Source organism: Phyllobates terribilis, unplaced genomic scaffold, assembly GCF_046119375.1.
Source record: "Phyllobates terribilis strain yellow unplaced genomic scaffold, ASM4611937v1 Scaffold_4__5_contigs__length_816908805, whole genome shotgun sequence".
NCBI classification, from domain to species: domain Eukaryota; kingdom Metazoa; phylum Chordata; class Amphibia; order Anura; family Dendrobatidae; genus Phyllobates; species Phyllobates terribilis.
Window position 1 is genome coordinate 439060858 of NW_027362764.1, and position 288358 is coordinate 439349215.

Consider the following 288358-nt stretch of genomic DNA (forward strand, 5'->3'; position numbering starts at 1 on the left):
CAGACGGCCAGCTGGAAACTTGGGAGCTGTGAGGGAGCAAGTGCAATTGGGGTGACACCTCTGAGGACTGGAGTATTTGTGATGTTGAAGTTGAGGTGTGTTGCGTGTCCGTAAGAAAGGGATCATATCACATTGTCCACGAAAAGAGGTAGACATATTAGTTTGGCTGGAAGATGGTCTTTCTTCTGCAGATGTTACTGTTGCTTTACCACCTACCCCACGGACACAACCTTTTTTTCCCTTTCCAACACACCTATTCCCCTTTCCACCAGCAGCAGGCCTTTTGCTACTCATTTTGGTGGTTAACTAATTGGAAACACTGTAGTTGTTTGCACAAAAAAAGATGGATGGAAACCGAGCAGAGGCGAGTGGCCAAACTGTGGTCCTAGCCCAAAAGGATTGGCTGGGTTAGATGAAGTAAAACAATTTTATTAGATACACAGGCAGTGTAGCTTGCTTCACAGCTGGGCTACTCCAATCACTATGAGACACTGCTACTGGGCCCAAAAGGATTTCCTAGGTTAGATGCAGTAAAAAATTGGAATTAGATACACAGGCGGTGTAGTTCCTTCACAGGTGGGCTACTCCGCTGACTACGAGACACTGCTGCTAGGCCCAAAAGGATTTACTGGGTTAGATGCAGTAAAAAATTGTTATTAGATACACAGGTGGTGTAGCTTGCTTCAGATGGTCTACTCCGCTGACTACCAGACACTGCTACTAGGCCCAAAAGGATTTCCTGGGTTAGATGCAGTAAAAAATTAGAATCAGATACATAGGCAGTGTAGCTTCCTTCACAGGTTGGCTACTTCGCTGACTACCAGACTCTGCTACTAGGCCCAAAAAGATTTCCTGGGTTGGATGCAGTAAAAAATTAGAACTAGATACACAGGCAGTGTAGCTTCCTTCACAGGTGGGCTACTCCACTGACTACCACACACTGCTACTAGGCCCAAAAAGATTTCCTGGGTTAGATGCAGTAAAAAATTGTTATTAGATACACAGGCGGTGTAGCTTCCTTCACAGGTGGGCTACTCCGCTGACTACCAGACACTGCTACTAGGCTCAAAAGGATTTATTGGGTTAGATGCAGTAAAAATATGTTATTAGAGACACAGGCAGTGTAGCTTGCTTCAGATGGGCTACTCCGCTGACTACCAGACACTGCTACTAGGCCCAAAATTATTTCCTGGGTTAGATGCAGTAAAAAACTTTAATTAGATACACAGGCGGTGTAGCTTCCTTCACAGGTGGGCTACTCCGCTGACTACCAGACACTGCTACTAGGCCCTAAAAGATTTCCTGGGTTAGATGCTGTAAAAAATTACAATTAGATACACAGGCGGTGTAGCTTCCTTCACAGGTGGGCTACTCCACTGACTATGAGACACTGCTACTAGGCTCAAAAAAATTTCCTGGGTTAGATGCAGTAGAAAATTAGAATTAGATACACAGGCTGTGTAGCTTCTTTCACAGGTGGGCTACTCCGCTGACTACCAGACACTGCTACTAGGCTCAAAAGATTTCCTGGGTTAGATGCAGTAAAAAATTAGAATTAGATACACAGGCGGTGTAGCTTCCTTCACAGGTGGGCTACTCCGCTGACTACCAGACACTGCTACTAGGCCCAAAAAGATTTCCTGGGTTAGATGCAGTAAAAAATTAGAATTAGATACACAGGCGGTGTAGCTTCCTTCACAGGTGGGCTTCTCCGCTGACTACTAGACACTGCTTCTATGCCCAAAAGGATTTACTGGGTTTGACGCAGTAAAAAATTGTTATTAGATACACAGGTGGTGTAGCTTGCTTCAGATGGGCTACTCCAATGACTACCAGACACTGCTACAGGCCCAAAAGGATTGGCTGAGCTACATTTCGCCAAATGCTGTGAAAAACACTTGCACAGCACTGGCACAGACCTGCCTGGCAAAAAGTGCTATGAACTGCTGTAACCTCGCCCTCAAAAGGGCTGCAATTAGAACTAGTCCCTACTCCCTAAACCTATCTCTCTATGTAACTGGAAATTCGCTCACAATTCACACAGTTATGCTGTATAGCGCCCACAGCAGCAGCGGTGCCGTTTAACACTCAGCTGCAGCAGTGAAAAAATGGTGGCGACAGGGAAAATGGCTGGGTCTTATAGGGCAAGGACATGTGATCTATACAGGCAAAGACACATGCCCGTGCTTGTGTGAAAAAAAGCACTTCGCTGCATCTGTGCGCTGCTGATAGGCTGACAGATTGCTCCTCCCCACTGTAAATGCGGGAAAGAAAAAAAAATGGAGATTGGCATTATTTCTGCAGAGATCCATCCCCTGCCCCTCCTCCCGCCCACTCTACACTGAAACTGTCTATTAACATTGGGTAACAGTATTACTGTGAAAAAATCCAGTTACACTTTTGGTGCACGAACAGTTATCAAACATAACGTAGAACAGCCAAATTTTTTGCAAATTGTTCGAGTTCGTCGAATGACTCAAACACCGCCCAAAACAGCTCGACTTTGAGATTGGCGAGCAGTTCGAGTCGAACACCGCTCATCTCTAATCAGGAGCATGCCCAGGCATTGTAGGGAGGTCATACAGGCACGTGGAGGCCACACACAATACTGAGCCTCATTTTGACTTGTTTTAAGGACTTAACATCAAAGTTGGATCAGCCTGTAGTGTGTTTTCCACTTTAATTTTGGGGGTGACTCCAAATCAAGGCCTCCATTGGTTAATAAAGTTTATTTCCATTGATGATTTTTGTGTGATTTTGTTAACAGCACATTCAACTTTGCACAGAATACAGTATTCAATGAGAATATTTAATTCATTCAGATCTAGGATGTGTTATTTGAGTGTTCCCTTTATTTTTTTGAGCAGTGTATACATATATATACAGTACAGACCAAAAGTTTGGACACACCTTCTCATTTAAAGATTTTTCTGTGTTTTCATGACTTTGAAAATTGTAGATTCACACTGGAGGCATCAAAACTATAAATTAACACATGTGGAATTATATACTTAAAAAGTGTGAAACAACTGAAAATATGTCTTATATTCTAGGTTCTTCAAACTAGCCACCTTTTGCTTTGATGACTGCTTTGCACACTCTTGGCATTCTCTTGATGACCTTCAAGAGGTAGTCACCTGAAATGGTTTTCACTTCACAGATGTGCCCTGTCAGGTTTAATAAGTGGGATTTCTTGCCTTATAAATGGGGTTGGGACCATCAGTTGTGTTGTGCAGAAGTCAGGTGCATACACAGCTGATAGTCCTACTGAATAGACTGTTAGAATTTGTATTATGGCAAGAAAAAAGCAGCTAAGTAAAGAAAAACGAGTGCCCATCATTACTTTAAGAAATGAAGGTCAGTCAGTGCGAAAAATTGGGAAAACTTTGAAAGTGTCCCCAAGTGCAGTTGCAAAAACCATCAAGCGCTACAAAGAAGCTTGCTCACATGAGGGCCGCCCCAGGAACGGAAGACCAAGAGTCACCTCTGCTTCTGAGGATAAGTTTATCCGAGTCACCAGCCTCAGAAATCGCAGATTAACAGCAGCTCAGATTAGATACCAGGTCAATACCACACAGAGTTCTAGCAAGCAAACACATCTTAGCAACAACTGTTAAGAGGAGACTTTGTTCAGCAGGCCTTCATGGTAAAATAGCTGCTAGGAAACCACTGCTAAGGACAGGCAACAAGCAGAAGAGACTTGTTTGGGCTAAAGAACACATGGAATGGACATTAGAAAAGTGGAAATCTGTGCTTTGGTCTGATGAGTCCAAATTTGAGATCTTTGGTTCCAACCACCGTGTATTTGTGCGACGCAGAAAAGGTGAACGGATGCACTCTACATGCCTGGTTCCCACAGTGAAGAATGGAGGAGGAGGTGTGATGGTGTGGGGGTGCTTTGCTGGTGACACTGTTGGGGATTTATTCAAAATTGAAGGTATACTGAACCAGCATGGCTACCACAGCATATTGCAGCAGCATGCTATTCCATCAGGTTTGCGTTTAATTGGACCATCACTTATTTTTCAACAGGACAATGACCCCAAACACACCTCCAGGCTGTGTATAGGCTATTTGACCAAGAAGGAGAGTGATAGGGTGCTACGCCAGATGACCTGGCCTCCACAGTCACCAGACCTGAACCCAATCAAGATGGTTTGGGGTGAGCTGGACCACAGAGTGAAGACAAAAGGGCCAACAAGTGCTAAGCATCTCTGGGAACTCCTTCAAGATTGTTGGAATACCATTTCCAGTGACTACCTCTTGAAGCTCATCAAGAGAATGCCAAGAGCGTGCAAAGCAGTCATCAAAGCAAAAGGTGGCTACTTTGAAGAACCTAGAATATAAGACATATTTTCAGTTGGTTCACACTTTTTTGTTAAGTATATGATCCCACATGTGTTAATTCATAGTTTTGATGCCTTCAGTGTGAATGTACAATTTTCAAAGTCCTGAAAATATAGAAAAATCTTTAAATGAGAAGGTGTGTCCAAACTTTTGGTCTGTACTGTATGTATATATATATACATATATATATATATATATATATATATATATATATATATATACAGTGCTGGCAAAAAGTATTGGCACACCTGCAAATCTGTTAGATAATACTCAGTTTCATCCTGAAAATGATTGCAATCACAAATTCTTTGGTATTATTCTCTTCATTTAATTTGTCTTCAATGAAAAAAACACAAAAACAATTGTCCTAAAGCCAAATTGGATATAATTCCACACCAAACCTAAAAAAGGGGGTGGACAAAAGTATTGGCACCCTTTGAAAAATCATGTGATGCTTCTCTAATTCGTGTAATTAACAGCACCTGTAACTTACCTGTGGCACCTAACAGGTGTTGGCAATAACTAAATCACACTTGCAGCCAGTTAACATGAATTAAAGTTGACTCAACCTCTGTCCTGTGTCCTTGTGTGTACCACATTGAGCATGGAGAAAAGAAAGAAGACCAAAGAACTGTCTGAGGACTTGAGAAACCAAATTGTGAGGAAGCATGAGCAATCTCAAGGCTACAAGTCCATCTCCAAAGACCTGAATGTTCCTGTGTCTTCCGTGCGCAGTGTCATCATCATCAAGAAGTTTAAAGCCCATGGCACTGTGGCTATCCTCCCTAGATGTGGACGGAAAAGAAAAATTGACGAGAGATTTCAACGCAAAATTGTGCGGATGGTGGATAAAGAACCTCGACTAACATCCAAACAAGTTCAAGCTGCCCTGCAGTCCGAGGGTACAACAGTGTCAACCCGTACTATCCGTCGGCATCTGAATGAAGAGGGACTGAATGGTAGGATACCCAGGAAGACCCCACTTCTTACCCCGAGACATAAAAAAGCCAGGCTGGAGTTTGCCAAAACTTACCTGAGAAAGCCTAAAACATTTTGGAAGAATGTTCTCTGGTCAGATGAGACAAAAGTAGAGCTTTTTGGGAAAAAGCATCAACATAGAGTGTACAGGAAAAAAAAAGAGGCATTCAAAGAAAAGAACACGGTCCCTACAGTCAAACATGGCGGAGGTTCCCTGATGTTTTGGGATTGCTTTGCTGCCTCTGGCACTGGACTGCTTGACTGTGTGCATGGCATTATGAAGTCTGAAGACTACCAACAAATTTTGCAGCATAATGTACAGTCATGGCCAAAAGTTTTGAGAATGACACCAAAATTATATTTTCACATGATCTGCTGGCCTCTGGTTTTTATTAGTGTTTGTCTGATGTTTATATCACATACAGAAATATAATTGCAATCATATTTTGAGTACCAATAGGTTATTTTGACAGTTAGAATGAGTTAATGCAGCAAGTCAATATTTGCAGTGCTGCCCCTTCTTCTTCAAGACCTCTGTAATTGTCCCTGGCATGCTCTCAATCAACTTTTGGACCAAATCCTGACTGATAGCAGTCTATTCTTGCATAATCAATGCTTGCATTTTGCCAGAATTTGTTGGTTTTTGTTTGTCCAACCGTCTCTTGATGATTGACCACAAGTTCTCAATGGGATTAAGATCTGGGGAGTTTCCAGGCCATGGACCCAAAATCTCTATGTTTTGTTCCATGAGCCATTTAGTTATCACCTTTGCTTTATGGCAAGGTGCTCCATCATGCTGGAAAAGGCATTGTTGGGCGCCAAACTGCTCTTGGACGGTTGGGAGAAGTTGCTCTTGGAGGACATTCTGGTACCATTCTTTATTCATCGGTGTTTTTTTAGGCAAGACTGTGAGTGAGCCGATTCCCTTGGCTGAGAAGCAACCCCACACATGAATGGTTTCAGGATGCTTTACAGTTGGCATGAAACAAGACTGGTGGTAGCGCTCACCTCTTCTTCTCCGAATAAGCTGGTTTCCAGATGTAACAAACAATCGAAAAGGGGATTCATCAGAGAAAATGACTTTGCCCCAGTCCTCAGCAGTCCACTCCCTGTACCTTTTGCAGAATATCAGTCGGTCCCTGATGTTTTTTCTGGAGAGAAGTGGCTTCTTTGCTGCCCTCCTTGAAACCAGCCCTTGCTCAAAGAGTCTCCACCTCACAGTGTGTGCAGAAGCACTCACACCAGCCTGCTGCCATTCCTGAGCAAGCTCGGCACTGCTGGTAGTCCAATCCCGCAGCTGAAACAGTTTTAAGATACGGTCCTGGTGTTTGCTGGTCTTTCTTGGGTGCCCTGGAGCCTTTTTGACAAGAATGGAAGCTCTCTCCTTGAAGTTCTTGGTGATGCGATAGATTGTTGACTGAGGTGCAATCTTTGTAGCTGCGATACTCTTCCCTGTTAGGCCATTTTTGTGCAGTGCAATGATGGCTGCACGTGTTTCTTTAGAGATAACCATGGTTAACTGAAGAGAAACAATGATACCAAGAACCAGCCTCCTTTTAAAGTGTCCAGTGATGTCATTCTTACTTAATCATGACTGATTGATCGCCAGCCCTGTCCTCATCAACACCCACACCTGTGTTAATGGATCAATCACTAAAACGATGTTAGCTTCTCCTTTTAAGGCAGGACTGCAATGATGTTGAAATGTGTTTTGGGGGTTAAAGTTCATTTTCTGGGCAAATATTGACTTTGCAAGTACTGTAATTGCTGTTAAGCTGATCACTCTTTGACATTAAGGAGTATATGCAAATTGCCATTACAAAAAATGAAGCAGTAAACTTTGGAAAAATTACTATTTGTCTCATTCTCAATACTTTTGGCCATGACTGTAGGGTCCAGCGTGAGAAAGCTGGGTCTCCCTCAGAGGCCATAGGTCTTCTAGCAGGACAATGACCCAAAACACACTTCCAAAAGCACTATAAAATGGTTTGAGAGAAAGCACTGGAGACTTCTAAGGTGGCCAGCAATGAGTCCAGACCTGAATCCCATAGAACACCTGTGGAGAGATCTCAAAATGGCAGTTTGGACAAGGCACCCTTCAAATATTAGGGACCGGTAGCAGTTTGCAAAGAAGAATGGTCTACAATTCCAGCAGAGCATTGTAAGAAACTCATTGATGGGTATCAGAAGCGGTTGTTCGCAGTTATTTTGGCTAAAGGTCGTGCAACCAAGTATTAGGTTGAGGGTGCCAATACTTTTGTCCGGACCTTTTTTGGAGTTTTGTGTGAAATGATCAATGATTTGATATTTGCTTCATTCTCTTTTGTGTTTTTTCCTTGCAAGCAAATTAAATGAAGAGAATAATACCAAAGAATTTGTGAATGCAATCATTTTCAGGAAGAAACTGAGTATTATCTGACAGAATTGCAGGGGTGCCAATACTTTTGGCCAGCACTGTATACATAGTGGGGAAAATAAGTATTTGATACACTTCCGATTTTGCAAGTTTTCCCACCTACAAAGAATGGGGAGCTCTGTAATTTTTATCGTAGGTACACTTCAACTGAGAGAGACAGAATCTAAAAAGAAAAAAACAGAAAATCACATTGTATGATTTTTAAATAATTCAATTGCATTTTATTGCACAAAATAAGTATTTGACCACCTACCAACCAGCAAGAATTCTGGCTCTCACAGACCTTTAAGTTTCCCTTTAAGTAGCCTTCCTACTCTGCATTCATTACCTGTATTAATTGCATCTGCTTGAGGGAGGGGAGTAGGAGTAATAAATCTAATAGTATTAAATGTCTGCTGGCAAATTCAAGAAGTCGTGCTAACAAAATGAATGAACTGGAGACTATTATGTCGATCACAGAATACAATGTGGTGGGCATTACGGAAACCTGGCTGGATGAAAGCCATAACTGGGTGACAAACATAGAGGTTTACACTACATTTAGAAAGGACAGGCAAGGCAAAAAAAGGTGGAGGGGGTGTGAATTTTCATTAAATCCAACTTGAAACCTGGGCTCAATGATGACATTGGGGGAAGCTTTGACAATGTAGAGTGAGCATAGATAAATGTACATGGGGATGAAAGTAATGGAAAGCTGCTAATTGGAGCTTGCTACAAGCCGCCTAATATAGCTGAAATGCTGCAACATATCTTCAATATAGATGAAATGCTGCAACTGAATAAAAATGCAGCAATTGGTAATAGGTTCCTTTCTATGGGGGATTTTAACTATGCATACATTCAATGGGACATAGAATCTTCTGGTTGTGCTAAAAGCTATAAGTTCTTATCTGCAATTCAAGACAACTACCTCTCTCAGTCGGTAGATGAACCAACTAGGGGATGTAATCTGCTGGATTTGGTTCTGTCAAATAGACCAGATACAATTTCAGATCAACAGGTCCAGGAGCATTTGGGATGCAGCAACCATAATAAGGTAAGTTTCAGTGTAATTTTCAATAAAACATTCAATAGGGGAAATTCGAATACCTGGAACTTTAGGAAAGCTGATTTCAACAAATTAAGGGAAGAGCTTAATCGGATAGCCTGGAACCATGTTATGGTAACTGGGGATACCGAACAAAAATGGGGCATGTTTAAGGAAATACTACTAGAATCCTGTAGAAAATTTATATCCTCTGATAATAAAATGTCCAGGAATAAAAAGAAAGCATTATGTATAAATAACACAGTACAAAGTTTAATAAGACAAAAACAAAGGGCATTCAAAATCATGAAGGCCAAAAATACAGAAAGAGCATTTCAGGAGCATAAAGGTCTAAATAAGAAATGTAAAAAAGAAATCAAGCTAGCAAAGTTAGCTACAGAGAAACAAATCAGCAGCAACATTAAACTAAATCCCCAAATTTTTTATAAATACATCAATGCTAAAATGAAAAAGACGGATGGTATCTGCACACTAAATGACGATAATAACAAGATAATTATAGAGGACAAAGAAAAAGCTGAGATATTAAACAGACACTTTACATCCATGTTCACCAATAAACAGTCTGTTCCATTGATCTTTCAACAGGGCAAAAATAAAAGTTCAAAACCTGATATAAGTAGTTTAACACAAAGTAAAGTACACCTGCTTCTGAGCAAATTAAACATTGAGAAATCCCCTGGCCCAGAAGGCATTCATTCATGGATACTGAGGGAATTAAGCTCGCTAATTGACAGACCGCTGTACTCATATTTTTAGACTCTCTTGGAACTGGGGTGGTCCACAAAGGATTGAAGGATGGCTGATGTGGTACCAATATTTATGAAAGGTAAAAAGATGGATCCAGGTAACTGCCATCCGGTAAGTCTGACATCAGTAGTGTTCAAAGTTTTTAAGGTCATCATAAGAGATGACATGCTGTTATATCGCAGAGAATAATATAACCAACACAGATTCATGAAAGATAAGTAGTGTCTAACCAACATGTTGGGTTTCTATGAGAAGGAAAGTGCAAATCTGGATTTTGGTATTGCAGCTGATGTGATTTATTTGGACTTTGCAAAGGCATTTCATACTGTCCACGCAACAGCCTTATACTGAAGCTATAGAAACAAGGACTTGGGGGAACTATATACTGATGGATGAGGAATTGGTTAATTGACAGGAAAAAAAGAGTGGTCACAAAGGGTACATTCTCTAAATTGGATATAGTCAGCAGTGGGGTACCGCAGTGAACTGTGCTAGGACTGATTATTTTTAACCATTTTATTAATGACCTTGGGGATGGGATTGAGTGTAAAGTGTTAGTCTTTGCTGATGACACCAAACTATTGTAATGCAGTTGCTTGCTGCATTGCCAAAATGTCTGAGGGGGTGTCTTCTGGCAGACCACGTACCTCCCCTTCAGGTGACTGACCACATGACTGTGACATCATCACAGGTCCTGTGCGCACTGAGGATATATATATATCCTGGTGGTTTTGAAACACAGGGAGTCAAGAGACCTGATCCCTGTGTCTGGGACACCATTAGCCCTGGAAGGCACGAGGCCTGGAGGCCACACCTGGTGAGCCTTAAGCCACAGCTTTGGCAGAACTGAGCTGATGGAAGCCACTAGACCCGGCAAAGGTAAAATTGGTGCTTGAAATGGACATTGATGTTGTTACCTTGCTGAAGGCTGTATCTGAAGCCAAGCGGGCATAGCTGCCACTGAAAAGGCTCTAGGATATTACATGTGTAACATGCCTGCGAGCCACTGAGATGGACTAAATTATAGGCAGTTTATGAAGTTTAATAAACTGCTGGACTTTAGATTACCGGAAAACATTGCATGTGTGCTTTTATTGACCCGGTGAAGTGAGTGCCCCTCAACATGATGAATAGCGTTACCTCACAATTGGTTAGAGAATGCGGGCAACTGCAGCCTGGTTGGAAGGGGTAACTCGGCGGGGTTACAAAAATTGTAGTCGCACTCAAACCTGGCTTTCTGTGGCTCGGTGGGGCCACGAAAAATTTTCCGGGGACAGTGGTGTGAACAGCATACCATGATGGCTATGAATGGAGCAGTATTCCCAGATGGAATGGAGAAGTGGTTAGATGACCGGCTGCAAACGTTCTGCAGCAAAATAGAGCGTCCTGAAGAAATGCAGGAGCTGATAAAGATGGCTATGAAGGGAGCAGTAAGTGAGCCTGAAGCTATTGAGCCATTAAAGTGCCTGTTAAAATCGCAGCTGCAGGCATTTTAGAAACGACAACAGTACTTGGTGCAGGAATGGCAGGAGCTGTTGGCAACTTACAGAAGGGCGGCAGCGGACCACTCCTTGAGTTCTCCTGTGGCACCGGTATTATCCCAGAGTACCCAGGGGGTAGTAAGAGATATTGTGAACTGGGTCCTAAGACTATCGTGTTTTTTTTTTTTAAAAGTACCCCCTACAGGTGTGGTTGTCCAAAAGGGGGCGGAGACTAAGAAGAGGGTGAAGCATAGAAAACCCAAATTGGTTACTGGTCATGGGTTGGTACCACCTAAAAATGACAATTCGACAGTTGATAACTGGGTAGCTCCAGTAGAATGGGTTGACATCAAAGTCTGAAGTGACTTGTTGGTCCACAACACCATTGGGAGTGACACAGACCCCACAGCTGACGGTAACACTATGAAAATAGAAAGAGAGTTCGGTCAGGAGGAGCTAAATGCGGTGATAAATTCCCCCTCTCGTTATCAAAGGCGCAAGGGCCAAAAAAAAGTTGCTCCTGTAACCTTTGCTTGCTGAAAGGGTAAATAGAGAAAATGCAATGCTGTGTGCCTTTATTCCGAGTGTGGATCCTCCTTTAGAAGCAGAGGAGATCAGGAGGGAAGAGGAGGTGCCTTTGCCAGTAGCAACCTCAGATACAGTATCAGACCACAATGAAGATCAGGAGGAAGAGTTGGATGCAGTTCTGCAGATTCGTTACAAGTAGGATGATCTACTGAGACAGAAGGATCAGGAACCGACAGCCCTGAAAGGGACCCTGAAAGAGGAGGTGGCCAATCATGACCAAGAGCTTGAGCCTGTCAGGCAGCGGTATCAGAGTGACGTGCAGCAACTAAGGAAAAGCATGGAGAATATGTCCCAGGACCAGCTGCACCTAGAGTCTGAATGGCAGAAAATAAACCAGGCTGTGAGGAACTTGCAGCGAGAACTGGAGGAAAGCAGTGAGGAAATCAACAAATGGAAGGAAATGTTCCAGAAAAATAAAGAGGACCTCCACAAAACCAAAGAGGAGGTTTTGCAGTTGAAGCTTGAGAAAGTGGAGTCTGAAGAATCATCATAAGATGATTTTAGCACCTGTATGGGAGACAAGAACCTGTTGGGCGTTATCCAATCTACCAGACTGTAAATATTGTAATTACTCCTTTCCCCCAAGTAAAACCCCAGTTATGGTTAATAACTTTGTTTCCTCTGAAATTATTACTGCCCTGGTCCCAGAAGAGAAATGTCTTGAGACAGCCACGACCGGATGGTGTGAAGTAAGTGAAGAATGTCACATTCACAGCCACACATCAGAGGGAGGACACGAATAGTCTGTAAGGTGCCAAAGCGAGCAGGGACCACAACTCGCCCACGACTACCTCACTGGTGCACCTTACAAAATCATAGTAGTGGATATATATAGTGTTTCAACAGGGGAAGTTGTTAACATCTATGGCGTGCAACCGGGAGCCCCTTGACATGGGGTTTGTGTGGCTTCCTCAGAAGGAATTTGAACAACCAGGTAAGAGAAAGATGTTTTAAAGAGAGAGATATCCAATGGGAAGCAGTGTGTGGGATTAGGAAGCTGTGTACAGCGTTCGCTGTGCGTCATCTCACTGCTCAAACTATCGGCCTCAGTGTCCAACAGCATGATGACATGACCCTCGATGACAAGTCAACAGGGAGGGCGGGCCAGTATAGTGCCTGTAGGAGCCGTCACCTGGGAGACCGTGACATCGGAACCCGAAGTGAGCACATAACACCTGTATTATGAGGCAGGGGGTTCTGGCGGCATTGCTGCCTGCAGCAAGCGCTGAACAATGAAAGAAGTAAAACAACTTGTAAAGGAACCCGTGATTTAAGGAAATCACATGTCCCACGTACTGGTGAATATCAAAACCCGGACACACAATAGATCAACTTATGAATAGTTTATAATCATTATACAAATAAAGAATAAAAGATTATAAATACAATCTCTAAATGAAAAAGATTATATATACGAACAATCCCATCTTTATTAGAGATGAGCGGTGTTCGACTCGAACTGTTCGCCAATCTCAAATTCGAGCTGTTTTGGGCGGTGTTCGAGCGATTCGGCGAACACGAACAATTTGGAAAAAATTCTGCTGTTCGAGGTTATGTTCGATAACTGTTCGTGCACCAAAATCATAACTGGATTTTTTCTCAGTAATGCTGAAAATTAATGTTAATACGCAGTTTGAGTGTACAGCGGGGCGGGGGGAGGGGCAGGGGATGGATCTCTGCATAAATAATGAAGATCTCCATTTTTTTTCTCTTTCCCGCATTTACAGTGGGGAGGTGCAATCTGTCAGCCTATCAGCAGCGCACACACGGAGCAAACTGCTTTTTTTCACACAAGCAAGGGCATGTGTCATTGGCAGTGTATGTCACATGTCCTTGCCCTATAAGACCCAGCCATTTTCCACGTAGCCACCATTTTCTCACTGCTGCAGCTGCGTGTTAGACGGCACCGCTGTTGCTGTGTGCGCTATACTTTGAGTTTTAAATTCAAGCCAATTTTCGCACAAATCTACAGATAGCTTGGGAGTAGAGATGAGCGGTGTTCGACTCGAACTGTTCGCCAATCTCAAATTCGTGCTGTTTTGGGCGGTGTTCGAGCCGTTCGGTGAACACGAACGGTTTGAAAAAAATTCGGCTGTTCGAGGTTATGTTCGATAACTGTTCGTGCACCAAAATCATAACTGGATTTTTTCTCAGTAATGCTGAAAATTAATGTTAATACGCAGGTTGAGTGTACAGTGGGGCGGGGGGAGGGGCATGGGATGGATCTCTGCAGAAATAATGAAGATCTCCATTTTTTTTTCTCTTTCCTGCATTTACAGTGGGGAGGTGAAATCTGTCAGCCTATCAGCAGCGCACACAAGGAGCGAACTGCTTTTTTTCACACAAGCAAGGGCATGTGTCATTGTCAGTGTATGCCACATGTCCTTGCCCTATAAGACTCAGCCATTTTCCCCCGTCGCCACCATTTTCTCACTGCTGCAACTGCGTGTTAGACGGCACCGCTGTTGCTGTGTGCGCTATACTTTGTTAATTTCAAGCCGATTTTCGCACAAATCTACAGATAGCTTGGGAGAAGGGAATAGTTGTGATTGCAGTCCTTTTAAGGACTAGGTTACATCATTTCCTATGACTTTTATCAGGCAGATCTGTGCCCTTAAATAGATAGGTTGGGATTAAAGACTAATTGTAATTGCAGTCCTTTTCAGGGCTAGGTTACATCAGTTCCTATCACTTTTATCAGGCAGGTCTGTGCTCTTAAATAGATAGGTTGGGAGTAAAGACTAATTGTAATTGCAGTCCTTTTGAGGGCTAGGTTACATCATTTCCTATCACTTTTATCAGGCAGGTCTGTGCTCTTAAATAGATATGTTGGGAGTAGGGACTAATTGTAATTGCAGTCCTTTTGAGGGCTAGGTTACATCAGTTCCTATCACTGTTTGCCAGGCAGGTCTGTGCCAGTGCTGTGCAAGTTTTTTTCACAGCATTTGGCAAAATATAGCTAAGCAAATCCTTTATGGCCTCTTGCAGTGTGTGTTAGTCAGTGGAGTAGCCTATCTGTATTGCAAGCTACACCACCTGTGTATAGAATACAATTTTTTTACTGCACTGCCAAGTAAAACCTTTTGGGCATAGCATCATTATATTAGTCACTCTATGCTAACCTCCAGCAGGTTTCAAATTCAGAATAATTTTTATCTGCATCTAGCTCTGAAAAAATATTTGGGCTTGTAGCAGTGTGTGGAACTTGTTCTATTAGTCCATCTATACTAACCTCCACCAGGTTGCAAATTCAAAATAATTTTTATCTGCATCTAGCTCTGAAAAAATATTTGGGCTTGGGCTTGGGCTTGTAGCAGTGTGTGGAACTTGTTCTGTTAGTCCATCTATACTAACGTTCACCAGGTTGCAAATTCAAATTCATTTTTATCTGCATCTAGCTCTGAAAAAATATTTGGGCTTGGGCTTGTAGCAGTGTGTGGGACTTGTTCTATTAGTCCATCTATACTAACCTCCACCAGGTTGCAAATTCAAAATAATTTTTATCCTCATCTAACTTTGAAAAAATATTTGGGCTTGGGTTTATAGCAGTGTGTGGGACTTGCTCTATTAGTCCTTTTATACTGACCTTCACCAGGTTGCTAATTCAAAATAATTTTTATCTGCATCTAGCTCTGAAAAAATACTTGGGCTTGGGCTTGTAGCAGTGTGTGGGACTTGTTCTATTAGTCCATCTATACTAACCTCCACCAGGTTGCAAATTCAAAATAATTTTTATCTGCATCTAGCTCTGAAAAAATATTTGGGCTTGGGCTTGTAGCAGTGTGTGGGACTTGTTCTATTAGTCCATCTATACTAACCTCCACCAGGTTGCAAATTCAAAATTATTTTTACCTGCATCTAGCTCTGAAAAAATATTTGGGCTTGGGCTTGTAGCAGTGTGTGGGACTTGTTCTATTTGTCCATCTATACTAACCTCCACCAGGTTGCAAATTCAAAATAATTTTTATCTGCATCTAGCTCAGAAAAAATATTTGGGCTTGGGCTTGTAGCAGTGTGTGGGACTTGTTCTATTAGTCCATCTATACTAACCACCACCAGGTTGAAAATTCAAAATAATTTTTATCTGCATCTAGCTCTGAAAAAATATTTGGGCTTGGGCTTGTAGCATTGTGTGGGACTTGTTCTATTAGTCCATCTATACTCACCTCCTCCAGGTTGCAAATTCAAAATAATTTTTATCTGCATCTAGCTCTGAAAAAATATTTGGGCTTGGGCTTGTAGCAGTGTGTGGGACTTGTTCTATTAGTCCATCTATACTAACCTCCACCAGGTTGCAAATTCAAAATAATTTTTATCTGCATCTAGCTCTGAAAAAATATTTGGGCTTGAGCTTGTAGCAGTGTGTGGGACTTGTTCTATTCGTCCATCTATACTAACCGCCACCAGGTTGCAAATTCAAAATAATTTTTACCTGCATCTAGCTCTGCTCGTTTCCCATCCATTGTTTTTTGTGCCAACAACTCCAGAGTTGTCAATTAGTTAACCACCAAATTGAGTGGAAAAGGGCCTGCTGCTGGTGGAAAGGGGAATAGGCGTGTTGGGAAGGGAAAAAAGGTTGTGTCTGTGGGGTAGGTGTTAAAGCAACAGTAACATCTGCAGAAGAAAGACCATCTTCCAGCCAAACTAAGATGTCTACTTCTTTTAGCGGACAATGTGATAAGATCCCTTTCTTACGTCAACGCCAATCGCTACAATTTCCAGATGAAGCACAAAAACATGCGGGTGCTTCAACGGATATCAAGTGCTCCTTTAAGTGGGCTCTCCTCCACCTCAACTTCAACATCACAAATACTCCAGTCCTCAGAGGTGTCACCCCAATTGCACTTGCTTCCTCACAGCTCCCAAGTCTCCAGCTGCCCATCTGAGTATGGTTGAGTCTGCAGAGCTGTTTACTCATACTGTAGCCTGGGAATCAGAGGTCGGCTCCAGTGCTTCTGTGAATCCAGACGAGGAAATGATCTGCGCTGATGTCCAGAATCTTTATGAGTCGGATCCAGGACCAGGCGCAGAAGGTTCTGACCATAATGTAGACCCTCGTTCCCAAACTGTAACTCCTGTTGGTGGAGACAATGAGGAAGACGATGATGAGACTCAAATACCTGATTGGAGCGATATCTTTCGTTTTTTGTCAGGGCAGGAAAAGGTTGGCTCTGAGGACGACGGGTGTGATAACACACAGGGTGATGATGACGAGGTTGGAGATCCCACTACAATTTGTAGCTTGCAAAGCAGCCACCCTTGGAACAATTTTGTCTCCCAGTCTTTTACTATCAGAAAATAATTACATCTCAGATACCTGGCTAACATTAAAAGGTTTTTATGGCTGTGGTCACACACGTTTTATGTCATGCGGCTAAGCCCAGAAAAGCACATTTCAGACTTATACCACTAGTCAGACCCATAACATTAAATCCTTTATAAATTGCAATACTGACAATGTGATTTATCTGACTGAATATTTTTTGTGCAAACTACAATATGTTGGCTGCACTACGGGGCCACTGAAAAAACGCATTAGGAGGCATCTATCTGATGCCAGCAACTTAAAAATTGTTAATTGTTCATCTTCATCAAGACACTTTCAGCATGCACATAATGGTGATGTGTCAGGTTTCAGGTTTCAAATTTAAAGCCATAGATAAAGTATATAAACCTTTTAGATGTGGGGAACACAAAAGGAAATTGCTCAATAGAGAATCCTTTTGGATTTTTAGATTAGCCACCAGAATACCGCAAGGTCTGAATAACAAACAAGATTTAATACTACAATACACATAATTCAATGGGTTGGAAATTTATCTCTACAATTTGTAGCCCCCAGGTAACTACTCCAGGAGCAATTTTGTCCCCCAGCCCTTCTCTATCAGGAAATAATTATATCTCAGATACCTGGCCAACATTAAGAGGTTTCTATGGCTGTGGTCACACATGCTGTTTTTCATGCGTCTATGTTCAGAAAAGCAAAACATTTCAGTCTCTTTTTTTACATAGAGATAATATATTAACCATTTAGAGGAGGGGAACACAAAGGGAAAATTCTCAATAGAGAATCCTTTTTGGATTTTTAGATTAGTTACCAAAATATTGTACGGTCTGAACATCAGATAAGATTTAATACTATAATACACATAATTAATTGGTTGGAAATCTATCTTTTGAGTCTCTTTATGTCATTCTATATTTATAATAACTCAGAATATTGAATAAAAACTCATCGAGATGGAAAGATATTTTTCTAACCAAATAAATTCCCATATATTTGCAGGTTAATTCATCAAATTTACAGAATATAAACAATTGTTTCCTATAAAAAAGTTATTTAAACTAATCCCTATCTGGTATAAACAATAATTCAGTAGAAACTAAACAATTGATCTTCCAAAGAAACGTTTTTTTTCACACAGGATATCTCTCTCATATTCTCTCTTTTGTTATTTGTTTGATTCATGATTTATATATACACTTTGCTTAGATTTGTTTTTTGCTGTGATAGTATAATATCGTTATTTTTAACATGTATTCTGTTATTTGAGCATGTCACTTTTAAATTTTCTCCTATTCACTAATTAGTTATTAACCACCTGTGCCTAGGTGGAGCTACCTTTGTATGTTCAGTTATATATACTACTATGCTTCACAGTGAATTTATCCCATGATTAAGGCTAACATTTAGCTGAAACGCATTGGGACTACCATGCTCTGTGGATTAGTACTCCGTGTTTTGTCCTTGTGACATGGCTGCTTTCATACGTTTCCAATAAAAGCTATATTTTACTGAAGATCTGGTGCTCTCTATTTCCTTGCTCTATTTTCCAAGTGATTGCCTGGAACCAAGACTATTCCGTTGTCGGATCACCTCCAACACAGAGCCTCTAGCTGTCTACTAAAGGGTGAGCTGATATTTTTCCCTCTTCCTCTTCCCTGCTATTTTGCCAAGACCACTTACTGTCAACCCACAGTAAGCCAGTCGATGAGGTCAGGAGAGGAGGTGGAGGAGGATGCTAGTGATGGCGAGGTCAGGTTGCGACTTCCTGGACAGAGACGTAGTACTGGAAGCACGTCAATAACTGCATCCCCAAACACAAATCTGCCTCTGACCACAAGTCGTGGTGGCTCTTCAGGTCGCATGGGTGCTAAGCTTTGCATAGTCTGGGCATTTTTTCACTTCGATAAGGATGACCCAACTCGTGTTATCTGTAACATTTGTCAGCAAAAGTTAAGTAGAGGCCAAAAAATACATAGTTTGAGTGGTTCATGCATGAACCGGCACATGGACATGAAGCATAAGTTGCAGTGGGAAGCTCACTGTGCTACAATGCAGCCTAGCCGGCCGGGCCAACCATCGTCTGCCACATCTTGTGCATCCGCGGCCTCTTCATCCTCTGTGACTGGGGGGACAGCAGTCACACCTGTTTTGGGACGCAGACCTGCCACCTCTTTACCCGCAACAGCCAGCGTGATTGGCAGGTCATCATTTTCTTTGGAGGTGGTAACACCAGCTAATGTTGAGCGCTGTCCGACATCGATAGCACCACCTTTGGATCAAGGCAACCTAACATGTCTGCCTGCATCTTCCTCACAGACCGGCAGTTTGCCGGGGACACCATTCTCAACCCCGTCTAAGCACAACAGCCAGCCCTCGCTCCCTCAGATGTGGACAAGTAAAAGACCATTTCCTCCTAGCCATGAGAAAGCTAAGAGGTTAAATTTCACCATCTGCAAGCTCTTGGCTACAGAAATGCTGCCTTTCCGCCTGGTGGACACAGAGGACTTTCGAGACCTTATGTCCGTCGCAGTACCCCAGTGCCAGATGCCCAGTCGGCACTACTTCTCAAAGAAAGGTGTGCCTGAGCTCCACCAGCATATCGCACACAAGATCATCGCTTCTTTGAGAAATTCTGTGTGTGACAGGGTGCATTTCACCACAGACACTTGGACGAGTAGGCATGGACAGGGGCGTTACATGTTTCTGACTGGGCACTGGGTAACTATAGTGACCGCAGGACAAGGGGCTGCTGTCCAAGTCTTGCCATCCCCACGAGTTGTGCGTCAATCCTCTTTATCTCGAAGTTCCTCCACTGCTTCTGCCTCCTCAACCTCCACTCGGTCCTCCACCTGCACCCAAAGCCTGTCTGGTCATGCCACAAGCTTTCTAAATGCGCAGAAGGGATCCTGCACACCTCCTTACTATGCTGGCAGCAGGGCTCAACGTCATCAGGCGGTTTTTACTTTGAAATGTCTGGGAAATGTGAGTCACACAGCTGAGGAGTTGTGGTCAGCTCTGGAGAACCAGTTTCATGAATGGTTGTCTCCACTGGACCTGAAACCAGGGAAGGCCATGTGCGACAATGCTGCAAACCTGGGTGCGGCCCTTCGCCGGGGCAATGTCACACACGTGCCTTGTATGGCTCACGTGTTGAACCTGGTTGTCCAGCAATTTTTAGCCCACTATCCCGGACTAGATGGCCTTCTGCAGAGGGCACGGTCGCTGTGTGCTCACTTCCGCCGTTCACATCTGACAGCTCAGTGACTTACATCTCTACAGAAGTCGTTGAGCCTGCCACTTCACTGGCTAAAATGCGATGTGTCTAACCGGTGGAATTCAACTCTGCACATGTTGCAGCGACTGTGGCAGCACCAACAAGCCCTGGTGCAATACGTTCTGACGTATAGCCTGGGCCAACGAGATTCAGAGGTGGGGAAAATCGCGCTGGAGGAGTGGTCTCAGATCAGGGACCTATGCACCCTTCTGCACAGTTTTGAAATGGCGACGAAGATGTTTAGTGCTGACGATGCCATTATCAGCATGACTATTCCGGTGATTTACATGCTGGAGCACCTGTTAAACAAAATTCGGAGTCAGGTGGTGGCACAAGAGGAGGTGGAGGAAGTAGAGGAGGAGGAGTTGTATGCGGAAGGGCTAACATCTGCAAGGTCCAGACGGTCGGCAGCACCAAGGCGGCAGGCATGTGAGGGTGGGGTAGATGGTTTTACCAGGGCGCATGTTAGCAGCTAAACTAGTGAGGAAGGTGCAGGAGCCTTTGAAGAAGTGGAGGACGAACTGATGGAAGACTCATCAGATGAGGGAGACCTTGATCACATTTCTGGGTTGCCACACTGTTAGATGCCCGGTACAAAAGTAAATTTGCAGAAATTATTCCTGCCATAGAAAGAGATGCAGGAGTATCAGCAGAGACTGTTTCTGAATCTTACATTTGCTTTTCCCCAAAACACTAGTGGTGCACGTAGTGAATCTCACAGTTCCATCTTGCCAACCGTGGGACCATCGAGTGTTCAGCACTTAAAACATAACAGAAACACAGTATCTGCTGGTACATAAATTTTACGGAATCATTTTACCACTTTTTTAGCCCATCCTTTGCAAGGCCACAGGAGACAAGAAGTCTGACACATAGTCAACGCCTAGAGGCGATGGTACAGGAGTATCTCCAAGTAAACATTGAAGCCATGACTGTGTCACTGTACCCTTGCTATTTTTGGGCTTCCTATCTGGATAAATGGCTGGAGCTGGCCTCTTACGCTTTGGAGATCTTGTCATGCCCCGCAGCCAGCGCTCTGTCTGAACGTGTGTTCAGTGCTGCTGGTGGTGTGCTGACAGATAAGCGCACGCGGCTCTCCACTGATAATGTAGACAGACTCACTTTCATAAAGATGAACAAATCATGGATCCGAAACGACTTTTCTACCCCTGTGTCATCCTGGGGAGAGTAAAAGCTTGATGATTTGATAAAATGACCTCACCAACCGTTTTAAGCTTTCAAATTACTAATCATGTTTATCTGTATCTTGGCTGGAAAATAATTTGGGACTTGTAGCAGTGTGCAGTACTGATTCTATTAGGCCATCTATACTAAACTCCACCAGATTTAAAATTACTAATCATGTTTATCTGTATTTTGGCTGGAAAATAATTTGGGCCTTGAAGCAGTTTGCAGTACTGATTCTATTACGCCATCTATACTAAGCTCCACCTGCTTTCAAATTAATAATAATTTTTAGCTGCATCTAGCCCGGGAAATAATTTTGGGGCTCCTAGATGCGCAAGACGCATGAGTGCCTCCTTGCTGCACTACCTGCAACATGACCCTCAGATTGTCAGATTTCGAAATAATCCTGACTATTGGGTTGCCACACTCTTAGATCCCCCACACTCTTCGATCAACCTTTTCATTTTAATAAAGAACAAAAAAATGGTAATTTTTGAAATTATAAGCATTAGCAGGTTATTAGAAACTGAAATCAAATAGTTTTCAACTCAAAACATTATTCTTGGTGATGTTACATTTGCACATAGGATGCCTTGTTCGAAAGGAGCTTCTGAACTCTCTCATCCATTGAATTTGTCAGGATTTGGATGGTTTCTGCTTCAATTGTTTTGCATGAGGACAGAATACCCTCCCAGAGCTGTTGCTTAGATGTGAACTGCCTCCCGCCATCATAGACACTCCTTTTGATGATGCTCCAGAGGTTCTCAATGGGTTTGAGGTCAGGGGAGCATGGGGGTCACGCCATTAGTTTGTCCCCTTTTATGCCCATATAGCCAGAGATGCAGATGTGCTATGTGCAGCATAAGACGGTGCATTATCATGCATGAAAATGATCTTGCTGCGGAATACACGGTTCTTCTTCTTGAACCATGGCAGGAAGTGCTGTTCGAGAAACTCCACATACATTATGGATTTCATCTTTACCCCTTCAGGGATCCTAAAGAGGCCGACAATCTCTCTCCCCATGATTCCAGCCAAAACATTACTCCACCTCCTCCTTGTTGGCACCGTAGCCGTGTTTGCATGGGGTGTCCATCAACCAGCCATCCTCCACTCCATCCATCTGGACCATCGAGCATTGCACGGCACTCATCGGTGAACAAAACAGTTTTGAAGTCAGTCTTCATGTATTGTTTGGTCCACTGGAGCCGTTTCTGCTTGTGTACAGTGGATAGAGTAGGTCGACCGGATGGCGTGCGCACAGCTGCAAACCTCTGAAGGACCCTGCATATTGTTGTTCGGGGGATGTTGGAGGCACCAGCAGCTTCAAAAACTTGTCTGCTGCTTTGACAAGGCTTCTTTGCCGTTGCTCTTTTAACCTGGCGTAATTGCCTCTAGGAAAGAGTCCTCAATTTTCCCTTATCAGCACGCACACGTGTGAACTGTGAATCAGCTACATACTTCTTGATTGTGCGATGATCAGGATGAAGTGTCTTGGCAATGTTGATTGTAGTCATGCCTTGACCTAAACACTCCATAGTTTGTTGCTTCTCAGCAGCCGACACATCATTTTTCTTTCCCATTTTGGCAGAAAATGTAGGCTGCTTAATAATGTGGGACAGCATTCTTAAGTAGTCTTGCCTTTCATTGGATACACCTGCCAAATTAATTAGCACAGGTGTCTGCAATTGCTTACAGTGATATAAAGAGCCCTGACACACATCACCATCAATGAGTTTAACTGACAAACAAAAAAATTCATACCTTATCACTCCTAAACACTTTATGCATAATAATTTGGAACACAGTGTACATGTGCTTTTCCACAAAACACCAGTGGTTCACGTTGTGAATCTTACAGTTCTAACTTGCCAACCGTGGTCTGTATGGAGTTGTTCAATTACGGGCCCAAAATTAAGATAACATAGACGGGAGAGGTCTCTATGAATACAAATTCCTAAGTATTTGATACTCTGTGAGGGCCAGGCAAAGGGAAAGTTGGACTGGATGGAATCCTGTATGGATTTGGGGAGGGAGACATCGAGGGCCTCAGACTTCGCTGCATAGATTTTAAAATTTGACCATGTAACAAAGTGATCTATTTCAGCCATAACAGCAGGGATGGATATATGTGATTGAGTGATATATACTAGGACATCATCAGCAAATGCAGAGCACTTGTACTCGGTGCCTCCCACCTCAATCCACCTAATATTGAGGTTATGGTGAATTGATGAGAGCAGGTGCTCCGTCACTAGGATGTATAAGAGAGGGGACAGAGGACATCCCTGCCTTGTCCCATTGGTGATTATGAAAGGTGATGAAAATGTTCCATTTATCTTCAGCCTAGGTGACGTATTGCGATACAGGGCCGTGATTTTGCCTATAAAATGGTCCCCTAGACCCCTACCCCAAGCTTTTTAAGAGAATAATATATGGCGTGCCAGGAGACTCTATGGAATGCTTTCTCAGCATCCAAAGAGAGTATCTAATTACAAATTTTTAACTGCATCTAGCCCAGGAAATACTTTGTGCCTAGTAGCAGTGTCTGCTAGTCAGCGGATTATCCCAGCTGTTAAGCAAGTTACACCACCGGTAGTTTGGACACTTAATTTTTTCAAAGGAAATGCTTCGGGCCCCCGGGACACTCAGTGAAGTGCATTGGGGAGGCAGCCCAAGGCACAGGGGCTGGGACTGGCGGTAGGACGCCTTGCGGTGGACCGACAAGCTCGATCCTTATAAAAGCTTTTTAACTGCAGCAGCTTTAGTGGACGCTACTGGAGCTGGAACTCTATTTTATTATAAATGTAAAAACACAAACTAGTAAAAGTAACGAAAACAATTTCCAGCAATATAACCGATACATAAACAATGTATATACAAGGGACCCCACCTGCCTGACAACCACCATACAACCACAGCCTATCCAAGCATACCTCAAACTTCCTCCACACTTACACCTGATTCTGCCGTAACAAAAAACAGAGATGCAAAAGCAAAATACATACAACAAAAATATAAACCACATAAACCATATGAAATAACACACAACACTTAAATCATGAGTAACACCTAATAACACATACACTACCCCAACTCTCACTATACCCCAACCCGAACCGGCCTCTAAGTTCCGAAAAAGTCCTTCCAGACTTAGGGTAAACCCCGACAGTTTTGGGCCTGGGCCAGTCCAAGTTCATGCTTAACCCCCCTCAAAACCCCCACCACACCTAACTAACCCCCAAAGTAAAAGAACAATAAGACAACAATAATAATAACAACAAGAACAATAACAAAAATACCATCTGCACCGGTTCGGTGCTTGTAAACCCTTTTATACCATTCTCAAAACAAAAAGCTACGGTGAGAACTTAGCCGACCACCAGGAGGCTTGGAGCAATCTAGAACTAAGGCACCTGGAAGGAGAAACCCCACCCCTCCAGAGACGGGAGGCCCCCGATGCACCCAGCCTTTCATTCTCCAAGGAGCGCACCTTCACCAGGTCACCAAGGATGTTGCTACATACCTCACCCACTGGGAGGATTTTACTGCCCGTCGACACTAAACACCGTGCATTCCATGTGAAAAACCTAACCACTAGGGTAACTAGAAAAAGAGTGCACTGGTCCCGTCCACCAAGGTCTCTGAACGCTCCATAGGCCCACTCAGCGTAGGAGAGGCCCGCCAGCCTAGGCCAGTCAATGGAAGCGCCCACCCTGTTGCATACCTCTGCATTAAAGGGACACTGAAGCAGGAAGTGCTCCATGCTCTCAAGCGTGTCAGCACAACTCTCACGAGGGCAATTCCTATCCTCGGAGTTCCTGTACTTCAAGTTGTCCCTCACATACAGCTTACCCTGAAAGCAGCGCCAAGTCAAGTCCCAATACTTCGCGGGGATCCGTTTTCATTTAAAAGACGCAACCCCACCTCCAGATCCCGACTTGGGCAGTCCCTGAGGGCCAGTGGCTTTTGAAAATGGGTCGATAAGATCCTCCCCTCGAGAAGTTTCCTCGTGAGAATTCTCACCTCCCACACTCCCAAACCCCACCGGCGTATTACCTTCAAAACCGGGGTAACATAAGCCGGGAGATGCCTGTGCGGTGTGCGAAGATCCTTCACACGCCCTCCTGTCTCCCAATCCTGGAAGAAGGACTGTAACCATCCCCTACAGGAGAATACCAACAGAGGAGCCCTCTCTTTCCAGAGGTTTGATATATTTAGCTTAAGAAAGGTGCAAACCAAGAACACCACCGGGTTGACCATATTCAACCCCCCTAGTCTCCTCGTACGGTAAGTAACCTCCCGCTTGACTAGGTTCAGCCTGTTTCCCCATAACAGTTGGAAAAACAGGCCATAGACCCGCGTCCAGAGAGGCTCTGTCAAAATACAAATGCTGCCTAGATACATTAACAATGGGAGCAGGAAACCTTTGCACAAGCTCACCCTTTCCCTCAGGGTCAAAGACCAACCCTTCCACTGGTCCATTCTCTGGGCGGCAGTTTTAAGTCTACCTTCCCAGTTTTTGGTTGGGTAATCACCCTGGCCAAATTCAACGCCTAGGATCTTGGCATACTCTTGGGGCTCTTGGAGGGTGTCCGGGAGATCAAACCTGGGATCTCCTCCCCCCAGCCAAAGACTCCCACACTTGTTCCGATTGACAATGGAACCAGAGGCCCTGGAGTAACCCTCCACCTCAGACATCACTGCCCGCACCTCCTCTTCCAAGGAGACAAAAACAGAGACATCATCAGCATAGGCCACTACCTTCAGGACAGCCTCCCGTTCGTCCGCCTGGTCCATCCTCACCCCCGCTATTGGTCCACGATCCACCCTCCTTATGAAGGGATCAATCGCGAACACATACAGCAGGGGACTGAGAGGACATCCCTGACGAACGCTGGAGCCCACCGCAAAGGCCTGTCCAATCCAACCATTCACAAGTGGGAAACTCTCCGCCCCTCTGTACAATGTCTTCGAACCTCCCTGGCAGACCATACCTCAGAAGAGCGGACCACAGGTACTCGTGATCAACCCGGTCAAAGGCTTTGGCCTGATCCAAGGACAGCAGATACCCCTTCCAGAGGCCAGCCCTACCCTGTTCCACAGCCTCCCGGACACAGAGAACAGCACTAAAAATGCTACGGGCAGGAACACAGCAGTGCTGGGACTCCGAAAGGAGCCGTGGCGCAAACTTCACCAACCTGTTAAAGAGTACTTTAGCCAAAACCTTCCTGTCCACATTGAGAAGCGCTATGGGCCTCCAGTTCTCAATGTGCGACGGATCCTTTCCCTTATGAAGAAGGATCAAAGCTGACTTCCTCATTGATCTCGGAAGAGTGCCCGAGGAGAGACACTCATTAAAAACCTGAGTCAATAAGGGGACCAAAAGGTCCTTAAAGGTCTTGTAGAACTCCGACGTTAAGCCGTCCGGACCTGGTAATTTTTTGAGCTGGAGCCCGTCAATCGCCAGTCTAACTTCCTCTTCTTTGATCTCATCCACCAAGACATCGAGCGAGGGGTCTACCCCTGATTCAGGAATGGCCTCAGCCAGGAAAGCCGACGTCTCATCTCGATCCAGCTCCTTCCTCCCCAAGAGATGTGAGCAAAAGGATCTGACGACCTCCAAGATCCCTGACCTGGACCTGGTCAGGGATCCTGTACTGTCCCTCAGACCCGCCACTATCTTACTACTCACTGACATCTTGCAGTTTCTGTAGGGGTCAGGTGAGCGATACTTCCCGATGTCCCTCTCAAAAACCAAAGATGTGTGCCTATCATACTGACATCTCTTAAGCAAGGCTTTCACCCTGGTGATGTCCTCACGGCCACCCCCAGTCGAGACAAGTTCCTCGAGTTTCCTCCTCAGGCCCCGATACAGGAGATCCCTGTTCAGGCTTCTGAGGTTAGAAAGCTGGCGGAAGAATCTCGCCACCCGATGTTTGAAGATCTCCCACCACTCTGACTTAGTGTTACCAAGGCCCAGTAGCGGTACCTGACTTTGAAAGAAATCCTCAAAGGACTGTCTTACAGCTGCTTCATTCAGGAGTGACTAATTCAGCTTCCAAAAACCTCTTCCCATCCGAGGAGTCTCTGTAACATTCAGAGAAAACATAATCAGGCAGTGGTCGGAGAATTCAACCTCTACCACCGATAAAGGTGAAGAGACTGCCTCCTCCTTCAAATAAAACCTGTCTATTCTAGACCTAGTCTGACTACCTCTGAAATAAGTGTAACCCGCGTGGCCCGTGGTGTTCCGGATGTGGACATCCACTAGGCGAGCCTCACTAAATATGCTATTCAAGGCGACGCTGTCGTAGGCCAACCAGTCCCTGGAACCTCCTCTGTCTTGGGGCCTCGAGACATTGTTGAAGTCCCATCCAAAGACCACCTGTCGGCTACAAAACAAAAAGGGTTTAATACTCATAAAGAGACACTTGCGGTAACACTTAGTCTGGGGACCATAGATGTTTATTAACGGAAGCTCTTGTCCCCTTATGAACACTTCCAAGATCAAGCACCTCCCCATTTCCAACTCAATAACCCGTCGGCATACTACATCTGCGGTCTTGAAAAGGACCGCCACACCACTATACGGCTCAGCCGCAAGAGACCAATAGGAAGGCCCGTGTACCCACTCCCTCTTAGCATTTTTAAGGGACGTGAGATCGACCAACCTGGTCTCCTGCAAAAACAAAATGTCGGCATCAAGCAGGCCGAGAAAATGAAAGGCCATGAACCTAGCCGCATCAGACTTTATGCTGGCAACATTAATGGTCGCCAGCGTCAACGGGGTGAGTGCCGCCATCATGAGTGATCAGGTTGGACAGCGACCTTCTTCCCACCCACCTTACCCTTTACATGTGCTCCACTTTCCTCCTCAGAGGACAATATAGCACGTTTCAGGCACACCGACACATACATACCTGCTGTTCCACACACAACTTTAACGGGCACAACTGTTTCAGGCGCACCCTTGCCCTTGTCAGGAGGCCCTGGGTCGACCCCCCCCCACCAGAGGCCCGGTTTCCCCGACCCCCAATGTTGAGGGCCTGGCGCCCCCTTTAGCCCCTACATCCTTGTCCGCAACCCCCAACACCAGACCCCCCTCCTCCCCCCCATCTGAAGACAAGGGAGACTCGCTTAGGGCCTGGTACTGGTTGGAGAGCTCCACCGGAGGAAGAGCCTTCCTTTGGCACCTGGCCCCGGGTGGCCTTCTCCTTCGAGTTACGCTTCTTCTTCACCCTTTTCTTCTCCCTCTTCTTTTGCTGTTGCCACTCTTCATTCCCCCCCTCATCCATACATTCGCTGGATGAGGATAAGGGAGAGGTGGCCCCATCCTCCCTGACCGTCCTCCTGACCTCTTCGTCTATCTCACTGTCCGGGACCTCAGCTGCAAGCTCCCCCAAACTAGGGACCAGAGGCAGGGACATAATCCCCTGGTCCCTCTCCACCACTTTCCTCGGACGCTGTTCTTTCCCTCCCGCCTCAGGGGGAGTTCTGCTCCTCACCGGTCCCTTACTTCCTACGCTGCCGCTAGTCCCTTCACCGGCTGGTCTGGTCCTCGCCTCCTCCCTACCAGCACCTCCCGGATTCAGGCCAACATTGGCATAGGAGCGCGGACAGCGACTAAACAGGTGTCCCAAGACACCACACAGGTTACACCGAATGTCCCTACAGGTTGCGGCCAGATGACCCACCCCTCCACACATTGCGCACTTCTCCACCTTGTACCCCGCGCTGAAGTGAGAGGGGCTGCCGCACCTGTGGCACAACTTCGGCTGCCCCTGGTAAAAGATCAGGATTCGGTCCCATCCCAAGAATGTTGAAGTGGGAATGTGGGTAACCAAGTAACCCGAGACCTTCAGTTTTACCATAAAGGTCCAGGCCCCTGACCAGATGCCATGCTTGTCCAGATTCTTTTTGGGAATCTGGACCACCTCCCCATACCTGCTCAGCCAGGTCATGATGTCCATCTCAGAAAGTGACTCGTTACTGGTGAGCACGGTCACTTTCTTCACTGAGTTTTGGAGAGAGATAGCCTGGACTATAAACCCTCGCCATTCAGGGCAAATCCGAGCCAGCTCATACTGAGACCAGAAGAGCTCTAGGCCCTCCGATCTCACAAAGCTGACGTCGAAAAAAGTGGCACCATAGGGATGAATCAGGGCATAGATGTCATCAGCCCTGAAGCCCATCCCCAGGAAAAGCTCCACCACCTTGTCCCTAGAGGGGCACGTTTCATTGCCTTCCCACCGGAGACGGACCACATTCCTACGGACGCCACCCTGCCCTGCTGTCGGCAGAGACCACGTAACGTTCTCTGCCCCTAACTCTCGGAAGGCGGACAGACCATGTCGGTCTATCCAGAACGATAAATCTACCTCCCTACCCTCCACTGTAATGGACTGCTCTCCCCTCTTCAGGGCGTCCAAGAGACGCCATTGCAAGTAACCCTGCCCAGCGTCCCCTGACAAGGACCCTCCACTACCCGCGGCAGCGGCCGCCGCAAAGGTGCGGACATGTGAACCGCCCTCTAACGAGGCCGCCAACGAACCGGGATTCCTTGGCCTCACACTTGGCCCCTCATTCACATTCACACTCTGCCTCACAGCCTCACCTACCGCCTCTGCACCACTACCATCACCACCAGCCGTACCACTCACCACTTCCATACCTGCATCCTCACCTCCATCCTCACCTCCTTCATGTACCCCATTCATCCTCACCTCATGCACCCCATCCTTGCCAGCCAGAACAGGTGGGGTACTAACCGCTTTACCCAAGGTCCTGGCATCACTGGGGGGGGTTTCAGGACACTCACCACATCCGCAGCATTGTCCTTACTCCCCTTCTCCCCCTCTGCCACCTTGGACCCTCCAATATTCATGCGCTGGGTATCACAGGGGCCGGGATTTTGGGCGCCGGGTTTTACCAACCTCACAGGTGCAGAAACCCCGGCCGGTTTACCCCCGGCAGCCTTGTCTCCAGCATGCGGCCCCTCAACCCTCTGGCCAGATATGGAAGCAGTGGCTCTCTCCTCCCCCACCATCCTCCGGACCTCAGCCAAGATCTCTGAAAAAGCTGCTCCGGCTCCACCACCACAACCCCCACCTCCCTCTGCCCGAAACCCAGAGGCCATGGGAGACAGAGACGGGAACTCCACCACACTTAATATGTCTGGTGGCACCACCAGCGAAGACCCTTTGCCATTCCTACTGTCCTCCGTAGGGATCGCCACACCATCACCACTCGCCTTACATTTGCCTTTACTCTCCCCACCGGACCTGCGCCGAGGACCAACTTCATGATCCGGGCGCCCTTGACCGGCGGGGGTTACACAGGAGACAGCAGCAGCATCATTATCATCATTAAACACGTAACGCATACTCACCATCTCCTGTGCCTTCTTCTTGCGCCCCTTCTTCTTTCCGGGTCCCGGATCTTCGTCCCCGAAACAAAAATGCTGGAGGTTCACCGGGGACTCCAGCAACCGGATGGCCGCCATGAGCCCCCCGGACCCCGAAGATGCCTCCATGTCCTCCTCCTCAGATGTGCTGGAGGCAGGCAGCGCCACCTGCTCAGGACGCAGACCGGAAGATTTAGGAGGCTCCCCAGTAACACTGGCAGGCTGCTCAACCGGGGTTACTGCCACCTCCTGGGACACTGTTCCTGGATCCGCCTCTGTCTTCCCTGCTGTTTTTCCTGCTGCCTCCCTCCCAGCCGCAGGTTTCTTCTGGGCAACTCCAGGTGCTGTGGTGGGCAGAATGAGGGGCGGGGCACCGGCGCAAGGCTTGCTGAGCCTTGTGGTACTATAAGCATTGCTTGCTGCTTTTTCTTTCATCTCCCTCCTGCCTCCCTCCTTCCCTCCGCCAACAGACTGTACAGAGGCAGTGCAGAGAGCTGCGGAGGGCGGGACTAGAGGCGGACCAGCAGACCGGGAACTGCTGGGCTCTGCAGTTCCACTCGCGGCTCTCATGGTGGCCGCGCCGAGCGCCAAGGTGGGCGGGGCTTGGGGCGGGTTGGCAGTCTGGGGGCCGCTGGGCTCGGTATTTCCACGTGTGCCTCTCATGGTTGCCGCGCTGAGCGCCGAGGTGGGCGGGGCTAGGGGCGGACCGGCAGACCGGGTGCCACTGGGTTCTGCAGTTCCACGTGTGTCTCTCATGGTGGCCACGCCGAGTGCTGAGGTGGGCGGGGCTTGGGGCGGGTTGGCAGACTGGGGGCCGCTGGGCTCGATAGTTCCACGTGTGCCTCTCATGGTGGCCGTGCTGAGCGCCGAGGTGGCGGGGGCTAGGGGCGGGCTGGCAGACCGGGTGCCGCTGGGCTCTGCAGTTCCACGTGTGTCTCTCATGGTGATCACGCCAAGTGCCGAGGTGGGCGGGGCTAGGGGCGGGCCGGCAGACCGGGTGCCGCTGGGCTCTGCAGTTCCACTTGTGTCTCTCGTGGTGGCCACGCCGAGCGCTGAGGTGGGTGGGGCAAGGGGCGGAGCCCCGGACCGCAATCCCCCGGCCTTTGTGCCCGCACCCACACTATCCTCTGCTCTCACTAACAGCGCGCCACTTCCTCCACCCCCCATCTTCTCCTCCTCCATGGCTGGGGTAACCCCTGGGGCAGCACCCAGCGCTGTGGTGGGTGGGACAGGGGGTGGGGCTCTAGACAAAAGTTCCTTTCCAGGCTCCTAGCTGCCATGCATAGTCCTGGGAGTGCCTTCACTGGCCGGCAGGCTCCCTTCATACGCCCCCCTTCCTTGCTGCGTGGTTATCCCCTCCTGGCCCGAGAACCGCCGATCATTAGAGAATTTCTCCAGAAAGGGACCCGCAGCCCTCTCTATTTCCGCCTGCCTCTGCTCCACCTCGGCAATCCTATCCTTGACCCTCTGGATTTGCGTGGCGATCGCCGGGCGCTTCCTCTGGGCTGCTGCATTATATAGCGCCTTGGCCTGCCGCAAGTCCAGCAGGAGTTTCGCCAGTGCCACCTTCCCCTTTTCGTGGCTCCGCAACATCTCCACCACCCGCTGGGAGAAAGCCTCCGCTGACTCGTCCGGGCCCCTCTTGGCCCATGGGGCACTCCCCTTGCTTCCCTTGGGCTTAACAGTCACCTTGTTAGCCGATGCCGGCATGCTCACCGTAGCCGCTTCACGCTGGGACAGCCTCCCAGACCTCCTCACAGAGTCCTCCGATGGATCCATATTCAGTCCTCTGACCCCACCCGGCCCAGACCGGGAGGGCCGGAGCCCGGGGATGCCCCCCGACACCCCTGCCTCAGTCCTGGGAAAACGAAGAGGCAAGGGTCAGGCTTAGAAAAAAGTCCTAGTTGGAGCTTCCCAGGAGCTCATCCACACAGCTCTCACTCAGCTAGGAACACAGGCCACACCTCCTCCACTTCCTGCTACCGTGGCTGCTGGCATGAGACTTGCCCTCCAATAGATCCTTGTAAAAGGATTTAAAGTGTACTCTTTCAAATTAGAGAGACAATTTAAATTAAAAAGATTAGACCTGCCTCCACCGCAGGGGGGCTCGCTCGACCCACCAGCTGACAGGCACCAGTATTGGGAGAGGGGGGCTGGCCGTCAGGGTCCACCGCGGCTCTGGCACAAACCCGGCGACACGGATGTCGCATGGGCAGGAACGGACTGGCTGCGTCGGCTTTGCACTTTTTTGGCTTTAGAAGGGCATGACATGCCTATATCTGTGTCTCCCCCTCCTTTTACTCCTCCACCTCTTTTCTTTTCGCATGACTATATGTACTTGTCACTTTTCCATGTGTTAGTTGTGTCTTCTGAGCAGTTTGTCAGCTTTTGGACACCTTTGAAGTGTTTTCTATGTGTTTCTATGTGTTTTTGTTCGCCTGCCATTGGTTTTAACGGTGTTTGAAGGTGTTCGATGAACAGTTCGACGAACAGTTCGGTGAACATACGGGTGTTCAACGAACCGAACCTAACTCGAACACTACGGGGGTGGCTCAACACTAATCTTTATCTTCATCGTGACAGCGCCCACCATAAGGTTTATTTCTTATTTTTTGCCTTACAATTGACACTAGTCATGTATCATTAATAATATTGGTCTTGAAAACATTTTATCACCTATCCACAGAGTAGATGATAACGTGTTGATTGATGGGAGTTTAACCGCTAGGAACTACATTGATCAGGAGAATGGAAGTTTTTATCTTAGAACAGAATGGCAGTGTGTATGCTGGACCACTGCTACATTCATCCCATTTGGAGCTGCCGAGTACCACAATTGACTTTTTCTGTCAGCCGCAAAGGAAATGCAGTGATTGTCAAGCATCTAACCTCCTGCAACATTTTGTAACGGGAACAAAAACTTCCCATTGGGGAAAAAATGTCCCTGATTTGCCAATCGGTGTGGATCCCAGTATTGGGATACCCACTGAACAGCAACTTATATCTTATTTTATAGATAAATTCTAAATAGTTTTAACTGGATATCTCTTTTAAGTCTCTCAGGTACCAAGGTAAGTGTAAATACTATCTCTGCAAATCCTTATAACTAGCATGTAAGCTTAAAGGGTTATACTCATCTTCTGCATTCATGAGTGTGCCACTCCTCTGCCTCCAAGCTTCCTGCTTGGTAAGGATCGGGGAGCTTTTGATTGACAGTTAAAATTAGCTTATTGATCTCTTTGCTACTGAAGCTGGTCAAATCCATGGATTCATCCAGCATTAGAGTAACACTTGAAAGCTTACAATCAAAGAGCTTGCAACCCTACTGCTGTGTGATCCTTTCATCAAAACTCTAGAGAACCTGTGACTAAGCACATGTTGCATATCAGTTAACGAAATGCTGTAGAACAAGGAATCTCAAAGGAAGTATTAGTTAAATTAAATAAAGAAGTAAAAAAACATTTTTCTCCATAGCATGGTTTATAGAAACAAAAAAGTACTCCTTGCCTAGTCAATCGGTCACTTCTGATAGACTTCAAAGGTCGCCTGTAACCTAGACAATGAACTGGAATCTAAAGAATTAAATATTCTCTGCTCTTGAGAACAGACATTTCTACTTAGAAGTAAATTGCAAACTCGCTTATTTTTGTAAGCATTTTATAATTTTATTTGTCCATTTAAAGAACACGACACAGCTCATTAAATAGTTAAAATTTAGACTTCCTGAATTAAAAAAAGACATGGAGCTGTTATTATATTTGTCACAGCTATGTGTTGTAATGGCTGTCATTATTTTCCACAGATATGCATACAATTTTGACATTTGATGCATTCCAAAGTTATTTGTTTAAAAAGAGTCAGCAAAACTGGTTGAATTGAAGTATACGACAAACTTTTGTAACACAAGTTTTTCAATTTAGCGATCTGTCCTTGTGCCTTTCTTTAAACTGTATTCAAGGAAATGATAAACACCTCTGAGAAAGCTCCAGATTATCAAGCTCAATTTTTCTGCTATTTATTTGCTTTCATTAGATAATGCAGGTTTCCTATTACAAACAGTGATATCAATTAATCAGAAACCCAGTAGTCTGATTTAAAAAGTGCCTGCAGTGGGCAGATATTCTCCAATTTAATGAAAAATCCAAACTTTATTGACCTTAAGATAATACTTAGAAATATATATATGCACACATTGGTACTAAACCATGAGAAGAAAATCAATACCATAGCTTAAAGGCCATACAATATTGATGTTCACATTCTATTAAGTTTATGATACAATGTTACTCTGTTTTCTCTTGAGGATGTTTGAAAATTAACTAGGAAATAAACTCTGAATAGTTTAATTTATTTTTTTTTTGTATGATACAGGAGCATTGTCCAAATTATGATTTTAGGTTATAATTAAAATCCATAATTGATAAAATAATTGTTCTCTTTTTAAAGCCTTACGCTATTTGCTTTTAATGTCATTACTTCAGCAAAGTGTTCCTAAATTCTAAATCCCAAACTTCTCTGAGTTTTACTTTCTAGAGTGTCACGGCCATTGTAACTTCAATCAAAACTCCAGGGAATCTATGAGCTAGCACATTTGGCATATCAGTCAAGAAACTGCTGCAGAAACAAGAACCTCTAATGATGTATTAGTTAAAATAAATATAAATTAAAAAAAAAAAAAAAAAAACATTTTTCTTTAGCCTAATTTATTGTAGCAACTTTCCAGTTAAAGGCTGCAAAAAAAGATGTGCTTGTTGAAAGAGTGACCCCACATTTCATTATTTCATTTGCAACAGTATTAAATACTCCTTGACCAGTCAAACTTTCATTATAATGATTTTAATTTTTCCTCATCTTTTTTTCAATAGCCATAACTTTTTTAATTTTTCTGTCGACATAACCGTATAAACACTTGCGTTTTTTATTGGAGGAGTTGCAGTTTTGAAAGTCAATTTTAATTTTCCTATATAATGTACAGAAAAATATTGAAAAAAACAAACAAGTGGGGTAAAATGGTAAAATATGCAATTCTGCATATGAAAAAGATGGATATATTAAAAGGGATCTGTCAGCAGTTTTTTTCTATGTAATATGAAGACAGTAGGATACAGTTGCTGAAAAACTGATTTCAGCGATGTGTGATTTATTAGGCTTTGTGGTGTTGTTTCCGTATAATGAAGGTTTTATCACCAGCAGGCTATCATTGCCTGGACTACAGCTCACCTGACTGCTTGATTGACCACGCCTCTTCCTCTGATAAGCAGCTCACTGTCAATAGACATTGTACACAGAAACCTGTGGTGTGAGCAGGGTTAGATTTCTGAGCTCTGCTGCATTCTACACCAAGAACTCTGACTGTATCACAAATGCTGCTCCCAGTAATCTTAGTGATACATCATTGGAATCAGGATCTCATTTTCTACAATACTGCTCTAAGATGAGGTAGCAAAAACTCAGATACCCTTTAAGCGATCAACCCTGCTGTATAAACATCAACATGATAACTTCAGCAACTTTTGCTACATTGACAAAGGTTGTAAAAAACATACTGTATACTAGTGTACAGAAGTAGCAATTTTAATGTGAAAATGCCTTAATTATAAAATTATATTGAAAAATATGTGACATCTGTAATGGGGATTTTAGCACAATCTATTGAACATTAGACATGGAGTCAGTTTTCTGTGTCAAGTAATCTTGCTCCATCATAGTATGTGTGTCCAATTACAAAAAAGCTATATCTGCATCCTAATCTGGGCAATTGCTTAATTATGAAATCAATCATCTTTTTACATTAAGGCTACTATGGTAATCAGTTAATCAATGTTAAACTGGTTTATGACAATCCGGGGATGCACAGCTAATTTTGCTAAGGCAAGTAGGTATTGTCTGCAAGGAAATTATAGTATTACCTATATGCAAACTACAAAAATGATATCCAATAATGAGTTCAACTAAATTTAATATTATTATCTGTGTACTGTACTGGGACAAGCATTCTACGTGCCAATAATAGCATGTCATTAGCAGTAAAAATGAATATTACTGAAATTTTGCAATACACTTACAACAGCTGTCATAAACTCAACTTTTTTTATTTTGTTTGACTGTCTTCTTTCTTTAGTCTGGGAACAAGTTATAATATTCTGTGCAATAGACACTGATGGGAGGATATAAGGGGGAAAGTCAAGCTATGCACTAGGTTCAATGGTTCTTTAGTTTTCCATTGTATGGTGCATTAGTACATTTTCATCCGAATGCACTTTTGTAATTATATTGTGCATTATTTGTAATTCTGTATATGATAATCCTCATTCTGTTACTGCCAAGAATTTACTGCAGAAATCTGTTACAAATTGACAGAAAGTTGTCTTTTATACATAGTTAATATCGAGTAAACCGTTGTCAAATGAAATTAATTGCCTGGAAAAAAGCACAATTGTAAATATGTAGAAAAATGGTAATGAACAGATGCAATTTACACAGTCCAGCTCACATGGGTTAATAAGGAAAAGATGTTATAAAACAGGGTCCCGATGGAACTACTGTGCAGATGGAAAATAATCTGTAAAGGCAATAAATCTACACATCTCATGCAATTAGTGCTGGTGTGCTGAGAAAGCGGCTAACACAATATAACAGTAGAACAGACAACTTAAAAAACAATTCACTTAAAAAATAAAAAACACTACATTTGACTATCGTTACAATAAAAATGTTTCAGAAAAAAACACAAGAATGTTACTTTTCTAGAAGCTAGAAGTGAAATCTTGACAGGGAGTAGCTATGAATACATAGGACTCAACAACCTTATCCGCCCATCTTTCCCAGACAAGGTTTTAAAGGAGTTGTCCAGGTTTCTTACAAAAGTTTGCAGTCAGTTTATGTGACTGCAGACTTATGAACCCTCAAAACACTCGCTGTGCGCTCTGTGAGGATCCTCTGGTGCCAGCGGTGAAACCAAGCAGTCATGTGATATGCATACTTTCAGCCACATTACAATTGTCTGGTTTTCTTTAAATTCCCCACTTCAAATGAGGCCTGGTTTGTGACATGGTGAGGTGAAACATTGGTGATATGGACCATCCATATTTAAGGTACACCTTGACTTGTTTAAATGTCTTTTTCCTCAGACAGAGCCGATATGGTTAAAAAATTGCAGCTTCCTCGGGTTTGATCCAGCATTAAACCATGGAAGTCAATGAATCCATGGAAAATATCGGACTGCACTAAGATAACATCTGAGTACAGTCCAATTTCCACAGACTGACAGAATGGAGAAAATGGAGACATTTTATTCTTCATCTTCTCCTCATCCGAGAGAATCAGATCACACTATTCTCTCACTTTGATTAAACTCTGATCACAGTTTGATCTGAGTGTTATTTGTATAAGTGAGCCGATTCTCTTCGATGGTATATATGGTTGTATGACTCTAGCCTGAGTATCATCAATCAGTGATAGGGTGTAGTCTTCATTTATCATGCTACATTTAAATAATGATTCAACATTTTTTTTTATTTATTCTTAATATACTAGAAAGTAGCAGCGAGACACGGAAAAAAAGTCGGTCAGAGATAGTGTTCTTGCTAGTCTACTAGTCAAATTTTATATCAATTACAGCGTTTGTTGCAAGTGCTGGCTTTTTGGATGTGTAGATACCTAGCATTTCTTAATTCAATATTTTTGGTAAGGGGGTTGAATTATGTTAAGAAATATAAAACAAATGTAGACATTTAATTTGCTTTAATAGTCCAATTTACAACCGTACACATCACACTTAGGCCTTCTTCAAACATCTGTATAGAACCGGTACATCAGTTATCAGTGTGTTAGATCAATGTGTCATCAATGTGTCATCAGAGTGCCATCTATGGTTTTCTGGTATGGATGAAGAAAGAATTAAATTACAAAGCTTCTCCTATACTTTGCAATGTTGAACACGTACAGCACATGTACAACACATGGATGCCATCCGTTTGCTGCACATGTTTTTCAATGACCCATAGACTTGTATTGGTCCTTGTCATCCATGCTTTCTGGAAAAAAATGGAAATGTCTCCATGTGGTTCACATGGACACAAGGTGAAGATTGCCATTGATTATAAATGGTGTGTGTTTCACCCATGGAAAAACAGATGCCACACATACTGCAAACACATACATGTGAAGCAGGGCCTTGTACTGCTTTCTGTATGTGTACCTATCTGCCTAGCATTTCTTGTTACTTACTTTTTGGCAAGGATTGAATAAATGAGTTTTAAAAAATTCTCAAAAGTTAATTATAGTGTAGCAAAAAATGTATGGTAAAAGATAAAGTAGCCATGTCAAGTGACTGACTAATGTAAAAGAAAAAAAACATGGCAGCTGTGAAAGCATAATTCGCTAGCAGGGGTCCAAGCACCACCACCACTGGAATCAGCCATATGGGCAATGATACTACCAAATGCAGGTCATAATTGATTTTTTTTGCCTTTGCCTCCAGCAGGTGTATTAGTGTAGTGCAAAGAAAATCTTTATGAAATATAAGGCACATCACTCATCTCAAGCTTTTACATGTCACTTTGACATTACAAAGGCTGAAAGAGGATGCATACTGTCTTAGGAGACCCCAAACTGTTACACTTCTTTTCTGGACAATTGAAAGCTTTGTATTATTTCAATTGTCAATGCATTGATTTACTGCAAATCATTTTTTTTGGTTGAGGGGGGGGGGGGGTTCCTAGAATGTGCTAAATTTGAATTTCAAAAGATTTGATCATCTCTATGTATTGTTCTATTTTGCTACCTTCCTGCAGAAAATGAATGCTGAACTGTGCTGTAACAATAGTTATATCTGTATGCCCATTCTTGTGTACAGTTCTACCAACTTTGAGTAGGGGGAGCATAGTCTTTACAGTGCGCATGCTCTGCCTCCAAGCAGCAACAGTGATCGGAGTGTAAGAGTACAGTCTGTGCAACACTCTCACTGGGATTAGAAGTATTCTGAAAATTCAAAGAGCTGTGTAGCAGCTTTTAGCAAAGCAAAGGTTTAGTCTGTGGCCTCAGTGACAGACATGCGGGAGAGTTGAAAGTTCTCAGTGCGCACAATCTGCCTACTCTAAAGCTGTCACAATTACAGGCAATCCGGAGTAAAGTCTGCACATCGCTCTCACTGTGCAGATTTTGCTCCTTCTCATTGTGACTGATATAAAGAAGGCAAAGTATGAACCCTGAGAATCCTCTCCCCTCCCACCTGCGATCGGTCACTGATACCATGGACTGCAGGTCTGATTGGTCTAATGCACTGCATGCTCTGTGGCTCTAGTATTATTATAATCATAATGCGAGTGAGCATGTTGTGCTGAGCCAACTCCTGCAAACCTCTGAAACTTATTGCACAGATTATGGGTGACATTTAAGGTGGAAAAACTTCAGAAATTATTCTTTTTTGGTCTAATGTTTTACATGACAAAAACCTGGCATTTTACCAGGGATGTGTAGACCTTTCATATCAACTGTACATCTACTTTCAATCATAAAGTGGTTGAACAGATCTACCAGGAAAGTCTGTAGTCACTCTATGAATCCTGACAGTACACACTACGCACGCTGTTGGGATTCTCCGGTGTCGGTGCCGGGAGCGGGATGTCATATGACTGCAAGTATGCAGTCTTCTTACTTCCAGCCACATTCCAACTAGACATATGTGGTCTCGCTCAATACACTTATATTCAGAAGAGGCTGTGCATGTCAAGTTAGAATATGGCTGGGAGTATGCATGTCGCAAATTTACGGTAACATGACAGCCCTCTCCTGGTGCTGGCATCGGAGAATCCCAATAGTGCGTGCTGTAAGTCACATAGAGTGACTGCAGACTTTTGTGCCAAACATGAAAAAGCCCTTTAGGAACTATGAAACTATGAAATCTCTCATACGTCACACCTATGGAGAAAACATAAACCATCCTTGTAACATTATTGTGGGGAGCAAATAGATTGTCTTGACAGCCAAGAGCCTCATAAACGACCACAAGTGTGCCATCTTTGTACATTTAGGCTATGTTTACACATGGCATTTTACAGGTTTTTTTTCTGTAGAAAAAAGCTTTATTTCACAGAACCAAAAAAATAAATTTCATATAACACAGATTTTATTTCTCCTGACTTAATTTTACAATTGCATAATTGTTGAAAATCTGCAGCATGACAATTCTTTCAGCATCTTTACAGCATTTTTTCACCCATAGAAAGCCATGAGCAGGTGCAGAAAATGCTGCCTAACATTTGTGCTGTGTTTTTTGCAGTATTTTTGGTGAATAAAACCAACTTTCTTGACATGTACTATAGGCAAATCACACATGCTATCCACCTGGAAATTGAAGCTGTTTTCTTTATTTTATTTGCAGAGTTTTTACTGCCAAGAATGAAGGTTCTAGCAGTGTGTGGGACTTTCTCTATTAGTCCATCTATACTGACCTCCATCAGGATGCAAATTCAAAACAATTTTTTGTCTGCATCTAGCTATGAAAAAATATTTGGCCTTCTAGCAGTGTGGGACTTTCTCTATTAGTCCATCTATACTGACCTCCATCAGGTTGCAAATTAAAAATAATTTTTATCTGCATCTAGCTCTGAAAAAATATTTAGCCTTCTAGCAGTGTGTGGGACTTGTTCTATTAGTCCATCTATACTGACCTCCATCAGGTTGCAAATTGAATATAATTTTTTTCTGCATCTAGCTCTGAAAAAATATTTGGCCTTCTAGCAGTGTGTGGGACTTTCTCTATTAGTCCATCTATACTGACCTCCATCAGGTTGCAAATTAAAAATAATTTTTATATGCATCTAGCTCGGAAAAAATATTTTGCCTTCTAGCAGTGTGTGGGACTTTCTCTATTAGTCCATCTATACTGACCTCCATCAGGTTGAAAAGTCAAAAAATTTTTATCTGCATCTAGCTCTGAAAAAATATTTGGCCTTCTAGCAGTGTGTGGGACTTTCTCTATTAGTCCATCTATACTGACCTCCATCAGGTTGCAAATTCAAAATAATTTTTATCTGCATGTAGCTCAGAAAAAATATTTGGCCTTCTAGCAGTATGTGGGACTTTCTCTATTAGTCCATCTATACTGACCTCCATCAGGATGCAAATTAAAAATATTTTTTATCTGCATCTAGCTCTGAAAAAATATTTGGCCTTCTAGCAGTGTGTGGGACCTGTTCTATTAGTCCATCTATACTGACCTCCATCAGGTTGCAAATTGAATATAATTTTTTTCTGCATCTAGCTCTGAAAAAATATTTGGCCTTCTAGCAGTGTGTGGGACTTTCTCTATTAGTCCACCTATACTGACCTCCATCAGGTTGCAAATTCAAAATAATTTTTTGTCTGCATCTAGCTCTGAAAAAATATTTGGCCTTCTAGCAGTGTGTCTGACTTTCCCTATTAGTCCATCTATACTGACCTCCATCAGGTTGCAAATTAAAAATAATTTTTATCTGCATCTAGCTCTGAAAAAATATTTGGCCTTCTAGCAGTGTGTGGGACTTTCTCTATAAGTCCATCTATACTCACCTCCATCAGGTTGCAAATTAAAAATAATTTTTTTCTGCATCTAGCTCTGAAAAAATAATTGGCCTTCAAGCAGTGTGTGGGACTTTCTCTATTAGTCCATCTATACTGACCTCCATCAGGTTGCAAATTCAAAATAATTTTTTGTCTGCATCTAGCTCTGAAAAAAAAATTGGTATTCTAGCAGTGTGTGGGATGTTCTCTATTAGTCCATCTATACTGACCTCCATCAGGTTGCAAATTAAAAATAATTTTTATCTGCATCTAGCTCTGAAAAAATATTTTGCCTTCTAGCAGTGTGTGGGACTTTCTCTATTAGTCCATCTATACTGACCTCCATCAGGTTGCAAATTAAAAATAATTTTTATCTGCATCTAGCTCTGAAAAAATATTTGGCCTTCTAGCAGTGTGTGGGACTTTCTCTATTAGTCCATCTATATTGACCTCCATCAGGTTGCAAATTCAAAATAATTTTTTGTCTGCATCTAGCTCTGAAAAAATATTTGGCCTTCTAGCAGTGTGTGGGACTTTCTCTATTAGTCCATCTATACTGACCTCCATAAGGTTGCAAATTCAAAATAATTTTCATCTGCATCTGGCTCTGAAAAAATATTTGGCCTTCTAGCAGTGTGTGGGACTTTCTCTATTAGTCCATCTATACTGACCTCCATCAGGTTGCAAATTAAAAATAATTTTTATCTACATCTAGCTCTGAAAAAATATTTGGCCTTCTAGCAGTGTGAGGGACTTGTTCTATTAGTCCATCTATACTGACCTCAATCAGGTTGCAAATTGAATATAATTTTTTTTTGCATCTAGCTCTGAAAAAATATTTGGCCTTCTAGCAGTGTGTGGGACTTTCTCTATTAGTCCATCTATACTGACCTCCATCAGGTTGCAAATTAAAAATAATTTTTATCTGCATCTAGCTCTGAAAAAATATTTGGCCTGCTAGCAGTGTGTGGGACTTTCTCTATTTGTCCATCTATACTGACCTCCATCAGGTTGCAAATTAAAAATAATTTTTATCTGCATCTAGCTCTGAAAAAATATTTGGGCTTCTAGCAGTGTGTGGGACTTATTGTATTAGTCCATCTATACCAAGCTCCACCAGCTGTTAAATTAATAATAATTTTTAGCTGCATCTAGCCCTGATAATAATTTTTCTTCCCAATAGTGGTAGCAATAGAAATATGGGGCGCTCGCCTGGCTTACAAAAATATACGCTTCAAACAAAAAACACCAGCCTAGCGCACTGCATTAATAAGATGGCATCATCATCTCTCCCGGTGCTAGGCCTACCACCCAGGCTAGCATTCCTGTGCCTAAAACACAATGTATGGGTCCGCGCTAGCCACTATGTAGAGGGGTCTAAAGCTGCTGCTAACGCTTTATAACAATTCAATTGGCAGATTTTCACAGAGCTCTTCCACAACGCCCACCCATCGGGCAACAGTTGCCCAACTTCCCTATGGGATCTAGTGGCGAATAGTTGATGCCATTAATCAGAGCGTCAGTTGCCCCGTCGACGTGACAAGCATACGGTAAGGCATGGGAAGAGTGGACACAACTAGTAGCAGGCAGACGGGTTGACCAATGTGAACAAGCCAGATCACAAGTCACCATAGAATTTCTCCACCAGCTAATTATGAGGCGCATATCAGGGGCGTCAGCGCAGCGGTGTCTGACCGGAGTAGCATTTCACTTCCAACTACTGAATTGAGGAGATGTGACAAAGGTTCATCATCAGACAATCCATAAAAGGGTGGAAAAGGGGTCAGCCAAGTCAGGAGAGTAGACGTCCCGTCCCGTGTCACTAAAACTGATTTCTCACATAATATCCCTAACACCATTAACATTACACTCACGATTTGAAGCAACACTACTGTCTACTGCATTTGTGATCGCCTTCTTCGGGGCGCTATGCCTAAGCGAATTAGTCCCTGAATCCAAAATTACCACCAGTGGAGGCTTATTACACCAGGACGTAGTCATAGCCAATAATGCAATACGTCTACGCATACACAAATCGAAAACGGTTCCAGCGGGCTGGGGCACTTGGGTACTTCTACAACCCACAAACGGTACACTGAGTCGGGTAACAATAGTAAAAACATATCTAACCATCAGATCACAAAGTAATTTCTTCCTATCACACATTGATGGAATGCCATTATCAAGATACCAGTTCCAAGCTATATTTAATAAATGCATAGCATCGGCAGGGAACCACCCCAAAGATTACGGGACACACTCATTCCGCATAGGCGCGGCCACGGAAGCAGCAAGAGCAGGACTGTCAGAAACGGAAGTTCAGAGGATAGGGAGATGGCGATCCACGTGTTTGGCAAGATACATAAGACCGGACTTGTTATCCTAACGTGGTTTGTTTCTTTTACAGGTGACGCTAAGCCAACAGTGTGGGTGATAGGCCACTCATATATGTATTGGGCAGAAAAAAGGGCGAAAGTCTGCCCAGGCGGGAGGAAATTAGAGTTTCATAACACATATTTCAACTAGAGAGGTATTAGAGGCCTGCTATGGCCACAGGTACTAATGGAGGTAATCAAGTAGGGAGAGAGGCAAGATGTCCGGTCATCTTAGTTATACAGGCCGGGGGAAACAACCTAGGTCATCACAACAGCGCATAACTAATGGCAATAATGAAACTAGACACTGAGCGCTTCAGAGAATTTTTCACAAAGCTAGCTATAGTATGGTGAGAGATTGTGCCGATAGCGGTAAGGCAAGGTGCGCGAGACATCACGGCCATCGAACGGACAAGGCGGGTAATAAATATTCGGATGGCAAAATTTAGAAGAGACAGAGGCGGTGTAGTGGTACGACACCGACAACTGGCAGGAGATAAAGCAGGCCTCATACGGCCAGACGTTGTTCACTTAATGGATATTGTACTGGACATATTCCAGTCAGGACTCCAGGACGGAGTGGAACAAGCGATAAGAGTGATGGGTGGGGGTCAGAGTCCTGCATACGAGTACGCAGGATCCTCCGTGGCCTGGAAATAGAAAGGACATGTTGGAGAGTTACACTTGTTGGCCAACTTGCCGGAGTGGAGACCCAGGGCATGCTGCAACAAGCTGAATTATTTTAGAAATAAAATACCTTTCTAATGGAATTAGTATAAAGAGTTAATAAAGCTGTGACCGATCCTCACCCATCCAGTTGTAAGCGTTACATTATTGTATTGTCAAGGAAAGGGGGGCGGTAGGGGGGCTGAGCGTCTGGGTTTGGTTGGGGGTCCCCACAGTCAGCCTAGGCTAGATGCATTTAAAAATTCTTATTGGATACACAGGCGGTGCAGCTTGCTTCGCAGCTGGGCTACTACGCCCAAAGTATTGCCTAGGCTAGATGCAGTTAAAAATTCTACGCTGTCTAGCAGACACTGAAGATTTTGAAGATTTGGAGCAGACCTCTGAGTAAACAGCTCTTCAGACTCAACCATCTGTGTTACCCCAAGCCATAATGTATGTAGTTTCTTACAGTTAAAAGGGGGGGCGACCCAACCCACCTGGAATTGACGATGCCAACATCACGTAAGACACAGCAAGGGGACTCCAAAAAGAGTCTCCATTTTTTCCAAAAATTGTGGAACAGACACCACTTAACCCTAGAACGCATACCTGGGACCTCGCAGGCCCGCCCTGTTAATTGTTTTCTATTTTCTGCAAGATTACTTTAGTTAGAATTTTGAAACTCTAGGTATTCTTCATGTATATAGTTGTTTGTCATTTGAGTTTGAGTTATTCCATGTTATTTGCACACGGGCCTAAAAGGCCCCAGGTATATGAAAGTGTAGATTTTTATGGTCATGCGTTCTAGGGTTAAGTGGCATCAATTGCCCCACAGTTGCTTAAAATGGTTGGTGAGGTGATTTTACCAAATCTTCAAGGTTTTAGTCTCCCAAGGATAACACAGGGGTAAAAAAGTCCTTGCGAATCCATGATTTGTTCATCTTTATGAATGTGAGTCTGTCTACATTCTCAGTGGACAGACGCGTGCGCTTATCTGTCAGCACACCACCAGCAGCGCTGAACACACGTTCACAGAGAACACTGGCTGCAGGGCATGACAAGATCTCCAAGGCGTGAGTGGCAAGCTCCGGCCATTTTTCCAGATTGGAATACCAAAATGAGCAAGGGTCCAGTGACACAGTCATGGCTTCGATATTCACTTGGAGATACTCCTGCTCCATCCTCTCTAGGCATTGACTATGTGTCAGACTTCTTGTCTCCTGTGGCCTTGCAAAGGATGGTCTAAAAAAGTGGTGAAACGATTCCACAAAATTGCTGTTACCAGCAGATACTGTGTTACTGTTACGGTTTGAGTGATGAAGACTCAACAGTCCCACGGTTGGCAAGTTAGAACTGTGAGATTCACTACGTGCACCACTGGTGTTTTGTGGAAAAGCACATGTAAGATTCTGCAACAACGTCTGCAGATACTCCTGCATGCGTCAATCCCTTTTTATGGCAGGAATTATTTCGGCAAATTTACTTTTGTACCGGGGATCTAAGAGTGTGGCAACCCAGTAGTCGGGATTACTTCGAATTCTGACAATCTGAGGGTCATGGTGCAGGTAGTGCAGCAAGAAGGCACGCATGTGTCTTGCTCATCCAGGAGGACCAAGTCCTTGTTGTGTTGGTAGCGAGGTAAGAATCATGCTTCCTTCCTCTGCCCTCTCCCCCCAACCTCGCACAACAGAAATGTGATCAAGGTCTCCCTCATCTGATGAGTCTTCCATGCCCATCGCCAGTTCGTCCTCCACTTCCTCCTCGGCTCCTGCACCTTTCTCAACAGTTTGGCTGCTACCATGCGCCCTGGTTAATCCCTCTCCCCCACCCTCCCATGCCTGCCGCCTTGGTGCTCCCAACCGTCTGGACCTTGGAGATGTTATCCCTTCCGCATACGACTCCTCCTCTACTTCCTCCACCTTCTCTTGTCCCACCACCTGACTCTGAATTCTGTTTAATGTGTGCTCCAGCATGTAAATCACCGGAATAGTCATGCTGATAATGGCATCGTCGTCAGCACTAAACATCTTCGTCGCCATTTCAAAACTGTGCAGAAGGGTGTGTGGCGCCCCTGAGGGTTCAGTCGCCACAGAGTTACTGCATCTCACCCAGAGGTGTGGTATCTCACCCTCAGGTAAGGAAGGCATATGGCTCGGGACCCTAACACCTGCATCCAACACATACCCGCAGTGGGGGTAGGGCGAGATTGCTCCTAAGAGAGAGCCCAGTCCCAGGTCCCTAGCTGGTGGGAGGGTCCTATGTAGTGGGTGCTTAGGGGAGCAGCTTAGCGGAGCACATGACAGGGAGAGTATAAATAGGAAGCCATCTTAGAAAGAGCAAGCCAGTCAGAGGAGGAAAAGTGACAAGAGCAGAGGTTTGGCATGAGCTCTGCACCAGAGGTGGGCCTAGCCTGGGAGGCCCAGGACTGAAGGAGACACTAAAGGAGTGGGAACAGGAAGTCTCCAGGAACCGAAGGGACCCTAGGGCTACGGGCCGTGCAGACGGCCACCCGTACTCCTGCTGCTACCAGGAGGTAGAGGGGTCAGGACAGATAAGGGGAACCGGTCCCTCAACTAGCGGAGAAACAGCAAGGCTCAACTAGAAACCGGAGGCTGCAGCATTTCATGTACTGCAGGTAAAAGTCCACACCAGTCTCACTAAGAAGGTAGCCACATAGGACCCAGGGGACGGAACACAAGTCGCCCGCCAAGGCCCGAGGATACCGGATAGAAGTGTCACTGGGTGTGAGGTGCAGGGAGAAGGCCAGAGAAAGGACACACAGAAGGGGGTCCTGCTAACTACTCCGGAGCTATCTGGGGGTGGACTGAGCCCCTCACTGAGTACGCACAGCACGACGGGTGAGATTGCTCTGGTACCTGTAATCTGGACTGCAACAACTGTGAGAAAAGATCTTGGGACTGCATCACACAGACTCTGTGTTCATTACTGACTCCCTGCACTACAACCACCATCATCCACCCACACTGCCCTGAAGCTACACTCTTCCTGTGGTGAGTAATAATACCATTGCTGCAAAACCACCAGCTTCAGAGGACTGTTCCGCAGTGGCGGCCCCTTTTGCCCCACTCCAGAGGTGGCGTAGTCGGACATTATAAAAGACATATATACAAATTACCCTTGGATTGACCGCCCTGGATCACGGACCGGGTCACCGCCACAGTGACTACAACCCCCAGCGTCTACCGGCCCGGCTCAGGGTACCCCACGGCCCAGGGGGCGCGTCAACTTCATAGGTCCCTGATCTGAGACCACTCCTGCAGCGTGATTTGCCCCACCTCTGGATCTCGTTGGCCCAGGCTATACGTCAGAAAGTATTACACCAGGACTTGTCGGTGCTGCCACAGTCGCTGCAACATGGTCAGAGTTGAATACCACCGTGTCGGCACATCGCATTTCAGCCGGTGAACTGGCAGGCCCAACGACTTCTGTAGAGATGTAAGTCGTTGAGCTGCGGGATGCGAACGGCGGAAGTGAGCACACAGCGACCGTGCCCTCTGCAGAAGGCCATCTAGTCCGGGATAGTGGGCTAACAATTTATGGACAACCAGGTTCAACACGTGAGCAATACAAGGCACGTGTGTGACATTGCCCCGGCGAAGGGCTGCACCCAGGTTTGCAGCATTGTCGCACACTGCCTTCCCTGGTTGCAGGTCCAGTGGAGACAACCATTCATGAAACTGGGTCTCCAGAGCTGACCACAACTCCTCAGCTGTGTGACTCACATTTCCCAGACATTTCAAAGTAAACACTGATGCCTTGAGCCCTGCTGCCAGCATAGTAAGGAGGTGTGCAGGATTCCTTCTGTGCAGTTAGAAAGCAGGTGGCATTACCAGACAGGCTTTGGGTGCAGGTAGAGGACCGAGAGGAGGTTGAGGAGGCCGAAGCAGTGGAGGAACTTCGAGATAAAGAGGATTGACGCACAACTCGTGGGGACGGTAAGACTTGGACAGCAGCCCCTTGTCCTGCTGTCACCATAGTTACCCAGTGCCCAGTCAGCGACATGTAACGCCTCTGTCCATGCCTACTCGTCCAAGTGTCTGTCGTGAAATGCACCCTGTCACACACAGAGTTTCTCAAAGAAGCGGTGATGTTGTGTGCGACATGCTGGTGGAGCGCAGGCACACCTTTCTTTGAGAAGTAGTGCCGACTGGGCATCTGGTACTGGGGCACTGCGACGGACATAAGGTCTCGAAAATCCACTGTGTCCTCCAGGCGGAAAGGCAGCATTTCTGTAGCCAAGAGCTTGCAGATGGTGAAATTCAACCTCTTAGCTTTCTCATGGCTATGAGGAAATGGTCTTTTACTTTTCCACATCTGAGGGACCGAGGGCTGGCTGTTGTGCTTAGACGGGGTTGAGTAGGGTGTCCCCGGCAAACTGCCGGTCTGTGAGGAAGATGCAGGCAGACATGTTAGGTTGCCTTGATCCAAAGGTGGTGCTCTCGATGTCAGAGAGCGCTCAACACCAGCAGGTGTTTCCACTTCCCAATGAACTGACGACCTGCCAATCACACTGGCTGTTGCAAGTAAAGAGGTGGCAGGTCTGCATCCAAAAACATGTGTGACTGCTGTCCCCACAGTCACAGAGGATGAAGAGGCTGCGGATGCACAAGATGGGGCAGACGGTGGTTGGCACATCCTGCTAGGCCACATTGTAGCACAGTGAGCTTCCCACTGCAACTTATGCTTCATATCCATGTGACGGTACATTCATGAAGTACTCAAACTATGGATTTTTTGGCCTCTACTTTGCTTCTGGTGACAAATATTACAGATAACACGAGTTGGGTCATCCTTATCATTCTGAATAAATGCCCAGGCTATGCAAGGCTTAGACCCCATGCGACCTGAAGAGCCACTATGACTTGTGGTCAGAGGCAGAGTTGTGGTTGAGGATGCAGTTGTTGACGTGCTTCCAATACTCCGTCTCTGTCCAGGAAGGCGCAACCTAACCTCGTCGTCAATAGCATCTGTGACGCCCTGCTGTGCTTGGTATCACAGATCCTAGAAGAGTGTATTGATGGAATCCTCCACAAGAGGCCCCCATAAACATTCACACATCTCCACCTTCCACTTCAGACCAGCAGAGGGAGCCCGTTAGGGATATAAATAGGGAAGATGGAGCTAGGCAGTTCAGTTCCTCTGAAGAGTTCCTGCAGTAGAGAAGCCTAAGAGAGGTCAGTCTGCAGTGGAGCTCAGTCTAGTCTAGGGAACTCAGTTAATAGTTCAGCAGTGGAGCACGAGGCTCCTGCTAGCTAGATTCAGTAAGGCATAACCGGAATCCCTGGAGAACTACAAGTCCCAGGATCGCTAAGGTGCTCATTCGTATCAGAGCCAGGAGATGCTTAGGACCCGCATAGTGGGAGCGTGAACTCCAAGAGAAGGCCCTACCACAAGGTCAGCCAGCGCAGGACAGAGACAAAGTTAGGCCTAGCTCCAGGCAGGTCAGAAACTTACAACGCAGAGGCAAGAAACTGGAGGCCCTACACCCGCTCATTGGGGAGGATCCTGATATTCACCCTTCACCCTACAGTGCTCCGGGATGTGTCTGAATTTCCTCCAGTAAAAGGTACTGAAGTGACTACCGTGTCCATTCCCGTTCTTGCTCTGACCCAGCTGGGTCTCGCCTGTCCTGCATTCCCCCTGCATACGCTGCCCTGAGACCTAGCTCCACCTGTGGGGAGCTATACCATCGAGCTGCCTTATCACGGGTCTCAGTGGACTGCTGCAGTGTTGGTGCTTCTCACCAGATACCACAGGTGGCGTCAGGAACTCTAATAAAATTAACAATTATCCACTCTTTTAAGGAGGGACCCCAGGGTACGGGTCAGGGAGCCGACCACCGCGACATCCCCAAGGCCAGGCAAAGGCCCGGGTACCGAGTCATCCCCATCCCCTGGGCTAGTCACATCCTCCTCCACCTCCTCCGTTGACCTCATCGACTGGCTGACTGTGGGTTGACAGTAAGAGGGATCTCCAACCTCGTCATCATCACCCTGTGTGTTATCACACCCGTCGTCCTCAAAGCCAACCTCTTCCTGCCCTGACCGAAAAGTCAAGTTGTCGCTCCAATCAGGTATTTGAGTCTCATCATCGTCTTCATCATTGTCTCCACCAACAGGAGTGACAGTTTGGGAACGAGGGTCTACATTATGCTCAGAACCTTCTTCATCTGGTCTTGGATCCGACTTATAAAGATTCTGGGCATCAGTGCAGATCATTTCCTCGTCTGGATTAACAGAAGCTCTGGAGCAGACCTTCGTTTCCCAGGCTATAGTATGAGTAAACAGCTCTGCAGACTCAACCATCTGTGTTACCCCATTCTCAGATGGGCAGCTGGAGACTTGGGAGCTGTGAGGAAGCAAGTGCGATTGGGGTGACACCTCTGAGGACTGGAGTATTTGTGATGTTGAAATTGAGGTGCAGGAGAGCACCTGCTGTTTTTGTGCCTCATCTGGAATTTGTAGCGATGGGCGTGTCCGTAAGAAAGGGATCGTATCACATTGTCCACGAAAAGAAGTCGACATCTTAGTTTGGCTGAAAGATGGTCTTTCTTCTGCAGATGTTACCCCCCCCCACCGCGGGGGGGCTCGACCCACCAGCGGACAGGCACCAGTATTGGGAGAGGGGGGCTGGCCGTCAGGGTCCACCGTGGCTCTGGCACAAACCCGGCGACACGGAGGTGGCACGGGCAGGAACGAACTGGCCGTGTCGGCTTCTCACTTTTTGGATTTTAGAAGGGCATGACATGCCTATATCTGTGTCTCCCCCTCCTTTTACTCCTCCACCTCCTTTCTTTTCGCATGACTCTATGTACTTGTCACTTTTCCATGTATTAGTTATGTCTTCTGAGCAGTTTTTCAGCTTTTGGACACCTTTGAAAGTGTTTTCTATGTGTTTCTATGTGTTTTTGTTTGCCTGCCATTGTTTTAACGGTGTTCGAAGGTGTACGACGAACAGTTCGATGAACAGTTCGGTGAACACACGGGTGTTCGACGAACCAAACCGAACTCGAACACTGCGGGGGTGGCTCAACACTATTCATCACACATTTGTTATGTGGTTGCTCTGAGGAGAACTAAACTCCCAGAACGTCCTTCAGCTCTAATGTCATGCTGGGAGTTATAGTTCACCACAGGAGTGGTACAGTATTTAACGACATGTGCTTTTTCACTTTATACTTTACTTCTGCCATATAATGCTTGTTTCTCATTCTGGATAGACTGGGAGTGGGGTCACACAGGCTGGGGGCTGCGGCAGCGGAGGCGGCTGGGACTACGGAGACGGCTGTGGCAGCAGGGGGCTGTGGCAGCGGAGTGGGCTTTGGCAGCAGAGGGGGCTTTGGCAGCAGAGAGGGCTGTGGCTGCGGAAGGGGATGTAGCTGTGGAGGGGGCAGTGGCAGAGGAGGGGGCTGTGGCTGCGGATGGGGCTGTGGCATCGGAGAGGGCTGTGGCAGCGTAGGGGGCTGTGGCTGCGTAGGGGGCTGTGACTGCGGCGGGGGCTGTGGCTGCGGAGGGGGCTACGGCGGGGGCTGTGGCTGCTGTGGGGGCTGTGGCAGCTGGGGTGGTGATGGAGCGGTGTTACCCAAAGGGCTTTGCCATGAATTGACTATGGCCGTGCTAGACATCAGGAGGTGAGTGGTCTCCGTCCAGTTCACGTACTGCAGTGACGTTACTAAGAGGCAGAGCCGGGGCAACACAGAACAGCACAGCGTGTGGTTATCCCCAGCCCTGCCTCTCTGTAACGTGACTGCAGCGCACAATCTGGACGGGACACCGCCCACCTCCTGATGTCTAGAGCAGCCATAGTCAATTCATGGCGGCGCACACTGGGTAACACCGCTCCATCGCCGCCCCAGCTGTCACAGCCCCCTCAACTGCCCAGCCCCAGCCCCCACCACATCACAAAAACGGTACATTCGGACCAGAAAACGCACCCTCCTTTTCCTCCTAAAATTTTTTGGGAAAAAAGTGCGTCTTAGCATCAGAAAAATATGTTATTTAAAATACAAAGTACCTAAATTACAAATACAGCAAGTGCTCACCCTCCCCAGGTACAATGCCTGCTCCCCACCGCAGCTCCAGTTTCAGTGTTTTGGCTGCACCAGTGACAACATATCAACAGCATGGAACACCACTGTAGCCAATTTCTGAGCTCAGTGGCTGTGATGAGGTAGATGGCATGAGACACTGAGCTCAGTGATTGACTAAGGCGGTGATGAGCACTGTCAACATGATGTGAAAACTGAGATTAGGGCAATGGTGGGGAGATTGGCTGAACCTGGGCGATCAACAGTGTTTGTTATTTGAAGCCTTTTACAGCATCTTGTGTCAATTTACTGAAAGTGGATAATACCTTTAACAATTACATCACAAATACAATTTATGAACAGGGTCTATATATTTTTAATTATTTTTGTTGCTGTTCTTTTCCACTCATGTTTTTAATCTGAACAATAAACTTTTTTTTTATGGAAAACTACAAGTGCTGGCTCCTACTCAAATTACTAAAAAATACTTTTTACTGGGCACCAGACAGGTGACCTGATGGCCTTTTTTGTTACTACATGTCTTTTAACATACGTGCCAGACCAGTTATACACCTGTCATATACTGGATACATACACCTGAAGCCACTCTGTTAATTCTGGACCATCACAGATCCCTTCTTCCTTCTCCTATGGCCACCTCTCTTTGCTCTAATCCACATCTAGTTTTTCGAGTAAGGCTTACTTGAAATGCCTTGGGTGATGATGCTAAAGGCTGTCAAAAGCTTTGTGCTGTCTACATATTCAGTAAGCTTTGCCTTCAGTTACCTTTGTCATTGCTGGAGTTAACTTCACCATCCATTTATCTTCAGCAAACTCCTGCTTGATTATCCTCCAAAAAACTAGAACAAATGAATCTGACCAATAAAAAATAAGAAAAGTCACCACTTTCTCCAAAGCCACAGGAAAAAAGCATATTCAGAGATGGTCACACTCTGAAAGGTGAATAGTATAATTTATTGATACACTTTTTTTATTTTCTGGTGTTTGTCTTTATACAGAATAAATATAGATGTCATATTTTTACATATAAAAACCTTTCAAAGTATGTGTTGGCATGCCTTGGAAGAAGCTACGGCAGTGAAATTTAAGTCTGGCTTTACCTATTGTTTTATATGCCTTTTTTGTATCTATTGTAAGTGCAATAAAATACTATGAAGAACAAAGCTCTGAATCACAATACTTTGCTATTGTTGTGTTTTTGGCATATGCTCTCATATACTCATTTTAAGATGATAACAAGGCAAAGCTGAATTTCATCCCCAAGAGAAGTACGATATACGAAAATATAACATGTTCTGGGAATCCATCAACACCTTTGAAATGGACTCAATTGTTTATCATCTCTTTCATTTTACTTCCTGGCTCAGACTTGTAGAAAATCATTTGTTTGCTGTAAACATAACCAACTCTGATTCTGTTCACACTACAAAGCTGTTGTTACAGTGTTTAATCTTTACTACAAAAACTATCCAGTTTGTCTGTTAATCACTTCTACCTCTGGTAAACTATATATTCCTTCATAGTCAATAGCAGAGACAAAAGCAATGTTTCCTGAGAGCATGCAACTCTGGTATTGCCCATTTATTTGCAGCACGTCCTGGACTGACTATGATTCTTTAGTTCCTGCATATATCCACACTCCTAGCTCAGTGTCTTATGGTTTATCCTGCTCCTCTTTTCTGTGTGTTATTCTGCATACACTGCTGACCTAGTCCTTCCTGATCCACATGCCAGCAAGTCCTTCCCTTTTTAACATTACATTTGGCTCATGTTGCTCATAGTGACCTACGGCTTGAGGATTTCATCTCACCAAGTGAGCCCATAATAGAGTACTCAAAAGATTAATTTCAATGGTACAATGGCATCAACATCATTGATATCGAAATGGAGGACTATTTGGACTTGTTATACAACTCGCTGTTAGTCAACTGGAGGTTGTCCAGGCTATTCATGACTTCTCAGTCGCCATGGATAAACTCCTTCCAACTCATATGGATACACCTCAGACTCCTCAACACTAGTCTGATGCTCACTTGAGACATCCTTCTTAGGGAATTGCTACACATTTGCCAACGTCTGCCCATTTTGTTGGAGTTTCTAAATCCTGCTCGGTCTTTGTGAACCAGAGAACATTGTGCTTTAAATTTTGTCACCAACAATTTTTTTCTAATAATTTAAAGTGACATGTATTTTTTATTTAGCATCTGGAAATGCTTTGGCTTGGTTTTCACCATTATTCTCACCATGCATTCTCAACCATCCTTTTTGTCTGCCTTTTTCAGGATGTTGTGTTTATACTATGGCTTAGACAAGGGACTAACTGGGTGATCCATTATGCCATCTAGTTCTGTACCCTGTCTGCTGAATTGGCCTGGAACAATGATGTTCTCCTGGCTAACTTCTATGCTGGCCTATCCAGTTGGATCAAGGCCGAACTTGCTTGTAGGAATTTTCCATCTTCCCTTGATTAACTATTTTTCTTGCAACCTGAGAATACTTATGATTTAAAGAGAGGTCAAGGAAAACGCTCAATATTCCTGTGTCCTACAATACATAGTTTCTTTAAAATAGCCCGAAAAAGAGGTTGGATAAGAACCCATGCACATTGGCTGGAAGAAATTGTCATTTTGCTGAAAGATCCCATTGCTTTACTGAAAGACTCTGTCTTAATTGTGGTGAATAGGATCAAGACTGTGACATACTCCTTCTTCCAGGTACTGAACCACCCAAAGGCAGAGTTTCTCCTCTATCTCTTCCTGAAACTGAGACAATATCTGCTTACATTAAAAAGAATCTACAAGTTTATTCTTTCATAATTCTATTTCTCTTGAGTCTTCTACTTCATAAAGTAGAAAAAACGGGTCTCTTACACCTAGTCTGCATTAAACAGGACAACAAGTGACATTCAGATAATGCAATTCATCAGCTGTGTTCAAGTTCTTTGTTAATTAAATATTTTGTGATATCCTGTATTAGTGTTTCACAGAAAACTTCACCTAAAAGGGGTATGTCCAAATGTCTCCCCAACATTTACCATTAAAACTTCAACCTTTATTAATTAACCCTAGAACGCATGACCATAAAAATCTACTTTTTCACATACCTTCGGCCTTTTTGGCCCGTGTGCAAATAACATGGAATAACTCAAACAAAAATGACAAACAACTATATACCTGAGGAATACCTAGAGTTTCAAAATTCTAACTAAAGTAATCTTGCAGAAAATAGAAAACAATTAACAGGGCGGGCCTGCGAGGCCCCAGGTATGTGTTCTAGGGTTAATTAACCACTACACACGTGAATTATGGACATGAAATTACTAGCATTAAAAGGTAACTTCAAATCTCAGGAACACAGTGCAATAATAGAGAGAGTGTTACGTTGGTATTTAGGATCTCCATTTATTATATCTAGATTTTAAATAATTCACATGTGTAGTGGTTAGTTATTTTTTAACCCCTTAAGCCCCGGAGCATTTTTCGTTTTTGCATTTTCGTTTTTGCTCCCCTTGTTCCCAGAGCCATAGCGTTTTTATTTTTTGGTCAATATGGCCATGTGAGGGCTTATTTTTTGCGGGACGAGTTGTACTTTTCAACGCCATTACTAGTTTTATCATATCCTGTACAGGAAAACAGGAAAAAAATTCCAAGTGCGGTAAAATTGCAAAAAAAGTGCAATACCCCAGTTGTTTTTTATTTATTTTTTTTACCATGTTCACTGAATGCTAAAACTGACATGCCCTTCTTATTCTACAGGTCATTACGAGTTCATAGACACCAAACATGTATAGGTTCTTTTATATTTAAGTGGTGAAAAAAAATTCCAAAATTTGGTAAAAAAAAAAATAAAAAAATAGCGCCATTTTCTAAGACCCGTAGCGTCTCCATTTTTCGTGATCTGGGGCTGTTTGATGGCTTATTTTTTGCGTGCCAGGCTGACGTTTTTATTGGTAACATTTGGGGTAGATCCGATGTTTTGATCGCCCGTTATTGCATTTTATTGCAATTTTGCGGCGACCAAAAAACGTAATTCTGGCGTTTAGAATTTTTTTCTCGCTACGCCGTTTACCGATCGGAATAATTCTTTTTTTATTTTGATAGATCGGGCGATTCTGAACGCGGCGATCCCAAATATGTGTATGTGGGTTTTTTTTTATATATTTTATTTTGAATGGGGCGAAAGGGGGGTGATTTAAACTTTTATATTTTTTTATTTTTTTTTATATTTTTAAAAACTTTTTTTTTTTTACTTTTTGCATGCTTCTATAGTCTCCATAGGAGACTAGAAGCAGCAACTGTCCGATCGCCTCTGCTACATACAGGGGACCAGCAGATCCCCTGCATGCAGCAGAAATGGTCCTGTGCTATGAGCGCCGACCACTAGGTGGCGCTCATAGCGACAAGATCATGACAACCACAGGCGTCTGCTGCAGACCCTGGGTTGTCATGCACGCCCATCGGCGACCCGCGATCACGTGACGGGGTCGCCGGTGGGCGGGGCTTATGACGCGCTACCCGGAAGCGCGCGTTAAATGCTGCTGTCGGAGATTGACAGCAGCATTTAACTGGTTAACAGCCGCGGGTGGATCGCGATTCCACCCGCGGCTGTTGCGGGCACATGTCAGCTGTAAGAATCAGCTGACATGTGCTCGGTTCAGTGAGGGCTCAGCGCCGGAGCCCTCACTGAACCGGCGGTACGCAGATATGCGTACTAATACGTCCCCGGTAAGTAAGGGGTTAAATTAATTAATAAGGATTGAAGTTTTAAGGATAAATTTTGGTGAGACATATCCTGTATTTGTACCTAATAATCTATACCAATAACATCCTGAAGAGATCTACGCTCACATTGTCTTCATTTCTGAGGAGACTGCGACAAAACCATCTTTATACGAAGTAAGAAATTGTCACACTGAACATATTGAACTACTATTTCTCAGCTATTTTTCATCTGGACGTCTACATGTGGATTCCGAGAAAGTGTCTGCTATTTTGCATTTGCCACAACCCGTGGTCTCCAAGCTTTACAAGATTCCTCAGCTTTGCAAATTATTACCACCAGTTTAATAAAAAATACTCAAAAGTGGTAGCTTATGTTATGGCTCCCACTCAGATTGGTGCTAATTCTTGGAATTGGTCATATTCTGCCATTCAAGCCTTCCAGAAACTTATGTTTTCCACTGTTCCAGTCCCACACAATCTTGATGTCGACAGTCATTTCTTCCTTGAAGTCGATACCTCTGCTATTGGTGCTGGAGCAGGTCCGTCACAAATTTCCTGTCAATTAAAGAATCATCTCTACGGATTCTTTTTCAAGATATTCTTTATTATTTCAGAAAATTGTGCGTGATATTTAAAACATGACTTTTAATAAATATTATATAAAATGTATTTGCAGCCGCAAATCATACCAATAAATCTCAAATTTAAAAAGAAGTCTAACCGATGCAGGGATGGAGGCAGAAAAGTGCAATGTTCATAATAATGGATTCTGACACAGCAAGCAAAATATTTCCTCTGGTATATATGGATAACAAACACTACTGACAGTGGTCAGGTTAAGGGTTTATTCAAAGAAGGCATCAGCTGCATTCACTGTGAATGGTTAAATGATGATAATTACAGTAAAAATAATCTGTGTAAGTTTCTTCAGTTTAAAAAGAAAATCACAGATGCCTTAAAAAAAAAATTACAGATAGAGAAAAAAATGTTCCCCAATTTTACCGACTGACCTGGAATTTCTGGATGGTTTGCAAACCTGCAAAGGCGTCCTTGCATATTACTTCTTGCTGGTACCATTCTGATAGATGCACTTTCCGCAACACAACAAATTCTCATTGCCACACGATAAAAGAAAAAAGAATAGATCTATCTGTGGCCAAACATTTTTGTGTCCCCGATCACAGCTTCATGGACATGAAATTACTAGCATTAAAAGGTAACTTCAAATCTCAGAGAGAAAGAAAAATTTGGAAGTACAAACTAATGACAGCCTTTGACACACTCAGAGCAGGAATGAATGTCTCATATGGATTTATGTCATTCTACATCAACTAAGGAATGTGCTCCTCAGTCCATTTGGGGGCATCACAACCATGGTCCAGACCTCAATCACAGGACACTAAAACTTTCACACTCCTTATTCCTTATCTATGAACTGTTCCAATATTTACTGACCCAACTGTTTCTCTGTCTCCCATACTGATAGTTCTACTTCATGTCACTTGTCTTATCTATTGCATTATCCCCGTATCTTGTTGTGTATAAATATGAGACTCTTCAGATTTTGTGTTATTCTATGTCTGATGAAGAGACCTGAGTAGTCTAGAAACCTTGCAATTTGTTGCCATCTTTTCAGTTAGCCATTAAAAGGTATCAACTACTGAGGACCCTCAGATTTTAATATTTTTGCATTTTGTTAATTGATAAAAAATAATGACTATAACCACTTTACAGCCTGGGGAGTATTAGTACGCACCAGGCTGTCATCCCCTGTTCAGCGCGGGCTCCGGCTCTGAGCCCACGATGAACTGGGCACATGTCAGCTGATTATTACAGCTGACATGTGCCCGCAACAGCCGCCGGGGGAATCACAATCCACCTGTGGCTGTTAACATGTTAAGTGCCGCTATCAATCTCTGACAGCGGCATTTAACATCGCCGCGCCGGAAGCGCGTCACTTACCCCACCCATCGGTGACCCCCTCACATGATCGTGGGTCACTGATGGGTAGGCATGACAACCCTGGGTCTGCAGCAGACCCCAGTGGTTGTCATGTGCTGATCGCTATGAGCGCCACCTAGTGGTCAGCGCTCATAGTACAGGAGCATTTCTGCTATAATGAGGTGATCTGCTCATCACTTCTATGTAGCAGAAGCAATCAGACAAGTGCTGCTCCTAGTCTCCTATGGAGACTATTGAAGCATGCAAAAAGTGTAAAAAAATGTTTTTAAAAATATTTAAAAAATTAAAAAAATATAAAAGTTTAAATCACCCCCCTTTCGCCCCATTCAAAATAAAGTAATAAAAAAAAATCAATCTAAGAAAGTAATTAATCCAAACGGTAAACAGCGTAACGAGAAAAAAATTCTAAACGCCAGAATTACTTTTTTTGGTCGCAGCAACATTGCAATAAAATGTAATAACAGGCGATCAAAAAATCGGATATACCCCAATATAGTATCAATCAAAACTTCAGCTTGGCTTGCAAAAAATAAGCCCTCACGCGGCCCCAGATCCCAAAAAATGGACATGCTACGGGTCTTGGAAAATGGCACCATTTTTTTTTTTTTAACCAAATTTTGGAATTTTTTTTCACCACTTAAATAAAAATGAACTTATACATGATTGGTGTCTACGAACTCATAATGACCTGGATGATATTAATGGCAGGTCAATTTTAGCATTCAGTGAACATGGTAAAAAAAAACAAAAAAAACATCTGTGGTATTGCACTTATTTTTCAATTTCACCGCACTTGGAATTTTTTTCCCATTTTCTGTACACGATATGGTAAAACCAGTGATGGCGTTCAAAAGTACAACTCATCCCACAAAAAATAAGCGCTCACATGGCCATATTGACCAAAAAATAAAAACATTATGGCTCTGGGAGCAAGGGGAGCAAAAAATGGAAATGCAAAAATTGAAAATCCCAGGGTCCTTAAGGGGTTAACTTATATTTTTGAAAACTTTCTTACTTGACAGAATTTTTCCACATCTGCCTAAAAGTTTTACACAGTATTGTAGTCCATCTAGTTCAAGTAGAGAACAGCACAGTACATACATTACAGATAGATAGCAGTATATTCAGCATAGTTAGGCAGCAGTACAGTGTATGTAGTTTAGCACAGTAATACATTTGCATTTCAGTGATGAAGTACATTTGATTTGCTTTGCTTATCCCAGATATGATGCGTTGTCAGTGAATGTACATGCTGATATACCAACTAAGTTACAATTGTACAGAAAAGGCCATGGTGAACTAAAAATATTGTACCTGGAGGACAATGTGACCTTAGCAACCATTGAAGAATTGTTAATCACTGACCTATTACATTCCATATGTGCGGAAATATTTTTCCTACCTTATTATCAAGCTGAATAATGGAAAGAATATCTGGTTTATTTAAGAACGAGTCAGGTGCTACATGAATGTGTTTAATGAGAGACTCCCTTCTTCAGGTTTACATGCATTGTGATCCCTGTCTTCTGACTCATTCAGTAATAGAATAATAGATAAAAAACAATCATATTTAGCATTTAAATATAAACTATAATTCAATTTCATTATGTACCACAATATGACACTCTGCTGATAGTGTAATCACAATATAAAATAGAGCTCTCGAGATCCCTTTTCCCCCTAGATTTTTCTCAAACCTTTTTTTTATAGACTGTATAATTTCAACAGATTGCAGGAGACATGTAATTAGAAATATGATTTGTCAGCACATTTTTAAAGGATTGTCAGTAAAGCTTGCTCGAAAAGTTCACAACCCTGATATTTAATGTGCCTGCAGATCCTTTTCATTTATGTACTCTCTGCCCTCATATATTAATGGCGAACAGTTAATGACATACAGTATTTGCAATTCCTCTAAAGTTTACTTGCTGTTATTTCACTGTGTACAACTTTACACTTAGGTTGCCCTGTGGGTATTCTGAATATTTTAGCTTCATAAATCATTCGCTCTCAAGCATCACAATAGAGCTGTCAGTATGCAAATTAGATTATCCATTTAATTTCTAAAAAGAATTTAATAGCCATGGATACTTCTCCCTGTAGGGGTAAGCAAATAATAGAATTACAAACTCCTACTCTGTCCTCTATGTACAGTATGAACTGTTCTACTGCCAATTATACTGCAATTATTAGACAGTCAAATGTATTATTTGTAAATATAATAAGGCTGAATTTTTAATTACCATTTTAATTAGAGTTGCAGTTAGGCATTTCCTCCACCCGAGGCAAAGATTCAATGCGCAGTCCTAGCCCTGTATTTTAATATGCCTGTAAGGGCACAGTCGCTTATGGGAGCCGGTGTCAAAGGTGTAGCATGGCAAAGAAAATTATATTTTTATGTAAAGCTAAATAATTAGATTCAAACACAATAAAACTGTACACTGGCCAAGCTAAGACTATATATATCATTGTAAATGAAGAAACCTTATTAATACCTAAACTAATATCAGTTTATACTGCATATATTTTTTTGTTTTTGACTCAAAAAGGCCACTATGGCCAGTCTTGGCTCTAGCCTCTTTGCTTAGCAGGTCCCAAAGGCACCTTAGTATTTAATATTTTACTCCTCTACAGGGATCTAGCCTTTGTTGCAGAGGCCTCTGGGTCGGTAAAAAAGGAATTACCAGCTCACCCCTGCTATATGACCAAGATCCTCGGACTGAGGGAAGCCAATCCTGCTAGACTCAGCGCTGTATAGACCAACCAGAAAAATTTCCTCCAGCCAAAAATCCAGGTAAAACTCTATTCCAGTGCGATTAAAAAATGAATGACATCTTCAATTTCATTCAATTGGAGATGTTAATTTTTTAATTGCACTAGAATAAAGTTTTTTTTTTACCTGTATTTTTGGCTGGAGGAGTTTTTTTCTTTTTTGTGTAGCTTCTGGCCTGTAAAGTAAGCTAAGGGATAAGGTGTCAGAATGTCAGGTGACAATAAGAGTGATGGGAACATTGACAAATTTGGATTTTAAAACTTATTTAGGGGATAGCCAGGTGGAAATTCAAAGGGGCGGGTAGAGACATTTGGAAAATATAAGTACATAATCTAGTGGTCAAATCCAGTAATCTGTGAATTGCGTAAATGAAAAACAAAGCTGGGTCAGAATACAAAAGATCAATAAAGTTCAAAAGCTGTGTATAATTCAAAATACAATGACTATCATTCAGAATAGTGTAGCATTAAAAAGGGTACTTTGTGAACTCCATTGGCCACCAAATCTTTTTGTCATCGGTCTACTGATGGTCCCAGTGATTGCCCAGCGAAAAGGCCCTTTATTCACATGTAATAATTATGGCTTAGCAGTGAACACTGCCTAGCACGAGGGTATGCTACTGTACATCGCCTCCAGCTGAGTCTCAAATTGGGAATTCCGTTTACCTATTGTTTTAGGAACAGCCAATTGGAATTAATGTCCAAAACATATTAGATGCAGAACTGATTTTATCTGAAGAAGACAGGCCCAATTCTTTATTATAGACTTCATCTGGATTCTGTCATGTCATTTTAGAAGGGAGGGAAAAAATCTATATCAGGCATTTTTTGTTTGGCTTTATTATTGTCTAATTCTAAAAGATAACACATAAGGCAGAACTCAGGAAGACCCAATAATGGTCAATAAGGCCATATGTTCTTCATTTTCATCAATCATACAACTGTTATATTTTGGATATGAACTTCATTTATCTGTTTCTAAAATATAACATATACATAGTACCATAGAAACGTAGGTTGAAAAAAGACCTAGGTACATCAAGTTCAACCTTCCTCCCCCAATTGTACTCCCTACACTAACAATACACTAACATACTAACTAATTGGGACTAGGCTTCACAAATGTATTATTATTACTATTACTATTTTTATTATTGCTTCACTATTACAGTTTATAATTATAATTAATTTATTTAGATTAGTTTTATATTTTGTATTACTCTTGTGATTCTAATAATGGTATTACTAAAATCCCTATGCCTAAATCTGTTGATCCAAAAGAAGACAAAAACCCCAGGACAAGAATTCTCGAATGTAGGTGTAAATTCAGCCTAAGGGCTCCTTCATACATCACTCATTTTTATTATATGCACCGAACGGTTGGAGTTTCATCATAGTTTTTCATCAGTTTTACCAGAATTTGGTCAGAGTTTTAACAGTCTTTCTCAGATGGAAAAAAAAAACTGTTGGAGGTTTCTCAAGCTTTTCCTGTCCAACAGTTCATGAAAAAATGGACAGCACATGGATGGCATCCGAGTCCTGTCCAATTTTTTTTAGAGATAGGCTTGCGTTGGCAAGTTTGATCCAACACTCTGTTCAATTTTAGACAAGTCTCCATGCTTTTGTGCTGATCACTCAATCCTAAGAAAAAAATGAATATGAGAACGACACCACAGACTATAATAGGTATCAGTGCTAACTATGAAAAACATGGATAGCCTCATATGAGAAAAAACATCGCCTTAATGATCCCTTATTTAGGTATTAATAGATTAAACTGTTAGCATTAAATTAAATACAAGTACTAATCGATAAATCTTTAAATATCTAAACCAGGAGATAATTAAGTTAATGAAAATGAAAGATTTTACATTAATTTTAAAACGATAATCTTTTTTTTATTTAGTTTAATATGTATCAGTATATTCAACATCTCTCATATGTAACAAATAGTGATTAAAGAAATGGCAAAACCTCTCATTTGTTTCAATAGTGTATATTTAAATATTGAATTAGTCTAAAATGGCAATATGATTCATAAACATTAGTGATGAGCGAGCACTAAAATGCTTGGTTGCTCGTTGCTTGGGTCGAGCAAATCGTAATGTTCGGGTGCTCGACCCGAGCAACGAGCCCAATGTAAGTCAATGGGAAACTCGAGCATTTTTCCGGCGCCTCCCCTGGAGTTCTGGAGGGGACCTATAAATTGACTTAATCAATATAAATAATGCTCAAATAATATGGAAATAGCATGGGGAAGACCCCTGTAAGCATCTCTGACTCCCAGGTCACTGCTGTGAACAATGTTGTCAGAGTATTACACCATTTTTATGGAATCACAATAAAACATACAGAAAAGAAGCCAAAATGGATTTTCCTTTAAAAAAATGTCAAGGAACATTCTTTACCGGGTAATGACTTGTATATAAGGATAATCAAAAACAAAACTGCTCCTCCACACCTTGGCCTATGTTCAAACGTAGCATTTTTGATGCGTTTTTGCACTTTTACATTGCTTTCAACGGTGAAAATTATATTCACTGGTAAATGTGATTTTAACATTTTACTACCTTATCGGCAGTCGGCCCTCACTATTGTTAAAAAGCCAGCAGTTGGCTATGCTTTGTTTTTTCTATTATAAAGGAGTGGGTCTCCTATACTGTTATTGCATATGCAGTGACAGTAGGGGTTGCCAAAAATTAGGATGCACTCCAATATCTCGTTGAAGAGACATAGAGGAGGGCCTCAGAAAAAAAATGTTCCCATTATAAAAGAGTGTCTCACATATACTGTTATTATGTATACAGTAAGTGTCAGGGCTGCCAAAAATTTGGATGCACTCCAATACCCCTTTGAAGAGACGCAGAGGAGGTCCTCATTAAAACAAATTGTTCCCAATATTAAGGAATGGGTCTCCTATAATAATAATCGTTAATAATAATAATCTTTATTTATATAGCGCCAACATATTCCGCAGCGCTTAACAATTCACAGGTTCATGTACAACAGTCATAAGTAACATAGCTAAAGATAATACAATAATTACAGCAAAAATAATGATGACCCTGCTCCTAAGAGCTTACAATCTACAATGAGGTGGGGGTGACACAAAGTACAATGGCTTATTTACAAGGATGGTCCAGCCATCTTGAGGGGATGAGGGATAGATGAAGGCTGCATGAGCTCATCATCTGCCAGTATTTGTGGTGCTTTTTGGTTGGGTGGAGACTTATGTTTGGAGAAATAAGGAATGGGCTATGAGAATATAAAAGGACTTTGATTAGGGAACGTGATAGGCCACCCTAAACAGATGTGTTTTTAGGGAGCGCCTAAAACTGTGTAAATTGTGGTTCATCCTAATTTCTTGGGGTAGAGCATTCCAAAGAATAGGTGCAGCTCGGGAGAATTCTTGAAGCCGGGAGTGGGAGGTACGGATTAGTGCGGATGTTAGTCAAAAGTCGCTTGCAGAGCGTAGAAAACCGGTAGGCCGATAGACAGAGATGAGGGAAGAGATGTAGAGGGGTGCCACACTGTGGAGAGCTTTGTGGGTGAGAACAAGCAATTTAAATTGGATCCTATAATTCATGGGCAGCCAGTGCAATGACTGGCACAGAGCGGTGGAGTCTGAGTAACGATTAACCAGATAGATGACCCTGGCTGCAGCATTAAGGATGGACTGGAGGGGGGAAAGTCGAGTGAGGGGGAGGCCAATTAAGAGAGAGTTACAGTAGTCAAGGCGCGACTGGATCAGGGCAACAGTGAGGGTTTCTGTTGTTTCCAAGGTGAGAAAGGGGCGGATTCTAGAGATATTCTTCAGGTGCAAGCGACAAGAGCAGGCAAGAGATTGTATGTGGAGGGTGAAGGAGAGATTGGTGTCAAACACAACGCCCAAGCAACGCGCCTGCTTGCTCGGCATTATTGTGGTACCACACACTGAGAGAGAGATGTCAGATTTAGAGAGGTGAGCAGACGGCGGGAACAGAAGAAGTTCAGTTTTTGAGAGGTTGAGTTTCAGATAGAGAGCGGATTTTAGATACTGCGGCCAGACAGTCACTGGCGTTCTGTAGTACAGCGGGGGTAAGGTCAGGGGATGAGGTGTATAGTTGTGTGTCATCAGCATAAAGATGATACTGCAAACCAAATTTGCTGATTGTCTGTCCAATTGGGGCTGTGTAGAGAGAGAAGAGAAGAGGGCCAAGGACTGAACCCTGAGGAACCCCAATAGTGAGAGGAAGAGGGGAAGAAAAGGAGCCAGCGAACGATACACTGAAAGAGCGGTCAGATAGGTAGGAGGAGAACCAGGAGAGAGCAGTGTCCTTTATGCCGATTGAGTGAAGCATAGAGAGTAGGAGGTGGTGTTCAACGGTGTCAAAGGCTGCAGAGAGGTCAAGAAGAATGAGCAAAGAGTGGTCACCATTACGTTTTGCTGTCAGAAGGTCATTGGTTACTTTGATGAGTGCAGTTTCTGTAGAATGTAGAGGGCGGAAACCGGACTGTGATGGGTCTAGAAGAGAGTGAGTGGAGAGGTAGCTGGTAAGGCTGGAGTAGACCAGGCGCTCCAAGAGTTTAGAGATGAAGGGAAGATTGGAGACTGGTCTGTAGTTGTTTGTGCAGGAAGGGTCAAGAGAGGGCTTTTTTAATAATGGAGTGATGATGGAGTTTTTGAAGGAGGAGGGGAAGATACCCGAAGAGAGGGAGAGGTTGAAGATTTTAGTTAGGTGAGTAGTGACGACTGAAGAAAGAGACTGGAGTAGATGTGAGGGGATGGGGTCAGTGGTGCATGTGGTGGGATGAGAAGAAGAGAGGAGCCTGGAGACTTCGTCTTCTGTGACTGGGTCAAATGTGGAGAGGGATCCAGAGGGGATGTGCGGGGGGGTGGGAGTCACAGCACTTTGTGGCTGGGAGCTGATTTCCTGACGGATGGTGTCTATTTTCTCTGTGAAGTAGGAGGCCAGGTCCTCAGCACAAATGTCCGTGGTGGGGGCCTGCGCTTTAGGACTGAGGAGGGAGTGAAAGGTATCGAAGAGTTTTTTGGGGTTGTTGGATAGTGAGGAGATCAGGGTGGTGAAGTAGTTCTGTTTGGCGAGGTGAAGGGCAGAGTTATATGTTTTTAACATAAATTTGTAGTGGATAAAGTTTTCTGGTGTCCGAGTTTTCCTCCATAGCCGTTCGGCACTTCTAGAGCATCGATGGAGAAATCGGGTTTGCGGCGTGAGCCAGGGCTGTTTTACTCTGTGTTTAGAGGTTCTGAGGGTGAGGGGCGCTAATTGGTCCAGCATGCTTCTGAGAGTGTCATTGTAGTGGTTTATAGCCAGGTTAGGACAGGAAGAAGAGGAGATTGGGGACAGTGATGAGTGAAGGGAGTCTGTGAGTGTATGAGGGTTAATGGCTTGTAGATTTCTGAATGTGTGATAGGTAGGAGTGTGCTGGGGCGGGCGAGGATTTGTGAGCGTGAAGGAGAGAATGTTATGATCAGAGAGGGGAAGAGCGGAGTTATTTAGGTGGGGGATTGAACTAAGCCGGACAAAGACCAGATCAAGGGTGTTTCCATCTTTGTGTGTCTCAGAGGTTGAAAGCTGTGAGAGGCCGAGAGAAGTGGTTAAAGATAGAAGCTGGGATGCGGATGAGGAGGTGGGGCTGTTTATGGGGATGTTGAAGTCTCCCAGGATAAGGGTTGGTAAATCTGAGGACATGAAGTGTGGCAGCCAGGCAGAAAAATGGTCAAGGAACTGGGTGGGTGAGCCTGGGGGATGGTATACGACCGCTACTCTGAGGGAGAGGGGATGGAAGAGCCTGATTGTGTGTACCTCAAAAGAAGGGAATGAGAGTGATGGTACTGGCGGAATGACCTGGAAGGTGCATTGTGGGGACAGGAGTAAGCCGACTCCACCACCAAGTCTGTTCGCAGGTCTCGGGGAATGGGAAAAATGCAAGCCGCCATGAGAAATAGCAGCAGGGGAGACAGTGTCAGAGTCCTGGATCCAAGTTTCAGTGAGGGCCAGCAGATTGAGAGAGTTGGACAGAAAGTAATTGTGCAGGAAAGGAAGCTTGTTGCATACAGACCGTGGATTCCACATTGCGCAGTTGAAGGAGGGAGATGAAGGAGTACAGCTGATGTTAATAATGTTAGCAGGGTTTCGATGTGAGGTGGGGGAGAGGTTGAGATTGGTGGAGGGTGGTCCGGGGTTAGGAGAGATGTCCCCTGAAATGAGTAGTAGCAGTAAAAAGAGAAAGAGCAGATAGTTTTTGGATTTGTGACATGGTTTCTTGTGCACTACCTTTGGATGGGACAGAGTGAGATTTTTCAGGAAATTCAAAAGAGCATGGGAGCTGTACATGGGAGAGGGAAGGAGTGAGGGGCAGATATGGATGTGTGGTGCTGGAGGGGGGATGGGGCGGTGAGTGTGTATGAAAAAAGCACATAGAAATAAGGACACAGGAATAAAATACGTAGATAGCAAAGAGTACAAAGTGTGGGTTACCTGACTCCTGCCCTGAATGACTGCCATTGAAATGACTGTCAGAGACACTTGTCGAATACGACACTTTGCTGAAGAGGACACGTGCATGCACCCCACACCACGTGCACCCCTTACAATGCATCTAGATTTATAGGAAGGACTATAGCATCAGGTGAGAGGGATTGTGGGAGCTGCTTGTGACTAAATTGCCAGCTGTTCAGCTCACCAGGGGAGTGGAGGCCTGATCAAAGACATAGACCTAACACACTATGCCTGACACAGTATAACACCTTTCACCATCAGATAAAGTCTACAATGATGGAAGGACACAGTGACTATTGAATACAATGCATCAAATAACAGAGCACAGATCCAGCAAGCAGACACATTATACCATAGAATAGTTTCAACATGAGGGCTCAGCAGATGACAGAAACAGCAAGCAGAGATTGTATACCATAGAATAGTTTCAACATGAGGGTTCAGCAGATGACAGAAACAGCAAGCAGAGATTGTATACCTGTGTGAAGATAGAAGATATGGATGGACGTTAGTCAGTTGCCATTGAAATGACTGTCAGAGACACTTGCCGAATAGGACACTTTGCTGAAGAGGACACGTGCATGCACCCCACACCACGTGCACCCCTTACAATGTCATATAGTGTTTACCAATGTATAGTGGTAATGCCCATGCAGTGACTGCAGGGGCTGCCAAAAATTGGGACGCACTCCAATACCCCTTTGAAGAGACTTTGAGGAGGGCCTCATTTAAAAATGTGATCCTATAATTGAGGAGTTGGTCTCCTATAGTGGAAATGCCCATGCAGTGACTGCAAGGACTGCCAAAAATTTGAATGCACTCCAATACCTCTTTGAAGAGGTAATTAGGGAACATTGGTTTGTACTCCTGTATTTCAGCTGACCTGTATCCCTATCTTGGATCAATCTGAGTCATCAAGTTCTGGGTGAGATCGTGATTTTTTAATGAGCACTGGCACTATGAGCATTTTACTATGTGGTTTATGCTCTTTTTATTATATCTAATTTAGAGATACTCTGGCTGTTTAAAGTATTTGTGCTTGCGTTGAAAGGATTGGGGTAGGGACAACTGAACTCTGGGCTTGGACAAGGACGTGGACATGGTTGCTGATGGTGGTGGTTGAAAGTGTGCAATGAAAGGTGCAGGATAGGAGGCTCACTTTTTTAGGTTATTGTCTTTTTGCACCCTTTTTATGCCCTCATTTTACTCTTACTTTTTCTTTTACTCATCTGATCTAGATATACTTTGCCATGGTCATGGGGAGGTGCGAACTACCCGAATGAATTTCATTTGTATATCAGGCTAGCGGAAGATACGATTTAATGAACATCTCAATGAACCTTGGAAAACAATCAACTGTTTCTGAATGGATAACCTCTTCAATCAACTAATACAATAATTATGTTTACAACCTCTGGATGACAAGAACTAACATGGAGGAATATATAAATTAGATGTACTGTTATTCTTATACCTAATATTTAGCTGCAAAATAGCTCTTTTAGGTGTTTGTCATCTTTAACACACTGTCCTATATATCTATGACTTGTTGTCTTGACTGGCTACTTTTTTATTATAGGGGTATACTCTGTAACCTATATAATAATAATATTACTATCTTAGGAGTTACCCTATTTTCATACAAGACATTTTAAATGTGAGTAATATGTCTTGCGGATCGTCATATATATTTTTCGGTGATTTAATGGTCTTTCCCATGCCCATCTGTATATGTAAGATCTATTTTCATTTACATGATTATCTGTCTTTTTGTATAGAGATCTATTGTCCACTTAGCCGTCTCTTTTCCATGGGATCTTGACCTTATATCCCCTGCTAATGGGAGTGCAGCGCCTTGCGACACAGTGAAACGGCCATTCCGAGTGTTGACATTGCGCTGCACTTTTCTATAGCTCTCTATCTACCTATATCTGCTCTATATACTTTATGTAATCTTATACCTTCTGTCTTCCTCGCTGGCTTGTCTCGGGTCCGGCGACGTTGTGGGCTGGGCGCGTTGCTGCGGCGACAGAGGGTACATCCCTCCCCCTTTAGGCTGCGTGCGACGTGTCGTGCCCACACCATCGCCGGGGGCTGGGCCTTGCCATACAAACAACTCTGATCGGTACAAACTGCACCCCCGATGAGATCCGGCATACCTGTATTTGCTCCCCATCACATCACATACTTTCATATTATTCTTTTCCTTGTGCTGGCGTGTCTCCGCTCCGGCGGCGTCGTGGGCTGGGCGCGTTGCCGCGGCAACGGAGGGGATAGTCCGTCCCCTTCCTTGTCGCGTGTGACGTGTCGTGCCCGCGTCATCGCCGGGGGTGGGGCCTCGCCATGCGAATGTCTCTGATTGGCACAATCACATATTTAAGGTGTCTCCCTCCTGCATGCTAGCCACGCCTCCTGATGAAGCCATTTTCCAGGCGAAACGCTCGTTGAGGCTGCCAGGCATCCCTAGCATCTTACCCCACGCTGTCCTAGACTCTACCAATAATGACTCAAGGTAATGGAAACCATATAATTTTATTGACTTGATGACATGGACATTTTCAAAAGGTCATCTCTGAACCTATAATCCACTATTGCTGGGTATATATGTTCCATGTTGTGTTCCCATCATATCATTGGTAGATTTGACATTACCTGGCATGGTTGTTGCCACGACTTTCTATCTCCATATTTTCTAGTTGACAGCCTATATTTACACCTGTTATATATTATAAGCTGCTCTTAGGGATGTTAGTCTCTGAGCAGGGTGCTCTTTTCTTACCCTGCCTTTTCTAGATGTTCTCTCCCTTCCCTATCCGTTTTTATACCTTCTCATCGCTATTGTGTAATTTAATTTATATTGTGTAATAAAATTTATATATTTTTGATTCAAACCCCTTTCGTGTCAGTTTGGGATTATCTACAGGATAATAGAGGTAATTACTTATAGTATAGGGGTCTTTTTCCCCCTCTTGTTTCACTTCTTTCTCCCAAAGTGAACTTCTGTTGGTGTTGTTAGTTTTACAGGGGTTACGGACCATATATTGTATGGCCGGCTAATAGGATTTTAGGAGGCATCTTTGCCTGAACCATGGACAGGGGATTGGCATGCATGCACAAAAGCAGAACAGCCAGTGGTGTCACCCACAGACACTGTTTCTGGACCTTGGCGTTCGGCCCAAAAAGAAGGGTGCTTTACTGTGATGTGCACTTGTCTCCAGGCACTCGGCATCATGTGAGGAAAGAGGATCAGGGTGAGGAATATGCAATGGGAGAGGAGAATTGCAGGAGAGGGAAGGAAAAAGAGAGATAAAGGATGGAGCAGTTTAAGGAAGGTGTGATGTGGATTATGTAATTTGGTGCTTTAAGCTTGGAGCTTTATGCTTCCAGGGCGACCAGATTTTGAGGAATTGTAGGTGGGTATGAGACTCCCAGCTAGATAATTTTTCTAGACGATATATTAAATGAATTTTATCTATTTACTCAGAATGAGTATTTAGAGGCTCCTAACAAGAGTGCTAAGAGATCATGTTTTTAAGGTCTGTAGTGTTTTGAAGGACATGAAAATAAAATTTCAGCTGGAGTTAAAGAATGTTTAATAAGTCTTAAATCTTGAGGAGCCAATTCTACCCATTTCCAGTATTGTTTTAGTTCAGGGAAAAAACAGAAAATATGAGAAATTGTACCTCTATGGGAGTTGCATCTCCAGCATAGGTTAGATTCTGTTAAACCTAAATAGTGTAGCATTTCAGGGTTCTGTACTAACAGGACAGTATTTTGTTCAATTTGTTTTTGCAGGAGTATGCATCCAGAGAAGCTATGTGAATTAGACAAAATGGATTTTGACAGACGTAACATTATAACTGGCCCCTATGGACATCCTCTATGCGGTTGTGGATAAAATTCAAGATCTGGCCAAGTTAATCCATGATCTTGCAGAGTAGTTTCAGCATTATGAAACTACTCAGGCCCAAGCCCTTGCATCATCTTCCTTGATTTTTCCTAAACCCAAGGTTAATTTCCCTGACAGATTTTTTAGGTAACCATAGGAATTTATTTCCATTAGGGAAAGTTGTCTCTTGTATTTCAGCCTCCGTTCACATTGATCTGATTATGAGAGCCAGCGTGTGGGATTCACCATTTTGATGCAGCAGGGTGATCCCCAGTCTTGGCCTCTTCCCTGCCTCCTGACACTCCAGATCTCTCCACAGTTGACTCATTTTTTGGAGCTTTGATGCTCCTGTATGACAACTCTGACCAAGTAGCTTTTGCAGAAAGTAAATTAACTGCCTTCCATCCGGGACAAGTTACTAATGAGGATTACTGCTTAGAGTTTCGGTATTTGACCATTGACTCATAGTGGAATGATTAGGCCCTACGCCATCAGTGTTATACTGGACTTTCAGACCAAATTAAGGACATGTTAGTGCAATTCCCATCTCCTGACTTCCTTGACTCTGCAATGTCCCTTACAATACATCTAAATAGGCATTTGCTCGAAAGTAGACCGGAGTGCGCTGCTGACTCTGCACCTCCACCAAAGACTTATGTACTTACTCCCATCAACATCAAGGACTATAAAGACACATTCTTGGTAGCAACTGTGGAGAATCTGGACATCAGATTCATGCCTTTTTAAGACAATTGTCACCATAAAAAGCCTGCATTTGGGTGGGTCTGGAGATGCCCACCGAGGTGCACAAGTATCTTTCTATGATTCTGCAAAACTATTGTTTCCTGTTTGTTTATCTTATTTTGCAAAATATGTGTAGCTTAAGGTCTTTATTGATTGTGGTTCTTCAGCAAATTTTATTGTTTCCAAAGTGGCACAAGACATAACTCGGTCATTGACTGACATCAGAGTAATATTATTCGGTGGAGCCCTAAATGTCAGAAAAAATGTATGTCTTTATCTGTGAATCTGTCTAAAGTTTTACCCCCTGCTTTTCCTGAAGTATTTAAAAATGTTGCTGATGTTTTTCTGTGTTTGAATGTGAAAAATTACCCCCTCACATATATTATGATTATCCCATAGACCTTGTACGAACTTCTGTCTCCCCTAGTGTAAAATATATAATCTTTCTGGTCCAGAATGTCAGGCTATGAAAGCTTAAATATCAGACAGTCTGCCAAAAGGGTTCATCAGACTGTCCACATCACCAGTAGGGGCCGGTTTCTGTTTGATTGGTAAAAAAGATGGTATACTGAGTGTCGAAAACTTTTTTTGTTTCTTTACAAAATATTGTAAAGAAACCGTATCCTCTGTGACTCATCCCTAATCTCCACAACTAGCTGTTGGATGCCCATTGGTTCACCAAGCTTTATTTCAAGGGTGCAAATACCCTGATCAGTATAATATGAGATGTGTGGAAGACAGCATTTAACACACCTGAGGGCCACTATGAGTATCTTGTGATGCCTTTTGAGTGAAGTAATGCGCTGGCTGTTTTACAACATTTTGTACCCCTCTAAAGTCCAAGCTGTTAAGGAATGGGTATAATGTATAACCCAAGTCTCTGAAGGCTTTGCAGCATTTACTTGGGTTTGCCAACTACCTTCATAAATTTATTAAAAATGTTTCCAAAATTGCCAAACCATTTACTGACTTGACCAAGAAGGGGGTAGATGTAGCTAATTGGAAGCCAGGGGCAATCTGTGCCTTTACTGAGTTAAAGGAGCGTTTCTCATATGGCTCTTTATTTATCCACTCTGACCTAGAACATGCTTTTGTAGTGGAGGTTGATGACTCAAAGATTGGCGTGGGAGCAGTGTTTTCACAAGCTGCACTGTCTCTCACTCAACTCCGTCCATGTGCCTTCTTTTCAAAAAATTTTCTCCTGCCAAAAAGAAATATATGATATTGGAAATCGTAAATTGTAATCAAATGGGCCCTTGAGGAATGGCGCCACTTCCTCTAAGGTGCCAAATATAAAATCACTGTTATCATAGACCACAAAATATGACATATCTTGAGTCAGACAAAATACTTTTTTTCCTTTGTCAAGGTTGCCTAACTCTCAAAGATTAACTAAGTTGTTTATTAAACACATTGTGTGTCTACATGAGATTCCAGAAAATATTGTTTCCCTTCAAGAAACTTGGTTTGTTTCGAAATTCTGGAGGGCATTCTGTGAGAATATCAAAATAGAATTGTCTTTTCCATCTGCCTACTACCCAGCGAACAATGGTCAGACTGAACTTGCCAGACATTCGAACAATGTCTTCTTTGGTTATATCTCTGACCATCCGTCTGACTGGGTAAAATTTCTGCCTTTAGCTGAATTTGCCAATAAATTATCAATAGCAAGAATCGATTAAGACCTTCCCTTTATTCTGCAATCTTGGATGTCACCTTTGCTTTGGTTCCTTTTTCGACTTTTGAATTAGATACCCCTGAGGTCAGAAAATCCATTAACAAATTAAAGCTAATCTGGTCTGAAATCAAAGAAAATGAGAGATGGGCACAGGGTAGACAGGCCTCTTCAGCAAATAGAATTCACTCTGATAGACCTTGTTTTAGGGTGGGGGACAAGGTGTGGTTAGCCACCGGAAACATTAAACTTAAGGTTCCCTACAGTAAACTAGGGCCCAAATACATTTGTCCATATGAAATTATTGAAATCATCTACCTGCTAGGCCTTCAGTTTAAAACTCTCCTATTCATTCCAAATACCCAATATATTTCATAAATCGCTGCTTAAGCTATACCGTTCGCCTGTTCACCCGTTCACTAATCCTCCTCCTCCTCTTGTCCTGGTCAGAGGCAGTCTTGTGTACAAGGTACAAACGATCTTTTACTCTCAGTTTGTGAGAGGATCCCTTCAATACTTTGTTCATTGGAAGGGTTATGGGCAAGAGGAAAGATCATAGTTGTTGGGTAGCAACATCAATGCTGACAATCTAATCAAAAGATTTCATCAATCTTTTCCAGATAAGCCGTTCCCTAAAGGTCAAGAGGCCCCTCATAAGAGGGGGTGTACTGTGTCATCTGTATCAGTATTTTTCCTTCCTGTGTTAACTGTTGCAAATTGGCACTGAACTCTCATTGAGGGGCGACTCAATGCAACATTTCTAGTTTTGTGTCCTCTGAGACTTGTAGTTCCATCCATTTTGGGAAACAGAGTTAACTGCTGTGTTGTTTGGGTGGGACTACAAGCTATTTAAGATCCTGTAAACATGTTGTCCACTGCCAGTTATAATCTGACCTGCTTCTGTGTAGCTAATGCCTTACTATTCAATCAGCGGACAGTCCTGATTTTTTACCTCAGCTGACATTTTAACTATTCTCAATTTTTACATTTTTGTCCATACACCAACCTCCTGATTCTGACCCAACTATTCTCTTGCCTCTGGTTCACTCCTCTGGATAGCATCTCTTCAGTAGAAGTAATCCAGTGGACTCCATTTTCAGTTCAGATCCTTGTACAGGGGTTAAAACATGAAGACCAGAGTTCCTCTGGAATCTGCCAGATGGAGTGGCTTGTGCCAAGTCTTTCCGAGGTAGATTTTTTGAGCCTGAGTCCTCTGACAGACAAAACACAAACAGGACAGTTTAAGATGTAAAAAGGTAGAACATCTGAATGATGATCACATGAAGAGGTAATAATGCATAAAAAGGCTTAATAATTTTGTTAATTGAACAGCCTCAATTCAATGTGTCAGTCAAATTGTAAAACTCAACTTTTATTCAAATCTACATAAAAATAAATAAGCCACAATTAAACAGACAAGTATTTATCTATACTCACAATAACGACAATAACGCTAAAGTTAGAAATGAAAATGGTCTAGTGTTAGCTTCTATAACACAAATTACAGCAAAGTCAAGCAAAAAAATGTCAGTAGGCAAAAAAGATGTGCTATTTAAGTATATATACTTACTTCTGACAATTCTAATGACCATATGCTGCCATTCTTCTGTTTTTAAGTCATCTGATGAGTCTGTTACATGGGCAGAAATATGCCATGGTGGGGAATGGAATAGTGTGCAATAGGGGATCATTTGAATTTTTGATTCAGGTTTTGTTCCAATTTGGGGACCCCATCACAAGGAGGTGGTAAATGAGCTTAGGACATAGTTCAATTTGAAGTTTACTGTTAGGGCATAATAGAGATACGGTTGGTACCAGTACCTACATCCAGAGGCCCATATTTTAACTTTCACTGATTCCCTACTTGACTATGACATGACAGAAGCAATAAGACAGACCCAATTCACTTCTATGATGCTCAGCTGTGCTTTTGTTGATTTTCTGATGGACAATATGGGTGACTTTGTTCAAGTCTGTTACTGCATATGTATGAAAGCTCTTAATAGTGGACTTTTAGGAAGGCATGTCATTTGATGGCTAGTGATCTACTCCTGCATAGTGGAGACACATGCCTCTACAACAGTAGTAGGTGCAATTCTATTCACCCACTCAGTATTGTGGGCATAGATATGTCTTTACTTTTCTAATTGTGACTGCATTGTTTTATGCAGATTTGAGTGAAGGTTAAGTTTAAGAGTGTACAGCAATTTTTCAATTCAAATGAACAGTTCTCAAAAAATTGCACGTTTCATAATTGTTTAAAAACTTTATTTGCCTAAACATAATACCCCTTTAATAAAAGTGTTCAGTGCAAATACCTTTTTTCAAATAATCTGAAAATCTAAATGTGTAAGCCATTCAGATATATGTTGTTATGTTATTTAAAATAAAATACATGCATTTAACATTTATGAGTGTGTGTCCTAGGAGGAATAAGCCGCTATGTGTAGATTTCATAAACAAGAATAACAGAGTTGACTGTCAATAACCTGTCTTGAGAGGTCAAAACTGATAAACCATTTTTTAATAAAATAGAAAGAATGAAATTGGATTTCTAAGTCATTATTTTCCCAGATGACCATGCTAAACCTAGAGAGGCAAATGTCACATTTTCAAAGAAAATTGACATTTCCCCCATTTTGCATGCTTGCTGTGAATACCCTTAGGGCATCTCTGAAATAAAATGCATAGCACTTCTATAATCAGGCTATTTATAGATATGAGATAAATTATGATTCACTTCACTAGCTTACTAAAACAAACGTTCAATGCAGAAGGTGTGTATTGTGCAAATTATATAATTAGAACACAATAAGGAGAAATATTCCACTATAATGACTCAAATTGAGATGGTATTTAACGATACATTATCTGAATGCAGTAAATACAGTATGTTTAGCTTACACAGTCTGAAGATTTGCTTGGCATCTTGTGCCCTACTTACTAGTGTGTTTGCTGTTAAGTGTGACTGTTTTTTTATATATATATTTTTTTTTAGAATGATTATTTTATAGTATCTAGCTTAGAATGCAGTCATGCGTGAAATGATATAACAGTTACCGCATTAAAATGTAATAATAATAATATCATATTTTATATTGAAAACAATAATTACTAGTGATGAGCGAGCATGCTCACCTCATGCACGTCACTGACAGCGTGGGAAAATTCTCCTGCGCTTGCAGTGAGCGCAGAAGAATTCTCTCACGCTCACCGCAAGCGCAGGAGAATTTTCCCACGCTGTCAGTGACGTGCATGAGGTGAGCTAAGTTCATTGGACATGAACTCGGCTCATCTGGATGCCGTCACAGCCAGACACTGAGGAGCGCAAGCATGCCTGCGCTTCTCAGTGTCTGCAGCATGGCAAGCTGGATGGCAGCTTCCTGCTGCGATCCAGCCTGTCATCTGAATGTAGCAGAGCTGAAGCTGTCCTGGGAACCATGGAAAGGTAAGGATGAGGTTGCTTTATTATTTTACTTTTATTGCTGAAGACATTGGCTTTAGCTGGAATGGGCGTGATGGTAAGTATGGTTTAATTTAGAACATTAAAAAATTGTGTGTTTATTTCAATTAAAGGACTTTATTCTGAATTTCGGGCTTAGGGCCAGCTGATAATACCAAGCTGGCCCTAACCCCTTTATTACCCAGTGAGCCACCGCACAAGGGCCTGGATGAGTTGGGTACAGCGCCAGAAGATGGCGCTTCTATGAACGAGCCATTTTCTGGGATGGCTGCGGACTGCAATTTGCAGCGGGTGGGGCCCAGAAAGCTTGGGCCTCCCTGCGCTGCGGATTCCATCCCCCAACTGCCTAGTTGTACCTGGCTGGACACAAAAATAGGGCGAAGCCCCACGTATTTTTTTTTTTCGTTATTTCATGAAATGCATGAAATAATAAAAAAAAATGGGCTTCTCTATATTATTGTGTCCGGCCAGGTACAAATAAGCATCTGGTGGTTGGGGGCAGCCCGTTCCTGCCTGCTGTACCTGGCTGGACACAGAAATAGGGCGGCCATGAGTGATGGCCACTCGTTTTTCTTTAATTAGCTGCTTTTTTCTTGCCAAAATACAAATTATAACAGTCTATTCAGTAGGACTATCAGCTGTGTATCCACCAGACTTCTGCACAACACAACTTATGGTCCCAACCCCATTTATAAGGCAAGAAATCCCACTTATTAAACCTGACAGGGCACACCTGGGAAGTGAAAACCATTTCCGGTGACCACCTCTTGAAGCTCATCAAGAGAATGCCAAGAGTGTGCAAAGCAGTCATCAAAGCAAAAGGTGGCTACTTTGAAGAACCTAGAATATAAGACATATTTTCAGTTGTTTCACACTTTTTTGTTAAGTATATAATTCCACATGTGTTAATTCATAGTTTTGATGCCTTCAGTGTGAATGTACAATTTTCAAAGTCAAGACAATACAGAAAAATCTTTAAATGAGAAGGTGTGTCCAAACTCTTGGTCTGTACTGTATGTACTGTTATGCTGCACAAATGAATTAAACACAAACAAGTAACAGATAAATGAACAAATAATAAGACAAAAGAAGAAACCTCTATTACGGATCCGGATGGTGGAACCTCTGTGCTGTGATACAAGGAGGGACCAGAGGGGCGTAACTAAGTGCCTACCCAGACCGACCCTGGCCACATGGTGGATTAGTCAACTCTGTGAACCAAGGAGGGACCGGGAAGGTGAACCAAGTGCCACTCTGGGACTGAGATTGTGTTAGAGCAGTCGACTCCCACGGGACTGATGGCCAAAGCCGACAGGCACAGCAGATGAGCATGGCTGGTAGACAGGCAGGTGATGTGGGTAGGCAAGCAGGCAGGCACTGCTGATAGACAGGCAAGCGGGCACGGCTGATAGACAAGCTGGCAGGCATGGCTGATAGACAGGCTGGCGGGCACTGGAACCTGAGGGCTGAGGAGAGTGTTAGCACACAAACAACAACCTTGCACAGGCACCTCCATTTTGGAGGAGGTGCCTTATCTAGGAGCAGTCCTCCGGTCATTGGCCGGGGATTATTTAGGACGGTGCGGCGGCCCCTTTAAGAGGGAGGGAGCGCATGCGCGCACGCCCTAAGTTCAGTGCCCAGGGAACTGCATGTGGTGCACGCACCCCAGGCAGATGCAGCAGAGTAGCTGGAGGATGCCGGACCGGGACCGCAGTGGTGAGGGGATCGGCGTCTCTGCCCGACAGGAGGCAGAGACGACGACGCTACAACCTCCCTGTTATTAAGACCTATTGGGCGAAGGACACAACATTGGCCCACATTTACTAATACTACTAGACAGCATAAATTCATTCAGACTAGCTGAAGATTCACCAATTTTTTTTACAGTTATGTATGATATTTCATACATGTTATAGATGTAATTGTAAAATATTTAAGATATTTCATAGTGGATAGTGAATATTCAAGCAAGGCTATGACCTCCAGATAACCCCCATGCAAGGGGATCGCCTGAGATGAACAGGTAATAAAAGAACATTATCTGATAGATTGGAGACCAGGCAGGTCTGACAGGGGATTTTGAGATACAACAGATTTATGGCTGGTATAGATTATCTATCGCCTCCAGCCTCAGATTGAAAAGAAAGGCAAACAGATTACTTTACGATCCTTTGTTTTATTCCAGTTATGAATATTGATGTATTTTATCAACAGCAAGGCTCTGACTGCTATGAAAGACATATTTCTGAAGTCGTGACAAAGTGGCGAATGTAACGCATTGACTTACGTAACTGCATGGTTGCAGCAACATTTTCAAATTAACATCAGGAAGATGGATAACAATATCCATGACATGTCTCGTATCTATAGAAAGATAAAATCGAAATAGGAAAAATGACAATAATATTTCCTGCATAGGACCTACAGGGGCAAAGATATCATGGAAGTTGGGGATTCCATCATTTTCAAAATGAACTTGCCACATCCCTGACCAGCCTCGTTATGAGTCACCACAGTTTAAGGTACAGTACAGACTAAAAGTTTGGACACACCTTCTCATTTAAAGATTTTTCTGCATTTTCATGACTATGAAAATTGTACATTCACACTGAAGGCATCAAAACTATGAATTAACACATATGGAATTATATACTTAACAAAAAAGTGTGAAATAACTGAAAATATGTCTTATAATCTAGGTTCTTCAAAGTAGCCACCTTTTGCTTTGATGACTGCTTTGCACACTCTTGGCATTCTCTTGATGAGCTTCAAGAGGTAGTCACCGGAAATGGTTTTCACTTCACAGGTGTGTCCTGTCAGGTTTAATAAGTGGGATTTCTTGCCTTATAAATGGGGTTGGGACCATCAGTTGTGTTGTGCAGAAGTCTGGTGGATACACAGCTGATAGTCCTACTGAATAGACTGTTAGAATTTGTATTATGGCAAGAAAAAAGCAGCTAAGTAAAAAAAAACGAGTGGCCATCATTAATTTAAGAAATGAAGGTCAGTCAGTCCGAAAAATTGGGAAAACTTTGAAGGTGTCCCCAAGTGCAGTTGCAAAAACCATCAAGCGCTACAAAGAAACAGGCTCACATGAGGACCACCCCAGGAAAGGAAGACCAAGAGTCTCCTCTGCTTCTGAGGATAAGTTTATCCGAGTCACCAGCCTCAGAAATCGCTGATTAACAGCAGCTCAGATTAGAGACCAGGTCAATGCCACACAGAGTTCTAGCAGTAGACACATCTCTTCAAAAACTGTTAAGAGGAGACTCTGTGCACCAGGCCTTCATGGTAAAATAGCTGCTAGGAAACCACTGCTAAGGACAGGCAACAAGCAGAAGAGACAAGTTTGGGCTAAAGAACACAAGGAATGGACAAGAGACCAGTGGAAATCTGTGCTTTGGTCTGATGAGTCCAAATTTGAGATCTTTGGTTCCAACCACCGTGTCTTTGTGCGACGCAGAAAGGGTGAACGGATGGACTGTACATGCCTGGTTCCCACTGTGAAGCATGGAGGAGGAGGTGTGATAGTGTGGAGGTCCTTTTCTGGTGACACTGTTGGGGCTTTATTCAAAATTGAAGGCATACTGAACCAGCATGGCTACCACAGCATCTTGCAGAGGCATGTTATTCCATCCGGTTTGCGTCTAGTTGGACCATCATTTATTTTTCAACAGGGCAATGACCCCAAACACACCTCCAGGCTGTGTAAAGGATATTTGACCAAGAAAGAGAGGGATGTGGTGCTACGCCAGATGACCTGGCCTCCACAGTCACCAGACCTGAACCCAATCGAGATGGTTTGGGGTGAGCTGGACAGCAGAGTGAAGGCAAAAGGGCCAACAAGTGCTAAACATCTCTGGGAACTCCTTCAAGATTGTTGGAAGACCATTTCCGGTGACACTTCTTGAAGCTCATCAAGAGAATGCCAAGAGTGTGCAAAGCAGTCATCAAAGCAAAAGGTGGCTACTATGAAGTACCTAGAATATAAGACATATTTTCAGTTGTTTCACACTTTTTTGTTAAGTATATAATTCCACATGTGTTAATTCATAGTTTTGATGCCTTCAGTGTGAACGTACAATTTTCATAGTCATGAAAATGCAGAAAAATCTTTAAATGAGGAGGTGTGTCCAAACTTTTGGTCTGTACTGTATGTTTTATGACTTTATCAATTAAAATTAATATGTTTACACAGTACATGAGTGGTCATACTTGTATGTTGTGTGTTATAATTCTATATACTGTTCTGTTTTGTCCAATTTGTAACATCTTTGTATATTTTTATTAACACTGCATACTTTTTTGATTAAATATATAAAAATTGAATAGCTTCATTCCTATTGCTCTATAAACCGCATCCCTGAAGAAGCACAATATCTGTAACGGGCGTCCAATCGGTCTGTATAAACTATTGGTGGTGGCAGCTAGTTCCTTTTGTTATTGTGAAGTTGAAGTGACTGTACCAGGGATTATATATACAGTTGTGCTCAAAAGTTAACATACCCCGGCAGAATTTTTCCATTCTTGGCCTTATTTCAGAGAATATGAATGATAACAAAAAAACTTTTTCTCCTCTCATGGTTATTGGTTGGGAGAAGCCATTCATTGTCAAACTACAGTGTTTTCTCTTTTTAAATCTTAATGTCAACCAAAAACATCCAAATGACCCTGATCAAAAGTTCACATACCCTGGTGATTTTGGCCTGATAACATGCACAGAATTTGAAACAAATGGGATTGAATGGCTACTAAAGGTAACATTCTCACTTGTGACCTGTTTGCTTGTGATAATTGTGTGGGCATAAAACCTGAGTCAGTTCCTGGGATCCAGACAACCTCTTGCATCTTTCATCCAGCCACTGATGTTTCTGGATTGTGAGTCATGGGGAAAGCAAAAGAATTGTCAACGGATCTACGGGAAAAGGTAGTTGAACTGTATAACACTGGAAAGGGATACAAAAAAATATCCAAGGAATTAATAATGCGAGTCAGCAGCGTTCAAACTGTGATTACAAATGGAAAATCAAGGGCTCTGTAAAAACCAAACCACAGTCAGCTAGACCAACAATAATTTCGGCCACAACTGCAAGGAAAATTGTTCGGGATGCAAAGAAAAACCCATAAATAACATCAGTTGAAATCCAGGACTCTCTGAAACTAGAGGTGTGGCTGTTTCAAGATGCACAATAAGGAGGCACGTGAAGAAAAATGGGCTGCATGGTCGAGTCGCCAGAAGAAAGCCTTTTCTGCGCAAGTGCCAAAAAGTATCTCGCCTACAATATGCCAAACATCACAGAGACAAGCCTCAAAACTTCTGGAACAGGGTAATTTGGAGTGATGAGACCAAAATTGAACTTTTTGGCCACAACCATAAATGTTACATCTTGAGAGAGGTCAACAAGGCTTATGATGAAAGGAACACCATTCCTACAGTAAAGCACGGAGGTGGATCGCTGATGTTTTGGAGATGTGTGAGCTACAAAGGCACTGGAAATGTGGCAAAAGTTGAAGGAAAGATGAATGCAGCATGTTATCAGCAAATACTGGAGGCAAATTTGCACTCATCAGCCCGGAAGCTGTGCATGGTACGTACTTGGACGTTCCAACATGACAACGATCCAAAACACAAGGCCGACCTGTCACTGGCTACAGCAGAACAATGTGCAGGTTCTGGAGTGGCCTTCTCAGTCTCCTGTCCTCAATATCATTGAGCCACTCTGAGATCTCAAGTGTGCAGTTCATGCTAGACCGCCCAGGAATTTACAGTAACTGGAGGCTTTTTGGCAAGAAGAATGGGCAGCTTTACCATCTGAGAAAATAAAGAACTTCATCCACAACTACCACAAAAGACTTCAAGCTTTCATTGATGTTAGAGGGGGCAATACACGGTATTAAGAACTGGGGTATGTGAACTTTTCATCAGGGTCATTTGGATGTTTTTGGTTGACATTAAGATTTAAAAAGAGAAAACACAGTAGTTTGACAATAAATAGCTTCACCCAACCAATAACCATGAGTGGAGAAAAGTCATCATTCATATTCTCTGTAACAAGGCCAAGAAAGGAAAAATTCTGCTGGGATATGTAAACTTTTGAGCACAACTGTAGATATATACTGTAAGGTGGCTAATGGTTGCGCAGTCAATGGGAGGTATGTGTCACAGAGATGGCTGGTCTCTGTGATGTAACCATGAGTGTTTTCTCTAGTGCAAGTAAGCACTAATAGGATCACTTGGTGGACCTGGGAGCCGGGTTACGGGTAGTTTAGAGAGATGATTGGGTCTAGCTACCCACATACCTCATCTCTGGGTGTGGTTAACAGCCTATATAATGAAGGCTCTTGTTTGGCATATGGTCTGTGTGTCTGGAGGGAGAAGGCCTCCTATGGGTGGCTGCCTCCAGACTAAGCCGTGTACTGGATGTCTACCAGCCTGTGTGACCACAGCGCTGACTGACCAGAGTCTTTGCTCAAAGGACTGTTTTTCTCTTTTTTGCCTTCACTAAAGGTTGTTTGTTTGCATTTTGCTTTTTGACCAGTTAATGAAGGCAATAAACCGTTATGGACACTTAAAGGAACATGCCTCCTGTTTGCCTCTCATCGCACCTGAGTGAGTACAATCCCTACAATATATATTATATTGTTTATATACTGGCAGAGTAGGGAAATCTGCTGCTGAGTGAGGGAGAGATTTGCTTGTTTATTAGTTAGCATTTAGGTATTCCACAATATATATATCCATCTGAAGTAACAGTCCTTCTGAGGACTAATCCAGCGGCATATATTACTGGTGATAGCAAGAGTTAGGCAGGCAGGGTTTGTGGCAGTATATACAGCACAATAGGGTCCATTGCACGTTCTGTGCACGTTCTGTCTCCTGCTGCTGTTACATATCTACATAGCCCTACATATCAGGGCTATTTATTTTTGCTCTTAATCCTGATTATTTGCTTAAAAAGAAATTCAGTACTCCATTTTACAGCTCCATTTGCTTGTTAGCAGAATACTGGCAGATGTTTTTGATTTTATTCACATTGCTGAACTGTGTAAGCAGAGAAACTTTTACAATGTAAGCAGAGAAACTTTTACATCACATCACACGTGATCGCATATTACTGCGGTAATAATTGTGACATTTTTTGGAGCGTGCCAAATATTCCACTCCATTTATAGTTAGCCATCTGTGTTTTACTGAACCTATTCACACTTGGTTGCTGACCAATACTATACTACAAGGCCACAACCCAAAACGGTGGTCGTCACACGTGATCGCATATTACTGCGGTAATAATAGTTACATTTTTTGGAGCGTGCCAAATATTCCACTCGATTTAAAATTAGCCATCTGTGTTTTATTGAACCTATTCACACTTGGTCACTTACCAATAAAATTCTACTAGGCCACAGCCTAATACCGTGGGTGTCACACATCATTGCACATTACTGCAGTAATAATTCAGACATTTTGTGGAGCGTGCCAAATATTACACTCCATTTAAAATGATAAAGGTGCGTGACAAGGGACGGGAAAGTGGACGTGATGGTGATGGCGCATGCAGAGGTCGAGGCCGTGGGCCTGATTAAACTGTGCCTGCTGAGGGAGCACAACAAACACCCACATCATGTCGAATTACCTTCCTGTCCCAATTAATAGGGGACTGCGGAACACCACTCTTGAAGCCAGAGCAATGTGAAAAGGTTGTTGGTTAGATAGCAGATGATGCTTCCAGTCACCTTGCCACCAACACCACCCTGTCTTCCACATGGTCAAGTCTCAGAAGCTGTGAGTCTGATACACATATTCCTCATCCTGATCCTCCTTCCTCCCACCATGCCGAGTGCCCGGAAACAACTGATCCCATACTTGGACTCTCCAAAGAGCTGTTCACTTTTCTATTTATAGATTCGGGGCTAACGCCCCTTCAGCCTCAATCGGGGCAAGAGGAGATCGCATGTAGCAATGCCCAAATATTTGAGCAGCCATGGTCTCACAAAGGTGATGGTGGGAAAGAGCAATTACTGTTGCAAGAGGTAGATGATGCTGAGACACAATTGCTATAAAGTCAGGAGGAGGACCAGGTTGAGTAAGTGGAAGACGAGGTGGTGGACAATGAAGTCACTGACCCAACCTGGCAAGGTGACATGCTGAGCAAGGACAGAAGCACACAGGGAAAGGGATGCGTAGCATCACAACAGGCAAGAACAAGCATTGTGTTGGCCACATACAGAAGGCGTTCAACTGCACTATGGAACACCAAACATGACGGAAGTTGCCAGTACAACTGTTAGGTCTTTCCGAGTCTGGTTGTTTTTTAAAGAATGTATAATATATTTTATTCTTATAGAATTATAGAATGCTTGTGCTCAAAATGTTGCCTTTTAGACTTGTAGAGACGGAAGCTTTCTGCAACCTGATGGCGGAAGGCATCCCTCGGTCCCCAGTCGCCACTATTTCTCCCGGTGTGTTGTTCCTGCATTACACAAGCATGTGTCCAAGAACATTAGCCGTGCCCTCAACAATGCAGTTAAAGGGAAGGTCCACCTCTCCACGGACACGTGGACAAGTGCTTGTGGGCAGAGATGATACATTTTGCTGACGGCACACTGAGTCAATATAGCGTAAGCCGGGACCCAGTCAGACCTTGGGACAGAACACATCCTCTCGACTCCAAGGACTGTGGGCCCTGGGTCAATCAAGGTTGCCCCCACATACTACAATTCCTGCAACTCCTCCTCCTCTTCAGCCTCCATCTCCGAAATGACCACATAAGTCGGAAGCTGGAAGCACTGCAGCACTGCCTCAGTCAAGCAGCAGCAGGCACTGCTCGAAGCTAATATGCATAGGTGACAAACCACACACCTCTGAAGAGTTGTTGACAGCTGTAACAGAGCAGGCAGATCTGTGGCTGTCACCAATGAACCTACAGCCAGGCATGGTCATGTGTGACACTGGCTGGAACCTAGTGGCAGCTCTTAAGCAAGGCAACCTCACACACGTATCATGCCTGGCTCATGTGCTCAACTTAGTGGTTCAGTGGTTTCTCAAAAACTACCAGGATCTGCCTTATCTGCTTGTCAAAGTACGCGGTGTGTTTGCCTATTTCAGAAAATCACCTAAAGGTTCCGCCGCCCTAGCTGTGCTTCAGCAGCATTTGCAGATTCCAGCGCACCGACTCGTGTGCAATATCACCATGCATTGAAACTCAACCCTGCAGATGTTGGGAAGGATTTGTGAGTAGCAGAGAGCAGTTGTTGAGTACCAGCTTCAACACATCCATCGGTATTCAGGTCAGCATCCGCACATAAGAACTGAGGAGTGGGCATGGATGTCAGACATCTGTGTCGTCCTCCAAAACTTTGAGGACTCCACCAAGATGGTCAGCGGCGATGACACTATAATTAGCGTCACCATCCAACTTCTCTGTCTTCTGAAATGCTTGCTGCTAAAAGTTAAAGAGGAGGCATTGCAGGCACAGCATGGTGAGATGGAGCAAGGAAACATACAGGGTGATGCTATGTAAATCTAAATGTCGTAAACAGAGCACACAATAGAGTGATACCCTACGGAGGGAGAGTAGGAGAGTGCGGGTTATGCTCACCTAATGGAGTTGTGACAGGCACAACTCCTATGTAGGCATGAAGAAAAACAGCTGCTGCCGCCCCGTGGCTGGTGGATAAATCCTCCAGGAGATATTGGATCAAGTTGGATGAACGCATAAGTGGGCTGCGCTATTGGAGTAAATTAATTCTTCAGAGATGGTGATGATGAAAAGGCTCTTCATTCACAACGCGTTTCAATACTGTACCGGCGTCTTTTTCAAGGCCCCATTGGTTTACGTGTTCCTGTAGGTGTTCTCTATGTAATTAGCATCCATTTTGGGCCTTTAAAAACCCATCCGTTTTCATGTTTTGCACATTTGTTTTTTTCACTTGAAAAACACGCCGGTACGGCGTTGAAACGCGTTGTGAATGAAGAGCCTTTTCATCAACATCATATCTGAAGAATTAATTTACTCCAGCAGAGCAGCCCACTTACAGTCATGGCCAAAAGTTTTGAGAATGACACCAAAATTATATTTTCACATGATCTGCTGGCCTCTGGTTTTTATTAGTGTTTGTCTGATGTTTATATCACATACAGAAATATAATTGCAATCATATTATGAGTACCAATAGGTTATATTGACAGTTAGAATGAGTTAATGCAGCAAGTCAATATTTGCAGTGTTGCCCCTTCTTCTTCAAGACCTCTGTAATTCTCCCTGGCATGCTCTCAATCAACTTTTGGACCAAATCCTGACTGATAGTAGTCCATTCTTGCATAATCAATGCTTGCATTTTGCCAGAATTTGTTGGTTTTTGTTTGTCCACCCGTCTCTTGATGATTGACCACAAGTTCTCAATGGGATTAAGATCTGGGGAGTTTCCAGGCCATGGACCCAAAATCTCAATGTTTTGTTCCATGAGCCATTTAGTTATCACATTTGCTTTATGGCAAGGTGCTCCATCATGCTGGAAAAGGCATTGTTGGGCACCAAACTGCTCTTGGACGGTTGGGAGAAGTTGCTCTTGGAGGACATTCTGGTACCATTCTTTATTCATGGCTGTGTTTTTAGGCAAGACTGTGAGTGAGCCTATTCCCTTGGCTGAGAAGCAACCCCACACATGAATGGTTTCAGGATGCTTTACAGTTGGCATGAGACAAGACTGGTGGTAGCGCTCACCTCTTCTTCTCCGAATCAGCTGTTTTCCAGATGTCCCAAACATTTGAAAAGGGGATTCATCAGAGAAAATGACTTTGCCCCAGTCCTCAGCAGTCCACTCCCTGTACCTTTTGCAGAATATCAGTCGGTCCCTGATGTTTTTTCTGGAGAGAAGTGGCTTCTTTGCTGCCCTCCTTGAAACCAGCCCTTGCTCAAAGAGTCTCCGCCTCACAGTGCGTGCAGAAGCACTCACACCAGCCTGCTGCCATTCCTGAGCAAGCTCGGCACTGCTGGTACTCCGATCCCGCAGGTGAAACAGTTTTAAGATACGGTCCTGGCGCTTGCTGGTCTTTCTTGGGCGCCCTGGAGCCTTTTTGACAACAATGGAAGCTCTCTCCTTGAAGTTCTTGATGATGCGATAGATAGTTGACTGAGGTGCAATCTTTGCAGCTGTGATACTCTTCCCTGTTAGGCCATTTTTGTGCAGTGCAATGATGGCTGCACGTGTTTCTTTAGAGATAACCATGGTTAGCTGAAAAGAAACAATGATACCAAGAACCAGCCTCCTTTTAAAGTGTCCAGTGATGTCATTCTTACTTAATCATGACTGATTGATCGCCAGCCCTGTCCTCATCAACACCCACACCTGTGTTAATGGATCAGTCACTAAAACGATGTTAGCTGCTCCTTTTAAGGCAGGACTGCAATGATGTTGAAATGTGTTTTGGGGGTTAAAGTTCATTTTCTGGGCAAATATTGACTTTGCAAGTACAGTAATTGCTGTTAAGCTGATTACTCTTTGACATTCAGGAGTATTTGCAAATTGCCATTACAAAAAATGAAGAAGTAAACTTTGGAAAAATTACTGTTTGTCTAATTCTCAATACTTTTGGCCATGACTGTACATGTTCATCCAACTGGATCCAATACGGGGTGATGCGACACAGTCCTGCCTCATCTCATCCCAACGTGGATTAAGTGCTAATGGAGAGTAGGAGGAAGACCATGAGGAAGACCAGGAGTTGGTTTCCTGCGCCTCAGACGGTACTACCCACGTCACATTCATACCGTCTGTTCAGCGTGGATGGCCTGAGGAAAGGGAGAACCAGGAGGAGGAGGAGGATGAGGAGGAGAGCATGGATAGTCGTCCTCTTGTTCAGGACAGGGAAGACTTGGCTGTTGGCAGTCTGGCACACATGGCTGACTTTATGTTCCGCTGCCTTTCCCATAACCTTAACGTTGTACTCATTTTGGCCTACAGTAATTACTGGTTGGTCACACTTCTAGACCCACGCTACAAGGAAAACTTTGCATCTCTCATTCCAGTGGCGGAGAGGTCTAGTAAAATGTTGCAGTTCCAGAAGGCCTAAAATTAAAAAAAATTCCCATCTGAAAATGCTGGTGGACAACCAAGGAGTAAAGGTGAGGGAGACACAAATACGACACAGCAGAGGCAGGGGAACACTGTCCAAGGCCCAGATGCACAAGGTGTTCTGACAATGAGGGAAAAGTTTGTGAAGATGCTGAAGGAGTACCTTGCCGACCATACCAATGTCCTCCGTGATTCCTCTGTGCCTTATAATCATTAGATATTCAAGCTGGACATGTGGCATGAGCTGGCTCTCTACACCTTGGAGGTCCTGGCCTGCCCTGTCGCCAGCGTTTTATCAGATCGGATTTTTTGCACTGCCGGGGGCATTATAACTGATCGGCACACCCACCTGTGAACTAAAAATGTTGACAGGCTGACTTCTTTTATAAAAATGAACAATGGCTGGATTGAGCCAAAAATCTCAACACAACTGGATAATAGCAGCGGAAGATAAAGTCAAATCCAGTGGCTTTTTTTGGGAGGTCTATTTCTATGCACATCTTCACACCCAGACATGGGTATACACTTCCTGATTTTGGCTATTTTCTGCTGTGATCCTCCTTCTCCTCATCCTCCAGCACCATATCACGAGGGTGACTGTGATGCATCACCGAGATAATTTTTTTAAGGGTGTTTATGATGCATGTAGGAATTTTTTTTAGAGGCCTAACTCTAACATTCTGTATGATATACAGTATGTTCATGTATACCCCCCAGGAATAAATGTTTTTTAGCCCATGCACTTAGTGCATGGGAATTACCAGTATAGGAGACCCATTCCTTAACAATAGTAACAATTTTTTTAATGACGACCTCTTCTACGTTTTTTCAAATGGGTATTGGAGTGCGTCCAATCTTTTGCCAGCCCTTGCAGTCACTGCCTGGGCATTACCAGTATAGGAGACCCATTCCTTAACAATGGTAACAAATTTTTTAATGAGGACCTCCTCTACATTAGAGATGAGCGGTGTTCGACTAGAACTGTTCGCCAATCTCAAATTCGAGCTGTTTTGGGCGGTGTTCGAGTTGTTCGACGAACCCGAACGATTTGCAAAAAATTCGGCTGTTCGAGGTTATGTTCGATAACTGTTCGTGCACCAAAAGCGTGTCCTGCATGTCTGGCGCTATTTAGAGCACCAATCATGCAGGGATTGTCTGCCACTCACTGTAATGCCACAGCCATGGTGGTTGTGGCATTACAGTGATTGCCCAAATCGATGGGAACAGTGCTCACAGTGAAACATGAAAAGCCGGCAATTCAGCAGCGGCATACACCGGTACCCGACAATTTAGAACAGAAAGAATAGAGAATCACACATAGATTAGATAGATAGAAACATGTCAGTCACACATATAAGAAGCACAGTGACAGTGTTGCTTACTGTACTTGTCATTTAGTGTAAAGGATTTATCAAAAAAAATAATAGTGTTTTCATGCACCGTCTCTTTAAAAAAGCCGGCTGGCAATTCAGCATCTGTACCCGACAATTTAGAATAGAAGGAATAGAGAATCACACATAGATTAGATAGATAGAAACATGTCAGCCACATATATACGAAGTACAGTGACAGTGTTGCTTACTGTACTTGTCATTTAGTGTAAAGGATTTATTAAAAAATATAATAGTGTTTTCGTGCACCGTCTCTTTAAAAAAGCCGGCCGGCAATTCAGCAGCGGTACCCGACAATTTATAACAGACAGAATAGAGCTTCACACATAGATTAGATAGATAGAAATATGTCAGTCACATATATATGAAGTACTGTGACAGTGTTGCTTACTGTACTTGTCATTTACTGCAAAGGATTTATTAAAAAAAATAATAGTGTTTTCATGCACCATCTCTTTAAAAAAGCCGGCCGGCAATTCAGCATCTGTATCCGACAATTTATAACAGACAGAATAGAGCTTCACACATAGATTAGATAGATAGAAACATGTCAGTCACATATATAATAAGTACAGTGACAGTGTTGGTTACTGTACTTGTCATTTAGTATTAAAATAAAGGATTTATTATTAAAAAAAATTGGCGTGGGGTTCCCCGTAATTTTAGTCTCTAGCGGAGGTTAAGCAGACAGCTGGGGCAGATATTTGAAGCCTGGGAAGGGGGTAATACCCACGGAGCTTCCCAGGCTACTAATATCAGCCCCCAGCTGAATACCTAGCCTTTACTAGCTATTAAAATGGAGGACCCCCCCAAAAAAATGACGTGGGGTCCCCCCTAATTTAATAGCTAGCAAAGGCTAGGCAGACAGCTGGGGGCTGATATTAATAGCCCAGGAAGGGAGCTATGAATATTGGCCCCCTCCCAGGCTAGAAACACCAGCCCTCAGCCGCCCCAGAAATGGCGCATCCATAGGATGCGCCAATTCTGGCACTTAGCCTCGCTCTTCCACGCTGCCCTGGTGGGGTGGCAGGGGGTAATAGGGTTGGGGTTGATGTCAGCTTATAATGCCAGCTGACATCAAGCCCAGGTTAGTAATGGAGAGGCGTCTATAAGACACCGCCATTACTAACCCCATAGTCAAAGTTAAAAAAAAAACACCCAGAATAAAGTCCTTTAATTGAAATAAAGACACAATTCTTTATTGTTCTAAATTAAACCATACTTACCGTCACGCCCATTCCAGCTGAAGCCAACGATCTCCTGCAATAAAAGAAAAATAATAAAGCAACCTCATCCTTACCTTTCCATGGTTCCCAGGACAGCTCCAGCTCTGCTACATCGAGATGACAGGCTGGACCGCAGCAGAACGCTGCCATCCAGCTTGCCATGCCGCACACACTGAGAAGCGCAGGCATGCTTGCGCTTCTCAGTGTCTGACTGTGACGGCATCCAGATGAGCCGACAATGAACTCGGCTCACCTCGTGTATGTCACTGACAGCGTGGGAAAATTCTCCTGCACTCAGCGCTTCAGCGTGAGAATTTTCCCACGCTGTCAGTGAGGTGCATGAGGTGAGCCGAGTTCATTGGACATGACCTCGGCTCATCTGGATGCCGTCACAGCCAGACACTGAGTAGCGCAAGCATGCCTGCGCTTCTCAGTGTCTGCGGGATGACAGGCTGGATGGCAGCGTTCTGCTGCGGTCCAGCCTTTCATCTCGATGTAGCAGAGCTGAAGCTGTCGTGGGAGCCATGGAAAGGTAAGGATGATGTTGCTTTATTATTTAACTTTTATTGCAGGAGATCATTGGCTTCAGCTGGAATGGGCGTGGCGGTAAGTATGGTTTAATTTAGAACAATAAAGAATTGTGTGTTTATTTCAATTAAAGGACTTTGCAAGACGGTGCATGAAAACACTATTATTTTTTTAAATAAATTCTTTGCAGTAAATGACAAGTACAGTAAGCAACACTGTCACAGTACTTCATATATATGTGACTGACATGTTTCTATCTATCTAATCTATGTGTGAAGCTCTATTCTGTCTGTTATAAATTGTCGGGTACCGCTGCTGAATTGCCGGCCGGTTTTTTTAAAGAGACCGTGCACGAAAACACTATTATATTTTTTAATAAATCCTTTACACTAAATGACAAGTACAGTAAGCAACACTGTCACTGTACTTCATATATATGTGACTGACATGTTTCTATCTATCTAATCTATGTGTGATGCTCTATTCCTTCATGTCTAAATTGTCGGGTACCGGTGTATGCCGCTGCTGAATTGCCGGCAGGCTTTTTTAAAGAAAGCGTCTTCTGAGCAGTTTGTCAGCTTTTGGACACCTTTGAAGGTGTTTTCTATGTGTTCCTATGTGTTTTTGTTTGCCTGCCATTGGTTTTAACGGTGTTCGACGGTGTTCTAAGGTGTTCGACGAACAGTTCGACGAACAGTTCCTCGAACATCCCGGTGTTCGACGAACCGAACCGAACCCGAACACTACAGGGGTGGCTCAACACTACTCTACATCTCTTAAAAGGGGTATTGGAGTGCGTCCTAATTTTTGGCAGCCCTTGCAGTAACTGCATGGGCATTATCAGTATAGGAGACCCACTCCTTTATAATGGGAACATTTCTTTTTACTGAGGCCCTCCTCTTTGTCTCTTCAAAGGGGTATTGGAGTGTGTCCTAATTTTTAGCAGCCCTTGCAGTCACTGCATATGCAATAACAGTATATGAAATCTTCTCCTTTATATCGGGAACATTTATCTTTCTGAGGCCCTCCTCTATGTCTCTTCAAAAGGTTTATTGCTTTTTTTCCAAAATTTAAGCAGCTGTTGCAGTCACTGCATACACTATAACTGTATTGCAGAAACAATGGGAACATTTTTTTACTGAGGCTCTCCTCTACGTGTCTTCAAATTGGTATTAGGGTTTTTCCAAAATGTATGCAGCCATTGCAGTCACTGCATACGCTATAACTGTATAGCAGAACCACTTCTTTAAAATGGGAAAAAAAATTACTGAGGCCCTCCTCTATGTGTCTTCAAATTAGTATTGTAGTTTTTCCAAAATTTGGTTAGCCGTTCCAGTCACTGCATACGCAATAACAATAAAGGAGACCCGCTCCTTAATAATGGGAAATTATTTTTTAAAATCAGGACCTCTATATCTCTTCAAAGGGGTATTGGGGTTTTTCAAAATTTTGGGCTGGCCTTGAAGTCATTGCATACACTATAACAGTATAGGAGACCCTCTTCTTAATAGTGGGAACAGCAAAGTATAGCTAGGTGATGGCCCTCCAACAATAGTGAGGTCCGACTGCTGGCCCTTTAACAATAGTAGGGGCCATCTGTTGGCCCTATAAAAATAGGCTTTGTGACTTTCAAAGTCCCTCCTTAATAAATGAAACAGGATGTGTCTGATCATGTCTCACACACCACATGGGCAGGTTAGGTAGTAAAATGTTAAAATGACATTCACTGGTAAATGTATTTTTCACCATTGAAAGCAATGCAAAAGTGCAAAAACGCTTCAAAAACGCTATATGCGAACATAGTTCAAGGTGCGGAGGATCATTTTTGGTTTTGCATATTTATTTTGCCTTATATACAAGTAATTACCGTGGAAAGGATGTTTCTTAACATTTTTTCCCAGGAAAATCCATTTTCTTTTCGTTTTTGTGTTTTATTGTGAGCCCGTAAAAGTGGCGTAATATTCTGACAACATTGTTCACAGTAGTGACTTGGGAGTCCAGAGATGCTTCCAGGGGTCTTCCCCATGCTGTTACCATATCATTTGAGCATTGTTCCCATCGATTTCATCAATTTATAAGCCCCCTGCAGACCTCCCGGGGTGGGGTGTCGCCAAAAAATGCTCCAATTTCCCATAGACTTACATTGAGCTCGTTTCTCAGGTCGAGTATTCCAATTTGCTCGACCCAAGCAACAAGCACCATTACTACTGTCCTGTCCTTTGTTTGTCAACCATAGCTGCAGTTGGGGAGGTCTGCAGAAGAAGGTGTCTCTTGCTGCTGTCTGTATGATCAGACAGATTGACTCCACTTGCAAAAACAGGCAGCAAATGATCAGTGATCTGTTGCAATGGGACAAGTAGCACATGCATCACCCAAGCCCTGATGAAGGGGAGGTGAGCAAAGGCCTGGACAGAGCTGCTGCAGAGGTCCCACCTATGCATGCAAGCCATATTCACAGCAAGGGTAACGTGGACCCCCACCTGCAGCTGGCCCTACTGCAACTTGACCCAGATGATCGCAAAAGATGACTGGAGCTGATTTAGCAATACACAAAGTGACAAGCTTAGCAAGAGGCTGGTCTTAGCCCGACTCCAGAAGGAGCAATCTATCTCACTGAACAGTGAGTCCAGTAATGCCAACACCATTAAGCTTGTCCTCAGCATTTTCCTATCATGGAAAAAGACGGAGACCTGGACACATTTTTGAAGGGAATTGAAAAGATCTGCAGACAGTACCACTTGCCCGATGACCAGTGGGTTTGATAATTAACCCAAGGGCTACAAAGCAAAGCTCTGCAGGTGTTCAACTCCCTCAAGAACAAGATGGAAACTATGAGGCGATAAAACAGGCCCCCATAAGGAAATATCAGATATACCGCATAAAGTTGCGGCCCCTCCAAAACAGACCTCACGACAGCTACTGCACTTATTAGACCAACTATACTTCTGAGGTGCGGAAGTCAGCCGTCGCCAGCTGCAAAGTTGACAACCAGTTGGTCCTCAGGGGGGGGGTCTCCCTCCATCTTCCAGCAACTGGCATATATATGACTCCCGCCAGTGCTATACCCGCAGCCAATCTGGACATATTAGCAACACCTGCCTGGAAAGGCAGAAGAAGAGCCCCACTTGCAATGCCCAGGGGCTTGGCTTAATGCAGCTATTTTTCTCATGGGAAGGGCCTTTTGGAGGGCTTGTGACAACTTGCAGTTAGTTACTGTGGGAGACATCATCACTGTGGGGCTCACAGAAAGAACCTTCATCTGCCCTGAATTGGTGTTCCCTGAAGAACTTATCACTGGGAAGACCTTGACTGTCACTGGGATTGCCAGGTTTTCCTAGACTGGGGTGCTGGGAGGAGGATGAAGGAAGTGGGGTGTCAGAGAACCTCCCAACAAATGTTTTATTGGGGACTGATCTGGGATGGTTGGTTGTTCGAAACATTTCTGACAACCCTCTCAGATTTGGTACTTCATGTGATTCAAATGTCGATAACCTGAATGTCAATGTTATGCATGATGATGATGTGTCTCATTGTACAAGACAAATCAGCCATGTCACGCTGCGGGTGATGCTGCTGAGGATACCCTCAAAGAAGCGAGAATCAGTGCTAAGGGTGATGGTTACAGGCATGGTGATTATAACGTTTTTGGTTCCATGCAGCTGACCAGACACATGACAAACAGTGACAGGGCCGGAGGTAATGGCTCCATGATTAGCACTGTGGTATTGCTGGAGGATGGGAAAGTGGTACCCATAGCCTGTCAGGATGATGAGAAAGTGTTATCAAAAGCCTGTCAGGTTAAGGGGAAATATATAAAAATGTAATAGCTTAGTTCCTCTTGCTTTGTAAACTGCACTCCTTTGAGCAATATGCTATGTGTAATGGGTGTCCAATCTGCCTCTATAAACAATTGATGGCGGTAGCTAGTTCCTTTTGTTATTGTGGAGTTGGTAGTTTCCATACCGTGGTATATACATACATACAGTACACATATACATATATATATATATACATACAGTGGTGGCCAAAAGTATTGGCACCCCTGCAATTCTGTCAGATAATACTCAGTTTCTTCCTGAAAATTATTGCAATCACAAATTCTTTGGTATTATTATCTTTATTTAATTTGCTTGCAAGGAAAAAACACAAAAGAGAATGAAGCAAAAATCAAATCATTGATCATTTCACACAAAACTCCAAAAATGGACCAGACAAAAGTATTGGCACCCTCAGCCTAATACTTCGTTGCACAACCTTTAGCCAAAATAACTGCGAACAACCGCTTCCGGTTACCATCAATGAGTTTCTTACAATGCTCTGCTGGAATTGTAGACCATTCTTCTTTGGCAAACTGCACCAGGTCCCTGATATTTGAAGGGTGCCATTTTGAGATCTCTCCACGGGTGTTCTATGAGATTCAGGTCTGGACTCATTGCTGGCCACCTTAGTAGTCTCCCGTGCTTTCTCTCAAACCTTTTTATAGTGCTTTTGGAAGTGTGTTTTGGGTCATTGTCCTGCTGGAAGACCCATGACCTCTGAGGGAGATCCAGCTTTCTCACACTGGGCCCTACATTATGCTGCAAAATTTGTTGGTAGTCTTCAGACTTCATAATGCCATGCAAATGGTCAAGCAGTCCAGTGCCAGAGGCAGCAAAGCAACCCCAAAACATCAGGGAACCTCCGCCATGTTTGACTGTATGGACCGTGTTCTTTTCTTTGAATGCTTCTTTTTTTTCCTGTACACTCTATGTTGATGCTTTTTCCCAAAAAGCTCTACTTTTGTCTCATCTGACCAGAGAACATTCTTCCAAAACGTTTTAGGCTTTCTCAGGTAAGTTTTGGCAAACTCCTGCCTGGCTTTTTTATGTCTCGGGGTAAGAAGTGGGGTCTTCCTGGGTATCCTACCATACAGTCCCTTTTCATTCAGACGCATACGGATAATACGGGTTGACACTGTTGTACCCTCGGACTGCAGGGCAGCTTGAACCTGTTTGGATGTTAGTCGAGGTTCTTTATCCACCATCCGCACAATCTTGCGTTGAAATCTCTCGTCAATTTTTCTTTTCCGTCCACATCTAGGGAGGTTAGCCACAGTGCCATGGGCTTTAAACTTCTTGATGACACTGCACACGGAAGACACAGGAACATTGAGGTCTTTGGAGATGGACTTGTAGCCTTGTGATTGCTCATGCTTCCTCACAATTTGGTTTCTCAAGTCCTCAGACAGTTCTTTGGTCTTCTTTCTTTTCTCCATGCTCAATGTGGTACACACAAGGACATAGGACTGAGGTTGAGTCAACTTTAATCCATGTTAACTGGCTGCAAGTGTGATTTAGTTATTGCCAACAGCTGTTAGGTGCCACAGGTAAGTTACAGGTGCTATTAATTACACAAATTAGAGAAGCTTCACATGATTTTTCAAAAAGTGCCAATACTTTTGTCCACCCCGTTTTTTAGGGTTGGTGAGCAATTATATCCAATTTGGCTTTAGGACAATTCTTTTTGTGATTTTTCATTGAAGACAAATTAAATGAAGATAATAATACCAGAGAATTTGTGATTGCAATCATTTTCAGGAACAAACTGAGTATTATCTGACAGAATTGCAGGGGTGCCAATACTTTTGGCCACCACTGTATATGTTCCATTCGTTGGAGTCGGATGTGTATATACTATACTCTCACTATGAGTTCCCCAATAACTGGCCTAGTAGTTGAAACAGCTGCGGCCTCATCCATCACTCATCAGTCAATTGCATAATTGTCCTCACGATTTAGGCAGCAGAGTATTGTTCCTTGACAAATTGGTGGCAGCGGTGGTATCTGCGTGATCTCTCCGGTGATCTCCTTGACAATATAAATTAATGGATCAGACAAAATTTTAATTTGCCTGTTCATGCAGATTATATAGGGAAAGTTGTTTCGCAGAGAACTTATTCTGTGCAAATTTAATGTCTCTTATCATGCAACCCATAAGAGGTTGGTTTTCATTTACACTAGTGTGTTTCTATTATTAAGTTAAAGGGTTCATCTGATACTATTTGATTAGTTTACTGTGGGGCTAAGAACTAACGAGCAGGTAGTTGCTAACTACTTTCCTGATCTACCCAGTGAGATATCATGGACCGCTCCTGCTGGAGATTCTGCTGCGTCAACAGAACAGCTCTTCCTATTCTGGGTTGCTTTGTTGAGGGCCATGACTACCGACGTCATGCTGATTGACAGCCAACTCCCTGTAGTTAGGCCGTGGAGAGCCTGATGTCAATCAGCATGATATCAGCAGTCATGCACAGTCAACAGGGCAGAGCAGAAAAGAAGCAGCAGCTCTGTTGACTTGATGTCAGCAGAAGCCATAGAATCGCTGAATGGTCTGTGACTGCTCTGTATCAGCAGAGATCTACGCTGGGCAGAACAGGAATGTAGTTATCAACTACCTGCCTTTCATTTCTTAGGATCATAGTAAAAAAATCAAACAGTCCTGGACAATCCTATTAACGAGACGTTGTGTATGATTCATACCTAATTTTAGTTAAACATTGGCAAAATGTTTTAGTAATATCTTTTCACCTTCTGACCATTTTTTAGCAATGTAGGACATTATATTTATTCCAAAGATAATCCTTAAAAATCAACTGCATAAATAAAATAATTAAAAAGATGATTCCCAGAATAGAGTGCATTCAATAAAATATTTGCTGTGGTCCTCATTTACTATGAATGCTGTGCCAAAATCTTGGTGTGAGTTCCACCTAAATGTATTATTTTTTGCAATAACACACTTTTTCATTACACACTTTTCAAAAGATTTATTATTGATGTGTGTCAGTTTTTACCTGCAGATTAATGGTCTATAGCAAACCAACAAAGAATTGGTTTCTAACTTTATACAAGATACCCCAAATGCAATTTATTTAATTTGCCACATATTCAGATTGCTTGTATTAAGTATATGTTGTTTAGTTAAAAAGCACTAGTAAATGAGGGGCAATTTGGGTGTATTTTGTTTAGTGGGCGAGTCTCTTGTGTTTGCAATGGGAATATAAGTAAAGCTGTATAATTTCAATGTCAGTCAGTGTTTGAGTAAATACTGACAAATAGTATGCCAAGTATTGTGGCACATTGGAAAGGTAACTCATTAAAGAGTATTTGTCAAGAACACTTGCCTTATGCAAAAAAGGTACTACAGGAAAGGGTAAAACCTTTCCAAACTATCTGGTGCTCTCTTAGTCTGAAATTAGTATTTTACTCATTTGCAAATTAGCTTAGTAAATGCACTGGTGGGCATATCAGTGCCCTTGCAGTGTTTGGCTTTACTATTATTTTCAAGGCTTGCACTGCCCTTAGCTTCCTGATTAACAGTAGAGAGCTGCCACCACTGCCCCAGCCATCAAACAGTGGACTGCAAGTGCATAGATACATCCAACAGTGCACTTGCAAAGCTGCCAAGCATCGGAAGATGGAGTGTAAGCATGCCGCCATTGCTTTTTTCAGGAGGAGAGGAAACGTGCATTGTGGGGTGAGGTATCAGGTACACTATTTGACAGTCTGATGGAAGAGACTGAGTTTGGCAAAATAATTTTATCTGTCTTAATGCATTGGGCCATTTATAAAGTTTGTTGGAGGAAGGATAATTCAATGAGGTTATTTTTCAGGAGTTGGAATAGTATCTTGAGCTCTATTGAAGGAAATTCTTACTGCTTCAGGATATCAAGACATTTTGGACAATTTTATGCTTCTAATTTTATGGGAACAGTTTGGGGAAAGTCATTTTCCGTCTCAACATGTGCCCCAGTGCATAAAACAGGTCCATAAAGGCATGGTTGGGTTAGTTTTGTATACAAACACTTTTCTGACCCTCACAGAGCTCTGAATCAGCTAACATAAAGTCTCCTAAAAGCAAAGTTTATTAAATGCATAAAAACCCTACAAGACAGACACAACAATATTTTGAAACGATCGTTGGATCCAAATTCAAAACTAGCAATAATCGTAAATTACAGATGAAGGATAAACTTCAATATTGGTGGCTGGTCCTTGTAGAAATGGAAATATAAGGGAACAGGCAGAAGTAGTACAAATCCAACAATAATTCAAAATCTATTCCTAAATCCAATCCCTGCCTTGTTAATGGACTTTAGCTTAACTGTAGCCAATTAATATGCATACATTATATGCCTTCTTGGTTTAATTTGGATCTAACGATCATTGATTTTGATATTTTCTCCTGTCTTAACTAATTTGTAAAACCTCACAGAGCTTTGACCTCAACCCTTTGGGATAAACTAAAATGGGGACTGTGAGCCAGACCATCTTGTCCAACATCAGAGTCTGACCTCACAAATGTTCTTCTGGATAAATTGGCACACTCCAAAATATTGCAGAAAGCATTTCCACAGGAGTAGAAGCTGTTTTATCTGCAACGGGAGGAACTACTCCATATTAATGGCTATATATTTAAAATGGGATGTCATAAAAGCTCTTGTAGTTGTAATATATGTGTCTCAATACTTTTCTTTTGTCCATATTGAGTATTACTATATTTCAAAGGCAACAATTTCATAAATAAATCAAATACTCTATATAATGGTTAAAGAGTTAGAAACATTTCTCTTTAGAGAAAAACATTTGACAGTTATACATAAATACTTAATTGTCTTCTCTCTTTTAGACCTATTTGTAGTAACATAATAACAGCAATGAAGCAAGACTCATGAGTTAAACCCAGTGTAGTGTTGTCATGTTTTACAGGATACCTTCAGAAGTCATTATATCCTCAGAGCTGACCAACAACACATAAATAATTCTTTTTATATGGCTTACTTCTATAAAACATTAAAATGTGATTAATGGAAATTTCTTTGTGAAGTAGTCCAGTCATCACTAGTGAAATTACTTTTACTCTGCTTCTTCATATCTGCCTTCTGGGTATAAATAATAGTGCTTGCTTTCATACCAATGTATGTGTTATTTTCTTATTTTATTTTTTATTCATTTGCCCTCTTTATGCAATTTGAGGAATACAAAAGAGAAATAAATATGCATATAGAATGTTCCTATGAAAGGAATAAAGCTCTACATAAATACATGTAGATAGATTTACATTTAAAACAAGCAGCACATTGGTGTAATATATATTTAAATGAATGCCTGTATCCTTTTTCAGCAGCGCTGAAGTGACTGTAGAATAATTGTTAATCATATTAGAGACTTCCAAACTGACAGCTAAAGCATAAGTGGTTTCTTTAGTAGTTAGGTCTTAAGGAAGCCTATAAATTATATGATTAAGCTTCAATGGTCCCTTAATAGGCTGCTTTAATCAGTCTGAGGAACCAAACTGTCAGAGAGATTGAAAAAATATGCAACAAACACACTATAATTTTCATGGAGTGTACTTCTTATTTTCAAGTAAATTACCTTTTGCAGCATGTAATTTGCAAATAGAAATCAATTGAGGCCAGTCATCAATAAAGCAGTGAGCTGATGCCTTACATTTTATTTCAGGGCATTAATGTTATATGAAAAATTGATCTTGGTGTAGTTTTAACACAAGCGAAGTCGTTAACAACTGTAAGAAAATAAACACCTGCTTCATCCTTAATTTTTTACAATGTATCTTATTGTGGAACACACAAAATTAACTCGAAGTAAAGGGAACCAGTTTCAGAATTCTGATGTCTTATTCGTGGGTCTTTTTACTATGAGCTTTCGCTGTTCCAAGTGGGATTAACTGAAGACATTTATTACAAGAATAATCCCCCACACTGGACTGGAGGGAAATGGCACCACAACATGTACTGTCAGATATTACTTTTTAATCAAAGGTGCTACTTATATATTTTCTTTTATAGTACATTACTATTCTGGTTTCAATAGAATGCAGGAGGGCTGCATAACATGTATTCTGGATTTTTAAAGCGCTTATCCAATACTCGGACAACCCTTCTTAAATACTATATTCCTCTTTATAAATTATATATTCTCTTTTTTAACCTCCCGTAACAGTGCCATTTTAGAGATGTCAGCACTAGGTTTCCCAAGGCTCTCATGATTATGACACCTAAGCCCAATAAGTGGCCTCTAATGGGCTGCAATGCTAACACCTTCTCCCCAATCATCTGAGGATCATCAGAAGGAGGTGAGATCACAGTATCTCAATAATTTACTGCAGGGCTCACATGTCATAACAATGTCACACCAGCCTCAGTAGACCCAAAGCACACAAATCCTTCTGTCTTTTCATGTAATCCCACACAAAGTTAATGATGTTGAGAAAAAGGCTCTTTGGATATGGTTGTATTTAGATGTGGAGCAGCCTTAGGCACCAAGAATGGATATACAGCATATTAGCAATAGAGTTACATTTATCATTAGAACTCCTCTCTGGCAATATTCACACATAGCAAATTCATAAAAATCAATGCAAAATCTTGACAAAATATGTAAGTGAACTGTTATATAGCCTGGGTTCACACAATCATATGCTTAATAGTTGTAAGTCTGTTACGCATCCGGGTGGTGGAACCTCTGTGCTGCGGTGCAAGGAGGGACCAGAGGGGAGTGACTAAGTACCTACTCGGCCTGACCAAGGTCGCATGGCGGCTCAATCGACTCCGTGAACCAGGGAGGGACCGAGTAGGGGGAGCAGGTGCCACTCTGGGACAGACCTTGCATGAGAGCAGGTGACTCCCACTGGTCAGAAGGCAGGAACTGACTGATACAGCAGATGAGCACGGAAGGCTGACGGGTGGTCCGGGTAGGCAAGCAGGCTGATTCGGCTGATAGCCAGATGGGTGCTCAAAGTAGGCAGGCTGGCAAGTAACTGGCAGGAGCTTCCAGGTAAGCAGGCTGGCGGGCATGGCACATAACAGGCAGGTGCCTCCAGGTAAGCAGGCTGACGGGCATTGTAGGTAACAGACAGGTGCTTCCAGGTAAGCAGGCTGGTGGGCACAGTAGGTAACAGGCAGGTGCTTCCAGGTAAGCAGGTGGGCAGAGCCCATAGACAGACTGGCGGACTGGACTGTAGACAGACTGTCGGGCTGGATAGTAGTCAGACTGACGGGCTGGACTGAAGAACAGACTGGAGGACAGGACTGACTTGCAGAGGGACCTGAGGGCTGAAGCAACAGTAAGAATAACAGAGCAATAACCTTGCACGGGCACCTCCATATTGGATGAGGTGCTTTAAATAAAGTCCTCCGGCCATTGGCCGGGGACTTTTTAAGATGGTGCGTGGCCCCTTTAAGAGGGAGGGAGCGCGCGCTCGCCCTAAGCACAGTGCCCGGGAAGCTGCGTGTACCAGCAGCAGCAGGGAGGCCGGAGCAGGAGCACAGCGATAAGGGGGACGGCGTCTCTGCCTGGCAGGGGGCTGAGACGCCGATGCTACAAAGTCAAATTTATGTATGAGATAGCCAAGATGATTGTTTATAAAATTATGGTAGTATCACGTTTGCAGCAGTAGTGGATGGTGAAATATGGAGTCTGAAAGTCAAAAGTTCAAAACATTGCTACCCTTTTACTTTTTACTGTATTTTCTTTACTAAAAGCAGGGAAAGATATGCAATAAAAAAAAATAGTTACCTATTAAATCCCCCACCTCTTCAATGTTGCTGCTCCTATAGTCCTAGTTGCTTTTTGTTTATTTAGCACCAGCAATTAAATACCGCATACGAACTTGACCACTGCAGCCAATCTACAGGACAACAGCTGCTTATCACTTCAGGGGCCCATTTAAAAGAAATACCAGTATACTCACATCCTGTACTGGTGCACATCAAGCTATGTCATAACCCCTATACCCAGTGGGCACATGCCATAGCTGTGTAATTGGACCACGGAAACCAATCTGCTGCCACTGGTTGGCTGCAGCCTGTATTATTTAATCAGATTGGTTGGCTGCTGTAATAGAATATTGATGAGTAGCAGCCGATCAGCAGTCGCTGTAACTCTTTCAAAGGCAAGTACAGCAATAAGTTTACATAGCCAATCCGTTCCTCCGTTATTGAAAAATAATTTTTTGATTTGATATGTCAGTGAGTCTATAGATCTGAAGCCTTAGTAACTCCAGGTTTATTCTCTCAATAGTGCCTCCTCCTGTTTGACTGACCACTCTTTTGCCATTATTCATTCAGCATAGAGACTGTCAGTCCAGCAGGAGGAGGCAGCACTGGGTGGAAAATGAGCTGGAGTGACAGAGGCTTCAAATCTTCAGCCTCATTTGCATGCCAATGCATACACTGATTTCTCAGTAAGGAAAGAATAGACTAGCCATGTAAAGATATTGCTGGGCTTGTCTTTGAAAGAGCTGCATGTGCATATAACAAGTTTGGGGGGACTTAAAACTCTCACTTCAATCTCTTCATTTCACATACAGTACAGACCAAAAGTTTGGACACACCTTTTCATTTAAAGATTTTTCTGTATTTTCTTGACTACAAAAATTGTACATTCACACTGAAGGCATCAAAACTATGAATTAACACATGTGGAATAAATACTTAACAAAAAAGTGTGAAACAACTGAAAATATGTCTTATATTTTAGGTTCTTCAAAGTAGCCACCTTTTGCTTTGATGACTGCTTTGCACACTCTTGGCATTCTCTTGATGAGCTTCAAGAGGTAGTCACCGGAAATGGTCTTCCAACAATCTTGAAGGAGTTCCCAGAGATGCTTAGCACTTGTTGGCCCTTTTGCCTTCACTCTATGGTCCAGCTCACCCCAAACCATCTTGATTGGGTTCAGGTCTGGTGACTGTGGAGGCTAGGTCATGTGGCGTAGCACCCCATCACTCTCCTTCTTGGTCAAATAGCCCTTACAAAGCATGGAGGTGTGTTTGGGGTCATTGTCCTGTTGAAAAATAAATGATGGTATAACTAATCAAAAACCGGATGGAAAAGCATGCTGCTGCAAGATGCTATAGTAGCCATGCTGGTTCAGTATGCCTTCAATTTTGAATAAATCCCCAACAGTGTCACCAGCAAAGCACCCCCACACCATCACACCTCCTCCTCCATGATTCACGGTGGGAACCAGGCATGTAGAGTCCATCCGTTCACCTTTGCTGCGTCGCACAAAGACATGGTGGTTGGAACCAAAGATCTCAAATTTGGACCCATCAGACCAAAGCACAGATTTCCACTAGTCTAATGTCCATTCCTTGTGTTCTTTAGCCCAAAAAGTCTCTTCTGCTTGCTGCCTGTCCTTAGCAGTGGTTTCCTAGCAGCTATTTTACCATGAAGGCCTGCTGCATAAAGTCTCCTCTTAACAGTTGTTGAAGAGATGTGTCTGCTGCTATAACTCTATGTGGCATTGACCTGGTCTCTAATCTGAGCTGCTGTTAACCTGCGATTTCTGAGGCTGGTCACTCGGATAAATTTATCCTCAGAAGCAGAGGTGACTCTTGGTCTTCCTTTCCTGGGGCAGTCCTCATGTGAGCCAGTTTCTTTGTAGCACTTGATGTTTTTTGCAACTGCACTTGGGGAGACTTTCAAAGTTTTCCCAATTTTTCGGACTGACTGACCTTCATTTCTTAAAGTAATGATGGCCACTCGTTTTTCTTTACTTAGCTGCTTTTTTCTTGCCATAATACAAATTCTAACAGTCTATTCAGTAGGACTATCAGCTGTGTATCCACCAGACTTCTGCACAACACAACTAATGGTCCCAACAACATTTATAAGGCAAGAAATCCCACTTATTAAACCTGACAGGGCACACCTGTGAAGTGAAAACCATTTCCGGTGACTACCTCTTGAAGCTCATCCAGAGAATCCCAAGAGTGTGCAAAGCAGTCATCAAAGCAAAAGGTTGCTACTTTGAAGAACCTAGAATATAAGACATATTTTCAGTTGTTTCACACTTTTTTGCTAAGTATATAATTCCACATGTGTTAATTCATAGTTTTGATGCCTTCAGTGTAAATTTACAATTTTCATAGTCATGAAAATGCAGAAAAATCTTTAAATGAGAAGGTGTGTACAAACTTTTGGTCTGTACTGTATGTGAAACAAATGTAGCACAAAATAAATTTAGGACGTGGGCCTCGCATGGAGCGAGACTTACTTTGCTTGACCACAAAGTAGCTAAAAGGTTATATGCATTGTCTCTCATGACAATTCTGAGTTGCTGTTCATGGGAAGCCTGCCTGTGGACCAGTGGCCTCTTGATGCACCTCAGCAACTCATCCGCGATATGGCTTTTCTCCATCAGGCTTTCATACTGTGAAACTGCTTGGCAGCACTTTATCTAGCATGAGCAAAAAGAATGACAGGTATTTGTGGAATTAACAATGTGCCCTCTGTCCATTGGGAATGTTGTCATGTTAGTGAAAAGGATCCGAAGGAGATGTATGAAGAAACAGATAAGAACCACCTTGTGTTGGCAATGGATGTGCAGTATATCCCAATCAGTGAGGCTAAACTATTTGTCTCATGTATGATGGTGCATTGTTACCGCTGAAAACATTTACGGAGTGAGCCATGAAACTTTTGTCTTGTCTCTGCCCATAGTTGCTGCTCCAGTTAACTAAAGTGAAGTGCACTTTTTGAGCTCAAAGAAAAGTCAAAAAAGCAGACACCCCTCTCTACAAGAAATATTGGTGGCAGCATATAATGCAGCAAAGCTGAGCACACACCATCATTTCCTGAATGGAGCAGACTCCAGATGGTGGTACACCAGTGACTGCATCAACAGCAGCTTTACCAGGGGATTTTGATTAGCGTCAGCTTTTTTCTTTGACACATGATCAATGATGGATATTTGCTACTGCAATGAATAAGGAGGAGGAGACAAAATCAGCATACAAGAAGCAGAATAAGTTAATGGCAATGATGGTGGTGATAATGACATTAAAGTTGCGGCCTGGCTGACAGAAAGACAACTTTAGAGTGGACTTTGCAAAATGAGCATCAGAATGTTATTTTTTGTACTGTTGGAGAACAGTAGTTTCCAGTCTATATAAGCCAGGATGTCCACTGCTTATTTTCCCCTTATAGAGCCTGCAGACTGCTAAATAATGTTCTGTCAGCAACGTGCAAAGCGACTCCTACAGAGCTGACCACAGAAAAAGCTGCTTTAGCCGCAAGCAATCTTTTAGACTTATGTTGCCTGCGTCAACACCATCTTCCGTTGGTGACCTCACTTTATTGGCACACATTTATCGTTTGCAGGTCTTATTCACCAAAGAATCATCATTATCAACATCATTATTCCTGATTTGGCTAGTGTGAATGGCCTAAGCTGCTTGACCCCTCCAACTGATTTCTACCTTAAAATTGCCTTGACTCAGAAGTTTACTAACACTGCCAATTGCTCCCATTACCATGGCTCACAAAAGTAGCAACACAGATTGGTGTTCAAATCGTATTATAAACTTCTTGTGGCCCTATGTCTCCTTAGAACAAAGGCTAACTATTCATCTCTTCCAATAAATCAACTGGAAGATGTTTTGATGTAGTATGTTCCTTAGCCAATGGGGTACTGAGGGATAGATGACTATGGGGCAAGAAAAAAACAGGTACCATTGACAGAATGGAAAATCCAATCTACTGTATACAACATTAAGTGGTATGGTGGAACAGTTACTGTTAATGTTTGGGCTGGTGATCGGGAGTCATTTGACATCCTTCATGGCTCGCCTTAATACCAACATCCTAGGCTTGAAATTTATATAGCCCCAATATTCATCTAGCCTTCATATTCTTATAGCCTCAATACCCTGATGATGCCAGTCAATCTGGTGAAACATGTTGGGGAAGCTTAGAGTTGAATTTTAATAGCGTTAGTCAGAAGTGTATGGTGAATATTGTTATATAGGATAGCGTAGGTTGCGGTCGCACCTTACTATATCCTAACACCGAAAATAAGAGAGATTATCATTGAGACACTTGATTAAGTTGTGATCATTATGATATAAAAGAGTTGAACGAATATTTACCTGAGTGTCTTAGAACACATACTGACTAACACTATTTTTAGAATTGTTCCTTTTAGTAGTTAATTAAAAGTTATATTTTAATAATCTTTAGTTAGGGTTTTTCATTGGCCTTTGGCAATCTGTTCATAAAGGCTTGAGATTTACACATGAAATTGGAGGTGATCAGATTGCCACCTGGGTGTTTTCATTGCCAGGGCTGTTGATGGCTCTCTCAAGACTTCAAATTTTTGGTAAGCCATGGCTACCAACAGCTTGTTGAGATGGGAGAGCCACCACCCGAATCAATTGGAAAGAATTTCCTAGATAAATAAGAAATTACTCTCCCTTGGCTGACTTTAGGACCCAGTCCACAACCTTGGGATTTTCTATTTTTTCATTTTTGTTTTTTGCTCCCCTTGTTCCCAGAGCCAGAACTTTTTTATTTTTCAGTCAATATGGCAATGTGAGGGCTTATTTTTTGTGGGACAAGTTGTACTTTTGAATGAAATCATTAGTTTTACCATATCGTGAACAGGAAATGGGAGAAAATTCCAAGTGTGGTGAATAATGAGATGAAGTACACAGGAAAACAAATACATTTTGCAGGCAGAAATAATTAGTGACCTCTTGAACAGAATAAAATGTTATCGGGTCAAATTGACCTGAACAGTACAAGTGTAACAATCAGCGTGTAGCAAAAAGTAAACAAACAAAAAACATCAACACTCATAGTAAGAACCCCTCAAATGAGGAAAAGTCAATTAATCACAATTTTCAGATCTGCATAATAAATAATCTGCAGGGTCTCAAATTTCATTTTGGGTCTTATGGACCCGAACAGAACAGCAGGGTTAAATCTTAATAACATCCAAAAACATCCAAATGACCCTGATCAAAAGTTTACATACCCTGGTGTTTTGGCCTGATATCATGCACAGAATTTGACACAAATGGGTTTGAATGGCTACTTAAGGTAACATCCTCACCTGTGACATGTTTGCTTTTAATCAGTGAGTGTGCATAAAACCTGAGTGAGTTTCTGGGATCCAGACAGACTCTTGCATATTTCATCCAGCCACTGATGTTTCTGTATTGTGAGTCATGGGGAAAGCAAAAGAATTGTCAATGGATCTATGGGAAAAGGTAGTTGAACGGTTTAAGACAGGAAAGGGATACAAAAAAATATCCAAGTAATTGATATTTATTATTGACTCTAACATCAATGACAGCTTGAAGTCTTTTGTGGTAGTTGTGCATGAGGTTCTTTATTTTCTCAGATGGTAAAGCTGCCCATTATTCTTGCCAAAAAGCCTCCATTTCCTGTACATTTTTTGGGCTGTCTAGCATGAACTGAGCACTTGAGATCTCCCCAGAGTGGCTCAATGATATTGAGGTCAGGAGACGGAGATGGCCACTCCAGAACCTTCACTTTGTTCTGCTGTAGCCAATGACAGGTTGACTTGGCCTTGTGTTTTGGATTGTTGTCATGTTGGAACGTCCAAGTACGTCCCATGCACAGTTCCAGGTTGATGAGTGCAAATTTGCCTCCAGTATTTGCTGATAACTTGCTGCATTCATCTTTCCTTCAACTTTTACCAAGTTTCCTGTGCCTTTGTAGCTCACACATCTCCAAAACATCAACAATCCACCTCCGTGCTTTACTGTAGGAATGGTGTTCCTTTCATAATAGGTCTTGTTTACCTCTCTCCAAATGTAACATTTATGATTGTGGCCAAAAAGTTCAATTTTGGTCTCATCACTCCAAATTATCTTGTTCCAGAAGTTTTGAGGCTTGTCTCTGTGCTGTTTGGCGTATTGTAGGCGAGATACTTTGTGGCATTTGCACAGTAATAGTTTTCTTCTGGCAACTCGACCATGCAGCCCATTTTTCTTCAAGTGCCTCCTTATTTTGCATCTTGAAACAGCGACACCACTAGGTTTCAGAGAGTCCTGAATTTCAGCTGATGTTATTTGTGTGTTTTTCTTTGCATCCCGAACAATTTTCCTGGCAGTTGTGGCAGAAATTTTTGTTGGTCTACCTGACCTTGGTTTGGTTTTTACAGAGCCCCTGATTTTCCATTTGTTAATAACTGTTTGAACGCTGCTGACTGGCGTTATCAATTCATTGGATATCTTTTTGTATCCCTTTCCTGTGTTATACAGTTCAACGGGAAAAGGTAGTTGAACTGTATAACACAGGAAAGGGATACAAAAAGATATCTTTTGCTTTCCCCATGACTCACAATCCAGAAACATCAGTGGCTGGATGAAAGATGCAAGAGTCTGTCTGGATCCCAGAAACTCACTCAGGTTTTATGCTCACTCACTGATTACAAGCAAACAGGTCACAAGTGAGGATGTTACCTTTAGTAGCCATTCAAACCCATTTGTGTCAAATTCTGTGCATGTTATTAGGCCAAAATCACCAGGATATTCTCTGAAACAAGGCCAAGAAAGGAAAAATTCTGCCAGGGTATGTAAACTTTGAGCACAACTGTATATTATAGCCCTTGCCTATTGTACAGATTTTTCGCTTGCTTCCGTTGGAGTCGCATTTTTCTTTACTTTTTTTCTAATTTTTGTGTATAAGGCTGAATGCACACGATGCGGTTTTAATGCGTTTCCACAGCATTTTAAATGCCGCGGAAACGCATTAAAACCACTTGATAAGAGGTCTGCCATGCTTAGTAATGATAATTTGCATGTGCTGTGCGAAAATTTCCACTGCGGATTATCATTGCGGCATATATCGCAGCTCAACCAATTTAGGCGCGATTTCGTGGTAAATCATGCCCATTGACTTTTATTGAATCGCAGAAAACCCGCATGTATTATATTTTCTGCGCTTCAATGAAAATCAATAGGAGCAAAATAGCTCTGGAATCGCGGTACGGCTGGTACCCGGGTCAGGAGAGGAGGCTGCTACTCCTCTCATCCGACTGCTGCTCTGGCTGATAACAGCGAGAGCAGTGTGGATGGGAGGTGCAGCAGCCTGCTTCTCCCAGCCCGTGTGCCAGCGGCAGTGTAAAAAAAGAGTTAAAAATAAAAATATAAAAATAAACCTTTATACTCACCTCTCCAGTGGCCCCTCGTGTCCTCCTGGGCGAAGCTGTCCCATCGGTGGCTCGCTGCACACTGCGAGGCAAGGGCTTGCACCCCGCAGTGTGCTTCATGGACCTGCGGTGACGTAACTGATCACCTGATGGTCAAGCGTCAGGTGATCATTGACGTTACTGATGAGCTGATGGTCGCGTGACCATCAGGTGATCATCGCCGCAGCAATCAGCTGATGGTCACGTGACCATCAGCTGATTGCTAAAGCCGGTAATCAACTGATCAGTCTCATGACCCATCAGCTGATGCTGAGAGTGGGAAGATTCACAGGAATTTCCCCACGCTCTCTGGCTCACTGGGGCTCATCAGCTGATCTTCAGCTGATGAACCCCAGTGACCCCCTGCAGCACTGTATACTGACAGGGGGTGATTTTTCATCCCTGTCAGTATACAGTGCTGTATTCCACAGCTGTGAAATCAGTGATTGCTGATGTCACAGCTGTAGAAATGATCCGGACCATTGTCAGACAGTCATGATTGTGGATTGCGTCATTGACGACGGACAGGTGAGGAATATGGTTGTTTGTTTTTTTACGTTTTTGTCAGGATATCGAAATTGTAGAACCATGTCTGTTTTAATTAAGATTCTTTATTCTGGCTGTGTCTTTTATTGAAAAGGCACCAACTATTTTACTACGCAGTTAGTAATGGGGGCGTCTAATAGATGACCCTATTACTAACCTGGGCTTAACGTCAGCTGCCAATACAAGGCTGACGTGAACCCCAATCCCATTACCCCCTGCCACCGCTACAGGGCAGCGTGGAAGAGTGAGGTTAAGCACCAGATTTGGAGCATCTTATGGATGTGCCATTTCTGGGACTGCTGATGGGTGATACTAATAGCCACGAAGGTGGCTAGTATTCATGGCCCCTTCCATGGCTATTAATATCAGCCAGCATCTGTCTAGTTTAGCCTTTGCTGGCTAGATTTTATAGGGGGACCCCACATCAATTTTTTTCTGGGGTCCCCCTGTAATCTAGCCAGAAATTGCTAAACAAACAGCTGTGGGCTGATATTGATAGCCATGGAACATTGTTGGCTAATGACCCCTTCCGCGACTACTAATATCAGCCTCCAGCAGTAGGCTTTCCCTCTGCTGGTTATAAAAATGACGCTGGAGCCCACGCCAATATTTTTTATTTTAGGCTTTGTGCCCATAATTCAGACGTAGCAACGCTTTGGACGCAAATTTTTGCTGCATCCAAAACGTTGCATTCTATTGAACGCAGTTAAATCCACATGTCTCACTGAACCATGTGGATTTACCGCGTTCAATACTTTCTGGTGGTCAAATTTCTGTTGTGGAGACTAGCGACTCCAAAAGAGAATTTGGCATGCGGCGGTCCTGAAAGATGCACCACATGTCCGTGTCCGCAGGTGATTCGCAGCCTCTGATGCATGCATAGCGGACAGCGTAATTGTGGGTGCTGATCATTGCCATGGTATCATGATGTCATCTGAAGACCCCAAGGTTTGCAATGCATGAGACCAACTATCAAATTAAAAAAAGTATACATGTCCCACTGTGGGACATAGTGAAAAAAGAAAAACAATTAAAATAAAATGTATAAAAAACAAACAAAAAAGCGCACACAAAAATAATGTAAAGCCATTTTGCCAATAAAAACGCAGCTTTTATGATGAAATAAAGATAAACAAAAAAAATAAGCATAATTGGAATTGACAACTCAATTGTCCTGCAGAAAACAAACCCCAAAATGGCTCATTCAGGAAATAAATAAAAAAAGTTATTGCTCTCAGAATATGGCAATGCAAAAGCAAATTCATTTTTGTAAGATATTGTTTTTAATTTGTAAAAGTAACACAGCATAAAAAACAAAATAAATCTGGTATCTTGTAAACGTACTGACCCGATGAGCAAATCAGTCATATCACCTTTACTGCATGTTGAATGGTGCAAATAAAAAAAGGATAAAACAATAACTGAATTGCTGATTTTTATTCATTTAAAAAATGTTACCGTATGTGCTCCAACATAGTAGCAAAAAAAGTTCAGCTCGTTGCACAAAAAAACAAACCCTCACACAGTTCTGTTACCAAAATATAAAAAGTTAGAGCTTTCAAAATATGGTGACAAAATAACCAATTTTTTTTAATCAAAAAACATTTTTAGTGTGAGCAGTAGTGTTGAGCATTCCGATACTGAAATATCGGGTATCGGAATTCCGATACTTAATTCCGATACTTTTACAATATCGAATACCGGAATCGGAAGTTCCCATAATGCCTGCGCTCTGCAGTGTCTCTGAAGGATGACAAGCTGGATGGCAGCGCTCAGCTGCGATCCAGCCTGTCATCAGAATGCCATCCCAGCGTGGGAGAATTCTCCTGATTGTTTAAAAGCCGGCGGGCGTTAAAAAGCCGCCGGCTTTTAAACAATCACACAGCCCCATACTGCTTCCCCGCAGCCTCCCACCCCGATCCTCCGCTCCACTCGCCACCTCCCATCCTGATCGTAAGTTAGGACCGGGTGGGGAGCACAGCACCAAGGAGCGGGGAGCAAAGGACCCGGGCGGGGATGCCGGCAGTGAAAAGACTTCACCGCCGGCTTTCCCGTTCTGTGCTGCGCTTTCCCGTCGGTTATTTCAAATGAACAGCTGAAGTGATGCCGATCAGCTGTTCATTTGAAGTAGCCGCGGTGCCCTCAGAGGGTTCATGTGAGTTCATGCCTCACTGCATTGCATGAACTCACATGAACTTTACCACGGCCGCACAGGTCAGCCACACCTCGCAGACCATCAGCCCGTCATGATTAGTGTGTGCGGGTGTCTGTGCGATGTCTGCGGGTGTGTGCGTGCAGGCAGACATAGGCCGATGTGACACTACTACTCCCATCGGCCTATGTCTGTCCCCCGTCCACTCGTGCCAGCAGGATCAGCTCGATGGGAGCAGTAGTTCCCATCAGCCTGATCCTGCTATTTAAATTGCTCTACTGTGTCCCCAATAAATTTTAAATACATGTCATTGGTGGCCAGTGGTTAACTACAATAAATTAGTTCATACATTACCTGTCCCCGCCGATCGCCACCTAAAAAAAAGTAAAAAATAAAAAAATACACCTATACTCACCTAGACACCTAATTCCCCGAAGCCATCGATCTCCTGTAGTAAAATCTAAAATAATAAACCACAACCTTATCCTTACCCCTCCGTAGTAGTCCACGAGTGTCCCACGATGATCTCCAGTTTAGAGCAGCCACATAGAATGTGACCGCTCTGAACCGCTGCCGCCGCTAGAATGACGGGGCCGTAAAGCAGCCCCGTCACTGCATAAGCGGGTTCGCCGGAGTTCAGGCAGCGCTGCTCCGGTTAGCTCCTTTACGGCCCTGCTGTATCGTGAGAAATTCCCACGGTACAGCAGTGCCGTGAAGGAGGTCTCCAGAGCTGCGCTGACTGAATGCACTCCAGTGACCTCAGTCAGAGGCTCCCGCTGCCGGGAGAGGACGTGTTCCCGGCAGCGTGAGCTTACAGCAGCCATGCACAGCTGTCACCATCTCCAGATGTGACAGCTGTGCACGGGAGATCAACGCAGGAACGTGGACAGGTAACTATTTTTTTTTAGTAAACTAAGAATTAAATAAAATGGTGTGTTTTATTTCAAATAAATTATTTTTTTCTGGGTGTAGTGTGTTTTTTTCTTTTTAACACTTTGTAGGTTAGTAATGGGGGTGTCTTATAGACGCCCATAATTACTAACCTGGGCTTCATGGCAGCTAGCGCTGACATGAACCCCACCACTTTTACCCCACTGCCACCGCACCAGGGCAGCGTGGAAGAGAGAGGCTAAGCGCCAGAATTGGTGCATCCTATGGATGCGCCATTTCTGGGGCGGCTGACGGCTGGTGTTTCTAGCCTGGTAGGGGGCCAATATTCATGGCACCCTTCCTGGGCTATTAATATCAGCCCCCAGCTGTCTGCCTAGCCTTTGCTAGCTATTAAAATAGGGGGGACCCACATCATTTTTTGGGGGGGTCCCCCATTTTAATAGCTAGTAAAGGCTAGGTATTCAGCTGGGGGCTGATATTAGTAGTCTGGGAAGCTCCGTGGGTATTACCCCCTTCCCAGGCTTCAAACATCTGCCCCAGCCGTCGGCTTAACCTCCGCTAGAGACTAAAATTATGGGGGATCCCACGCCAATTTTTTTTTAAATAAATCCTTTATTTTAACACTAACTGACATTTGAGGAGTTAATAAAGATGCAGTCCTTAAATTATTATTTATTTTTTTAATTAATTTTTCCCAAAAATTTTGATGTGGGCTTTGCCATATTTTTGTATGCCAGCCAGGTACAGCATCCAGCTTCTATGAACGCGCCATTTTCCGGAGTGGCTGCGGACTGCAATTTGCAGCGGGGGGGGGCCCAGAAAGCTTGGGTCCTCCCTGCGCTGCAGATTCCATCCACCAGCTGCCTAGCTGTACCTGGCTGGACACAAAAATAGGGAGAAGCCCCACATATTTTTTTTTAAATTATTTCATGAATTTCATGAAATAATAAAGAAAAAAAGGGCTTCCCTATATTGTTGTGTCCAACCAGGTACAAATAGGCAGCTGGTGGTTGGATGCAGCCCGTTCCTGCCTGCTGTACCTGGCTGGACACAAATATAGGGCGAAGCCCCACGTCAATTTTTTTTAAATTATTTCTGGAAATTCATGAAATAATTAAAAAAAAATTGATGTGGGACTTCGCCCTATATTTGTGTCCAGCCAGGTACAGCAGGCAGGAACGGGCTGCCCCCAACCACCAGCTGCCTATTTGTACCTGGCCGGACACAACAATATAGGGAAGCCCTTTTTTTTTTAAATAATTTCATGAAATAATTAAAAAAAAATTGACGTGGGGCTTCGCACTATATTTGTGTCCAGCCAGGTACAGCAGGCAGGAACAGGCTGCCCCCAACCACCAGCTGCCTATTTGTACCTGGCCGGACACAACAATATAGGGAAGCCCTTTTTTTCTTAATTATTTAATGAATTTCATGAAATAATTAAAAAAAAAAAATACGTGGAGCTTCGCCCTATTTTTGTGTCCAGCCAGGTACAACTAGGCAGCTGGGGACTGGAATCTGCAGCGCAGGGAGGCCCAAGCTATCTGGGCCCCCCCCCGCTGCAAATTGCAGTTCGCAGCCACCCCGGAAAATGGCGCGTTCATAGAAGCGCCATCTTCTGGCGCTGTACCCAACTCATCCAGGGCCCTGGTGTGGTGGCTCACTGGGTAATAAAGGGGTTAGGGCCAGCTTGGCATTATCAGCTGGCCCTATGCCCGAAATTCATGGGGTCACGTCAATATTAGACATGACCGCCATGAATTTCTAGTAAAGTATTTAAAAAAAAACACAAACACCCAGAATAAAGTCCTTTAATTGAAATAAACACACAATTCTTTATTGTTCTAAATTAAACCATACTTACCATCACGCCCATTCCAGCTGAAGCCAACGATCTCCTGCAATAAATGAAAAATAATAAACCAACCTCATCCTTACCTTTCCATGGTTCCCAGGACAGCTTCAGCTCTGCTACATCGAGATGACAGGCTGGACCTGCAGAACGCTGCCATCCAGCCTGTCATCCCGCAGACACTGAGAAGCGCAGGCATGCTTGCGCTCCTCAGTGTCAGGCTGTGACGGCATCCAGATGAGCCGAGTCTCTCACTGTCATCGCATGCGCAGGAGAATTCTCCCACGCTGTCAGTGACGTGCATGAGGTGAGTTGAGTTCATTGTCGGCTCATCTGTATGCCGTCACAGCCAGACACTGAGGAGCGCAAGCATGCTTGCGCTTCTCAGTGTCTGCGGGATGACAGGCTGGATGGCAGCGTTCTGCTGCGGTCCAGCCTGTCATCTCGATGTAGCAGAGCTGAAGCTGTCCGGGAACTATGGGAAGGTAAGGATGATGCTGCTTTATTTTATTTTTATTGCAGGAGATCGTTGGCTTCAGCAGGAATGGGCGTGACGGTATGTATGGTTTAATTTAGAACAATAAAGAATTGTGTGTTTATTTCAATTAAAGGATTTTATTCAGGGTGTTTGTGTTTTTTTTAACTTTGACTATGGGGTTAGCAATGGGGGTGTCTTATAGACGCCTCTCCATTACTAACCTGGGCTTGATGTCAGCTGGCATTATAAGCTAACATCAACCCCAACCCCATTACCCCACTGCCACCGCTACAGGGCAGTGGGAAGAGCAAGGCTAAGTGCCAGAATTGGCGCATATTATGGATGCGCCATTTCTGCGGCGGCTGACGGCTGGTGTTTCTAGCCTGGGAGGGGGCCAATATTCATGGCACCCTTCCTGGGCTATTAATATCAGCCCCCAGCTGTCTACCTAGCCTTTGCTAGCTATTAAAATAGGGGGGACCCCACGTCATTTTTTTGGGGGGGTCCCCCATTTTAATAGCTAGTAAAGGCTAGGTAATTAGCTGGGGGCTGATATTAGTAGCCTGTGAAGCTCTGTGGGTATTACCCCCTTCCCCGGCTTCAAACATCTGCCCCAGCCATCTGCTTAACCTCCGCTAGAGACTAAAATTAGAAGTTACCCCACACCAATTTTTTTTTTAATAAATCCTTTATTTTAACACTAAATGACAAGTACAGTAATCAACACTATCACTGTACTTCTTATATATGTGACTGACATGTTTCTATCTATCTAATCTATGTGTGATTCTCTATTCTTTCTATTCTAAATTGTCGGGTACAGATGCTGAATTGCCGGCCGGCTTTTTTAAAGAGACGGTGCATGAAAACACTAATATTTTTTTAAATAAATCCTTTACACTAAATGACAAGTACAGTAAGCAACACTGTCACTGTACTTCATATATATGTGACTGACATGTTTCTATCTATCTAATCTATGTGTGAAGCTCTATTCTTTCTGTTATAAATTGTCGGGTACCGGTGTATGCCGCTGCTGAATTGCCGGCTTTTCATGTTTCACTGTGAGCACTGTTCCCATCGATTTGGGCAACCACCTCCCCCAATACATTCTACATTATTGTTAGTTGTTTTCCTTCATGTAGAATTAACCTACAAGGAAAGAAAGGGTTTATTTTCATTCCGATATTTGTGTCCCATTGACTTGCATTGGTTTCCGGTATCAGAATCGGTGATATCCGATACTTTTTGGGTATCGGCCCGATCCAATTCGATCCGATATTTCCTGATATCGGAAGGTATCGCTCAACACTAGTGAGCAGCAAAACATAAAAAAACCTATGTAAATTTGACATCGCTGGAATCCGTCTTATGACTTATACCGCATGGGAAACCAGATAAAAATAAGACCTGTCCTTGTACTGCTGTCTATTTGTTCATTCTGCCTCCCAAATATCAGAATAAAGCTCGTCTCACATTCATTCTACACTCTCTGCTTAGCTCTTACGCCGGGGTTTCTGTATAGATCCCCAAAACTGGGATCCAGGCAAAATCCCTGATGGAACCATTCACTTATGAGGCAGATGGAGACACTTTGGACTCTGTCTGGTCTCTATTCTAGCGGTGTCTCATACGTTTTGGCATCTTTTCAGTGAACAAATGTAGTCGACCACAGATCTGTGCACAACTAAAAAGATATATATATCACCAGAAAAGATGCCAAATGGACCCAAAGTGTCTCCATCTGCCTCATTATGGTGGGTAGTTCCGTTGAAGATCTGAACCACAATTTTGTAGGATTTACACTGAAACCCCGACGTAAGTGCTTAGCATTGAACACAAGAATGTGATCCCATCACAGTGATCCAAAAATGTTATGTATCCCAAAATGTTATCAATAAAATCCCTTATTTATCTCGTACAAAACCGGCCCCCACTCAGGTTTGTCATCTGTCAACAAGAAATATATAGGGTTATCACATTACTGGTAGAACAAAGACTCTGTAAAAGTGATACATTTCCAACAGCCCCACAAATAAAATCCAGTGAAATCTGTGCTCCCAAATCTGTGCCCCCACCTTCTGAGCCCCACTGTGCCTAAATCTCAGTAAGTGGCCAGATATTTGGCATTACTGTAGCAGATAGAGCCCAGTTAACAATTTATGGTGCCGCCAATTTATGGAGGCGCTACATTATATGGAGGCTATATACTCTATGGGGGCATATTTGCAATTGTCCAGAACCAAGAATAGCATGGATGTTACAAAATAGTCACTGCAGCAATAGATGAATTCATTGAGAGGTGCAATTTCTACAATAGGGTCACTTTTGTTTTTTTCTGCTATTCTGGAATCTTATGGGCTCTGCAAATGTTGCCCATAAACTATTTTAGCAGAATTTGTACTCCATAAGCCAATTAGCACTCCTGCCTTTTCAGTAGTTTCTGACAACATATAGAGTATAAACTTGTTCGGGAGAAATTGCGCATTAAATTGTAGGGTCCAGTCTCACCTATTAACCCTTGTGTAACAGAAAAATTTTCAGCAAATACAAAAATTACATTTTTACCATTAAAATTTTATATTTCTGCATCCCAATCCTTTCCATCCTATTCCTGCCATGTGCTCAAACAATAGTGCACAACAACTTATGGGTACTGCAACTTTCCGTAAAAATTGCATAATAAATTATGGGGTCCATTTTCTCCTATTAACCCTTGTGGAAATTATAATTTTTTTGTTGTTGAAAAAATGTAATGTTTTATTTTCACATCTAAATGTTATAAAGTTTTGTGAATAACCTGTAGGTTAAAATGCTCAGTGCACCCCTGGATAAATTCCTTCAGGGGTTTAGTCCACAAAATTGGGTCACTTGTGGGTGGTTTCAACTGTTTTGACATGTCTGGGGCTCTGCAAATGCAACATGGCATTAACAATCTATTTAATTCAAATTTACAATCCAAAAATCAAATAGAGCACTTTCCTTTCCGAGCCCAAACAGTAGTTTTTGACCGTATATGGAGTATGTTTGTGTTTGGATGAAATTCCATAACAAATTATTGGGTCCATCTTTTCCTATCATTCACTGTGAACATTTGGGACTAAAACAACATTTTAGCAGAAAAAAACATAATTTTTTTTTTCCTATTTACATTTTAAAAAGTTCTGTAGAGCACCTTCGAGTTCAACAAGCTCAACACACCCCACATGAATTCCTTCATGGGTCTAGTTTGCAAAATGGGGTCACTTGTGAGGGTTTCTGCTATTTTGTTACATCAGGGGCTCTGCAAATGAGACATGGTGTCTGCAATCTATTCCAGCCAAATTTACATTCCAAATACCAAATGTCACTTCTTCCCCTCCAAGCTCTGCTGTATGTGGTTCACTCCTAAGTCATATGGAAAGGCTCGCTACAGGGTCGATATTGACTTTTTGTATTGCTACTTTTAATAAGTGGCAATATCATTTTAGTCCTCTACCTCTCTGAAGAGGCAATTTTTTTATATTAAATTTCCCAGGGGATCATTGCAAGGCTTAAAAGCTTCCTCACATTCTCATGCCAGGCATGGCATGTCACTCTACAGAAGGAGAAACGTTACCCCTTGGGTCCCAATCAGACGCCTATCACCTTGCCAAACCAGATCTCACACTTTGCACAGATAAGAGGCAGTACCATGAAGTACCGTGTCTGCAAATTGAGATTCTGGTTTGGCTTTTATCTTAAGTCATGTGGCAAGGCTCGTTAAAGGGTCAATATTGTTGCTTAGGATTGCTACTTCCAATAGGTGGCTCTAAAGACCTAGTCCTCTTCCTCTCTGAAGAGGCAATTTACATATCACATTTTCATGTTACCTCTTGAAGAAGTGAAAGATTTGGGGTTAAAGCAATATTTTTGTGAAAAAACATGAAAATTTTCAATATGGCAACCTAAAGTTCCGTCCATTTCGAGTCCTGCCGTGTGTTCAAACAGAACTTTTTGACTACAGGTGGGGCATTGACACACTCATATGAAAGTGGGTAACAAAGTTTGTGGTCCACTTTTTCATGTTACCTATTGCAAAAGTGAAAAAATTGGAGCTAAAGCAACACTTTTGTGAAAAAAATGATAATTTTCTACATGATGACCTAATGTTATCAAATTCTCTGTAGTACATGTGAGTTAAAAATGCTCACTATACCCCTGGACAAAATCCTTGAGGGATGTCGTTTCCATAATGGGTCACTTGTGGGGGTTTTCGGCTGTTTGGGTGCCTCAGGGGCCATGCAAATGCAACAGGGTTCCCGCAATCTATTTCAGTCAAATTTGTGTTCCAAAATTCAAATTGTGCTTTTTCCCTTCTGAGCCCTGTCATTTGTTCAAATAGAGGTTTCTGACCACATGTTGGGTATTAGCATGTTCAGAAAAAAATTAGGTAACAAATAGTGGGGACCATTTTGGTGTGTTATTCCTTATAAAAGTGAAAAAAATAGGACTAAAGCAACATTTTTTAGCAAAAATTGCATTTTATTATTTTTTCATTCGACTGCATTTATTCCTGTGTAGCACCTGAAGGGTTAAAAATTTTCCTGAAAACAGTTTTTAAGCATTTGAGGGGTGTGCTTTTTTAAATAGTATCATTTTTGGGGAGTTTCCAACATACAGGCCCCGCAAATTTCATTTAAATCTGAATATGTCCCTAAAGAAACAGGTTTTGTAAATTTATTTAAAAATGAGAAATTGCTACAAAATTTTAACCCTTCTACCATTCTAACAAAATAAAATGATGTTTGAGAAATTATGCAGATATAAAGTAGACATATGGGAAATGTTATTTTTTAATTATTTTGTACAGCATGACTAACTGGCTTAAGGATATAAAGATTTAAAGTTTGAAAATTGTGAATTTTTCTAAACTTTTGCCAAAATTCAGATATGTTCATGCAAAACATATCAACCTAAATTTGCCACTAACATAAAGTACAATGTGTCATGAAAAAATAATATCACTTGGATACGTTGAAGCGTTTCAGAGCTATTACTACATGAATTGACGCTGTTCAGATTTCAAAAAGTTGACCTGGTCATTAACTCCTTCCCGACATGTGCCGTACATGTACTGCTCAGCAGGAGTTGCTTTCCTGCAAAGAGCAGTACATGTACAGCACGGTGATCAGGCAGGCTCACGCTGAGCGCCGCTGAGATCACATGCGGGTGTCAGGTCTGTGTGATAGCTGACACCCCGCAACACCGCCCGCGAACGGTGCTAGCATGTGATTAACCCCTTAGATGCTGCGCTCAGTAGTGACAGCAACTTTGCAGGGCATCACAGAGGGAGTGAGCTCCCTCTATGATCCCATCAGCACAACACTTTGTGATCACGTTGTGTTGATGGTCTCCATAGTTACCTCCGGTCCCAAGATGGCCACGAGGTCCTTCAGAGTCCTGCAGGAAGGTGGCCACTCAGCGCCTGCTCAGAGAGAAGGAGCTAAGACATCTCCTTTCTGCCTGTCAGACGCTGCTCTGATGCTCTGCCTGTAATTCAATGGTGTCCGTCTTTTTATTAGGCGTGCTTAAAACTGTCGTCGGCCACAGTTTTGTGCACTTCTGAAAAAAAGGAAACCGCTGAACAGAGGCCAGATGGATTCCAGAGTAACTCTGCTGCCTTATTATAGTGACTGGATCGCTTGGGATTTCATCTGAATCACGGCACTTGGACATTGAGATGGAAACCCCGATATAAGTGCTCAGCGTAGAGCGCAGGATAAATGTGATCCAAAATGTTATGTAAAATATTCCCAAAAAAACTTCAACTCCATTCACAAAAAAATCAAGTCCCTACTCAGGTCCGTCATCCGTTAACAATAATATAGGGGCTTCAACATTACTGGTAGTATAAAGGCTCTGGAAAATTGAAATCGCTCCAAAAGAAATCTAATGAATTCTGCGCTCGCAAATCCAAATGTTCCCCTCCCTTCTGAGCTCCAGTGTGTGTCTAAACCGCAGTTAGTGTCCACGTGTTTGGTATTTCTGTAGTGATGAGAGCCAGCCTAATTTAAGGGTGCATGTCTCCAGAAGCACGAGCTGGGTATAATGTACTGGTAACCACAATGTACTGGTCACTACAACGTACTGGTCACTACAACGGCAGTTTGCAATTTTCACTTAGCAACATCCACTGCTGCTTGTTTGTGGAAAACACCCATGGAGTCAAAATCGTCACTACACCAGTAAATAAATTAAGAAAGGTGTTTAATTTCCAAAATGGGGTCACTTGAGGGTGGATTCTGCTCTTCTAGCACATAGGGGCTCTGTATATGGAGTCTGCAACCTATTCTAGGAAAATCTGTGCTCCAGGAGGCAAATAGCGCTCCATACCTCCCGAGTCACACCTTGTGGCTAAGCAGTACTATACAGCCACAAATGAGGTATTTCTAAAATCAGCTGAAATTTTGGGACAATTTTGGTGCCATTTTTACCCATTTCCCAGTGTGAAAATGTAAAATCTGTGCCTGAAACTATTTCCGTGTTAAAAATGTAATTATTTTTTCTTCACTGCCCAATGGTATAAAATTACGTGACCCACCTATGGTGTCAATATGATCACTGCACCCCTAGATAAATTCATTGAAAGGTGTAGTTTGTAAAATTGGGTCACTTATGGGGGGGTTCAGCTGCTCTGGCAATTCAGGGGCTCTATCAATGTGACATGGCACCCTCAAACCAGTCCAGCAAAATCTGAACTCCAATATGGTGCTTCTTTCCTTCTGAGCTTTGCACTATGCCTCAAAAGTAGTCTTAAACCTCATATGGGGTATCTGCATACTCAATAGATATTGCACTACAAATTTTAGGGTCCATTTTCTCCTGTTATCCTTGTGAAAATGCAAAATTTAGTGCTAAAAAAACATTCTTGCGGGAATTTTAATTTTTTTTCACTATTCAATGTTGTAAACTTCTGTGAAGCACCTGGGGGTTCAAGGTGCTCACCACAGATCTAGATTAGTTCCCTAAAGGGTCTAGTTTCCAAAATGGTGTCACTTGGGGGTTTCCACTGTTTAGGCACATCAGGGGCTCTCCAAACGCAACATGGAATTCGCTAATTATTCTAGCAAATTTTACATTCAAAAAGTCAAATGACGTTCCTTCCCTTCCGAACCCTGCCGTGCGCCCAAACAGTGGTTTTCTCCCACATATTGGTTAATCGGCTTACTCAGGAGAAATTGCACACCAAATGGTATTGTGACATTTCTCCTGTTACCCTTATGAAAATGCAAATTTGGGGGCTGAGAAATATTTTTTGTGGGAAAAATGTGAAAATTTTATTTTTACGGCTCATTGTTATAAACTGCTGTGAAGCACCTGGGGGTTGTTGAAGAAGGTGGGGATCTTGCTTCTCTCAGGTAGATTAGGATGTCTTGAGATCTCAGGTAATGACTAGTGTTGAGATTTCTGATACTGTAATATCGGGTATCGGCCAATATTCGCAGTATATGAATTCCGATACCTAGTTCCGATACTTTTAGAATATCGGATACCGGAAGTTCCCATAATGCAATGAGCCAGTTTCATTTTATTTAGCCAATGAGGATCCTAAGAAGTGTGGGCACATCCTGTTAGGCATATAGGCATGTTAACTAAAGGCAAGGCTGTGATTGGCTGCTGAAATGATGTCATGATGCACTATAAAAGCCGCCGCTGCCATTTTGAGCTCATTTTGCTGTGAATTCAGTTAGGGATAGGACGCTGTTGTTCTGAGGGACAGTTTTAGCTACCTATTTGCTCCATTCTGCTTTACCCAAGCTACTTTATGAACCGCTCAGTCTTGCAGCACTAGTGCACAGTGCTCTGTACTGTTCACGGCTGTCTGTGAGGTCTCTGTCTGTGAGTGCAGCTCATGCTGTAGGGTGTGCTTCAGCCACGTCTGGTTGTAGTGCGCTCTGCGTGCATCACTGCCTCATACATTGTCCTTTTTTGCTAATTGATCATTTTTCCTGATTTCTCCTATTAGTGTGGTGGTTCCATCCGTATCCAGCTAGATTGGTTCCAAACACACTATATAGGAGTAGATAGAGAAGCTTTAATTTGCCTTGCAGAGCTAGTGCACAGTGCTCTGCATCTGCACTGTTCACGGCGGCCTGCAAGGTCTCTGTGTGTGAGTGTAGCTCACACTGTAGTGTGCTGCAGCCCCGTCTGGTTGTAGTCCGCTCAGCGTGCGTCAATGCCTCATACATTGTCCTTTTTTGCTAATTAATTGCTCATTTTTCCTGATTTATCCTATTAGTGTGGTGGTTCCATCCGTATCCAGCTAGATTGGTTCCAAATACATTATATAGGAGTAGATAGAAGATCCTTTCTGCAGCCTTGTGCCCTGCAGCCCCAGCCAGATTAGTATTAGCCTATTTTTTGTAGCCTCTTCTATTGCATTGTAGGTTACCTTCCTGCATTGTAATAGCTACAAAAAGTTTGTGATACTATCAGTATTACATCTTTGGGCACATCCCGTGTCTTTTTGTGACAAAAAAAAACTAAATAAAGTACACCAAACACTCCACTTTACAGTTGTGTAGGCCACATTAGCTCTTATTAAAGTCTAGTACACACTTTATAAAATTAGTGTTTCTTATACCTGTTAGCAACTGTACAGGAATAAAGATGAGCAGTGTTCGACTCGAACTGTTTGCCAATCTCAAATTCGAGCTGTTTTGGGCGGTGTTCGAGCCGTTCGGCGAACACGAACAATTTGAAAAAAATTTGGCTGTTCGAGGTTATGTTCGATAACTGTTCGTGCACCAAAATCATAACTGGATTTTTTCTCAGTAATGCTGAAAATTAATGTTAATACGCAGTTTGAGTGTACAGCGGGGCAGGGGCAGGGGATGGATCTCTGCAGGAATAATGAAGATCTCCATTTTTTTTCTCTTTCCCGCATTTACAGTGGGGAGGTGCAATCTGTCAGCCTATCAGCAGCGTACACATGGAGCGAACTGCTTTTTTTCACACAAGCAATGGCATGTGTCATTGGCAGTGTATGTCACATGTCCTTGCCCTATAAGGCCCAGTCATTTTCCCCATCGCCACCATTTTCTCACTGCTGCAGCTGCGTGTTAGACAGCACCGCTGTTGCTGTGTGCGCTATACTTTGTTAATTTCAAGCCAATTTTCGCACAAATCTACAGATAGCTTGGGAGCAGGGAATAGTTGTGATTGCAGTCCTTTTGAGGACTAGGTTACATCATTTCTTATGACTTTTATCAGGCAGGTCTGTGCTCTTAAATGGATAGGTTGGGAGTAAAGACTAGTGTTGAGCCACCCCCGTAGTGTTCGAGTTCGGTTCGGTTCGTCGAACACCTTCGAACACCGTTAAAACCAATGGCAGGCAAACAAAAACACATAGAAACACATAGAAAACACCTTCAAAGGTGTCCAAAAGCTGACAAACTGCTCAGAAGACACAACTAACACATGGAAAAGTGACAAGTACATATAGTCATGAGAAAAGAAAAGAGGTGGAGGAGTAAAAGGAGGGGGAGACACAGATATAGGCATGTCATGCCCTTCTAAAATCCAAAAAGTGAGAATCCGACACATTCAGTCCGCTCCTGCCCGTGCCACCTCCGTGTAGCCGGGTTTGTGCCAGAGCCGCGGTGAACCCTGACGGCCAGCCCCCCTCTCCCAATACTGGTGCCTGTCCGCTGGTGGGTCGAGCGAGCCCCCCTGTGGTGGAGGCAGCTCTAAGTTTTTTAATTTAAATTGTCTCTCTAATTTGAATGAATACACTTTAAATCCATTTACAAGGATCTATTGGAGGGCAAGTCTCATGCCAGCAGCCGCGTAATTCCAGCTCCAGTAGCGTCCACTAAAGCTGCTGCAGTTAAAAAGCTTTTATAAGGATCGAGCTCGGCTGTCCACCGCAAGGCATCCTACTGCCAGTCCCAGCCCCTATGCCTTGGGGTGCCTCCTGATGCTCTTCACTGAGTATCCCGTGGTCCCGAAGCATTTCCTTTGAAAAAATTAAGTGTCCAAACTACAGGTGGTGTAGCTTGCTTAACAGCCGGGATAATCCGCTGACTAGCAGACACTGCTACTAGGCACAAAGTATTTCCTGGGCTAGATGCAGTTAAAAATTTGTAAGTAGATACTCTCGTTGGATGCTGAGAAAGCATTCCATAGAGTCTCCTAGCACGCCATATATGATTCTCTTAAAAAGCTTGGGGTAGGGGTCTAGGGGACCCTTTTATAGCCAAAATCACGGCCCTGTATCACAATACGTCACCTAGGCTGAAGATAAATGGAACTGTAGCACCCTGAGGGCTCGGTTGCTACAGACGTATTGCACCTCTCCCAGAGGTGTGATATCTCACTCTCAGGTAAGGATGGAGTGTGGATCAGGACCCGACACCTGCATGCATTACACCACATTGCCGTGGGGCAGGGCGACCAATATGCCCCTGAGATGGGCACGACAGTCCCTGTCCCTGGCTGGAGTGGGGGGAGGGAACACTGAGGAAGGGGAACCCTGTAGTGCAGGAGCAGGGAGGAAGCAGTTCCTGGGTGCATTGAGAAGGGAGTATAAAAGGTGGGCACCATCTTAGTTCAGTGCAGAGAAGTCTGAGCAGAAGGGGAAGGGAGCAGGGGCTCTGCATGAGCTCTGCTCCGGAGGCGGGCCTAGTAACAGAGGCCCAGGCCTGCAAGAGGGAGAAAGAAGGAAGAGGAGCGGAGAAGGCTCCAGGAACGAGGAATGAAGGGATCCCAGGGGTGCGGACGGGCGAGTCGCCACCGCACGCCCGAATCCACCTGCATGGAGGGGTCAGGCCAAAGGGGGAGACCGGTCCCCGAACTAGTGGAGGCAGGAAACGACCCTCAGCTAGAAACCGGAGGCTCTGACATTTTATGTGGCGCAGCCCCTCGCTACACCCGCTAGGAAGGCACCACATAGGGTCAGGGAAACTGGCGCCAAGTTTACCAAGAGGAGGCCCGAGGCAGCCGGACAGAAGTGTTGGTAAGAAAGGCCAGACAAAGGACACACAAAGGGGGTCCTGTGAAGCACTCCAAAGTTATCTGGGAGTTGTCTGAGCCCCTCACCTGGTGAGCACAGTACGACGTGGGCAGCCGTTACCTGCAGACGTGGTCTGGATAATAAGAACTGTGAGTAAAGGCCCTGAACTGCATCACTGACTCCGTGTCGTTACTGCTGCTGCCCTGCACCATCACCCCCATCCTCCGCATACACTGCCCTGAGGCTATACTCCTCCCGTGGGGAGTTATGCTACGCTCTGCTGCACCCACAACACCAGCCTCAGCGGTCTGCCCTGTAGCGGCGGTTCACTCTGACCGCAATCCACGGGTGGCGTAGTCGGACATTTAAACATCAAAACCACATAAATAGTTCCGCCACTGGTTTGACCACCCTGAGCCACGGAACCGGGTCGCCGCCACGAAGACTACAACCACCAGCATCCACCAAAAAGGGTCCGGCTCCGGGTGTTACAAGGCCCAGGGGGTGCGTCAGAACATTTTCATCACCTTTCACAATCACCAATGGGACAAGGCAGGGATGTCCTCTGTCCCCTCTCTTATACATCCTAGTGACGGAGTACCTGCTCTCATCAATTCGCCATAACCCCAATATTAGGTGGATTGAGGTGGGAGGCACCGAGTACAAGTGCTCTCTATTTGCTGATGATGTCCTAGTATATATCACTCAATCACATATATCCATCCATGCTGTTATGGCTGAAATAGATCACTTTGTTACATGGTCAAATTTTAAAATCAATGCAGCGAAGTCTGAGGCCCTCGATGTCTCCCTCCCCAAATCCATATAGGATTCCATCCAGTCCAACTTTCCCTTTGCCTGGCCCTCACAGGGTATCAAATACTTAGGAATTCCTATTCATAGAGACCTCTCCCATCTATGTTATCTTAATTTTGGGCCCTTTATTGAACAACTCCATACAGACCACGGTTGGCAAGTTAGAACTGTAAGATTCACTACGTGAACCACTGGTGTTTTGTGGAAAAGCACATGTACACTGCGTTCCAAATTATTATGCAAAAAGTGTTTAGGAGTGATAAGGGAAGAATTTGTTTGTTTGTCAGTTAAACTCATTGATGGTGATGTGTGTCAGGGCTCTTTATATCACTGTAAGCAATTGCAGACACCTGTGCTAATTAGTTTGGCAGCTGGGGTCCAATGAAAGGCAAGACTACTTAAGAAGGCTGTCTCACATTATTAAGCAGCCTACATTTTCTGCCAAAATGGGAAAGAAAAAGGATGTGTCGGCTGCTGAGAAGCAACAAATTGTGGAGTGTTTAGGTCAAGGCATGACTACAATCAACATTGTGCGATGATCAGGATGAAGTGTCTTGGCAATCAAGAAGTATGTAGCTGATTCACAGTACACACGTGTGCGTGCTGATAAGGGCAAATTGAGGACTCTTTCCTACAGGCAATTACGTCAGGTTGAAAGAGCAGCGGCAAAAAAGCCTTGTCATAGCAGCAGACAAGTTTTTGAAGCTGCTTGTGTCTCCAACGTCCCCCGAACAACAAGATGCAGGGTCCTTCAGAGGTTTGCAGCTGTGCATACGCCATCCTGTCGACCTCCTCTATCCACTTCACACAAGCAGAAACGGCTCCAGTGGGCCAAACATTACATGAAGACTGATTTCAAAACTGTTTTATTCACGGATGAGTGCCATGGAGCGCTCGATGGTCCAGATGGATGGAGTGGAGGATGGCTGGTTGATGGACACCCCACGCAAACACGGCTACAGCGCCAACAAGGAGGAGGTGGAGTAATGTTTTGGGCTGGAATCATGGGAAGAGAGATTGTCGGCCCCTTTAGGATCCCTGAAGGCGCTAAAGATGAACTCCATAATGTATGTGGATTTTCTCAAACAACACTTCCTGCCATGGTTCAAGAAGAAGAACCGTGTATTTCACAGCAAGATCATTTTTCTGCATGATAATGCACCATCTCATGCTGCACATAAAACATCTGCATCTCTGGCTGATATGGGCATAAAAGGGGACAAACTTATGGTGTGACCCCCATGCTAACCTGACCTCTACCCCATTCAGAACCTTTGGAGCATCATTAAAAGGAGTGTCTATGATGGCGGGAGGCAGTTCACATCTAAGCAACAGCTCTGGGAGGGTATTCTGTCCTCATACAAAACAATTGAAGCAGAAACCATCCAAAACCTGACAAATTCAATGGACGAGAGAGTTCAGAAGCACCTTTCGAACAAGGGGTCCTATGTGAAAATGTAACATCACCTAGAATAAAGTTTTGAGTTGAAAACTGTTTGATTTCATTTTTTAACAACCTGCTAATGCTTATAATTTCAAAAATGACCATTTTTTTGGTCTTTATTAAAATGAAAAGGTTGATCGAAAAGTTTGGGGAATCTAAGAGTGTGGCAACCCAGTAGTCATGATTACTTCGAATTCTGACAATATGAGGGTCATGCTGCAGGTAGTGCAGCAAGAAGGCACTTATGTGTCTTGCGCATCTCGGAGCCCCAAAATTATTTTCCGGGCTAGATGCAGCTAAAAATTATTATTAATTTTAAATCTGGTGAAGCTTTAGTATAGATGGCCTAATAGGATCAGTGCTGCACACTGCTACAAAGCCCAAATTATTTTCCAGTCAAGATACAGATAAACATGATTAGTAATTTTAAATCTGATGGAGCTTATTATAGATGGCCTAATAGAATCAGTGCTGCACACTGCTACAAAGCCCAAATTATTTTCCAGCCAAGATACAGATAAACATGATTAGTAATTTGAAAGCTTAAAACGGTTGGTAGGGTGATTTTAACCAATCATCAAGCTTTTATTTTCCCCAGGATGACACAGGGGTAGAAAAGTCGTTTCGGATCCATGATTTGTTCATCTTTATGAACGTGAGTCTGTCTACATTATCAGTGGAGAGCCGCGTGCGCTTATCTGTCAGCACACCACCAGCAGCGCTGAACACACGTTCAGACAGAACGCTGGCTGCGGGGCATGACAAGATCTCCAAGGCGTAAGTGGCTAGCTCCGGCCATTTATCCAGATTGGAAGCCCAAAAAGAGCAAGGGTCCAGTGACACAGTCGTGGCTTCAATGTTTACTTGGAGATACTCCTGTACCATCGTCTCTAGGCGTTGACTATGTGTCAGACTTCTTGTCTCCTGTGGCCTTGCAAAGGATGGGCTAAAAAAGTGGTGAAATGATTCCGCAAAATTGATGTTACCAGCAGATACTGTGGTTCTGTTACGGTTTGAGTGCTGAACACTTGACGGTTCCACGGTTAGCAAGTTGGAACTGTGAGATTCACTACGTGCACCACTGGTATTTTGTGGAAAAGCATATGTAAGATTCTGCAACAGTCTCTGCTGATACTCCTGCATGCGTGCATCCCTTTCTATGGCAGGAATAATTTCTGCAAATTTACTTTTGTACCGGGGATCTAACAGTGTGGCAACCCAGTAGTCAGGATTATTTCTAATTCTCACAATTCGAGGGTCATGTTGCAGGTAGTGCAGCAAGAAGGCACTCATGTGTGTTGCGCATCCAGGAGCACCAAGTCCCTGTTGTGTTGGTGGCGAGGTAACAATCATGCTTCCTTCCTCTGTCCTCTCCCCCCAACCTCGCACAACAGAAATGTGATCAAGGTCTCCCTCATCTGATGAGTCTTCCATCAGTTCGTCCTCCACTTCTTCCTGGGCTCCTGCACCTTCCTCACTAGTTTGGCTGCTACCATGCGCCCTGGTAAAACCATCTCCCCCACCCTCACATGCCTGCCGCCTTGGTGCTGTCGACCATCTGGACCTTGCAGATGTCAGCCCTTCCGCATACAACTCCTCCTCCTCTACTTCCTCCACCTCCTCTTGTGCCACCACCTGACTCCGAATTCTGTTTAACATGTGCTCCAGCATGTAAATCACCGGAATAGTCATGCTGATAATGGCATCGTCAGCACTAAACATCTTCGTCGCCATTTTAAAACTGTGCAGAAGGGTGCATAGGTCCCTGATCTGAGACCACTCCTCCAGCGTGATTTGCCCCACCTCTGAATCTCGTTGGCCCAGGCTATACGTCAGAACGTATTGCACCAGGGCTTGTCGGTGCTGCCACAGTCGCTGCAACATGTGCAGAGTTGAATTCCACCGGGTAGGCACATCGCATTTTAGCCGGTGAAGTGGCAGGCCCAACGACTTCTGTAGAGATGTAAGTCGCTGAGCTGCGGGATGCGAACGGCGGAAGTGAGCACACAGCGACCGTGCCCTCTGCAGAAGGCCATCTAGTCTGGGATAGTGGGCTAAAAATTGCTGGACAACCAGGTTCAACACGTGAGCCATACAAGGCACGTGTGTGACATTGCCCCGGCGAAGGGCCGCACCCAGGTTTGCAGCATTGTCGCACACGGCCTTCCCTGGTTTCAGGTCCAGTGGAGACAACCATTCATGAAATTGGTTCTCCAGAGCTGACCACAACTCCTCAGTAGTGTTGAGCCACCCCCATAGTGTTCGGGTTCGGTTCGGTTCGTCGAACACCGGGATGTTCGAGGAACTGTTCGTCGAACTGTTCGTCGAACACCTTAGAACACCGTCGAACACCGTTAAAACCAATGGCAGGCAAACAAAAACACATAGAAACACATAGAAAACACCTGCAAAGGTGTCCAAAAGCTGACAAACTGCTCAGAAGACACTCTCTTTAAAAAAGCCAGCCGGCAAATTCAGCAGCGGCATACACCGGTACCCGACAATTTAGACAAGAAGGAATAGAGCATCACACATAGATTAGATAGATAGAAACATGTCAGTCACACATATAAGAAGCACAGTGACAGTGTTGGTTACTGCACTTGTCATTTAGTGTAAAGGATTTATTAAAAAAAATATTAGTGTTTTCATGCACCGTCTCTTTAAAAAAGCCGGCCGGCAATTCAGCATCTGTACCCGACAATTTAGAACAGAAAGAATAGAGCTTCACACATAGATTAGATAGATAGAAACATGTCAGTCACATATATAATAAGTACAGTGATAGTGTTGCTTACTGTACTTGTCATTTAGTGTAAAGGATTTATTTAAAAAAATAATAGTGTTTTCATGCACTGTCTCTTTAAAAAAGCCGGCCGGCAATTCAGCAGCGGTACCCGACAATTTAGAACAGAAAGATAGAGCATGACACATAGATTAGATAGATAGAAACATGTCAGTCACATATATATGAAGTACAGTGATAGTGTTGGTTACTGTACTTGTCATTTAGTATTAAAATAAAGGATTTATTATTAAAAAAATTGGCGTGGGGTTCCCCTTAATTTTAGGCTCTAGCGGAGGTTAAGCAGACGGCTGGGGCAGATGTTTGAAGCCTGGGAAGGGGGTAATACCCACGGAGCTTCCCAGGCTACTAATATCAGCCCCCAGCTGAATACATAGCCTTTACTAGCTATTAAAATGGGGGACCCCCCCAAAAAAAAAGCGTGGGGTCCCCCTAATTTAATAGCTAGCAAAGGCTAGGCAGACAGCTGGGGGCTGATATTAATAGCCCAGGAAGGGAGCCATGAATATTGGCCCCCTCCCAGGCTAGAAACACCAGCCGTCAGCCGCCCCAGAAATGGCGCATTCATAGGATGCGCCAATTCTGGCACTTAGCCTCGCTCTTCCACGCTGCCCTGGTGCGGTGGCAGGGGGTAATAGGGTTGGGGTTGATGTCAGCTTATAATGCCAGCTAACATCAAGCCCAGGTTAGTAATGGAGAGGCGTCTATAAGACACCCCCATTACTAACCCCATAGTCAAAGTTAAAAAAAACACAAACACCCAGAATAAAGTCCTTTAATTGAAATAAAGACACAATCCTTTATTGTTCTAAATTAAACCATACTTACCATCACGCCCATTCCAGCTGAAGCCAACGATCTCCTGCAATAAAAGAAAAATAATAAAGCAACCTCATCCTTACCTTTCCATGGTTCCCACGACAGCTTCAGCTCTGCTACATCGAGATGACAGGCTGGACCGCAGCAGAACGCTGCCATCCAGCCTGTCATCCCGCAGACACTGAGAAGCGCAGGCTTGCTTGCGCTGCTCAGCGTCTCTCTGTGACGACATCCAGATGAGCCGAGTTCCTGTCCAATGAACTCGGCTCACCTCATGCACGTCACTGACAGCGTGGGAAAATTCTCACGCTGAAGCGCTGATTGCAGGAGAATTTTCCCACGCTGTCAGTGACGTGCAGGAGGTGAGCTGAGTTCATTGGACATGAGCTCACCTCATGCACATCACTGACAGCGTGGGAGAATTCTCCTGCACTCAGCACTTCAGCGTGAGAATTTTCCCACGCTGTCAGTGACGTGCATGAGGTGAGCTGAGTTCATTGGACATGACCTCGGCTCATCTGGATGCCGTCACAGCGAGACAGTGAGGAGCGCAAGCATGCCTGCGCTTCTCAGTGTCTGCGGGATGACAGACTGGATGGCAGCGTTCTGCTGCGGTCCAGCCAGTCATCTCGATGTAGCAGAGCTGAAGCTGTCGTGGGAACCATGGAAAGGTAAGGATGAGGTTGGTTTATTATTTTTCTTTTATTGCAGGAGATCGTTGGCTTCAGCTGGAATGGGTGTGATGGTAAGTATGGTTTAATTTAGAACAATAAAGAATTGTGTCTTTATTTCAATTAAAGGACTTTATTCTGGGTGTTGTGTTTTTTTTAAATACTTTACTAGAAATTCATGGCGGTCATGTCTAATACTGGCGTGACCCCATGAATTTTGGGCTTGGGGCCAGCTGATAATACCAAGCTGGCCCTAACCCCTTTATTACCCAGTGAGCCACCGCACCAGGGCCCTGGATGAGTTGGGTACAGTGCCAGAAGATGACGCTTCTATGAACGCGCCATTTTCCGGGGTGGCTGCGGACTGCAATTTGTAGCGGGGGGGGGCCCAGAAAGCTTGGGCCTCCCTGCGCTGCAGATTCCAGCCCCCAGCTGCCTAGTTGTACCTGGCTGGACACAAAAATAGGGCGAAGCCCCACGTACTTTTTTTTTAATTATTTCATGAAATTCATGAAATAATTAAGAAAAAAAGGGCTTCCCTATATTGTTGTGTCCGGCCAGGTACAAATAGGCAGCTGGTGGATGGGGGCAGCCCGTTCCTGCCTGCTGTACCTGGCTGGACACAAATATAGTGCGAAGCCCCACTTCAATTTTTTTAAATTATTTCAGGAAATTCATGAAATAATTTAAAAAAAATTGACGTGGGGCTTCGCACTATATTTGTGTCCAGCCAGGTACAGCAGGCAGGAACGGGCTGCCCCCAACCACCAGCTGCCTATTTGTACCTGGCCGGACACAACAATATAGGGAAGCCCTTTTTTTCTTAATTATTTCATGAAATAATTTAAAGAAAATTGACGTGGGGCTTCGCCCTGTTTTTGTGTCCAGCCAGGTACAACTAGGCAGCTGGGGGCTGGAATCCGCAGCGCAGGGAGGCCCAAGCTTTCTGGGCCACCCCCGCTGCAAATTGCAGTCCGCAGCCACCCCGGAAAATGGCGCGTTCATAGAAGCGCCATCTTCTGGCGCTGTACCCAACTCATCCAGGGCCCTGATGCGGTGGCTCACTGGGTAATAAAGGGGTTAGGGCCAGCTTGGCATTATCAGCTGGCCCTAAGCCCGAAATTCATGGGGTCACGCCAATATTAGACATGACCACCATGAATTTCTAGTAAAGTATTTAAAAAAAACACAACACCCAGAAAAAAGTCCTTTAATTGAAATAAACACACAATTCTTTATTGTTCTAAATTAAACCATACTTACCATCACGCCCATTCCAGCTGAAGCCAACGATCTCCTGAAATAAAAGAAAAATAATAAAGCAACATCATCCTTACCTTTCCATGGTTCCCATGACAGCTTCAGCTCTGCTACATCGAGATGACAGGCTGGACCGCAGCAGAACGCTGCCATCCAGCCTCTCATCCCGCAGACACTGAGAAGCGCAGGCTTGCTTGCGCTCCACAGTGTCTCTCTGTGAGGGCATCCAGATGAGCCGAGTTAATGTCCAATGAACTCGGCTCACCTCATGCACGTCACTGACAGCGTGGGAAAATTCTCCTGCACTCAGCGCTTCAGCGTGGGAGAATTCTCACACTGAAGCGCTGAGTGCAGGAGAATTCTCCCACGCTGTCAGTGACGTGCAGGAGGTGAGCTGAGTTCATTGGACATGAGCTCACCTTATGCACGTCACTGACAGCGTGGGAGAATTCTCCTGCACTCACCGCTTCAGCGTGAGAATTTTCCCACGCTGTCAGTGACGTGCATGAGGTGAGCCGAGTTCATTGGACATGAACTCGGCTCATCTGGATGTCGTCACAGAGAGACGCTGAGCAGCGCAAGCAAGCCTGCGCTTCTCAGTGTCTGCGGGATGAGAGGCTGGATGGCAGCGTTCTGCTGCGGTCCAGCCTGTCATCTCGATGTAGCAGAGCTGAAGCTGTCGTGGGAACCATGGAAAGGTAAGGATGAGGTTGCTTTATTATTTTTCTTTTATTGCAGGAGATCGTTGGCTTCAGCTGGAATGGGCGTGACGGTAAGTATGGTTTAATTTAGAACAATAAAGGATTGTGTCTTTATTTCAATTAAAGGACTTTATTCTGGGTGTTTGTGTTTTTTTTAACTTTGACTATGGGGTTAGTAATGGGGGTGTCTTATAGACGCCTCTCCATTACTAACCTGGGCTTGATGTCAGCTGGCATTATAAGCTGACATCAACCCCAACCCTATTACCCCCTGCCACCGCACCAGGGCAGCGTGGAAGAGCGAGGCTAAGTGCCAGAATTGGCGCATCCTATGAATGCGCCATTTCTGGGGCGGCTGACGGCTGGTGTTTCTAGCCTGGGAGGGGGCCAATATTCATGGCTCCCTTCCTGGGCTATTAATATCAGCCCCCAGCTGTCTGCCTAGCCTTTGCTAGCTATTAAATTAGGGGGGACCCCACGTCATTTTTTTGGGGGGGTCTCCCATTTTAATAGCTAGTAAAGGCTATGTATTCAGCTGGGGGCTGATATTAGTAGCCTGGGAAGCTCCGTGGGTATTACCCCCTTCCCAGGCTTCAAACATCTGCCCCAGCCGTCTGCTTAACCTCCGCTAGAGCCTAAAATTAAGGGGAACCCCACGCCAATTTTTTTAATAATAAATCCTTTATTTTAATACTAAATGACAAGTACAGTAACCAACACTATCACTGTACTTCATATATATGTGACTGACATGTTTCTATCTATCTAATCTATGTGTGAAGCTCTATTCTGTCTGTTATAAATTGTCGGGTACCGCTGCTGAATTGCCGGCCGGCTTTTTTAAAGAGACGGTGCATGAAAACACTATTATTTTTTTTGATAAATCCTTTACGCTAAATGACAAGTACAGTAAGCAGCACTTTCACTGTACTTCGTATATATGTGGCTGACATGTTTATATCTATCTAATCTATGTGTGAAGCTCTATTCTTTCGGTTCTAAATTGTCGGGTACAGGTGTATGCCGCTGCTGAATTGCCGGCTTTTCATGTTTCACTGTTGGCACTGTTCCCATCGATTTGGGTAATCACTGTAATGCCACAACCACCATGGCTGTGGCATTACAGTGAGTGGCAGACAATCCCTGCATGATTGGTGCTCTAAATAGCGCCAGACATGCAGGACACGCTTTTGGTGCACGAACAGTTATCGAACATAACCTCGAACAGCCGAATTTTTTGCAAATTGTTCGGGTTCGTCGAACAACTCGAACACCGCCCAAAACAGCTCGAATTTGAGATTGGCGAACAGTTCTAGTCGAACACCGCTCATCTCTACTCCTCAGCTGTGTGACTCACATTTCCCAGACATTTCAATGTAAAAACCGCCTGATGACGTTGAGCCCTACTGCCAGCATAGTAAGGAGGTGTGCAGGATCCCTTCTGTGCAGTTAGAAAGCTTGTGGCATGACCAGACAGGCTTTGGGTGCAGGTGGAGGACCGAGAGGAGGTTGAGGAGACAGAAGCAGTGGAGGAACTTTGACATAAAGAGGATTGACGCACAACTCGTGGGGACGGCAAGACTTGGACAGCAGCCCCTTGTCCTGCTGTCACCATAGTTACCCAGTGCCCAGTCAGCGACATGTAACGCCCCTGTCCATGCCTACTCGTCCAAGTGTCTGTGGTGAAATGCACCCTGTAACACACAGAGTTTCTCAAAGAAGCAGTGATGTTGTGTGCGACATGCTGGTGGAGCGCAGGCACACCTTTCTTTGAGAAGTAGTGCCGACTGGGCATCTGGTACTGGGGCACTGCGACGGACATAAGGTCTCGAAAATCCTCTGTGTCCACCAGGCGGAAAGGCAGCATTTCTGTAGCCAAGAGCTTGCAGATGGTGAAATTCAACCTCTTAGCTTTCTCATGGCTAGGAGGAAATGGTCTTTTACTTGTCCACATCTGAGGGACCGAGGGCTGGCTATTGTGCTTAGACGGGGTTGATAAGGGTGTCCCCGGCAAACTGCCGGTCTGTGAGGAAGATGCAGGCGGACATGTTAGGTTGCCTTGATCCAAAGGTGGTGCTATCGATGTCGGACAGCGCTCAACACCAGCTGGTGTTACCACCTCCAAAGAAAATGGTGACCTGCCAATCACGCTGGCTGTTGCGGGTAAAGAGGTGGCAGGTCTGCGCCCCAAAACAGGTGTGACTGCTGTCCCCCCAGTCACAGAGGATGAAGAGGCCGCGGATGCACAAGATATGGCAGACGGTGGTTGGCCCGGCCGGCTAGGCCGCATTGTAGCACACTTAGCTTCCCACTGCAACTTATGCTTCATGTCCATGTGCCGGATCATGCATGAAGTACTCAAACTATGTATTTTTTGGCCTCTACTTAGCTTTTGCTGACAAATGTTACAGATAACACGAGTTGGGTCATCTTTATCGATCTGAAAAAATGCCCAGGCTATGCAAGGCTTAGCACCCATGCGACCTGAAGAGCCACCACGACTTGTGGTGAGAACCAGAGTTGTGTTTGAGGATGCAGTTGTTGATGTGCTTCCAGTACTACGTCTCTGTCCAGGAAGGCGCAACCTGACCTCGTCATCACTAGCATCTTCCTCCACCTCCTCTGCTGACCTCATCTCTTGGCTGACTGTGGGTTGACAGTAAGTGGGATCTCCAACCTCATCATCATCACCCTGTGCATTATCACACCCGTCGTCCTCAGAGCCAACCTGTTCCTGCCCTGACAAAAAACTAAAGTTGTCTCTCCAATCAGGTATTTGAGTCTTATCATCGTCTTCCTCATTGTCTCCACCAACAGGAGTTACAGTTTGGGAATGAGGGTCTACATTATGGTCAGAACCTTCTGCGTCTGGTCCTGGATCCGACTCATAAAGATTCTGGGCATCAGTGCAGATCATTTCCTCGTCTGGATGCACAGAAGCGCTGGAGTCGACCTCTGATTCCCAGGCTATAGTATGAGTAAACAGCTCTGCAGACTCAACCATCTGTTCTACCTCATACTCAGATGGGCAGCTGGAGATTTGGGAGCTGTGAGGAAGCAAGTGCGATTGGGGTGACACCTTTGAGGACTGGAGTATTTGTGATGTTGAAGTTGATGTGGAGGAGAGCCCACTTAAAGGAGCACTTGATATCCGTTGAAGCACCTGCTGTTTTTGTGCCTCATCTGGAATTTGTAGCGATTGGCGTGGCCGTAAGAAAGGGATCTTATCACATTGTCCGCTAAAAGAAGTAGACATTTTAGTTTGGCTGGAAGATGGTCTTTCTTCTGCAGATGTTACTGTTGCTTTAACACCTACCCCACGGACACAACCTATTTTCCCCTTCCCAACACGCCTATTCCCCTTTCCACCAGCAGCAGGCCTTTTTCCACTCATTTTGGTGGTTAACTAATTCACAACTCTGGAGTTGTTTGCACAAAAAAACAATGGATGGGAACCGAGCAGAGCTGAGTGGCCAAACTGTGGTATTAGGCCAAAATTATTGGCTGGGTTAGATGCAGAAAAAAATTATATTCAATTTGCAACCTGATGGAGGTCTGTATAGATGGAGTAATACAACAAGTCCCACACACAGCTAGAAGCCCAATATTTTTTCAGAGGTAGATGCAGAAAAAAATATATTCAGTTTGCAACCTGATGGAGGTCTGTATAGATGGATTAATAGAACAAGTCCCACACACAGCTAGAAGCCCAATATTTTTTCAGAGGTAGATGCATAAAAAAATTATATTCAGTTTGTAACCTTATGGGGGTCAGTATAGATGGACTAATAGAACAAGTCCCACACACAGCTAGAAGGCCAAATATTTTTTCAGAGGTAGATGCAGAAAAAAATTATATTCAGTTTGCAACCCTATGGAGGTCAGTATAGATGGACTAATAGAACAAGACCCACACACAGCTAGAAGGCCAAATATTTTTTCAGAGGTAGATGCAGAAAAAAATTATATTCAGTTTGCAACCTTATGGAGGTCAGTATAGATGGACTAATAGAACAAGTCCCACACACAGCTAGAAGGCCAATATTTTTTCAGAGGTAGATGCAGAAAAAAATATATTCAGTTTGCAACCTGATGGAGGTCTGTATAGATGGATTAATAGAACAAGTCCCACACACAGCTAGAAGCCCAATATTTTTTCAGAGGTAGATGCAGAAAAAAATATATTCAGTTTGCAACCTGATGGAGGTCTGTATAGATGGATTAATAGAACAAGTCCCAAACACAGCTAGAAGCCCAATATTTTTTCAGAGGTAGATGAAGAAAAAAATATATGCAGTTTGCAACCTTTTGGAGGTCAGTATAGATGGACTAATACAACAAGTCCCACACACAGCTAGAAGCCCAATATTTTTTCAGAGGTAGATGCAGAAAAAAATATATTCAGTTTGCAACCTGATGGAGGTCTGTATAGATGGATTAATAGAACGAGTCCCACACACAGCTAGAAGCCCAATATTTTTTCAGAGGTAGATGCAGAAAAAAATATATTCAGTTTGCAACCTGATGGAGGTCTGTATAGATGGATTAATAGAACAAGTCCCAAACACAGCTAGAAGCCCAATATTTTTTCAGAGGTAGATGAAGAAAAAAATAAATGCAGTTTGCAACCTGATGGAGGTCAGTATAGATGGACTAGTACAACAAGTCCCACACACAGCTAGAAGCCCAATATTTTTTCAGAGCTAGATGCAGAAAAAAATTATATTCAATTTGCAACCTGATGGAGGTCAGTATAGATGGACTAATAGAACAAGTCCCACACACAGCTAGAAGGCCAAATATTTTTTCAGAGGTAGATGCAGAAAAAAATTATATTCAGTTTGCAACCTTATGGAGGTCAGTATAGATGGACTAATAGAACAAGTCCCACACACAGCTAGAAGGCCAAATATTTTTTCAGAGGTAGATGCAGAAAAAAATTATATTCAGTTTGCAACCTTATGGAGGTCAGTATAGATGGACTAATAGAACAAGTCCCACACACAGCTAGAAGGCCAAATATTTTTTCAGAGGTAGATGCAGAAAAAAATTATATTCAATTTGCAACCTGATGGAGTTCAGTATAGATGGACTAATAGAATGATGCTATGCCCAAAAGATTTTACTTCACTAGGTGCAGTAAAAAAATTGGCATTCTATACACAGTTGGTATATCTTGCAACACAGATAGGCTACTCCACTGACTAACACACTCTGCAATAGGCAAAAAGGATTAGCTTTGCTAGATTCAGCCAAATGCTGTGAAAAAAACTTGCACAGCACTGGCACAGACCTGCCTGGCAAAAACTGATAGGAACTGATGTAACCTAGTCCTGAAAAGGACTCCAATTACAATTAGTCTTTACTCCCACAATCTATCTATTTAAGAGCACAGACCTGCCTGATAAAAGTCGTAGGAAATGCTGTAACCTAGTCCTTAAAAGGACTGCAATCACAACTATTCCCTACTTCCAAGCTATCTGTAAATTTGTGCGAAAATTGGCTTGAAATTAACAAGGTATAGCGCACACAGCAACAGTGGTGCTGTCTAACATGCAGCTGCAGCAGTGAGAAAATGGTGGCGACGGGGAAAATGGCTGCGTCTTATAGGGCATGGACATGTGATATACACTGCCAATGACACATGCCCTTGCTTGGGTGAAAAAAAGCACTTCGCTCCGTGTGTGCGCTGCTGATAGGCTGACAGATTGCACCTCCCCACTGCAAATGCGGGAAAGAGAAAAAAAAATGGAGATCTTTATTGTTCCTGCAGAGATCCATCCCCTGCCCCTCCCCCCACCCCGCTGTACACTCAAACTGCGTATTAACATTAATTTTCATCATTACTGAGAAAAAATCCAGTTATGATTTTGGTGCACGAACAGTTATCGAACATAACCTCGAACAGCCAAATTTTTCTCAAATTGTTCGTGTTCGCCGAACGGCTCGAACACCGCCCAAAACAGCTCGAATTTGAGATTGGCGAACAGTTCGAGTAGAACAACGCTCATCTTTAGTAAAGACTAATTGTAATTGCAGTCCTTTTCAGGGCTAGGTTACAACAGTTCCTATCACCTTTTGCCAGGCAGGTCTGTGCCAGTGCTGTGCAAGTTTTTTTCACAGCATTTGGCTAAATCTAGCAAAGCAAATCCTTTTTGGCCTCTTGCAGTGTGTGTTAGTCAGTGTAGTAGCCTATCTGTGTTGCAAGCTACATCACCTCTGTATAGAATGCAAATTTTTTTTACTGCACCTAGTGAAGTAAAACCTTTTGGGCATGGCATCATTCTATTAGTCCATCTATACTAACCTCCACCAGGTTGCAAATTCAATACAATTTTTATCTGCATCTAGCTTTTAAAAAGTATTTCGGCTTGTAGCAGTGTGTGGTACTTGTACTATTATTCCATCTATACTAACCTCCACCAGGTTGGAAATTCAATATAATTTTTTTCTGCATCTGGCTCTGAAAAAATATTTCGGCTTGTAGCAGTGTGTGGGACTTGTTCTATTAGTCCATCTATACAAACCTCAACGACGTTGCAAATTCAATATAATTTTTTTCTGCATCTAGCTCTGAAAAAATATTTTGGCTTGTAGCAGTTTGTGGGACTTGTTCTATTAGTCCATCTATAATAACCTCCACAAGGTTGCAAATTAAATATAATTTTTTTCTGCATCTAGCTCTGAAAAAATATTTTGGCTTGTAGCAGTGTGTGGGACTTTTTCTATAAGTCCATCTATACTAACCTCCTCCAGGTTGCAAATTCAATATCATTTTTTTTTGCATCTAGCACTGAAAAAATATTTCGGCTTGTAGCAGTGTGTGGGACTTGTTCTATTAGTCCATCTATACTAACCTCAACCAGGTTGCAAATTCAATATAATTTTTTTCTGCATCTAGCTCTGAAAAAATATTTCGGCTTGTAGCAGTGTGTGGGACTTGTTCTATTAGTCCATCTATACTAACCTCCACCAGGTTGCAAATTCAATATAATTTTTATCTGCATCTAGCTCTGAAAAAGTATTTCGGCTTGTAGCAGTGTGTGGGACTTGTTCTATTAGTCCATCTATTCTAACCTCCACCAGGTTGAAAATTCAATATAATTTTTTTCTGCATCTAGCTCTGAAAAAATATTTCGGCTTGTAGCAGTGTGTGGGACTTGTTCTATTAGTCCATCTATACTAACCTCCACCAGGTTGCAAATTCAATATAATTTTTTTCTGGATCTAGCTCTGAAAAAATATTTTGGCTTGTAGCAGTGTGTGGGACTTGTTCTATTAGTCCATCTATACTAACTTCCATCAGGTTGCAAATTCAATATAATTTTTATCTGCATCTAGCTCTGAAAAAGTATTTCGGCTTTTAGCAGTGTGTGGGACTTGTTCTATTAGTCCCTCTATTCTAACCTCCACCAGGTTGAAAATTCAATATAATTTTTTTCTGCATCTAGCTCTGAAAAAATATTTCGGCTTGTAGCAGTGTGTGGGACTTGTTCTATTAGTCCATCTATATTAACCTCCACGAGGTTGCAAATTCAATATAATTTTTATCTGCATCTAGCTCGGAAAAAATATTTCGGCTTGTAGGAGTGTGTGAGACTTGTTCTATTAGTCCATCTATACTAACCACCACAAGGTTGCAAATTCAATCTAATTTTTTTCTGCATCTAGCTCTGAAAAAATATTTCGGCTTGTAGCATCTAACCCAGCCAAAACTTTTGGGCTAATACCACAGTTTGGCCACTCAGCTCTACTCGGTTCCCATCCATTGTTTTTTGTGCAAACAACTCCAGAGTTGTCAATTGCTTAACCAGCAAAATGAGTGGAAAAAGGCCTGCTACTGGTGGAAAGGGGAATAGGCGTGATGGGAAGGGAAAAAATGGTTGTGTCCATGGGGTAGGTGTTAAAGCAACAGTAACATCTGCAGAAGAAAGACCATCTTCCAGCCAAACTTTTACCGGACAATGTGATAAGATCCCTTTCTTACGGCCACGCCAATCGCTACAAATTCCAGATGAGGCACAAAAACAGCAGGTGCTTCAACGGATGTCAAGTGCTCTTTTAGTGGGCTCTCCTCCACCTCAACTTCAACATCACAAATACTCCAGTACTCAGAGTTGTCACCCCAATCGCACTTGCTTCCTCACAGCTCCCAAGTCTCCAGCTGCCCGTCTGAGTATTGGGTCGAACAGATGGTTGAGTCTGCAGAGATGTTTACTCATACTACAGCCTGGGAATCAGAGGTTGGCTCCAGCGCTTCTGTGAATCCAGACGAGGAAATGATCTGCACTGATGCCCAGAATCTTTATGATTCGGATCCAGGACCAAACGCAGAAGGTTCTGACCATAATGTAGACCCTCGTTCCCAAACTGTAACTCCTGTTGGTGAAGACAATGAGGAAGACGATGATGAGACTCAAATACCTGATTGTAGCGACAACTTGAGTTTTTTGTCAGGGCAGGAAGAGGTTGGCTCTGAGGACGACGGGTGTGATAACACACAGGGTGATGATGACGAGGTTAGAGATCCCACTTACTGTCAACCCACAGTCAGCCAGTCGATGAGGTCAGCAGAGGAGGTGGAGGAGGATGCTAGTGACATTGAGGTCAGGTTGCGCCTTCCTGGACAGAGACGTAGTACTGGAAGCACGTCAACAACTGCATCCTCAAACACAACTCTGCCTCTGACCACAAGCCGTGGTGGCTCTTCAGGTCGCATGGGTGCTAAGCCTTGCAAAGCCTGGGCATTTTTTCAGATCGATAAGGATGACCCAACTCGTGTTATCTGTAACATTTGTCAGCAAAAGCTAAGTAGAGGCCAAAAAATAAATAGTTTGAATACTTCATGCATGAACCGGCACATGGATATGAAGCATAAGTTGCAGTGGGAAGCTCACTGTGCTACAATGTGGCCTAACCGGACGGGCCATCCACCGTCTGCCACATCTTGTGCATCCGCGGCCTCTTCATCCTCTGTGACTGGGGGGACAGCAGTCACATCTGTTTTGGGACGCAGACCTGCCACCTCTTTACCCGCAAAAGCCAGCATGATTGGCTGGTCATCATCTTCTTTGGAGGTGGAAACACCAGCTGGTGTTGAGCGCTGTCCGACATCGATAGCAACACCTTTGGATTAAGGCAACTTCACATATCCGCCTGCATCTTCCTCACAGACCGGCAGTTTGCCGGGGACACCCTTCTCAACCCCGACTAAGCACAACAGCCAGCCCTCAGTCCCTCGGATGTGGACAAATAAAAGACCATTTCCTCCTAGCCATGAGAAAGCTAAGAGGTTGAATTTCACCATCTGCAAGCTCTTGGCTACGGAAATGCTGCCTTTCCGCCTGGTGGACACAGAAGATTTTCGAGACCTTATGTCCGTCGCAGTGCCCCAGTACCAGATGCCCAGTCGGCACTACTTCTCAAAGAAAGGTGTGCCTGCGCTTCACCAGCATGTCGCACACAACATCACCGCTTCTTTGAGAAACTCTGTGTGTGACAGGGTGCATTTCACCACAGACACTTGGACGAGTAGGCATGGACAGGGTCGTTACATGTCGCTGACTGGGCACTGGGTAACTATGGTGACAGCAGGACAAGGGGCTGCTGTCCAAGTCTTGCCGTCCCCATGAGTTGTGCGTCAATCCTCTTTATCTCGAAGTTCCTACACTGCTTCTGCCTCCTCAACCTCCTCTCGGTCCTCCACCTGCGCCCAAAGCCTGTCTGGTCATGCCACAAGCTTTCTAACTGTACAAAAGGGATCCTGCACACCTCCTTACTATGCTGGCAGCAGGGCTCAACGTCATCAGGCGGTTTGGACTTTGAAATGTCTGGGAAATGTGAGTCACACATCTGAGGAGTTGTGGTCAGCTCTGGAGAACCAGTGACATGAATGGTTGTCTCCACTGGACCTGCAACCAGGGAATGCCGTGTGCGACAATGCTGCAAACCTGGGTGCGGCCCTTCACCGGGGCAATGTCACACACGTGCCTTGTATGACTCACGTGTTGAAACTGGTTGTCCAGCAATTTTTAGCCCACTATCCCGGACTAGATGGCCTTCTGCAGAGGGCATGGTCGCTGTGTGCTCACTTCCGCCATTCGCATCCTGCAGCTCAGCGACTTACATCTCTACAGACGTTGGTGTGCCTGCCACTTCACCGGCTAAAATGCAATGTGCCTACCCGGTGGAATTCAACTCTGCACATGTTGCAGCGATTGTGGCAGCACCGACAAACCCTGGTGCAATATGTTCTGACGTATAGCCTGGGCCAACGAGATCCAGAGGTGGGGCAAATTACACTGGAGGAGTGGTCTCAGATCAGGGACCTATGCACCCTTCTGCACAGTTTTGAAATGGCGATGAAGATGTTTAGTGCTGACGATGCCATTATCAGCATGACTATTCCGGTGATTTACATGCTGGAGCACATGTTAAACAGAATTCGGAGTCAGGTGGTGGAACAAGAGGAGGTGGAGGAAGTACAGGAGGAGGAGTTGTATGCGGAAAGGCTAACATCTGCAAGGTCCAGACGGTCGGCAGCACCAAGGCGGCAGGCATGTGAGGGTGGGGGAGATGGTTTTACCAGGGTGCATGTTAGCAGCCAAACTAGTGAGGAAGGTGCAGGAGCCCATGAAGAAGTGGAGGACGCACTGATGGAAGACTCATCAGATGAGGGAGACCTTGATCACATTTCTGTTGTGCGAGGTTGGGGAGAGAGGGCAGAGGAAGGAAGCATGATTGTTACCTCGCCACCAACACAACAGGGACTTGAGTGCCTTCTTGCTGCACTACCTGCAACATGACCCTCGAATTGTGAGAATTAGAAATAATCCTGACTACTGGGTTGCCACACTGTTACATTCCCGGTACAAAAGTAAATTTGCAGAAATTATTCCTGCCATAGAAAGAGATGCACGCATGCAGGAGTATCAGCAGAGACTGTTGCAGAATCTTACATGTGCTTTTCCACAAAACACTAGTGGTGCACGTAGTGAATCTCACAGTTCCAATTTGCCAACCGTTGGACCGTCGAGTGTTCAGCTCTCAAAACGTAACAGAAACACAGTATCTGCTGGTAACATCAATTTTGCGGAATCATTTCACCACTTTTTTAGCCCATCCTTTGCAAGGCCATAGTAGACAAGAAGTCTGACACATAGTCAACGCCTAGAGACGATGGTACAGGAGTTTCTCCAAGTAAACATTGAAGCCATGACTGTGTCACTGGACCCTTGCTCTTTTTGGGCTTCCAATCTGGATAAATGGCCGGAGCTCGCCACTTACGCCTTGGAGATTTGTCATGCCCCGCAGCCAGCGTTCTGTGTGAATGTGTGTTCAGCGCTGCTGGTGGTGTGCTGACAGAAAAGCGCACGTGGCTCTCCACTGATAATGTAGACAGAATCACGCTCATAAAGAAGAACAAATCATGGATCCGAAATGGCTTTTCTACCCCTGTGTCATCCTGGGGAGAGTAAAAGCTTGATGATTTGTTAAAATCACCTCACCAACCATTTTAAGCTTTCAAATTACTAATCATGGTGATCTGTATCTTGGCTGGAAAATAATTTGGGCCTTGTAGCAGTGTGCAGTACTGATTCTATTAGGCCATCTATACTAAACTCCACCAGATTTAAAATTACTAATCATGTTTATCTGTATCTTGGCTGGAAAATAATTTGGGCCTTGTAGCAGTGTGCAGTACTGATTCTATTAGGCCATCTATACTAAACTCCACCAGATTTAAAACTACTAATCATGTTTATCTGTATCTTGTCTGGAAAATAATTTGGGCCTTGTAGCAGTGTGCAGTACTGATTATATTAGGCCATCTATACTAAACTCCACCAGATTTAAAATTACTAATCATGTTTATATGTATCTTGGCTGGAAAATAATTTGGGCCTTGTAGCAGTGTGCAGTACTGATTCTATTAGGCCATCTATACTAAGCTCCACCAGCTTTCAAATTAATAATAATTTTGGGGCTCCTAGATGCGCAAGACACATGACTGCCTTCTTGCTGCACTACCTGCAACATGACCCTCAGATTGTCAGAATTCGAAATAATCCTGACTACTTGGTTGCCACACTCTTAGATCCCCCACACTCTTCGATCAACCTTTTCATTTTAATAAAGAACGAAAAAATTGTCATTTTTGAAATTATAAGCATTAGTAGGTAATTAGAAAGTGAAATCAAACAGTTTTCAACTCAAAACTTTATTCTAGGTGATGTTACATTTGCACATAAGGCCCCTTGTTCGAAAGGAGCTTCTGAACTCTCTCGTCCATTGAATTTGTCTGGTTTTGGATGGTTTCTGCTTCAATTGTTTTGCATGAGGACAGAATACCCTCCCAGAGCTGTTTCTTAGATGTGAACTGCCTCCCGCCATCATAGACACTCCTTTTGATGATGCTCCAGAGGTTCTCAATGGGATTGAGGTCAGGGAAGCAAGGGGGTCACACCATAAGTTTGTCCCCTTTTATGCCCATATCAGCCAGAGATGCAGATGTGTTATGTGCAGCATGAGACGGTGCATTATCATGCATGAAAATGATCTTGCTGCGGAATATACCGTTCTTCTTCTTGAACCATGGCAGGAAGTGCTGTTTGAGAAACTCCACATACATTATGGAGTTCATCTTTACCCCTTAAGGTATCCTAAAGGGGCCGACAATCTCTCTCCCCCTGATTCCAGCCCAAAACATTACTCCACCTCCTCCTTTTTGGCGCCATAGCCGTGTTTGCATGGGGTGTCCATCAACCAGCCATCCTCCACTCCATCCATCTGGACCATCGAGTGTTGCACGGCACTCATCGGTGAACAAAACAGTTTTAAAGTCAGTCTTCATTCATTGTTTGGCCCACTGGAGCCATTTCTGCTTGTGTACAGTGGATAGAGGAGGTCGAGAGGATGGCTTACGCACAGCTGCAAACCTCTGAAGGACCCTGCATCTTGTTGTTCGGGGGACGTTGGAGGCACCAGCAGCTTCAAAAACTTGTCTGCTGCTATGACAAGGCTTTTTTGCCACTGCTCTTTAACCTGACGTAATTGCCTGTAGGAAAGAGTCCTAAATTTTCCCTTATCAGCACTAGAGATGAGCGTTGTTCGACTCGAACTGTTCGCCAATCTCAAATTCGAGCTGTTGTGGGCGGTGTTCGAGCCGTTCGGTGAACACGAACGATTTGAGAAAAATTCGGCTGTTCGAGGTTATGTTCGATAACTGTTCGTGCACCAAAATCATAACTGTATTTTTTCTCAGTAATTATGAAAATTAATGTTAATACGCAGTTTGAGTGTACAGCGGGGCAGGGGGAGGGGCAGGGGATGGATCTCTGCAGGAATAATGAAGATCTCCATTTTTTTTTCTCTTTCCCGCATTTACAGTGGGGAGGTGCAATCTGTCAGCCTATCAGCAGCGCACACACGGAGCGAAGTGCTTTTTTTCACCCAAGCAAGGGCATGTGTCATTGACAGTGTATATCACATGTCCATGCCCTATAAGACGCAGCCATTTTCCCCGTCGCCACCATTTTCTCACTGCTGCAGCTGCATGATAGACAGCACCGCTGTTGCTGTGTGCACTATACCTTGTTAATTTCAAGCCAATTTTCGCACAAATCTACAGATAGCTTGGGAGTAGGGAATAGTTGTGATTGCAGTCCTTTTAAGGACTAGGTTACAGCATTTGCTACGACTTTTATCAGGCTGGTCTGTGCTCTTAAATAGATAGGATGTGGGAGTAAAGACTACTTGTAATTGCAGTCCTTTTCAGGACTAAGTTACATCAGTTCCTATTAGTTTTTGCCAGGCAGGTCTGTGCCAGTGCTGTGCAAGTTTTTTCACAGCATTTGGCTGAATCTAGCAAAGCTAATCCTTTTTGGCCTATTGCAAAGTGTGTTAGTCAGTGGAGTAGCCTATCTGTCTTGCAAGATACACCACCTGTGTATAGAATACCAATTTTTTTACTGCACCTAGTGAAGTAAAACACTTTGGGCATAGCATCATTCTATTAGTCCATCTATACTGACCTCCATAAGGTTGCAAATTGAATATAATTTTTTTCTGCATCTAGCTATGAAAAAATATTTGGCCTTCTAGCAGTGTGTGGGACTTGTTCTATTAGTCCATCTATACTGACCTCCATCAGGTTGCAAATTAAAAATAATTTTTATCTGCATCTAGCTCTGATAAAATATTTGGGCTTCTAGCAGTGTGTGGGACTTGTTCTATTAGTCCATCTATACTGACCTCCATTAGTTTGCAAATTAAAAATAATTTTTATCTGCATCTAGCTCTGAAAAAATATTTGTCCTTCTAGCAGTGTGTGGGACTTGTTCTTTTAGTCCATCTATACTGACCTCCATCAGGTTGCAAATTAAAAATATTTTTTTGTCTGCATCTAGCTCTGAAAAAATATTTGGGCTTCTAGCAGTGTGTGGAACGTGTTCTATTAGTCCATCTATACTGACCTCCATCAGGTGGCTAATTGAATATAATTTTTTTCTGCATCTAGCTCTGAAAAAATATTTGTCCTTCTAGCAGTGTGTGGGACTTGTTCTACTAGTCCATCTATACTGACCTCCATCAGGTTGCAAATTCAAATAATTTTTTGTCTGCATCTAGCTCTGAAAAAATATTTGGCCTTCTAGCAGTGTGTGGGACTTGTTCTATTAGTCCATCTATACTGACCTCCATCAGGTTGCAAACTGAATATAATTTTTTTCTGCATCTACCTCTGAAAAAATATTTGGGCTTCTAGCAGTGTGTGGGACTTGTTTTATTAGTCCATCTATTCTGACCTCTATCAGGTTGCAAACTGAATATAATTTTTTCCTTCATCTACCTCTGAAAAAATATTTGGGCTTCTAGAAGTGTGTGGGACTTCTTTTATGAGTCCATCTATACTGACCTCCATCAGGTTGCAAATTAAAAATAATTTTTATCTGCATCTAGCTCTGAAAAAATATTTGGCCTTCTAGCAGTGTGTGGGACTTGTTCTATTAGTCCATCTATACTGACCTCCATCAGGTTGCAAATTGAATATAATTTTTTTCTGCATCTTGCTCTGAAAAAATATTTGTCCTTCTAGCAGTGTGTGGGACTTGTTCTACTAGTCCATCTATACTGACCTCCATCAGGTTGCAAATTCAAAATAATTTTTTGTCTGCATCTAGCTCTGAAAAAATATTTGCCTTCTAGCAGTGTGTGGGACTTGTTCTATTAGTCCATCTATACTGACCTCCATCAGGTTGCAAACTGAATATAATTTTTTTCTGCATTTACCGCTGAAAAAATATTTGCGCTTCTAGCAGTGTGTGGGAATTGTTTTATTAGTCCATCTATACTGACCTCCATCAAGTTGCAAACTGAGTATAATTTTTTTCTGCATCTAACTCTGAAAAAATATTTGGGCTTCTAGCAGTGTGTGGGACTTGTTCTATTAGTCGATCTATACTGACCTAAATCAGGTAGCAAATTAAAAATAATTTTTTGTCTGCATCTAGCTCTGAAAAAATATTTGGCCTTCTAGCAGTGTATGGGACTTGTTCTATTAGTCCATCTATACTGACCTCCATCAGGTTGCAAATGGAATATAATTTTTTTCTGCATCTAGCTCGGAAAAAATATTTGTCCTTCTACCAGTGTGTGGGACTTGTTCTACTAGTCCAACTATACTGACATCCATCAGGTTGCAAATTCAAAATATTTTTTTGTCTGCATCTAGCTCTGAAAAAATATTTGGCCTTCTAGCAGTGTGTGGGACTTGTTCTATTAGTCCATCTATACTGACCTCCATCAGGTTGCAAACTGAATATAATTTTTTTCTGCATCTACCTCTGAAAAAATATTGGGCTTCTAGCAGTGTGTGGGACTTGTTTTATTAGTACATCTATACTGACCTCCATCAGGTTGCAAACTGAATATAATTTTTTTCTGCATCTACCTCTGAAAAGAAATTTGGGCTTCTAGCAGTGTGTGGGACTTGTTTTATTAGTCCATCTATACTGACCTCCATCAGGTTGCAAATTAAAAATAATTTTTATCTGCATCTAGCTCTGAAAAAATATTTGGCCTTCTAGCAGTGTGTGGGACTTGTTCTATTAGTCCATCTATACTGACCTCCATCAGGTTGCAAACTGAATATAATTTTTTTCTGCATCTACCTCTGAAAAAATATGTGGGCTTCTAGCTGTGTGGGGGACTTGTTATATTAGTCCATCTATACTGACCTCCATCAGGTTGCAAATTAAAAATATTTTTTTGACTGCATCTAGCTCTGAAAAAATATTTGGCCTTCTAACAGTGTGTGGGACTTGTTCTATTAGTCCACCTATACTGACCTCCTTCAGGTTGCAAACTGAATATAATTTTTTTCTGCATCTACCTCTGAAAAAATATTTGGGCTTCTAGCAGTGTGTGGGACTTGTTCTATTAGTCCATATAAACTGACCTCCATCAGGTTGCAAATTAAAAACAATTTTTTGTCTGAATCTAGCTCTGAAAAAATATTTGGCCTTCTAGCAGTGTGTGGGACTTGTTCTATTAGTCCATCTATACTGACCTCCATCAGGTTGCAAATTGAATTTAATTTTTTTCTGCATCTAGCTCGGAAAAAATATTTGTCCTTCTAGCAGTGTGTGTGACTTGTTCTACTAGTCCATCTATACTGACATCCATCAGGTTGCAAATTCAAAATATTTTTTTGTCTGCATCTAGCTCTGAAAAAATATTTGGCCTTCTAACAGTGTGTGGGACTTGTTCTATTAGTCCATCTATACTGACCTCCATCAGGTTGCAAACTGAATATAATTTTTTTCTGCATCTACCTCTGAAAAAATATTTGGGCTTCTAGCAGTGTGTGGGACTTGTTTTATTAGTCCATCTATACTGACCTCCATCAGGTTGCAAACTGAATATAATTTTTTTCTGCATCTACCTCTGCAAAAATATTTGGGCTTCTAGCAGTGTGTGGGACTTGTTTTATTAGTCCATCTATATGGACCTCCATCTGGTTGCAAATTAAAAATATATTTTATCTGCATCTAGCTCTGAAAAAATATTTGGCCTTCTAGCAGTGTGTGGGATTCGTTCTATTAGTCCATATATACTGACCTCCATCAGGTTGCAAACAGAATATAATTTTTTTCTGCATCTAGCTCTGAAAAAATATTTGTAATTCTAGCAGTGTGTGGGACTTGCTCTACTAGTCCATCTATACTGACCTCCATCAGGTTGCAAATTCAAAATAATTTTTTGTCTGCATCTAGCTCTGAAAAAATATTTGGCCTTCTAGCAGTGTGTGGGACTTGTTCTATTAGCCCATCTATACTGACCTCCATCAGGTTGCAAATTGAATATAATATTTTTCTGCATCTACCTCTGAAAAAATATTTGGGCTTCTAGCTGTGTGTGGGACTTGTTCTATTAGTCCATCTATACTGACCTCCATCAGGTTGCAAACTGAATATAATTTTTTCTGCATCTACCGCTGAAAAAATATTTGGGCTTTTAGCAGTGTGTGGGACCTGTTCTATTAGTCCATCTATACTGACCTCCATCAGGTTGCAAATTGAAAATAATTTTTTGTCAGCATCTAGCTCTGAAAAAATATTTGGCCTTCTAGCAGTGTGTGGGACTTGTTCTATTAGTCCATCTATACTGACCTCCATCAGGTTGCAAACTGAATATAATTTTTTTCTGCATCTACCTCTGAAAAAATATTTGGGCTTCTTGCAGTGTGTGGGACTTGTTCTATTAGTCCATCTATACTGACCTCCCTCCGGTTGCAAATTAAAAATATTTTTTTTGTCTGCATCTAGCATTGAAAAAATATTTGGCCTTCTAGCAGTGTGTGGGACTTGTTCTATTAGTCCATCTATACTGACCTCCATCAGGTTGCAAATTGAATATAATTTTTTTCTGCATCTAGCTCTGAAAAAATATTTGTGCTTCTAGCAGTGTGTGGGACTTGTTCTACTAATCCATCTATACTGACCTCCATCAGGTTGCAAATTCAAAATATTTTTTTGTCTGCATCTAGCTCTGAAAAAATATTTGGCCTTCTAGCAGTGTGTGGGACTTTTTCTATTTGGGCATCTATACTGACCTCCATCAGGTTGCAAACTGAATATAATTTTTTTCTGCATCTACCTCTGAAAAAATATTTGGCCTTCTAGCAGTGTGTGGGACTTGTTTTATTAGTCCATCTATACTGACCTCCATCAGGTTGCAAACTGAATATAATTTTTATCTGCATCTACCTCTGAAAAAATATTTGGGCTTCTAGCAGTGTGTGGGACTTGTTCTATTAGTCCATCTAAACTGACCTCCATCAGGTTGCAAATTAAAAACAATTTTTTGTCTGCATCTAGCTCTGAAAAAATATTTGGCCTTCTAGCAGTGTGTGGGACTTGTTCTATTAGTCCATCTATACTGACCTCCATCAGGTTGCAAATTGAATATAATTTTTTTCTGCATCTAGCTCGGAAAAAATATTTGTCCTTCTAACAGTGTGTGGGACTTGTCCTACTAGTCCATCTATACTGACATCCATCAGGTTGCAAATTCAAAATATTTTTTTGTCTGCATCTAGCTCTGAAAAAATATTTGGCCTTCTAACAGTGTGTGGGACTTCTTCTATTAGTCCATCTATACTGACCTCCATCAGGTTGCAAATTGAATATAATTTTTTTCTGCATCTAGCTCGGAAAAAATATTTGTCCTTCTAACAGTGTGTGGGACTTGTTCTACTAGTCCATCTACACTGACATCCATCAGGTTGCAAATTCAAAATATTTTTTTGTCTCCATCTAGCTCTGAAAAAATATTTGGCCTTCTAACAGTGTGTGGGACTTGTTCTACTAGTCCATCTATACTGACATCCATCAGGTTGCAAATTCAAAATATTTTTTTGTCTGCATCTAGCTCTGAAAAAATATTTGGCCTTCTAGCAGTGTGTGGGACTTGTTCTATTAGTCCATCTATACTGACCTCCATCAGGTTGCAAATTGAATATAATTTTTTTCTGCATCTAGCTCGGAAAAAATATTTGTCCTTCTAGCAGTGTGTGGGACTTGTTCTACTAGTCCATCTATACTGACATCCATCAAGTTGCAAATTCAAAATATTTTTTTGTCTGTATCTAGCTCTGAAAAAATATTTGGCCTTCTAGCAGTGTGTGGGACTTTTTATATTTGTGCATCTATAATGACCTCCATCAGGTTGCAAACTGAATATAATTTTTTTCTGCATCTACCTCTGAAAAAATATTTGGGCTTCTAGAAGTGTGTGGGACTTGTTTTATTAGTCCATCTATACAGACCTCCATCAGGTTGCAAATTAAAAATAATTTTTATCTGCATCTAGCTCTGAAAAAATATTTGGCCTTCTAGCAGTGTGTGGGACTTGTTCTATTAGTCCATCTATACTGACCTCCATCAGGTTGCAAATTGAATATAATTTTTTTCTGCATCTACCTCTGAAAAAATATCTACGCTTCTAGCAGTGTGTGGGACTTGTTTTATTAGTCCATCTATACTGACCTTCATCAGGTTACAAACTGAATATAATTTTTTTCTGCATCTACCTCTGAAAAAATATTTGGGCTTCTTGCAGTGTGTGGGACTTGTTCTATTAGTCCACCTATACTGACCTCCCTCAGGTTGCAAATTAAAAATAATTTTTTGTCTGCATCTAGCATTGAAAAAATATTTGGCCTTCTAGCAGTGTGTGGGACTTGTTCTATTAGTCCATCTATACTGACCTCCATCAGGTTGCAAATTGAATATAATTTTTTTCTGCATCTAGCTCTGAAAAAATATTTGTCCTTCTAGCAGTGTGTGGGAATTGTTCTACTAATCCATCTATACTGACCTCCATCAGGTTGCAAATTCAAAATATTTTTTTTTCTGTATCTAGCTCTGAAAAAATATTTGGCCTTCTAGCCGTGTGTTGGACTTTTTCTATTTGTGCATCTATACTAACCTCCATCAGGTTGCAAACTGAATATAATTTTTTTCTGCATCTACCTCTGAAAAAATATTTGGCCTTCTAGCAGTGTGTGGGACTTGTTTTATTAGTCCATCTATACTGACCTCCATCAGGTTGCAAACTGAATATAATTTTTATCTGCATCTACCTCTGAAAAAATATTTGGGCTTCTAGCAGTGTGTGGAACTTGTTCTATTAGTCCATCTAAACTGACCTCCATCAGGTTGCAAATTAAAAACAATTTTTTGTCTGCATCTATCTCTGAAAAAATATTTGGCCTTCTAGCAGTGTGTGGGACTTGTTCTATTAGTCCATCTATACTGACCTCCATCAGGTTGCAAATTGAATATAATTTTTTTCTGCATCTAGCTCGGAAAAAATATTTGTTCTTCTAGCAGTGTGTGGGACTTGTTCTACTAGTCCATCTATACTGACATCCATCAGGTTGCAAATTCAAAATATTTTTTTGTCTGCATCTAGCTCTGAAAAAATATTTGGCCTTCTAACAGTGTGTGGGACTTGTTCTAATAGTCCATCTATACTGACCTCCATCAGGTTGCAAACTGAATATAATTTTTTTCTGCATCTACCTCTGAAAAAATATTTGGGCTTCTTGCAGTGTGTGGGACTTGTTTTATTAGTCCATCTATACTGATCTCCCTCAGGTTGCAAATTAAAAATATTTTTTTGTCTGCATCTAGCATTGAAAAAATATTTGTGCTTCTAGCAGTGTGTGGGACTTGTTCTACAAATCCATCTATACTGACCTCCATCAGGTTGCAAATTCAAAATATTTTTTGTCTGTATCTAGCTCTGAAAAAATATTTGGCCTTCTAGCAGTGTGTGGGACTTTTTCTATTTGTGCATCTATACTGACCTCCATCAGGTTGCAAACTGAATATAATTTTTTTCTGCATCTACCTCTGAAAAAATATTTGGCCTTCTAGCAGTGTGTGGGACTTGTTTTATTAGTCCATCTAAACTGACCTCCATCAGGTTGCAAATAAAAAACAATTTTTTGACTGCATCTAGCTCGGAAAAAATATTTGTCCTTCTAGCAGTGTGTGGGACTTGTTCTACTAGTCCATCTATACTGACATCCATCAGGTTGCAAATTCAAAATATTTTTTTGTCTGCATCTAGCTCTGAAAAAATATTTGGCCTTCTAACAGTGTGTGGGACTTGTTCTATTAGTCCATCTATACTGACCTCCATCAGGTTGCAAACTGAATATAATTTTTTTCTGCATCTACCTCTGAAAAAATATTTGGGCTTCTAGCAGTGTGTGGGACTTGTTCTATTAGTCCATCTAAACTGACCTCCATCAGGTTGCAAATTAAAAACAATTTTTTGTCTGCATCTAGCTCTGAAAAAATATTTGGCCTTCTAGCAGTGTGTGGGACTTGTTCTATTAGTCCATCTATACTGACCTCCATCAGGTTGCAAATTAAAAATATATTTTATCTGCATCTAGCTCTGAAAAAATATTTGGCCTTCTAGCAGTGTGTGGGACTTGTTCTACTAGTCCATATATACTGACCTCCATCAGGTTGCAAACAGAATATAATTTTTTTCTGCATCTAGCTCTGAAAAAATATTTGTAATTCACGCAGTGTGTGGGACTTGCTCTACTAGTCCATCTATACTGACCTCCATCAGTTTGCAAATTCAAAATAATTTTTTGTTTGCATCTAGCTCTGAAAAAATATTTGGCCTTCTAGCAGTGTGTGGGACTTGTTCTTTTAGTCCATCTATATTGACCTCCTTCAGGTTGCAAATTGAATATAATATTTTTCTGCATCTACCTCTGAAAAAATATTTGGGCTTCTAGCTGTGTGTGGAACTTGTTTTATTAGTCCATCTATACTGACCTTCATAAGGTTGCAAACTGAATATAATTTTTTTCTGCATCTACCTCTGAAAAAATATTTGGGCTTCTAGCAGTGTGTGGGACTTGTTCTATTAGTCCATCTAAACTGACCTCCATCAGGTTGCAAATTAAAAACAATTTTTTGTCTGCATCTAGCTCTGAAAAAATATTTGGCCTTCTAGCAGTGTGTGGGACTTGTTCTATTAGTCCATCTATACTGACCTCCATCAGGTTGCAAATTGAATATAATTTTTTTCTGCATCTAGCTCGGAAAAAATATTTGTCCTTCTAGCAGTGTGTGGGACTTGTTCTACTAGTCCATCTATACTGACATCCATCAGGTTGCAAATTCAAAATATTTTTTTGTCTGCATCTAGCTCTGAAAAAATATTTGGCCTTCTAACAGTGTGTGGGACTTGTTCTATTAGTCGATCTATACTGACCTCCATCAGGTTGCAAATTGAATATAATTTTTTTCTGCATCTAGCTCTGAAAAAATATTTGTCCTTCTAGCAGTGTGTGGGACTTGTTCTACTAATCCATCTATACTGACCTCCATCAGGTTGCAAATTCAAAATATTTTTTTGTCTGTATCTAGCTCTGAAAAAATATTTGGCCTTCTAGCAGTGTGTGGGACTTTTTCTATTTGTGCATCTATACTGACCTCCATCAGGTTGCAAACTGAATATAATTTTTTTCTGCATCTACCTCTGAAAAAATATTTGGCCTTCTAGCAGTGTGTGGGACTTGTTTTATTAGTCCATCTATACTGACCTCCATCAGGTTGCAAACTGAATATAATTTTTTTCTGCATCTACCTCTGAAAAAATATTTGGGCTTCTAGCAATGTGTGGGACTTGTTTTATTAGCCCATCTATACTGACCTCCATCAGGTTGCAAATTAAAAATATATTTTATCTGCATCTAGCTCTGAAAAAATATTTGGCCTTCTAGCAGTGTGTGGGACTTGTTCTATTAGTCCATATATACTGACCTCCATCAGGTTGCAAACAGAATATAATTTTTTTCTGCATCTAGCTCTGAAAAAATATTTGTAATTCAAGCAGTGTGTGGGACTTGCTCTACTTGTCCATCTATACTGACCTCCATCAGGTTGAAAATTCAAAATAATTTTTTGTCTGCATCTAGCTCTGAAAAAATATTTGGCCTTCTAGCAGTGTGTGGGACTTGTTCTTTTAGTCCATCTATATTGACCTCCTTCAGGTTGCAAATTGAATATAATATTTTTCTGCATCTACCTCTGAAAAAATATTTGGGCTTCTAGCTGTGTGTGGAACTTGTTTTATTAGTCCATCTATACTGACCTTCATCAGGTTGCAAACTGAATATAATTTTTTTCTGCATCTACCTCTGAAAAAATATTTGTAATTCTAGCAGTGTGTGGGACTTGCTCTACTAGTCCATCTATACTGACCTCCATCAGGTTGCAAATTAAAAATATTTTTTTGTCTGCATCTAGCATTGAAAAAATATTTGTGCTTCTAGCAGTGTGTGGGACTTTTTCTATTTGTGCATCTATACTGGCCTCCATCAGGTTGCAAACTGAATATAATTTTTTTCTGCATCTACCTCTGAAAAAATATTTGGCCTTCTATCAGTGTGTGGGACTTGTTTTATTAGTCCATCTATACTGACCTCCATCAGGTTGCAAACTGAATATAATTTTTATCTGCATCTACCTCTGAAAAAATATTTGGGCTTCTAGCAGTGTGTGGGACTTGTTCTATTAGTCCATCTATACTGACCTCTATCAGGTTGCAAATTGAATATAATTTTTTTCTGCATCTAGCTCTGAAAAAATATTTGTAATTCTAGCAGTGTGTGGGACTTGCTCTACTAGTCCATCTATACTGACCTCCATCAGGTTGCAAATTCAAAATAATTTTTTGTCTGCATCTAGCTCTGAAAAAATATTTGGCCTTCTAGCAGTGTGTGGGACTTGTTCTATTAGTCCATCTATACTGACCTCCATCAGGTTGCAAATTGAATATAATATTTTTCTGCATCTACCTCTGAAAAAATATTTGGCCTTCTAGCAGTGTGTGGGACTTGTTTTATTAGTCCATATATACTGACCTCCATCAGGTTGCAAACTGAATATAATTTTTATCTGCATCTACCTCTGAAAAAATATTTGGGCTTCTAGCAGTGTGTGGGACTTGTTCTATTAGTCCATCTAAACTGACCTCCATCAGGTTGCAAATTAAAAACAATTTTTTGTCTGCATCAAGCTCTGAAAAAATATTTGGCCTTCTAGCAGTGTGTGGGACTTGTTCTAATGGTCCATCTATACTGACATCCATCAGGTTGCAAATTCAAAATATTTTTTTGTCTGCATCTAGCTCTGAAAAAATATTTGGCTTTCTAACAGTGTGTGGGACTTGTTCTAATGGTCCATCTATACTGACCTCCATCAGGTTGCAAACTGAATATAATTTTTTTCTGCATCTACCTCTGAAAAAATATTTGGGCTTCTTGCAGTGTGTGGGACTTGTTCTATTAGTCCATTTATACTGACCTCCCTCAGGTTGCAAATTAAAAATATTTTTTTGTCTGCATCTAGCATTGAAAGAATATTTGTGCTTCTAGCAGTGTGTGGGACTTGTTCTACAAATCCATCTATACTGACCTCCATCAGGTTGCAAATTCAAAATATTTTTTTGTCTGTTTCTAGCTCTGAAAAAAATATTTGGCCTTCTAGCAGTGTGTGGGACTTTTTCTATTTGTGCATCTATACTGACCTCCATCAGGTTGCAAACTGAATATAATTTTTATGTGCATCTACCTCTGAAAAAATATTTGGCCTTCTAGCAGTGTGTGGGACTTGTTTTATTAGTCCATCTATACTGACCTCCATCAGGTTGCAAACTGAATATAATTTTTATCTGCATCTACCTCTGAAAAAATATTTGGGCTTCTAGCAGTGTGTGGGACTTGTTCTATTAGTCCATCTATACTTACCTCCATCAGGTTGCAAATTAAAAACAATTTTTTGTCTGCATCTATCTCTGAAAAAATATTTGGCCTTCTAGCAGTGTGTGGGACTTGTTCTATTAGTCCATCTATACTGACCTCCATCAGGTTGCAAATTGAATATAATTTTTTTCTGCATCTAGCTCGGAAAAAATATTTGTCCTTCTAGCAGTGTGTGGGACTTGTTCTACTAGTCCATCTATACTGACATCCATCAGGTTGCAAATTCAAAATATTTTTTTGTCTGCATCTAGCTCTGAAAAAATATTTGGCTTTCTAACAGTGTGTGGGACTTGTTCTAATGGTCCATCTATACTGACCTCCATCAGGTTGCAAACTGAATATAATTTTTTTCTGCATCTACCTCTGAAAAAATATTTGGGCTTCTTGCAGTGTGTGGGACTTGTTCTATTAGTCCATTTATACTGACCTCCCTCAGGTTGCAAATTAAAAATATTTTTTTGTCTGCATCTAGCATTGAAAGAATATTTGTGCTTCTAGCAGTGTGTGGGACTTGTTCTACAAATCCATCTATACTGACCTCCATCAGGTTGCAAATTCAAAATATTTTTTTGTCTGTTTCTAGCTCTGAAAAAATATTTGGCCTTCTAGCAGTGTGTGGGACTTTTTCTATTTGTGCATCTATACTGACCTCCATCAGGTTGCAAACTGAATATAATTTTTTTGTGCATCTACCTCTGAAAAAATATTTGGCCTTCTAGCAGTGTGTGGGACTTGTTTTATTAGTCCATCTATACTGACCTCCATCAGGTTGCAAACTGAATATAATTTTTATCTGCATCTACCTCTGAAGAAATATTTGGGCTTCTAGCAGTGTGTGGGACTTGTTCTATTAGTCCATCTAAACTGACCTCCATCAGGTTGCAAATTAAAAACAATTTTTTGTCTGCATCTATCTCTGAAAAAATATTTGGCCTTCTAGCAGTGTGTGGGACTTGTTCTATTAATCCATCTATACTGACCTCCATCAGGTTGCAAATTGAATATAATTTTTTTCTGCATCTAGCTCGGAAAAAATATTTGTCCTTCTAGCAGTGTGTGGGACTTGTTCTACTAGTCCATCTATACTGACATCCATCAGGTTGTAAATTGAAAATATTTTTTTGTCTGCATCTAGCTCTGAAAAAATATTTTGCCTTCTAACAGTGTGTGGGACTTGTTCTATTAGTCCATCTATACTGACCTCCATCAGGTTGCAAACTGAATATAATTTTTTTCTGCATCTACCTCTGCAAAAAAATATTTGGGCTTCTAGCAGTGTGTGGGACTTGTTTTATTAGCCCATCTATACTGACCTCCATCAGGTTGCAAATTAAAAATATATTTTATCTGCATCCAGCTGTGAAAAAATATTTGGCCTTCTAGCAGTGTGTGGGACTTGTTCTATTAGTCCATATATACTGACCTCCATCAGGTTGCAAACAGAATATAATTTTTTTCTGCATCTAGCTCTGAAAAAATATTTGTCCTTCTAGCAGTGTGTGGGACTTGTTCTACTAATCCATCTATACTGACCTCCATCAGGTTGCAAATTCAAAATATTTTTTTGTCTGTATCTAGCTCTGAAAAAATATTTGGCCTTCTAGCAGTGTGTGGGACTTTTTCTATTTGTGCATCTATACTGACCTCCATCAGGTTGCAAACTGAATATAATTTTTTTCTGCATCTACCTCTGAAAAAATATTTGGCCTTCTAGCAGTGTGTGGGACTTGTTTTATTAGTCCATCTATACTGACCTCCATCAGGTTGCAAACTGAATATAATTTTTTTCTGCATCTACCTCTGAAAAAATATTTGGGCTTCTAGCAATGTGTGGGACTTGTTTTATTAGCCCATCTATACTGACCTCCATCAGGTTGCAAATTAAAAATATATTTTATCTGCATCTAGCTCTGAAAAAATATTTGGCCTTCTAGCAGTGTGTGGGACTTGTTCTATTAGTCCATATATACTGACCTCCATCAGGTTGCAAACAGAATATAATTTTTTTCTGCATCTAGCTCTGAAAAAATATTTGTAATTCAAGCAGTGTGTGGGACTTGCTCTACTTGTCCATCTATACTGACCTCCATCAGGTTGAAAATTCAAAATAATTTTTTGTCTGCATCTAGCTCTGAAAAAATATTTGGCCTTCTAGCAGTGTGTGGGACTTTTTCTTTTAGTCCATCTATATTGACCTCCTTCAGGTTGCAAATTGAATATAATATTTTTCTGCATCTACCTCTGAAAAAATATTTGGGCTTCTAGCTGTGTGTGGAACTTGTTTTATTAGTCCATCTATACTGACCTTCATCAGGTTGCAAACTGAATATAATTTTTTTCTGCATCTACCTCTGAAAAAATATTTGGGCTTCTTGCAATGTGTGGGACTTGTTCTATTAGTCCATCTATACTGACCTCCCTCAGGTTGCAAATTAAAAATATTTTTTTGTCTGCATCTAGCATTGAAAAAATATTTGTGCTTCTAGCAGTGTGTGGGACTTTTTCTATTTGTGCATCTATACTGGCCTCCATCAGGTTGCAAACTGAATATAATTTTTTTCTGCATCTACCTCTGAAAAAATATTTGGCCTTCTATCATTGTGTGGGACTTGTTTTATTAGTCCATCTATACTGACCTCCATCAGGTTGCAAACTGAATATAATTTTTATCTGCATCTACCTCTGAAAAAATATTTGGGCTTCTAGCAGTGTGTGGGACTTGTTCTATTAGTCCATCTATACTGACCTCTATCAGGTTGCAAATTGAATATAATTTTTTTCTGCATCTAGCTCTGAAAAAATATTTGTAATTCTAGCAGTGTGTGGGACTTGCTCTACTAGTCCATCTATACTGACCTCCATCAGGTTGCAAATTCAAAATAATTTTTTGTCTGCATCTAGCTCTGAAAAAATATTTGGCCTTCTAGCAGTGTGTGGGACTTGTTCTATTAGTCCATCTATACTGACCTCCATCAGGTTGCAAATTGAATATAATATTTTTCTGCATCTACCTCTGAAAAAATATTTGGGCTTCTAGCTGTGTGTGGGACTTGTTCTATTAGTCCATCTATACTGACCTCCATCAGGTTGCAAACTGAATATAATTTTTTCTGCATCTACCGCTGAAAAAATATTTGGGCTTTTAGCAGTGTGTGGGACTTGTTCTATTAGTCCATCTATACTGACCTCCATCAGGTTGCAAATTGAAAATAATTTTTTGTCAGCATCTAGCTCTGAAAAAATATTTGGCCTTCTAGCAGTGTGTGGGACTTGTTCTATTAGTCCATCTATACTGACCTCCATCAGGTTGCAAACTGAATATAATTTTTTTCTGCATCTACCTCTGAAAAAATATTTGGGCTTATTGCAGTGTGTGGGACTTGTTCTATTAGTCCATCTATACTGACCTCCCTCAGGTTGCAAATTAAAAATATTTTTTTGTCTGCATCTAGCATTGAAAAAATATTTGGCCTTCTAGCAGTGTGTGGGACTTGTTCTATTAGTCCATCTATACTGACCTCCATCAGGTTGCAAATTGAATATAATTTTTTTCTGCATCTAGCTCTGAAAAAATATTTGGCCTTCTAGCAGTGTGTGGGACTTGTTTTATTAGTCCATATATACTGACCTCCATCAGGTTGCAAACTGAATATAATTTTTATCTGCATCTACCTCTGAAAAAATATTTGGGCTTCTAGCAGTGTGTGGGACTTGTTCTATTAGTCCATCTAAACTGACCTCCATCAGGTTGCAAATTAAAAACAATTTTTTGTCTGCATCAAGCTCTGAAAAAATATTTGGCCTTCTAGCAGTGTGTGGGACTTGTTCTATTAGTCCATCTATACTGACCTCCATCAGGTTGCAAATTGAATATAATTTTTTTCTGCATCTAGCTCGGAAAAAATATTTGTCCTTCTAACAGTGTGTGGGACTTGTTCTACTAGTCCATCTATACTGACATCCATCAGGTTGCAAATTCAAAATATTTTTTTGTCTGCATCTAGCTCTGAAAAAATATTTGGCCTTCTAACAGTGTGTGGGACTTGTTCTATTTCTCCATCTATACTGACCTCCATCAGGTTGCAAATTGAATATAATTTTTTTCTGCATCTAGCTCGGAAAAAATATTTGTCCTTCTAGCAGTGTGTGGGACTTGTTCTACTAGTCGATCTATACTGACATCCATCAGGTTGCAAATTCAAAATATTTTTTTGTCTGCATCTAGCTCTGAAAAAATATTTGGCTTTCTAACAGTGTGTGGGACTTGTTCTAATGGTCCATCTATACTGACCTCCATCAGGTTGCAAACTGAATATAATTTTTTTCTGCATCTACCTCTGAAAAAATATTTGGGCTTCTTGCAGTGTGTGGGACTTGTTCTATTAGTCCATTTATACTGACCTCCCTCAGGTTGCAAATTAAAAATATTTTTTTGTCTGCATCTAGCATTGAAAGAATATTTGTGCTTCTAGCAGTGTGTGGGACTTGTTCTACAAATCCATCTATACTGACCTCCATCAGGTTGCAAATTCAAAATATTTTTTTGTCTGTTTCTAGCTCTGAAAAAAATATTTGGCCTTCTAGCAGTGTGTGGGACTTTTTCAATTTTGCATCTATACTGACCTCCATCAGGTTGCAAACTGAATATAATTTTTATGTGCATCTACCTCTGAAAAAATATTTGGCCTTCTAGCAGTGTGTGGGACTTGTTTTATTAGTCCATCTATACTGACCTCCATCAGGTTGCAAACTGAATATAATTTTTATCTGCATCTACCTCTGAAAAAATATTTGGGCTTCTAGCAGTGTGTGGGACTTGTTCTATTAGTCCATCTATACTTACCTCCATCAGGTTGCAAATTAAAAACAATTTTTTGTCTGCATCTATCTCTGAAAAAATATTTGGCCTTCTAGCAGTGTGTGGGACTTGTTCTATTAGTCCATCTATACTGACCTCCATCAGGTTGCAAATTGAATATAATTTTTTTCTGCATCTAGCTCGGAAAAAATATTTGTCCTTCTAGCAGTGTGTGGGACTTGTTCTACTAGTCCATCTATACTGACATCCATCAGGTTGCAAATTCAAAATATTTTTTTGTCTGCATCTAGCTCTGAAAAAATATTTGGCTTTCTAACAGTGTGTGGGACTTGTTCTAATGGTCCATCTATACTGACCTCCATCAGGTTGCAAACTGAATATTTTTTTTTCTGCATCTACCTCTGAAAAAATATTTGGGCTTCTTGCAGTGTGTGGGACTTGTTCTATTAGTCCATTTATACTGACCTCCCTCAGGTTGCAAATTAAAAATATTTTTTTGTCTGCATCTAGCATTGAAAGAATATTTGTGCTTCTAGCAGTGTGTGGGACTTGTTCTACAAATCCATCTATACTGACCTCCATCAGGTTGCAAATTCAAAATATTTTTTTGTCTGTTTCTAGCTCTGAAAAAATATTTGGCCTTCTAGCAGTGTGTGGGACTTTTTCTATTTGTGCATCTATACTGACCTCCATCAGGTTGCAAACTGAATATAATTTTTTTCTGCATCTACCTCTGAAAAAATATTTGGCCTTCTAGCAGTGTGTGGGACTTGTTTTATTAGTCCATCTATACTGACCTCCATCAGGTTGCAAACTGAATATAATTTTTATCTGCATCTACCTCTGAAAAAATATTTGGGCTTCTTGCAGTGTGTGGGACTTGTTCTTTTAGTCCATCTAAACTGACATCCATCAGGTTGCAAATTAAAAACAATTTTTTGTCTGCATCTATCTCTGAAAAAATATTTGGCCTTCTAGCAGTGTGTGGGACTTGTTCTATTAGTCCATCTATACTGACCTCCATCAGGTTGCAAATTGAATATAATTTTTTTCTGCATCTAGCTCAGAAAAAATATTTGTCCTTCTAGCAGTGTGTGGGACTTGTTCTACTAGTCCATCAATACTGACATCCATCAGGTTGCAAATTCAAAATATTTTTTTGTCTGCATCTAGCTCTGATACAATATTTGGCCTTCTAACAGTGTGTGGGACTTGTTCTACTAGTCCATCTATACTGACATCCATCAGGTTGCAAATTCAAAATATTTTTTTGTCTGCATCTAGCTCTGAAAAAATATTTGGCCTTCTAACAGTGTGTGGGACTTGTTCTATTAGTCCATCTATACTGACCTCCATCAGGTTGCAAACTGAATATAATTTTTTTCTGCATCTACCTCTGAAAAAATATTTGGGCTTCTAGCAGTGTGTGGGACTTGTTCTATTAGTCCATCTAAACTGACCTCCATCAGGTTGCAAATTAAAAACAATTTTTTGTCTGCATCTAGCTCTGAAAAAATATTTGGCCTTCTAGCAGTGTGTGGGACTTGTTCTATTAGTCCATCTATACTGACCTCCATCAGGTTGCAAATTGAATATAATTTTTTTCTGCATCTAGCTCAGAAAAAATATTTGTCCTTCTAGCAGTGTGTGGGACTTGTTCTACTAGTCCATCTATACTGACATCCATCAGGTTGTAAATTCAAAATATTTTTTTGTCTGCATCTAGCTCTGAAAAAATATTTGGCCTTCTAACAGTGTGTGGGACTTGTTCTATTAGTCCATCTATACTGACCTCCATCAGGTTGCAAACTCAATATAATTTTTTTCTGCATCTACCTCTGAAAAAATATTTGGGCTTCTAGCAGTGTGTGGGACTTGTTTTATTAGTCCATCTATACTGACCTCCATCAGGTTGCAAACTGAATATAATTTTTTTCTGCATCTACCTCTGAAAAAATATTTGGGCTTCTAGCAGTGTGTGGGACTTGTTCTACTAATCCATCTATACTGACCTCCATCAGGTTGCAAATTCAAAATATTTTTTTGTCTGTATCTAGCTCTGAAAAAATATTTGGCCTTCTAGCAGTGTGTGGGACTTTTTCTATTTGTGCATCTATACTGACCTCCATCAGGTTGCAAACTGAATATAATTTTTTTCTGCATCTACCTCTGAAAAAATATTTGGCCTTCTAACAGTGTGTGGGACTTGTTTTATTAGTCCATCTATACTGACCTCCATCAGGTTGCAAACTGAATATAATTTTTATCTGCATCTACCTCTGAAAAAATATTTGGGCTTCTAGCAGTGTGTGGGACTTGTTCTTTTAGTCCATCTAAACTGACATCCATCAGGTTGCAAATTAAAAACAATTTTTTGTCTGCATCTATCTCTGAAAAAATATTTGGCCTTCTAGCAGAGTGTGGGACTTGTTCTATTAGTCCATCTATACTGACCTCCATCAGGTTGCAAATTGAATATAATTTTTTTCTGCATCTAGCTCAGAAAAAATATTTGTCCTTCTAGCAGTGTGTGGGACTTGTTCTACTAGTCCATCTATACTGACATCCATCAGGTTGCAAATTCAAAATATTTTTTTGTCTGCATCTAGCTCTGATACAATATTTGGCCTTCTAACAGTGTGTGGGACTTGTTCTATTAGTCCATCTATACTGACCTCCATCAGGTTGCAAACTGAATATAATTTTTTTCTGCATCTACCTCTGAAAAAATATTTGGGCTTCTAGCAGTGTGTGGGACTTGTTTTATTAGTCCATCTATACTGACCTCCATCAGGTTGCAAATTAAAATTATATTTTATCTGCATCTAGCTCTGAAAAAATATTTGGCCTTCTAGCAGTGTGTGGGACTTGTTCTATTAGTCCATATATACTGACCTCCATCAGGTTGCAAACAGAATATAATTTTTTTCTGCATCTAGCTCTGAAAAAATATTTGTAATTCTAGCAGTGTGTGGGACTTGCTCTACTAGTCCTTCTATACTGACCTCCATCAGGTTGCAAATTCAAAATAATTTTTTGTCTGCATCTAGCTCTGAAAAAATATTTGGCCTTCTAGCAGTGTGTGGGACTTGTTCTTTTAGTCCATCTATACTGACCTCCTTCAGGTTGCAAATTGAATATAATATTTTTCTGCATCTACCTCTGAAAAAATATTTGGGCTTCTAGCTGTGTGTGGGACTTGTTCTATTAGTCCATCTATACTGACCTCCATCAGGTTGCAAACTGAATATAATTTTTTCTGCATCTACCTCTGAAAAAATATTTGGGCTTCTAGCAGTGTGTGGGACTTGTTCTATTAGTCCATCTATACTGACCTCCATCAGGTTGCAAATTGAAAATAATTTTTTGTCAGCATCTAGCTCTGAAAAAATATTTGGCCTTCTAGCAGTGTGTGGGACTTGTTCTATTCGTCCATCTATACTGACCTCCATCAGGTTGCAAACTGAATATAATTTTTTTCTGCATCTACCTCTGAAAAAATATTTGGGCTTCTTGCAGTGTGTGGGACTTGTTCTATTAGTCCATCTATACTGACCTCCCTCAGGTTGCAAATTAAAAATATTTTTTTGTCTGCATCTAGCATTGAAAAAATATTTGGCCTTCTAGCAGTGTGTGGGACTTGTTCTATTAGTCCATCTATACTGACCTCCATCAGGTTGCAAATTGAATATGATTTTTTTCTGCATCTAGCTCTGAAAAAATATTTGTGCTTCTAGCAGTGTGTGGGACTTGTTCTACAAATCCATCTATACTGACCTCCATCAGGTTGCAAATTCAAAATATTTTTTTGTCTGTATCTAGCTCTGAAAAAATATTTGGCCTTCTAGCAGTGTGTGGGACTTTTTCTATTTGTGCATCTATACTGACCTCCATCAGGTTGCAAACTGAATATAATTTTTTTCTGCATCTACCTCTGAAAAAATATTTGGCCTTCTAGCAGTGTGTGGGACTTGTTTTATTAGTCCATCTATACTGACCTCCATCAGGTTGCAAACTGAATATAATTTTTATCTGCATCTACCTCTGAAAAAATATTTGGGTTTCTAGCAGTGTGTGGGACTTGTTCTATTAGTCCATCTAAACTGACCTCCATCAGGTTGCAAATTAAAAACAATTTTTTGTCTGCATCTAGCTCTGAAAAAATATTTGGCCTTCTAGCAGTGTGTGGGACTTGTTCTATTAGTCCATCTATACTGACCTCCATCAGGTTGCAAATTGAATATAATTTTTTTCTGCATCTAGCTCGGAAAAAATATTTGTCCTTCTAGCAGTGTGTGGGACTTGTTCTACTAGTCCATCTATACTGACATCCATCAGGTTGCAAATTCAAAATATTTTTTTGTCTGCATCCAGCTCTGAAAAAATATTTGGCCTTCTAACAGTGTGTGGGACTTGTTCTATTAGTCCATCTATACTGACCTCCATCAGGTTGCAAACTGAATATAATTTTTTTCTGCATCTACCTCTGAAAAAATATTTGGGCTTCTAGCAGTGTGTGGGACTTGTTCTATTAGTCCATCTATACTGACCTCCCTCAGGTTGCAAATTAAAAATATTTTTTTGTCTGCATCTAGCATTGAAAAAATATTTGGCCTTCTAGCAGTGTGTGGGACTTGTTCTATTAGTCCATCTATACTGACCTCCATCAGGTTGCAAATTGAATATAATTTTTTTCTGCATCTAGCTCTGAAAAAATATTTGTGCTTCTAGCAGTGTGTGGGACTTGTTCTACAAATCCATCTATACTGACCTCCATCAGGTTGCAAATTCAAAATATTTTTTTGTCTGTATCTAGCTCTGAAAAAATATTTGGCCTTCTAGCAGTGTGTGGGACTTTTTCTATTTGTGCATCTATACTGACCTCCATCAGGTTGCAAACTGAATATAATTTTTTTCTGCATCTACCTCTGAAAAAATATTTGGCCTTCTAGCAGTGTGTGGGACTTGTTTTATTAGTCCATCTATACTAACCTCCATCAGGTTGCAAACTGAATATAATTTTTATCTGCATCTACCTCTGAAAAAATATTTGGGCTTCTAGCAGTGTGTGGGACTTGTTCTATTAGTCCATCTAAACTGACCTCCATCAAGTTGCAAATTAAAAACAATTTTTTGTCTGCATCTAGCTCTGAAAAAATATTTGGCCTTCTAGCAGTGTGTGGGACTTGTTCTATTAGTCCATCTATACTGACCTCCATCAGGTTGCAAATTGAATATAATTTTTTTCTGCATCTAGCTCGGAAAAAATATTTGTCCTTCTAGCAGTGTGTGGGATTTGTTCTACTAGTCCATCTATACTGACATCCATCAGGTTGCAAATTCAAAATATTTTTTTGTCTGCATCTAGCTCTGAAAAAATTTTTGGCCTTCTAACAGTGTGTGAGACTTGTTCTATTAGTCCATCTATACTGACCTCCATCAGGTTGCAAACTGAATATAATTTTTTTCTGCATCTACCTCTGAAAAAATATTTGGGCTTCTAGCAGTGTGTGGGACTTGTTCTATTAGTCCATCTATACTGACCTCCATCAGGTTGCAAACTGAATATAATTTTTTTCTGCATCTACCTCTGAAAAAATATTTGGGCTTCTAGCAGTGTGTGGGACTTGTTTTATTAGTCCATTTATACTGACCTCCATCAGGTTGCAAACTGAATATAATTTTTTTCTGCATCTAGCTCGGAAAAAATATTTGGGCTTCTAGCAGTGTGTGGGACTTGTTTTATTAGTCCATCTATACTGACCTCCATCAGGTTGCAAATTAAAAATATATTTTATCTGCATCTAGCTCTGAAAAAATATTTGGCCTTCTAGCAGTGTGTGGGACTTGTTCTATTAGTCCATATATACTGACCTCCATCAGGTTGCAAACAGAATATAATTTTTTTCTGCATCTAGCTCTGAAAAAATATTTGTAATTCTAGCAGTGTGTGGGACTTGTTCTATTAGTCCATCTATACTGACCTCCATCAGGTTGCAAATTGATAATAATTTTTTGTCAGCATCTAGCTCTTAAAAAATATTTGGCCTTCTAGCAGTGTGTGGGACTTGTTCTATTAGTCCATATATACTGACCTCCATCAGGTTGCAAACAGAATATAATTTTTTTCTGCATCTACCTCTGAAAAAATATTTGGGCTTCTTGCAGTGTGTGGGACTTGTTCTATTAGTCCATCTATACTGACCTCCCTCAGGTTGCAAATTAAAAATATTTTTTTGTCTGCATCTAGCATTGAAAAAATATTTGGCCTTCTAGCAGTGTGTGGGACTTGTTCTATTAGTCCATCTATACTGACCTCCATCAGGTTGCAAATTGAATATAATTTTTTTCTGCATCTAGCTCTGAAAGAATATTTGTGCTTCTAGCAGTGTGTGGGACTTGTTCTACTAATCCATCTATACTGACCTCCATCCGGTTGCAAATTCAAAATATTTTTTTGTCTGTATCTAGCTCTGAAAAAATATTTTCCCTTCTAGCAGTGTGTGGGACTTTTTCTATTTGTGCATCTATACTGATCTCCATCAGGTTGCAAACTGAATATAATTTTTTTCTGCATCTACTTCTGAAAAAATATTTGGGCTTCTAGAAGTGTGTGGGACTTGTTTTATTAGTCCATCTATACAGACCTCAATCAGGTTGCAAATTAAAAATAATTTTTATCTGCATCTAGCTCTGAAAAAATATTTGGCCTTCTAGCAGTATGTGGGACTTGTTCTATTAGTCCATCTATACTGACCTCCATCAGGTTGCAAATTGAATATAATTTTTTTCTGCATCTACCTCTGAAAAAATATCTGCGCTTCTAGCAGTGTGTGGGACTTGTTTTATTAGTCCATCTATACTGACCTCCATCAGGTTGCAAATTGAATATAATTTTTTTCTGCATCTAGCTCGGAAAAAATATTTGTCCTTCTAGCAGTGTGTGGGACTTGTTCTACTAGTCCATCTATACTGACATCCATCAGGTTGTAAATTCAAAATATTTTTTTGTCTGCATCTAGCTCTGAAAAAATATTTGGCCTTCTAACAGTGTGTGGGACTTGTTCTATTAGTCGATCTATACTGACCTCCATCAGGTTGCAAACTGAATATAATTTTTTTCTGCATCTACCTCTGAAAAAATATTTGGGCTTCTAGCAGTGTGTGGGACTTGTTTTATTAGTACATCTATTCTGACCTCCATCAGGTTGCAAACTGAATATAATTTTTTTCTGCATCTACCTCTGAAAAAATATTTGGCCTTCGAGCAGTGTGTGGGACTTGTTTCATTAGTCCATCTATACTGACCTCTATCAGGTTGCAAACTGAATATAATTTTTTTCTGCATCTACTTCTGAAAAAATATTTGGGCTTCTAGAAGTGTGTGGGACTTGTTTTATTAGTCCATCTATACAGACCTCAATCAGGTTGCAAATTAAAAATAATTTTTATCTGCATCTAGCTCTGAAAAAATATTTGTGCTTCTAGCAGTGTGTGGGACTTGTTCTACTAATCCATCTATACTGACCTCCATCAGGTTGCAAATTCAAAATATTTTTTTGTCTGTATCTAGCTCTGAAAAAATATTTGGCCTTCTAGCAGTGTGTGGGACTTTTTCTATTTGTGCATCTATACTGACCTCCATCAGGTTGCAAACTGAATATAATTTTTTTCTGCATCTACCTCTGAAAAAATATTTGGCCTTCGAGCAGTGTGTGGGACTTGTTTCATTAGTCCATCTATACTGACCTCTATCAGGTTGCAAACTGAATATAATTTTTTTCTGCATCTACTTCTGAAAAAATATTTGGGCTTCTAGCAGTGTGTGGGACTTGTTTTATTAGTCCATCTATACAGACCTCAATCAGGTTGCAAATTAAAAATAATTTTTATCTGCATCTAGCTCTGAAAAAATATTTGGCCTTCTAGCAGTGTGTGGGACTTGTTCTATTATTCCATCTATACTGACCTCCATCAGGTTGCAAATTGAATATAATTTTTTTCTGCATCTAACTCTGAAAAAATATCTGCGCTTCTAGCAGTGTGTGGGACTTGTTTTATTAGTCCATCTATACTGACCTTCATCAGGTTGCAAACTGAATATAATTTTTTTCAGCATCTACCTCTGAAAAAATATTTGGGCCTCTTGCAGTGTGTGGGACTTGTTCTATTTGTCCATCTATACTGACCTCCCTCAGGTTGCAAATTAAAAATAATTTTTTGTCTGCATCTAGCATTGAAAAAATATTTGGCCTTCTAGCAGTGTGTGGGACTTGTTCTATTAGTCCATCTATACTGACCTCCATCAGGTTGCAAATTGAATATAATTTTTTTCTACATCTATCTCTGAAAAAATATTTGTCCTTCTAGCAGTGTGTGGGAATTGTTCTACTAATCCATCTATACTGACCTCCATCAGGTTGCAAATTCAAAATATTTTTTGTCTGTATCTAGCTCTGAAAAAATATTTGGCCTTCTAGCAGTGTGTGGGACTTTTTCTATTTGTGCATCTATACTGACCTCCATCAGGTTGCAAACTGAATATAATTTTTTTCTGCATCTACCTCTGAAAAAATATTTGGCCTTCTAGCAGTGTGTGGGACTTATTTTATTAGTCCATCAATACTGACCTCCATCAGGTTGCAAACTGAATATAATTTTTATCTGCATCTACCTCTGAAAAAATATTTGGGCTTCTAGCATTGTGTGGGACTTGTTCTATTAGTCCATCTAAACTGACCTCCATCAGGTTGCAAATTAAAAACAATTTTTTGTCTTCATCTATCTCTGAAAAAATATTTGGCCTTCTAGCAGTGTGTGGGACTTGTTCTATTAGTCCATCTATACTGACCTCCATCAGGTTGCAAATTGAATATAATTTTTTTATGCATCTAGCTCGGAAAAAATATTTGTCCTTCTCGCAGTGTGTGGGACTTGTTCTACTAGTCCATCTATACTGACATCCATCAGGTTGCAAATTCAAAATATTTTTTTGTCTGCATCTAGCTCTGATAAAATATTTGGCCTTCTAACAGTGTGTGGGACTTGTTCTATTAGTCGATCTATACTGACCTCCAACAGGTTGCAAACTGAATATAATTTTTTTCTTCATCTACCTCTGAAAAAATATTTGGGCTTCTAGCAGTGTGTGGGACTTGTTCTATTAGTCCATCTATACTGACCTCCATCAGGTTGCAAATTGAATATAATTTTTTTCTGCATCTAGCTCGGAAAAAATATTTGTCTTTCTAGCAGTGTGTGGGACTTGTTCTACTAGTCCATCTATACTGACATCCATCAGGTTGCAAATTCAAATTATTTTTTTGTCTGCATCTAGCTCTGAAAAAATATTTGGCCTTCTAACAGTGTGTGGGACTTGTTCTATTAGTCCATCTAAACTGACCTCCATCAGGTTGCAAATTAAAAACAATTTTTTGTCTGCATCTAGCTCTGAAAAAATATTTGGCCTTCTAGCAGTGTGTGGGACTTGTTCTATTAGTCCATCTATACTGACCTCCATCAGGTTGCAAATTGAATATAATTTTTTTCTGCATCTAGCTCGGAAAAAATATTTGTCCTTCTAGCAGTGTGTGGGACTTGTTCTACTAGTCCATCTATACTGACATCCATCAGGTTGCAATTTCAAAATATTTTTTTGTCTGCATCTAGCTCTGAAAAAATATTTGGCCTTCTAACAGTGTGTGGGACTTGTTCTAAAAGTCCATCTATACTGACCTCCATCAGGTTTCAAACTGAATATAATTTTTTTCTGCATCTACCTCTGAAAAAATATTTGGGCTTCTAGCAGTGTGTGGGACTTGTTTTATTTGTCCATCTATACTGACCTCCATCAGGTTGCAAATTAAAATTATATTTTATCTGCATCTAGCTCTGAAAAAATATTTGGCCTTCTAGCAGTGTGTGGGACTTGTTCTATTAGTCCATATATACTGACCTCCATCAGGTTGCAAACAGAATATAATTTTTTTCTGCATCTAGCTCTGAAAAAGTATTTGTAATTCTAGCAGTGTGTGGGACTTGCTCTACTAGTCCATCTATACTGACCTCCATCAGGTTGCAAATTCAAAATAATTTTTTGTCTGCATCTAGCTCTGAAAAAATATTTGGCCTTCTAGCAGTGTGTGGGACTTGTTCTTTTAGTCCATCTATACTGACCTCCTTCAGGTTGCAAATTGAATATAATATTTTTCTGCATCTACCTCTGAAAAAATATTTGGGCTTCTAGCTGTGTGTGGGACTTGTTCTATTAGTCCATCTATACTGACCTCCATCAGGTTGCAAACTGAATATAATTTTTTCTGCATCTACCTCTGAAAAAATATTTGGGCTTCTAGCAGTGTGTGGGACTTGTTCTATTAGTCCATCTATACTGACCTCCATCAGGTTGCAAATTGAAAATAATTTTTTGTCAGCATCTAGCTCTGAAAAAATATTTGGCCTTCTAGCAGTGTGTGGGACTTGTTCTATTAGTCCATCTATACTGACCTCCATCAGGTTGCAAACTGAATATAATTTTTTTCTGCATCTACCTCTGAAAAAATATTTTGCTTCTTGCAGTATGTGGGACTTGTTCTATTAGTCCATCTATACTGACCTCCCTCAGGTTGCAAATTAAAAATATTTTTTTGTCTGCATCTAGCATTGAAAAAATATTTGGCCTTCTAGCAGTGTGTGGGACTTGTTCTAATAGTCCATCTATACTGACCTCCATCAGGTTGCAAATTGAATATAATTTTTTTCTGCATCTAGCTCTGAAAAAATATTTGTGCTTCTAGCAGTGTGTGGGACTTTTTCTATTTGTGCATCTATACTGACCTCCATCAGGTTGCAAACTGAATATAATTTTTTTCTGCATCTACCTCTGAAAAAATATTTGGCCTTCTAGCAGTGTGTGGGACTTGTTTCATTAGTCCATCTATACTGACCTCTCTCAGGTTGCAAACTGAATATAATTTTTTTGTGCATTTACTTCTGAAAAAATATTTGGGCTTCTAGAAGTGTGTGGGACTTGTTTTATTAGTCCATCTATACAGACCTCCATCAGGTTGCAAATTAAAAATAATTTTTATCTGCATCTAGCTCTGAAAAAATATTTGGCCTTCTAGCAGTGTGTGGGACTTGTTCTATTAGTCCATCTATACTGACCTCCATCAGGTTGCAAATTGAATATAATTTTTTTCTGCATCTACCTCTGAAAAAATATCTGCACTTCTAGCAGTGTGTGGGACTTGTTTTATTAGTCCATATATACTGACCTCCATCAGGTTGCAAACAGAATATAATTTTTTTCTGCATCTAGCTCTGAAAAAATATTTGTAATTCTAGCAGTGTGTGGGACTTGCTCTACTAGTCCATCTATACTGACCTCCATCAGGTTGCAAATTCAAAATATTTTTTTGTCTGCATCTAGCTCTGAAAAAATATTTGGCCTTCTTGCAGTGTGTGGGACTTGTTCTTTTAGTCCATCTATGCTGACCTCCTTCAGGTTGCAAATTGAATATAATATTTTTCTGCATCTACCTCTGAAAAAATATTTGGGCTTCTAGCTGTGTGTGGGACTTGTTCTATTAGTCCATCTATACTGACCTCCATCAGGTTGCAAACTGAATTTAATTTTTTCTGCATCTACCTCTGAAAAAATATTTGGGCTTCTAGCAGTGTGTGGGACTTGATCTATTAGTCCATCTATACTGACCTCCATCAGGTTGCAAATTGAAAATAATTTTTTGTCAGCATCTAGCTCTGAAAAAATATTTGGCCTTCTAGCAGTGTGTGGGACTTGTTCTATTAGTCCATCTATACTGACCTCCATCAGGTTGCAAACTGAATATAATTTTTTTCTGCATCTACCTCTGAAAAAATATCTGCGCTTCTAGCAGTGTGTGGGACTTGTTTTATTAGTCCATCTATACTGACCTTCATCAGGTTGCAAACTGAATATAATTTTTTTCTGCATCTACCTCTGAAAAAATATTTGGGCTTCTTGCAGTGTGTGGGACTTGTTCTATTAGTCCATCTATACTGACCTCCCTCAGGTTGCAAATTAAAAATAATTTTTTGTCTGCATCTAGCATTGAAAAAATATTTGGCCTTCTAGCAGTGTGTGGGACTTGTTCTATTAGTCCATCTATACTGACCTCCATCAGGTTGCAAATTGAATATAATTTTTTTTCTGCATCTATCTCTGGAAAAATATTTGTCCTTCTAGCAGTGTTTGGGACTTGTTCTACTAATCCATCTATACTGACCTCCATCAGGTTGCAAATTCAAAATATTTTTTTGTCTGTATCTAGCTCTGAAAAAATATTTGGTCTTCTAGCAGTGTGTGGGACTTTTTCTATTTGTGCATCTATACTGACCTCCATCAGGTTGCAAACTGAATATAATTTTTTTCTGCATCTACCTCTGAAAAAATATTTTGGCTTCTAGCAGTGTGTGGGACTTGTTTTATTAGTCCATCTATACTGACCTCCATCAGGTTGCAAACTGAATATAATTTTTATCTGCATCTACCTCTGAAAAAATATTTGGGCTTCTAGCAGTGTGTGGGACTTATTTTATTAGTCCATCAATACTGACCTCCATCAGGTTGCAAACTGAATATAATTTTTATCTTCATCTACCTCTGAAAAAATATTTGGGCTTCTAGCATTGTGTGGGACTTGTTCTATTAGTCCATCTAAACTGACCTCCATCAGGTTGCAAATTAAAAACAATTTTTTGTCTTCATCTATCTCTGAAAAAATATTTGGCCTTCTAGCAGTGTGTGGGACTTGTTCTATTAGTCCATCTATACTGACCTCCATCAGGTTGCAAATTGAATATAATTTTTTTATGCATCTAGCTCAGAAAAAATATTTGTCCTTCTAGCAGTGTGTGGGACTTGTTCTACTAGTCCATCTATACTGACATCCATCAGGTTGCAAATTCAAAATATTTTTTTGTCTGCATCTAGCTCTGATAAAATATTTGGCCTTCTAACAGTGTGTGGGACTTGTTCTATTAGTCGATCTATACTGACCTCCAACAGGTTGCAAACTGAATATAATTTTTTTCTTCATCTACCTCTGAAAAAATATTTGGGCTTCTAGCAGTGTGTGGGACTTGTTCTATTAGTCCATCTATACTGACCTCCATCAGGTTGCAAATTGAATATAATTTTTTTCTGCATCTAGCTCGGAAAAAATATTTGTCTTTCTAGCAGTGTGTGGGACTTGTTCTACTAGTCCATCTATACTGACATCCATCAGGTTGCAAATTCAAATTATTTTTTTGTCTGCATCTAGCTCTGAAAAAATATTTGGCCTTCTAACAGTGTGTGGGACTTGTTCTATTAGTCCATCTAAACTGACCTCCATCAGGTTGCAAATTAAAAACAATTTTTTGTCTGCATCTAGCTCTGAAAAAATATTTGGCCTTCTAGCAGTGTGTGGGACTTGTTCTATTAGTCCATCTATACTGACCTCCATCAGGTTGCAAATTGAATATAATTTTTTTCTGCATCTAGCTCGGAAAAAATATTTGTCCTTCTAGCAGTGTGTGGGACTTGTTCTACTAGTCCATCTATACTGACATCCATCAGGTTGCAATTTCAAAATATTTTTTTGTCTGCATCTAGCTCTGAAAAAATATTTGGCCTTCTAACAGTGTGTGGGACTTGTTCTAAAAGTCCATCTATACTGACCTCCATCAGGTTTCAAACTGAATATAATTTTTTTCTGCATCTACCTCTGAAAAAATATTTGGGCTTCTAGCAGTGTGTGGGACTTGTTTTATTTGTCCATCTATACTGACCTCCATCAGGTTGCAAATTAAAATTATATTTTATCTGCATCTAGCTCTGAAAAAATATTTGGCCTTCTAGCAGTGTGTGGGACTTGTTCTATTAGTCCATATATACTGACCTCCATCAGGTTGCAAACAGAATATAATTTTTTTCTGCATCTAGCTCTGAAAAAGTATTTGTAATTCTAGCAGTGTGTGGGACTTGCTCTACTAGTCCATCTATACTGACCTCCATCAGGTTGCAAATTCAAAATAATTTTTTGTCTGCATCTAGCTCTGAAAAAATATTTGGCCTTCTAGCAGTGTGTGGGACTTGTTCTTTTAGTCCATCTATACTGACCTCCTTCAGGTTGCAAATTGAATATAATATTTTTCTGCATCTACCTCTGAAAAAATATTTGGGCTTCTAGCTGTGTGTGGGACTTGTTCTATTAGTCCATCTATACTGACCTCCATCAGGTTGCAAACTGAATATAATTTTTTCTGCATCTACCTCTGAAAAAATATTTGGGCTTCTAGCAGTGTGTGGGACTTGTTCTATTAGTCCATCTATACTGACCTCCATCAGGTTGCAAATTGAAAATAATTTTTTGTCAGCATCTAGCTCTGAAAAAATATTTGGCCTTCTAGCAGTGTGTGGGACTTGTTCTATTAGTCCATCTATACTGACCTCCATCAGGTTGCAAACTGAATATAATTTTTTTCTGCATCTACCTCTGAAAAAATATTTTGCTTCTTGCAGTATGTGGGACTTGTTCTATTAGTCCATCTATACTGACCTCCCTCAGGTTGCAAATTAAAAATATTTTTTTGTCTGCATCTAGCATTGAAAAAATATTTGGCCTTCTAGCAGTGTGTGGGACTTGTTCTAATAGTCCATCTATACTGACCTCCATCAGGTTGCAAATTGAATATAATTTTTTTCTGCATCTAGCTCTGAAAAAATATTTGTGCTTCTAGCAGTGTGTGGGACTTTTTCTATTTGTGCATCTATACTGACCTCCATCAGGTTGCAAACTGAATATAATTTTTTTCTGCATCTACCTCTGAAAAAATATTTGGCCTTCTAGCAGTGTGTGGGACTTGTTTCATTAGTCCATCTATACTGACCTCTCTCAGGTTGCAAACTGAATATAATTTTTTTGTGCATTTACTTCTGAAAAAATATTTGGGCTTCTAGAAGTGTGTGGGACTTGTTTTATTAGTCCATCTATACAGACCTCCATCAGGTTGCAAATTAAAAATAATTTTTATCTGCATCTAGCTCTGAAAAAATATTTGGCCTTCTAGCAGTGTGTGGGACTTGTTCTATTAGTCCATCTATACTGACCTCCATCAGGTTGCAAATTGAATATAATTTTTTTCTGCATCTACCTCTGAAAAAATATCTGCACTTCTAGCAGTGTGTGGGACTTGTTTTATTAGTCCATATATACTGACCTCCATCAGGTTGCAAACAGAATATAATTTTTTTCTGCATCTAGCTCTGAAAAAATATTTGTAATTCTAGCAGTGTGTGGGACTTGCTCTACTAGTCCATCTATACTGACCTCTCTCAGGTTGCAAACTGAATATAATTTTTTTGTGCATTTACTTCTGAAAAAATATTTGGGCTTCTAGAAGTGTGTGGGACTTGTTTTATTAGTCCATCTATACAGACCTCCATCAGGTTGCAAATTAAAAATAATTTTTATCTGCATCTAGCTCTGAAAAAATATTTGGCCTTCTAGCAGTGTGTGGGACTTGTTCTATTAGTCCATCTATACTGACCTCCATCAGGTTGCAAATTGAATATAATTTTTTTCTGCATCTACCTCTGAAAAAATATCTGCACTTCTAGCAGTGTGTGGGACTTGTTTTATTAGTCCATATATACTGACCTCCATCAGGTTGCAAACAGAATATAATTTTTTTCTGCATCTAGCTCTGAAAAAATATTTGTAATTCTAGCAGTGTGTGGGACTTGCTCTACTAGTCCATCTATACTGACCTCCATCAGGTTGCAAATTCAAAATAATTTTTTGTCTGCATCTAGCTCTGAAAAAATATTTGGCCTTCTTGCAGTGTGTGGGACTTGTTCTTTTAGTCCATCTATGCTGACCTCCTTCAGGTTGCAAATTGAATATAATATTTTTCTGCATCTACCTCTGAAAAAATATTTGGGCTTCTAGCTGTGTGTGGGACTTGTTCTATTAGTCCATCTATACTGACCTCCATCAGGTTGCAAACTGAATTTAATTTTTTCTGCATCTACCTCTGAAAAAATATTTGGGCTTCTAGCAGTGTGTGGGACTTGATCTATTAGTCCATCTATACTGACCTCCATCAGGTTGCAAATTGAAAATAATTTTTTGTCAGCATCTAGCTCTGAAAAAATATTTGGCCTTCTAGCAGTGTGTGGGACTTGTTCTATTAGTCCATCTATACTGACCTCCATCAGGTTGCAAACTGAATATAATTTTTTTCTGCATCTACCTCTGAAAAAATATCTGCGCTTCTAGCAGTGTGTGGGACTTGTTTTATTAGTCCATCTATACTGACCTTCATCAGGTTGCAAACTGAATATAATTTTTTTCTGCATCTACCTCTGAAAAAATATTTGGGCTTCTTGCAGTGTGTGGGACTTGTTCTATTAGTCCATCTATACTGACCTCCCTCAGGTTGCAAATTAAAAATAATTTTTTGTCTGCATCTAGCATTGAAAAAATATTTGGCCTTCTAGCAGTGTGTGGGACTTGTTCTATTAGTCCATCTATACTGACCTCCATCAGGTTGCAAATTGAATATAATTTTTTTTCTGCATCTATCTCTGGAAAAATATTTGTCCTTCTAGCAGTGTTTGGGACTTGTTCTACTAATCCATCTATACTGACCTCCATCAGGTTGCAAATTCAAAATATTTTTTTGTCTGTATCTAGCTCTGAAAAAATATTTGGTCTTCTAGCAGTGTGTGGGACTTTTTCTATTTGTGCATCTATACTGACCTCCATCAGGTTGCAAACTGAATATAATTTTTTTCTGCATCTACCTCTGAAAAAATATTTTGGCTTCTAGCAGTGTGTGGGACTTGTTTTATTAGTCCATCTATACTGACCTCCATCAGGTTGCAAACTGAATATAATTTTTATCTGCATCTACCTCTGAAAAAATATTTGGGCTTCTAGCAGTGTGTGGGACTTGTTCTATTAGTCCATCTAAACTGACCTCCATCAGGTTGCAAATTAAAAACAATTTTTTGTCTGCATCTATCTCTGAAAAAATATTTGGCCTTCTAGCAGTGTGTGGGACTTGTTCTACTAGTCCATCTATACTGACATCCATCAGGTTGCAAATTCAAAATATTTTCTTGTCTGCATCTAGCTCTGAAAAAATATTTGGCCTTCTATCAGTGTGTGGGACTTGTTCTATTAGTCCATCTATACTGACCTCCATCAGGTTGAAAAATGAATATAATTTTTTTCTGCATCTACCTCTGAAAAAATATTTGGGCTTCTAGCAGTGTGTGGGACTTGTTTTATTAGTCCATCTATACTGACCTCCATCAGGTTGCAAATTAAAATTATATTTTATCTGCATCTAGCTCTGAAAAAATATTTGGCCTTCTAGCAGTGTGTGGGACTTGTTCTATTAGTCCATATATACTGACCTCCATCAGGTTGCAAACAGAATATAATTTTTTTCTGCATCTAGCTCTGAAAAAATATTTGTAATTCTAGCAGTGTGTGGGACTTGCTCTACTAGTCCATCTATACTGACCTCCATCAGGTTGCAAATTCAAAATAATTTTTTGTCTGCATCTACCTCTGAAAAAATATTTGGGCTTCTTGCAGTGTGTGGGACTTGTTCTATTAGTCCATCTATACTGACCTCCCTCAGGTTGCAAATTAAAAATATTTTTTTGTCTGCATCTAGCATTGAAAAAATATTTGGCCTTCTAGCAGTGTGTGGGACTTGTTCTATTAGTCCATCTATACTGACCTCCATCAGGTTGCAAATTGAATATAATTTTTTTCTGCATCTAGCTCTGAAAAAATATTTGTGCTTCTAGCAGTGTGTGGGACTTTTTCTACTAATCCATCTATACTGACCTCCATCAGGTTGCAAATTCAAAATATTTTTTTGTCTGTATCTAGCTCTGAAAAAATATTTGGCCTTCTAGCAGTGTGTGGGACTTTTTCTATTTGTGCATCTATACTGACCTCCATCAGGTTGCAAACTGAATATAATTTTTTTCTGCATCTACCTCTGAAAAAATATTTGGCCTTCTAGCAGTGTGTGGGACTTGTTTCATTAGTCCATCTATACTGACCTCTATCAGGTTGCAAACTGAATATAATTTTTTTCTGCATCTACTTCTGAAAAAATATTTGGGCTTCTAGAAGTGTGTGGGACTTATTTTATTAGTCCATCTATACAGACCTCCATCAGGTTGCAAATTAAAAATAATTTTTATCTGCATCTAGCTCTGAAAAAATATTTGGCCTTCTAGCAGTGTGTGGGACTTGTTCTATTAGTCCATCTATACTGACCTCCATCAGGTTGCAAATTGAATATAATTTTTTTCTGCATCTACCTCTGAAAAAATATCTGCGCTTCTAGCAGTGTGTGGGACTTGTTTTATTAGTCCATATATAGTGACCTCCATCAGGTTGCAAACAGAATATAATTTTATTCTGCATCTAGCTCTGAAAAAATATTTGTAATTCCAGCAGTGTGTGGGACTTGCTCTACTAGTCCATCTATACTGACCTCCATCAGGTTGCAAATTCAAAATAATTTTTTGTCTGCATCTAGCTCTGAAAAAATATTTGGCCTTCTAGCAGTGTGTGGGACTTGTTCTTTTAGTCCATCTATACTGACCTCCTTCAGGTTGCAAATTGAATATAATATTTTTCTGCATCTACCTCTGAAAAAATATTTGGGCTTCTAGCTGTGTGTGGGACTTGTTCTATTAGTCCATCTATACTGACCTCCATCAGGTTGCAAACTGAATATAATTTTTTCTGCATCTACCTCTGAAAAAATATTTTGGCTTTTAGCAGTGTGTGGGAATTGATCTATTAGTCCATCTATACTGACCTCCATCAGGTTGCAAATTGAAAATAATTTTTTGTCAGCATCTAGCTCTGAAAAAATATTTGGCCTTCTAGCAGTGTGTGGGACTTGTTCTATTAGTCCATCTATACTGACCTCCATCAGGTTGCAAACTGAATATAATTTTTTTCTGCATCTACTTCTGAAAAAATATTTGGGCTTCTTGCAGTGTGTGGGACTTGTTCTATTAGTCCATCTATACTGACCTACCTCAGGTTGCAAATTCAAAATATTTTTTTGTCTGCATCTAGCATTGAAAAAATATTTGGCCTTCTAGCAGTGTGTGGGACTTGTTCTATTAGTCCATCTATACTGACCTCCATCAGGTTGCAAATTGAATATAATTTTTTTCTGCATCTAGCTCTGAAAAAATATTTGTGCTTCTAGCAGTGTGTGGGACTTGTTCTACTAATCCATCTATACTGACCTCCATCAGGTTGCAAATTCAAAATATTTTTTTGTCTGTATCTAGCTCTGAAAAAATATTTGGCCTTCTAGCAGTGTGTGGGACTTTTTCTATTTGTGCATCTATACTGACCTCCATCAGGTTGCAAACTGAATATAATTTTTTTCTGCATCTACCTCTGAAAAAATATTTGGCCTTCTAGCAGTGTGTGGGACTTGTTTCATTAGTCCATCTATACTGACCTCTATCAGGTTGCAAACTGAATATAATTTTTTTCTGCATCTACTTCTGAAAAAATATTTGGGCTTCTAGAAGTGTGTGGGACTTGTTTTATTAGTCCATCTATACAGACCTCCATCAGGTTGCAAATTAAAAATAATTTTTATCTGCATCTAGCTCTGAAAAAATATTTGCCTTCTAGCAGTGTGTGGGACTTGTTCTATTAGTCCATCTATACTGACCTCCATCAGGTTGCAAATTGAATATAATTTTTTTCTGCATCTACCTCTGAAAAAATATCTGCGCTTCTAGCAGTGTGTGGGACTTGTTTTATTAGTCCATATATAGTGACCTCCATCAGGTTGCAAACAGAATATAATTTTTTTCTGCATCTAGCTCTGAAAAAATATTTGTAATTCTAGCAGTGTGTGGGACTTGCTCTACTAGTCCATCTATACTGACCTCCATCAGGTTGCAAATTCAAAATAATTTTTTGTCTGCATCTAGCTCTGAAAAAATATTTGGCCTTCTAGCAGTGTGTGGGACTTGATCTATTAGTCCATCTATACTGACCTCCATCAGGTTGCAAATTGAAAATAATTTTTTTTCAGCATCTAGCTCTGAAAAAATATTTGGCCTTCTAGCAGTGTGTGGGACTTGTTCTATTAGTCCATCTATACTGACCTCCATCAGGTTGCAAACTGAATATAATTTTTTTCTGCATCTACTTTTGAAAAAATATTTGGGCTTCTTGCAGTGTGTGGGACTTGTTCTATTAGTCCATCTATACTGACCTACCTCAGGTTGCAAATTAAAAATATTTTTTTGTCTGCATCTAGCATTGAAAAAATATTTGGCCTTCTAGCAGTGTGTGGGACTTGTTCTATTAGTCCATCTATACTGACCTCCATCAGGTTGCAAATTGAATATAATTTTTTTCTGCATCTAGCTCTGAAAAAATATTTGTGCTTCTAGCAGTGTGTGGGACTTGTTCTACTAATCCATCTATACTGACCTCCATCAGGTTGCAAATTCAAAATATTTTTTTGTCTGTATCTAGCTCTGAAAAAATATTTGGCCTTCTAGCAGTGTGTGGGACTTTTTCTATTTGTGCATCTATACTGACCTCCATCAGGTTGCAAATTGAATATAATTTTTTTCTGCATCTACCTCTGAAAAAATATCTGCGCTTCTAGCAGTGTGTGGGACTTGTTTTATTAGTCCATCTATACTGACCTTCATCAGGTTGCAAACTGAATATAATTTTTTTCTGCATCTACCTCTGAAAAAATATTTGGGCTTCTTGCAGTGTGTGGGACTTGTTCTATTAGTCCATCTATACTGACCTCCCTCAGGTTGCAAATTAAAAATAATTTTTTGTCTGCATCTAGCATTGAAAAAATATTTGGCCTTCTAGCAGTGTGTGGGACTTGTTCTATTAGTCCATCTATACTGACCTCCATCAGGTTGCAAATTGAATATAATTTTTTTCTGCATCTATCTCTGGAAAAATATTTGTCCTTCTAGCAGTGTTTGGGACTTGTTCTACTTATCCATCTATACTGACCTCCATCAGGTTGCAAATTCAAAATATTTTTTTGTCTGTATCTAGCTCTGAAAAAATATTTGGTCTTCTAGCAGTGTGTGGGACTTTTTCTATTTGTGCATCTATACTGACCTCCATCAGGTTGCAAACTGAATATAATTTTTTTCTGCATCTACCTCTGAAAAAATATTTGACCTTCTAGCAGTGTGTGGGACTTGTTTTATTAGTCCATCTATACTGACCTCCATCAGGTTGCAAACTGAATATAATTTTTTTCTGCATCTAGCTCGGAAAAAATATTTGTCCTTCTAGCAGTGTGTGGGACTTGTTCTACTAGTCCATCTATACTGACATCCATCAGGTTGCAAATTCAAAATATTTTTTTGTCTGCATCTAGCTCGGAAAAAATATTTGGCCTTCTAGCAGTGTGTGGGACTTGTTCTATTAGTCCATCTATACTGACCTCCATCAGGTTGCAAATTGAATATAATTTTTTTCTGCATCTAGCTCGGAAAAAATATTTGTCCTTCTAGCAGTGTGTGCGACTTGTACTAATAGTCCATGTATACTGACATCCATCAGGTTGCAAATTCAAAATATTTTTTTGTCTGCATCTAGCTCTGAAAAAATATTTGGCCTTCTAACAGTGTGTGGGACTTGTTCTATTAGTCCATCTATACTGACCTCCACCAGGTTGCAAACTGAATATAATTTTTTTCTGCATCTACCTCTGAAAAAATATTTGGGCTTCTAGCAGTGTGTGGGACTTGTTTTATTAGTCCATCTATACTGATCTCCATCAGGTTGCAAACTGAATATAATTTTTTTCTGCATCTACCTCTGAAAAAATATTTGGGCTTCTAGCAGTGTGTGGGACTTGTTTTATTAGTCCATCTATACTGACCTCCATCAGGTTGCAAATTAAAAATATATTTTATCTGCATCTAGCTCTGAAAAAATATTTGGCCTTCTAGCAGTGTGTGGGACTTGTTCTATTAGTCCATATATACTGACCTCCATCAGGTTGCAAACAGAATATAATTTTTTTCTGCATCTAGCTCTGAAAAAATATTTGTAATTCTAGCAGTGTGTGGGACTTGTTCTACTAGTCCATCTATACTGACCTCCATCAGGTTGCAAATTCAAAATAATTTTTTGTCTGCATCTAGCTCTGAAAAAATATTTGGCCTTCTAGCATTGTGTGGGACTTGTTCTATTAGTCCATCTATACTGACCTCCATCAGGTTGCAAATTGAATATAATATTTTTCTGCATCTACCTCTGAAAAAATATTTGGGCTTCTAGCTGTGTGTGGGACTTGTTCTATTAGTCCATCTATACTGACCTCCATCAGGTTGCAAACTGAATATAATTTTTTCTGCATCTACCTCTGAAAAAATATTTGGGCTTCTAGCAGTGTGTGGGACTTGTTCTATTAGTCCATCTATACTGACCTCCATCAGGTTGCAAATTGAAAATAATTTTTTGTCAGCATCTAGCTCTGAAAAAATATTTGGCATTCTAGCAGTGTGTGGGACTTGTTCTAATAGTCCATCTATACTGACCTCCATCAGGTTGCAAACTGAATATAATTTTTTCTGCATCTAACTCTGAAAAAATATTTGGGCTTCTAGCAGTGTGTGGGACTTGTTCTATTAGTCCATCTATACTGACCTCCATCAGGTTGCAAATTGAAAATAATTTTTTGTCAGCATCTAGCTCTGAAAAAATATTTGGCATTCTAACAGTGTGTGGGACTTGTTCTATTAGTCCATCTATACTGACCTCCATCAGGTTGCAAACTGAATATAATTTTTTTCTGCATCTACCTCTGAAAAAATATTTGGGCTTCTTGCAGTGTGTGGGACTTGTTCTATTAGTCCATCCATACTGACCTCCCTCAGGTTGCAAATTAAAAATATTTTTTTGTCTGCATCTAGCATTGAAAAAATATTTGGCCTTCTAGCAGTGTGTGGGACTTGATCTATTAGTCCATCTATACTGACCTCCATCAGGTTGCAAATTGAATAGAATTTTTTTCTGCATCTAGCTCTGAAAAAATATTTGTCCTTCTAGCAGTGTGTGGGACTTGTTCTACTAATCCATCTATACTGACCTCCATCAGGTTGCAAATTCAAAATATTTTTTTGTCTGTATCTAGCTCTGAAAAAATATTTGGCCTTCTAGCAGTGTGTGGGACTTTTTCTATTTGTGCATCTATACTGACCTCCATCAGGTTGCAAACTGAATACAATTTTTTTCTGCATCTACCTCTGAAAAAATATTTGGGCTTCTAGATGTGTTTGGGACTTGTTTTATTAGTCCATCTATACTGACCTCCATCAGGTTGCAAATTAAAAATAATTTTAATCTGCATCTAGTTCTGAAAAAATATTTGGCCTTCTAGCAGTGTGTGGGACTTGCTCTATTAGTCCATCGATACTGACCTCCATTAGGTTGCAAATTGAATATAATTTTTTTCTGCATCTAGCTCTGAAAAAATATTTGTCCTTCTAGCAGTGTGTGGGACTTGTTCTACTAGTCCAACTATACTGACCTCCATCAGGTTGCAAATTCAAAATAATTTTTTGTCTGTATCTAGCTCTGAAAAAATATTTGGCCTTCTAGCAGTGTGTGGGACTTGTTCTATTAGTTCATCTATACTGACCTCCATCAGGTTGCAAACTGAATATAATTTTTTTCTGCATCTACCTCTGAAAAAATATTTGCGCTTCTAGCAGTGTGTGTGACTTGTTTTATTAGTCCATCTATACTGACCTCCATCAGGTTGCAAACTGAATATAATTTTTATCTGCATCTACCTCTGAAAAAATATTTGGGCTTCTAGCAGTGTGTGGGACTTGTTCTATTAGTCCATCTAAACTGACCTCCATCAGGTTGCAAATTAAAAACAATTTTTTTCTGCATCTAGCTCTGAAAAAATATTTGGCCTTCTAGCAGTGTGTGGGACTTGTTCTATTAGTCCATCTATACTGACCTCCATCAGGTTGCAAATTGAATATAATTTTTTTCTGCATCTAGCTCGGAAAAAATATTTGTCCTACTAGCAGTGTGTGGGACTTGTTCTACTAGTCCAACTATACTGACATCCATCAGGTTGCAAATTCAAAATATTATTTTGTCTGCATCTAGCTCTGAAAAAATATTTGGCCTTCTAACAGTGTGTGGGACTTGTTCTATTAGTCCATCTATACTGACCTCCATCAGGTTGCAAACTGAATATAATTTTTTTCTGCATCTACCTCTGAAAAAATATTTGGGCTTCTAGCAGTTTGTGGGACTTGTTTTATTAGTCCATCTATACTGACCTCCATCAGGTTGCAAACTGAATATAATTTTTTTCTGCATCTACCTCTGAAAAAATATTTGGGCTTCTAGCAGTGTGTGGGACTTGTTTTATTAGTCCATCTATACTGACCTCCATCAGGTTGCAAATTAAAAATATATTTTATCTGCATCTAACTCTGAAAAAATATTTGGCCTTCTAGCAGTGTGTGGGACTTGTTCTATTAGTCCATATATACTGACCTCCATCAGGTTGCAAACAGAATATAATTTTTTTCTGCATCTACCTCTGAAAAAATATTTGGGCTTCTTGCAGTGTGTGGGACTTGTTCTATTAGTCCATCTATACTGACCTCCCTCAGGTTGCAAATTAAAAATAATTTTTTGTCTGCATCTAGCATTGAAAAAATATTTGGCCTTCTAGCAATGTGTGGGACTTGTTCTATTAGTCCATCTATACTGACCTCCATCAGGTTGCAAATTGAATATAATTTTTTTCTGCATCTATCTCTGGAAAAATATTTGTCCTTCTAGTAGTGTTTGGGACTTGTTCTACTAATCCATCTATACTGACCTCCATCAGGTTGCAAATTAAAAACAATTTTTTGTCTGCATCTATCTCTGAAAAAATATTTGGCCTTCTAGCAGTGTGTGGGACTTGTTCTATTAGTCCATCTATACTGACCTCCATCAGGTTGCAAATTGAATATAATTTTTTTCTGCATCTAGCTCGGAAAAAATATTTGTCCTTCTAGCAGTGTGTGGGACTTGTTCTACTAGTCCATCTATACTGACCTCCATCAGGTTGCAAATTCAAAATATTTTTTTGTCTGCATCTAGCTCTGAAAAAATATTTGGCCTTCTAACAGTATGTGGGACTTGTTCTATTAGTCCATCTATACTGACCTCCATCAGGTTGCAAACTGAATATAATTTTTTCTGCATCTACCTCTGAAAAAATATTTGGGCTTCTAACAGTGTGTGGGACTTGTTCTATTAGTCCATCTATACTGACCTCCATCAGGTTGAAAATTGAATAAAAATTTTCTCTGCATCTAGCTCGGAAAAAATATTTGTCCTTCTAGCAGTGTGTGGGACTTGTTCTACTAGTCCATCTATACTGACATCCATCAGGTTGCAAATTCAAAATATTTTTTTGTCTGCATCTAGCTCTGAAAAAATATTTGGCCTTCTAGCAGTGTGTGGGACTTGTTCTATTAGTCCATCTATACTGACCTCCATCAGGTTGCAAATTGAATATAATTTTTTTCTGCATCTAGCTCGGAAAAAATATTTGTCCTTCTAGCAGTGTGTGGGACTTTTTCTATTAGTCCATCTATACTGACCTCCATCAGGTTGCAAACTGAATATAATTTTTTTCTGCATCTACCTCTGAAAAAATATTTGGGCTTCTAGCAGTGTGTGGGACTTCTTTTATTAGTTCATCTATACTGACCTCCATCAGGTTGCAAACTGAATACAATTTTTTTCTGCATCTACCTCTGAAAAAATATTTGGGCTTCTAGAAGAGTTTGGGACTTGTTTTATTAGTCCATCTATACTGACCTCCATCAGGTTGCAAATTAAAAATAATTTTAATCTGCATCTAGTTCTGAAAAATTATTTGGCCTTCTAGCAGTGTGTGGGACTTGCTCTATTAGTCCATCGGTACTGACCTCCATTAGGTTGCAAATTGAATATAATTTTTTTCTGCATCTGGCTCTGAAAAAATATTTGTCCTTCTAGCAGTGTGTGGGACTTGTTCTACTAGTCCATCTATACTGACCTCCATCAGGTTGCAAATTGAATATAATTTTTTTCTGCATCTAGCTCGGAAAAAATATTTGTCCTACTAGCAGTGTGTGGGACTTGTTCTACTAGTCCAACTATACTGACATCCATCAGGTTGCAAATTCAAAATATTTTTTTGTCTGCATCTAGCTCTGAAAAAATATTTGGCCTTCTAACAGTGTGTGGGACTTGTTCTATTAGTCCATCTATACTGACCTCCATCAGGTTGCAAACTGAATATAATTTTTTTCTGCATCTACCTCTGAAAAAATATTTGGGCTTCTAGCAGTTTGTGGGACTTGTTTTATTAGTCCATCTATACTGACCTCCATCAGGTTGCAAACTGAATATAATTTTTTTCTGCATCTACCTCTGAAAAAATATTTGGGCTTCTAGCAGTGTGTGGGACTTGTTTTATTAGTCCATCTATACTGACCTCCATCAGGTTGCAAATTAAAAATATATTTTATCTGCATCTAACTCTGAAAAAATATTTGGCCTTCTAGCAGTGTGTGGGACTTGTTCTATTAGTCCATATATACTGACCTCCATCAGGTTGCAAACAGAATATAATTTTTTTCTGCATCTAGCTCTGAAAAAATATTTGTAATTCTAGCAGTGTGTGGGACTTGTTCTACTAGTCCATCTATACTGACCTCCATCAGGTTACAAATTCAAAATAATTTTTTGTCTGCATCTAGCTCTGAAAAAATATTTGGCCTTCTAGCAGTGTGTAGGACTTGTTCTATTAGTCCATCTATACTGACCTCCATCAGGTTGCAAATTGAATATAATATTTTTCTGCATCTACCTCTGAAAAAATATTTGGGCTTCTAGCTGTGTGTGGGAATTGTTCTTTTAGTCCATCTATACTGACCTCCATCAGGTTGCAAACTGAATATAATTTTTTCTGCATCTACCTCTGAAAAAATATTTGGGCTTCTAGCAGTGTGTGGGACTTGTTCTATTAGTCCATCTATACTGACCTCCATCAGGTTGCAAATTGAAAATAATTTTTTGTCAGCATCTAGCTCTGAAAAATCATTTGGCCTTCTAGCAGTGTGTGGGACTTGTTCTATTAGTCCAACTATACTCACCTCCATCAGGTTGCAAACTGAATATAATTTTTTTCTGCATTTACCTCTGAAAAAATAATTGGGCTTCTTGCAGTGTGTGGGACTTGTTCTATTAGTCCATCTATACTGACCTCCCTCAGGTTGCAAATTAAAAATAATTTTTTGTCTGCATCTAGCATTGAAAAAATATTTGGCCTTCTAGCAGTGTGTGGGACTTGTTCTATTAGTCCATCTATACAGACCTCCATCAGGTTGCAAACTGAATATAATTTTTTTCTGCATCTACATCTGAAAAAATATTTGGCCTTCTAGCAGTGTGTGTGACTTGTTTTATTAGTCCATCTATACTGACCTCCATCAGGTTGCAAACTGAATATAATTTTTATCTGCATCTACCTCTGAAAAAATATTTGGGCTTCTAGCAGTGTGTGGGACTTGTTCTATTAGTCCATCTAAACTGACCTCCATCAGGTTGCAAATTAAAATCAATTTTTTGTCTGCATCTAGCTCTGAAAAAATATTTGGCCTTCTGGCAGTGTGTGGGACTTGTTCTATTAGTCCATCTATACTGACCTCCATCAGGTTGCAAATTGAATATAATTTTTTTCTGCATCTAGCTCGGAAAAAATATTTGTCCTTCTAGCAGTGTGTGGGACTTGTTCTACTAGTCCATCTATACTGACATCCATCAGGTTGCAAATTCAAAATATTTTTTTGTCTGCATCTAGCTCTGAAAAAATATTTGGCCTTCTAACAGTGTGTGGGACTTGTTCTATTAGTCCATCTATACTGACCTCCATCAGGTTGCAAACTGAATATAATTTTTTTCTCCATCTACCTCTGAAAAAAGATTTGGGCTTCTAGCAGTGTGTGGGACTTGTTCTATTAGTCCATCTAAACTGACCTCCATCAGGTTGCAAATTAAAAACAATTTTTTGTCTGCATCTAGCTCTAAAAAAATATTTGGCCTTCTAGCAGTGTGTGGGACTTGTTCTATTAGTCCATCTATACTGACCTCCATCAGGTTGCAAATTGAATATAATTTTTTTCTGCATCTAGCTCGGAAAAAATATTTGTCCTTCTAGCAGTGTGTGGGACTTGTTCTACTAGTCCATCTATACTGACATCCATCAGGTTGCAAATTCAAAATATTTTTTTGTCTGCATCTAGCTCTGAAAAAATATTTGGCCTTCTAACAGTGTGTGGGACTTGTTCTATTAGTCCATCTATACTGACCTCCATCAGGTTGCAAACTGAATATAATTTTTTTCTGCATCTACCTCTGAAAAAATATTTGGACTTCTAGCAGTGTGTGGGACTTGTTTTAATAGTCCATCTATACTGACCTCCATCAGGTTGCAAACTGAATATAATTTTTTTCTGCATCTACCTCTGAAAAAATATTTGGGCTTCTAGCAGTGTGTGGGACTTGTTCTATTAGTCCATATATACTGACCTCCATCAGGTTGCAAACAGAATATAATTTTTTTCTGCATCTAGCTCTGAAAAAATATTTGTAATTCTAGCAGTGTGTGGGACTTGCTCTACTAGTCCATCTATACTGACCTCCATCAGGTTGCAAATTCAAAATAATTTTTTGTCTGCATCTAGCTCTGAAAAAATATTTGGCCTTCTAGCAGTGTGTGGGACTTGTTCTATTAGTCCATCTATACTTACCTCCATCAGGTTGCAAACTGAATATAATTTTTTTCTGCATCTACCTCTGAAAAAATATTTGGCCTTCTAGCAGTGTGTGGGACTTGTTTTATTAATCCATCTATACTGACCTCCATCAGGTTGCAAACTGAATATAATTTTTATCTGCATCTACCTCTGAAAAAATATTTGGGCTTCTAGCAGTGTGTGGGACTTGTTCTATTAGTCCATCTAAACTGACCTCCATCAGGTTGCAAATTAAAAACAATTTTTTGTCTGCATCTAGCTTTGAAAAAATATTTGGCCTTCTAGCAGTGTGTGGGACTTGTTCTACTAGTCCATCTATACTGACATCCATCAGGTTGCAAATTCAAAATATTTTTTTGTCTGCATCTAGCTCTGAAAAAATATTTGGCCTTCTAACAGTGTGTGGGACTTGTTCTATTAGTCCATCTATACTGACCTCCATCAGGTTGCAAACTGAATATAATTTTTTTCTGCATCTACCTCTGAAAAAATATTTGGACTTCTAGCAGTGTGTGGGACTTGTTTTATTAGTCCATCTATACTGACCTCCATCAGGTTGCAAACTGAATATAATTTTTTTCTGCATCTAGCTCTGAAAAAATATTTGGCCTTCTAGCAGTGTGTGGGACTTGTTCTATTAGTCCATCTAAACTGACCTCCATCAGGTTGCAAACAGAATATAATTTTTTTCTGCATCTAGCTCTGAAAAAATATTTGTAATTCTAGCAGTGTGTGGGACTTGCTCTACTAGTCCATCTATACTGACCTCCATCAGGTTGCAAATTCATAATAATTTTTTGTCTGCATCTAGCTCTGAAAAAATATTTGGCCTTCTAGCAGTGTGTGGGACTTGTTCTATTAGTCCATCTATACTTACCTCCATCAGGTTGCAAACTGAATATAATTTTTTTCTGCATCTACCTCTGAAAAAATATTTGGCCTTCTAGCAGTGTGTGGGACTTGTTTTATTAATCCATCTATACTGACCTCCATCAGGTTGCAAACTGAATATAATGTTTATCTGCATCTACCTCTGAAAAAATATTTGGGCTTCTAGCAGTGTGTGGGACTTATTCTATTAGTCCATCTAAACTGACCTCCATCAGGTTGCAAATTAAAAACAATTTTTTGTCTGCATCTACCTTTGAAAAAATATTTGGCCTTCTAGCAGTGTGTGGGACTTGTTCTATTAGTCCATCTATACTGACCTCCATCAGGTTGCAAGTTGAATATAATTTTTTTCTGCATCTAGCTCGGAAAAAATATGTGTCCTTCTAGCAGTGTGTGGGACTTGTTCTACTAGTCCATCTATACTGACATCCCTCAGGTTGCAAACTCAAAATATTTTTTTGTCTGCTTCTAGCTCTGAAAAAATATTTGGCCTTCTAACAGTGTGTGGGACTTGTTCTATTAGTCCATCTATACTGACCTCCATCAGGTTGCAAACTGAATTTAATTTTTTTCTGCATCTACCTCTGAAAAAATATTTGGGCTTCTAGCAGTGTGCGGGACTTGTTTTATTAGTCCATCTATACTGACCTCCATCAGGTTGCAAACTGAATATAATTTTTTTCTGCATCTACCTCTGAAAAAATATTTGTAATTCTAGCAGTGTGTGGGACTTGCTCTACTAGTCCATCTATACTGACCTCCATCAGGTTGCAAATTCAAAATAATTTTTTGTCTGCATCTAGCTCTGAAAAAATATTTGGCCTTCTAGCAGTGTGTGGGACTTGTTATATTAGTCCATCTATACTGACCTCCATCAGGTTGCAAACTGAATATAATTTTTTTCTGCATCTACCTCTGAAAAAATATTTGGCCTTCTAGCAGTGTGTGGGACTTGTTTTATTAGTCCATCGAAAATGACCTCCATCAGGTTGCAAACTGAATATAATTTTTATCTGCATCTACCTCTGAAAAAATATTTGGGCTTCTAGCAGTGTGTGGGACTTGTTCTATTAGTCCATCGAAAATGACCTCCATCAGGTTGCAAATTAAAATCAATTTTTTGTCTGCATCTAGCTCTGAAAAAATATTTGGCCTTCTAGCAGTGTGTGGGACTTGTTCTATTAGTCCATCTATACTGACCTCCATCAGGTTGCAAATTGAATATAATTTTTTTCTGCATCTAGCTCGGAAAAAATATTTGTCCTTCTAGCAGTGTGTGGGACTTGTTCTACTAGTCCATCTATACTGACATCCATCAGGTTGCAAATTCAAAATATTTTTTTGTCTGCATCTAGCTCTGAAAAAATATTTGGCCTTCTAGCAGTGTGTGGGACTTGTTCTATTAGTCCATCTATACTGACCTCCATCAGGTTGCAAATTGAATATAATTTTTTTCTGCATCTAGCTCGGAAAAAATATTTGTCCTTCTAGCAGTTTGTGGGACTTGTTCTACTAGTCCATCTATACTGACATCCATCAGGTTGCAAATTCAAAATATTTTTTTGTCTGCATCTAGCTCTGAAAAAATATTTGGCCTTCTAACAGTGTGTGGGACTTGTTCTATTAGTCCATCTGTACTGACCTCCATCAGGTTGCAAACTGAATATAATTTTTTTCTGCATCTACCTCTGAAAAAATATTTGGGCTTCTAGCAGTGTGTGGGACTTGTTTTATTAGTCCATCTATACTGACCTCCATCAGGTTGCAAACTGAATATAATTTTTTTCTGCATCTAGCTCTGAAAAAATATTTGGCCTTCTAGCAGTGTGTGGGACTTGTTCTATTAGTCCATATATACTGACCTCCATCAGGTTGCAAACAGAATATAATTTTTTTCTGCATCTAGCTCTGAAAAAATATTTGTAATTCTAGCAGTGTGTGGGACTTGCTCTACTAGTCCATCTATACTGACCTCCATCAGGTTGCAAATTCAAAATAATTTTTTGTCTGCATCTAGCTCTGAAAAAATATTTGGCCATCTAGCAGTGTGTGGGACTTGTTCTATTAGTCCATCTATACTGACCTCCATCAGGTTGCAAATTGAATATAATATTTTTCTGCATCTACCTCTGAAAAAATATTTGGGCTTCTAGCAGTGTGTGGGACTTGTTCTATTAGTCCATCTATACTGACCTCCATCAGGTTGCAAATTGAAAATAATTTTTTGTCAGCATCTAGCTCTGAAAAAATATTTGGCCTTCTAGCAGTGTGTGGGACTTGTTCTATTAGTCCATCTATACTGACCTCCATCAGGTTGCAAACTGAATATAATTTTTTTCTGCATCTACCTCTGAAAAAATATTTGGGCTTCTTGCAGTGTGTGGGACTTGTTCTATTAGTCCATCAATACTGACCTCCCTCAGGTTGCAAATTAAAAATATTTTTTTGTCTGCATCTAGCATTGAAAAAATATTTGGCCTTGTAGCAGTGTGTGGGACTTGTTCTATTAGTCCATCTATACTGACCTCCATCAGGTTGCAAATTGAATATAATTTTTTTCTGCATATACCTCTGAAAAAATATTTGGGCTTCTAGAAGTGTGTGGGAATTGTTTTATTAGTCCATCTATACAGACCTCCATCAGGTTGCAAATTAAAAATAATTTTTATCTGCATCTAGCTCTGAAAAAATATTTGGCCTTCTAGCAGTGTGTGGGACTTGTTCTATTGGTCCATCTATACTGACCTCCATCAGGTTGCAAATTGAATATAATTTTTTTCTGCATCTACCTCTGAAAAAATATCTGCGCTTCTAGCAGTGTGTGGGACTTGTTTTATTAGTCCATCTATACTGACCTTCATCAGGTTGCAAACTGAATATAATTTTTTTCTGCATCTACCTCTGAAAAAATATTTGGGCTTCTAGCTGTGTGTGGGACTTGTTCTATTAGTCCATCTATACTGACCTCCCTCAGGTTGCAAATTAAAAATAATTTTTTGTCTGCATCTAGCATTGAAAAAATATTTGGCCTTCTAGCAGTGTGTGGGACTTGTTCTATTAGTCCATCTATACTGACCTCCATCAGGTTGCAAATTGAATATAATTTTTTTCTGCATCTAGCTCTGAAAAAATATTTGTCCTTCTAGCAGTGTGTGGGACTTGTTCTACTAATCCATCTATACTGACCTCCATCAGGTTGCAAATTCAAAATATTTTTTTGTCTGTATCTAGCTCTGAAAAAATATTTGGCCTTCTAGCAGTGTGTGGGACTTTTTCTATTTGTGCATCTATACTGACCTCCATCAGGTTGCAAACTGAATATAATTTTTTTCTGCATCTACCTCTGAAAAAATATTTGGCCTTCTAGCAGTGTGTGGGACTTGTTTTATTAGTCCATCTATACTGACCTCCATCAGGTTGCAAACTGAATATAATTTTTATCTGCATCTACCTCTAAAAAAATATTTGGGCTTCTAGCAGTGTGTGTGACTTGTTCTATTAGTCCATTTAACCTGACCTCCATCAGGTTGCAAATTAAAAACAATTTTTTGTCTGCATCTATCTCTGAAAAAATATTTGGCCTTCTAGCAGTGTGTGGGACTTGTTCTATTAGTCCATCTATACTGACCTCCATCAGGTTGCAAATTGAACATAATTTTTTTCTGCATCTAGCTCGGAAAAAATATTTGTCCTTCTAGCAGTGTGTGGGACTTGTTCTACTAGTCCATCTATACTGACATCCATCAGGTTGCAAATTCAAAATATTTTTTTGTCTGTATCTAGCTCTGAAAAAATATTTGGCCTTCTAACAGTGTGTGGGACTTGTTCTATTAGTCCATCTATACTGACCTCCATCAGGTTGCAAACTGAATATAATTTTTTTCTGCATCTACCTCTGAAAAAATATTTGGGCTTCTTGCAGTGTGTGGGACTTGTTCTATGAGTCCATCTATACTGACCTCCCTCAGGTTGCAAATTAAAAATATTTTTTTGTCTGCATCTAGCATTGAAAAAATATTTGTGCTTCTAGCAGTGTGTTGGACTTGTTCTACTAATCCATCTATACTGACCTCCATCAGGTTGCAAATTCAAAATATTTTTTTGTCTGTATCTAGCTCTGAAAAAATATTTGGCCTTCTAGCAGTGTGTGGGACTTTTTCTATTTGTGCATCTATACTGACCTCCATCAGGTTGCAAACTGAATATAATTTTTTTCTGCATCTACCTCTGAAAAAATATTTGGCCTTCTAGCAGTGTGTGGGACTTGTTTTATTAGTCCATCTATACTGACCTCCATCAGGTTGCAAACTGAATATAATTTTTATCTGCATCTACCTCTGAAAAAATATTTGGGCTTCTAGCAATGTGTGGGACTTGTTCTATTAGTCGATCTAAACTGACCTCCATCAGGTTGCAAATTAAAAACAATTTTTTGTCTGCATCTAGCTCTGAAAAAATATTTGGCCTTCTAGCAGTGTGTGGGACTTGTTCTATTAGTCCATCTATACTGACCTCCATCAGGTTGCAAATTGAATATAATTTTTTTCTGCATCTAGCTCGGAAAAAATATTTGTCCTTCTAGGAGTGTGTGGGACTTGTTCTACTAGTCCATCTATACTGACATCCATCAGGTTGCAAATTCAAAATATTTTTTTGTCTGCATCTAGCTCTGAAAAAATATTTGGTCTTCTAACAGTGTGTGGGACTTGTTCTATTAGTCCATCAAAACTGACCTCCATCAGGTTGCAAACTGAATATAATTTTTTTCTGCATCTACCTCTGAAAAAATATTTGGGCTTCTAGCAGTGTGTGGGACTTGTTCTATTAGTCCATCTAAACTGACCTCCATCAGGTTGCAAATTAAAAACAATTTTTTGTCTGCATCTAGCTCTGAAAAAATATTTGGCCTTCTAGCAGTGTGTGGGACTTGTTCTATTAGTCCATCTATACTGACCTCCATCAGGTTGCAAATTGAATATAATTTTTTTCTGCATCTAGCTCGGAAAAAATATTTGTCCTTCTAGCAGTGTGTGGGACTTGTTCTACTAGTCCATCTATACTGACATCCATCAGGTTGCAAATTCAAAATATTTTTTTGTCTGCATCTAGCTCTGAAAAAATATTTGGCCTTCTAACAGTGTGTGGGACTTGTTCTATTAGTCGATCTATACTGACCTCCATCAGGTTGCAAACTGAATATAATTTTTTTCTGCATCTACCTCTGAAAAAATATTTGGGCTTCTAGCAGTGTGTTGGACTTGTTTTATTAGTCCATCTATACTGACCTCCATCAGGTTGCAAACTGAATATAATTTTTTTCTGCATCTACCTCTGAAAAAATATTTGGGCTTCTAGCAGTGTGTGGGACTTGTATTATTAGTCCATCTATACTGACCTCCATCAAGTTGCAAATTAAAAATATATGTTATCTGCATCTAGCTCTGAAAATATATTTGGCCTTCTAGCAGTGTATGGGACTTGTTCTATTAGTCCATATATACTGACCTCCATCAGGTTGCAAACAGAATATAATTTTTTTCTGCATCTAGCTCTGAAAAAATATTTGTAATTCTAGCAGTGTGTGGGACTTGCTCTACTTTTCCATCTATACTGACCTCCATCAGGTTGCAAATTGAATATAATTTTTTTCTGCATCTACCTCTGAAAAAATATCTGCGCTTCTAGCAGTGTGTGGGACTTGTTTTATTAGTCCATCTATACTGACCTTCATCAGGTTGCAAACTGAATATAATTTTTTTCTGCATCTACCTCTGAAAAAATATTTGGCCTTCTAGCAGTGTGTGGGACTTGTTCTATTAGTCCATCTATACTGAACTCCATCAGGTTGCAAATTGAATATAATATTTTTCTGCATCTACCTCTGAAAAAATATTTGGGCTTCTAGCTGTGTGTGGGACTTGTTCTATTAGTCCATCTATACTGACCTCCATCAGGTTAGAAACTGAATATAATTTTTTCTGCATCTACCTCTGAAAAAATATTTGGGCTTCTAGCAGTGTGTGGGACTTGTTCTATTAGTCCATCTATACTGACCTCCATCAGGTTGCAAATTGAAAATAATTTTTTGTCAGCATCTAGCTCTGAAAAAATATTTGGCCTTCTAGCAGTGTGTGGGACTTGTTCTATTAGTCCATCTATACTGACCTTCATCAGGTTGCAAACTGAATATAATTTTTTTCTGCATCTACCTCTGAAAAAATATTTGGGCTTCTTGCAGTGTGTGGGACTTGTTCTATTAGTCCATCTATACTGACCTCCCTCAGGTTGCAAATTAAAAATATTTTTTTGTCTGCATCTAGCATTGAAAAAATATTTGGCCTTCTAGCAGTGTGTGGGACTTGTTCTATTAGTCCATCTATACTGACCTCCATCAGGTTGCAAATTGAATATAATTTTTTCCTGCATCTACCTCTGAAAAAATATCTGAGCTTCTAGCAGTGTGTGGGACTTGTTTTATTAGTCCATCTATACTGACCTCCATCAGGTTGCAAATTAAAAATATTTTTTTGTCTGCATCTAGCATTGAAAAAATATTTGTGCTTCTAGCAGTGTGTTGGACTTGTTCTACTAATCCATCTATACTGACCTCCATCAGGTTGCAAATTCAAAATATTTTTTTGTCTGTATCTAGCTCTGAAAAAATATTTGGCCTTCTAGCAGTGTGTGGGACTTTTTCTATTTGTGCATCTATACTGACCTCCATCAGGTTGCAAACTGAATATAATTTTTTTCTGCATCTACCTCTGAAAAAATATTTGGCCTTCTAGCAGTGTGTGGGACTTGTTTTATTAGTCCATCTATACTGACCTCCATCAGGTTGCAAACTGAATATAATTTTTATCTGCATCTACCTCTGAAAAAATATTTGGGCTTCTAGCAGTGTGTGGGACTTGCTCTATTAGTCGATCTAAACTGACCTCCATCAGGTTGCAAATTAAAAACAATTTTTTGTCTGCATCTAGCTCTGAAAAAATATTTGGCCTTCTAGCAGTGTGTGGGACTTGTTCTATTAGTCCATCTATACTGACCTCCATCAGGTTGCAAATTGAATATAATTTTTTTCTGCATCTAGCTCGGAAAAAATATTTGTCCTTCTAGCAGTGTGTGGGACTTGTTCTACTATTCCATCTATACTGACATCCATCAGGTTGAAAATTCAAAATATTTTTTTGTCTGCATCTAGCTCTGAAAAAATATTTGGTCTTCTAACAGTGTGTGGGACTTGTTCTATTAGTCCATCTAAACTGACCTCCATCAGGTTGCAAATTAAAAACAATTTTTTGTCTGCATCTAGCTCTGAAAAAATATTTGGCCTTCTAGCAGTGTGTGGGACTTGTTCTATTAGTCCATATATACTGACCTCCATCAGGTTGCAAACAGAATATAATTTTTTTCTGCATCTAGCTCTGAAAAAATATTTGTAATTCTAGCAGTGTGTGGGACTTGCTCTACTAGTCCATCTATACTGACCTCCATCAGGTTGCAAATTCAAAATAATTTTTTGTCTGCATCTAGCTCTGAAAAAATATTTGGCCTTCTAGCAGTGTGTGGGACTTGTTCTATTAGTCCATCTATACTGAACTCCATCAGGTTGCAAATTGAATATAATATTTTTCTGCATCTACCTCTGAAAAAATATTTGGGCTTCTAGCTGTGTGTGGGACTTGTTCTATTAGTCCATCTATACTGACCTCCATCAGGCTGCAAACTGAATATAATTTTTTCTGCATCTACCTCTGAAAAAATATTTGGGCTTCTAGCAGTGTGTGGGACTTGTTCTATTAGTCCATCTATACTGACCTCCATCAGGTTGCAAATTGAAAATAATTTTTTGTCAGCATCTAGCTCTGAAGAAATATTTGGCCTTCTAGCAGTGTGTGGGACTTGTTCTATTAGTCCATCTATACTGACCTTCATCAGGTTGCAAACTGAATATAATTTTTTATGCATCTACCTCTGAAAAAATATTTGGGCTTCTTGCAGTGTGTGGGACTTGTTCTATTAGTCCATCTATACTGACCTCCCTCAGGTTGCAAATTAAAAATATTTTTTTGTCTGCATCTAGCATTGAAAAAATATTTGGCCTTCTAGCAGTGTGTGGGACTTGTTCTATTAGTCCATCTATACTGACCTCCATCAGGTTGCAAATTGAATATAATTTTTTTCTGCATCTAGCTCTGAAAAAATATTTGTGCTTCTAGCAGTGTGTGGGACTTGTTCTACTAATCCATCTATACTGACCTCCATCAGGTTGCAAATTCAAAATATTTTTTTTTCTGTATCTAGCTCTGAAAAAATATTTGGCCTTCTAGCAGTGTGTGGGACTTGTTCTATTAGTCCATCTATACTGACCTCCATCAGGTTGCAAACTGAATATAATTTTTTTCTGCATCTACCTCTGAAAAAATATTTGGCCTTCTAGCAGTGTGTGGGACTTGTTTCATTAGTCCATCTATACTGACCTCTATCAGGTTGCAAACTGAATATAATTTTTTTCTGCATCTACTTCTGAAAAAATATTTGGGCTTCTAGATGTTTGTGGGACTTGTTTTATTAGTCCATCTATACAGACCTCCATTAGGTTGCAAATTAAAAATAATTTTTATCTGCATCTAGCTCTGAAAAAATATTTGGCCTTCTAGCAGTGTGTGGGACTTGTTCTATTAGTCCATCTATACTGACCTCCATCAGGTTGCAAATTGAATATAATTTTTTTCTGCATCTACCTCTGAAAAAATATCTGCGCTTCTAGCAGTGTGTGGGACTTGTTTTATTAGTCCATCTATACTGACCTCCATCAGGTTGGAAATTAAAAATATTTTTTTGTCTGCATCTAGCATTGAAAAAATATTTGTGCTTCTAGCAGTGTGTTGGACTTGTTCTACTAATCCATCTATACTGACCTCCATCAGGTTGCAAATTCAAAATATTTTTTTGTCTGTATCTAGCTCTGAAAAAATATTTGGCCTTCTAGCAGTGTGTGAGACTTTTTCTATTTGTGCATCTATACTGACCTCCATCAGGTTGCAAACTGAATATATTTTTTTCTGCATCTACCTCTGAAAAAATATTTGGCCTTCTAACAGTGTGTGGGACTTGTTTTATTAGTCCATCTATACTGACCTCCATCAGGTTGCAAACTGAATATAATTTTTATCTGCATCTACCTCTGAAAAAATATTTGGGCTTCTAGCAGTGTGTGGGACTTGCTCTATTAGTCGATCTAAACTGACCTCCATCAGGTTGCAAATTAAAAACAAATTTTTGTCTGCATCTAGCTCTGAAAAAATATTTGGCCTTCTAGCAGTGTGTGGGACTTGTTCTATTAGTCCATCTATACTGACCTCCATCAGATTGCAAATTGAATATAATTTTTTTCTGCATCTAGCTCGGAAAAAATATTTGTCCTTCTAGCAGTGTGTGGGACTTGTTCTACTATTCCATCTATACTGACATCCATCAGGTTGCAAATTCAAAATATTTTTTTGTCTGCATCTAGCTCTGAAAAAATATTTGGTCTTCTAACAGTGTGTGGGACTTGTTCTATTAGTCCATCTATACTGACCTCCATCAGGTTGCAAACTGAATATAATTTTTTTCTGCATCTACCTCTGAAAAAATATTTGGGCTTCTAGCAGTGTGTGGGACTTGTTCTATTAGTCCATCTAAACTGAACTCCATCAGGTTGCAAATTAAAAACAATTTTTTGTCTGCATCTAGCTCTGAAAAAATATTTGGCCTTCTAGCAGTGTGTGGGACTTGTTCTATTAGTCCATATATACTGACCTCTATCAGGTTGCAAACAGAATATAATTTTTTTCTGCATCTAGCTCTGAAAAAATATTTGTAATTCTAGCAGTGTGTGGGACTTGCTCTACTAGTCCATCTATACTGACCTCCATCAGGTTGCAAATTCAAAATAATTTTTTGTCTGCATCTAGCTCTGAAAAAATATTTGGCCTTCTAGCAGTGTGTGGGACTTGTTCTATTAGTCCATCTATACTGAACTCCATCAGGTTGCAAATTGAATATAATATTTTTCTGCATCTACCTCTGAAAAAATATTTGGGCTTCTAGCTGTGTGTGGGACTTGTTCTATTAGTCCATCTATACTGACCTCCATCAGGTTGCAAACTGAATATAATTTTTTCTGCATCTACCTCTGAAAAAATATTTGGGCTTCTAGCAGTGTGTGGGACTTGTTCTATTAGTCCATCTATACTGACCTCCATCAGGTTGCAAATTGAAAATAATTTTTTGTCAGCATCTAGCTCTGAAGAAATATTTGGCCTTCTAGCAGTGTGTGGGACTTGTTCTATTAGTCCATCTATACTGACCTTCATCAGGTTGCAAACTGAATATAATTTTTTTATGCATCTACCTCTGAAAAAATATTTGGGCTTCTTGCAGTGTGTGGGACTTGTTCTATTAGTCCATCTATACTGACCTCCCTCAGGTTGCAAATTAAAAATATTTTTTTGTCTGCATCTAGCATTGAAAAAATATTTGGCCTTCTAGCAGTGTGTGGGACTTGTTCTATTAGTCCATCTATACTGACCTCCATCAGGTTGCAAATTGAATATAATTTTTTTCTGCATCTAGCTCGGAAAAAATATTTGTCCTTCTAGCAGTGTGTGGGACTTGTTCTACTAGTCCATCTATACTGACATCCATCAGGTTGCAAATTCAAAATATTTTTTTGTCTGCATCTAGCTCTGAAAAAATATTTGGCCTTCTAACAGTGTGTGGGACTTGTTCTATTAGTCCATCTATACTGACCTCCATCAGGTTGCAAACTGAATATAATTTTTTTCTGCATCTACCTCTGAAAAAATATTTGGGCTTCTAGCAGTGTGTGGGACTTGTTCTATTAGTCCATCTATACTGACCTCCATCAGGTTGCAAATTGAATATAATTTTTTTCTGCATCTACCTCTGGAAAAATATTTGGGCTTCTAGCAGTGTGTGGGACTTGTTTTATTAGTCCATCTATACTGACCTACATCAGGTTGCAAATTAAAAATATATTTTATCTGCATCTAGCTCTGAAAAAATATTTGGCCTTCTAGCAGTGTGTGGGACTTGTTCTATTAGTCCATATATAATGACCTCCATCAGGTTGCAAACAGAATATAATTTTTTTCTGCATCTAGCTCTGAAAACATATTTGTAATTCTAGCAGTGTGTGGGACTTGTTCTACTAGTCCATCTATACTGACCTCCATCAGGTTGCAAATTCAAAATAATTTTTTGTCTGCATCTAGCTCTGAAAAAATATTTGGCCTTCTAGCAGTGTGTGGGACTTTTTCTATTTGTGCATCTATACTGACCTCCATCAGGTTGCAAACTGAATATAATTTTTTTCTGCATCTACCTCTGAAAAAATATTTGGACTTCTAGCAGTGTGTGGGACTTGTTTCATTAGTCCATCTATACTGACCTCTATCAGGTTGCAAACTGAATATAATTTTTTTCTGCATCTACTTATGAAAAAATATTTGGGCTTCTAGAAGTGTGTGGGACTTGTTTTATTAGTCCATCTATACAGTCCTCCATCAGGTTGCAAATTAAAAATAATTTTTATCTGCATCTAGCTCTGAAAAAATATTTGGCCTTCTAGCAGTGTGTGGGACTTGTTCTATTAGTCCATCTATACTGACCTCCATCAGGTTGCAAATTGAATATAATTTTTTTCTGCATCTACCTCTGAAAAAATATCTGCAGTTCTAGCAGTGTGTGGGACTTGTTTTATTAGTCCATCTATACTGACCTTCATCAGGTTGCAAACTGAATATAATTTTTATCTGCATCTACCTCTGAAAAAATATTTGGGCTTCTAGCAGTGTGTGGGACTTGTTCTATTAGTCCATCTAAACTGACCTCCATCAGGTTGCAAATTAAAAACAATTTTTTGTCTGCATCTATCTCTGAAAAAATATTTGGCCTTCTAGCAGTGTGTGGGACTTGTTCTATTAGTCCATCTATACTGACCTCCATCAGGTTGCAAATTGAATATAATTTTTTTCTGCATCTAGCTCGGAAAAAATATTTGTCCTTCTAGCAGTGTGTGGGACTTGGTCTACTAGTCCATCTATACTGACATCCATCAGGTTGCAAATTCAAAATATTTTTTTGTCTGCATCTAGCTCTGAAAAAATATTTGGCCTTCTAACAGTGTGTGGGACTTGTTCTATTAGTCCATCTATACTGACCTCCATCAGGTTGCAAACTGAATATAATTTTTTTCTGCATCTACCTCTGAAAAAATATTTGGGCTTCTAGCAGTGTGTGGGACTTGTTCTATTAGTCCATCTATACTGACCTCCATCAGGTTGCAAATTGAATATAATTTTTTTCTGCATCTACCTCTGGAAAAATATTTGGGCTTCTAGCAGTGTGTGGGACTTGTTTTATTAGTCCATCTATACTGACCTACATCAGGTTGCAAATTAAAAATATATTTTATCTGCATCTAGCTCTGAAAAAATATTTGGCCTTCTAGCAGTGTGTGGGACTTGTTCTATTAGTCCATATATAATGACCTCCATCAGGTTGCAAACAGAATATAATTTTTTTCTGCATCTAGCTCTGAAAACATATTTGTAATTCTAGCAGTGTGTGGGACTTGTTCTACTAGTCCATCTATACTGACCTCCATCAGGTTGCAAATTCAAAATAATTTTTTGTCTGCATCTAGCTCTGAAAAAATATTTGGCCTTCTAGCAGTGTGTGGGACTTTTTCTATTTGTGCATCTATACTGACCTCCATCAGGTTGCAAACTGAATATAATTTTTTTCTGCATCTACCTCTGAAAAAATATTTGGACTTCTAGCAGTGTGTGGGACTTGTTTCATTAGTCCATCTATACTGACCTCTATCAGGTTGCAAACTGAATATAATTTTTTTCTGCATCTACTTATGAAAAAATATTTGGGCTTCTAGAAGTGTGTGGGACTTGTTCTATTAGTCCATATATACTGACCTCCATCAGGTTGCAAACAGAATATAATTTTTTTCTGCATCTAGCTCGGAAAAAATATTTATCCTTCTAGCAGTGTGTGGGACTTGTTCTACTAGTCCATCTATACTGACATCCATCAGGTTGCAAATTCAAAATATTTTTTTGTCTGCATCTAGCTCTGAAAAAATATTTGGGCTTCTAGCAGTGTGTGGGACTTGTTCTATTAGTCCATCTATACTGACCTCCATCAGGTTGCAAACTGAATATAATTTTTTTCTGCATCTACCTCTGAAAAAATATTTGGGCTTCTAGCAGTGTGTGGGACTTGTTTTATTAGTCCATCTATACTGACCTCCATCAGGTTGCAAATTAAAAATATATTTTATCTACATCTAGCTCTGAAAAAATATTTGGCCTTCTAGCAGTGTGTGGGACTTGTTCTATTAGTCCATATATACTGACCTCCATCAGGTTGCAAACAGAATATAATTTTTTTCTGCATCTAGCTCTGAAAAAATATTTGCAATTCTAGCAGTGTGTGGGACTTGTTCTACTAGTCCATCTATACTGACCTCCATCAGGTTGCAAATTCAAAATAATTTTTTGTCTGCATCTAGCTCTGAAAAAATATTTGGCCTTATAGCAGTGTGTGGGACTTGTTCTATTAGTCCATCTATACTGACCTCCATCAGGTTGCAAATTGAATATAATATTTTTCTGCATCTACCTCTGAAAAAATATTTGGGCTTCTAGCTGTGTGTGGGACTTGTTCTATTAGTCCATCTATACTGACCTCCCTCAGGTTGCAAATTAAAAATATTTATTTGTCTGCATCTAGCATTGAAAAAATATTTGTCCTTCTAGCAGTGTGTGGGACTTGTTCTATTAGTCCATCTATACTGACCTCCATCAGTTTGCAAATTTAATAGAATTTTTTTCTGCATCTAGCTCTGAAAAAATATTTGTCCTTCTAGCAGTGTGTGGGACTTGTTCTACTAATCCATCTATACTGACCTCCATCAGGTTGCAAACTGAATATAATTTTTTCTGCATCTACCTCTGAAAAAATATTTGGGCTTCTAGAAGTGTGTGGGACTTGTTTTATTAGTCCATCTATACAGACCTCCATCAGGTTGCAAATTAAAAATAATTTTTATCTGCATCTAGCTCTGAAAAAATATTTGGCCTTCTAGCAGTGTGTGGGACTTGTTCTATTAGTCCATCTATACTGACCTCGATCAGGTTGCAAATTGAATATAATTTTTTTCTGCATCTACCTCTGAAAAAATATCTCCGCTTCTAGCAGTGTGTGGGACTTGTTTTATTAGTCCATCTATACTGACCTTCATCAGGTTGCAAACTGAATATAATTTTTTTCTGCATCTACCTCTGAAAAAATATTTGGGCTTCTTGCAGTGTGTGGGACTTGTTCTATTAGTCCATCTATACTGACCTCCCTCAGGTTGCAAATTAAAAATATTTTTTTGTCTGCATCTAGCATTGAAAAAATATTTGGCCTTCTAGCAGTGTGTGGGACTTGTTCTATTAGTCCATCTATACTGACCTCCATCAGGTTGCAAATTGAATATAATTTTTTTCTGCATCTAGCTCTGAAAAAATATTTGTCCTTCTAGCAGTGTGTGGGACTTGTTCTACTAATCCATCTATACTGACCTCCATCAGTTTGCAAATTCAAAATATTTTTTTGTCTGTATCTAGCTCTGAAAAAATATTTGGCCTTCTAGCAGTGTGTGGGACTTTTTCTATTTGTGCATCTATACTGACCTCCATCAGGTTACAAACTGAATATAATTTTTTTCTGCATCTACCTCTGAAAAAATATTTGGGCTTCTAGAAGTGTGTGGGACTTGTTTTATTAGTCCATCTATACAGACCTCCATCAGGTTGCAAATTAAAAATAATTTTTATCTGCATCTAGCTCTGAAAAAATATTTGGCCTTCTAGCAGTGTGTGGGACTTGTTCTATTAGTCCATCTATACTGACCTCCATCAGGTTGCAAATTGAATATAATTTTTTTCTGCATCTACCTCTGAAAAAATATCTCCGCTTCTAGCAGTGTGTGGGACTTGTTTTATTAGTCCATCTATACTGACCTTCATCAGCTTGCAAACTGAATATAATTTTTTTATGCATCTACCTCTGAAAAAATATTTGGGCTTCTTGCAGTGTGTGGGACTTGTTCTATTAGTCCATCTATACTGACCTCCCTCAGGTTGCAAATTAAAAATATTTTTTTGTCTGCATCTAGCATTGAAAAAATATTTGGCCTTCTAGCAGTGTGTGGGACTTGTTCTATTAGTCCATCTATACTGACCTCCATCAGGTTGCAAATTGAATATAATTTTTTTCTGTATCTAGCTCTGAAAAAATATTTGTCCTTCTAGCAGTGTGTGGGACTTGTTTTATTAGTCCATCTATAATGACCTCTATCAGGTTGCAAACTGAATATAATTTTTTTCTGCATCTACCTCTGAATAAATATTTGGGCTTCTTGCAGTGTGTGGGACTTGTTTTATTAGTCCATCTATACAGACCTCCATCAGGTTGCAAATTAAAAATAATTTTTATCTGCATCTAGCTCTAAAAAAATATTTGGCCTTCTAGCAGTGTGTGGGACTTGTTCTATTAGTCCATCTATACTGACCTCCATCAGGTTGCAAATTGAATAGAATTTTTTTCTGCATCTACCTCTGAAAAAATATCTGCGCTTCTACCAGTGTGTGGGACTTGTTTTATTAGTCCATCTATACTGACCTTCATCAGGTTGCAAACTGAATATAATTTTTTTCTGCATCTACCTCTGAAAAAATATTTGGGCTTCTAGCAGTGTGTGGGGCTTGTTCTATTAGTCCATCTATACTGACCTCCATCAGGTTGCAAATTAAAAATAATGTTTTGTCTGCATCTAGCTCTGAAAAAATATTTAGGCTTCTAGAAGTGTGTGGGACTTGTTCTATTAGACCATATATACTGACCTCCATCAGGTTGCAAATTGAATATAATTTTTTTCTGCATCTAGCTCTGAAAAAATATTTGTCCTTCTAGCAGTGTGTGGGACTTGTTCTACTAGTCCATCTATACTGACCTCCATCAGGTTGCAAATTGAATATAATTTTTTTCTGCATCTAGCTCGGAAAAAATATTTGGCCTTCTCGCAGTGTGTAGGACTTGTTCTACTAGTCCATCTATAGGGACCTCCATCAGGTTGCAAACTGAATATAATTTTTTTCTGCATCTACCTCTGAAAAAATATTTGGGCTTCTAGCAGTGTGTGGGACTTGTTCTATTAGTCCTTCTTTACTGACCTCCATCAGGTTGCAAATTGAATATAATTTTTTAATGCATCTAGTTCTGAAAAAATATTTGTCCTTCTAGCAGTGTGTGGGACTTGTTCGACTAATCCATCTATACTGACATCCATCAGGTTGCAAATTTAAAATAATTTTTTGTCTGCATCTAGCTCTGAAAAAAAATTTGGCCTTCTAGCAGTTTGTGGGACTTGTTCTATTAGCCCATCTACACTGACCTCCATCAGGTTGCAAACTGAATATAATTTTTTTCTGCATCTACCTCTGAAAAAATATTTGGGCTTCTAGCAGTGTGTGGGACTTGTTTTATTAGTCCATCTATACTGACCTCCATCAGGTTGCAAACTGAATATAATTTTTTTCTGCATCTACCTCTCAAAAAATATTTGGGCTTCTAGAAATGTTTGGGACTTGTTTTATTAGTCCATCTATACTGACCTCCATCAGGTTGCAAATTAAAATTAATTTTTATCGGCATCTAGCTCTGAAAAAATATTTGGCCTTCTAGCAGTGTGTGGGACTTGTTCTACTAATCCATCTATACTGACATCCATCAGGTTGCAAATTCAAAATAATTTTTTGTCTGCATCTAGCTCTGAAAAAATATTTGGCCTTCTAGCAGTGTGTGGGACTTGTTCTATTAGTCCATCTATACTGACCTCCATCAGGTTGCAAACTGAATATAATTTTTTTCTGCATCTACCTCTGAAAAAATATTTGGGCTTCTAGCAGTGTGTGGGACTTGTTTTATTAGTCCATCTATACTGACCTCCATCAGATTGCAAACTGAATATAATTTTTTTCTGCATCTACCTCTGAAAAAATATTTGGGCTTCTAGAAGTGTTTGGGACTTGTTTTATTAGTCCATCTATACTGACCTCCATCAGGTTGCAAATTAAAAATAATTTTTATCTGCATCTAGCTCTGAAAAAATATTTGGCCTTCTAGCAGTGTGTGGGACTTGTTCTATTAGTCCATCTATACTGACCTCCATCAGGTTGCAAATTGAGTATAATTTTTTTCTGCATCTAGCTCTGAAAAAAAAATTGTCCTTCTAGCAGTGTGTGGGTCTTGTTCTACTAGTCCATGTACACTGACCTCCATCAGGTTGCAAATGAAAAATATTTTTTTGTCTGCATCTAGCTCTCAAAAAATATTTGGCCTTCTAGCAGTGTGTGGGACTTGGTCTATTAGTCCATCTATACTGACCTCCATCAGGTTGCAAACTGAATATAATTTTTTTCTGCATCTACCTCTGAAAAAATATTTGGGCTTCTAGAAGTGTGTGGGATTTGTTTTATTAGTCCATCTATACTGACCTCCATCAGGTTGCAAACTGAATATAATTTTTTTCTGCATCTACCTCTGAAAAAATATTTGAGCTTCTAGCAGTGTGTGGGACTTGTTCTATTAGTCCTTCTATACTGACATCCATCAGGTAGCAAATTCAAAATAATTTTTTGTCTGCATCTAGCTCTGAAAAAATATTTGGCCTTCTAGCAGTGTGTGGGACTTGTTCTATTAGTCCATCTATACTGACCTCCATCAGGTTGCAAACTGAATATAATTTTTTACTGCATCTACCTCTGAAAAAATATGTGGGCTTCCAGCAGTGTGTGGGACTTGTTTTATTAGTCCATCTATACTGACCTCCATCAGGCTGCAAACTGAATATAATTTTTATCTGCATCTAGCTCTGAAAAAATATTTGTCCTTCTAGCAGTGTGTGGGACTTGTTCTACTAGTCCATCTATACTGACCTCCATCAGGTTGCAAATTCAAAATAATTTTTTGTCTGCATCTAGCTCTGAAAAAATATTTGTCCTTCTAGCAGTGTGTGGGACTTGATCTATTAGTCCATCTATACTGACCTCCATCAGGTTGCAAACTGAATATAATTTTTTTCTGCATCTACCTCTGAAAAAATATTTGGGCTTCTTGCAGTGTGTGGGACTTGTTCTATTAGTCCATCTATACTGACCTCCATCAGGTTGCAAATTAAAAATATTTTTTTGTCTGCATCTAGCATTTAAAAAATATTTGGCCTTCTAGCAGTGTGTGGGACTTGTTATATTAGTCCATCTATACTGACCTCCATCAGGTTGCAAATTGAATATAATTTTTTTCTGCATCTAGCTCTAAAAAAATATTTGTCCTTCTAGCAATGTGTGGGACTTGTTCTACTAGTCCATCTATACTGACCTCCATCAGGTTGCAAATTCAAAATAATTTTTTGTCTGCTTCTAGCTCTGAAAAAATATTTGGCCCTCTAGCAGTGTGTGGGACTTGTTATATTAGTCCATCTATACTGACCTCCATCAGGTTGCAAACTGAATATAATTTTTTTCTGCATTTATCTCTGAAAAAATATCTGCGCTTCTAGCAGTGTGTGGGACTTTTTTTATTAGTCCATCTATACTGATCTCCATCAGGATGCAAACTGAATATAATTTTTTTCTGCATCTACCTCCGAAAAAATATTTGGGTTTCTAGCTGTGTGTGGGACTTGTTCTATTAGTCCATCTATACTGACCTCCATCAGGTTGCAAATGAAAAATATTTTTTTGTCTGCATCTAGCTCTGAAAAAATATTTGGCCTTCTAGCAGTGTGTGGGACTTGGTCTATTAGTCCATCTATACTGACCTCCATCAGGCTGCAAACTGAATATAATTTTTTTCTGCATCTACCTTTGAAAAAATATTTGGGCTTCTAGAAGTGTGTGGGACTTGTTTTATTAGTCCATCTATACTGACCTCCATCAGGTTGCAAACTGAATATAATTTTTTTCTGCCTCTACCTCTGAAAAAATATTTGGGCTTCTAGCAGTGTGTGGGACTTGTTCTATTAGTCCATCTATACTGACCTCCAACAGGTTGCAAATTAAAAATTATTTTTATCTGCATCTAGCTCTGAAAAAATATTTGGCCTTCTAGCAGTGTGTGGGACTTGTTCTATTAGTCAATCTATACTGACCTCCATCAGGTTGCAAATTGAATATAATTTTTTTCTGCATCTAGCTCTGAAAAAATATTTGGCCATCTAGCAGTGTGTGGGACTTGTTCTATTAGTCCATCTATACTGACCTCCATCAGGTTGCAAACTGACTATAATTTTTTTCTGCATATACCTCTGAAAAAATATTTGCGCTTCTAGCAGTGTGTGGGACTTGTTTTATTAGTCCATCTATACTGACCTCCATCAGGTTGCAATCTGAATATAATTTTTTTCTGCATCTACCTCTTAAAAAAATATTTGGGCTTCTAGCAGTGTGTGAGACTTGTTCTATTAGTCCATCTATACTGACCTCCATCAGGTTGCATATTAAAAATAATTTTTTGTCTGCATCTAGCTCTGAAAAAATATTTGGCCTTCTAGCAGTGTGTGGGACTTGTTCTATTAGTCCATCTATACTGACCTCCATCAGGTTGCAAATTGAATATAATTTTTTTCTGCATCTAGCTCGTAAAAAATATTTGTCCTTCTAAGCAGTGTGTGGGACTTGTTCTACTAGTCCATCTATACTTACATCCATCAGGTTGCAAATTCAACATAATTTTTTGTCTGCATCTAGCTCTGAAAAAATATTTGGCCTTCTAACAGTGTGTGGGACTTGTTCTATTAGTCCATCTATACTGACCTCCATCAGGTTGCAAACTGAATATAATTTTTTTCTGCATCTACCTCTGAAAAAATATTTGGGCTTCTAGCAGTGTGTGGGACTTGTTTTATTAGTCCATCTATACTGACCTCCATCAGGTTGCAAACTGAATATAATTTTTTTCTGCATCTACCTCTGAAAAAATATTTGGGCCTCTAGCAGTGTGTGATACTTGTTTTATTAGTCCATCTATACTGACCTCCATCAGGTTGTAAATTAAAAATAATTTTTATCTGCATCTAGCTCTGAAAAAATATTTGGCCTTCTAGCAGTGTGTGGGACTTGTTCTATTAGTCCATCTATACTGACCTTCATCAGGTTGCAAATTGAATATAATTTTTTTCTGCACCTAGCTCTTAAAAAATATTTGTTCTTCTAGCAGTGTGTGGGACTTGTTCTACTAGTCCATCTATACTGACATCCATCAGGTTGCAAATTCAAAATAATTTTTTGTCTGCATCTAGCTCTGAAAAAATATTTGGCCTTCTAGCAGTGTATGGGACTTGTTCTATTATTCCTTCTATACTGACCTCCATCAGGTTGCAAACTGAATATAATTTTTTTCTGCATCTACCTCTGAAAAAATATTTGGGCTTCTAGCTGTGTGTGGGACTTGTTCTATTAGTCCATCTATACTGACCTCCATCAGGTTGCAAATTAAAAATATTTTTTTGTCTGCATCTAGCTCTGAAAAAATATTTGGCCTTCTAGCAGCGTGTGGGACTTTGTCTATTAGTCCATCTATACTGACCTCCATCTGGTTGCAAACTGAATATAATTTTTTTCTGCATCTACCTCTGAAAAAATATTTGGGCTTCTAGCAGTGTGTGGGACTTGTTCTATTAGTCGATCTATACTGACCTCCATCAGGTTGCAAATTAAATATAATTTTTTTCTTCATCTAGCTCTTAACCTTCTATCAGTGTATGGGACTTGTTCTATTAGTCCATCTATACTGACCTCCATCAGGTTGCAAATTAAAAATAATTTTTTGTCTGCATCTAGCATTGAAAAAATATTAGGCCTTTTAGCAGTGTGTGGGACTTGTTCTATTAGTCCATCTATACTGACCTCCATCAGGTTGCAAATTGAATATAATTTTTTTCTGCATCTAGCTCTGAAAAAATATTTGTCCTTCTAGCAGTGTGTGGGATTTGTTCTACTAATCCATCTTTACTGACCTCCATCAGGTTGCAAATTCAAAATACTTTTTTGTCTGTATCTAGCTCTGAAAAAATATTTGGCCTTCTAGCAGTGTATGGAACTTGTTCTATTAGTCCATCTATACTGACCTCTATCAGGTTGTAAACTGAATATAATTTTTTTCTGCATCTACCTCTGAAAAAATATTTGGGCTTCTAGCAGTCTGTGGGACTTGTTTTATTAGTCCATCTATACTGACCTCCATCAGGCTGCAAATTAAAAATAATTTTTTGTCTGCATCTAGCTCTGAAAAAATATTTGGCCTTCTAGCAGAGTGTGGGACTTGTTCTATTAGTCCATCTTTACTGACCTCCATCAGGTTGCAAATTGAATATAATTTTTTTCTGCATCTAGCTCGGAAAAAATATTTGTCATTCTAGCAGTGTGTGGGACTTGTTCTACTAGTCCATCTATACTGACATCCATCAGGTTGCAAATTCAAAATAATTTTTTGTCTGCATCCTGCTCTGAAAAAATATTCGGCCTTCTAGCAGTGTGTGGGACTTGTTATATTAGTCCATCTATACTGATCTCCATCAGGTTGTAAACTGAATATAATTTTTTTCTGCATCTACCTCTGAAAAAATATTTGTGCTTCTAGCATTGTGTTGTACTTGTTTTATTAGTCCATCTATACTGACCTCCATCAGGTTGCAGACTGAATATAATTTTTTTCTGCATCTACCTCTGAAAAAATATTTGGTCTTCTAGAAGTGTTTGGGACTTGTTTTATTAGTCCATCTATACTGACCTCCATCAGGATGCAAATTAAAAACAATTTTTATCTGCATCTTACTCTGAAAAAATATTTGGCCTTCTAGCAGTGTGTGGGACTTGTTCTATTAGTCCATCTATACTGACCTCCATCAGGTTGCAAATTGAATATAATTTTTTTCTGCATATAGCTCTGAAAAAATATTTGTCCTTCTAGCAGTGTGTGGGACTTGTTCTACTCGTCCATCTATACTGTCCTCCATCAGGTTGCAAATTCAAAATAATTTTTTGTCTGCATCTAGCTCTGAAAAAATATTTGGCCTTCTAGCAGTGTGTGGGACTTGTTCTATTAGTCCATCTATACTGACCTCCATCAGGTTGCAAACTGAAAACAATTTTTTTCTGCATCTACCTCTGAAAAAAAATTTGCGCTTCTAGCAGTGTGTGGGACTTGTTTTGTTAGTCCATCTATACTGACCTCCATCAGGTTGCAAACTGAATGTCATTTTTTTCTTCTTCTAGCTCTGAAAAAATATTTGGCCTTCTAGCAGTGTGTGGGACTTTTTCTATTAGTCCATCTATACTGACCTCCATCAGGTTGCAAATTGAATATAATTTTTTTCTGCATCTAGCTCGGATAAAATATTTGTCCTTCTAGCAGTGTGTGGGACTTGTTCTACTAGTCCATCTATACTGACATCCATCAGGTTGCAAATTCAAAATAATTTTTTGTCTGCATCTAGCTCTGAAAAAATATTTGGCCTTCTAACAGTGTGTGGGACTTGTTCTATTAGTCCATCTATACTGACCTCCATCAGGTTGCAAATTCAAAATAATTTTTTGTCTGTATCTAGCTCTGAAAAAATATTTGGCCTTCTAGCAGTGTGTGGGACTTGTTCTGTTAGTCCATCTATACTGACCTCCATCAAGTTGCAAACTGAATATAATTTTTTTCTGCATCTACCTCTGAAAAAATATTTAGGCTTCTAGCAGTGTGTGGGACTTGTTTTATTAGTCCATCTATACTGACCTCTATCAGGTTGCAAACTGAATATAATTTTTTACTGCATCTATCTCTGAAAAAATATTTGGGCTTCTAGCTGTGTGTGGGACTTGTTCTATTAGTCCATCTATACTGACCTCCATCAGGATGCAAATTAAAAATATTTTTTTGTCTGCATCTAGCTCTGAAAAAATATTTGGCCTTCTAGCAGTGTGTGGGACTTGTTCTATTAGTCCATCTATACTGACCTCCATCAGGTTGAAAATTGAATATAATTTTTTTCTTCATCTAGCTCTTAACCTTCTATCAGTGTATGGGACTTGTTCTATTAGTCCATCTATACTGACCTCCATCAGGTTGCAAATTAAAAATAATTTTTTGTCTGCATCTAGCATTGAAAAAATATTAGGCCTTCTAGCAGTGTGTGGGACTTGTTCTATTAGTCCATCTATACTGACCTCCATCAGGTTGCAAATTGAATATAATTTTTTTCTGCATCTAGCTCTGAAAAAATATTTGTCCTTCTAGCAGTGTGTGGGACTTGTTCTACTAATCCATCTTTACTGACCTCCATCAGTTTGCAAATTAAAAATATTTTTTTGTCTGCATCTAGCATTGAAAAAATATTAGGCCTTCTAGCAGTGTGTGGGACTTGTTCGATTATTCCATCTATACTGACCTCCATCAGGTTGCAAATTGAATATAATTTTTTTCTGCATCTAGCTCTGAAAAAATATTTGTCCTTCTAGCAGTGTATGGAACTTGATCTATTAGTCCATCTATACTGACCTCTATCAGGTTGCAAACTGAATATAATTTTTTTCTGCATCTACTTCTGAAAAATATTTGGGCTTCTAGAAGTGTGTGGGACTTGTTTATTAGTCCATCTATACTGACCTCCATCAGGTTGCAAACTGAATACAATTTTTTTCTGCATCTACCTCTGAAAAAATATTTTGGCTTCTAGCAGTGTATGGGACTTGTTTTATTAGTCCATCTATACTGACCTCCATCAGGCTGCAAATTAAAAATATTTTTTTGTCTGCATCTAGCTCTGAATAAATATTTGGCCTTCTAGCAGTGTGTGGGACTTTCTCTATTAGTCCATCTATACTGACCTCCATCAGGTTTCAAATTCAAAATAATTTTTTGTCTGCATCTAGCTCTGAAAAAATATTTGGCCTTCTAGAAGTGTGTGGGACTTATTATATTAGTCCATCTATACTGACCTCCATCAGGTTGTAAACTGAATATAATTTTTTTCTGCATCTACCTCTGAAAAAATATTTGTGCTTCTAGCAGTGTGTTGGACTTGTTTTATTAGTACATCTATACTGACCTCCATCAGGTTGCAAACTGAATATAATTTTTTTCTGCATCTACCTCTGAAAAAATATTTGGGCTTCTAGAAGTGTTTGGGACTTGTTTTACTAGTCCATCTATACTGACCTCCATCAGGTTGCAATTTAAAAACAATTTTTATCTGCATCTTGCTCTGAAAAAACATTTGGCCTTCTAGCAGTGTGTGGGACTTGTTCTATTTGTCCATCTATACTGACCTCCATCAGGTTGCAAATTGAATATAATTTTTTTCTGCATCTAGCTCTGAAAAAATATTTGTCCTTCTAGCAGTGTGTGGGACTTGTTCTACTCGTCCATCTATACTGTACTCCATCAGGTTGCAAATTCAAAATAATTTTTTGTCTGCATCTAGCTCTGAAAAAATATTTGGCCTTCTAGCAGTGTGTGAGACTTGTTCTATTAGTTCATCTATACTGACCTCCATCAGGTTGCAAACTGAATACAATTTTTTTCTGCATCTACCTCTGAAAAAAAATTTGCGCTTCTAGCAGTGTGTGGGACTTGTTTTGTTAGTCCATCTATACTGACATCCATCAGGTTGCAAACTGAATATCATTTTTTTCTGCTTCTAGCTCTGAAAAAATATTTGGCCTTCTAGCAGTGTGTGGGACTTGTTCTATTAGTCCATCTATACTGACCTCCATCAGGTTGCAAATTCAAAATAATTTTTTGTCTGTATCTAGCTCTGAAAAAATATTTGGCCTTCTAGCAGTGTGTGGGACTTGTTCTATTAGTCCATCTATACTGACCTCCATCAAGTTGCAAACTGAATATAATTTTTTTCTGCATCTACCTCTGAAAAAATATTTAGGCTTCTAGCAGTGTGTGGGACTTGTTTTATTAGTCCATCTATACTGACCTCCATCAGGATGCAAATTAAAAATATTTTTTTGTCTGCATTAGCTCTGTAAAAATATTTGACCTTCTAGCAGTGTGTGGGACTTGTTCTATTAGTCCATCTATACTGACCTCCAAAAGGTTGCAAATTGAATATAATTTTTTTCTTCATCTAGCTCTTAACCTTCTATCAGTGTATGGGACTTGTTCTATTAGTCCATCTATACTGACCTCCATCAGGTTGCAAATTAAAAATAATTTTTTGTCTGCATCTAGCATTGAAAAAATATTAGGCCTTCTAGCAGTGTGTGGGACTTGTTCTACTCGTCCATCTATACTGTCCTCCATCAGGTTGCAAATTCAAAATAATTTTTTGTCTGCATCTAGCTCTGAAAAAATATTTGGCCTTCTAGCAGTGTGTGGGACTTGTTCTATTAGTCCATCTATACTGACCTCCATCAGGTTGCAAACTGAATACAATTTTTTTCTGCATCTACCTCTGAAAAAAAATTTGCGCTTCTAGCAGTGTGTGGGACTTTTTCTATTAGTCCATCTATACTGACCTCCATCAGGTTGCAAATTGAATATAATTTTTTTCTGCATCTAGCTCGGATAAAATATTTGTCCTTCTAGCAGTGTGTGGGACATGTTCTACTAGTCCATCTATACTGACATCCATCAGGTTGCAAATTCAAAATAATTTTTTGTCTGCATCTAGCTCTGAAAAAATATTTGGCCTTCTAGCAGTGTGTGGGACTTGTTCTATTAGTCCATCTATACTGACCTCCATCAGGTTGCAAATTGAATATAATTTTTTTCTGCATCTAGCTCTGAAAAAATATTTGTCCTTCTAGCAGTGTGTGGGACTTGTTCTACTAATCCATCTTTACTGACCTCCATCAGGTTGCAAATTAAAAATAATTTTTTGTCTGCATCTAGCATTGAAAAAATATTAAGCCTTCTAGCAGTGTGTGGGACTTGTTCTATTAGTCCATCTATACTGACCTCTATCAGGTTGCAAATTGAATATAATTTTTTTCTGCATCTACCTCTGAAAAATATTTGGGCTTCTAGAAGTGTGTGGGAATTGTTTTATTAGTCCATCTCTACTGACCTCCATCAGGTTGCAAATTAAAAATAATTTTTATCTGCATCTAGCTCTGAAAAAATATTTGGCCTTCTAGCAGTGTGTGGGACTTATTCTATTAGTCCATCTATACTGACCTCCATCAGGTTGCAAACTGAATACAATTTTTTTCTGCATCTACCTCTGAAAAAATATTTGGGCTTCTAGCAGTGTGTGGGACTTGTTTTATTAGTACATCTATAATGACCTCCATCAGGCTGCAAATTAAAAATAATTTTTTGCCTGCATCTAGCTCTGAAAAAATTTTTGGCCTTCTAGCAGTGTGTGGGACTTATTCTATTAGTCCATCTATACTGACCTCCATCAGGTTGCAAACTGAATACAATTTTTTTCTGCATCTACCTCTGAAAAAATATTTGTCCTTCTAGCAGTGTGTGGGATTTGTTCTACTAATCCATATTTACTGACCTCCATCAGGTTGCAAATTCAAAATACTTTTTTGTCTGTATCTAGTTCTGAAAAAATATTTGGCCTTCTAGCAGTGTATGGAACTTGTTCTATTAGTCCATCTATACTGACCTCTATCAGGTTGTAAACTGAATATAATTTTTTTCTGCATCTACCTCTGAAAAAATATTTGGGCTTCTAGCAGTCTGTGGGACTTGTTTTATTAGTCCATCTATACTGACCTCCATCAGGCTGCAAATTAAAAATAATTTTTTGTCTGCATCTAGCTCTGAAAAAATATTTGGACTTCTAGCAGTGTGTGGGACTTGTTCGATTATTCCATCTATACTGACCTCCATCAGGTTGCAAATTGAATATAATTTTTTTCTGCATCTAGCTCTGAAAAAATATTTGTCCTTCTAGCAGTGTATGGAACTTGATCTATTAGTCCATCTATACTGACCTCTATCAGGTTGCAAACTGAATATAATTTTTTTCTGCATCTACTTCTGAAAAATATTTGGGCTTCTAGAAGTGTGTGGGACTTGTTTATTAGTCCATCTATACTGACCTCCATCAGGTTGCAAACTGAATACAATTTTTTTCTGCATCTACCTCTGAAAAAATATTTTGGCTTCTAGCAGTGTATGGGACTTGTTTTATTAGTCCATCTATACTGACCTCCATCAGGCTGCAAATTAAAAATATTTTTTTGTCTGCATCTAGCTCTGAAAAAATATTTGGCCTTCTAGCAGTGTGTGGGACTTTCTCTATTAGTCCATCTATACTGACCTCCATCAGGTTTCAAATTCAAAATAATTTTTTGTCTGCATCTAGCTCTGAAAAAATATTTGGCCTTCTAGAAGTGTGTGGGACTTATTATATTAGTCCATCTATACTGACCTCCATCAGGTTGTAAACTGAATATAATTTTTTTCTGCATCTACCTCTGAAAAAATATTTGTGCTTCTAGCAGTGTGTTGGACTTGTTTTATTAGTACATCTATACTGACCTCCATCAGGTTGCAAACTGAATATAATTTTTTTCTGCATCTACCTCTGAAAAAATATTTGGGCTTCTAGAAGTGTTTGGGACTTGTTTTACTAGTCCATCTATACTGACCTCCATCAGGTTGCAATTTAAAAACAATTTTTATCTGCATCTTGCTCTGAAAAAACATTTGGCCTTCTAGCAGTGTGTGGGACTTGTTCTATTTGTCCATCTATACTGACCTCCATCAGGTTGCAAATTGAATATAATTTTTTTCTGCATCTAGCTCTGAAAAAATATTTGTCCTTCTAGCAGTGTGTGGGACTTGTTCTACTCGTCCATCTATACTGTACTCCATCAGGTTGCAAATTCAAAATAATTTTTTGTCTGCATCTAGCTCTGAAAAAATATTTGGCCTTCTAGCAGTGTGTGAGACTTGTTCTATTAGTTCATCTATACTGACCTCCATCAGGTTGCAAACTGAATACAATTTTTTTCTGCATCTACCTCTGAAAAAAAATTTGCGCTTCTAGCAGTGTGTGGGACTTGTTTTGTTAGTCCATCTATACTGACATCCATCAGGTTGCAAACTGAATATCATTTTTTTCTGCTTTTAGCTCTGAAAAAATATTTGGCCTTCTAGCAGTGTGTGGGACTTGTTCTATTAGTCCATCTATACTGACCTCCATCAGGTTGCAAATTCAAAATAATTTTTTGTCTGTATCTAGCTCTGAAAAAATATTTGGCCTTCTAGCAGTGTGTGGGACTTGTTCTATTAGTCCATCTATACTGACCTCCATCAAGTTGCAAACTGAATATAATTTTTTTCTGCATCTACCTCTGAAAAAATATTTAGGCTTCTAGCAGTGTGTGGGACTTGTTTTATTAGTCCATCTATACTGACCTCCATCAGGATGCAAATTAAAAATATTTTTTTGTCTGCATTAGCTCTGTAAAAATATTTGACCTTCTAGCAGTGTGTGGGACTTGTTCTATTAGTCCATCTATACTGACCTCCAAAAGGTTGCAAATTGAATATAATTTTTTTCTTCATCTAGCTCTTAACCTTCTATCAGTGTATGGGACTTGTTCTATTAGTCCATCTATACTGACCTCCATCAGGTTGCAAATTAAAAATAATTTTTTGTCTGCATCTAGCATTGAAAAAATATTAGGCCTTCTAGCAGTGTGTGGGACTTGTTCTACTCGTCCATCTATACTGTCCTCCATCAGGTTGCAAATTCAAAATAATTTTTTGTCTGCATCTAGCTCTGAAAAAATATTTGGCCTTCTAGCAGTGTGTGGGACTTGTTCTATTAGTCCATCTATACTGACCTCCATCAGGTTGCAAACTGAATACAATTTTTTTCTGCATCTACCTCTGAAAAAAAATTTGCGCTTCTAGCAGTGTGTGGGACTTTTTCTATTAGTCCATCTATACTGACCTCCATCAGGTTGCAAATTGAATATAATTTTTTTCTGCATCTAGCTCGGATAAAATATTTGTCCTTCTAGCAGTGTGTGGGACATGTTCTACTAGTCCATCTATACTGACATCCATCAGGTTGCAAATTCAAAATAATTTTTTGTCTGCATCTAGCTCTGAAAAAATATTTGGCCTTCTAGCAGTGTGTGGGACTTGTTCTATTAGTCCATCTATACTGACCTCCATCAGGTTGCAAATTGAATATAATTTTTTTCTGCATCTAGCTCTGAAAAAATATTTGTCCTTCTAGCAGTGTGTGGGACTTGTTCTACTAATCCATCTTTACTGACCTCCATCAGGTTGCAAATTAAAAATAATTTTTTGTCTGCATCTAGCATTGAAAAAATATTAAGCCTTCTAGCAGTGTGTGGGACTTGTTCTATTAGTCCATCTATACTGACCTCTATCAGGTTGCAAATTGAATATAATTTTTTTCTGCATCTACCTCTGAAAAATATTTGGGCTTCTAGAAGTGTGTGGGAATTGTTTTATTAGTCCATCTCTACTGACCTCCATCAGGTTGCAAATTAAAAATAATTTTTATCTGCATCTAGCTCTGAAAAAATATTTGGCCTTCTAGCAGTGTGTGGGACTTATTCTATTAGTCCATCTATACTGACCTCCATCAGGTTGCAAACTGAATACAATTTTTTTCTGCATCTACCTCTGAAAAAATATTTGGGCTTCTAGCAGTGTGTGGGACTTGTTTTATTAGTACATCTATAATGACCTCCATCAGGCTGCAAATTAAAAATAATTTTTTGCCTGCATCTAGCTCTGAAAAAATTTTTGGCCTTCTAGCAGTGTGTGGGACTTATTCTATTAGTCCATCTATACTGACCTCCATCAGGTTGCAAACTGAATACAATTTTTTTCTGCATCTACCTCTGAAAAAATATTTGTCCTTCTAGCAGTGTGTGGGATTTGTTCTACTAATCCATATTTACTGACCTCCATCAGGTTGCAAATTCAAAATACTTTTTTGTCTGTATCTAGCTCTGAAAAAATATTTGGCCTTCTAGCAGTGTATGGAACTTGTTCTATTAGTCCATCTATACTGACCTCTATCAGGTTGTAAACTGAATATAATTTTTTTCTGCATCTACCTCTGAAAAAATATTTGGGCTTCTAGCAGTCTGTGGGACTTGTTTTATTAGTCCATCTATACTGACCTCCATCAGGCTGCAAATTAAAAATAATTTTTTGTCTGCATCTAGCTCTGAAAAAATATTTGGCCTTCTAGCAGAGTGTGGGACTTGTTCTATTAGTCCATCTTTACTGACCTCCATCAGGTTGCAAATTGAATATAATTTTTTTCTGCATCTAGCTCGGAAAAAATATTTGTCATTCTAGCAGTGTGTGGGACTTGTTCTACTAGTCCATCTATACTGACATCCATCAGGTTGCAAATTCAAAATAATTTTTTGTCTGCATCCTGCTCTGAAAAAATATTCGGCCTTCTAGCAGTGTGTGGGACTTGTTATATTAGTCCATCTATACTGACCTCCATCAGGTTGTAAACTGAATATAATTTTTTTCTGCATCTACCTCTGAAAAAATATTTGTGCTTCTAGCATTGTGTTGTACTTGTTTTATTAGTCCATCTATACTGACCTCCATCAGGTTGCAGACTGAATATAATTTTTTTCTGCATCTACCTCTGAAAAAATATTTGGTCTTCTAGAAGTGTTTGGGACTTGTTTTATTAGTCCATCTATACTGACCTCCATCAGGATGCAAATTAAAAACAATTTTTATCTGCATCTTACTCTGAAAAAATATTTGGCCTTCTAGCAGTGTGTGGGACTTGTTCTATTAGTCCATCTATACTGACCTCCATCAGGTTGCAAATTGAATATAATTTTTTTCTGCATATAGCTCTGAAAAAATATTTGTCCTTCTAGCAGTGTGTGGGACTTGTTCTACTCGTCCATCTATACTGTCCTCCATCAGGTTGCAAATTCAAAATAATTTTTTGTCTGCATCTAGCTCTGAAAAAATATTTGGCCTTCTAGCAGTGTGTGGGACTTGTTCTATTAGTCCATCTATACTGACCTCCATCAGGTTGCAAACTGAATACAATTTTTTTCTGCATCTACCTCTGAAAAAAAATTTGCGCTTCTAGCAGTGTGTGGGACTTGTTTTGTTAGTCCATCTATACTGACCTCCATCAGGTTGCAAACTGAATATCATTTTTTTCTTCTTCTAGCTCTGAAAAAATATTTGGCCTTCTAGCAGTGTGTGGGACTTTTTCTATTAGTCCATCTATACTGACCTCCATCAGGTTGCAAATTGAATATAATTTTTTTCTGCATCTAGCTCGGATAAAATATTTGTCCTTCTAGCAGTGTGTGGGACTTGTTCTACTAGTCCTTCTATACTGACATCCATCAGGTTGCAAATTCAAAATAATTTTTTGTCTGCATCTAGCTCTGAAAAAATATTTGGCCTTCTAACAGTGTGTGGGACTTGTTCTATTAGTCCATCTATACTGACCTCCATCAGGTTGCAAATTCAAAATAATTTTTTGTCTGTATCTAGCTCTGAAAAAATATTTGGCCTTCTAGCAGTGTGTGGGACTTGTTCTGTTAGTCCATCTATACTGACCTCCATCAAGTTGCAAACTGAATATAATTTTTTTCTGCATCTACCTCTGAAAAAATATTTAGGCTTCTAGCAGTGTGTGGGACTTGTTTTATTAGTCCATCTATACTGACCTCTATCAGGTTGCAAACTGAATATAATTTTTTACTGCATCTATCTCTGAAAAAATATTTGGGCTTCTAGCTGTGTGTGGGACTTGTTCTATTAGTCCATCTATACTGACCTCCATCAGGATGCAAATTAAAAATATTTTTTTGTCTGCATCTAGCTCTGAAAAAATATTTGGCCTTCTAGCAGTGTGTGGGACTTGTTCTATTAGTCCATCTATACTGACCTCCATCAGGTTGAAAATTGAATATAATTTTTTTCTTCATCTAGCTCTTAACCTTCTATCAGTGTATGGGACTTGTTCTATTAGTCCATCTATACTGACCTCCATCAGGTTGCAAATTAAAGATAATTTTTTGTCTGCATCTAGCATTGAAAAAATATTAGGCCTTCTAGCAGTGTGTGGGACTTGTTCTATTAGTCCATCTATACTGACCTCCATCAGGTTGCAAATTGAATATAATTTTTTTCTGCATCTAGCTCTGAAAAAATATTTGTCCTTCTAGCAGTGTGTGGGACTTGTTCTACTAATCCATCTTTACTGACCTCCATCAGGTTGCAAATTAAAAATATTTTTTTGTCTGCATCTAGCATTGAAAAAATATTAGGCCTTCTAGCAGTGTGTGGGACTTGTTCGATTATTCCATCTATACTGACCTCCATCAGGTTGCAAATTGAATATAATTTTTTTCTGCATCTAGCTCTGAAAAAATATTTGTCCTTCTAGCAGTGTATGGAACTTGATCTATTAGTCCATCTATACTGACCTCTATCAGGTTGCAAACTGAATATAATTTTTTTCTGCATCTACCTCTGAAAAATATTTGGGCTTCTAGAAGTGTGTGGGACTTGTTTATTAGTCCATCTATACTGACCTCCATCAGGTTGCAAACTGAATACAATTTTTTTCTGCATCTACCTCTGAAAAAATATTTTGGCTTCTAGCAGTGTATGGGACTTGTTTTATTAGTCCATCTATACTGACCTCCATCAGGCTGCAAATTAAAAATATTTTTTTGTCTGCATCTAGCTCTGAAAAAATATTTGGCCTTCTAGCAGTGTGTGGGACTTTCTCTATTAGTCCATCTATACTGACCTCCATCAGGTTTCAAATTCAAAATAATTTTTTGTCTGCATCTAGCTCTGAAAAAATATTTGGCCTTCTAGCAGTGTGTGGGACTTATTATATTAGTCCATCTATACTGACCTCCATCAGGTTGTAAACTGAATATAATTTTTTTCTGCATCTACCTCTGAAAAAATATTTGTGCTTCTAGCAGTGTGTTGGACTTGTTTTATTAGTACATCTATACTGACCTCCATCAGGTTGCAAACTGAATATAATTTTTTTCTGCATCTACCTCTGAAAAAATATTTGGGCTTCTAGAAGTGTTTGGGACTTGTTTTACTAGTCCATCTATACTGACCTCCATCAGGTTGCAATTTAAAAACAATTTTTATCTACATCTTGCTCTGAAAAAACATTGGCCTTCTAGCAGTGTGTGGGACTTGTTCTATTTGTCCATCTATACTGACCTCCATCAGGTTGCAAATTGAATATAATTTTTTTCTGCATCTAGCTCTGAAAAAATATTTGTCCTTCTAGCAGTGTGTGGGACTTGTTCTACTCGTCCATCTATACTGACCTCCATCAGGTTGCAAATTCAAAATAATTTTTTGTCTGCATCTAGCTCTGAAAAAATATTTGGCCTTCTAGCAGTGTGTGAGACTTGTTCTATTAGTTCATCTATACTGACCTCCATCAGGTTGCAAACTGAATACAATTTTTTTCTGCATCTACCTCTGAAAAAAAATTTGCGCTTCTAGCAGTGTGTGGGACTTGTTTTGTTAGTCCATCTATACTGACATCCATCAGGTTGCAAACTGAATATCATTTTTTTCTGCTTCTAGCTCTGAAAAAATATTTGGCCTTCTAGCAGTGTGTGGGACTTGTTCTATTAGTCCATCTATACTGACCTCCATCAGGTTGCAAATTCAAAATAATTTTTTGTCTGTATCTAGCTCTGAAAAAATATTTGGCCTTCTAGCAGTGTGTGGGACTTGTTCTATTAGTCCATCTATACTGACCTCCATCAAGTTGCAAACTGAATATAATTTTTTTCTGCATCTACCTCTGAAAAAATATTTAGGCTTCTAGCAGTGTGTGGGACTTGTTTTATTAGTCCATCTATACTGACCTCTATCAGGTTGCAAACTGAATATAATTTTTTACTGCATCTACCTCTGAAAAAATATTTGGGCTTCTAGCTGTGTGTGGGACTTGTTCCATTAGTCCATCTATACTGACCTCCATCAGGATGCAAATTAAAAATATTTTTTTGTCTGCATTAGCTCTGTAAAAATATTTGACCTTCTAGCAGTGTGTGGGACTTGTTCTATTAGTCCATCTATACTGACCTCCAAAAGGTTGCAAATTGAATATAATTTTTTTCTTCATCTAGCTCTTAACCTTCTATCAGTGTATGGGACTTGTTCTATTAGTCCATCTATACTGACCTCCATCAGGTTGCAAATTAAAAATAATTTTTTGTCTGCATCTAGCATTGAAAAAATATTAGGCCTTCTAGCAGTGTGTGGGACTTGTTCTACTCGTCCATCTATACTGTCCTCCATCAGGTTGCAAATTCAAAATAATTTTTTGTCTGCATCTAGCTCTGAAAAAATATTTAGCCTTCTAGCAGTGTGTGGGACTTGTTCTATTAGTCCATCTATACTGACCTCCATCAGGTTGCAAACTGAATACAATTTTTTTCTGCATCTACCTCTGAAAAAAAATTTGCGTTTCTAGCAGTGTGTGGGACTTGTTTTGTTAGTCCATCTATACTGACCTCCATCAGGTTGCAAACTGAATATCATTTTTTTCTTCTTCTAGCTCTGAAAAAATATTTGGCCTTCTAGCAGTGTGTGGGACTTTTTCTATTAGTCCATCTATACTGACCTCCATCAGGTTGCAAATTGAATATAATTTTTTTCTGCATCTAGCTCGGATAAAATATTTGTCCTTCTAGCAGTGTGTGGGACATGTTCTACTAGTCCATCTATACTGACATCCATCAGGTTGCAAATTCAAAATAATTTTTTGTCTGCATCTAGCTCTGAAAAAATATTTGGCCTTCTAGCAGTGTGTGGGACTTGTTCTACTAATCCATCTTTACTGACCTCCATCAGGTTGCAAATTAAAAATAATTTTTTGTCTGCATCTAGCATTGAAAAAATATTAAGCCTTCTAGCAGTGTGTGGGACTTGTTCTATTAGTCCATCTATACTGACCTCTATCAGGTTGCAAATTGAATATAATTTTTTTCTGCATCTACCTCTGAAAAATATTTGGGCTTCTAGAAGTGTGTGGGACTTGTTTCATTAGTCCATCTATACTGACCTCCATCAGGTTGCAAATTAAAAATAATTTTTATCTGCATCTAGCTCTGAAAAAATATTTGGCCTTCTAGCAGTGTGTGGGACTAGTTCTATTAGTCCATCTATACTGACCTCCATCAGGTTGCAAACTGAATACAATTTTTTTCTGCATCTACCTCTGAAAAAATATTTGGGCTTCTAGCAGTGTGTGGGACTTGTTTTATTAGTACATCTATAATGACCTCCATCAGGCTGCAAATTAAAAATAATTTTTTGTCTGCATCTAGCATTGAAAAAATATTAGGCCTTCTAGCAATGTGTGGGACTTGTTCTATTAGTCCATCTATACTGACCTCTATCAGGTTGCAAATTGAATATAATTTTTTTCTGCATCTACCTCTGAAAAATATTTGGGCTTCTAGAAGTGTGTGGGAATTGTTTTATTAGTCCATCTCTACTGACCTCCATCAGGTTGCAAATTAAAAATAATTTTTATCTGCATCTAGCTCTGAAAAAATATTTGGCCTTCTAGCAGTGTGTGGGACTTATTCTATTAGTCCATCTATACTGACCTCCATCAGGTTGCAAACTGAATACAATTTTTTTCTGCATCTACCTCTGAAAAAATATTTGGGCTTCTAGCAGTGTGTGGGACTTGTTTTATTAGTACATCTATAATGACCTCCATCAGGCTGCAAATTAAAAATAATTTTTTGCCTGCATCTAGCTCTGAAAAAATTTTTGGCCTTCTAGCAGTGTGTGGGACTTATTCTATTAGTCCATCTATACTGACCTCCATCAGGTTGCAAACTGAATACAATTTTTTTCTGCATCTACCTCTGAAAAAATATTTGGCCTTCTAGCAGTGTGTTGGACTTGTTTTATTAGTCCATCTATACTGACCTCCATCAGGTTGCAAACTGAATATAATTTTTTTCTGCATCTAGCTCTGAAAAAATATTTGTCCTTCTATCAGTGTGTGGGACTTGTTCTACTAATCCATCTTTACTGACCTCCATCAGGTTGCAAATTCAAAATAATTTTTTGTCTGCATCTAGCTCTGAAAAAATATTTGGCCTTCTAGCAGGGTGTGGGACTTGTACTATTAGTCCATCTATACTGACATCCATCAGGTTGCAAATTCAAAATAATTTTTTGTCTGCATCTAGCTCTGAAAAAATATTTGACCTTCTAACAGTGTGTGGGACTTTTTCTATTAGTCCATCTATACTGACCTCCATCAGGTTGCAAACTGAATATAATTTTTTCTGCATCTATCTCTGAAAAAATATTTGGGCTTCTAGCAGTGTGTGGGACTTGTTTTATTAGTCCATCTATACTGACCTCCATCAGGTTGCAAGCTGAATATAATTTTTTTCTGCATCTACCTCTGAAAAAATATTTGGGCTTCTAGCAGTGTGTGGGACATGTTTTATTAGTCCATCTATACTGACCTCCATCAGGTTGCAAATTAAAAATAATTTTTATCTGCATCTAGCTCTGAAAAAATATTTGGCCTTCTAGCAGTGTGTGGGACAAGTTCTATTAGTCCATATATACTGACATCCATCAGGTTGCAAATTGAATATAATTTTTTTCTGCATCTAGCTCTGAAAAAATATTTGTCCTTCTAGCAGTGTGTGGGACTTGTTCTACTAGTCCATCTATACTGACCTCCATCAGGTTACAAATTCAAAATAATTTTTTGTCTGCATCTAGCTCTGAAAAAATATTTGGCCTTCTAGCAGTGTGTGGGGCTTGTTCTATTAGTCCATCTATACTGACCTCCATCAGGTTGCAAACTGAATATAATTTTTTTCTGCATCTACCTCTGAAAAAATATTTGGGCTTCTAGCTGTGTGTGGGACTTGTTCTATTAGTCCATCTATACTGACCTCCATCAGGATGCAAATTAAAAATAATTTTTTGTCTGCATCTAGCTCTGAAAAAATATTTGGCCTTCTAGCAGAGTGTGGGACTTGTTCTTTTAGTCCATCTTTACTGACCTCCATCAGGTTGCAAATTGAATATAATTTTTTTCTGCATCTAGCTCGGAAAAAATATTTGTCATTCTAGCAATGTGTGGGACTTGTTCTACTAGTCCATCTATACTGACATCCATCAGGTTGCAAATTCAAAATAATTTTTTGTCTGCATCCTGCTCTGAAAAAATATTCGGCCTTCTAGCAGTGTGTGGGACTTGTTATATTAGTCCATCTATACTGACCTCCATCAGGTTGTAAACTGAATATAATTTTTTTCTGCATCTACCTCTGAAAAAATATTTGTGCTTCTAGCATTGTGTTGTACTTGTTTTATTAGTCCATCTATACTGACCTCCATCAGGTTGCAGACTGAATATAATTTTTTTCTGCATCTACCTCTGAAAAAATATTTGGTCTTCTAGAAGTGTTTGGGACTTGTTTTATTAGTCCATCTATACTGACCTCCATCAGGATGCAAATTAAAAACAATTTTTATCTGCATCTTACTCTGAAAAAATATTTGGCCTTCTAGCAGTGTGTGGGACTTGTTCTATTAGTCCATCTATACTGACCTCCATCAGGTTGCAAATTGAATATAATTTTTTTCTGCATATAGCTCTGAAAAAATATTTGTCCTTCTAGCAGTGTGTGGGACTTGTTCTACTCGTCCATCTATACTGTCCTCCATCAGGTTGCAAATTCAAAATAATTTTTTGTCTGCATCTAGCTCTGAAAAAATATTTGGCCTTCTAGCAGTGTGTGGGACTTGTTCTATTAGTCCATCTATACTGACCTCCATCAGGTTGCAAACTGAATACAATTTTTTTCTGCATCTACCTCTGAAAAAAAATTTGCGCTTCTAGCAGTGTGTGGGACTTGTTTTGTTAGTCCATCTATACTGACCTCCATCAGGTTGCAAACTGAATATCATTTTTTTCTTCTTCTAGCTCTGAAAAAATATTTGGCCTTCTAGCAGTGTGTGGGACTTTTTCTATTAGTCCATCTATACTGACCTCCATCAGGTTGCAAATTGAATATAATTTTTTTCTGCATCTAGCTCGGATAAAATATTTGTCCTTCTAGCAGTGTGTGGGACTTGTTCTACTAGTCCATCTATACTGACATCCATCAGGTTGCAAATTCAAAATAATTTTTTGTCTGCATCTAGCTCTGAAAAAATATTTGGCCTTCTAACAGTGTGTGGGACTTGTTCTATTAGTCCATCTATACTGACCTCCATCAGGTTGCAAATTCAAAATAATTTTTTGTCTGTATCTAGCTCTGAAAAAATATTTGGCCTTCTAGCAGTGTGTGGGACTTGTTCTGTTAGTCCATCTATACTGACCTCCATCAAGTTGCAAACTGAATATAATTTTTTTCTGCATCTACCTCTGAAAAAATATTTAGGCTTCTAGCAGTGTGTGGGACTTGTTTTATTAGTCCATCTATACTGACCTCTATCAGGTTGCAAACTGAATATAATTTTTTACTGCATCTATCTCTGAAAAAATATTTGGGCTTCTAGCTGTGTGTGGGACTTGTTCTATTAGTCCATCTATACTGACCTCCATCAGGATGCAAATTAAAAATATTTTTTTGTCTGCATCTAGCTCTGAAAAAATATTTGGCCTTCTAGCAGTGTGTGGGACTTGTTCTATTAGTCCATCTATACTGACCTCCATCAGGTTGAAAATTGAATATAATTTTTTTCTTCATCTAGCTCTTAACCTTCTATCAGTGTATGGGACTTGTTCTATTAGTCCATCTATACTGACCTCCATCAGGTTGCAAATTAAAGATAATTTTTTGTCTGCATCTAGCATTGAAAAAATATTAGGCCTTCTAGCAGTGTGTGGGACTTGTTCTATTAGTCCATCTATACTGACCTCCATCAGGTTGCAAATTGAATATAATTTTTTTCTGCATCTAGCTCTGAAAAAATATTTGTCCTTCTAGCAGTGTGTGGGACTTGTTCTACTAATCCATCTTTACTGACCTCCATCAGGTTGCAAATTAAAAATATTTTTTTGTCTGCATCTAGCATTGAAAAAATATTAGGCCTTCTAGCAGTGTGTGGGACTTGTTCGATTATTCCATCTATACTGACCTCCATCAGGTTGCAAATTGAATATAATTTTTTTCTGCATCTAGCTCTGAAAAAATATTTGTCCTTCTAGCAGTGTATGGAACTTGATCTATTAGTCCATCTATACTGACCTCTATCAGGTTGCAAACTGAATATAATTTTTTTCTGCATCTACCTCTGAAAAATATTTGGGCTTCTAGAAGTGTGTGGGACTTGTTTATTAGTCCATCTATACTGACCTCCATCAGGTTGCAAACTGAATACAATTTTTTTCTGCATCTACCTCTGAAAAAATATTTTGGCTTCTAGCAGTGTATGGGACTTGTTTTATTAGTCCATCTATACTGACCTCCATCAGGCTGCAAATTAAAAATATTTTTTTGTCTGCATCTAGCTCTGAAAAAATATTTGGCCTTCTAGCAGTGTGTGGGACTTTCTCTATTAGTCCATCTATACTGACCTCCATCAGGTTTCAAATTCAAAATAATTTTTTGTCTGCATCTAGCTCTGAAAAAATATTTGGCCTTCTAGCAGTGTGTGGGACTTATTATATTAGTCCATCTATACTGACCTCCATCAGGTTGTAAACTGAATATAATTTTTTTCTGCATCTACCTCTGAAAAAATATTTGTGCTTCTAGCAGTGTGTTGGACTTGTTTTATTAGTACATCTATACTGACCTCCATCAGGTTGCAAACTGAATATAATTTTTTTCTGCATCTACCTCTGAAAAAATATTTGGGCTTCTAGAAGTGTTTGGGACTTGTTTTACTAGTCCATCTATACTGACCTCCATCAGGTTGCAATTTAAAAACAATTTTTATCTACATCTTGCTCTGAAAAAACATTGGCCTTCTAGCAGTGTGTGGGACTTGTTCTATTTGTCCATCTATACTGACCTCCATCAGGTTGCAAATTGAATATAATTTTTTTCTGCATCTAGCTCTGAAAAAATATTTGTCCTTCTAGCAGTGTGTGGGACTTGTTCTACTCGTCCATCTATACTGACCTCCATCAGGTTGCAAATTCAAAATAATTTTTTGTCTGCATCTAGCTCTGAAAAAATATTTGGCCTTCTAGCAGTGTGTGAGACTTGTTCTATTAGTTCATCTATACTGACCTCCATCAGGTTGCAAACTGAATACAATTTTTTTCTGCATCTACCTCTGAAAAAAAATTTGCGCTTCTAGCAGTGTGTGGGACTTGTTTTGTTAGTCCATCTATACTGACATCCATCAGGTTGCAAACTGAATATCATTTTTTTCTGCTTCTAGCTCTGAAAAAATATTTGGCCTTCTAGCAGTGTGTGGGACTTGTTCTATTAGTCCATCTATACTGACCTCCATCAGGTTGCAAATTCAAAATAATTTTTTGTCTGTATCTAGCTCTGAAAAAATATTTGGCCTTCTAGCAGTGTGTGGGACTTGTTCTATTAGTCCATCTATACTGACCTCCATCAAGTTGCAAACTGAATATAATTTTTTTCTGCATCTACCTCTGAAAAAATATTTAGGCTTCTAGCAGTGTGTGGGACTTGTTTTATTAGTCCATCTATACTGACCTCTATCAGGTTGCAAACTGAATATAATTTTTTACTGCATCTACCTCTGAAAAAATATTTGGGCTTCTAGCTGTGTGTGGGACTTGTTCCATTAGTCCATCTATACTGACCTCCATCAGGATGCAAATTAAAAATATTTTTTTGTCTGCATTAGCTCTGTAAAAATATTTGACCTTCTAGCAGTGTGTGGGACTTGTTCTATTAGTCCATCTATACTGACCTCCAAAAGGTTGCAAATTGAATATAATTTTTTTCTTCATCTAGCTCTTAACCTTCTATCAGTGTATGGGACTTGTTCTATTAGTCCATCTATTCTGACCTCCATCAGGTTGCAAATTAAAAATAATTTTTTGTCTGCATCTAGCATTGAAAAAATATTAGGCCTTCTAGCAGTGTGTGGGACTTGTTCTACTCGTCCATCTATACTGTCCTCCATCAGGTTGCAAATTCAAAATAATTTTTTGTCTGCATCTAGCTCTGAAAAAATATTTAGCCTTCTAGCAGTGTGTGGGACTTGTTCTATTAGTCCATCTATACTGACCTCCATCAGGTTGCAAACTGAATACAATTTTTTTCTGCATCTACCTCTGAAAAAAAATTTGCGTTTCTAGCAGTGTGTGGGACTTGTTTTGTTAGTCCATCTATACTGACCTCCATCAGGTTGCAAACTGAATATCATTTTTTTCTTCTTCTAGCTCTGAAAAAATATTTGGCCTTCTAGCAGTGTGTGGGACTTTTTCTATTAGTCCATCTATACTGACCTCCATCAGGTTGCAAATTGAATATAATTTTTTTCTGCATCTAGCTCGGATAAAATATTTGTCCTTCTAGCAGTGTGTGGGACATGTTCTACTAGTCCATCTATACTGACATCCATCAGGTTGCAAATTCAAAATAATTTTTTGTCTGCATCTAGCTCTGAAAAAATATTTGGCCTTCTAGCAGTGTGTGGGACTTGTTCTACTAATCCATCTTTACTGACCTCCATCAGGTTGCAAATTAAAAATAATTTTTTGTCTGCATCTAGCATTGAAAAAATATTAAGCCTTCTAGCAGTGTGTGGGACTTGTTCTATTAGTCCATCTATACTGACCTCTATCAGGTTGCAAATTGAATATAATTTTTTTCTGCATCTACCTCTGAAAAATATTTGGGCTTCTAGAAGTGTGTGGGACTTGTTTCATTAGTCCATCTATACTGACCTCCATCAGGTTGCAAATTAAAAATAATTTTTATCTGCATCTAGCTCTGAAAAAATATTTGGCCTTCTAGCAGTGTGTGGGACTAGTTCTATTAGTCCATCTATACTGACCTCCATCAGGTTGCAAACTGAATACAATTTTTTTCTGCATCTACCTCTGAAAAAATATTTGGGCTTCTAGCAGTGTGTGGGACTTGTTTTATTAGTACATCTATAATGACCTCCATCAGGCTGCAAATTAAAAATAATTTTTTGTCTGCATCTAGCATTGAAAAAATATTAGGCCTTCTAGCAATGTGTGGGACTTGTTCTATTAGTCCATCTATACTGACCTCTATCAGGTTGCAAATTGAATATAATTTTTTTCTGCATCTACCTCTGAAAAATATTTGGGCTTCTAGAAGTGTGTGGGAATTGTTTTATTAGTCCATCTCTACTGACCTCCATCAGGTTGCAAATTAAAAATAATTTTTATCTGCATCTAGCTCTGAAAAAATATTTGGCCTTCTAGCAGTGTGTGGGACTTATTCTATTAGTCCATCTATACTGACCTCCATCAGGTTGCAAACTGAATACAATTTTTTTCTGCATCTACCTCTGAAAAAATATTTGGGCTTCTAGCAGTGTGTGGGACTTGTTTTATTAGTACATCTATAATGACCTCCATCAGGCTGCAAATTAAAAATAATTTTTTGCCTGCATCTAGCTCTGAAAAAATTTTTGGCCTTCTAGCAGTGTGTGGGACTTATTCTATTAGTCCATCTATACTGACCTCCATCAGGTTGCAAACTGAATACAATTTTTTTCTGCATCTACCTCTGAAAAAATATTTGGCCTTCTAGCAGTGTGTTGGACTTGTTTTATTAGTCCATCTATACTGACCTCCATCAGGTTGCAAACTGAATATAATTTTTTTCTGCATCTAGCTCTGAAAAAATATTTGTCCTTCTATCAGTGTGTGGGACTTGTTCTACTAATCCATCTTTACTGACCTCCATCAGGTTGCAAATTCAAAATAATTTTTTGTCTGCATCTAGCTCTGAAAAAATATTTGGCCTTCTAGCAGGGTGTGGGACTTGTACTATTAGTCCATCTATACTGACATCCATCAGGTTGCAAATTCAAAATAATTTTTTGTCTGCATCTAGCTCTGAAAAAATATTTGACCTTCTAACAGTGTGTGGGACTTTTTCTATTAGTCCATCTATACTGACCTCCATCAGGTTGCAAACTGAATATAATTTTTTCTGCATCTATCTCTGAAAAAATATTTGGGCTTCTAGCAGTGTGTGGGACTTGTTTTATTAGTCCATCTATACTGACCTCCATCAGGTTGCAAGCTGAATATAATTTTTTTCTGCATCTACCTCTGAAAAAATATTTGGGCTTCTAGCAGTGTGTGGGACATGTTTTATTAGTCCATCTATACTGACCTCCATCAGGTTGCAAATTAAAAATAATTTTTATCTGCATCTAGCTCTGAAAAAATATTTGGCCTTCTAGCAGTGTGTGGGACAAGTTCTATTAGTCCATATATACTGACATCCATCAGGTTGCAAATTGAATATAATTTTTTTCTGCATCTAGCTCTGAAAAAATATTTGTCCTTCTAGCAGTGTGTGGGACTTGTTCTACTAGTCCATCTATACTGACCTCCATCAGGTTACAAATTCAAAATAATTTTTTGTCTGCATCTAGCTCTGAAAAAATATTTGGCCTTCTAGCAGTGTGTGGGGCTTGTTCTATTAGTCCATCTATACTGACCTCCATCAGGTTGCAAACTGAATATAATTTTTTTCTGCATCTACCTCTGAAAAAATATTTGGGCTTCTAGCTGTGTGTGGGACTTGTTCTATTAGTCCATCTATACTGACCTCCATCAGGATGCAAATTAAAAATAATTTTTTGTCTGCATCTAGCTCTGAAAAAATATTTGGCCTTCTAACAGTGTGTGGGACTTGTTCTATTAGTCCATCTATACTGACCTCCATCAGGTTGCAAACTGAATATAATTTTTTTCTGCATCTATCTCTGAAAAAATATTTGGGCTTCTAGCAGTGTGTGGGACTTGTTTTATTAGTCCATCTATACTGACCTCCATCAGGTTGCAAGCTGAATATAATTTTTTTCTGCATCTACCTCTGAAAAAATATTTGGGCTTCTAGCAGTGTGTGGGACATGTTTTATTAGTCCATCTATACTGACCTCCATCAGGTTGCAAATTAAAAATAATTTTTATCTGCATCTAGCTCTGAAAAAATATTTGGCCTTCTAGCAGTGTGTGGGACATGTTCTATTAGTCCATATATATTGACCTCCATCAGGTTGCAAATTGAATATAATTTTTTTCTGCATCTAGCTCTGAAAAAATATTTGTCCTTCTAGCAGTGTGTGGGACTTGTTCTACTAGTCCATCTATACTGACCTCCATCAGGTTACAAATTCAAAATAATTTTTTGTCTGCATCTAGCTCTGAAAAAATATTTGGCCTTCTAGCAGCGTGTGGGACTTGTTCTATTAGTCCATCTATACTGACCTCCATCAGGTTGCAAACTGAATATAATTTTATTCTGCATCTACCTCTGAAAAAATATTTGGGCTTCTAGCTGTGTGTGGGACTTGTTCTATTAGTCCATCTATACAGACCTCCATCAGGATGCAAATTAAAAATATTTTTTTGTCTGCATCTAGCTCTGAAAAAATATTTGGCCTTCTAGCAGTGTGTGGGACTTGGTCTATTAGTCCATCTATACTGACCTCCATCTGGTTGCAAAATGAATATAATTTTTTTCTGCATCTACCTCTGAAAAAATATTTGGGCTTCTAGCAGTGTGTGGGACTTGTTCTATTAGTCCATCTATACTGACCTCCATCAGGTTGCAAATTCAAAATAATTTTTTGTCTGTGTCTAGCTCTGAAAAAATATTTGGCCTTCTAGCAGTGTGTGGGGCTTGTTCTATTAGTCCATCTATACTGACCTCCATCAGGTTGCAAACTGAATATAATTTTTTTCTGCATCTACCTCTGAAAAAATATTTGGGCTTCTAGCAGTGTGTGGGACTTGTTTTATTAGTCTTTCTATACTGACCTATATCAGGTTGCAAACTGAATATAATTTTTTTCAGCATCTACCTCTGAAAAAATATTTCGGCTTCTAGAAGTGGGTAGGACTTGTTTTATTAGTCCATCTATACTGACCTCCATCAGGTTGCAAATTAAAAATAATTTTTATCTGCATCTAGCTCTGAAAAAATATTTGGCCTTCTAGCAGTGTGTGGGACTTGTTCTATTAGTCCATCTAAACTGACCTCCATCAGGTTGCAAATTGAATTTAATTTTTTTCTGCATCTAGCTCTGAAAAAATATTTGTCCTTCTAGCAGAGTGTGGGACTTGTTCTACTAATCAATCTATACTGACCTCCATCAGATTGCAAATTCAAAATAATTTTTTGTCTGCATCTAGCTCTGAAAAAATATTTGGCCTTCTAGCAGTGTGTGGGACTTGTACTATTAGTCCATCTATACTGACCTCCATCAGGTTGCAAACTGAATATAATTTTTTTCTGCATCTACCTCTGAAAAAATATTTGGGCTTCTAGAAGTGTGTGGGACTTGTTTTATTAGTCCATCTATACTGACTTCCATCAGGTTGCAAATTAAAAGTAATTTTTATCTGCATCTAGCTCTGAAAAAATATTTGGCCTTCTAGCAGTGTGTGGGACTTGTACTATTAGTCCATCTATACTGACCTCCATCAGGTTGCAAACTGAATATAATTTTTCTCTGCATCTACCTCTGAAAAAATATTTGGGCTTCTAGCAGTGTGTGGGACTTGTTTTATTAGTCCATCTATACTAACCTCCATCAGGTTGCAAACTGAATATAATTTTTTTCTGCATCTACCTCTGAAAAAATATTTGGGCTTCTAGCAGTGTGTGGGACTTGTTTTATTAGTCCATCTATACTGACCTCCATCAGGTTGCAAATTAAAAATAATTTTTATGTGCGTCTAGCTCTGAAAAAATATTTGGCCTTCTAGCAGTGTGTGGGATTTGTTCTATTAGTCCATATATACTGACCTCCATCAGGATGCAAATTGAATATATTTTTTTTCTGCATCTAGCTCTGAAAAAATATTTGTCCTTCTAGCAGTGTGTGGGACTTGTTCTACTAGTCCATCTATACTGACCTCCATCAGGTTGCAAACTGAATATAATTTTTTTCTGCATCTACCTCTGAAAAAATATTTGGGCTTCTAGCAGTGTGTGGGACTTGTTTTATTAGTCTATCTATACTGACCTATATCAGGTTGCAAACTGAATATAATTTTTTTCAGCATCTACCTCTGAAAAAATATTTCGGCTTCTAGAAGTGTGTGGGACTTGTTTTATTAGTCCATCTATACTGACCTCCATCAGGTTGCAAATTAAAAATAATTTTTATCTGCATCTAGCTCTGAAAAAATATTTGGCGTTCTAGCAGTGTGTGGGACTTGTTCTATTAGTCCATCTATACTGACCTCCATCAGGTTTCAAATTGAATATAATTTTTTTCTGCATCTAGCTCTGAAAAAATATTTGTCCTTCTAGCAGAGTGTGGGACTTGTTCTACTAATCAATCTATACTGACCTCCATCAGGTTGAAAATTCAAAATAATTTTTTGTCTGCATCTAGCTCTGAAAAAATATTTGGCCTTCTAGCAGTGTGTGGGACTTGTTCTATTAGTCCATCTATACTGACCTCCATCAGGTTGCAAATTGAATTTAATTTTTTTCTGCATCTAGCTCGGAAAAAATATTTGTCCTTCTAGCAGTGTGTGGGACTTGTTCTACTATTCCATCTATACTGACCTCCATCAGGTTGCAAATTAAAAATAATTTTTATCTGCATCTAGCTCTGAAAAAATATTTGGCCTTCTAGCAGTGTGTGGGACTTGTTCTATTAGTCCATCTATACTGACCTCCATCAGGTTGCAAACTGAATACAATTTTTTTCTGCATCTACCTCTGAAAAAATATTTGGGCTTCTAGCAGTGTGTGGGACTTGTTTTATTAGTACATCTATAATGACCTCCATCAGGCTGAAAATTAAAAATAATTTTTTGTCTGCATCTAGCATTGAAAAAATATTAGGCCTTCTAGCAATGTGTGGGACTTGTTCTATTAGTCCATCTATACTGACCTCTATCAGGTTGCAAATTGAATATAATTTTTTTCTGCATCTACCTCTGAAAAATATTTGGGCTTCTAGAAGTGTGTGGGACTTGTTTTATTAGTCCATCTATACTGACCTCCATCAGGTTGCAAATTAAAAATAATTTTTTTCTGCATCTAGCTCTGAAAAAATATTTGGCCTTCTAGCAGTGTGTGGGACTTATTCTATTAGTCCATCTATACTGACCTCCATCAGGTTGCAAACTGAATATCATTTTTTTCTTCTTCTAGCTCTGAAAAAATATTTGGCCTTCTAGCAGTGTGTGGGACTTTTTCTATTAGTCCATCTATACTGACCTCCATCAGGTTGCAAATTGAATATAATTTTTTTCTGCATCTAGCTCGGATAAAATATTTGTCCTTCTAGCAGTGTGTGGGACATGTTCTACTAGTCCATCTATACTGACATCCATCAGGTTGCAAATTCAAAATAATTTTTTGTCTGCATCTAGCTCTGAAAAAATATTTGGCCTTCTAGCAGTGTGTGGGACTTGTTCTACTAATCCATCTTTACTGACCTCCATCAGGTTGCAAATTAAAAATAATTTTTTGTCTGCATCTAGCATTGAAAAAATATTAAGCCTTCTAGCAGTGTGTGGGACTTGTTCTATTAGTCCATCTATACTGACCTCTATCAGGTTGCAAATTGAATATAATTTTTTTCTGCATCTACCTCTGAAAAATATTTGGGCTTCTAGAAGTGTGTGGGACTTGTTTCATTAGTCCATCTATACTGACCTCCATCAGGTTGCAAATTAAAAATAATTTTTATCTGCATCTAGCTCTGAAAAAATATTTGGCCTTCTAGCAGTGTGTGGGACTAGTTCTATTAGTCCATCTATACTGACCTCCATCAGGTTGCAAACTGAATACAATTTTTTTCTGCATCTACCTCTGAAAAAATATTTGGGCTTCTAGCAGTGTGTGGGACTTGTTTTATTAGTACATCTATAATGACCTCCATCAGGCTGCAAATTAAAAATAATTTTTTGTCTGCATCTAGCATTGAAAAAATATTAGGCCTTCTAGCAATGTGTGGGACTTGTTCTATTAGTCCATCTATACTGACCTCTATCAGGTTGCAAATTGAATATAATTTTTTTCTGCATCTACCTCTGAAAAATATTTGGGCTTCTAGAAGTGTGTGGGAATTGTTTTATTAGTCCATCTCTACTGACCTCCATCAGGTTGCAAATTAAAAATAATTTTTATCTGCATCTAGCTCTGAAAAAATATTTGGCCTTCTAGCAGTGTGTGGGACTTATTCTATTAGTCCATCTATACTGACCTCCATCAGGTTGCAAACTGAATACAATTTTTTTCTGCATCTACCTCTGAAAAAATATTTGGGCTTCTAGCAGTGTGTGGGACTTGTTTTATTAGTACATCTATAATGACCTCCATCAGGCTGCAAATTAAAAATAATTTTTTGCCTGCATCTAGCTCTGAAAAAATTTTTGGCCTTCTAGCAGTGTGTGGGACTTATTCTATTAGTCCATCTATACTGACCTCCATCAGGTTGCAAACTGAATATAATTTTTTTCTGCATCTAGCTCTGAAAAAATATTTGTCCTTCTATCAGTGTGTGGGACTTGTTCTACTAATCCATCTTTACTGACCTCCATCAGGTTGCAAATTCAAAATCATTTTTTGTCTGCATCTAGCTCTGAAAAAATATTTGGCCTTCTAGCAGGGTGTGGGACTTGTACTATTAGTCCATCTATACTGACATCCATCAGGTTGCAAACTGAATATAATTTTTTTCTGCATCTACCTCTGAAAAAATATTTGGGCTTCTAGCTGTGTGTGGGACTTGTTCTATTAGTCCATCTATACTGACCTCCATCAGGATGCAAATTAAAAATAATTTTTTGTCTGCATCTAGCTCTGAAAAAATATTTGGCCTTCTAACAGTGTGTGGGACTTGTTCTATTAGTCCATCTATACTGACCTCCATCAGGTTGCAAACTGAATATAATTTTTTTCTGCATCTATCTCTGAAAAAATATTTGGGCTTCTAGCAGTGTGTGGGACTTGTTTTATTAGTCCATCTATACTGACCTCCATCAGGTTGCAAGCTGAATATAATTTTTTTCTGCATCTACCTCTGAAAAAATATTTGGGCTTCTAGCAGTGTGTGGGACATGTTTTATTAGTCCATCTATACTGACCTCCATCAGGTTGCAAATTAAAAATAATTTTTATCTGCATCTAGCTCTGAAAAAATATTTGGCCTTCTAGCAGTGTGTGGGACATGTTCTATTAGTCCATATATATTGACCTCCATCAGGTTGCAAATTGAATATAATTTTTTTCTGCATCTAGCTCTGAAAAAATATTTGTCCTTCTAGCAGTGTGTGGGACTTGTTCTACTAGTCCATCTATACTGACCTCCATCAGGTTACAAATTCAAAATAATTTTTTGTCTGCATCTAGCTCTGAAAAAATATTTGGCCTTCTAGCAGCGTGTGGGACTTGTTCTATTAGTCCATCTATACTGACCTCCATCAGGTTGCAAACTGAATATAATTTTATTCTGCATCTACCTCTGAAAAAATATTTGGGCTTCTAGCTGTGTGTGGGACTTGTTCTATTAGTCCATCTATACTGACCTCCATCAGGATGCAAATTAAAAATATTTTTTTGTCTGCATCTAGCTCTGAAAAAATATTTGGCCTTCTAGCAGTGTGTGGGACTTGGTCTATTAGTCCATCTATACTGACCTCCATCTGGTTGCAAAATGAATATAATTTTTTTCTGCATCTACCTCTGAAAAAATATTTGGGCTTCTAGCAGTGTGTGGGATTTGTTCTATTAGTCCATCTATACTGACCTCCATCAGGTTGCAAATTCAAAATAATTTTTTGTCTGTGTCTAGCTCTGAAAAAATATTTGGCCTTCTAGCAGTGTGTGGGGCTTGTTCTATTAGTCCATCTATACTGACCTCCATCAGGTTGCAAACTGAATATAATTTTTTTCTGCATCTACCTCTGAAAAAATATTTGGGCTTCTAGCAGTGTGTGGGACTTGTTTTATTAGTCTTTCTATACTGACCTATATCAGGTTGCAAACTGAATATAATTTTTTTCAGCATCTACCTCTGAAAAAATATTTCGGCTTCTAGAAGTGGGTAGGACTTGTTTTATTAGTCCATCTATACTGACCTCCATCAGGTTGCAAATTAAAAATAATTTTTATCTGCATCTAGCTCTGAAAAAATATTTGGCCTTCTAGCAGTGTGTGGGACTTGTTCTATTAGTCCATCTAAACTGACCTCCATCAGGTTGCAAATTGAATTTAATTTTTTTCTGCATCTAGCTCTGAAAAAATATTTGTCCTTCTAGCAGAGTGTGGGACTTGTTCTACTAATCAATCTATACTGACCTCCATCAGATTGCAAATTCAAAATAATTTTTTGTCTGCATCTAGCTCTGAAAAAATATTTGGCCTTCTAGCAGTGTGTGGGACTTGTACTATTAGTCCATCTATACTGACCTCCATCAGGTTGCAAACTGAATATAATTTTTTTCTGCATCTACCTCTGAAAAAATATTTGGGCTTCTAGAAGTGTGTGGGACTTGTTTTATTAGTCCATCTATACTGACTTCCATCAGGTTGCAAATTAAAAGTAATTTTTATCTGCATCTAGCTCTGAAAAAATATTTGGCCTTCTAGCAGTGTGTGGGACTTGTACTATTAGTCCATCTATACTGACCTCCATCAGGTTGCAAACTGAATATAATTTTTCTCTGCATCTACCTCTGAAAAAATATTTGGGCTTCTAGCAGTGTGTGGGACTTGTTCTATTAGTCCATCTATACTGACCTCCATCAGGTTGCAAATTGAATATAATTTTTTTCTGCATCTAGCTCGGAAAAAATATTTGTCCTTCTAGCAGTGTGTGGGACTTGTTCTACTAGTCCATCTATACTGACATCCATCAGGTTGCAAATTCAAAATTATTTTTTGTCTGCATCTAGCTCTGAAAAAATATTTGGCCTTCTAACAGTGTGTGGGACTTGTTCTATTAGTCCATCTATACTGACCTCCATCAGGTTGCAAACTAAATATAATTTTTTTCTGCATCTACCTCTGAAAAAATATTTGGGCTTCTAGCAGTGTGTGGGACTTGTTTTATTAGTCCATCTATACTTACCTCCATCAGGTTGCAAACTGAATATAATTTTTTTCTGCATCTACCTCTGAAAAAATATTTGGGCTTCTAGCAGTGTGTGGGACTTGTTTTATTAGTCCATCTATACTGACCTCCATCAGGTTGCAAATTAAAAATAATTTTTATGTGCGTCTAGCTCTGAAAAAATATTTGGCCTTCTAGCAGTGTGTGGGATTTGTTCTATTAGTCCATATATACTGACCTCCATCAGGATGCAAATTGAATATATTTTTTTTCTGCATCTAGCTCTGAAAAAATATTTGTCCTTCTAGCAGTGTGTGGGACTTGTTCTACTAGTCCATCTATACTGACCTCCATCAGGTTGCAAACTGAATATAATTTTTTTCTGCATCTACCTCTGAAAAAATATTTGGGCTTCTAGCAGTGTGTGGGACTTGTTTTATTAGTCTATCTATACTGACCTATATCAGGTTGCAAACTGAATATAATTTTTTTCAGCATCTACCTCTGAAAAAATATTTCGGCTTCTAGAAGTGTGTGGGACTTGTTTTATTAGTCCATCTATACTGACCTCCATCAGGTTGCAAATTAAAAATAATTTTTATCTGCATCTAGCTCTGAAAAAATATTTGGCGTTCTAGCAGTGTGTGGGACTTGTTCTATTAGTCCATCTATACTGACCTCCATCAGGTTTCAAATTGAATATAATTTTTTTCTGCATCTAGCTCTGAAAAAATATTTGTCCTTCTAGCAGAGTGTGGGACTTGTTCTACTAATCAATCTATACTGACCTCCATCAGGTTGAAAATTCAAAATAATTTTTTGTCTGCATCTAGCTCTGAAAAAATATTTGGCCTTCTAGCAGTGTGTGGGACTTGTTCTATTAGTCCATCTATACTGACCTCCATCAGGTTGCAAATTGAATTTAATTTTTTTCTGCATCTAGCTCGGAAAAAATATTTGTCCTTCTAGCAGTGTGTGGGACTTGTTCTACTATTCCATCTATACTGACCTCCATCAGGTTGCAAATTAAAAATAATTTTTATCTGCATCTAGCTCTGAAAAAATATTTGGCCTTCTAGCAGTGTGTGGGACTTGTTCTATTAGTCCATCTATACTGACCTCCATCAGGTTGCAAACTGAATACAATTTTTTTCTGCATCTACCTCTGAAAAAATATTTGGGCTTCTAGCAGTGTGTGGGACTTGTTTTATTAGTACATCTATAATGACCTCCATCAGGCTGAAAATTAAAAATAATTTTTTGTCTGCATCTAGCATTGAAAAAATATTAGGCCTTCTAGCAATGTGTGGGACTTGTTCTATTAGTCCATCTATACTGACCTCTATCAGGTTGCAAATTGAATATAATTTTTTTCTGCATCTACCTCTGAAAAATATTTGGGCTTCTAGAAGTGTGTGGGACTTGTTTTATTAGTCCATCTATACTGACCTCCATCAGGTTGCAAATTAAAAATAATTTTTTTCTGCATCTAGCTCTGAAAAAATATTTGGCCTTCTAGCAGTGTGTGGGACTTATTCTATTAGTCCATCTATACTGACCTCCATCAGGTTGCAAACTGAATACAATTTTTTTCTGCATCTACCTCTGAAAAAATATTTGGGCATCTAGCAGTGTGTGGGACTTGTTTTATTAGTCCATCTATACTGACCTTCATCAGGTTGTAAACTGAATATAATTTTTTTCTGCATCTACCTCTGAAAAAATATTTGTGCTTCTAGCAGTGTGTTGGACTTGTTTTATTAGTCCATCTATACTGACCTCCATCAGGTTGCAAACTGAATATAATTTTTTTCTGCATCTAGCTCTGAAAAAATATTTGTCCTTCTATCAGTGTGTGGGACTTGTTCTACTAATCCATCTTTACTGACCTCCATCAGGTTGCAAATTAAAAATTATTTTTTGTCTGCATCTAGCATTGAAAAAATATTAGGCCTTCTAGCAGTGTGTGGGACTTGTTCTATTCGTCCATCTATACTGACCTCCATCAGGTTGCAAATTGAATATAATTTTTTTCTGCATCTAGCTCTGAAAAAATATTTGTCCTTCTAGCAGTGTGTGGGACTTGTTCTATTAGTCCATCTATACTGACCTCCATCAGGTTGCAAACTGAATACAATTTTTTTCTGCATCTACCTCTGAAAAAATATTTGGGCTTCTAGCAGTGTGTGGGACTTGTTTTATTAGTCCATCTATAATGACCTCCATCAGGCTGCAAATTAAAAAAAAATTTTTGTCTGCATCTAGCTGTGAAAAAATATTTGGCCTTCTAGCAGAGTGTGGGACTTGTTCTATTAGTCCATCTATACTGACCTCCATCAGGTTGCAAATTGAATATAATTTTTTTCTGCATCTAGCTCTGAAAAAATATTTGGCCTTCTAGCAGTGTGTGGGACTTTCTCTATTAGTCCATCTATACTGACCTCCATCAGGTTGCAAATTCAAAATAATTTTTTGTCTGCATCTAGCTCTGAAAAAATATTTGGCCTTCTAGCAGTGTGTGGGACTTATTATATTAGTCCATCTATACTGACCTTCATCAGGTTGTAAACTGAATATAATTTTTTTCTGCATCTACCTCTGAAAAAATATTTGTGCTTCTAGCAGTGTGTTGGACTTGTTTTATTAGTCCATCTATACTGACCTCCATCAGGTTGCAAACTGAATATAATTTTTTTCTGCATCTACCTCTGAAAAAATATTTGGGCTTCTAGAAGTGTTTGGGACTTGTTTTATTAGTCCATCTATACTGACCTCGATCAGGTTGCAAATTAAAAACAATTTTTATCTGCATCTTGCTCTGAAAAAATATTTGGCCTTTTAGCAGTGTGTGGGACTTTTTCTATTAGTCCATCTATACTGACCTCCATCAGGTTGCAAATTCAAAATAATTTTTTCTCTGCATCTAGCTCTGAAAAAATATTTGGCCTTCTAGCATTGTGTGGGACTTGTTCTATTAGTCCATCTATACTGACCTCCATCAGGTTGCAAACTGAATACAATTTTTTTCTGCATCTACCTCTGAAAAAAAATTTGCGCTTCTAGCAGTGTGTGGGACTTGTTTTGTTAGTCCATCTATACTGACATCCATCAGGTTGCAAACTGAATATTATTTTTTTCTGCTTCTAGCTCTGAAAAAATATTTGGCCTTCTAACAGTGTGTGGGACTTGTTCTATTAGTCCATCTATACTGACCTCCATCAGGTTGCAAATTGAATATAATTTTTTTCTGCATCTAGCTCGGATAAAATATTTGTCCTTCTAGCAGTGTGTGGGACTTGTTCTACTAGTCCATCTATACTGACATCCATCAGGTTGCAAATTCAAAATAATTTTTTGTCTGCATCTAGCTCTGAAAAAATATTTGGCCTTCTAACAGTGTGTGGGACTTTTTCTATTAGTCCATCTATACTGACCTCCATCAGGTTGCAAATTCAAAATAAATTTTTCTCTGTATCTAGCTCTGAAAAAATATTTGGCCTTCTAGCAGTGTGTGGGACTTGTTCTATTAGTCCATCTATACTGACCTCCATCAGGTTGCAAACTGAATATAATTTTTTTCTGCATCTACCTCTGAAAAAATATTTAGGCTTCTAGCAGTGTGTGCGACTTGTTTTATTAGTCCATCTATACTGACCTCTATCAGGTTGCAAACTGAATATAATTTTTTACTGCATCTACCTCTGAAAAAATATTTGGGCTTCTAGAAGTGTGTGGGACTTATTTTATTAGTCCATCTATACTGACCTCCATCAGGTTGCAAATTAAAAACAATTTTTATCTGCATCTACCTCTCAAAAAAAATTTGGCCTTCTAGCAGTATGTGGGACTTGTTCTATTAGTCCATCTATACTGACCTCCATCAGGTTGCAAATTGAATATAATTTTTTTCTGCATCTAGCTCTGAAAAAATATTTGTCCTTCTAGCAGCGTGTTGGACTTGTTCTACTAATCCATCTATACTGACCTCCATCAGGTTGCAAATTCAAAATAATTTTTTGTCTGCATCTAGCTCTGAAAAAATATTTGGCCTTCTAGCAGGGTGTGGGACTTGTACTATTAGTCCATCTATACTGACATCCATCAGGTTGCAAATTCAAAATAATTTTTTGTCTGCATCTAGCTCTGAAAAAATATTTGACCTTCTAACAGTGTGTGGTACTTTTTCTATTAGTCCATCTATACTGACCTCCATCAGGTTGCAAACTGAATATAATTTTTTCTGCATCTATCTCTGAAAAAATATTTGGGCTTCTAGCAGTGTGTGGGACTTGTTTTATTAGTCCATCTATACTGACCTCCATCAGGTTGCAAATTGAATATAATTTTTTTCTGCATCTAGCTCGGAAAAAATATTTGTCCTTCTAGCAGTGTGTGGGACTTGTTCTACTAGTCCATCTATACTGACATCCATCAGGTTGCAAATTCAAAATTATTTTTTGTCTGCATCTAGCTCTGAAAAAATATTTGGCCTTCTAACAGTGTGTGGGACTTATTCTATTAGTCCATCTATACTGACCTCCATCAGGTTGCAAACTAAATATAATTTTTTTCTGCATCTACCTCTGAAAAAATATTTGGGCTTCTAGCAGTGTGTGGGACTTGTTTTATTAGTCCATCTATACTTACCTCCATCAGGTTGCAAACTGAATATAATTTTTTTCTGCATCTACCTCTGAAAAAATATTTGGGCTTCTAGCAGTGTGTGGGACTTGTTTTATTAGTCCATCTATACTGACCTCCATCAGGTTGCAAATTAAAAATAATTTTTATGTGCGTCTAGCTCTGAAAAAATATTTGGCCTTCTAGCAGTGTGTGGGATTTGTTCTATTAGTCCATATATACTGACCTCCATCAGGATGCAAATTGAATATATTTTTTTCTGCATCTAGCTCTGAAAAAATATTTGTCCTTCTAGCAGTGTGTGGGACTTGTTCTACTAGTCCATCTATACTGACCTCCATCAGGTTGCAAACTGAATATAATTTTTTTCTGCATCTACCTCTGAAAAAATATTTGGGCTTCTAGCAGTGTGTGGGACTTGTTTTATTAGTCTATCTATACTGACCTATATCAGGTTGCAAACTGAATATAATTTTTTTCAGCATCTACCTCTGAAAAAATATTTCGGCTTCTAGAAGTGTGTGGGACTTGTTTTATTAGTCCATCTATACTGACCTCCATCAGGTTGCAAATTAAAAATAATTTTTATCTGCAACAAGCTCTGAAAAAATATTTGACGTTCTAGCAGTGTGTGGGACTTGTTCTATTAGTCCATCTATACTGACCTCCATCAGGTTGCAAATTGAATATAAATTTTTTCTGCATCTAGCTCTGAAAAAATATTTGTCCTTCTAGCAGAGTGTGGGACTTGTTCTACTAATCAATCTATACTGACCTCCATCAGGTTGAAAATTCAAAATAATTTTTTGTCTGCATCTAGCTCTGAAAAAATATTTGGCCTTCTAGCAGTGTGTGGGACTTGTTCTATTAGTCCATCTATACTGACCTCCATCAGGTTGCAAATTGAATTTAATTTTTTTCTGCATCTAGCTCGGAAAAAATATTTGTCCTTCTAGCAGTGTGTGGGACTTGTTCTACTATTCCATCTATACTGACCTCCATCAGGTTGCAAATTAAAAATAATTTTTATCTGCATCTAGCTCTGAAAAAATATTTGGCCTTCTAGCAGTGTGTGGGACTTGTTCTATTAGTCCATCTATACTGACCTCCATCAGGTTGCAAACTGAATACAATTTTTTTCTGCATCTACCTCTGATAAAATATTTGGGCTTCTAGCAGTGTGTGGGACTTGTTTTATTAGTACATCTATAATGACCTCCATCAGGCTGCAAATTAAAAATATTTTTTTGTCTGCATCTAGCATTGAAAAAATATTAGGCCTTCTAGCAATGTGTGGGACTTGTTCTATTTGTCCATCTATACTGACCTCTATCAGGTTGCAAATTGAATATAATTTTTTTCTGCATCTACCTCTGAAAAATATTTGGGCTTCTAGAAGTGTGTGGGACTTGTTTTATTAGTCCATCTATACTGACCTCCATCAGGTTGCAAATTAAAAATAATTTTTATCTGCATCTAGCTCTGAAAAAATATTTGGCCTTCTAGCAGTGTGTGGGACTTATTCTATTAGTCCATCTATACTGACCTCCATCAGGTTGCAAACTGAATACAATTTTTTTCTGCATCTACCTCTGAAAAAATATTTGGGCTTCTAGCAGTGTGTGGGACTTGTTTTATTAGTACATCTATAATGACCTTCATCAGGCTGCAAATTAAAAATAATTTTTTGCCTGCATCTAGTTCTAAAAAAATATTTGGCCTTCTAGCAGTGTGTGGGACTTGTTCTATTAGTCCATCTATACTGACCTCCATCAGGTTGCAAATTCAAAATAATTTTTTGTCTGCATCTAGCTCTGAAAAAATATTTGGCCTTCTAGCAGTGTGTGGGACTTATTATATTAGTCCATCTATACTGACCTTCATCAGGTTGTAAACTGAATATAATTTTTTTCTGCATCTACCTCTGAAAAAATATTTGTGCTTCTAGCAGTGTGTTGGACTTGTTTTATTAGTCCATCTATACTGACCTCCATCAGGTTGCAAACTGAATATAATTTTTTTCTGCATCTAGCTCTGAAAAAATATTTGTCCTTCTATCAGTGTGTGGGACTTGTTCTACTAATCCATCTTTACTGACCTCCATCAGGTTGCAAATTAAAAATAATTTTTTGTCTGCATCTAGCATTGAAAAAATATTAGGCCTTCTAGCAGTGTGTGGGACTTGTTCTATTCGTCCATCTATACTGACCTCCATCAGGTTGCAAATTGAATATAATTTTTTTCTGCATCTAGCTCTGAAAAAATATTTGTCCTTCTAGCAGTGTGTGGGACTTGTTCTATTAGTCCATCTATACTGACCTCCATCAGGTTGCAAACTGAATACAATTTTTTTCTGCATCTACCTCTGAAAAAATATTTGGGCTTCTAGCAGTGTGTGGGACTTGTTTTATTAGTCCATCTATAATGACCTCCATCAGGCTGCAAATTAAAAAAAAATTTTTGTCTGCATCTAGCTCTGAAAAAATATTTGGCCTTCTAGCAGAGTGTGGGACTTGTTCTATTAGTCCATCTATACTGACCTCCATCAGGTTGCAAATTGAATATAATTTTTTTCTGCATCTAGCTCTGAAAAAATATTTGGCCTTCTAGCAGTGTGTGGGACTTTCTCTATTAGTCCATCTATACTGACCTCCATCAGGTTGCAAATTCAAAATAATTTTTGTCTGCATCTAGCTCTGAAAAAATATTTGGCCTTCTAGCAGTGTGTGGGACTTATTATATTAGTCCATCTATACTGACCTTCATCAGGTTGTAAACTGAATATAATTTTTTTCTGCATCTACCTCTGAAAAAATATTTGTGCTTCTAGCAGTGTGTTGGACTTGTTTTATTAGTCCATCTATACTGACCTCCATCAGGTTGCAAACTGAATATAATTTTTTTCTGCATCTACCTCTGAAAAAATATTTGGGCTTCTAGAAGTGTTTGGGACTTGTTTTATTAGTCCATCTATACTGACCTCCATCAGGTTGCAATTTAAAAACAATTTTTATCTGCATCTTGCTCTGAAAAAATATTTGGCCTTTTAGCAGTGTGTGGGACTTTTTCTATTAGTCCATCTATACTGACCTCCATCAGGTTGCAAATTCAAAATAATTTTTTCTCTGCATCTAGCTCTGAAAAAATATTTGGCCTTCTAGCATTGTGTGGGACTTGTTCTATTAGTCCATCTATACTGACCTCCATCAGGTTGCAAACTGAATACAATTTTTTTCTGCATCTACCTCTGAAAAAAAATTTGCGCTTCTAGCAGTGTGTGGGACTTGTTTTGTTAGTCCATCTATACTGACAACCATCAGGTTGCAAACTGAATATCATTTTTTTCTGCTTCTAGCTCTGAAAAAATATTTGGCCTTCTAACAGTGTGTGGGACTTGTTCTATTAGTCCATCTATACTGACCTCCATCAGGTTGCAAATTGAATATAATTTTTTTCTGCATCTAGCTCGGATAAAATATTTGTCCTTCTAGCAGTGTGTGGGACTTGTTCTACTAGTCCATCTATACTGACATCCATCAGGTTGCAAATTCAAAATAATTTTTTGTCTGCATCTAGCTCTGAAAAAATATTTGGCCTTCTAACAGTGTGTGGGACTTGTTCTATTAGTCCATCTATACTGACCTCCATCAGGTTGCAAATTCAAAATAAATTTTTGTCTGTATCTAGCTCTGAAAAAATATTTGGCCTTCTAGCAGCGTGTTGGACTTGGTCTACTAATCCATCTATACTGACCTCCATCAGGTTGCAAATTCAAAATAATTTTTTGTCTGCATCTAGCTCTGAAAAAATATTTGGCCTTCTAGCAGGGTGTGGGACTTGAACTATTAGTCCATCTATACTGACATCCATCAGGTTGCAAATTCAAAATAATTTTTTGTCTGCATCTAGCTCTGAAAAAATATTTGACCTTCTAACAGTGTGTGGGACTTTTTCTATTAGTCCATCTATACTGACCTCCATCAGGTTGCAAACTGAATATAATTTTTTCTGCATCTATCTCTGAAAAAATATTTGGGCTTCTAGCAGTGTGTGGGACTTGTTTTATTAGTCCATCTATACTGACCTCCATCAGGTTGCAAGCTGAATATAATTTTTTTCTGCATCTACCTCTGAAAAAATATTTGGGCTTCTAGCAGTGTGTGGGACTTGTTTTATTAGTCCATCTATACTGACCTCCATCAGGTTGCAAATTAAAAATAATTTTTATCTGCATCTAGCTCTGAAAAAATATTTGGCCTTCTAGCAGTGTGTGGGACAAGTTCTATTAGTCCATATATACTGACATCCATCAGGTTGCAAATTGAATATAATTTTATTCTGCATCTAGCTCTGAAAAAATATTTGTCCTTCTAGCAGTGTGTGGGACTTGTTCTACTAGTCCATCTATACTGACCTCCATCAGGTTACAAATTCAAAATAATTTTTTGTCTGCATCTAGCTCTGAAAAAATATTTGGCCTTCTAGCAGCATGTGGGACTTGTTCTATTAGTCCATCTATACTGACCTCCATCAGGTTGCAAACTGAATATAATTTTTTTCTGCATCTACCTCTGAAAAAATATTTGGGCTTCTAGCTGTGTGTGGGACTTGTTCTATTAGTCCATCTATACTGACCTCCATCAGGATGCAAATTAAAAATAATTTTTTGTCTGCATCTAGCTCTGAAAAAATATTTGGCCTTCTAACAGTGTGTGGGACTTATTCTATTAGGCCATCTATACTGACCTCCATCAGGTTGCAAACTGAATATAATTTTTTTCTGCATCTATCTCTGAAAAAATATTTGGGCTTCTAGCAGTGTGTGGGACTTGTTTTATTAGTCCATCTATACTGACCTCCATCAGGTTGCAAGCTGAATATAATTTTTTTCTGCATCTACCTCTGAAAAAATATTTGGGCTTCTAGCAGTGTGTGGGACATGTTTTATTAGTCCATCTATACTGACCTCCATCAGGTTGCAAATTAAAAATAATTTTTATCTGCATCTAGCTCTGAAAAAATATTTGGCCTTCTAGCAGTGTGTGGGACATGTTCTATTAGTCCATATATATTGACCTCCATCAGGTTGCAAATTGAATATAATTTTTTTCTGCATCTAGCTCTGAAAAAATATTTGTCCTTCTAGCAGTGTGTGGGACTTGTTCTACTAGTCCATCTATACTGACCTCCATCAGGTTACAAATTCAAAATAATTTTTTGTCTGCATCTAGCTCTGAAAAAATATTTGGCCTTCTAGCAGCGTGTGGGACTTGTTCTATTAGTCCATCTATACTGACCTCCATCAGGTTGCAAACTGAATATAATTTTTTTCGGCATCTACCTCTGAAAAAATATTTGGGCTTCTAGCTGTGTGTGGGACTTGTTCTATTAGTCCATCTATACTGACCTCCATCAGGGTGCAAATTAAAAATATTTTTTTGTCTGCATCTAGCTCTGAAAAAATATTTGGCCTTCTAGCAATGTGTGGGACTTGGTCTATTAGTCCATCTATACTGACCTCCATCTGGTTGCAAAATGAATATAATTTTTTTCTGCATCTACCTCTGAAAAAATATTTGGGCTTCTAGCAGTGTGTGGGACTTGTTCTATTAGTCCATCTATACTGACCTCCATCAGGTTGCAAATTCAAAATAATTTTTTGTCTGTGTCTAGCTCTGAAAAAATATTTGGCCTTCTAGCAGTGTGTGGGGCTTGTTCTATTAGTCCATCTATACTGACCTCCATCAGGTTGCAAACTGAATATAATTTTTTTCTGCATCTACCTCTGAAAAAATATTTGGGCTTCTAGCAGTGTGTGGGACTTGTTTTATTAGTCTTTCTATACTGACCTATATCAGGTTGCAAACTGAATATAATTGTTTTCAGCATCTACCTCTGAAAAAATATTTCGGCTTCTAGAAGTGTGTAGGACTTGTTTTATTAGTCCATCTATACTGACCTCCATCAGGTTGCAAATTAAAAATAATTTTTATCTGCATCTAGCTCTGAAAAAATATTTGGCCTTCTAGCAGTGTGTGGGACTTGTTCTATTAGTCCATCTATACTGACCTCCATCAGGTTGCAAATTGAATTTCATTTTTTTCTGCATCTAGCTCTGAAAAAATATTTGTCCTTCTAGCAGAGTGTGGGACTTGTTCTACTAATCAATCTATACTGACCTCCATCAGATTGAAAATTCAAAATAATTTTTTGTCTGCATCTAGCTCTGAAAAAATATTTGGCCTTCTAGCAGTGTGTGGGACTTGTACTATTAGTCCATCTATACTGACCTCCATCAGGTTGCAAACTGAATATAATTTTTTTCTGCATCTACCTCTGAAAAAATATTTGGGCTTCTAGAAGTGTGTGGGACTTGTTCTACTAGTCCAGCTATACTGACCTCCATCAGGTTGCAAATTCAAAATAATTTTTTGTCTGCATCTAGCTCTGAAAAAATATTTGGTCTTCTAGCAGTGTGTGGGACTTGTTCTATTAGTCCATCTATACTGACCTCCATCAGGTTGCAAACTGAATATAATTTTTTTCTGCATCTACCTCTGAAAAAATTTTTGGGCTTCTAGCTGTGTGTGGGACTTGTTTTATTAGTCCATCTATACTGACCTCCATCAGGTTGCAAATTAAAAATATTTTTTTGTCTGCATCTAGCTCTGAAAAAATATTTGACCTTCTAGCAGTGTGTGGGACTTGTACTATTTGTCCATCTATACTGACCTCCATCAGGTTGCAAACTAAATATAATTTTTTTCTGCATCTACCTCTGAAAAAATATTTGGGCTTCTAGCAGTGTGTGGGACTTGTTTTATTAGTCCATCTATACTTACCTCCATCAGGTTGCAAACTGAATATAATTTTTTTCTGCATCTACCTCTGAAAAAATATTTGGGCTTCTAGCAGTGTGTGGGACTTGTTTTATTAGTCCATCTATACTGACCTCCATCAGGTTGCAAATTAAAAATAATTTTTATGTGCGTCTAGCTCTGAAAAAATATTTGGCCTTCTTGCAGTGTGTGGGATTTGTTCTATTAGTCCATATATACTGACCTCCATCAGGTTGCAAATTGAATATATTTTTTTTCTGCATCTAGCTCTGAAAAAATATTTGTCCTTCTAGCAGTGTGTGGGACTTGTTCTACTAGTCCATCTACACTGACCTCCATCAGGTTGCAAACTGAATATAATTTTTTTCAGCATCTACCTCTGAAAAAATATTTCGGCTTCTAGAAGTGTGTGGGACTTATTTTATTAGTCCATCTCTACTGACCTCCATTAGGTTGCAAATTAAAAATAATTTTTTTCTGCATCTAGCTCTGAAAAAATATTTGTCCTTCTAGCAGAGTGTGGGACTTGTTCTACTAATCAATCTATACTGACCTCCATCAGGTTGAAAATTCAAAATAATTTTTTGTCTGCATCTAGCTCTGAAAAAATATTTGGCCTTCTAGCAGTGTGTGGGACTTGTTCTATTAGTCCATCTATACTGACCTCCATCAGGTTGCAAATTGAATTTAATTTTTTTCTGCATCTAGCTCGGAAAAAATATTTGTCCTTCTAGCAGAGTGTGGGACTTGTTCTACTAGTCCATCTATACTGACATCCATCAGGTTGCATATTCAAAATAATTTTTGTCTGCATCTAGCTCTGAAAAAATATTTGGCCTTCTAACAGTGTGTGGGACTTGTTCTATTAGTCCATCTATACTGACCTCCATCAGGTTGCAAACTAAATAAAAAAAATTTCTGCATCTACCTCTGAAAAAATATTTGGGCTTCTAGCAGTGTGTGGGACTTGTTTTATTAGTCCATCTATACTGACCTCCATCAGGTTGCAAATTAAAAATAATTTTTATGTGCGTCTAGCTCTGAAAAAATATTTGGCCTTCTAGCATTGTGTGGGATTTGTTCTATTAGTCCATATATACTGACATCCATTAGGTTGCAAATTGAATATAATTTTTTTCTGCATCTAGCTTTGAAAAAATATTTGTCCTTCTAGCAGTGTGTGGAACTTGTTCTACTAGTCCATCTATACTGACCTCCATCAGGTTGCAAATTCAAAATAATTTTTTGTCTGCATCTAGCTCTGAAAAAATATTTGGTCTTCTAGCAGTGTGTGGGACTTGTTCTATTAGTCCATCTATACTGACCTCCATCAGGTTGCAAACTGAATATAATTTTTTTCTGCATCTACCTCTGAAACAATTTTTGGGCTTCTAGCTGTGTGTGGGACTTGTTTTATTAGTCCATCTATACTGACCTCCATCAGGTTGCAAATTAAAAATAATTTTTTGTCTGCATCTAGCTCTGAAAAAATATTTGGCCTTCTAGCAGTGTGTGGGACTTGTACTATTTGTCCATCTATACTGACCTCCATCAGGTTGCAAACTAAATATAATTTTTTTCTGCATCTACCTCTGAAAAAATATTTGGGCTTCTAGCAGTGTGTGGGACTTGTTTTATTAGTCCATCTATACTTACCTCCATCAGGTTGCAAACTGAATATAATTTTTTTCTGCATCTACCTCTGAAAAAATATTTGGGCTTCTAGCAGTGTGTGGGACTTGTTTTATTAGTCCATCTATACTAACCTCCATCAGGTTGCAAATTAAAAATAATTTTTATGTGCGTCTAGCTCTGAAAAAATATTTGTCCTTCTAGCAGTGTGTGGGACTTGTTCTACTAGTCCATCTATACTGACCTCCATCAGGTTGCAAACTGAATATAATTTTTTTCAGCATCTACCTCTGAAAAAATATTTCGGCTTCTAGAAGTGTGTGGGACTTGTTTTATTAGTCCATCTATACTGACCTCCATCAGGTTGCAAATTAAAAATAATTTTTATCTGCATCTAGCTCTGAAAAAATATTTGGCCTTCTAGCAGTGTGTGGGACTTGTTCTATTAGTCCATCTATACTGACCTCCATCAGGTTGCAAATTGAATATAATTTTTTTCTGCATCTTGCTCTGAAAAAATATTTGTCCTTCTAGCAGAGTGTGCGACTTGTTCTACTAATCAATCTATACTGACCTCCATCAGGTTGAAAATTCAAAATAATTTTTTGTCTGCATCTAGCTCTGAAAAAATATTTGGCCTTCTAGCAGTGTGTGGGACTTGTTCTATTAGTCCATCTATACTGACCTCGATCAGGTTGCAAATTGAATTTAATTTTTTTCTGCATCTAGCTCGGAAAAAATATTTGTCCTTCTAGCAGTGTGTGGGACTTGTTCTACTAGTCCATCTATACTGACATCCATCAGGTTGCAAATTCAAAATAATTTTTTGTCTGCATCTAGCTCTGAAAAAATATTTGGCCTTCTAACAGTGTGTGGGACTTGTTCTATTAGTCCATCTATACTGACCTCCATCAGGTTGCAAACTAAATAAAAAATTTTTCTGCATCTACCTCTGAAAAAATATTTGGGCTTCTAGCAGTGTGTGGGACTTGTTTTATTAGTCCATCTATACTGACCTCCATCAGGTTGCAAATTAAAAATAATTTTTATGTGCGTCTAGCTCTGAAAAAATATTTGGCCTTCTAGCAGTGTGTGGGATTTGTTCTATTAGTCCATATATACTGACCTCCATTAGGTTGCAAATTGAATATAATTTTTTTCTGCATCTAGCTCTGAAAAAATATTTGTCCTTCTAGCAGTGTGTGGGACTTGTTCTACTAGTCCATCTATACTGACCTCCATCAGGTTGCAAATTCAAAATAATTTTTTGTCTGCATCTAGCTCTGAAAAAATATTTGGTCTTCTAGCAGTGTGTGGGACTTGTTCTATTAGTCCATCTATACTGACCTCCATCAGGTTGGAAACTGAATATAATTTTTTTCTGCATCTACCTCTGAAAAAATTTTTGGGCTTCTAGCTGTGTGTGGGACTTGTTGTATTAGTCCATCTATACTGACCTCCATCAGGTTGCAAATTAAAAATATTTTTTTGTCTGCATCTAGCTCTGAAAAAATATTTGGCCTTCTAGCAGTGTGTGGGACTTGTACTATTTGTCCATCTATACTGACCTCCATCAGGTTGCAAACTGAATATAATTTTTTTCTGCATCTACCTCTGAAAAATATTTGGGCTTCTAGCAGTGTGTGGGACTTGTTTTATTAGTCCATCTATACTCACCTCCATCAGGTTGCAAACTGAATTAAAATTTTTTCTGCATCAACCTCTGAAAAAATATTTGGGCTTCTAGAAGTGTGTGGGACTTGTTTTATTAGTCCATCTATACTGACCTCCATCAGGTTGCAAACTAAATAAAAAATTTTTCTGCATCTACCTCTGAAAAAATATTTGGGCTTCTAGCAGTGTGTGGGACTTGTTTTATTAGTCCATCTATACTGACCTCCATCAGGTTGCAAATTGAATATAATTTTTATGTGCGTCTAGCTCTGAAAAAATATTTGTCCTTCTAGCAGTGTGTGGGATTTGTTCTATTAGTCCATATATACTGACCTCCATTAGGTTGCAAATTGAATATAATTTTTTTCTGCATCTAGCTCTGAAAAAATAATTGTCCTTCTAGCAGTGTGTGGGACTTGTTCTACTAGTCTATCTATACTGACCTCCATCAGGTTGCAAATTAAAATAATTTTTTGTCTGCATCTAGCTCTGAAAAAATATTTGGTCTTCTAGCAGTGTGTGGGACTTGTTCTATTAGTCCATCTATACTGACCTCCATCAGGTTGCAAACTGAATATAATTTTTTTCTGCATCTACCTCTGAAACAATTTTTGGGCTTCTAGCTGTGTGTGGGACTTGTTTTATTAGTCCATCTATACTGACCTCCATCAGGTTGCAAATTAAAAATATTTTTTTGTCTGCATCTAGTTCTGAAAAAATATTTGGCCTTCTAGCAGTGTGTGGGACTTGTACTATTTGTCCATATATACTGACCTCCATCAGGTTGCAAACTAAATATAATTTTTTTCTGCATCTACCTCTGAAAAAATATTTGGGCTTCTAGCAGTGTGTGGGACTTGTTTTATTAGTCCATCTATACTTACCTCCATCAGGTTGCAAACTGAATATAATTTTTTTCTGCATCTACCTCTGAAAAAATATTTGGGCTTCTAGCAGTGTGTGGGACTTGTTTTATTAGTCCATCTATACTAACCTCCATCAGGTTGCAAATTAAAAATAATTTTTATGTGCGTCTAGCTCTGAAAAAATATTTGGCCTTCTAGCAGTGTGTGGGATTTGTTCTATTAGTCCATATATACTGACCTCCATCAGGTTGCAAATTGAATATATTTTTTTTCTGCATCTAGCTCTGAAAAAATATTTGTCCTTCTAGCAGTGTGTGGGACTTGTTCTACTAGTCAATCTATACTGACCTCCATCAGGTTGCAAACTGAATATAATTTTTTTCAGCATCTACCTCTCAAAAAATATTTCGGCTTCTAGAAGTGTGTGGGACTTGTTTTATTAGTCCATCTATACTGACCTCCATCAGGTTGCAAATTAAAAATAATTTTTATCTGCATCTAGCTCTGAAAAAATATTTGGCCTTCTAGCAGTGTGTGGGACTTGTTCTATTAGTCCATCTATACTGACCTCCATCAGGTTGCAAATTGAATATAATTTTTTTCTGCATCTAGCTCTGAAAAAATATTTGTCCTTCTAGTAGAGTGTGGGACTTGTTCTCCTAATCAATCTATACTGACCTCCATCAGGTTGAAAATTCAAAATAATTTTTTGTCTGCATCTAGCTCTGAAAAAATATTTGGCCTTCTAGCAGTGTGTGGGACTTGTTCTATTAGTCCATCTATACTGACCTCCATCAGGTTGCAAATTGAATTTAATTTTTTTCTGCACCTAGCTCGGAAAAAATATTTGTCCTTCTAGCAGTGTGTGGGACTTGTTCTACTAGTCCATCTATACTGACATCCATCAGGTTGCAAATTCAAAATAATTTTTTGTCTGCATCTAGCTCTGAAAAAATATTTGGCCTTCTAACAGTGTGTGGGACTTGTTCTATTAGTCCATCTATACTGACCTCCATCAGGTTGCAAACTAAATAAAAATTTTTTCTGCATCTACCTCTGAAAAAATATTTGGGCTTCTAGCAGTGTGTGGGACTTGTTTTATTAGTCCATCTATACTGACCTCCATCAGGTTGCAAATTAAAAATAATTTTTATGTGCGTCTAGCTCTGAAAAAATATTTGGCCTTCTAGCAGTGTGTGGGATTTGTTCTATTAGTCCATATATACTGACCTCCATTAGGTTGCAAATTGAATATAATTTTTTTCTGCATCTAGCTCTGAAAAAATATTTGTCCTTCTAGCAGTGTGTGGGACTTGTTCTACTAGTCCATCTATACTGACCTCCATCAGGTTGCAAATTCAAAATAATTTTTTGTCTGCATCTAGCTCTGAAAAAATATTTGGTCTTCTAGCAGTGTGTGGGACTTGTTCTATTAGTCCATCTATACTGACCTCCATCAGGTTGGAAACTGAATATAATTTTTTTCTGCATCTACCTCTGAAAAAATGTTTGGGCTTCTAGCTGTGTGTGGGACTTGTTCTATTAGTCCATCTATACTGACCTCCATCAGGTTGCAAATTAAAAATATTTTTTTGTCTGCATCTAGCTCTGAAAAAATATTTGGCCTTCTAGCAGTGTGTGGGACTTGTACTATTTGTCCATCTATACTGACCTCCATCAGGTTGCAAACTGAATATAATTTTTTTCTGCATCTACCTCTGAAAAATATTTGGGCTTCTAGCAGTGTGTGGGACTTGTTTTATTAGTCCATCTATACTCACCTCCATCAGGTTGCAAACTGAATTAAAATTTTTTCTGCATCAACCTCTGAAAAAATATTTGGGCTTCTAGAAGTGTGTGGGACTTGTTTTATTAGTCCATCTATACTGACCTCCATCAGGTTGCAAACTAAATAAAATTTTTTTCTGCATCTACCTCTGAAAAAATATTTGGGCTTCTAGCAGTGTGTGGGACTTGTTTTATTAGTCCATCTATACTGACCTCCATCAGGTTGCAAATTAAAAATAATTTTTATGTGCGTCTAGCTGTGAAAAAATATTTGTCCTTCTAGCAGTGTGTGGGATTTGTTCTATTAGTCCATATATACTGACCTCCATTAGGTTGCAAATTGAATATAATTTTTTTCTGCATCTAGCTCTGAAAAAATAATTGTCCTTCTAGCAGTGTGTGGGACTTGTTCTACTAGTCTATCTATACTGACCTCCATCAGGTTGCAAATTCAAAATAATTTTTTGTCTGCATCTAGCTCTGAAAAAATATTTGGTCTTCTAGCAGTGTGTGGGACTTGTTCTATTAGTCCATCTATACTGACCTCCATCAGGTTGCAAACTGAATATAATTTTTTTCTGCATCTACCTCTGAAACAATTTTTGGGCTTCTAGCTGTGTGTGGGACTTGTTTTATTAGTCCATCTATACTGACCTCCATCAGGTTGCAAATTAAAAATATTTTTTTGTCTGCATCTAGCTCTGAAAAAATATTTGGCCTTCTAGCAGTGTATGGGACTTGTACTATTTGTCCATCTATACTGACCTCCATCAGGTTGCAAACTAAATATAATTTTTTTCTGCATCTACCTCTGAAAAAATATTTGGGCTTCTAGCAGTGTGTGGGACTTGTTTTATTAGTCCATCTATACTTACCTCCATCAGGTTGCAAACTGAATATAATTTTTTTCTGCATCTACCTCTGAAAAAATATTTGGGCTTCTAGCAGTGTGTGGGACTTGTTTTATTAGTCCATCTATACTAACCTCCATCAGGTTGCAAATTAAAAATAATTTTTATGTGCGTCTAGCTCTGAAAAAATATTTGGCCTTCTAGCAGTGTGTGGGATTTGTTCTATTAGTCCATATATACTGACCTCCATCAGGTTGCAAATTGAATATATTTTTTTTCTGCATCTAGCTCTGAAAAAATATTTGTCCTTCTAGCAGTGTGTGGGACTTGTTCTACTAGTCCATCTATACTGACCTCCATCAGGTTGCAAACTGAATATAATTTTTTTCTGCATCTACCTCTGAAAAATATTTGGGCTTCTAGCAGTGTGTGGGACTTGTTTTATTAGTCCATCTATACTCACCTCCATCAGGTTGCAAACTGAATTAAAATTTATTCTGCATCAACCTCTGAAAAAATATTTGGGCTTCTAGAAGTGTGTGGGACTTGTTTTATTAGTCCATCTATACTGACCTCCATCAGGTTGCAAACTAAATAAAAAAATTTTCTGCATCTACCTCTGAAAAAATATTTGGGCTTCTAGCAGTGTGTGGGACTTGTTTTATTAGTCCATCTATACTGACCTCCATCAGGTTGCAAATTAAAAATAATTTTTATGTGCGTCTAGCTGTGAAAAAATATTTGTCCTTCTAGCAGTGTGTGGGATTTGTTCTATTAGTCCATATATACTGACCTCCATTAGGTTGCAAATTGAATATAATTTTTTTTCTGCATCTAGCTCTGAAAAAATAATTGTCCTTCTAGCAGTGTGTGGGACTTGTTCTACTAGTCTATCTATACTGACCTCCATCAGGTTGCAAATTCAAAATAATTTTTTGTCTGCATCTAGCTCTGAAAAAATATTTGGTCTTCTAGCAGTGTGTGGGACTTGTTTTATTAGTCCATCTATACTGACCTCCATCAGGTTGCAAATTAAAAATATTTTTTTGTCTGCATCTAGCTCTGAAAAAATATTTGGCCTTCTAGCAGTGTATGGGACTTGTACTATTTGTCCATCTATACTGACCTCCATCAGGTTGCAAACTAAATATAATTTTTTTCTGCATCTACCTCTGAAAAAATATTTGGGCTTCTAGCAGTGTGTGGGACTTGTTTTATTAGTCCATCTATACTTACCTCCATCAGGTTGCAAACTGAATATAATTTTTTTCTGCATCTACCTCTGAAAAAATATTTGGGCTTCTAGCAGTGTGTGGGACTTGTTTTATTAGTCCATCTATACTAACCTCCATCAGGTTGCAAATTAAAAATAATTTTTATGTGCGTCTAGCTCTGAAAAAATATTTGGCCTTCTAGCAGTGTGTGGGATTTGTTCTATTAGTCCATATATACTGACCTCCATCAGGTTGCAAATTGAATATATTTTTTTTCTGCATCTAGCTCTGAAAAAATATTTGTCCTTCTAGCAGTGTGTGGGACTTGTTCTACTAGTCCATCTATACTGACCTCCATCAGGTTGCAAACTGAATATAATTTTTTTCAGCATCTACCTCTGAAAAAATATTTCGGCTTCTAGAAGTGTGTGTTACTTGTTTTATTAGTCCATCTATACTGACCTCCATCAGGTTGCAAATTAAAAATAATTTTTATCTGCATCTAGCTCTGAAAAAATATTTGGCCTTCTAGCAGTGTGTGGGACTTGTTCTATTAGTCCATCTATACTGACCTCCATCAGGTTGCAAATTGAATATAATTTTTTTCTGCATCTAGCTCTGAAAAAATATTTGTCCTTCTAGCAGAGTGTGGACTTGTTCTACTAATCAATCTATACTGACCTCCATCAGGTTGAAAATTCAAAATAATTTTTTGTCTGCATCTAGCTCTGAAAAAATATTTGGCCTTCTAGCAGTGTGTGGGACTTGTTCTATTAGTCCATCTATACTGACCTCCATCAGGTTGCAAATTGAATTTAATTTTTTTCTGCATCTAGCTCTGAAAAAATATTTGTCCTTCTAGCAGAGTGTGGGACTTGTTCTACTAATCAATCTATACTGACCTCCTTCAAGTTGAAAATTCAAAATAATTTTTTTCTGCACCTAGCTCGGAAAAAATATTTGTCCTTCTACCAGTGTGTGGGACTTGTTCTACTAGTCCATCTATACTGACATCCATCAGGTTGCAAATTCAAAATAATTTTTTGTCTGCATCTAGCTCTGAAAAAATATTTGGCCTTCTAACAGTGTGTGGGACTTGTTCTATTAGTCCATCTATACTGACCTCCATCAGGTTGCAAACTAAATAAAAAATTTTTCTGCATCTACCTCTGAAAAAATATTTGGGCTTCTAGCAGTGTGTGGGACTTGTTTTATTAGTCCATCTATACTGACCTCCATCAGGTTGCAAATTAAAAATAATTTTTATGTGCGTCTAGCTCTGAAAAAATATTTGGCCTTCTAGCAGTGTGTGGGATTTGTTCTATTAGTCCATATATACTGACCTCCATTAGGTTGCAAATTGAATATAATTTTTTTCTGCATCTAGCTCTGAAAAAATATTTGTCCTTCTAGCAGTGTGTGGGACTTGTTCTACTAGTCCATCTATACTGACCTCCATCAGGTTGCAATTTCAAAATAATTTTTTGTCTGCATCTAGCTCTGAAAAAATATTTGGTCTTCTAGCAGTGTGTGGGACTTGTTCTATTAGTCCATCTATACTGACCTCCATCAGGTTGGAAACTGAATATAATTTTTTTCTGCATCTACCTCTGAAAAAATTTTTGGTCTTCTAGCTGTGTGTGGGACTTGTTCTATTAGTCCATCTATACTGACCTCCATCAGGTTGCAAATTAAAAATATTTTTTTGTCTGCATCTAGCTCTGAAAAAATATTTGGCCTTCTAGCAGTGTGTGGGACTTGTACTATTTGTCCATCTATACTGACCTCCATCAGGTTGCAAACTGAATATAATTTTTTTCTGCATCTACCTCTGAAAAATATTTGGGCTTCTAGCAGTGTGTGGGACTTGTTTTATTAGTCCATCTATACTCACCTCCATCAGGTTGCAAACTGAATTAAAATTTTTTCTGCATCAACCTCTGAAAAAATATTTGGGCTTCTAGAAGTGTGTGGGACTTGTTTTATTAGTCCATCTATACTGACCTCCATCAGGTTGCAAACTAAATAAAATTTTTTTCTGCATCTACCTCTGAAAAAATATTTGGGCTTCTAGCAGTGTGTGGGACTTGTTTTATTAGTCCATCTATACTGACCTCCATCAGGTTGCAAATTAAAAATAATTTTTATGTGCGTCTAGCTGTGAAAAAATATTTGTCCTTCTAGCAGTGTGTGGGATTTGTTCTATTAGTCCATATATACTGACCTCCATTAGGTTGCAAATTGAATATAATTTTTTTCTGCATCTAGCTCTGAAAAAATAATTGTCCTTCTAGCAGTGTGTGGGACTTGTTCTACTAGTCTATCTATACTGACCTCCATCAGGTTGCAAATTCAAAATAATTTTTTGTCTGCATCTAGCTCTGAAAAAATATTTGGTCTTCTAGCAGTGTGTGGGACTTGTTCTATTAGTCCATCTATACTGACCTCCATCAGGTTGCAAACTGAATATAATTTTTTTCTGCATCTACCTCTGAAACAATTTTTGGGCTTCTAGCTGTGTGTGGGACTTGTTTTATTAGTCCATCTATACTGACCTCCATCAGGTTGCAAATTAAAAATATTTTTTTGTCTGCATCTAGCTCTGAAAAAATATTTGGCCTTCTAGCAGTGTGTGGGACTTGTACTATTTGTCCATCTATACTGACCTCCATCAGGTTGCAAACTAAATATATTTTTTTTCTGCATCTACCTCTGAAAAAATATTTGGGCTTCTAGCAGTGTGTGGGACTTGTTTTATTAGTCCATCTATACTTACCTCCATCAGGTTGCAAACTGAATACAATTTTTTTCTGCATCTACCTCTGAAAAAATATTTGGGCTTCTACCAGTGTGTGGGACTTGTTTTATTAGTCCATCTATACTAACCTCCATCAGGTTGCAAATTAAAAATAATTTTTATGTGCGTCTAGCTCTGAAAAAATATTTGGCCTTCTAGCAGTGTGTGGGATTTGTTCTATTAGTCCATATATACTGACCTCCATCAGGTTGCAAATTGAATATATTTTTTTCTGCATCTAGCTCTGAAAAAATATTTGTCCTTCTAGCAGTGTGTGGGACTTGTTCTACTAGTCCATCTATACTGACCTCCATCAGGTTGCAAACTGAATATAATTTTTTTCAGCATCTACCTCTGAAAAAATATTTCGGCTTCTAGAAGTGTGTGGGACTTGTTTTATTAGTCCATCTATACTGACCTCCATCAGGTTGCAAATTAAAAATAATTTTTATCTGCATCTAGCTCTGAAAAAATATTTGGCCTTCTAGCAGTGTGTGGGACTTGTTCTATTAGTCCATCTATACTGACCTCCATCAGGTTGCAAATTGAATATAATTTTTTTCTGCATCTAGCTCTGAAAAAATATTTGTCCTTCTAGCAGAGTGTGGGACTTGTTCTACTAATCAATCTATACTGACCTCCATCAGGTTGAAAATTCAAAATAATTTTTTGTCTGCATCTAGCTCTGAAAAAATATTTGGCCTTCTAGCAGTGTGTGGGACTTGTTCTATTAGTCCATCTATACTGACCTCCATCAGGTTGCAAATTGAATTTAATTTTTTTCTGCATCTAGCTTGGAAAAAATATTTGTCCTTCTAGCAGTGTGTGGGACTTGTTCTACTAGTCCATCTATACTGACATCCATCAGGTTGCAAATTCAAAATAATTTTTTGTCTGCATCTAGCTCTGAAAAAATATTTGGCCTTCTAACAGTGTGTGGGACTTGTTCTATTAGTCCATCTATACTTACCTCCATCAGGTTGCAAACTAAATAAAAAATTTTTCTGCATCTACCTCTGAAAAAATATTTGGGCTTCTAGCAGTGTGTGGGACTTGTTTTATTAGTCCATCTATACTGACCTCCATCAGGTTGCAAATTAAAAATAATTTTTATGTGCGTCTAGCTCTGAAAAAATATTTGGCCTTCTAGCAGTGTGTGGGATTTGTTCTATTAGTCCATATATACTGACCTCCATTAGGTTGCAAATTGAATATAATTTTTTTCTGCATCTAGCTCTGAAAAAATATTTGTCCTTCTGGCAGTGTGTGGGACTTGTTCTACTAGTCCATCTATACTGACCTCCATCAGGTTGCAAATTCAAAATAATTTTTTGTCTGCATCTAGCTCTGAAAAAATATTTGGTCTTCTAGCAGTGTGTGGGACTTGTTCTATTAGTCCATCTATACTGACCTCCATCAGGTTGGATACTGAATATAATTTTTTTCTGCATCTACCTCTGAAAAAATTTTTGGGCTTCTAGCTGTGTGTGGGACTTGTTCTATTAGTCCATCTATACTGACCTCCATCAGGTTGCAAATTAAAAATATTTTTTTGTCTGCATCTAGCTCTGAAAAAATATTTGGCCTTCTAGCAGTGTGTGGGACTTGTACTATTTGTCCATCTATACTGACCTCCATTAGGTTGCAAACTGAATATAATTTTTTTCTGCATCTACCTCTGAAAAATATTTGGGCTTCTAGCAGTGTGTGGGACTTGTTTTATTAGTCCATCTATACTCACCTCCATCAGGTTGCAAACTGAATTAAAATTTTTTCTGCATCAACCTCTGAAAAAATATTTGGGCTTCTAGCAGTGTGTGGGACTTGTTTTATTAGTCCATCTATACTGACCTCCATCAAGTTGCAAATTAAAATTAATTTTTATGTGCGTCTAGCTCTGAAAAAATATTTGTCCTTCTAGCAGTGTGTGGGATTTGTTCTATTAGTCCATATATACTGACCTCCATTAGGTTGCAAATTGAATATAATTTTTTTCTGCATCTAGCTCTGAAAAAATAATTGTCCTTCTAGCAGTGTGTGGGACTTGTTCTACTAGTCTATCTATACTGACCTCCATCAGGTTGCAAATTCAAAATAATTTTTTGTCTGCATCTAGCTCTGAAAAAATATTTGGTCTTCTAGCAGTGTGTGGGACTTGTTCTATTAGTCCATCTATACTGACCTCCATCAGGTTGGATACTGAATATAATTTTTTTCTGCATCTACCTCTGAAAAAATTTTTGGGCTTCTAGCTGTGTGTGGGACTTGTTCTATTAGTCCATCTATACTGACCTCCATCAGGTTGCAAATTAAAAATATTTTTTTGTCTGCATCTAGCTCTGAAAAAATATTTGGCCTTCTAGCAGTGTGTGGGACTTGTACTATTTGTCCATCTATACTGACCTCCATTAGGTTGCAAACTGAATATAATTTTTTTCTGCATCTACCTCTGAAAAATATTTGGGCTTCTAGCAGTGTGTGGGACTTGTTTTATTAGTCCATCTATACTCACCTCCATCAGGTTGCAAACTGAATTAAAAATTTTTCTGCATCAACCTCTGAAAAAATATTTGGGCTTCTAGAAGTGTGTGGGACTTGTTTTATTAGTCCATCTATACTGACCTCCATCAGGTTGCAAACTAAATAAAAAAATTTTCTGCATCTACCTCTGAAAAAATATTTGGGCTTCTAGCAGTGTGTGGGACTTGTTTTATTAGTCCATCTATACTGACCTCCATCAGGTTGCAAATTAAAAATAATTTTTTGTCTGCATCTAGCTCTGAAAAAATATTTGGCCTTCTAACAGTGTGTGGGACTTGTTCTATTAGTCCATCTATACTGACCTCCATCAGGTTGCAAACTAATTAAAAAATTTTTCTGCATCTACCTCTGAAAAAATATTTGGGCTTCTAGCAGTGTGTGGGACTTGTTTTATTAGTCCATCTATACTGACCTCCATCAGGTTGCAAATTAAAAATAATTTTTATGTGCGTCTAGCTCTGAAAAAATATTTGGCCTTCTAGCAGTGTGTGGGATTTGTTCTATTAGTCCATATATACTGACCTCCATTAGGTTGCAAATTGAATATAATTTTTTTCTGCATCTAGCTCTGAAAAAATATTTGTCCTTCTAGCAGTGTGTGGGACTTGTTCTACTAGTCCATCTATACTGACCTCCATCAGGTTGCAAATTCAAAATAATTTTTTGTCTGCATCTAGCTCTGAAAAAATATTTGGTCTTCTAGCAGTGTGTGGGACTTGTTCTATTAGTCCATCTATACTGACCTTCATCAGGTTGGAAACTGAATATAATTTTTTTCTGCATCTACCTCTGAAAAAATTTTTGGGCTTCTAGCTGTGTGTGGGACTTGTTCTATTAGTCCATCTATACTGACCTCCATCAGGTTGCAAATTAAAAATATTTTTTTGTCTGCATCTAGCTCTGAAAAAATATTTGGCTTTCTAGCAGTGTGTAGGATTTGTTCTATTAGTCCATATATACTGACCTCCATTAGGTTGCAAATTGAATATAATTTTTTTCTGCATCTAGCTCTGAAAAAATATTTGTCCTTCTAGCAGTGTGTGGGACTTGTTCTACTAGTCCATCTATACTGACCTCCATCAGGTTGCAAATTCAAAATAATTTTTTGTCTGCATCTAGCTCTGAAAAAATATTTGGTCTTCTAGCAGTGTGTGGGACTTGTTCTATTAGTCCATCTATACTGACCTCCATCAGGTTGGAAACTGAATATAATTTTTTTCTGCATCTACCTCTGAAAAAATTTTTGGGCTTCTAGCTGTGTGTGGGACTTGTTCTATTAGTCCATCTATACTGACCTCCATCAGGTTGCAAATTAAAAATATTTTTTTGTCTGCATCTAGCTCTGAAAAAATATTTGGCCTTCTAGCAGTGTGTGGGACTTGTACTATTTGTCCATCTATACTGACCTCCATCAGGTTGCAAACTGAATATAATTTTTTTCTGCATCTACCTCTGAAAAATATTTGGGCTTCTAGCAGTGTGTGGGACTTGTTTTATTAGTCCATCTATACTCACCTCCATCAGGTTGCAAACTGAATTAAAATTTTTTCTGCATCAACCTCTGAAAAAATATTTGGGCTTCTAGAAGTGTGTGGGACTTGTTTTATTAGTCCATCTATACTGACCTCCATCAGGTTGCAAACTAAATAAAAAAATTTTCTGCATCTACCTCTGAAAAAATATTTGGGCTTCTAGCAGTGTGTGGGACTTGTTTTATTAGTCCATCTATACTGACCTCCATCAGGTTGCAAATTAAAAATAATTTTTATGTGCGTCTAGCTCTGAAAAAATATTTGTCCTTCTAGCAGTGTGTGGGATTTGTTCTATTAGTCCATATATACTGACCTCCATTAGGTTGCAAATTGAATATAATTTTTTTCTGCATCTAGCTCTGAAAAAATAATTGTCCTTCTAGCAGTGTGTGGGACTTGTTCTACTAGTCTATCTATACTGACCTCCATCAGGTTGCAAATTCAAAATAATTTTTTGTCTGCATCTAGCTCTGAAAAAATATTTGGTCTTCTAGCAGTGTGTGGGACTTGTTCTATTAGTCCATCTATACTGACCTCCATCAGGTTGCAAACTGAATATAATTTTTTTCTGCATCTACCTCTGAAAAAATTTTTGGGCTTCTAGCTGTGTGTGGGACTTGTTCTATTAGTCCATCTATACTGACCTCCATCAGGTTGCAAATTAAAAATAATTTTTATGTGCGTCTAGCTCTGAAAAAATATTTGGCCTTCTAGCAGTGTGTGGGATTTGTTCTATTAGTCCATATATACTGACCTCCATTAGGTTGCAAATTGAATATAATTTTTTTCTGCATCTAGCTCTGAAAAAATATTTGTCCTTCTAGCAGTGTGTGGGACTTGTTCTACTAGTCCATCTATACTGACCTCCATCAGGTTGCAAATTCAAAATATTTTTTTGTCTGCATCTAGCTCTGAAAAAATATTTGGTCTTCTAGCAGTGTGTGGGACTTGTTCTATTAGTCCATCTATACTGACCTCCATCAGGTTGGAAACTGAAAATAATTTTTTTCTGCATCTACCTCTGAAAAAATTTTTGGGCTTCTAGCTGTGTGTGGGACTTGTTCTATTAGTCCATCTATACTGACCTCCATCAGGTTGCAAATTAAAAATATTTTTTTGTCTGCATCTAGCTCTGAAAAAATATTTGGCCTTCTAGCAGTGTGTGGGACTTGTACTATTTGTCCATCTATACTGACCTCCATCAGGTTGCAAACTGAATATAATTTTTTTCTGCATCTACCTCTGAAAAATATTTGGGCTTCTAGCAGTGTGTGGGACTTGTTTTATTAGTCCATCTATACTCACCTCCATCAGGTTGCAAACTGAATTAAAATTTTTTCTGCATCAACCTCTGAAAAAATATTTGGGCTTCTAGAAGTGTGTGGGACTTGTTTTATTAGTCCATCTATACTGACCTCCATCAGGTTGCAAACTAAATAAAAAAATTTTCTGCATCTACCTCTGAAAAAATATTTGGGCTTCTAGCAGTGTGTGGGACTTGTTTTATTAGTCCATCTATACTGACCTCCATCAGGTTGCAAATTAAAAATAATTTTTATGTGCGTCTAGCTCTGAAAAAATATTTGTCCTTCTAGCAGTGTGTGGGATTTGTTCTATTAGTCCATATATACTGACCTCCATTAGGTTGCAAATTGAATATAATTTTTTTCTTCATCTACCTCTGAAAAAATATTTGTCCTTCTAGCAGTGTGTGGGACTTGTTCTACTAGTCCATCTATACTGACCTCCATCAGGTTGCAAATTCAAAATAATTTTTTGTCTGCATCTAGCTCTGAAAAAATATTTGGTCTTCTAGCAGTGTGTGGGACTTGTTCTATTAGTCCATCTATACTGACCTCCATCAGGTTGGAAACTGAATATAATTTTTTTCTGCATCTACCTCTGAAAAAATTTTTGGGCTTCTAGCTGTGTGTGGGACTTGTTCTATTAGTCCATCTATACTGACCTCCATCAGGTTGCAAATTAAAAATATTTTTTTGTCTGCATCTAGCTCTGAAAAAATATTTGGCCTTCTAGCAGTGTGTGGGACTTGTACTATTTGTCCATCTATACTGACCTCCATCAGGTTGCAAACTGAATATAATTTTTTCTGCATCTACCTCTGAAAAATATTTGGGCTTCTAGCAGTGTGTGGGACTTGTTTTATTAGTCCATCTATACTCACCTCCATCAGGTTGCAAACTGAATTAAAATTTTTTCTGCATCAACCTCTGAAAAAATATTTGGGCTTCTAGAAGTGTGTGGGACTTGTTTTATTAGTCCATCTATACTGACCTCCATCAGGTTGCAAACTAAATAAAAAATTTTTCTGCATCTACCTCTGAAAAAATATTTGGGCTTCTAGCAGTGTGTGGGACTTGTTTTATTAGTCCATCTATACTGACCTCCATCAGGTTGCAAATTAAAAATAATTTTTATGTGCGTCTAGCTCTGAAAAAATATTTGTCCTTCTAGCAGTGTGTGGGATTTGTTCTATTAGTCCATATATACTGACCTCCATTAGGTTGCAAATTGAATATAATTTTTTTCTGCATCTAGCTCTGAAAAAATAATTGTCCTTCTAGCAGTGTGTGGGACATGTTCTACCAGTCTATCTATACTGACCTCCATCAGGTTGCAAATTCAAAATAATTTTTTGTCTGCATCTAGCTCTGAAAAAATATTTGGTCTTCTAGCAGTGTGTGGGACTTGTTCTATTAGTCCATCTATACTGACCTCCATCAGGTTGCAAACTGAATATAATTTTTTTCTGCATCTACCTCTGAAAAAAATTTGGGGCTTCTAGCTGTGTGTGGGACTTGTTCTATTAGTCCATCTATACTGACCTCCATCAGGTTGCAAATTAAAAATATTTTTTTGTCTGCATCTAGCTCTGAAAAAATATTTGGCCTTCTAGCAGTGTGTGGGACTTGTACTATTTGTCCATCTATACTGACCTCCATCAGGTTGCAAACTGAATATAATTTTTTTCTGCATCTACCTCTGAAAAAATATTTGGGCTTCTAGCAGTGTGTGGGACGTGTTTTATTAGTCCATCTATACTCACCTCCATCAGGTTGCAAACTGAATTAAAATTTTTTCTGCATCAACCTCTGAAAAAATATTTGGGCTTCTAGAAGTGTGTGGGACTTGTTTTATTAGTCCATCTATACTGACCTCCATCAGGTTGCAAACTAAATAAAAAATTTTTCTGCATCTACCTCTGAAAAAATATTTGGGCTTCTAGCAGTGTGTGGGACTTGTTTTATTAGTCCATCTATACTGACCTCCATCAGGTTGCAAATTAAAAATAATTTTTATGTGCGTCTAGCTCTGAAAAAATATTTGTCCTTCTAGCAGTGTGTGGGATTTGTTCTATTAGTCCATATATACTGACCTCCATTAGGTTGCAAATTGAATATAATTTTTTTCTGCATCTAGCTCTGAAAAAATAATTGTCCTTCTAGCAGTGTGTGGGACATGTTCTACCAGTCTATCTATACTGACCTCCATCAGGTTGCAAATTCAAAATAATTTTTTGTCTGCATCTAGCTCTGAAAAAATATTTGGTCTTCTAGCAGTGTGTGGGACTTGTTCTATTAGTCCATCTATACTGACCTCCATCAGGTTGCAAACTGAATATAATTTTTTTCTGCATCTACCTCTGAAAAAAATTTTGGGCTTCTAGCTGTGTGTGGGACTTGTTCTATTAGTCCATCTATACTGACCTCCATCAGGTTGCAAATTAAAAATATTTTTTTGTCTGCATCTAGCTCTGAAAAAATATTTGGCCTTCTAGCAGTGTGTGGGACTTGTACTATTTGTCCATCTATACTGACCTCCATCAGGTTGCAAACTGAATATAATTTTTTTCTGCATCTACCTCTGAAAAAATATTTGGGCTTCTAGCAGTGTGTGGGACGTGTTTTATTAGTCCATCTATACTCACCTCCATCAGGTTGCAAACTGAATTAAAATTTTTTCTGCATCAACCTCTGAAAAAATATTTGGGCTTCTAGCAGTGTGTGGGACTTGTTCTATTAGTCCATCTATACTGACCTCCATCAGGTTGCAAATTAAAAATAATTTTTTCTCTGCATCTAGCTCTGAAAAAATATATGGTCTTCTAGCAGTGTGTGGGACTTGTTCTATTAGTCCATCTATACTGACCTCCATCAGGTTGCAAATTGAATATAATTTTTTTCTGCATCTAGCTCGGAAAAAATATTTGTCCTTCTAGCAGTGTGTGGGACTTGTTCTACTAGTCCATCTATACTGACATCCATCAGGTTGAAAATTCAAAATTATTTTTTGTCTGCATCTAGCTCTGAAAAAATATTTGGCCTTCTAACAGTGTGTGGGACTTGTTCTATTAGTCCATCTATACTGATCTCCATCAGGTTGCAAACTAAATATAATTTTTTTCTGCATCTACCTCTGAAAAAATATTTGGGCTTCTAGCAGTGTGTGGGACGTGTTTTATTAGTCCATCTATACTCACCTCCATCAGGTTGCAAACTGAATTAAAATTTTTTCTGCATCAACCTCTGAAAAAATATTTGGGCTTCTAGCAGTGTGTGGGACATGTTCTATTAGTCCATCTATACTGACCTCCATCAGGTTGCAAATTAAAAATAATTTTTTCTCTGCATCTAGCTCTGAAAAAATATATGGCCTTCTAGCAGTGTGTGGGACTTGTTCTATTAGTCCATCTATACTGACCTCCATCAGGTTGCAAATTGAATATAATTTTTTTCTGCATCTAGCTCGGAAAAAATATTTGTCCTTCTAGCAGTGTGTGGGACTTGTTCTACTAGTCCATCTATACTGACATCCATCAGGTTGCAAATTCAAAATTATTTTTTGTCTGCATCTAGCTCTGAAAAAATATTTGGCCTTCTAACAGTGTGTGGGACTTGTTCTATTAGTCCATCTATACTGACCTCCATCAGGTTGCAAACTAAATATAATTTTTTTCTGCATCTACCTCTGAAAAAATATTTGGGCTTCTAGCAGTGTGTGGGACTTGTTTTATTAGTCCATCTATACTTACCTCCATCAGGTTGCAAACTGAATATAATTTTTTTCTGCATCTACCTCTGAAAAAATATATGGGCTTATAGCAGTGTGTGGGACTTGTTTTATTAGTCCATCTATACTGACCTCCATCAGGTTGCAAATTAAAAATAATTTTTATGTGCGTCTAGCTCTGAAAAAATATTTGGCCTTCTAGCAGTGTGTGGGATTTGTTCTATTAGTCCATATATACTGACCTCCATCAGGTTGCAAATTGAATATATTTTTTTTCTGCATCTAGCTCTGAAAAAATATTTGTCCTTCTAGCAGTGTGTGGGACTTGTTCTACTAGTCCATCTATACTGACCTCCATCAGTTTGCAAACTGAATATAATTTTTTTCTGCATCTACCTCTGAAAAAATATTTGGGCTTCTAGCAGTGTGTGGGACTTGTTTTATTAGTCTATCTATACTGACCTATATCAGGTTGCAAACTGAATATAATTTTTTTCAGCATCTACCTCTGAAAAAATATTTCGGCTTCTAGAAGTGTGTGGGACTTGTTTTATTAGTCCATCTATACTGACCTCCATCAGGTTGCAAATTAAAAATAATTTTTATCTGCATCTAGCTCTGAAAAAATATTTGGCCTTCTAGCAGTTTGTGGGACTTGTTCTATTAGTCCATCTATACTGACCTCCATCAGGTTGCAAATTGAATATAATTTTTTTCTGCATCTAGCTCTGAAAAAATATTTGTCCTTCTAGCAGAGTGTGGGACTTGTTCTACTAATCAATCTATACTGACCTCCATCAGGTTGAAAATTCAAAATAATTTTCTGTCTGCATCTAGCTCTGAAAAAATATTTGGCCTTCTAGCAGTGTGTGGGACTTGTTCTATTAGTCCATCTATACTGACCTCCATCAGGTTGCAAATTGAATTTAATTTTTTTCTGCATCTATCTCAGAAAAAATATTTGTCCTTCTAGCAGTGTGTGGGACTTGTTCTACTAGTCCATCTATACTGACATCCATCAGGTTGCAAATTCAAAATAATTTTTTGTCTGCATCTAGCTCTGAAAAAATATTTGGCCTTCTAACAGTGTGTGGGACTTGTTCTATTAGTCCATCTATACTGACCTCCATCAGGTCGCAAACTAAATAAAAAATTTTTCTGCATCTACCTCTGAAAAAATATTTGGGCTTCTAGCAGTGTGTGGGACTCGTTTTATTAGTCCATCTATACTGACCTCCATCAGGTTGCAAATTCAAAATAATTTTTTGTCTGCATCTAGCTCTGAAAAAATATTTGGTCTTCTAGCAGTGTGTGGGACTTTTTCTATTAGTCCATCTATACTGACCTCCATCAGGTTGCAAACTGAATATAATTTTTTTCTGCATCTACCTCTGAAAAAATTTTTGGGCTTCTAGCTGTGTGTGGGACTTGTTTTATTAGTCCATCTATACTGACCTCCATCAGGTTGCAAATTAAAATATTTTTTTGTCTGCATCTAGCTCTGAAAAAATATTTGGCCTTCTAGCAGTGCGTGGGACTTGTACTATTTGTCCATCTATACTGAGCTCCATCAGGTTGCAAACTAAATATAATTTTTTTCTGCATCTACCTCTGAAAAAATATTTGGGCTTCTAGCAGTGTGTGGGACTTGTTTTATTAGTCCATCTATACTTACCTCCATCAGGTTGCAAACTGAATATAATTTTTTTCTGCATCTACCTCTGAAAAAATATTTGGGCTTCTAGTAGTGTGTGGGACTTGTTTTATTAGTCCATCTATACTGACCTCCATCAGGTTGCAAATTAAAAATAATTTTTATGTGCGTCTAGCTCTGAAAAAATATTTGGCCTTCTAGCAGTGTGTGGGATTTGTTCTATTAGTCCATATATACTGACCTCCATTAGGTTGCAAATTGAATATAATTTTTTTCTGCATCTAGCTCTGAAAAAATATTTGTCCTTCTAGCAGTGTGTGGGACTTGTTCTACTAGTCCATCTATACTGACCTCCATCAGGTTGCAAATTCAAAATATTTTTTTGTCTGCATCTAGCTCTGAAAAAATATTTGGTCTTCTAGCAGTGTGTGGGACTTGTTCTATTAGTCCATCTATACTGACCTCCATCAGGTTGGAAACTGAATATAATTTTTTTCTGCATCTACCTCTGAAAAAATTTTTGGGCTTCTAGCTGTGTGTGGGACTTGTTCTATTAGTCCATCTATACTGACCTCCATCAGGTTGCAAATTAAAAATATTTTTTTGTCTGCATCTAGCTCTGAAAAAATATTTGGCCTTCTAGCAGTGTGTGGGACTTGTACTATTTGTCCATCTATACTGACCTCCATCAGGTTGCAAACTGAATATAATTTTTTTCTGCATCTACCTCTGAAAAATATTTGGGCTTCTAGCAGTGTGTGGGACTTGTTTTATTAGTCCATCTATACTCACCTCCATCAGGTTGCAAACTGAATTAAAATTTTTTCTGCATCAACCTCTGAAAAAATATTTGGGCTTCTAGAAGTGTGTGGGACTTGTTTTATTAGTCCATCTATACTGACCTCCATCAGGTTGCAAACTAAATAAAAAAATTTTCTGCATCTACCTCTGAAAAAATATTTGGGCTTCTAGCAGTGTGTGGGACTTGTTTTATTAGTCCATCTATACTGACCTCCATCAGGTTGCAAATTAAAAATAATTTTTATGTGCGTCTAGCTCTGAAAAAATATTTGTCCTTCTAGCAGTGTGTGGGATTTGTTCTATTAGTCCATATATACTGACCTCCATTAGGTTGCAATTTGAATATAATTTTTTTCTTCATCTACCTCTGAAAAAATATTTGTCCTTCTAGCAGTGTGTGGGACTTGTTCTACTAGTCCATCTATACTGACCTCCATCAGGTTGCAAATTCAAAATAATTTTTTGTCTGCATCTAGCTCTGAAAAAATATTTGGTCTTCTAGCAGTGTGTGGGACTTGTTCTATTAGTCCATCTATACTGACCTCCATCAGGTTGGAAACTGAATATAATTTTTTTCTGCATCTACCTCTGAAAAAATTTTTGGGCTTCTAGCTGTGTGTGGGACTTGTTCTATTAGTCCATCTATACTGACCTCCATCAGGTTGCAAATTAAAAATATTTTTTTGTCTGCATCTAGCTCTGAAAAAATATTTGGCCTTCTAGCAGTGTGTGGGACTTGTACTATTTGTCCATCTATACTGACCTCCATCAGGTTGCAAACTGAATATAATTTTTTTCTGCATCTACCTCTGAAAAATATTTGGGCTTCTAGCAGTGTGTGGGACTTGTTTTATTAGTCCATCTATACTCACCTCCATCAGGTTGCAAACTGAATTAAAATTTTTTCTGCATCAACCTCTGAAAAAATATTTGGGCTTCTAGAAGTGTGTGGGACTTGTTTTATTAGTCCATCTATACTGACCTCCATCAGGTTGCAAACTAAATAAAAAATTTTTCTGCATCTACCTCTGAAAAAATATTTGGGCTTCTAGCAGTGTGTGGGACTTGTTTTATTAGTCCATCTATACTGACCTCCATCAGGTTGCAAATTAAAAATAATTTTTATGTGCGTCTAGCTCTGAAAAAATATTTGTCCTTCTAGCAGTGTGTGGGATTTGTTCTATTAGTCCATATATACTGACCTCCATTAGGTTGCAAATTGAATATAATTTTTTTCTGCATCTAGCTCTGAAAAAATAATTGTCCTTCTAGCAGTGTGTGGGACATGTTCTACCAGTCTATCTATACTGACCTCCATCAGGTTGCAAATTCAAAATAATTTTTTGTCTGCATCTAGCTCTGAAAAAATATTTGGTCTTCTAGCAGTGTGTGGGACTTGTTCTATTAGTCCATCTATACTGACCTCCATCAGGTTGCAAACTGAATATAATTTTTTTCTGCATCTACCTCTGAAAAAAATTTTGGGCTTCTAGCTGTGTGTGGGACTTGTTCTATTAGTCCATCTATACTGACCTCCATCAGGTTGCAAATTAAAAATATTTTTTTGTCTGCATCTAGCTCTGAAAAAATATTTGGCCTTCTAGCAGTGTGTGGGACTTGTACTATTTGTCCATCTATACTGACCTCCATCAGGTTGCAAACTGAATATAATTTTTTTCTGCATCTACCTCTGAAAAAATATTTGGGCTTCTAGCAGTGTGTGGGACGTGTTTTATTAGTCCATCTATACTCACCTCCATCAGGTTGCAAACTGAATTAAAATTTTTTCTGCATCAACCTCTGAAAAAATATTTGGGCTTCTAGAAGTGTGTGGGACTTGTTTTATTAGTCCATCTATACTGACCTCCATCAGGTTGCAAACTAAATAAAAAATTTTTCTGCATCTACCTCTGAAAAAATATTTGGGCTTCTAGCAGTGTGTGGGACTTGTTTTATTAGTCCATCTATACTGACCTCCATCAGGTTGCAAATTAAAAATAATTTTTATGTGCGTCTAGCTCTGAAAAAATATTTGTCCTTCTAGCAGTGTGTGGGATTTGTTCTATTAGTCCATATATACTGACCTCCATTAGGTTGCAAATTGAATATAATTTTTTTCTGCATCTAGCTCTGAAAAAATAATTGTCCTTCTAGCAGTGTGTGGGACATGTTCTACCAGTCTATCTATACTGACCTCCATCAGGTTGCAAATTCAAAATAATTTTTTGTCTGCATCTAGCTCTGAAAAAATATTTGGTCTTCTAGCAGTGTGTGGGACTTGTTCTATTAGTCCATCTATACTGACCTCCATCAGGTTGCAAACTGAATATAATTTTTTTCTGCATCTACCTCTGAAAAAAATTTTGGGCTTCTAGCTGTGTGTGGGACTTGTTCTATTAGTCCATCTATACTGACCTCCATCAGGTTGCAAATTAAAAATATTTTTTTGTCTGCATCTAGCTCTGAAAAAATATTTGGCCTTCTAGCAGTGTGTGGGACTTGTACTATTTGTCCATCTATACTGACCTCCATCAGGTTGCAAACTGAATATAATTTTTTTCTGCATCTACCTCTGAAAAAATATTTGGGCTTCTAGCAGTGTGTGGGACGTGTTTTATTAGTCCATCTATACTCACCTCCATCAGGTTGCAAACTGAATTAAAATTTTTTCTGCATCAACCTCTGAAAAAATATTTGGGCTTCTAGCAGTGTGTGGGACTTGTTCTATTAGTCCATCTATACTGACCTCCATCAGGTTGCAAATTGAATATAATTTTTTTCTGCATCTAGCTCGGAAAAAATATTTGTCCTTCTAGCAGTGTGTGGGACTTGTTCTACTAGTCCATCTATACTGACATCCATCAGGTTGCAAATTCAAAATTATTTTTTGTCTGCATCTAGCTCTGAAAAAATATTTGGCCTTCTAACAGTGTGTGGGACTTGTTCTATTAGTCCATCTATACTGACCTCCATCAGGTTGCAAACTAAATATAATTTTTTTCTGCATCTACCTCTGAAAAAATATTTGGGCTTCTAGCAGTGTGTGGGACGTGTTTTATTAGTCCATCTATACTCACCTCCATCAGGTTGCAAACTGAATTAAAATTTTTTCTGCATCAACCTCTGAAAAAATATTTGGGCTTCTAGCAGTGTGTGGGACTTGTTCTATTAGTCCATCTATACTGACCTCCATCAGGTTGCAAATTAAAAATAATTTTTTCTCTGCATCTAGCTCTGAAAAAATATATGGCCTTCTAGCAGTGTGTGGGACTTGTTCTATTAGTCCATCTATACTGACCTCCATCAGGTTGCAAATTGAATATAATTTTTTTCTGCATCTAGCTCGGAAAAAATATTTGTCCTTCTAGCAGTGTGTGGGACTTGTTCTACTAGTCCATCTATACTGACATCCATCAGGTTGCAAATTCAAAATTATTTTTTGTCTGCATCTAGCTCTGAAAAAATATTTGGCCTTCTAACAGTGTGTGGGACTTGTTCTATTAGTCCATCTATACTGACCTCCATCAGGTTGCAAACTAAATATAATTTTTTTCTGCATCTACCTCTGAAAAAATATTTGGGCTTCTAGCAGTGTGTGGGACTTGTTTTATTAGTCCATCTATACTTACCTCCATCAGGTTGCAAACTGAATATAATTTTTTTCTGCATCTACCTCTGAAAAAATATATGGGCTTCTAGCAGTGTGTGGGACTTGTTTTATTAGTCCATCTATACTGACCTCCATCAGGTTGCAAATTAAAAATAATTTTTATGTGCGTCTAGCTCTGAAAAAATATTTGGCCTTCTAGCAGTGTCTGGGATTTGTTCTATTAGTCCATATATACTGACCTCCATCAGGTTGCAAATTGAATATATTTTTTTTCTGCATCTAGCTCTGAAAAAATATTTGTCCTTCTAGCAGTGTGTGGGACTTGTTCTACTAGTCCATCTATACTGACCTCCATCAGTTTGCAAACTGAATATAATTTTTTTCTGCATCTACCTCTGAAAAAATATATGGGCTTCTAGCAGTGTGTGGGACTTGTTTTATTAGTCCATCTATACTGACCTCCATCAGGTTGCAAATTAAAAATAATTTTTATCTGCATCTAGCTCTGAAAAAATATTTGGCCTTCTAGCAGTTTGTGGGACTTGTTCTATTAGTCCATCTATACTGACCTCCATCAGGTTGCAAATTGAATATAATTTTTTTCTGCATCTAGCTCGGAAAAAATATTTGTCCTTCTAGCAGAGTGTGGGACTTGTTCTACTAATCAATCTATACTGACCTCCATCAGGTTGAAAATTCAAAATAATTTTTTGTCTGCATCTAGCTCTGAAAAAATATTTGGCCTTCTAGCAGTGTGTGGGACTTGTTCTATTAGTCCATCTATACTGACCTCCATCAGGTTGCAAATTGAATTTAATTTTTTTCTGCATCTAGCTCAGAAAAAATATTTGTCCTTCTAGCAGTGTGTGGGACTTGTTCTACTAGTCCATCTATACTGACATCCATCAGGTTGCAAATTCAAAATAATTTTTTGTCTGCATCTAGCTCTGAAAAAATATTTGGCCTTCTAACAGTGTGTGGGACTTGTTCTATTAGTCCATCTATACTGACCTCCATCAGGTTGCAAACTAAATAAAAAATTTTTCTGCATCTACCTCTGAAAAAATATTTGGGCTTCTAGCAGTGTGTGGGACTTGTTTTATTAGTCCATCTATACTGACCTCCATAAGGTTGCAAATTCAAAATAATTTTTTGTCTGCATCTAGCTCTGAAAAAATATTTGGTCTTCTAGCAGTGTGTGGGACTTTTTCTATTAGTCCATCTATACTGAC